This window comes from Taudactylus pleione, unplaced genomic scaffold (assembly GCF_031769625.1).
Source record: "Taudactylus pleione unplaced genomic scaffold, aTauple2 ptg000256l, whole genome shotgun sequence".
In the NCBI taxonomy this organism is placed as follows: Eukaryota; Metazoa; Chordata; class Amphibia; order Anura; family Myobatrachidae; genus Taudactylus; species Taudactylus pleione.
This window is the reverse complement of record NW_028284658.1, coordinates 17602727-17891084: the sequence shown is the minus strand read 5'-3', so window position 1 is coordinate 17891084 and position 288358 is coordinate 17602727. Positions and strand designations below refer to the sequence as shown.

General features: G+C 42.1%; 1 protein-coding gene across 1 annotated transcript; it reads right to left on the bottom strand.

The window, feature by feature from the left end:
* Window positions 1-79515: 79515 nt before the first annotated feature.
* On the bottom strand, window positions 79516-246257 carry MMP24 (matrix metallopeptidase 24). Its single transcript, XM_088480820.1, has 9 exons — window positions 245865-246257; window positions 113185-113333; window positions 110719-110835; window positions 109228-109532; window positions 94534-94695; window positions 86914-87125; window positions 82776-82914; window positions 81408-81674; window positions 79516-80540 (listed from the first exon to the last, which is right to left on the bottom strand). The coding sequence occupies exons 1-9, from the start codon at window positions 245982-245984 to the stop codon at window positions 80203-80205; spliced, it is 1809 nt and encodes a 602-aa protein (XP_088336946.1). The 5' UTR covers window positions 245985-246257; the 3' UTR covers window positions 79516-80202.
* Window positions 246258-288358: the final 42101 nt, after the last annotated feature.

The following is a 288358-nucleotide window of genomic DNA, read 5'->3' as shown; positions in this document are numbered from 1 at the left end:
GTATTCTCCTGATCTGACATTGGACCATACACTACTGCTTTCTCCTGATCTGACATTGGAGCATACACTACTGCTTTCTCCTTACCTAACATTGGAGCATACACTACTGCTTTCTCCTGATCTAACATTGGAGCATACACTACTGTATTCTCCTGACCTGACATTGGAGCATACACTACTGCATTCTCCTGATATAACTACTGTATTCTCTACTGTAACTACTGATATAACTACTGTATAATACTACTGTATTCTCCTGATCTAACATTGGAGCATACACTACTGTATTCTCCTGATCTAACATTGGAGCATACACTACTGCTTTCTCCTGATCTAACATTGGAGCATACACTACTGCTTTCTCCTGACCTAACATTGGAGCATACACTACTGCATTCTCCTGATCTAACATTGGAGCATACACTACTGCTTTCTCCTGATCTAACATTGGACCATATACTACTGTATTCTCCTGATATAACATTGGAGCATACACTACTGTATTCTCCTGACCTAACATTGGAGCATACACTACTGCTTTCTCCTGACCAGACATTGGAGCATACACTACTGTTTTCTCCTGACCTGACATTGGAGCATACACTACTGCTTTCTCCTGACCTGACATTGGAGCATACACTACTGTATTCTCCTGATCTAACATTGGAGCATACACTACTGCTTTCTCCTGACCTGAAATTGGAGCATACACTACTGTATTCTCCTGATCTGACTTTGGAGCATACACTACTGCTTTCTCCTGATCTGACATTGGAGCATACACTACTGTTTTCACCTGACCTAACATTGGAGCATACACTACTGCTTTCTCCTGACCTAACATTGGAGCATACACTACTGTTTTCTCCTGAGCTGACATTGGAGCGTATACTACTGCTTCTCCTGATCTGACATTGGAGCATACACTACTGCATTCTCCTGATCTAACATTGGAGCATACACTACTGTATTCTCCTGATATAACATTGGAGCAAACACTACTGCATTCTCCTGATCTGACATCGGAGCATACACTACTGCTTTCTCCAGATCTGACATCGGAGCATACACTACTGCTTTCTCCTGACCTGACATTGGAGCATACACTACTGCTTTCTCCTGATCTGACATTGGAGCATACACTACTGCTTTCTCCTGATCTGACATTGGAGCATAAACTACTGCTTTCTCCTGACCTAACATTGGAGCATACACTACTGTATTCTCCTGATCTGACATTGGAGCATACACTACTGCTTTCTCCTGATCTGACATTGAAGCATACACTATTGCTTTCTCCAGACCTATCATTGGAGCATACACTACTGCATTCTCCTGATCTAACATTGGAGCATACACTACTGCTTTCTCCTGACCTAACATTGGAGAATACACTACTGCTTTCTCCTGATCTAACATTGGAGCATACACTACTGTATTCTCCTGATATAACATTGGAGCATACACTACTGTATTCTCCTGATCTAACATTGGAGCATACACTACGGTATTCTCCTGATCTAACATTGGAGCATACACTGCGGTATTCTCCTGATCTAACATTGGAGCATACACTACTGCTTTCTCCTGGCCTAACATTGGAGCGTACACTACTATACTCTGCTGATATAACTTTGGAGCATACACTACTGTATTCTCCTGACCTTACATTGGAGCACACACTACTGTATTCTCCTGATCTAACATTGGAGCATACACTTCTGTATTCTCCTGACCTAACATTGGAGCATACACTACTGTATTCTCCTGATATAACATTGGAGCATACACTACTGCATTCTCCTGATCTGACATTGGAGCATACACTACTGCTTTCTCCTGATCTGACATTGGAGGATACATTACTGCTTTCTCCTGATCTGACATTTGAGCATACACTACTGCTTTCTCCTGACCTGACATTGGAACATACACTACTGCTTTCTCCTGACCTGACATTGGAGCATACACTACTGCTTTCTCCTGATCTGACATTGGAGCATACACTACTGCTTTCTCCTGACCTAACATTGGAGCATACACTACTGTATTCTCCTGATCTGACATTGGAGCATACACTACTGCTTTCTCCTGATCTGACATTGAAGCATACACTATTGCTTTCTCCTGACCTATTATTGGAGCATACACTACTGCATTCTCCTGATCTAACATTGGAGCATACACTACTGCTTTCTCCTGACCTAACATTGGAGCATACACTACTGTATTCTCCTAATCTAACATTGGAGCATACACTACTGTATTCTCCTGATCTAACATTGGAGCATACACTACTGTATTCTCCTGATATAACATTGGAGCATACACTACTGCTTTCTCCTGATCTAACATTGGAGCATACACTACTGCTTTCTCCTGATCTGACATTGGAGCATACACTACTGCATTCTCCTGATCTGACATTGGAGCATACACTACTGCTTTCTCCTGATCTAACATTGGAGCATACACTACTGTATTCTCCTGATATAACATTAGAGCATACACTACTGTATTTTACTGACATAACATTGGAGCATACACTACTGTATTCTCCTGATATAACATTGGAGCATACACTACTGTATTCTCCTGATATAACATTGGAGCATACAAAACTGTATTCTCCTCATCTGACATTGGAGCATACACTACTGCATTCTCCTGATCTGACATTTGAGCATACACTACTGCTTTCTCCTGATCTGACATTGGAGCATACACTACTGCTTTCTCCTGATCTGACATTGGAGCATACACTACTGCTTTCTCCTGACCTAACATAGGAGCATACACTACTGTATTCTCCTGATATAACATCGGAGCATACACTACTGCTTTCTCCTGATCTGACATCGGAGCATACACTACTGCTTTCTCCTCATCTGACATTGGAGCATACACTACTGCTTTCTCCTGATCTGACATTGGAGCATACACTACTGCTTTCTCCTGATCTGACATTGGAGCATACACTACTGTATTCTCCTGACCTAACATTGGAGCATACACTACTGCATTCTCCTGAGCTAACATTGGAGCATACACTACTGCTTTCTCCTGACCTAACATTGGAGCATACACTACTGCTTTCTCCTGATCTGACATTGGAGCATACACTACTGCATTCTCCTGATCTGACATTGGAGCATACTCTACTGCTTTCTCCTCACCTGACATTGGAGCATACACTACTGTTTTCTCCTGACCTGACATTGGAGCATACACTACTGCATTCTCCTGATCTGACATTGGAGCATACACTACTGCTTTCTCCTCACCTCACATTGGAGCATACACTACTGTTTTCTCCTGACATGACATTGGAGCATACACTACTGTATTCTCCTGATCTAACATTAGAGCATACACTACTGCATTCTTCTGATCTAACATTGGAGCATACACTACTGCTTTCTCCTGATCTAACATTGGAGCATACAGTACTGCATTCTCCTGACCTAACATTGGAGCATACACTACTGCTTTCTCCTGACCTGACATTGGAGCATACACTACTGTTTTCTCCTGACCTGACATTGGAGCATACACTACTGCTTTCTCCTGACCTGACATTGGAGCATACACTACTGTATTCTCCTGATCTAACATTGGAGCATACACTACTGTATTCTCCTGATCTAACATTGGAGCATACACAACTGCATTCTCCTGAACTGACATTGGAGCATACACTACTGCTTTCTCCTGACCTGACATTGGAGCATACACTACTGTATTCTCCTGATCTGACATTGGAGCAAACACTACTGCTTTCTCCTGACCTGACATTGGAGCATACACTACTGCTTTCTCCTGACCTAACATTGGAGCATACACTACTGCTTTCGCCTGACCTAACATTGGAGCATACACTACTGTATTCTCCTGAGATGACATTGGAGCATACACTACTGCTTCTCCTGATCTGACATTGGAGCATACACTACTGCATTCTCCTGATCTGACATTGGAGCATACACTACTGCTTTCTCCTGATCTAACATTGGAGCATACACTACTGCTTTCTCCTGACCTAACATTGTAGCATTCACTACTGCATTCTCCTGATCTAACATTGGAGCATACACTACTGCTTTCTCCTGATCAAACATTGGAGCATACACTACTGTATTCTCCTGACATAACATTGGAGCATACACTACTGTATTCTCCTGACCTAACATTGGAGCATACACTACTGCTTTCTCCTGACCTGACATTGGAGCATACACTACTGTTTTCTCCTGACCTAACATTTGAGCATACACTACTGCTTTCTCCTGACCTAACATTGGAGCATACACTACTGTATTCTCCTGATCTAACATTGGAGCATACACTACTGTATTCTCCTGATCTAACATTGGAGCATACACTACTGCATTCTCCTGATCTGACATTGTAGCATACACTACTGCTTTCTCCTGATCTGACATTGGAGCATACACTACTGTATTCTCCTGATCTAACATTGGAGCATACACTACTGTATTCTCCTGATATAACTACTGTATTCTCTACTGTAACTACTGATATAACTACTGTATAATACTACTGTATTCTCCTGATATAACATTGGAGCATACACTACTGTATTTTCCTGATATAACATTGGAGCATACACTACTGTATTCTCCTGATATAACATTGGAGCATACACTACTGTATTCTCCTGATATAACATTGGAGCATACACAACTGTATTCTCCTGATCTGACATTGGAGCATACACTACTGTATTCTCCTGATCTAACATTGAAGCATACACTACTGCTTTCTCCTGACCTAACATTGGAGCATACACTACTGTATTCTCCTGATCTAACATTGGATCATACACTACTGTATTCTCCTGATATAACATTGGAGCATACACTACTGCATTCTCCTGATCTGACATCGGAGCATACACTACTGCATTCTCCTGATCTGACATCGGAGCATACACTACTGCTTTCTCCAGATCTGACATCGGAGCATACACTACTGCTTTCTCCAGATCTGACATCGGAGCATACACTACTGCTTTCTCCTCATCTAACATTGGAGCATACACTTCTGCTTTCTCCTGATCTGACATTGGAGCATACACTACTGCTTTCTCCTGATCTGACATTGGAGCATACACTACTGTATTCTCCTGATCTGACATTGGAGCATACACTACTGTATTCTCCTGACCTGACATTGGAGCATACACTACTGTTTTCTCCTGACCTAACATTGGAGCATACACTACTGTTTTCTCCTGATCTGACATTGGAGCATACACTACTGCATTCTCCTGATCTGACATTGGAGCATACACTACTGCATTCTCCTCACCTGACATTGGAGCATATACTACTGCTTTCTCCTCACCTGACATTGGAGCATACACTACTGTATTCTCCTGATATAACATTAGAGCATACACTACTGCATTCTTCTGATCTAACATTGAAGCATACACTACTGCTTTCTCCTGATCTAACATTGGAGCATACACTACTGCATTCTCCTGATATAACATTGGAGCATACACTACTGCATTCTCCTGACCTAACATTGGAGCATACACTACTGCTTTCTCCTGACCTGACATTGGAGCATACACTACTGCTTTCTCCTGACCTGACATTGGAGCATACACTACTGTTTTCTCCTGACCTGACACTGGAGCATACACTACTGCTTTCTCCTGACCTGACACTGGAGCATAAACTACTGCTTTCTCCTGATCTGACATTGGAGCATACACTACTGCTTTCTCCTGATCTGACATTGGAGCATACACTACTGCTTTCTCCTGACCTAACATTGGAGCATACACTACTGTATTCTCCTGATCTGACATTGGAGCATACACTACTGCTTTCTCCTGATCTGACATTGAAGCATACACTATTGCTTTCTCCTGACCTATCATTGGAGCATACACTACTGCATTCTCCTGATCTGACATTGGAGCATACACTACTGCTTTCTCCTGACCTAACTTTGGAGCATACACTACTGTATTCTCCTGATCTAACATTGGAGCATACACTACTGTATTCTCCTGATCTAATGTTGGAGCATACACTACTGTTTTCTCCTGATATAACATTGGAGCATACACTCCTGCTTTCTCCTGATCTAACATTGGAGCATACACTACGGTATTCTCCTGATCTAACATTGGAGCATACACTACTGTATTCTCCTGATCTAACATTGGAGCATACACTACTGCTTTCTCCTGGCCTAACATTGGAGCGTACACTACTATACTCTGCTGATATAACTTTGGAGCATACACTACTGTATTCTCCTGACCTTACATTGGAGCATACTCTACTGTATTCTCCTGATCTAACAGTGGAGCATACACTTCTGTATTCTCCTGACCTAACATTGGAGCATACACTACTGTATTCTCCTGATATAACATTGGAGCATACACTACTGTATTCTCCTGATCTGACATTGGAGCATACACTACTGCTTTCTCCTGACCTGACATTGGAGCATACACTACTGTTTTCTCCTGACCTAACATTTGAGCATACACTACTGCTTTCTCCTGACCTAACATTGGAGCATACACTACTGTATTCTCCTGATCTAACATTGGAGCATACACTACTGTATTCTCCTGATCTATCATTGGAGCATACACTACTGCATTCTCCTGATCTGACATTGTAGCATACACTACTGCTTTCTCCTGATCTGACATTGGAGCATACACTACTGTATTCTCCTGATCTAACATTGGAGCATACACTACTGTATTCTCCTGATATAACTACTGTATTCTCTACTGTAACTACTGATATAACTACTGTATAATACTACTGTATTCTCCTGATCTAACATTGGAGCATACACTACTGTATTTTCCTGATATAACATTGGAGCATACACTACTGTATTCTCCTGATATAACATTGGAGCATACACTACTGTATTCTCCTGATATAACATTGGAGCATACACAACTGTATTCTCCTGATCTGACATTGGAGCATACACTACTGTATTCTCCTGATCTAACATTGGAGCATACACTACTGCTTTCTCCTGACCTAACATTGGAGCATACACTACTGTATTCTCCTGATCTAACATTGGAGCATACACTACTGTATTCTCCTGATATAACATTGGAGCATACACTACTGCATTCTCCTGATCTGACATCGGAGCATACACTACTGCATTCTCCTGATCTGACATCGGAGCATACACTACTGCATTCTCCAGATCTGACATCGGAGCATACACTACTGCTTTCTCCTCATCTAACATTGGAGCATACACTTCTGCTTTCTCCTGATCTGACATTGGAGCATACACTACTGCTTTCTCCTGATCTGACATTGGAGCATACACTACTGTATTCTCCTGATCTGACATTGGAGCATACACTACTGTATTCTCCTGACCTGACATTGGAGCATACACTACTGTTTTCTCCTGACCTAACATTGGAGCATACACTACTGTTTTCTCCTGATCTGACATTGGAGCATACACTACTGCATTCTCCTGATCTGACATTGGAGCAGACACTACTGCATTCTCCTCACCTGACATTGGAGCATATACTACTGCTTTCTCCTCACCTGACATTGGAGCATACACTACTGTATTCTCCTGATATAACATTAGAGCATACACTACTGCATTCTTCTGATCTAACATTGAAGCATACACTACTGCTTTCTCCTGATCTAACATTGGAGCATACACTACTGCATTCTCCTGATATAACATTGGAGCATACACTACTGCATTCTCCTGACCTAACATTGGAGCATACACTACTGCTTTCTCCTGACCTGACATTGGAGCATACACTACTGCTTTCTCCTGACCTGACATTGGAGCATACACTACTGTTTTCTCCTGACCTGACACTGGAGCATACACTACTGCTTTCTCCTGACCTGACACTGGAGCATAAACTACTGCTTTCTCCTGATCTGACATTGGAGCATACACTACTGCTTTCTCCTGATCTGACATTGGAGCATACACTACTGCTTTCTCCTGACCTAACATTGGAGCATACACTACTGTATTCTCCTGATCTGACATTGGAGCATACACTACTGCTTTCTCCTGATCTGACATTGAAGCATACACTATTGCTTCTCCTGACCTATCATTGGAGCATACACTACTGCATTCTCCTGATCTGACATTGGAGCATACACTACTGCTTTCTCCTGACCTAACTTTGGAGCATACACTGACTGTATTCTCCTGATCTAACATTGGAGCATACACTACTGTATTCTCCTGATCTAACGTTGGAGCATACACTACTGTTTTCTCCTGATATAACATTGGAGCATACACTCCTGCTTTCTCCTGATCTAACATTGGAGCATACACTACGGTATCCTCCTGATCTAACATTGGAGCATACACTACTGTATTCTCCTGATCTAACATTGGAGCATACACTACTGCTTTCTCCTGGCCTAACATTGGAGCGTACACTACTATACTCTGCTGATATAACTTTGGAGCATACACTACTGTATTCTCCTGACCTTACATTGGAGCATACTCTACTGTATTCTCCTGATCTAACAGTGGAGCATACACTTCTGTATTCTCCTGACCTAACATTGGAGCATACACTACTGTATTCTCCTGATATAACATTGGAGCATACACTACTGTATTCTCCTGATCTGACATTGGAGCATACACTACTGCTTTCTCCTGATCTGACATTGGAGCATACATTACTGCTTTCTCCTGATCTGACATTTGAGCATACACTACTGCTTTCTCCTGATCTGACATTTGAGCATACACTACTGCTTTCTCCTGATCTAACATTGGAGCATACACTACTGCTTTCTCCTGATCTAACAGTTGAGCATACACTACTGCTTTCTCCTGATCTGACATTTGAGCATACACTACTGCTTTCTCCTGACCTAACATTGGAGCATACACTACTGTTTTCTCCTGATCTAACATTAGAGCATACACTACTGCTTTCTCCAGATCTGACATTGGAGCATACACTACTGCTTTCTCCTTACCTAACATTGGAGCATACACTACTGCTTTCTCCTGATATAACATTGGAGCATACACTACTGTATTCTCCTGACCTGACATTGGAGCATACACTACTGCATTCTCCTGATATAACTACTGTATTCTCTACTGTAACTACTGATATAACTACTGTATAATACTACTATATTCTCCTGATGTAACATTGGAGCATACACTACTGTATTCTCCAGATATAACATTGGAGCATACACTACTGCTTTCTCCTGACCTAACATTGGAGCATACACTACTGCATTCTCCTGATCTAACATTGGAGCATACACTACTGCTTCCTCCTGACCTAACATTGGAGCATACACTACTATATTCTCCTGATCTAACATTGGAGCATACACTACTGTATTCTCCTGATCTAACATTGGAGCATACACTACTGCATTCTCCTGATATAACATTGGAGCATACACTACTGCTTTCTCCTGATCTAACATTGGAGCATACACTACTGTATTCTCCTGATATAACATTGGAGCATACACTACTGTATTCTCCTGATCTAACATTGGAGCATACACTACGGTATTCTCCTGATCTAACATTGGAGCATACACTACTGTATTCTCCTGATCTAACATTGGAGCATACACTACTGTATTCTCCTGATCTATCATTGGAGCATACACTACTGCATTCTCCTGATCTGACATTGTAGCATACACTACTGCTTTCTCCTGATCTGACATTGGAGCATACACTACTGTATTCTCCTGATCTAACATTGGAGCATACACTACTGTATTCTCCTGATATAACTACTGTATTCTCTACTGTAACTACTGATATAACTACTGTATAATACTACTGTATTCTCCTGATCTAACATTGGAGCATACACTACTGTATTTTCCTGATATAACATTGGAGCATACACTACTGTATTCTCCTGATATAACATTGGAGCATACACTACTGTATTCTCCTGATATAACATTGGAGCATACACAACTGTATTCTCCTGATCTGACATTGGAGCATACACTACTGTATTCTCCTGATCTAACATTGGAGCATACACTACTGCTTTCTCCTGACCTAACATTGGAGCATACACTACTGTATTCTCCTGATCTAACATTGGAGCATACACTACTGTATTCTCCTGATATAACATTGGAGCATACACTACTGCATTCTCCTGATCTGACATCGGAGCATACACTACTGCATTCTCCTGATCTGACATCGGAGCATACACTACTGCATTCTCCAGATCTGACATCGGAGCATACACTACTGCTTTCTCCTCATCTGACATTGGAGCATACACTTCTGCTTTCTCCTGATCTGACATTGGAGCATACACTACTGCTTTCTCCTGATCTGACATTGGAGCATACACTACTGTATTCTCCTGATCTGACATTGGAGCATACACTACTGTATTCTCCTGACCTGACATTGGAGCATACACTACTGTTTTCTCCTGACCTAACATTGGAGCATACACTACTGTTTTCTCCTGATCTGACATTGGAGCATACACTACTGCATTCTCCTGATCTGACATTGGAGCAGACACTACTGCATTCTCCTCACCTGACATTGGAGCATATACTACTGCTTTCTCCTCACCTGACATTGGAGCATACACTACTGTATTCTCCTGATATAACATTAGAGCATACACTACTGCATTCTTCTGATCTAACATTGAAGCATACACTACTGCTTTCTCCTGATCTAACATTGGAGCATACACTACTGCATTCTCCTGATATAACATTGGAGCATACACTACTGCATTCTCCTGACCTAACATTGGAGCATACACTACTGCTTTCTCCTGACCTGACATTGGAGCATACACTACTGCTTTCTCCTGACCTGACATTGGAGCATACACTACTGTTTTCTCCTGACCTGACACTGGAGCATACACTACTGCTTTCTCCTGACCTGACACTGGAGCATAAACTACTGCTTTCTCCTGATCTGACATTGGAGCATACACTACTGCTTTCTCCTGATCTGACATTGGAGCATACACTACTGCTTTCTCCTGACCTAACATTGGAGCATACACTACTGTATTCTCCTGATCTGACATTGGAGCATACACTACTGCTTTCTCCTGATCTGACATTGAAGCATACACTATTGCTTTCTCCTGACCTATCATTGGAGCATACACTACTGCATTCTCCTGATCTGACATTGGAGCATACACTACTGCTTTCTCCTGACCTAACTTTGGAGCATACACTACTGTATTCTCCTGATCTAACATTGGAGCATACACTACTGTATTCTCCTGATCTAACGTTGGAGCATACACTACTGTTTTCTCCTGATATAACATTGGAGCATACACTCCTGCTTTCTCCTGATCTAACATTGGAGCATACACTACGGTATCCTCCTGATCTAACATTGGAGCATACACTACTGTATTCTCCTGATCTAACATTGGAGCATACACTACTGCTTTCTCCTGGCCTAACATTGGAGCGTACACTACTATACTCTGCTGATATAACTTTGGAGCATACACTACTGTATTCTCCTGACCTTACATTGGAGCATACTCTACTGTATTCTCCTGATCTAACAGTGGAGCATACACTTCTGTATTCTCCTGACCTAACATTGGAGCATACACTACTGTATTCTCCTGATATAACATTGGAGCATACACTACTGTATTCTCCTGATCTGACATTGGAGCATACACTACTGCTTTCTCCTGATCTGACATTGGAGCATACATTACTGCTTTCTCCTGATCTGACATTTGAGCATACACTACTGCTTTCTCCTGATCTGACATTTGAGCATACACTACTGCTTTCTCCTGATCTAACATTGGAGCATACACTACTGCTTTCTCCTGATCTAACAGTTGAGCATACACTACTGCTTTCTCCTGATCTGACATTTGAGCATACACTACTGCTTTCTCCTGACCTAACATTGGAGCATACACTACTGTTTTCTCCTGATCTAACATTAGAGCATACACTACTGCTTTCTCCAGATCTGACATTGGAGCATACACTACTGCTTTCTCCTTACCTAACATTGGAGCATACACTACTGCTTTCTCCTGATATAACATTGGAGCATACACTACTGTATTCTCCTGACCTGACATTGGAGCATACACTACTGCATTCTCCTGATATAACTACTGTATTCTCTACTGTAACTACTGATATAACTACTGTATAATACTACTATATTCTCCTGATGTAACATTGGAGCATACACTACTGTATTCTCCAGATATAACATTGGAGCATACACTACTGCTTTCTCCTGACCTAACATTGGAGCATACACTACTGCATTCTCCTGATCTAACATTGGAGCATACACTACTGCTTCCTCCTGACCTAACATTGGAGCATACACTACTATATTCTCCTGATCTAACATTGGAGCATACACTACTGTATTCTCCTGATCTAACATTGGAGCATACACTACTGCATTCTCCTGATATAACATTGGAGCATACACTACTGCTTTCTCCTGATCTAACATTGGAGCATACACTACTGTATTCTCCTGATATAACATTGGAGCATACACTACTGTATTCTCCTGATCTAACATTGGAGCATACACTACGGTATTCTCCTGATCTAACATTGGAGCATACACTACTGTATTCTGCTGATCTAACATTGGAGCATACACTACTGCTTTGTCCTGTCCTAACATTGGAGCGTACACTACTATACTCTGCTGATATAACTTTGGAGCATACACTACTGCATTCTCCTGATCTAACATTGGAGCATACACTACTGCTTTCTCCTGACCTAACATTGGAGCATACACTACTGTATTCTCCTGATCTAACATTGGAGCATACACTACTGTATTCTCCTGATATAACATTGGAGCATACACTACTGTATTCTCCTGATCTAACATTGGAGCATACACTACGGTATTCTCCTGATCTAACATTGGAGCATACACTACTGTATTCTCCTGATCGAACATTGGAGCATACACTACTGCTTTGTCCTGGCCTAACATTGGAGCGTACACTACTATACTCTGCTGATATAACTTTGGAGCATACACTACTGTATTCTCCTGACCTTACATTGGAGCATACACTACTGTTTTCTCCTGATCTAACATTGGAGTATACACTTCTGTATTCTCCTGACCTAACATTGGAGCATATACTACTGTATTCTCCTGATATAACATTGGAGAATACACTACTGTATTCTCCTGATCTGACATTGGAGCATATACTACTGCTTCTCCTGATCTGACATTGGAGCACACACTACTGCATTCTCCTGATCTAACATTGGAGCATACACTACTGCTTTCTCCTGACCTAACATTGTAGCATACACTACTGCATTCTCCTGATCTAACATTGGAGCATACACTACTGCTTTCTCCTGATCTAACATTGGAGCATACACTACTGTATTCTCCTGACATAACATTGGAGCATACACTACTGTATTCTCCTGACCTAACATTGGAGCATACACTACTGTTTTCTCCTGAGCTAACATTGGAGCATACACTACTGCTTTCTCCTGACCTAACATTGGAGCATACACTACTGCATTCTCCTGATCTGACATTGGAGCATACACTACTGCATTCTCCTGATCTGACATTGGAGCATACACTACTGCTTTCTCCTGATCTGACATTGGAGCATACACTACTGTATTCTCCTGATCTGACATTGGAGCATACACTACTGCTTTCTCCTGACCTGACATTGGAGCATACACTACTGTATTCTCTTGACCTAACATTGGAGCATACACTACTGCTTTCTCCTGAACTAACATTGGAGCATACACTACTGCTTTCTCCTGATCTGACATTGGAGCATACACTACTGCATTCTCCTGATCTGACATTGGAGCATACACTACTGCTTTCTCCTGACCTGACATTGGAGCATACACTACTCTTTTCTCCTGACCTGACATTGGAGCATACACTACTGTATTCTCCTGATATAACATTAGAGCATACACTACTGTATTTTACTGACATAACATTGGAGCATACACTACTGTATTCTCCTGATATAACATTGGAGCATACACTACTGTATTCTCCTGATATAACATTGGAGCATACAAAACTGTATTCTCCTGATCTGACATTGGAGCATACACTACTGCTTTCTCCTGATCTGACATTGGAGTATACACTACTGCTTTCTCCTGATCTGACATTGGAGCATACACTACTGCTTTCTCCTGACCTGACATTGGAACATACACTACTGCTTTCTCCTGACCTGACATTGAGCATACACTACTGCTTTCTCCTGATCTGACATTGGAGCATACACTACTGCTTTCTCCTGACCTAACATTGGAGCATACACTACTGTATTCTCCTGATCTGACATTGGAGCATACACTACTGCTTTCTCCTGATCTGACATTGAAGCATACACTATTGCTTTCTCCTGACCTATTATTGGAGCATACACTACTGCATTCTCCTGATCTAACATTGGAGCATACACTACTGCTTTCTCCTGACCTAACATTGGAGCATACACTACTGTATTCTCCTAATCTAACATTGGAGCATACACTACTGTATTCTCCTGATCTAACATTGGAGCATACACTACTGTATTCTCCTGATATAACATTGGAGCATACACTACTGCTTTCTCCTGATCTAACATTGGAGCATACACTACTGCTTTCTCCTGATCTGACATTGGAGTATACACTACTGCTTTCTCCTGATCTGACATTGGAGCATACACTACTGCTTTCTCCTGACCTGACATTGGAACATACACTACTGCTTTCTCCTGACCTGACATTGGAGCATACACTACTGCTTTCTCCTGACCTGACATTGGAGCATACACTACTGCTTTCTCCTGACCTAACATTGGAGCATACACTACTGTATTCTCCTGATCTGACATTGGAGCATACACTACTGCTTTCTCCTGATCTGACATTGAAGCATACACTACTGTATTCTCCTGATATAACATTGGAGCATACACTACTGCTTTCTCCTGATCTAACATTGGAGCATAAACTACTGCTTTCTCCTGACCTAACATTGGAGCATACACTACTGCATTCTCCTGATCTAACATTGAGCATACACTACTGCTTTCTCCTGATCTAACATTGGAGCATACACTACTGTATTCTCCTGATATAACATTGGAGCATACACTACTGTATTCTCCTGATCTAACATTGGAGCATACACTACGGTATTCTCCTGATCTAACATTGGAGCATACACTACTGTATTCTCATGATCTAACATTGGAGCATACACTACTGCTTTGTCCTGGCCTAACATTGGAGCGTACACTACTATACTCTGCTGATATAACTTTGGAGCATACACTACTGTATTCTCCTGACCTTACATTGGAGCATACACTTCTGTATTCTCCTGACCTAACATTGGAGCATACACTACTGTATTCTCCTGATATAACATTGGAGCATACACTACTGTATTCTCCTGACCTAACATTGGAGCATACACTACTGCTTTCTCCTCACCTGACATTGGAGCATACACTACTGTTTTCTCCTGACCTGACATTGGAGCATACACTACTGCTTTCTCCTGACCTGACATTGGAGCATACACTACTGTATTCTCCTGATCTAACATTGGAGCATACACTACTGTATTCTCCTGATCTAACATTGGAGCATACACTACTGCATTCTCCTGAACTGACATTGGAGCATACACTACTGCTTTCTCCTGACCTGACATTGGAGCATACACTACTGTATTCTCCTGTTCTGACATTGGAGCATACACTACTGCTTTCTCCTGATCTGACATTGGAGCATACACTACTGCTTTCTCCTGATCTAACATTGGAGCATACACTACTGCTTTCTCCTGACCTTACATTGGAGCATACACTACTGTATTCTCCTGATATAACATTGGAGCATACACTACTGCATTCTCCTGATCTGACATTGGAGCATACACTACTGCTTTCTCCTGATCTGACATTGGAGCATACACTACTGCTTTCTCCTCATCTAACATTGGAGCATACACTACAGCTTTCTCCTCATCTGACATTGGAGCATACACTACTGCTTTCTCCTGACCTGACATTGGAGCATACACTACTGTATTATCCTGACCTGACATTGGAGCATACACTACTGCATTATCCTGATCTGACATTGGAGCATACACTACTGCTTTCTCCTGACCTGACATTGGAGCATACACTACTGTATTCTCCTGATCTAACATTGGAGCATACACTACTGTTTTCTCCTGACCAAACATTGGAGCACACACTACTTTATTCTCCTGACCTAACATTGGAGCATACACTACTGCTTTCTCCTGACCTCACATTGGAGCATACACTACTGCTTTCTCCTGATCTGATATTGGAGCATACACTACTGTATTCTCCTGATCTGACATTGGAGCATACACTACTGCTTTCTCCTGACCTGACATTGGAGCATACACTACTGCTTTCTCCTGACCTGACATTGGAGCATACTCTACTGTATTCTCATGATCTAACACTGGAGCATACACTACTGTATTCTCCTGATATAACATTGGAGCATACACTACTGCATTCTCCTGATCTGACATTGGAGCATACACTACTGCTTTCTCCTGATCTGACATTGGAGCATACACTACTGCTTTCTCCTCATCTGACATTGGAGCATACACTACAGCTTTCTCCTGATCTGACTTTGGAGCATACACTACTGCTTTCTCCTGACCTGACATTGGAGCATACACTACTGTATTATCCTGACCTGACATTGGAGCATACACTACTGCATTATCCTGATCTGACATTGGAGCATACACTACTGCTTTCTCCTGACCTAACATTGGAGCATACACTACTGCTTTCTCCTGACCTAACACTGGAGCATACACTACTGTATTCTCCTGATCTAGCACTGGAGCATACACTACTGTATTCTCCTGATATAACATTGGAGCATACACTACTGCATTCTCCTGATCTGACATTGGAGCATACACTACTGCTTTCTCCTCATCTGACATTGGAGCATACACTACAGCTTTCTCCTGATCTGACATTGGAGCATACACTACTGCTTTCTCCTGACCTGACATTGGAGCATACACTACTGTATTATCCTGACCTGACATTGGAGCATACACTACTGCATTATCCTGATCTGACATTGGAGCATACACTACTGCTTTCTCCTGACCTAACATTGGAGCATACACTACTGTATTCTCCTGATCTAACATTGGAGCATACACTACTGTTTTCTCCTGACCTAACATTGGAGCATACACTACTGTATTCTCCAGACCTAACATTGGAGCATACACTACTGCTTTCTCCTGACCTAACATTGGAGCATACACTACTGCTTTCTCCTGATCTGACATTGGAGCATACACTACTGCATTCTCCTGATCTGACATTGGAGCATACACTACTGCTTTCTCCTGACCTGACATTGGAGCATACACTACTCTTTTCTCCTGACCTGACATTGGAGCATACACTACTGTATTCTCCTGATATAACATTAGAGCATACACTACTGTATTTTCCTGACATAACATTGGAGCATACACTACTGTATTCTCCTGATATAACATTGGAGCATACACTACTGTATTCTCCTGATATAACATTGGAGCATACACAACTGTATTCTCCTGATCTGACATTGGAGCATACACTACTGCTTTCTCCTGATCTGACAATGGAGCATACACTACTGCTTTCTCCTGGCCTAACATTGGAGCGTACACTGCTATACTCTGCTGATATAACTTTGGAGCATACACTACTGTTTTCTCCTGACCTTACATTGGAGCATACACTACTGTATTCTCCTGATCTAACATTGGAGCATACACTTCTGTATTCTCCTGACCTAACATTGGAGCATACACTACTGTATTCTCCTGATATAACATTGGAGCATACACTACTGTATTCTCCTGATCTGACATTGGAGCATATACTACTGCTTCTCCTGATCTGACATTGGAGCATACACTTCTGCATTCTCCTGATCTAACATTGGAGCATACACTACTGCTTTCTCCTGATCTAACATTGGAGCATACACTACTGCTTTCTCCTGACCTAACTTTGGAGCATACACTACTGCATTCTCCTGATCTGACATTGGAGCATACACTACTGCTTTCTCCTGATCTAACATTGGAGCATACACTACTGTATTCTCCTGACCTAACATTGGAGCATACACTACTCTTTTCTCCTGACCTGACATTGGAGCATACACTACTGTATTCTCCTGATATAACATTAGAGCATACACTACTGTATTTTCCTGACATAACATTGGAGCATACACTACTGTATTCTCCTGATATAACATTGGAGCATACACTACTGTATTCTCCTGATATAACATTGGAGCATACACAACTGTATTCTCCTGATCTGACATTGGAGCATACACTACTGCTTTCTCCTGATCTGACATTGGAGCATACACTACTGCTTTCTCCTGATCTGACATTGGAGCATACACTACTGCTTTCTCCTGACCTGACATTGGAGCATACACTACTGCTTTCTCCTGATCTGACATTGGAGCATACACTACTGCTTTCTCCTGATCTGACATTGGAGCATACACTACTGCTTTCTCCTGATCTGATATTGGAGCATACACTACTGCTTTCTTCTGACCTTACATTGGAGCATACACTACTGTATTCTCCTGATCTGACATTGGAGCATACACTACTGCTTTCTCCTGATCTGACATTGAAGCATACACTATTGCTTTCTCCACTACTGCTTTCTCCAGATCTAACATTGGAGCATACACTACTGTATTCTCCTGATATAACATTGGAGCATACACTACTGTATTCTCCTGATCTAACATTGAAGCATACACTACGGTATTCTCCTGATCTAACATTGGAGCATACACTACAGTATTCTCCTGATCTAACATTGGAGCATACACTACTGCTTTCTCCTGGCCTAACATTGGAGCGTACACTACTATACTCTGCTGATATAACTTTGGAGCATACACTACTGTATTCTCCTGACCTTACATTGGAGCATACACTACTGTATTCTCCTGATCTAACATTGGAGCATACACTTCTGTATTCTCCTGACCTAACATTGGAGCATACACTACTGTATTCTCCTGATATAACATTGGAGCATACACTACTGTATTCTCCTGATCTGACATTGGAGCATAAACTACTGCTTTCTCCTGATCTGACATTGGAGCATACATTACTGCTTTCTCCTGATCTGACATTTGAGCATACACTACTGCTTTCTCCTGATCTGACATTTGAGCATACACTACTGCTTTCTCCTGATCTAACATTGGAGCATACACTACTGCTTTCTCCTGATCTAACATTTGAGCATACACTACTGCTTTCTCCTGATCTGACATTTGAGCAGACACTACTGCTTTCTCCTGACCTAACATTGGAGCATACACTACTGTATTCTCCTGATCTGACATTGGAGCATACACTACTGCTTTCTCCTGATCTGACATTGGAGCATACACTACTGCTTTCTCCTTACCTAACATTGGAGCATACACTACTGCTTTCTCCTGATCTAACATTGGAGCATACACTACTGTATTCTCCTGACCTGACATTGGAGCATACACTACTACATTCTCCTGATATAACTACTGTATTCTCTACTGTAACTACTGATATAACTACTGTATAATACTACTGTATTCTCCTGATCTAACATTGGAGCATACACTACTGTATTCTCCTGATCTAACATTGGAGCATACACTACTGCTTTCTCCTGATCTAACATTGGAGCATACACTACTGCTTTCTCCTGACCTAACATTGGAGCATACACTACTGCATTATCCTGATCTAACATTGGAGCATACACTACTGCTTTCTCCTGATCTAACATTGGACCATATACTACTGTATTCTCCTGATATAACATTGGAGCATACACTACTGTATTCTCCTGACCTAACATTGGAGCATACACTACTGCTTTCTCCTGACCAGACATTGGAGCATACACTACTGTTTTCTCCTGACCTGACATTGGAGCATACACTACTGCTTTCTCCTGACCTGACATTGGAGCATACACTACTGTATTCTCCTGATCTAACATTGGAGCATACACTACTGCATTCTCCTGAACTGACATTGGAGCATACACTACTGCTTTCTCCTGACCTGACATTGGAGCATACACTACTGTATTCTCCTGATCTGACATTGGAGCATACACTACTGCTTTCTCCTGATCTGACATTGGAGCATACACTACTGTTGTCACCAGACCTAACATTGGAGCATACACTACTGCTTTCTCCTGACCTAACATTGGAGCATACACTACTGTTTTCTCCTGAGCTGACATTGGAGCGTATACTACTGCTTCTCCTGATCTGACATTGGAGCATACACTACTGCATTCTCCTGATCTAACATTGGAGCATACACTACTGTATTCTCCTGATATAACATTGGAGCAAACACTACTGCATTCTCCTGATCTGACATCGGAGCATACACTTCTGCTTTCTCCAGATCTGACATCGGAGCATACACTACTGCTTTCTCCTCATCTAACATTGGAGCATACACTACTGCTTTCTCCTGATCTGACATTGGAGCATACACTACTGCTTTCTCCTGATCTGACATTGGAGCTTACACTACTGTATTCTCCTGACCTGACATTGGAGCATACACTACTGTTTTCTGCTGACCGAACATTGGAGCATACACTACTGTATTCTCCTGACCTGACATTGGAGAATACACTACTGTATTCTCCTGAGCTAACATTGGAGCATACACTACTGCTTACTCCTGACCTAACATTGGAGCATACACTACTGCTTTCTCCTGATCTGACATTGTAGCATACACTACTGCATTCTCCTGATCTGACATTGTAGCATACACTACTGCTTTCTCCTCACCTGACATTGGAGCATACACTACTGTTTTCTCCTGACCTGACATTGGAGCATACACTACTGTATTCTCCTGATATAACATTAGAGCATACACTACTGCATTCTTCTGATCTAACATTGGAGCATACACTACTGCTTTCTCCTGATCTAACATTGGAGCATACACTACTGTATTCTCCTGATATAACATTGGAGCATACACTACTGTATTCTCCTGACCTAACATTGGAGCATACACTACTGCTTTCTCCTAACCTGACATTGGAGCATACACTACTATTTTCTCCTGACCTAACATTGGAGCATACACTACTGTATTCTCCTGATCTAACACTGGAGCATACACTACTGTATTCTCCTGATATAACATTGGAGCATACACTACTGCATTCTCCTGATTTGACATTGGAGCATACACTACTGCTTTTTCCTGATCTGACATTGGAGCCTACACTACTGCTTTCTCCTCATCTGACATTGGAGCATACACTACAGCTTTCTCCTGATCTGACATTGGAGCATACACTATTGCTTTCTCCTGACCTGACATTGGAGCATACACTACTGTATTATCCTGACCTGACATTGGAGCATACACTACTGCATTATCCTGATCTGACATTGGGGCATACACTACTGCTTTCTCCTGACCTAACATTGGAGCATACACTACTGTATTCTCCTGATCTAACATTGGAGCATACACTACTGTTTTCTCCTGACCAAACATTGGAGCATACACTACTGTATTCTCCTGACCTAACATTGGAGCATACACTACTGCTTTCTCCTGACCTAACATTGGAGCATACACTACTGCTTTTCCTGATCTGACATTGGAGCATACAGTACTGCATTCTCCTGATCTGACATTGGAGCATACACTACTGCTTTCTCCTGACCTGACATTGGAGCATACACTGCTGTATTCTCCTGATATAACATTGGAGCATACACTACTGCATTCTCCTGATCTGACATTGGAGCATACACTACTGCTTTCTCCTGATCTGACATTGGAGCATACACTACTGCTTTCTCCTGATCTGACATTGGAGTATACACTACTGCTTTCTCCTGACCTGACATTGGAGCATACACTACTGCTTTCTCCTGATCTGACATTGGAGCATACACTACTACTTTCTCCTGATCTGACATTGGAGCATAAACTACTGCTTTCTCCTGACCTAACATTGGAGCATACACTACTGTATTCTCCTGATCTGACATTGGAGCATACACTACTGCTTTCTCCTGATCTGACATTGAAGCATACACTATTGCTTTCTCCAGACCTATCATTGGAGCATACACTACTGCATTCTCCTGATCTAACATTGGAGCATACACTACTGCTTTCTCCTGACCTAACATTGGAGAATACACTACTGCTTTCTCCTGATCTAACATTGGAGCATACACTACTGTATTCTCCTGATCTAACATTGGAGCATACACTACTGCATTCTCCTGATATAACATTGGAGCATACACTACTGCTTTCTCCTGATCTAACATTGGAGAATAAACTACTGCTTTCTCCTGACCTAACATTGGAGCATACACTACTGCTTTCTCCTGATCTAACATTGGAGCATACACTACCGTATTCTCCTGATATAACATTGGAGCATACACTACTGTATTCTCCTGATCTAACATTGGAGCATACACTACGGTATTCTCCTGATCTAACATTGGAGCATACACTACGGTATTCTCCTGATCTAACATTGGAGCATACACTACTGCTTTCTCCTGGCCTAACATTGGAGCGTACACTACTATACTCTGCTGATATAACTTTGGAGCATACACTACTGTATTCTCCTGACCTTACATTGGAGCACACACTACTGTATTCTCCTGATCTAACATTGGAGCATACACTTCTGTATTCTCCTGACCTAACATTGGAGCATACACTACTGTATTCTCCTGATATAACATTGGAGCATACACTACTGCATTCTCCTGATCTGACATTGGAGCATACACTACTGCTTTCTCCTGATCTGACATTGGAGGATACATTACTGCTTTCTCCTGATCTGACATTTGAGCATACACTACTGCTTTCTCCTGATCTGACATTTGAGCATACACTACTGCTTTCTCCTGATCTAACATTGGAGCATACACTACTGCTTTCTCCTGATCTAACATTTGAGCATACACTACTGCTTTCTCCTGATCTGACATTTGAGCATATACTACTGCTTTCTCCTGACCTAACATTGGAGCATACACTACTGTATTCTCCTGATATAACATTGGAGCATACACTACTGTATTCTCCTGATCTGACATTGGAGCATACACTACTGCTTTCTCCTGATCTGACATTGGAGGATACATTACTGCTTTCTCCTGATCTGACATTTGAGCATACACTACTGCTTTCTCCTGATCTGACATTTGAGCATACACTACTGCTTTCTCCTGATCTAACATTTGAGCATACACTACTGCTTTCTCCTGATCTGACATTTGAGCATATACTACTGCTTTCTCCTGACCTAACATTGGTGCATACACTACTGTATTCTCCTGACCTAACATTGGAGCATACACTACTGCTTTCTCCTGATCTGACATTGGAGCATACACTACTGCTTTCTCCTTACCTCACATTGGAGCATACACTACTGCTTTCTCCTGATCTAACATTGGAGCATACACTACTGTATTCTCCTGACCTGACATTGGAGCATACACTACTGCATTCTCCTGATATAACTACTGTATTCTCTACTGTAACTACTGATATAACTAGTGTATAATACTACTGTATTCTCCTGATTTAACATTGGAGCATACACTACTGCTTTCTCCTGATCTAACATTTGAGCATTCACTACTGCTTTCTCCTGATCTGACATTTGAGCATACACTACTGCTTTCTCCTGACCTGACATTGGAGCATACACTACTGTATTCTCCTGATCTGACATTGGAGCATACACTACTGCTTTCTCCTGATCTGACATTGGAGCATACACTACTGCTTTCTCCTTACCTGACATTGGAGCATACACTACTGCTTTCTCCTTACCTAACATTGGAGCATACACTACTGCTTTCTCCTGATCTAACATTGGAGCATACACTACTGTATTCTCCTGACCTGACATTGGAGCATACACTACTGTATTCTCCTGACCTAACATTGTAGCATACACTACTGCTTTCTCCTGATCTGACATTGGAGCATACACTACTATATTCTCCTGATCTAACATTGGAGCATACACTACTGCTTCTCCTGACCTAACATTGTAGCATACACTACTGCTTTCTCCTGACCTAACATTGGAGCATACACTACTGTATTCTCCTGATCTAACACTGGAGCATACACTACTGTATTCTACTGATATAACATTGGAGCATACACTACTGCATTCTCCTGATCTGACATTGGAGCATACACTACTGCTTTCTCCTGATCTGACATTGGAGCATACACTACTGCTTTCTCCTCATCTAACATTGGAGCATACACTACAGCTTTCTCCTGATCTGACATTGGAGCATACACTACTGCTTTCTCCTGACCTGACATTGGAGCATACACTACTGTATTATCCTGACCAGACATTGGAGCATACACTACTGCATTATCCTGATCTGACATTGGAGCATACACTACTGCTTTCTCCTGACCTAACATTGGAGCATACACTACTGTATTCTCCTGATCTAACATTGGAGCATACACTACTGTTTTCTCCTGACCTAACATTGGAGCATACACTACTGCATTCTCCTGACCTAACATTGGAGCATACACTACTGCTTTCTCCTGACCTAACATTGGAGCATACACTACTGCTTTCTCCTGATCTGACATTGGAGCATACACTACTGCATTCTCCTGATCTGACATTGGAGCATACACTACTCCTTTCTCCTGACCTGACATTGGAGCATACACTACTCTTTTCTCCTGACCTGACATTGGAGCATACACTACTGTATTCTCCTGATATAACATTAGAGCATACACTACTGTATTTTCCTGACATAACATTGGAGCATACACTACTGTATTCTCCTGATATAACATTGGAGCATACACTACTGTATTCTCCTGATATAACATTGGAGCATACACAACTGCATTCTCCTGATCTGACATTGGAGCATACACTACTGCTTTCTCCTGATCTGACATTGGAGCATACACTACTGCTTTCTCCTGATCTGACATTGGAGCATACACTACTGCTTTCTCCTGACCTGACATTGGAGCATACACTACTGCTTTCTCCTGATCTGACATTGGAGCATACACTACTGCTTTCTCCTGATCTGACATTGGAGCATACACTACTGCTTTCTCCTGACCTAACATTGGAGCATACACTACTGCTTTCTCCTGATCTGACATTGAAGCATACACTATTGCTTTTTCCTGACCTATCATTGGAGCATACACTACTGCATTCTCCTGATCTAACATTGGAGCATACACTACTACTTTCTCCTGACCTAACATTGGAGCATACACTACTGTATTCTCCAGATCTAACATTGGAGCATACACTACTGTATTCTCCTGATCTAACATTGGAGCATACACTACTGTATTCTCCTGATATAACATTGGAGCATACACTACTGCTTTCTCCTGATCTAACATTGGAGCATAAACTACTGCTTTCTCCTGACCTAACATTGGAGAATACACTACTGCATTCTCCTGATCTAACATTGGAGCATACACTACTGCTTTCTCCTGATCTAACATTGGAGCATACACTACTGTGTTCTCCTGATATAACATTGGAGCATACACTACTGTATTCTCCTGATCTAACATTGGAGCATACACTACGGTATTCTCCTGATCTAACATTGGAGCATACACTACTGTATTCTCCTGATCTAACAATGGAGCATACACTACTGCTTTCTCCTGGCCTAACATTGGAGCATACACTACTATACTCTGCTGATATAACTTTAGAGCATACACTACTGTATTCTCCTGACCTTACATTGGAGCATACACTACTGTATTCTCCTGATCTAACATTGGAGCATACACTTCTGTATTCTCCTGACCTAACATTGGAGCATACACTACTGTATTCTCCTGATATAACATTGGAGCATACACTACTGTATTCAACTGATCTGACATCGGAGCATATACTACTGCTTCTCCTGATCTGACATTGGAGCATACACTTCTGCATTCTCCTGATCTAACATTGGAGCATACACTACTGCTTTCTCCTGATCTAACATTGGAGCATACACTACTGCTTTCTCCAGACCTAACATTGGAGCATACACTACTGCATTCTCCTGATCTAACATTGCAGCATACACTACTGCTTTCTCCTGATCTACCATTGGAGCATACACTACTGTATTCTCCTGACCTAACATTGGAGCATACACTACTGTTTTCTCCTGACCTAACATTGGAGCATACACTACTGCTTTCTCCTGACCTAACATTGGAGCATACACTACTGTATTCTCCTGACCTCACATTGGAGCATACACTACTGCTTTCTCCTGACCTAACATTGGAGCATACACTACTGCTTTCTCCTGATCTGACATTGGAGCATACACTACTGCATTCTCCTGATCTGACATTGGAGCATACACTACTGCTTTCTCCTGACCTGACATTGGAGCATACACTACTCTTTTCTCCTGACCTGACATTGGAGCATACACTACTGTATTCTCCTGATATAACATTAGAGCATACACTACTGCATTTTCCTGACATAACATTGGAGCATACACTACTGTATTCTCCTGATATAATATTGGAGCATACACTACTGTATTCTCCTGATATAACATTGGAGCATACACAACTGTATTCTCCTGATCTGACATTGGAGCATACACTACTGCTTTCTCCTGATCTGACATTGGAGCATACACTACTGCTTTCTCCTGATCTGACATTGGAGCATATACTACTGCTTTCTCCTGACCTGACATTGGCGCATACACTACTGCTTTCTCCTGATCTGACATTGGAGCATACACTACTGCTTTCTCCTGATCTGACATTGGAGCATACACTACTGCTTTCTCCTGACCTGACATTGGAGCATACACTACTGTATTCTCCTGATCTGACATTGGAGCATACACTACTGCTTTCTCCTGATCTGACATTGGAGCATACACTACTGCATTCTCCTGACCTATCATTGGAGCATACACTACTGCTTTCTCCTGACCTAACATTGGAGCATACACTACTGTATTCTCCTGATCTAACATTGGAGCATACACTACTGTATTCTCCTGATCTAACATTGGAGCATACACTACTGTTTTCTCCTGATATAACATTGGAGCATACACTCCTGCTTTCTCCTGATCTAACATTGGAGCATAAACTACTGCTTTCTCCTGACCTAACATTGGAGCATACACTACTGCATTCTCCTGATCTAACATTGGAGCATACACTACTGCTTTCTCCTGATCTAACATTGGAGCATACACTACTGTATTGTCCTGATATAACATTGGAGCATACACTACTGTATTCTCCTGATCTAACATTGGAGCATACACTACGGTATTCTCCTGATCTAACATTGGAGCATACACTACTGTATTCTCCTGATCTAACATTGGAGCATACACTACTGCTTTCTCCTGGCCTAACATTGGAGCATACACTACTGCATTCTCCTGATCTGACATTGGAGCATACACTACTGCTTTCTCCTGATCTGACATTGAAGCATACACTATTGCTTTCTCCTGACCTATCATTGGAGCATACACTACTGCATTCTCCTGATCTGACATTGGAGCATACACTACTGCTTTCTCCTGACCTAACATTGGAGCATACACTACTGTATTCTCCTGATCTAACATTGGAGCATACACTACTGTTTTCTCCTGATCTAACATTGGAGCATACACTACTGTTTTCTCCTGATATAACATTGGAGCATACACTCCTGCTTTCTCCTGATCTTACATTGGAGCATAAACTACTGCTTTCTCCTGACCTAACATTGGAGCATACACTACTGTATTCTTCTGATCTAACATTGATACTGCTTTCTCCTGACCTAACATCGGAGCATACACTACTGTATTCTCCTGATCTAACATCGGAGCATACACTACTGTATTCTCCTGATATAACATCGGAGCATACACTACTGCATTCTCCTGATCTGACATCGGAGCATACACTACTGCTTTCTCCAAATCTGACATCGGAGCATACACTACTGCTTTCTCCTCATCTAACATTGGAGCATACACTACTGCTTTCTCCTGATCTGACATTGGAGCATACACTACTGTATTCTCCTGATCTGACATTGGAGCATACACTACTGTATTCTCCTGACCTGACATTGGAGCATACACTACTGTTTTCTCATGACCTAACATTGGAGCATACACTACTGCTTTCTCCTGATCTGACATTGGAGCATACACTACTGCATTCTCCTGATCTGACATTGGAGCATACACTACTGCATTCTCCTCACCTGACATTGGAGCATACACTACTGCTTTCTCCTCACCTGACATTGGAGCATACACTACTGTATTCTCCTGATATAACATTAGAGCATACACTACTGCATTCTTCTGATCTAACATTGGAGCATACACTACTGCTTTCTCCTGATCTAACATTGGAGCATACACTACTGCATTCTCCAGATATAACATTGGAGCATACACTACTGTATTCTCCTGACCTAACATTGGAGCATACACTACTGCTTTCTCCTGACCTGACATTGGAGCATACACTACTGTTTTCTCCTGACCTGACATTGGAGCATACACTACTGCTTTCTCCTGACCTGACATTGGAGCATACACTACTGTATTCTCCTGATCTGACATTGGAGCATACACTACTGCATTCTCCTGATCTAACATTGGAGCCTACACTACTGCTTTCTCCTGACCTAACATTGGAGCATACACTACTGCTTTCTCCTGACCTAACATTGGAGCATACACTACTGTATTCTCCTGATCTTACACTGGAGCATACACTACTGTATTCTCCTGATCTAACATTGCAGCATACATTACTGCATTCTCCTGATCTGACATTGGAGCATACACTACTGCTTTCTCCTGATCTGACATTGGAGCATACACTACTGCTTTCTCCTCATCTAACATTGGAGCATACACTACAGCTTTCTCCTGATCTGACATTGGAGCATACACTACAGCTTTCTCCTGATCTGACATTGGAGCATACACTACTGCTTTCTCCTGACCTGACATTGGAGCATACACTACTGTATTATCCTGACCTGACATTGGAGCATACACTACTGCATTATCCTGATCTGACATTGGAGCATACACTACTGCTTTGTCCTGACCTAACATTGGAGCATACACTACTGTATTCTCCTGATCTAACATTGGAGCATACACTACTGATTTCTCCTGACCTAACATTGGAGCATACACTACTGTATTCTCCTGACCTAACATTGGAGCATACACTACTGCTTTCTCCTGACCTAACATTGGAGCATACACTACTGCTTTCTCCTGATCTGACATTGGAGCATACACTACTGCATTCTCCTGATCTGACATTGGAGCATACACTACTGCTTTCTCCTGACCTGACATTGGAGCATACACTACTCTTTTCTCCTGACCTGACATTGGAGCATACACTACTGTATTCTCCTGATATAACATTAGAGCATACACTACTGCATTTTCCTGACATAACATTGGAGCATACACTACTGTATTCTCCAGATATAACATTGGAGCATACACTACTGTATTCTCCTGATATAACATTGGAGCATACACAACTGTATTCTCCTGATCTGACATTGGAGCATACACTACTGCTTTCTCCTGATCTGACATTGGAGCATACACTACTGCTTTCTCCTGATCTGACATTGGAGCATATACTGCTGCTTTCTCCTGACCAGACATTGGAGCATACACTACTGCTTTCTCCTGATCTGACATTGGAGCATACACTACTGCTTTCTCCTGATCTGACATTGGAGCATACACTACTGCTTTCTCCTGAACTAACATTGGAGCATACACTACTGTATTCTCCTGATCTGACATTTGAGCATACACTACTGCTTTCTCCTGATCTGACATTGAAGCATACACTATTGCTTTCTCCTGACCTATCATTGGAGCATACACTACTGCATTCTCCTGATCTGACATTGGAGCATACACTACTGCTTTCTCCTGAACTAACATTGGAGCATACACTACTGTATTCTCCTGATCTGACATTTGAGCATACACTACTGCTTTCTCCTGATCTGACATTGAAGCATACACTATTGCTTTCTCCTGACCTATCATTGGAGCATACACTACTGCTTTCTCCTGATCTGACATTGGAGCATACACTACTGCTTTCTCCTGATCTGACATTGGAGCATACACTACTGCTTTCTCCTGAACTAACATTGGAGCATACACTACTGTATTCTCCTGATCTGACATTTGAGCATACACTACTGCTTTCTCCTGATCTGACATTGAAGCATACACTATTGCTTTCTCCTGACCTATCATTGGAGCATACACTACTGCATTCTCCTGATCTGACATTGGAGCATACACTACTGCTTTCTCCTGACCTGACATTGGAGCATACACTACTGTATTCTCCTGATCTAACATTGGAGCATACACTACTGTATTCTCCTGATATAACATTGGAGCATACACAACTGCATTCTCCTGATCTGACATTGGAGCATACACTACTGCTTTCTCCTGATCTGACATTGGAGCATACACTACTGCTTTCTCCTGATCTGACATTGGAGCATACACTACTGCTTTCTCCTGACCTGACATTGGAGCATACACTACTGCTTTCTCCTGATCTGACATTGGAGCATACACTACTGCTTTCTCCTGATCTGACATTGGAGCATACACTACTGCTTTCTCCTGACCTAACATTGGAGCATACACTACTGCTTTCTCCTGATCTGACATTGAAGCATACACTATTGCTTTTTCCTGACCTATCATTGGAGCATACACTACTGCATTCTCCTGATCTAACATTGGAGCATACACTACTACTTTCTCCTGACCTAACATTGGAGCATACACTACTGTATTCTCCAGATCTAACATTGGAGCATACACTACTGTATTCTCCTGATCTAACATTGGAGCATACACTACTGTATTCTCCTGATATAACATTGGAGCATACACTACTGCTTTCTCCTGATCTAACATTGGAGCATAAACTACTGCTTTCTCCTGACCTAACATTGGAGAATACACTACTGCATTCTCCTGATCTAACATTGGAGCATACACTACTGCTTTCTCCTGATCTAACATTGGAGCATACACTACTGTGTTCTCCTGATATAACATTGGAGCATACACTACTGTATTCTCCTGATCTAACATTGGAGCATACACTACGGTATTCTCCTGATCTAACATTGGAGCATACACTACTGTATTCTCCTGATCTAACAATGGAGCATACACTACTGCTTTCTCCTGGCCTAACATTGGAGCATACACTACTATACTCTGCTGATATAACTTTAGAGCATACACTACTGTATTCTCCTGACCTTACATTGGAGCATACACTACTGTATTCTCCTGATCTAACATTGGAGCATACACTTCTGTATTCTCCTGACCTAACATTGGAGCATACACTACTGTATTCTCCTGATATAACATTGGAGCATACACTACTGTATTCAACTGATCTGACATCGGAGCATATACTACTGCTTCTCCTGATCTGACATTGGAGCATACACTTCTGCATTCTCCTGATCTAACATTGGAGCATACACTACTGCTTTCTCCTGATCTAACATTGGAGCATACACTACTGCTTTCTCCAGACCTAACATTGGAGCATACACTACTGCATTCTCCTGATCTAACATTGCAGCATACACTACTGCTTTCTCCTGATCTACCATTGGAGCATACACTACTGTATTCTCCTGACCTAACATTGGAGCATACACTACTGTTTTCTCCTGACCTAACATTGGAGCATACACTACTGCTTTCTCCTGACCTAACATTGGAGCATACACTACTGTATTCTCCTGACCTCACATTGGAGCATACACTACTGCTTTCTCCTGACCTAACATTGGAGCATACACTACTGCTTTCTCCTGATCTGACATTGGAGCATACACTACTGCATTCTCCTGATCTGACATTGGAGCATACACTACTGCTTTCTCCTGACCTGACATTGGAGCATACACTACTCTTTTCTCCTGACCTGACATTGGAGCATACACTACTGTATTCTCCTGATATAACATTAGAGCATACACTACTGCATTTTCCTGACATAACATTGGAGCATACACTACTGTATTCTCCTGATATAATATTGGAGCATACACTACTGTATTCTCCTGATATAACATTGGAGCATACACAACTGTATTCTCCTGATCTGACATTGGAGCATACACTACTGCTTTCTCCTGATCTGACATTGGAGCATACACTACTGCTTTCTCCTGATCTGACATTGGAGCATATACTACTGCTTTCTCCTGACCTGACATTGGCGCATACACTACTGCTTTCTCCTGATCTGACATTGGAGCATACACTACTGCTTTCTCCTGATCTGACATTGGAGCATACACTACTGCTTTCTCCTGACCTGACATTGGAGCATACACTACTGTATTCTCCTGATCTGACATTGGAGCATACACTACTGCTTTCTCCTGATCTGACATTGGAGCATACACTACTGCATTCTCCTGACCTATCATTGGAGCATACACTACTGCTTTCTCCTGACCTAACATTGGAGCATACACTACTGTATTCTCCTGATCTAACATTGGAGCATACACTACTGTATTCTCCTGATCTAACATTGGAGCATACACTACTGTTTTCTCCTGATATAACATTGGAGCATACACTCCTGCTTTCTCCTGATCTAACATTGGAGCATAAACTACTGCTTTCTCCTGACCTAACATTGGAGCATACACTACTGCATTCTCCTGATCTAACATTGGAGCATACACTACTGCTTTCTCCTGATCTAACATTGGAGCATACACTACTGTATTGTCCTGATATAACATTGGAGCATACACTACTGTATTCTCCTGATCTAACATTGGAGCATACACTACGGTATTCTCCTGATCTAACATTGGAGCATACACTACTGTATTCTCCTGATCTAACATTGGAGCATACACTACTGCTTTCTCCTGGCCTAACATTGGAGCATACACTACTGCATTCTCCTGATCTGACATTGGAGCATACACTACTGCTTTCTCCTGATCTGACATTGAAGCATACACTATTGCTTTCTCCTGACCTATCATTGGAGCATACACTACTGCATTCTCCTGATCTGACATTGGAGCATACACTACTGCTTTCTCCTGACCTAACATTGGAGCATACACTACTGTATTCTCCTGATCTAACATTGGAGCATACACTACTGTTTTCTCCTGATCTAACATTGGAGCATACACTACTGTTTTCTCCTGATATAACATTGGAGCATACACTCCTGCTTTCTCCTGATCTTACATTGGAGCATAAACTACTGCTTTCTCCTGACCTAACATTGGAGCATACACTACTGTATTCTTCTGATCTAACATTGATACTGCTTTCTCCTGACCTAACATCGGAGCATACACTACTGTATTCTCCTGATCTAACATCGGAGCATACACTACTGTATTCTCCTGATATAACATCGGAGCATACACTACTGCATTCTCCTGATCTGACATCGGAGCATACACTACTGCTTTCTCCAAATCTGACATCGGAGCATACACTACTGCTTTCTCCTCATCTAACATTGGAGCATACACTACTGCTTTCTCCTGATCTGACATTGGAGCATACACTACTGTATTCTCCTGATCTGACATTGGAGCATACACTACTGTATTCTCCTGACCTGACATTGGAGCATACACTACTGTTTTCTCATGACCTAACATTGGAGCATACACTACTGCTTTCTCCTGATCTGACATTGGAGCATACACTACTGCATTCTCCTGATCTGACATTGGAGCATACACTACTGCATTCTCCTCACCTGACATTGGAGCATACACTACTGCTTTCTCCTCACCTGACATTGGAGCATACACTACTGTATTCTCCTGATATAACATTAGAGCATACACTACTGCATTCTTCTGATCTAACATTGGAGCATACACTACTGCTTTCTCCTGATCTAACATTGGAGCATACACTACTGCATTCTCCAGATATAACATTGGAGCATACACTACTGTATTCTCCTGACCTAACATTGGAGCATACACTACTGCTTTCTCCTGACCTGACATTGGAGCATACACTACTGTTTTCTCCTGACCTGACATTGGAGCATACACTACTGCTTTCTCCTGACCTGACATTGGAGCATACACTACTGTATTCTCCTGATCTGACATTGGAGCATACACTACTGCATTCTCCTGATCTAACATTGGAGCCTACACTACTGCTTTCTCCTGACCTAACATTGGAGCATACACTACTGCTTTCTCCTGACCTAACATTGGAGCATACACTACTGTATTCTCCTGATCTTACACTGGAGCATACACTACTGTATTCTCCTGATCTAACATTGCAGCATACATTACTGCATTCTCCTGATCTGACATTGGAGCATACACTACTGCTTTCTCCTGATCTGACATTGGAGCATACACTACTGCTTTCTCCTCATCTAACATTGGAGCATACACTACAGCTTTCTCCTGATCTGACATTGGAGCATACACTACAGCTTTCTCCTGATCTGACATTGGAGCATACACTACTGCTTTCTCCTGACCTGACATTGGAGCATACACTACTGTATTATCCTGACCTGACATTGGAGCATACACTACTGCATTATCCTGATCTGACATTGGAGCATACACTACTGCTTTGTCCTGACCTAACATTGGAGCATACACTACTGTATTCTCCTGATCTAACATTGGAGCATACACTACTGTTTTCTCCTGACCTAACATTGGAGCATACACTACTGTATTCTCCTGACCTAACATTGGAGCATACACTACTGCTTTCTCCTGACCTAACATTGGAGCATACACTACTGCTTTCTCCTGATCTGACATTGGAGCATACACTACTGCATTCTCCTGATCTGACATTGGAGCATACACTACTGCTTTCTCCTGACCTGACATTGGAGCATACACTACTCTTTTCTCCTGACCTGACATTGGAGCATACACTACTGTATTCTCCTGATATAACATTAGAGCATACACTACTGCATTTTCCTGACATAACATTGGAGCATACACTACTGTATTCTCCAGATATAACATTGGAGCATACACTACTGTATTCTCCTGATATAACATTGGAGCATACACAACTGTATTCTCCTGATCTGACATTGGAGCATACACTACTGCTTTCTCCTGATCTGACATTGGAGCATACACTACTGCTTTCTCCTGATCTGACATTGGAGCATATACTGCTGCTTTCTCCTGACCAGACATTGGAGCATACACTACTGCTTTCTCCTGATCTGACATTGGAGCATACACTACTGCTTTCTCCTGATCTGACATTGGAGCATACACTACTGCTTTCTCCTGAACTAACATTGGAGCATACACTACTGTATTCTCCTGATCTGACATTTGAGCATACACTACTGCTTTCTCCTGATCTGACATTGAAGCATACACTATTGCTTTCTCCTGACCTATCATTGGAGCATACACTACTGCATTCTCCTGATCTGACATTGGAGCATACACTACTGCTTTCTCCTGAACTAACATTGGAGCATACACTACTGTATTCTCCTGATCTGACATTTGAGCATACACTACTGCTTTCTCCTGATCTGACATTGAAGCATACACTATTGCTTTCTCCTGACCTATCATTGGAGCATACACTACTGCTTTCTCCTGATCTGACATTGGAGCATACACTACTGCTTTCTCCTGATCTGACATTGGAGCATACACTACTGCTTTCTCCTGAACTAACATTGGAGCATACACTACTGTATTCTCCTGATCTGACATTTGAGCATACACTACTGCTTTCTCCTGATCTGACATTGAAGCATACACTATTGCTTTCTCCTGACCTATCATTGGAGCATACACTACTGCATTCTCCTGATCTGACATTGGAGCATACACTACTGCTTTCTCCTGACCTGACATTGGAGCATACACTACTGTATTCTCCTGATCTAACATTGGAGCATACACTACTGTATTCTCCTGATCTAACATTGGAGCATACACTACTGTTTTCTCATGATATAACATTGGAGCATACACTCCTGCTTTCTCCTGATCTAACATTGGAGCATAAACTTCTGCTTTCTCTTGACCTAACATTGGAGCATACACTACTGCATTCTCCTGATCTAACATTGGAGCATACACTGCTGCTTTCTCCTGATCTAACATTGGAGCATACACTCCTGTATTCTCCTGATATAACATTGGAGCATACACTACTGTATTCTCCTGATCTAACATTGGAGCATACACTACGGTATTCTCCTGATCTAACATTGGAGCATACACTACGGTATTCTCCTGATCTAACATTGGAGCATACACTACTGCTTTCTCCTGGCCTAACATTGAAGCGTACACTACTATACTCTGCTGATATAACTTTGGAGCATACACTACTGTATTCTCCTGACCTTACATTGGAGCATACACTACTGTATTCTCCTGATCTAACATTGGAGCATACACTTCTGTATTCTCCAGACCTAACATTGGAGCATACACTACTGTATTCTCCTGATATAACATTGGAGCATACACTACTGCATTCTCCTGATCTGACATTGTAGCATACACTGCTGCTTTCTCCTGATCTGACATTGGAGCATACACTACTGTGTTCTCCTGATCTAACATTGGAGCATACACTACTGCATTCTCCTGATATAACCACTGTATTCTCTACTGTAACTACTGATATAACTACTGTATAATACTACTGTATTCTCCTGATCTAACATTGGAGCATACACTACTGTATTTTCCTGACATAACATTGGAGCATACACTACTGTATTCTCCTGATATAACATTGGAGCATACACTACTGTATTCTCCTGATATAACATTGGAGCATACACAACTGTATTCTCCTGATCTGACATTGGAGCATACACTACTGTATTCTCCTGATCTAACATTGGAGCATACACTACTGCTTTCTCCTGACCTAACATTGGAGCATACACTACTGTATTCTCCTGATCTAACATTGGAGCATACACTACTGTATTCTCCTGATATAACATGGAAGCATACACTACTGCATTCTCCTGATCTGACATCGGAGCATACACTACTGCTTTCTCCAGATCTGACATCGGAGCATACACTACTGCTTTCTCCTCATCTAACATTGGAGCATACACTACTGTATTCTCCTTATCTGACATTGGAGCATACACTACTGTATTCTCCTGACCTGACATTGGAGCATACACTACTGTTTTCTCCTGACCTAACATTGGAGCATACACTACTGCTTTCTCCTGATCTGACATTGGAGCATACACTACTGCATTCTCCTGATCTGACATTGGAGCATACACTACTGCATTCTCCTCACCTGACATTGGAGCATACACTACTGCTTTCTCCTCACTTGACATTGGAGCATACACTACTGTATTCTCCTGATATAACATTAGAGCATACACTACTGCATTCTTCTGATCTAACATTGGAGCATACACTACTGCTTTCTCCTGATCTAACATTGGAGCATACACTACTGCATTCTCCTGATATAACATTGGAGCATACACTACTGGATTCTCCTGAGCTAACATTGGAGCATACACTACTGCTTTCTCCTGACCTGACATTGGAGCATACACTACTGTTTTCTCCTGACCTGACATTGGAGCATACACTACTGCTTTCTCCTGACCTGACATTGGAGCATACACTACTGTATTCTCCTGATCTAACATTGGAGCATACACTACTGTATTCTCCTGATCTAACATTGGAGCATACACTACTGCATTCTCCTGATCTGACATTGTAGCATACACTACTGCTTTCTCCTGATCTGACATTGGAGCATACACTACTGCATTCTCCTGATCTAACATTGGAGCATACACTACTGCTTTCTCCTGACCTAACATTGGAGCATACACTACTGCTTTCTCCTGACCTAACATTGGAGCATACACTACTGTATTCTCCTGATCTTACACTGGAGCATACACTACTGTATTCTCCTGATATAACATTGGAGCATACACTACTGCATTCTCCTGATCTGACATTGGAGCATACACTACTGCTTTCTCCTGATCTGACATTGGAGCATACACTACTGCTTTCTCCTCATCTAACATTGGAGCATACACTACAGCTTTCTCCTCATCTGACATTGGAGCACACACTACTGCTTTCTCCTGACCTGACATTGGAGCATACACTACTGTATTATCCTGACCTGACATTGGAGCATACACTACTGCATTATCCTGAACTGACATTGGAGCATACACTACTGCTTTCTCCTGGCCTAACATTGGAGCATAAACTACTGTATTCTCCTGATCTAACATTGGAGCATACACTACTGTTTTCTCCTGACCTAACATTGGAGCATACACTACTGTATTCTCCTGACCTAACATTGGAGCATACACTACTGCTTTCTCCTGACCTAACATTGGAGCATACACTACGGCTTTCTCCTGATCTGACATTGGAGCATACACTACTGCATTCTCCTGATCTGACATTGGAGCATACACTACTGCTTTCTCCTGACCTGACATTGGAGCATACACTACTCTTTTCTCCTGACCTGACATTGGAGCATACACTACTGTATTCTCCTGATATAACATTAGAGCATACACTACTGCATTTTCCTGACAGAACATTGGAGCATACACTACTGTATTCTCCTGATATAACATTGGAGCATACACTACTGTATTCTCCTGATATAACATTGGAGCATACACAACTGTATTCTCCTGATCTGACATTGGAGCATACACTACTGCTTTCTCCTGATCTGACATTGGAGCATACACTACTGCTTTCTCCTGATCTGATTTTGGAGCATACACTACTGCTTTCTCCTGACCTGACATTGGAGCATACACTACTGCTTTCTCCTGATCTGACATTGGAGCATACACTACTGCTTTCTCCTGATCTGACATTGGAGCATACACTACTGCTTTCTCCTGACCTAACATTGGAGCATACACTACTGCATTCTCCTGATCTGACATTGGAGCATACACTACTGCTTTCTCCTGATCTGACATTGAAGCATACACTATTGCTTTCTCCTGACCTATCATTGGAGCATACACTACTGTATTCTCCTGATCTAACATTGGAGCATACACTACTGTATTCTCCTGATCTAACATTGGAGCATACACTACTGTTTTCTCCTGATATAACATTGGAGCATACACTCCTGCTTTCTCCTGATCTAACATTGGAGCATAAACTACTGATTTCTCCTGACCTAACATTGGAGCATACACTACTGTTTTCTCCTGATCTAACATTGGAGCATACACTACTGTATTCTCCTGATCTAACACTGGAGCATACACTACTGCATTCTCCTGATCTGACATCGGAGCATACACTACTGCATTCTCCTGATCTGACATCGGAGCATACACTACTGCTTTCTCCTGACCTAACATTGGAGCATACACTACTGTATTCTCCTGATCTAACATTGGAGCATACACTACTGTTTTCTCCTGATCTAACATTGGAGCATACACTACTGTTTTCTCCTGATATAACATTGGAGCATACACTCCTGCTTTCTCCTGATCTTACATTGGAGCATAAACTACTGCTTTCTCCTGACCTAACATTGGAGCATACACTACTGTATTCTTCTGATCTAACATTGATACTGCTTTCTCCTGACCTAACATCGGAGCATACACTACTGTATTCTCCTGATCTAACATCGGAGCATACACTACTGTATTCTCCTGATATAACATCGGAGCATACACTACTGCATTCTCCTGATCTGACATCGGAGCATACACTACTGCTTTCTCCAAATCTGACATCGGAGCATACACTACTGCTTTCTCCTCATCTAACATTGGAGCATACACTACTGCTTTCTCCTGATCTGACATTGGAGCATACACTACTGTATTCTCCTGATCTGACATTGGAGCATACACTACTGTATTCTCCTGACCTGACATTGGAGCATACACTACTGTTTTCTCATGACCTAACATTGGAGCATACACTACTGCTTTCTCCTGATCTGACATTGGAGCATACACTACTGCATTCTCCTGATCTGACATTGGAGCATACACTACTGCATTCTCCTCACCTGACATTGGAGCATACACTACTGCTTTCTCCTCACCTGACATTGGAGCATACACTACTGTATTCTCCTGATATAACATTAGAGCATACACTACTGCATTCTTCTGATCTAACATTGGAGCATACACTACTGCTTTCTCCTGATCTAACATTGGAGCATACACTACTGCATTCTCCAGATATAACATTGGAGCATACACTACTGTATTCTCCTGACCTAACATTGGAGCATACACTACTGCTTTCTCCTGACCTGACATTGGAGCATACACTACTGTTTTCTCCTGACCTGACATTGGAGCATACACTACTGCTTTCTCCTGACCTGACATTGGAGCATACACTACTGTATTCTCCTGATCTGACATTGGAGCATACACTACTGCATTCTCCTGATCTAACATTGGAGCCTACACTACTGCTTTCTCCTGACCTAACATTGGAGCATACACTACTGCTTTCTCCTGACCTAACATTGGAGCATACACTACTGTATTCTCCTGATCTTACACTGGAGCATACACTACTGTATTCTCCTGATCTAACATTGGAGCATACATTACTGCATTCTCCTGATCTGACATTGGAGCATACACTACTGCTTTCTCCTGATCTGACATTGGAGCATACACTACTGCTTTCTCCTCATCTAACATTGGAGCATACACTACAGCTTTCTCCTGATCTGACATTGGAGCATACAATACAGCTTTCTCCTGATCTGACATTGGAGCATACACTACTGCTTTCTCCTGACCTGACATTGGAGCATACACTACTGTATTATCCTGACCTGACATTGGAGCATACACTACTGCATTATCCTGATCTGACATTGGAGCATACACTACTGCTTTGTCCTGACCTAACATTGGAGCATACACTACTGTATTCTCCTGATCTAACATTGGAGCATACACTACTGTTTTCTCCTGACCTAACATTGGAGCATACACTACTGTATTCTCCAGACCTAACATTGGAGCATACACTACTGCTTTCTCCTGACCTAACATTGGAGCATACACTACTGCTTTCTCCTGATCTGACATTGGAGCATACACTACTGCATTCTCCTGATCTGACATTGGAGCATACACTACTGCTTTCTCCTGACCTGACATTGGAGCATACACTACTCTTTTCTCCTGACCTGACATTGGAGCATACACTACTGTATTCTCCTGATATAACATTAGAGCATACACTACTGCATTTTCCTGACATAACATTGGAGCATACACTACTGTATTCTCCAGATATAACATTGGAGCATACACTACTGTATTCTCCTGATATAACATTGGAGCATACACAACTGTATTCTCCTGATCTGACATTGGAGCATACACTACTGCTTTCTCCTGATCTGACATTGGAGCATACACTACTGCTTTCTCCTGATCTGACATTGGAGCATATACTGCTGCTTTCTCCTGACCAGACATTGGAGCATACACTACTGCTTTCTCCTGATCTGACATTGGAGCATACACTACTGCTTTCTCCTGATCTGACATTGGAGCATACACTACTGCTTTCTCCTGAACTAACATTGGAGCATACACTACTGTATTCTCCTGATCTGACATTTGAGCATACACTACTGCTTTCTCCTGATCTGACATTGAAGCATACACTATTGCTTTCTCCTGACCTATCATTGGAGCATACACTACTGCATTCTCCTGATCTGACATTGGAGCATACACTACTGCTTTCTCCTGACCTGACATTGGAGCATACACTACTGTATTCTCCTGATCTAACATTGGAGCATACACTACTGTATTCTCCTGATCTAACATTGGAGCATACACTACTGTTTTCTCATGATATAACATTGGAGCATACACTCCTGCTTTCTCCTGATCTAACATTGGAGCATAAACTTCTGCTTTCTCTTGACCTAACATTGGAGCATACACTACTGCATTCTCCTGATCTAACATTGGAGCATACACTGCTGCTTTCTCCTGATCTAACATTGGAGCATACACTCCTGTATTCTCCTGATATAACATTGGAGCATACACTACTGTATTCTCCTGATCTAACATTGGAGCATACACTACGGTATTCTCCTGATCTAACATTGGAGCATACACTACGGTATTCTCCTGATCTAACATTGGAGCATACACTACTGCTTTCTCCTGGCCTAACATTGAAGCGTACACTACTATACTCTGCTGATATAACTTTGGAGCATACACTACTGTATTCTCCTGACCTTACATTGGAGCATACACTACTGTATTCTCCTGATCTAACATTGGAGCATACACTTCTGTATTCTCCAGACCTAACATTGGAGCATACACTACTGTATTCTCCTGATATAACATTGGAGCATACACTACTGCATTCTCCTGATCTGACATTGTAGCATACACTGCTGCTTTCTCCTGATCTGACATTGGAGCATACACTACTGTGTTCTCCTGATCTAACATTGGAGCATACACTACTGAATTCTCCTGATATAACCACTGTATTCTCTACTGTAACTACTGATATAACTACTGTATAATACTACTGTATTCTCCTGATCTAACATTGGAGCATACACTACTGTATTTTCCTGACATAACATTGGAGCATACACTACTGTATTCTCCTGATATAACATTGGAGCATACACTACTGTATTCTCCTGATATAACATTGGAGCATACACAACTGTATTCTCCTGATCTGACATTGGAGCATACACTACTGTATTCTCCTGATCTAACATTGGAGCATACACTACTGCTTTTTCCTGACCTAACATTGGAGCATACACTACTGTATTCTCCTGATCTAACATTGGAGCATACACTACTGTATTCTCCTGATATAACATGGGAGCATACACTACTGCATTCTCCTGATCTGACATCGGAGCATACACTACTGCTTTCTCCAGATCTGACATCGGAGCATACACTACTGCTTTCTCCTCATCTAACATTGGAGCATACACTACTGTATTCTCCTTATCTGACATTGGAGCATACACTACTGTATTCTCCTGACCTGACATTGGAGCATACACTACTGTTTTCTCCTGACCTAACATTGGAGCATACACTACTGCTTTCTCCTGATCTGACATTGGAGCATACACTACTGCATTCTCCTGATCTGACATTGGAGCATACACTACTGCATTCTCCTCACCTGACATTGGAGCATACACTACTGCTTTCTCCTCACTTGACATTGGAGCATACACTACTGTATTCTCCTGATATAACATTAGAGCATACACTACTGCATTCTTCTGATCTAACATTGGAGCATACACTACTGCTTTCTCCTGATCTAACATTGGAGCATACACTACTGCATTCTCCTGATATAACATTGGAGCATACACTACTGGATTCTCCTGAGCTAACATTGGAGCATACACTACTGCTTTCTCCTGACCTGACATTGGAGCATACACTACTGTTTTCTCCTGACCTGACATTGGAGCATACACTACTGCTTTCTCCTGACCTGACATTGGAGCATACACTACTGTATTCTCCTGATCTAACATTGGAGCATACACTACTGTATTCTCCTGATCTAACATTGGAGCATACACTACTGCATTCTCCTGATCTGACATTGTAGCATACACTACTGCTTTCTCCTGATCTGACATTGGAGCATACACTACTGCATTCTCCTGATCTAACATTGGAGCATACACTACTGCTTTCTCCTGACCTAACATTGGAGCATACACTACTGCTTTCTCCTGACCTAACATTGGAGCATACACTACTGTATTCTCCTGATCTTACACTGGAGCATACACTACTGTATTCTCCTGATATAACATTGGAGCATACACTACTGCATTCTCCTGATCTGACATTGGAGCATACACTACTGCTTTCTCCTGATCTGACATTGGAGCATACACTACTGCTTTCTCCTCATCTAACATTGGAGCATACACTACAGCTTTCTCCTCATCTGACATTGGAGCACACACTACTGCTTTCTCCTGACCTGACATTGGAGCATACACTACTGTATTATCCTGACCTGACATTGGAGCATACACTACTGCATTATCCTGAACTGACATTGGAGCATACACTACTGCTTTCTCCTGGCCTAACATTGGAGCATAAACTACTGTATTCTCCTGATCTAACATTGGAGCATACACTACTGTTTTCTCCTGACCTAACATTGGAGCATACACTACTGTATTCTCCTGACCTAACATTGGAGCATACACTACTGCTTTCTCCTGACCTAACATTGGAGCATACACTACGGCTTTCTCCTGATCTGACATTGGAGCATACACTACTGCATTCTCCTGATCTGACATTGGAGCATACACTACTGCTTTCTCCTGACCTGACATTGGAGCATACACTACTCTTTTCTCCTGACCTGACATTGGAGCATACACTACTGTATTCTCCTGATATAACATTAGAGCATACACTACTGCATTTTCCTGACAGAACATTGGAGCATACACTACTGTATTCTCCTGATATAACATTGGAGCATACACAACTGTATTCTCCTGATCTGACATTGGAGCATACACTACTGCTTTCTCCTGATCTGACATTGGAGCATACACTACTGCTTTCTCCTGATCTGATTTTGGAGCATACACTACTGCTTTCTCCTGACCTGACATTGGAGCATACACTACTGCTTTCTCCTGATCTGACATTGGAGCATACACTACTGCTTTCTCCTGATCTGACATTGGAGCATACACTACTGCTTTCTCCTGACCTAACATTGGAGCATACACTACTGCATTCTCCTGATCTGACATTGGAGCATACACTACTGCTTTCTCCTGATCTGACATTGAAGCATACACTATTGCTTTCTCCTGACCTATCATTGGAGCATACACTACTGTATTCTCCTGATCTAACATTGGAGCATACACTACTGTATTCTCCTGATCTAACATTGGAGCATACACTACTGTTTTCTCCTGATATAACATTGGAGCATACACTCCTGCTTTCTCCTGATCTAACATTGGAGCATAAACTACTGCTTTCTCCTGACCTAACATTGGAGCATACACTACTGTTTTCTCCTGATCTAACATTGGAGCATACACTACTGTATTCTCCTGATCTAACACTGGAGCATACACTACTGCATTCTCCTGATCTGACATCGGAGCATACACTACTGCATTCTCCTGATCTGACATCGGAGCATACACTACTGCTTTCTCCTGATCTGACATCGGAGCATACACTACTGCTTTCTCCAGATCTGACATCGGAGCATACACTACTGCTTTCTCCTCATCTAACATTGGAGCATACACTACTGCTTTCTCCTGATCTGACATTGGAGCATACACTACTGCTTTCTCCTGATCTGACATTGGAGCATACACTACTGTATTCTCCTGATCTGACATTGGAGCATACACTACTGTATTCTCCTGACCTGACATTGGAGCATACACTACTGTTTTCTCCTGACCTAACATTGGAGCATACACTACTGCTTTCTCCTGATCTGACATTGGAGCATACACTACTGCATTCTCCAGATCTGACATTGGAGCATACACTACTGCATTCTCCTCACCTGACATTGGAGCATACACTACTGCTTTCTCCTCACCTGACATTGGAGCATACACTACTGTATTCTCCTGATATAACATTAGAGCATACACTACTGCATTCTTCTGATCTAACATTGGAGCATACACTACTGCTTTCTCCTGATCTAACATTGGAGCATACACTACTGCATTCTCCTGACATAACATTGGAGCATACACTACTGTATTCTCCTGACCTAACATTGGAGCATACACTACTGCATTCTCCTCACCTGACATTGGAGCATACACTACTGCTTTCTCCTCACCTGACATTGGAGCATACACTACTGTATTCTCCTGATATAACATTAGAGCATACACTACTGCATTATTCTGATCTAACATTGGAGCATACACTACTGCTTTCTCCTGATCTAACATTGGAGCATACACTACTGCATTCTCCTGACATAACATTGGAGCATACACTACTGTATTCTCCTGACCTAACATTGGAGCATACACTACTGCTTTCTCCTGACCTGACATTGGAGCATACACTACTGTTTTCTCCTGACCTGACATTGGAGCATACACTACTGCTTTCTCCTGACCTGACATTGGAGCATACACTACTGTATTCTCCTGATCTAACATTGGAGCATACACTACTGTATTCTCCTGATCTGACATTGGAGCATACACTACTGCATTCTCCTGATCTAACATTGGAGCATACACTACTGCTTTCTCCTGACCTAACATTGGAGCATACACTACTGCTTTCTCCTGACCTAACATTGGAGCATACACTACTGTATTCTCCTGATCTTACACTGGAGCATACACTACTGTATTCTCCTGATATAACATTGGAGCATACACTACTGCATTCTCCTGATGTGACATTGGAGCATACACTACTGCTTTCTCCTGATCTGACATTGAAGCATACACTACTGCTTTCTCCTCATCTAACATTGGAGCATACACTACAGCTTTCTCCTGATCTGACATTGGAGCATACACTACTGCTTTCTCCTGACCTGACATTGGAGCATACACTACTGTATTATCCTGACCTGACATTGGAGCAAACACTACTGCATTATCCTGATCTGACATTGGAGCATACACTACTGCTTTCTCCTGACCTAACATTGGAGCATACACTACTGTATTCTCCTGATCTAACATTGGAGCATACACTACTGTTTTCTCCTGACCTAACATTGGAGCATACACTACTGTATTCGCCTGACCTAACATTGGAGCATACACTACTGCTTTCTCCTGACCTAACATTGGAGCATACACTACTGCTTTCTCCTGATCTGACATTGGAGCATACACTACTGCATTCTCCTGATCTGACATTGGAGCATACACTACTGCTTTCTCCTGACCTGACATTGGAGCATACACTACTCTTTTCTCCTGACCTGACATTGGAGCATACACTACTGTATTCTCCTGATATAACATTAGAGCATACACTACTGCATTTTCCTGACATAACATTGGAGCATACACTACTGTATTCTCCTGATATAACATTGGAGCATACACTACTGTATTCTCCTGATATAACATTGGAGCATACACAACTGTATTCTCCTGATCTGACATTGGAGCATACACTACTGCTTTCTCCTGATCTGACATTGGAGCATACACTACTGCTTTCTCCTGATCTGACATTGGAGCATATACTACTGCTTTCTCCTGACCTGACATTGGAGCATACACTACTGCTTTCTCCTGATCTGACATTGGAGCATACACTACTGCTTTCTCCTTATCTGACATTGGAGCATACACTACTGCTTTCTCCTGACCTAACATTGGAGCATACACTACTGCATTCTCCTGACCTATCATTGGAGCATACACTACTGCTTTCTCCTGACCTAATATTGGAGCATACACTACTGTATTCTCCTGATCTAACATTGGAGCATACACTACTGTATTCTCCTGATCTAACATTGGAGCATACACTACTGTTTTCTCCTGATATAACATTGGAGCATACACTCCTGCTTTCTCCTGATCTAACATTGGAGCATAAACTACTGCTTTCTCCTGACCTAACATTGGAGCATACACTACTGCATTCTCCTGATCTAACATTGGAGCATACACTACTGCTTTCTCCTGATCTAACATTGGAGCATACACTACTGTATTCTCCTGATATAACATTGGAGCATACACTACTGTATTCTCCTGATCTAACATTGGAGCATACACTACGGTATTCTCCTGATCTAACATTGGAGCATACACTACTGTATTCTCCTCACCTGACATTGGAGCATACACTACTGCTTTCTCCTCACCTGACATTGGAGCATACACTACTGTATTCTCCTGATATAACATTAGAGCATACACTACTGCATTATTCTGATCTAACATTGGAGCATACACTACTGCTTTCTCCTGATCTAACATTGGAGCATACACTACTGCATTCTCCTGACATAACATTGGAGCATACACTACTGTATTCTCCTGACCTAACATTGGAGCATACACTACTGCTTTCTCCTGACCTGACATTGGAGCATACACTACTGTTTTCTCCTGACCTGACATTGGAGCATACACTACTGCTTTCTCCTGACCTGACATTGGAGCATACACTACTGTATTCTCCTGATCTAACATTGGAGCATACACTACTGTATGCTCCTGATCTAACATTGGAGCATACACTACTGCATTCTCCTGATCTGACATTGTAGCATACACTACTGCTTTCTCCTGATCTAACATTGGAGCATACACTACTGCATTCTCCTGATCTAACATTGGAGCATACACTACTGCTTTCTCCTGACCTAACATTGGAGCATACACTACTGCTTTCTCCTGACCTAACATTGGAGCATACACTACTGTATTCTCCTGATCTTACACTGGAGCATACACTACTGTATTCTCCTTATATAACATTGGAGCATACACTACTGCATTCTCCTGATGTGACATTGGAGCATACACTACTGCTTTCTCCTGATCTGACATTGGAGCATACACTACTGCTTTCTCCTCATCTAACATTGGAGCATACACTACAGCTTTCTCCTGATCTGACATTGGAGCATACACTACTGCTTTCTCCTGACCTGACATTGGAGCATACACTACTGTATTATCCTGACCTGACATTGGAGCATACACTACTGCATTATCCTGATCTGACATTGGAGCATACACTACTGCTTTCTCCTGACCTAACATTGGAGCATACACTACTGTATTCTCCTGATCTAACATTGGAGCATACACTACTGTTTTCTCCTGACCTAACATTGGAGCATACACTACTGTATTCGCCTGACCTAACATTGGAGCATACACTACTGCTTTCTCCTGACCTAACATTGGAGCATACACTACTGCTTTCTCCTGATCTGACATTGGAGCATACACTACTGCATTCTCCTGATCTGACATTGGAGCATACACTACTGCTTTCTCCTGACCTGACATTGGAGCATACACTACTCTTTTCTCCTGACCTGACATTGGAGCATACACTACTGTATTCTCCTGATATAACATTAGAGCATACACTACTGCATTTTCCTGACATAACATTGGAGCATACACTACTGTATTCTCCTGATATAACATTGGAGTATACACTACTGTATTCTCCTGATATAACATTGGAGCATACACAACTGTATTCTCCTGATCTGACATTGGAGCATACACTACTGCTTTCTCCTGATCTGACATTGGAGCATACACTACTGCTTTCTCCTGATCTGACATTGGAGCATATACTACTGCTTTCTCCTGACCTGACATTGGAGCATACACTACTGCTTTCTCCTGATCTGACATTGGAGCATACACTACTGCTTTCTCCTGATCTGACATTGGAGCATACACTACTGCTTTCTCCTGACCTAACATTGGAGCATACACTACTGCATTCTCCTGATCTGACATTGGAGCATACACTACTGCTTTCTCCTGATCTGACATTGGAGCATACACTACTGCATTCTCCTGACCTATCATTGGAGCATACACTACTACTTTCTCCTGACCTAACATTGGAGCATACACTACTGTATTCTCCTGATCTAACATTGGAGCATACACTACTGTATTCTCCTGATCTAACATTGGAGCATACACTACTGTTTTCTCCTGATATAACATTGGAGCATACACTCCTGCTTTCTCCTGATCTAACATTGGAGCATAAACTACTGCTTTCTCCAGACCTAACATTGGAGCATACACTACTGCATTCTCCTGATCTAACATTGGAGCATACACTACTGCTTTCTCCTGATCTAACATTGGAGCATACACTACTGTATTCTCCTGATATAACATTGGAGCATACACTACTGTATTCTCCTGATCTAACATTGGAGCATACACTACGGTATTCTCCTGATCTAACATTGGAGCATACACTACTGTATTCTCCTGATCTAACATTGGAGCATACACTACTGCTTTCTCCTGGCCTAACATTGGAGCATACACTACTGCATTCTCCTGATCTGACATTGGAGCATACACTACTGCTTTCTCCTGATCTGACATTGAAGCATACACTATTGCTTTCTCCTGACCTATCATTGGAGCATACACTCCTGCATTCTCCTGATCTAACATTGGAGCATACACTACTGTTTTCTCCTGATCTAACATTGGAGCATACACTACTGTTTTCTCCTGATATAACATTGGAGCATACACTCCTGCTTTCTCCTGATCTAACATTGGAGCATAAACTACTGCTTTCTCCTGACCTAACATTGGAGCATACACTACTGTATTCTTCTGATCTAACATTGGAGCATACACTACTGCTTTCTCCTGACCTAACATTGGAGCATACAGTACTGTATTCTCCTGATCTAACATTGGAGCATACACTACTGTATTCTCCTGATCTAACATCGGAGCATACACTACTGTATTCTCCTGATATAACATCGGAGCATACACTACTGCATTCTCCTGATCTGACATCGGAGCATACACTACTGCTTTCTCCAGATCTGACATCGAAGCATACACTACTGCTTTCTCCTGATCTGACATTGGAGCATACACTACTGTATTCTCCTGATCTGACATTGGAGCATACACTACTGTATTCTCCTGACCTGACATTGGAGCATACACTACTGTTTTCTCCTGACCTAACATTGGAGCATACACTACTGCTTTCTCCTGATCTGACATTGGAGCATACACTACTGCATTCTCCTGATCTGACATTGGAGCATACACTACTGCATTCTCCTCACCTGACATTGGAGCATACACTACTGCTTTCTCCTCACCTGACATTGGAGCATACACTACTGTATTCTCCTGATATAACATTAGAGCATACACTACTGCATTCTTCTGATCTAACATTGGAGCATACACTACTGCTTTCTCCTGATCTAACATTGGAGCATACAATACTGCATTCTCCAGATATAACATTGGAGCATACACTACTGTATTCTCCTGACCTAACATTGGAGCATACACTACTGCTTTCTCCTGACCTGACATTGGAGCATACACTACTGTTTTCTCCTGACCTGACATTGGAGCATACACTACTGCTTTCTCCTGACCTGACATTGGAGCATACACTACTGTATTCTCCTGATCTAACATTGGAGCATACACTACTGCATTCTCCTGATCTAACATTGGAGCATACACTACTGCATTCTCCTGATCTGACATTGGAGCATACACTACTGCTTTCTCCTGATCTGACATTGGAGCATACACTACTGCTTTCTCCTGAGCTAACATTGGAGCATACACTACTGTATTCTCCTGATATAACATTGGAGCATACACTACTGCATTCTCCTGATCTGATATTGGAGCATACACTACTGCTTTCTCCTCATCTAACATTGGAGCATACACTACAGCTTTCTCCTGATCTGACATTGGAGCATACACTACTGCTTTCTCCTGACCTGACATTGGAGCATACACTACTGTATTATCCTGACCTGACATTGGAGCATACACTACTGCATTATCCTGATCTGACATTGGAGCATACACTACTGCTTTCTCCTGACCTAACATTGGAGCATACACTACTGTATTCTCCTGATCTAACATTGGAGCATACACTACTGCTTTCTCCTGACCTAACATTGGAGCATACACTACTGCTTTCTCCTGATCTGACATTGGAGCATACACTACTGTATTCTCCTGATCTAACATTGGAGCATACACTACGGTATTCTCCTGATCTAACATTGGAGCATACACTACTGTATTCTCCTCACCTGACATTGGAGCATACACTACTGCTTTCTCCTCACCTGACATTGGAGCATACACTACTGCATTCTCCTGATCTAACATTGGAGCATACACTACTGCTTTCTCCTGATCTAACATTGGAGCATACACTACTGTATTCTCCTGATATAACATTGGAGCATACACTACTGTATTCTCCTGATCTAACATTGGAGCATACACTACGGTATTCTCCTGATCTAACATTGGAGCATACACTACTGTATTCTCCTCACCTGACATTGGAGCATACACTACTGCTTTCTCCTCACCTGACATTGGAGCATACACTACTGTATTCTCCTGATATAACATTAGAGCATACACTACTGCATTATTCTGATCTAACATTGGAGCATACACTACTGCTTTCTCCTGATCTAACATTGGAGCATACACTACTGCATTCTCCTGACATAACATTGGAGCATACACTACTGTATTCTCCTGACCTAACATTGGAGCATACACTACTGCTTTCTCCTGACCTGACATTGGAGCATACACTACTGTTTTCTCCTGACCTGACATTGGAGCATACACTACTGCTTTCTCCTGACCTGACATTGGAGCATACACTACTGTATTCTCCTGATCTAACATTGGAGCATACACTACTGTATTCTCCTGATCTAACATTGGAGCATACACTACTGCATTCTCCTGATCTGAAATTGTAGCATACACTACTGCTTTCTCCTGATCTGACATTGGAGCATACACTACTGCATTCTCCTGATCTAACATTGGAGCATACACTACTGCTTTCTCCTGACCTAACATTGGAGCATACACTACTGCTTTCTCCTGACCTAACATTGGAGCATATACTACTGTATTCTCCTGATCTTACACTGGAGCATACACTACTGTATTCTCCTGGTATAACATTGGAGCATACACTACTGCATTCTCCTGATGTGACATTGGAGCATACACTACTGCTTTCTCCTGATCTGACATTGGAGCATACACTACTGCTTTCTCCTCATCTAACATTGGAGCATACACTACAGCTTTCTCCTGATCTGACATTGGAGCATACACTACTGCTTTCTCCTGACCTGACATTGGAGCATACACTACTGTATTATCCTGACCTGACATTGGAGCATACACTACTGCATTATCCTGATCTGACATTGGAGCATACACTACTGCTTTCTCCTGACCTAACATTGGAGCATACACTACTGTATTCTCCTGATCTAACATTGGAGCATACACTACTGTTTTCTCCTGACCTAACATTGGAGCATACACTACTGTATTCGCCTGACCTAACATTGGAGCATACACTACTGCTTTCTCCTGACCTAACATTGGAGCATACACTACTGCTTTCTCCTGATCTGACATTGGAGCATACACTACTGCATTCTCCTGATCTGACATTGGAGCATACACTACTGCTTTCTCCTGACCTGACATTGGAGCATACACTACTCTTTTCTCCTGACCTGACATTGGAGCATACACTACTGTATTCTCCTGATATAACATTAGAGCATACACTACTGCATTTTCCTGACATAACATTGGAGCATACACTACTGTATTCTCCTGATATAACATTGGAGCATACACTACTGTATTCTCCTGATATAACATTGGAGCATACACAACTGTATTCTCCTGATCTGACATTGGAGCATACACTACTACTTTCTCCTGATATGACATTGGAGCATACATTACTGCTTTCTCCTGATCTGACATTTGAGCATACACTACTGCTTTCTCCTGATCTGACATTTGAGCTTACACTACTGCTTTCTCCTGATCTAACATTGGAGCATACACTACTGCATTCTCCTGATCTAACATTTGAGCATACACTACTGCTTTCTCCTGATCTGACATTTGAGCATACACTACTGCTTTCTCCTGATCTAACATTGGAGCATACACTACTGTATTCTCCTGATATAACATTGGAGCATACACTACTGTATTCTCCTGATCTAACATTGGAGCATACACTACTGCTTTCTCCTGATCTAACATTGGAGCATACACTACTGCTTTCTCCTGACCTAACATTGGAGCATACACTACTGCATTCTCCTGATCTAACATTGGAGCATACACTACTGCTTTCTCCTGATCTAACATTGGACCATACACTACTGTATTCTCCTGATATAACATCGGAGCATACACTACTGCATTCTCCTGATCTGACATCGGAGCATACACTACTGCTTTCTCCAGATCTGACATCGAAGCATACACTACTGCTTTCTCCTGATCTGACATTGGAGCATACACTACTGTATTCTCCTGATCTGACATTGGAGCATACACTACTGTATTCTCCTGACCTGACATTGGAGCATACACTACTGTTTTCTCCTGACCTAACATTGGAGCATACACTACTGCTTTCTCCTGATCTGACATTGGAGCATACACTACTGCATTCTCCTGATCTGACATTGGAGCATACACTACTGCATTCTCCTCACCTGACATTGGAGCATACACTACTGCTTTCTCCTCACCTGACATTGGAGCATACACTACTGTATTCTCCTGATATAACATTAGAGCATACACTACTGCATTCTTCTGATCTAACATTGGAGCATACACTACTGCTTTCTCCTGATCTAACATTGGAGCATACAATACTGCATTCTCCAGATATAACATTGGAGCATACACTACTGTATTCTCCTGACCTAACATTGGAGCATACACTACTGCTTTCTCCTGACCTGACATTGGAGCATACACTACTGTTTTCTCCTGACCTGACATTGGAGCATACACTACTGCTTTCTCCTGACCTGACATTGGAGCATACACTACTGTATTCTCCTGATCTGACATTGGAGCATACACTACTGTATTCTCCTGATCTAACATTGGAGCATACACTACTGCATTCTCCTGATCTGACATTGTAGCATACACTACTGCTTTCTCCTGATCTGACATTGGAGCATACACTACTGTATTCTCCTGATATAACATTGGAGCATACACTACTGCATTCTCCTGATCTGACATTGGAGCATACACTACTGCTTTCTCCTCATCTAACATTGGAGCATACACTACAGCTTTCTCCTGATCTGACATTGGAGCATACACTACTGCTTTCTCCTGACCTGACATTGGAGCATACACTACTGTATTATCCTGACCTGACATTGGAGCATACACTACTGCATTATCCTGATCTGACATTGGAGCATACACTACTGCTTTCTCCTGACCTAACATTGGAGCATACACTACTGTATTCTCCTGATCTAACATTGGAGCATACACTACTGCTTTCTCCTGACCTAACATTGGAGCATACACTACTGCTTTCTCCTGATCTGACATTGGAGCATACACTACTGCATTCTCCTGATCTGACATTGGAGCATACACTACTGCTTTCTCCTGACCTGACATTGGAGCATACACTACTCTTTTCTCCTGACCTGACATTGGAGCATACACTACTGTATTCTCCTGATATAACATTAGAGCATACACTACTGCATTTTCCTGACATAACATTGGAGCATACACTACTGTATTCTCCTGATATAACATTGGAGCATACACTACTGTATTCTCCTGATATAACATTGGAGCATACACAACTGTATTCTCCTGATCTGACATTGGAGCATACACTACTGCTTTCTCCTGATCTGACATTGGAGCATACACTACTGCTTTCTCCTGATCTGACATTGGAGCATATACTACTGCTTTCTCCTGACCTGACATTGGAGCATACACTACTGCTTTCTCCTGATCTGACATTGGAGCATACACTACTGCTTTCTCCTGATCTGACATTGGAGCATACACTACTGCTTTCTCCTGAACTAACATTGGAGCATACACTACTGCATTCTCCTGATCTGACATTGGAGCATACACTACTGCTTTCTCCTGATCTGACATTGGAGCATACACTACTGCTTTCTCCTGATCTAACATTGGAGCATACACTACTGTATTCTCCTGATATAACATTGGAGCATACACTACTGTATTCTCCTGATCTAACATTGGAGCATACACTACTGCTTTCTCCTGATCTAACATTGGAGCATACACTACTGCTTTCTCCTGACCTAACATTGGAGCATACACTACTGCATTCTCCTGATCTAACATTGGAGCATACACTACTGCTTTCTCCTGATCTAACATTGGACCATACACTACTGTATTCTCTTGATATAACATTGGAGCATACACTACTGTATGCTCCTGATCTAACATTGGAGCATACACTACGGTATTCTCCTGATCTAACATTGGAGCATACACTACTGTATTCTCCTGATCTAACATTGGAGCATACACTACTGCTTTCTCCTGGCCTAACATTGGAGCGTACACTACTGTACTCTCCTGATATAACTTTGGAGCATACACTACTGTTTTCTCCTGACCTAACATTGGAGCATACACTACTGCTTTCTCCTGGCCTAACATTGGAGCATACACTACTGTACTCTCCTGATATAATATTGGAGCATACACTACTGTTTTCTCCTGACCTAACATTGGAGCATACACTAATGCTTTCTCCTGGCCTAACATTGGAGCGTACACTACTGTACTCTCCTGATATAACTTTGGGGCATACACTACTGTTTTCTCCTGACCTAACATTGGAGCATACACTACTGCTTTCTCCTGGCCTAACATTGGAGCATACACTACTGCTTTCTCCTGATCTAACATTGGAGCATACACTACGGTATTCTCCTGATCTAACATTGGAGCATACACTACGGTATTCTCCTGATCTAACATTGGAGAATACACTACTGCTTTCTCCTGGCCTAACATTGGAGCGTACACTACTATACTCTGCTGATATAACTTTGGAGCATACACTACTGTATTCTCCTGATCTAACATTGGAGCATACACTTCTGTATTCTCCTGACCTAACATTGGAGCATACACTACTGTATTCTCCTGATATAACATTGGAGCATACACTACTGTATTCTCCTGATCTGACATTGGAGCATACACTACTACTTTCTCCTGATCTGACATTGGAGCATACATTACTGCTTTCTCCTGATCTGACATTTGAGCATACACTACTGCTTTCTCCTGATCTGACATTTGAGCTTACACTACTGCTTTCTCCTGATCTAACATTGGAGCATACACTACTGCTTTCTCCTGATCTAACATTTGAGCATACACTACTGCTTTCTCCTGATCTGACATTTGAGCATACACTACTGCTTTCTCCTGACCTAACATTGGAGCATACACTACTGTTTTCTCCTGATCTAACATTAGAGCATACACTACTGCTTTCTCCTGATCTGACATTGGAGCATACACTACTGCTTTCTCCTTACCTAACATTGGAGCATACACTACTGCTTTCTCCTGATCTAACATTGGAGCATACACTACTGTATTCTCCTGACCTGACATTGGAGCATACACTACTGCATTCTCCTGATATAACTACTGTATTCTCTACTGTAACTACTGATATAACTACTGTATAATTCTACTGTATTCTCCTGATCTAACATTGGAGCATACACTACTGTATTCTCCTGATATAACATTGGAGCATACACTACTGTATTCTCCTGATCTAACATTGGAGCATTCACTACTGCTTTCTCCTGATCTAACATTGGAGCATACACTACTGCTTTCTCCTGACCTAACATTGGAGCATACACTACTGCATTCTCCTGATCTAACATTGGAGCATACACTACTGCTTTCTCCTGATCTAACATTGGACCATACACTACTGTATTCTCCTGATATAACATTGGAGCATACACTACTGCTTTCTCCTGACCTGACATTGGAGCATACACTACTGCTTTCTCCTGGCCTAACATTGGAGCATACACTACTGTACTCTCCTGAAATAATATTGGAGCATACACTACTGTTTTCTCCTGACCTAACATTGGAGCATACACTACTGCTTTCTCCTGGCCTAACATTGGAGCGTACACTACTGTACTCTCCTGATATAACTTTGGGGCATACACTACTGTTTTCTCCTGACCTAACATTGGAGCATACACTACTGCTTTCTCCTGGCCTAACATTGGAGCATACACTACTGCTTTCTCCTGATCTAACATTGGAGCATACACTACGGTATTCTCCTGATCTAACATTGGAGCATACACTACGGTATTCTCCTGATCTAACATTGGAGAATACACTACTGCTTTCTCCTGGCCTAACATTGGAGCGTACACTACTATACTCTGCTGATATAACTTTGGAGCATACACTACTGTATTCTCCTGATCTAACATTGGAGCATACACTTCTGTATTCTCCTGACCTAACATTGGAGCATACACTACTGTATTCTCCTGATATAACATTGGAGCATACACTACTGTATTCTCCTGATCTGACATTGGAGCATACACTACTACTTTCTCCTGATCTGACATTGGAGCATACACTACTACTTTCTCCTGATCTGACATTGGAGCATACATTACTGCTTTCTCCTGATCTGACATTTGAGCATACACTACTGCTTTCTCCTGATCTGACATTTGAGCTTACACTACTGCTTTCTCCTGATCTAACATTGGAGCATACACTACTGCTTTCTCCTGATCTAACATTTGAGCATACACTACTGCTTTCTCCTGATCTGACATTTGAGCATACACTACTGCTTTCTCCTGACCTAACATTGGAGCATACACTACTGTTTTCTCCTGATCTAACATTAGAGCATACACTACTGCTTTCTCCTGATCTGACATTGGAGCATACACTACTGCTTTCTCCTTACCTAACATTGGAGCATACACTACTGCTTTCTCCTGATCTAACATTGGAGCATACACTACTGTATTCTCCTGACCTGACATTGGAGCATACACTACTGCATTCTCCTGATATAACTACTGTATTCTCTACTGTAACTACTGATATAACTACTGTATAATTCTACTGTATTCTCCTGATCTAACATTGGAGCATACACTACTGTATTCTCCTGATATAACATTGGAGCATACACTACTGTATTCTCCTGATCTAACATTGGAGCATTCACTACTGCTTTCTCCTGATCTAACATTGGAGCATACACTACTGCTTTCTCCTGACCTAACATTGGAGCATACACTACTGCATTCTCCTGATCTAACATTGGAGCATACACTACTGCTTTCTCCTGATCTAACATTGGACCATACACTACTGTATTCTCCTGATATAACATTGGAGCATACACTACTGTATGCTCCTGATCTAACATTGGAGCATACACTACGGTATTCTCCTGATCTAACATTGGAGCATACACTACTGTATTCTCCTGATCTAACATTGGAGCATACACTACTGCTTTCTCCTGGCCTAACATTGGAGCGTACACTACTGTACTCTCCTGATATAACTTTGGAGCATACACTACTGTTTTCTCCTGACCTAACATTGGAGCATACACTACTGCTTTCTCCTGGCCTAACATTGGAGCATACACTACTGTACTCTCCTGATATAATATTGGAGCATACACTACTGTTTTCTCCTGACCTAACATTGGAGCATACACTACTGCTTTCTCCTGATCTAACATTGGAGCATACACTACTGCTTTCTCCTGATCTAACATTGGAGCATACACTACTGTATTCTCCTGATCTGACATTGGAGCATACACTACTGTATTCTCCTGATCTGACATTGGAGCATACACTACTGCTTTCTCCTGATCTGACATTGGAGCATACACTACTGCTTTCTCCTGATCTGACATTGGAGCATATACTACTGCTTTCTCCTGACCTGACATTGGAACATACACTACTGCTTTCTCCTGATCTGACATTGGAGCATACACTACTGCTTTCTCCTGATCTGACATTGGAGCATACACTACTGCTTTCTCCTGAACTAACATTGGAGCATACACTACTGTATTCCCCTGATCTGACATTGGAGCATACACTACAGCTTTCTCCTGATCTGACATTGAAGCATACACTATTGCTTTCTCCTGACCTATCATTGGAGCATACACTACTGCATTCTCCTGATCTGACATTGGAGCATACACTACTGCTTTCTCCTGACCTAACATTGGAGCATACACTACTGTATTCTCCTGATCTAACATTGGAGCATACACTACTGTATTCTCCTGATCTAACATTGGAGCATACACTACTGTTTTCTCCTGATATAACATTGGAGCATACACTCCTGCTTTCTCCTGATCTAACATTGGAGCATAAACTACTGCTTTCTCCTGATCTAACATTGGAGCATACACTACTGCATTCTCCTGATCTAACATTGGAGCATACACTACTGATTTCTCCTGATCTAACATTGGAGCATACACTACTGTATTCTCCTGATCTAACATTGGAGCATACACTACTGTATTCTCCTGATCTAACATTGGAGCATACACTACGGTATTCTCCTGATCTAACATTGGAGCATACACTACGGTATTCTCCTGATCTAACATTGGAGCATACACTACTGCTTTCTCCTGGCCTAACATTGGAGCGTACACTACTATACTCTGCTGATATAACTTTGGAGCATACACTACTGTATTCTCCTGATCTAACATTGGAGCATACACTTCTGTATTCTCCTGACCTAACATTGGAGCATACACTACTGTATTCTCCTGATATAACATTGGAGCATACACTACTGTATTCTCCTGATCTGACATTGGAGCATACACTACTACTTTCTCCTGATCTGACATTGGAGCATACATTACTGCTTTCTCCTGATCTGACATTTGAGCATACACTACTGCTTTCTCCTGATCTGACATTTGAGCATACACTACTGCTTTCTCCTGATCTAACATTGGAGCATACACTACTGCTTTCTCCTGATCTAACATTTGAGCATACACTACTGCTTTCTCCTGATCTGACATTTGAGCATACACTACTGCTTTCTCCTGACCTAACATTGGAGCATACACTACTGTTTTCTCCTGATCTAACATTAGAGCATACACTACTGCTTTCTCCTGATCTGACATTGGAGCATACACTACTGCTTTCTCCTTACCTAACATTGGAGCATACACTACTGCTTTCTCCTGATCTAACATTGGAGCATACACTACTGTATTCTCCTGACCTGACATTGGAGCATACACTACTGCATTCTCCTGATATAACTACTGTATTCTCTACTGTAACTACTGATATAACTACTGTATAATTCTACTGTATTCTCCTGATCTAACATTGGAGCATACACTACTGTATTCTCCTGATATAACATTGGAGCATACACTACTGTATTCTCCTGATCTAACATTGGAGCATTCACTACTGCTTTCTCCTGATCTAACATTGGAGCATACACTACTGCTTTCTCCTGACCTAACATTGGAGCATACACTACTGCATTCTCCTGATCTAACATTGGAGCATACACTACTGCTTTCTCCTGATCTAACATTGGACCATACACTACTGTATTCTCCTGATATAACATTGGAGCATACACTACTGCTTTCTCCTGACCTGACATTGGAGCATACACTACTGCTTTCTCCTGGCCTAACATTGGAGCATACACTACTGTACTCTCCTGATATAATATTGGAGCATACACTACTGTTTTCTCCTGACCTAACATTGGAGCATACACTACTGCTTTCTCCTGGCCTAACATTGGAGCGTACACTACTGTACTCTCCTGATATAACTTTGGGGCATACACTACTGTTTTCTCCTGACCTAACATTGGAGCATACACTACTGCTTTCTCCTGGCCTAACATTGGAGCATACACTACTGCTTTCTCCTGATCTAACATTGGAGCATACACTACGGTATTCTCCTGATCTAACATTGGAGCATACACTACGGTATTCTCCTGATCTAACATTGGAGAATACACTACTGCTTTCTCCTGGCCTAACATTGGAGCGTACACTACTATACTCTGCTGATATAACTTTGGAGCATACACTACTGTATTCTCCTGATCTAACATTGGAGCATACACTTCTGTATTCTCCTGACCTAACATTGGAGCATACACTACTGTATTCTCCTGATATAACATTGGAGCATACACTACTGTATTCTCCTGATCTGACATTGGAGCATACACTACTACTTTCTCCTGATCTGACATTGGAGCATACACTACTACTTTCTCCTGATCTGACATTGGAGCATACATTACTGCTTTCTCCTGATCTGACATTTGAGCATACACTACTGCTTTCTCCTGATCTGACATTTGAGCTTACACTACTGCTTTCTCCTGATCTAACATTGGAGCATACACTACTGCTTTCTCCTGATCTAACATTTGAGCATACACTACTGCTTTCTCCTGATCTGACATTTGAGCATACACTACTGCTTTCTCCTGACCTAACATTGGAGCATACACTACTGTTTTCTCCTGATCTAACATTAGAGCATACACTACTGCTTTCTCCTGATCTGACATTGGAGCATACACTACTGCTTTCTCCTTACCTAACATTGGAGCATACACTACTGCTTTCTCCTGATCTAACATTGGAGCATACACTACTGTATTCTCCTGACCTGACATTGGAGCATACACTACTGCATTCTCCTGATATAACTACTGTATTCTCTACTGTAACTACTGATATAACTACTGTATAATTCTACTGTATTCTCCTGATCTAACATTGGAGCATACACTACTGTATTCTCCTGATATAACATTGGAGCATACACTACTGTATTCTCCTGATCTAACATTGGAGCATTCACTACTGCTTTCTCCTGATCTAACATTGGAGCATACACTACTGCTTTCTCCTGACCTAACATTGGAGCATACACTACTGCATTCTCCTGATCTAACATTGGAGCATACACTACTGCTTTCTCCTGATCTAACATTGGACCATACACTACTGTATTCTCCTGATATAACATTGGAGCATACACTACTGTATGCTCCTGATCTAACATTGGAGCATACACTACGGTATTCTCCTGATCTAACATTGGAGCATACACTACTGTATTCTCCTGATCTAACATTGAAGCATACACTACTGCTTTCTCCTGGCCTAACATTGGAGCGTACACTACTGTACTCTCCTGATATAACTTTGGAGCATACACTACTGTTTTCTCCTGACCTAACATTGGAGCATACACTACTGCTTTCTCCTGGCCTAACATTGGAGCATACACTACTGTACTCTCCTGATATAATATTGGAGCATACACTACTGTTTTCTCCTGACCTAACATTGGAGCATACACTACTGCTTTCTCCTGATCTAACATTGGAGCATACACTACTGCTTTCTCCTGATCTAACATTGGAGCATACACTACTGTATTCTCCTGATCTGACATTGGAGCATACACTACTGTATTCTCCTGATCTGACATTGGAGCATACACTACTGCTTTCTCCTGATCTGACATTGGAGCATACACTACTGCTTTCTCCTGATCTGACATTGGAGCATATACTACTGCTTTCTCCTGACCTGACATTGGAACATACACTACTGCTTTCTCCTGATCTGACATTGGAGCATACACTACTGCTTTCTCCTGATCTGACATTGGAGCATACACTACTGCTTTCTCCTGAACTAACATTGGAGCATACACTACTGTATTCCCCTGATCTGACATTGGAGCATACACTACAGCTTTCTCCTGATCTGACATTGAAGCATACACTATTGCTTTCTCCTGACCTATCATTGGAGCATACACTACTGCATTCTCCTGATCTGACATTGGAGCATACACTACTGCTTTCTCCTGACCTAACATTGGAGCATACACTACTGTATTCTCCTGATCTAACATTGGAGCATACACTACTGTATTCTCCTGATCTAACATTGGAGCATACACTACTGTTTTCTCCTGATATAACATTGGAGCATACACTCCTGCTTTCTCCTGATCTAACATTGGAGCATAAACTACTGCTTTCTCCTGATCTAACATTGGAGCATACACTACTGCATTCTCCTGATCTAACATTGGAGCATACACTACTGATTTCTCCTGATCTAACATTGGAGCATACACTACTGTATTCTCCTGATCTAACATTGGAGCATACACTACTGTATTCTCCTGATCTAACATTGGAGCATACACTACGGTATTCTCCTGATCTAACATTGGAGCATACACTACGGTATTCTCCTGATCTAACATTGGAGCATACACTACTGCTTTCTCCTGGCCTAACATTGGAGCGTACACTACTATACTCTGCTGATATAACTTTGGAGCATACACTACTGTATTCTCCTGATCTAACATTGGAGCATACACTTCTGTATTCTCCTGACCTAACATTGGAGCATACACTACTGTATTCTCCTGATATAACATTGGAGCATACACTACTGTATTCTCCTGATCTGACATTGGAGCATACACTACTACTTTCTCCTGATCTGACATTGGAGCATACACTACTGCTTTCTCCTGATCTGACATTTGAGCATACACTACTGCTTTCTCCTGATCTGACATTTGAGCATACACTACTGCTTTCTCCTGATCTAACATTGGAGCATACACTACTGCTTTCTCCTGATCTAACATTTGAGCATACACTACTGCTTTCTCCTGATCTGACATTTGAGCATACACTACTGCTTTCTCCTGACCTAACATTGGAGCATACACTACTGTTTTCTCCTGATCTAACATTAGAGCATACACTACTGCTTTCTCCTGATCTGACATTGGAGCATACACTACTGCTTTCTCCTTACCTAACATTGGAGCATACACTACTGCTTTCTCCTGATCTAACATTGGAGCATACACTACTGTATTCTCCTGACCTGACATTGGAGCATACACTACTGCATTCTCCTGATATAACTACTGTATTCTCTACTGTATCTACTGATATAACTACTGTATAATTCTACTGTATTCTCCTGATCTAACATTGGAGCATACACTACTGTATTCTCCTGATATAACATTGGAGCATACACTACTGTATTCTCCTGATCTAACATTGGAGCATTCACTACTGCTTTCTCCTGATCTAACATTGGAGCATACACTACTGCTTTCTCCTGACCTAACATTGGAGCATACACTACTGCATTCTCCTGATCTAACATTGGACCATACACTACTGTATTCTCCTGATATAACATTGGAGCATACACTACTGTATGCTCCTGATCTAACATTGGAGCATACACTACGGTATTCTCCTGATCTAACATTGGAGCATACACTACTGTATTCTCCTGATCTAACATTGGAGCATACACTACTGCTTTCTCCTGGCCTAACATTGGAGCGTACACTACTGTACTCTCCTGATATAACTTTGGAGCATACACTACTGTTTTCTCCTGACCTAACATTGGAGCATACACTACTGCTTTCTCCTGGCCTAACATTGGAGCATACACTACTGTACTCTCCTGACCTGACATTGGAGCATACACTACTGTTTTCTCCTGACCTAACATTGGAGCATACACTACTGCTTTCTCCTGATCTGACATTGGAGCATACACTACTGCATTCTCCAGATCTGACATTGGAGCATACACTACTGTATTCTCCTGATCTAACATTGGAGCATACACTACTGCTTTCTCCTGGCCTAACATTGGAGCGTACACTACTGTACTCTCCTGATATAACTTTGGAGCATACACTACTGTTTTCTCCTGACCTAACATTGGAGCATACACTACTGCTTTCTCCTGGCCTAACATTGGAGCATACACTACTGTACTCTCCTGACCTGACATTGGAGCATACACTACTGTTTTCTCCTGACCTAACATTGGAGCATACACTACTGCTTTCTCCTGATCTGACATTGGAGCATACACTACTGCATTCTCCAGATCTGACATTGGAGCATACACTACTGCATTCTCCTCACCTGACATTGGAGCATACACTACTGCTTTCTCCTCACCTGACATTGGAGCATACACTACTGTATTCTCCTGATATAACATTAGAGCATACACTACTGCATTCTCCTGATCTGACATTGGAGCATACACTACTGCTTTCTCCTGATCTAACATTGGAGCATACACTACTGCTTTCTCCTGATCTGACATTGGAGCATACACTACTGCTTTCTCCTCATCTGACATTGGAGCATACACTACTGCTTTCTCCTGATCTGACATTGGAGCATACACTACTGTATTCTCCTGATCTGACATTGGAGCATACACTACTGCTTTCTCCTGACCAGACATTGGAGCATACACTACTGCATTCTCCTGATCTGACATTGGAGCATACACTACTGCTTTCTCCTGATCTACAGTTACATTGGAGTATATACTACTCTTTTCTTCTGACGTAAAACTAGTGCATATAATATATTTTTTATCCAGCCATAAACCTGACACATATGCTGTTTTCTCCTGACATAAACCTGGTGCAAACACTTTTGTTTTATGTTACAATAAACCAACCTGGCGCATAGTCTGTTTTAACATTACGTAAAACTGGCGCCTATTCCACTGTTTTCTCTTGGTGTAAACCTGCCGAATATGCTACCGTTGCAGTGCATCTCACGTTTTACCACATTTTCCGCCTGGATTTTTTTTAATGTCAAATTCGGCCAACTTTACTTGAGCCCCATAATGAGTTATACCTCCCAACCATCACAGTTTCAGCAGGACAGTGTCCGGCTATTCAGGCCTCAGTGTCGTGCGAGTGGGCGGGGAAGGTTAGAGACCAACTGTCACCGCTACTCTGCATAGCACAGATGCAGCGTCCATATAGTGTCGGTAGAGGCTGAGGGCAGTTCACCCCCAGCACGAGCAGGAACAGGGGTGTATCATGCAATGACCACCCTAAAAGTCACACAACATGGGGTGTGGCCCAGCAAACACGCACCTGTTTTGCCACCGACTTTTTGAATGTTGGATGGTAAGATGAGCACATTCTGCCTTTTTAATACAATGAACTACACACGAGTAAGATTGAGCCAAGTTTATTTTCATTAATCAGTAAATGTTTCACATCCTATCACAACCTTGTACATCCTCTGCCATTCTGCACATAATTCTTTTAATATGGTACATAGTGTAAAACAAAGTTTAATAGATGTAAGATAAAAACCAGCCCGAAAATGCTGTATCACATATTAGATGTTGTGTTGTGTTGATTTCATGTACACATGTACTAGACAGTATGTTTCATGAGAAAATCCACTGAACATGTCTCAGTAAAGACACCACATTTCCTGTAATGCTCCACTGGTTTTCTGTTACATAGGCAGTAATAGGAATGATGCCTGCATATACCTCTTACTTAAGGCAATTTCAACAATTCCTAACACAACAATCAAATGTACAGCTATTTGCAGCAATACAGTATTTTTCTAAAATCAACACAATTTTAAGTCAACCACCTTCGAAAGATGACATACCTAGCTAAGCATGCATAAATCAAGATCTGTAATTAAACATAAGTAAATCAATCAAGTGTTTGAAACTAGTTTGACAAGGAGACAAAGAGAATGGTGCATTTAATTCTAAGCTACAGACCATCGGTCAACAAATTTGGAAGTGTCTAGCGACATGTTGCTCTGCAATAAGACGCTAGCCACTCTAGCAAAAGAATTAAGGCCCCAATCATGTTATTTTATAGCACATTAATGATTATTACATGTTACACACTACTGGCATGTTAAAAGCTATTTGCCAACATGGAATACAGTCCTCTCTAGGCTTGTATACTGCCCCTTTTCCACCAAAAACACACCATATAGAAATATGTCATAAAGCATAGTGAAATACAGTACACCTGTATTATTCCAGCGATACAAAATCTCAGCTGCACATTTATGAATGATTGGAGCGGATTCTAATTATATTGATGAAAATAAAATATTACTGATAGATTGGACAAATAGGGCAAAAAGAAACATACTGTACAACTCGCACCTATCTAGGGTCAGGCCCATTCAAATCTAAATTGAATACATATGGTTTACAATAATAAGTTGTTGATGTAATATTAAAATAAAAATTTTTAATTGTTTGTATTTAGTGTTTAGAGATAACATGATAAAATAAATTCTGGCACATAAAAGTTTGATGTTGTCTGGTGTATTACGCTATATTTTCCATAAACTTTAATACAGTATCTACTCCTACTTACACCTAATTTAATAGAGGCTGATCACATTACATGATATCTGTGGGGCCAACATGAGTAGTATTTATAAGATTTTATCTGAATAGACATAAACAATTTCTTTGAGACTACTGTATATACAAATGGGCACTTGGACATGTAAGCATATATCGGTGCACAAGCTAAAAAATAAAACGCAAAGAGATCTATGGAGAATAGAGATTAATAAACACATTACTCCAAATTGTTCAGATATAACAATTGGGTAAAAAAAGTATTTAAAGAAACAACAACAATTAACGGCCAAGCCTACTGTATATCAGCCTTTATCTGATCGGCCCTATGTGGCTATAACAAATCTAAGCCTTATACCACAAATGGAGGAAAAAACATATACATTTGTCAACTCATGCTCAAAGGCATTGGGGGTTTTGTTACTGTATTCCTAAACTGGGATTTTGATCCCGATATTTTAAAATGAATTCACCAAGCAGACAAAGGAGTATACTAGCACAGTCCAAGCACCTTTGTGTATACCAAATTTACAGAATTTTTTTTGACATATAGCAGCAACATATAGCAGCAACTATATGTCAGAACAGCTCTGTTTAAAAAAGTTTGTATTTTAGATTCATCCAAATGTTCTCCAAATATTATTAAATAATTATATAATACTTGTCTGTATTACGTTGCCTTATACTTATAAGCATGAAGCATCTAAAGAAACAAGATTGGAATTCCTTTATTTCCAGGAAGAAAGTAAACAAGTCATTATAAGGTGTAGAACTCTGAAATAACATATACAATGTAGAAGTTTCTGTAAGGTGATATGCATATGTAACATGAAATAGTGCTCTCCGAATTATCCAAGTAACATTACCTTTACACTTAGTTTTTTATGTTATCTTTGCAACAGTTATTTTTACAAGTATTTCCCTTACTATATTAGCGGTAAAGGATTAATAAAACCAACTGGGCCAAAAGAGAACAGTGCATAAGAAATTTGCTCCACAGCTTTATAACCAATGAGTTTCTATATACTGATAGTTTTCCAGATTCATTTACAATGTGAGACAGAATGCAGAATAGTGTGACTCTCTATGAGGAAGCCTCCAACAGACCAGTCTGAAACAGCATAGTGCTATCCTTAATACCAAATCAAGATTCAGAGGTGGACAGTAACTGCACTTGCTTATGGATCGCAGTTGCTAAAATAAGATAATACCTTACAAAGCATAGCCGAGTATAGGGACGCCGACTGCTGCCTTCTCATATCCTTACTTAAACATTGCTACCATTGACGCACATCGGGCAGCCATTCTGCATATGTGGCAAGTCTGACCAGCTGCAAACACTGCAGCTCTCCAAACACGCAGAGAGCTCTCATTGGGTGGGGAGTTTGACTGGGGCGGTACACCTGTCAAACCAAAAAGCAGGTGTCCTTGGACGAGCTCAGGGAGGACAGAAACCTCCCATGGTGCAGAAGGGCACAGGAGATCGCAATGACAAATTTTTGCACGCCCATGTAATGGCATTCAAACAGCCATACACGCCTGCGTTCTTCTAACCACCCCCCTTTACCACCCCCAAATACTGACTACCTGTCATTCACAAATGATTCCTCTGTACAAACGTAGTCGTAAAACAACTGCGGCACATGCGCAGGGCGCCGTTCGTAAATGAGTATTAGCAAACAATCGCTCACTCTGCATAAATATCGGCATTGCGTCCGTCTCTGAATCAGGCCCCAAGACTAATACCTTCTTTCTCTGTTCCCCTTGACCACACAGCTCATAAAGTAAATCTAAAAACATTTTAAGGTTAAATCAACTCCAATAAAAGAAGTTATCAAATAGATACTAATAGAAGGCATTTATGTGACTAAATACAGTATAAGTACCAGGCAAAATATACAGCTATTTTTTTTATATTTTTGTTACCAACATCATCAGATCAGCACGATTTACAGTGTTGGGATCTAGTTAGAAGAATGTCAAAAGATTCTGAATTTTGACAGAATGTTGACATGGACTTTAAGTCTACAAAAAATATGTTGCCATTCAAAAATGTCAACGCAGTTAAATGTCGACATTTAACATGTCAACACCAAAATGCTGACATGCTGGTTTTTTTGCTTATTTTTAGGGTTAGGTTAAAATAACAAAAAACTGTATGCCAACATTCTGGTGTCAACAGTTAAATGTTGACATTATGAACACATCAACATTTGTTTACCATGTTGACATTTTTGTTGCCGACCTAAAGTCCTTGTTGACATTCTGACTGTTGACATTCAGAATGCTGACTTTTCATGCCACACCCACAGTGTCAATTAGAAATAAACAAATAGCAGAAAACTGTTAATAGGGTTTTGCGGCAGAGTATGCCATTTTGCACAGGTGTGAAATTCCACAGTCAATGAGTTTATGTTGTATGAAAAGAGCTTGGGCACTGATGGTCAGTTCATTCTGCTGTGTGGCATAATGGGCATATGGCTGGGAACACCTAAAGCCATAGTCACCAACTGTGTGGACCTCTCCTCCAAGAGATCCTGAAGGGGAGATCCCAAGGCAACTGCTGGGCTTTAGTGGTGCTGTGATTTGCTGTATTTTAATCTGAGCCACTCCGGAATTCTTAGTGGGTCAGCATGGCCCCGGGAGGATTGTCTATGAAATTTGCCAGTCTCCCTGACAGTAGGCAAGTGTGCTTAAGACCAAATCCCACCAGCAAGATACAGTATGCAGAATTGTCATGGTCAGATGCAGAATAAGGCCAATATTTTGTGGTTTGCTCATCTAGTGAAATGTGCATTTTATTAGTTATAAATGGAAAAACTGGAGTGTTTACAAGCAATGAAATGTTGTACCTTGTTAGCCTCCAGAATATGAGGTAGTTGATGCCCTTGTGAGGTAATATCAACAAATCAATATGAAATAAAACCTTTTTAAAAGAGGTTTTCTACTACCAGATAACTTTAATTTGTTGGCTTGCACATCGCTTCTCTGGCAACTTTTACTGGGAGGGAGGGCCAAAAGGATAAAGAATTATACTTAGTAAAAGTTGGTGGATACAAGAGCCAATAGATCAAAACTGCTGGAAGGTGAAGTCACCCTTTAATTGTTAACTGAAAAGCAACTTAAAAAAGTTACACACTGAGTTTTGTTTACATGAGCTAGTACATACAGTAACTGTCCTAATTATTTGTAAGGTCTGTCATACACTGACTTTGGCCTGTATTCAATTAGTTTCGTGTACGCGATAAAGTTTCGCCTGCCAGATTTCGCCTACATCGCGTATTTTAGCCTCAGAAACTTATCGGGCACGTACCCACGATTCGCCCTACTCAATTCCAAAAGACGCAAGAACGGACACACGCGAAATCATAACAGGCAAAAAGTGGTTTCTGAATCGGGGAAATCAGCCTGAACCCCCCAAAAAGATGCGGTAATATTGGGGATCAATGTAGTAGTGCCTGATTAGCCATAATAAAACTGGGGTACTTAAGTTCGCACAATTGCCTCTAATTAGCATCTTTACACAAGTGGTGAAGAATGGCATAAAGCAGTACTTTTCAGAGAAAATAAGTAGTACTGGCAAATTTGGGGTACTTGAAAATGGGTGCTAGCATATTTAAAAGTGAAGTTACAAGAAACATAAAAAGCGCACCTTCAGCAAACACCTGTTATCAAAAAAACACCTCATCCCTACTTGCAGATCCCCCAAAAGTCTATATCACTACTTTTTATATTTGTACCCCCACTTTGCACTTTTTTGCCCCCTTTTTCAAAGTGCTTTTTTGGGGTGTTCCTCCCTTTTTTTAGTTTGTTTTTATGCAGTTATCCTTTGGGGGCTGTCCCAAGGGTGCTGAGTAGTTTTCCCACCTTTGCACCACTAAATAGCGATTTTGCACTTTGTTTCTCCACCGAATCTTTTTCGCCTATTACATTGCATTGCATTTTCGCATACACGAAAGGTGTTTGAAACTGAATGCGGCGATTAGTTTCCGACTGGCGAAAAGTCGCAATCGGCGATACTTTTTCGCGGATCTCGGCTTTTCGCTTCTAATTGAATACGGGCCTTTGTATATAAGTCTTACTTAGTGATATTGTGCTTTTCACATATGTTCTGTGACACATTGCAAGCACTCAGATTATTTCCAGTCTTTTTGCATGAGATGTTATACTGCAATTTCTCACATAATTACAGAGCTGAAAGTTGGGCTCCAATGTGTCCAAGTTTTCCCAGAACAGCGTCTATTTTGCCCAGTGAAAATCTCTAATAGGTATGATCATGCTCAGTAACATATTACCTGATCAGTTACCATTCCAGGCAAAATATTTCTGTTTTAAAACACTTACTGTTTAGAAGAGACAGCTGCCGTAAACCAGAAGATTGTGGAGGTGATTCAGAGGTGGATGCAGGGAAACCATCGGGCGCAAGTGTTTGCACCTGGATCTTAGCCGCGATGGTTACCGCACACAGACACAGATTGAAATTGCATGAAGTCATAACTGATGGGGAGGGGGGGTGGCTACAAGTCGTGGGCGTGTCTGTGTTAGTTGTGTCTGAAGATGCAGTTTCACTGACGCCGGTGGCCGTGGTCAGTCGGACATTCTGCATCTGCCATAGGCAGGTGCAATGTCCAATGGACCAGCTGATTGTGTGCCGATAGTGCGTCTTTGTAAGCGGAATTGTGCTGCACAGTGGGCATCTCAATCAGATGCCAATCAGCAATGGCATTAACATTAAGGCGCAGTAGTGGCTGCGCCAAAAGATGCTGACGCTACTACAACTGCGTCCACTTCTGAATCACCCACCCCCTGCATGTCTCATACATCTCAGTCCTTTCCACATCTGCCTTCTTACTGTAATATGGCTGGCATGAACCGCCAAAGGCAATATAGCAAGCTCACAATTGCATCATGTACAGCAGATGTTCCAAACTGATTTAGTCTCTAAGGCATATTAAATAAAAAGGCAAGTAATAATGTATTTTCTCAACATCCATGAATTCACTGTTGGCTACAAGTTACATATTGCTTTATTTACTGATGTGAATGTGCTATGTACATAAATTATAATATTAATAAAACATGTTTACCAGTTAGGGACATGTAACTCATATAATAAGGAACATGTAACTCATATAATAATAATAATAATAATAATAATAATAATAATAATAATAATAATAATATCAGTAATTATTTTTTACCTGGTGGTACACAAGTTTAAAAACATTACAAACCACTTTAATCAGTATTGGGGTACCATTTTTGAGCCACGACCAACAAGTTAAGAAGCCTTTATATAGCTGATTGCAAAAGTGGATGACAGAATAGCCTACTAGGGACAGAAACCAATTAAATATCTGCACCGCTTTTCTTTTCTAAGCATTAAGTAGTAAGCGGTGAATGCCAAAGTAACGTTTTATTGTGGAAGTAGATTGCTTTATTTTCCCAGACATAAGGTTGACTTAATATTGAAAGTAATAATAATGAGTGGGAACAGATTTCTATAATGCCATCACATTGCCCAAAATTTTTGAACATCATTGCCCAAATATAATATACATACACAAAGACAGAAATGCTGGTGAAAGCAACATGCTTTTCAAGTTTCAATTCTAGTTAAAGGATGGTTCTACAAGGGAATACCAAAGGTGACACAATTATTATTGTAAACGTATTAAAGTACTTCATTGTTAAACTTATTGTTATCTATAGAAACAAAAAGTCTGAATGTAAACAATAAATTTCCATAAATATATTTGTAAGTATATTTTAATCAAGCATTGTATAATAAATAATTAATAATTATGCCCCAGATTTATAAAACATGTAATTTGGCACACCTAAATTCGTTTTACTAAAAAAGGATGAATACTGGAGAATTTGCCTTAGCACACTATAGCAAATAAAATCTTACTCATTATAAATACATATTTTGCCTTACTTGTGCTGTTTAATTACTAATTTAATTGTGCTAAAGGGCAATCTCGCTTCCATGTATTGTACTTGTTCTTTTGAACTATAATTAATCATTGTAGACTAGTCACATATTATATTTTCAAAATCAAAGATTGTCTAATATTAGAAAATACGATTTGCTTTTACTTCACAGTGAAACCTACAGAGTGAAAAATTGACAAAATTATTTCAAAATTGCCTCTATACATATTAAAGATAAGTGTAAAAATGTGATAATACAATAAGCAAAGCAATTATAATACCAACATAGAGCTTTAGGATCAGGCTTCGCAACCTATAAAATGTTACTTGTTAACAAGCAGGTCAGTTTTTATATTTTATTGTAAATAATCCTAAATAATTACTGTATATAATAATAAAATATTTAAGCAAATATTACAAGTTACAAGCAGATCTTCTATTTCTCAACAAATATGCATGTTTAAGCACAGTGATTTTATTGATCAAGTTTGTATATTGATTGATAAACCCTTTTATAGATGCATCACAGTTTTGCAGTAGATGACTTTGAGGCTCAACCAACTGCTGCAATTATTATTCAAATAAAAATTAAATTTACAATATGCTGTTATTATTGCAAATGATTATTAGAGTAGCTAACTTTTCATTATATAACAAATAAGGCTGAACAAGAAAATATTTTATGGAATTCACAAAGGTGTAGGAAAACGTCCTTAAACATAACAAACGACTTTCAACGCGTCTGCAATGAAAGAGTAAAGAGGCAAATATAGAGTCTAAAAATGGCTCCAATATCGGCATTCTCACTGGGACAATTCTCTGAAATAAACTGGTATAACTGTGGTTTTGTCCAAATATGTTTTTTATTAGTATTATTTGTTATTCTCAAAATTGAATAACAATAGAAAAGTTCATAACACTCTCTCAATAAATTAAAAACTTTACAGTCCTATGCACATAACCAAACAATTATCTAAGCAAGAACCGACCAAAAACAGCCTGGTAGTACATACAGGGCCACCCTCACCCCATCTGTGTAATCCCTGTCTGTGTAGTCCTTCCCTTTAGAATGTAAGCTCTCATGAGCAGGGCCCTCTTCCCCAATGTGCTTTTCCTTCCATTACTTATCATTTATTGCATACTCCCAACAACGGCACCTAACCATTGATTTCTGCCACCCTGCTGCTTATTTCAGTGTTGTGACCGCTAATGCAGCAATATTTATATGCCATGTACTTGTCCTGCATTGTCTTGTACTATAAGTCACTGTTTTCTTGTTCTGCTCATTTGTTCATGTCCTTTGTTAGGCGTTGCAGGACCCTTGTGGCGCTATATAAATAAAGCATAATATATGAAAAATGGTGCTCAGAAAGAGGTGATGTAACTTATAGCAACCAACCAATCAGATTCTAGCACTTGTGAAATTCCATTAAAAAAATTAAGCGATTATGAAATTTTCTCTGTGACTTTTTTTTAACTGCCCCCCATACAATATTTGATATTATGAGTTAAACCACATTTAAAAAACAACCATTATATGGAAACTGTGTATTCAAATATTTGTATGTAAGCAGCCATGTTTTTTTATGGGTATTTCACTCATTTTTTTCACATTCTGATTATGATGTACTGTACTGTACATGAACATTGGAGACCAGCATAGAAAGTGGGAAGTAAATATTTGTTCTCCTCTCCTCAAAGTTATTAAGCCTATAATTCTGAACACAGTAATACAGTATTCCCCTCTCTTACTGTATTTATATTTTGTTTATGGTTGCTACCCTATCCACTCTATGAAATTGGACTGTCTCCATTACCATTTGATAAATAAATGAAAAACTCGTAAAATGCAGTACTTCGTGCTCACTCCTAGATTCTGGGATACTTTATTGCCATGTACAGTATTTGAACTTGTCAAAGGGATGCTGTAGCCGCAACTACCTTCCAACACCAATCCCTTATCTGGTCATTACTTGCACTATGTGGAAATGGTATGATGTATATGTAGAAACAGCTACCACCTACTATTGTTGTTTGCCTTGGTATTGCACCAATGTGTCTAGATGGTCTGCCCAGCACAGACCAAGGTGTACGTCTACCACTACAGAAAACTAGAGGACCGGTACAACTAAGTTAGCAAAAGATCAGAAGATCCAAAAGTGTGAACACAACAGAAGTCCAATATATATATATTATATATATATATATATGTATATATATATATATATATATATATATATTTACTCCTAATATACTGCTGGGTTTAGCCTAAATTATGGCTTAAATTAATCATTAGAGTTAGGGGACATCAGCACTGCTGTTATTACATGTGGCATTTATGTGTATATGAAGCTATTTTTCTGGGGGTTTTTTACCATTAGGCAAAGTGAGATAATAGGGGTGCATTTCTGCCAAGGTGCTTCTGGAAGGTTTTCTATCAAGGTGTTTCTGAGTTGTCCTACTTAATGTACAGCACAGCAAGCAATCTCTTCCGAACCATTGGTCAATTTAGGAGAGGAAATGACTGGACACCTTTCGTATGTAAGGAGCACCCTTAAAAGAGTCCACTACTCCCTCATTTAAATAATCTTAATCCACAAAATGAAATCTCATTTTGCACTGCTTCGTAAAACTAGGCACACATATACTCTGTACTTGGTAAGAAACAAATTCTAATTAATGGCTAGCACAGACTTCTGCCTGCACAAATGCATCCACCTTATAACAAAAACCTGGACTCTTTGTGGAAATCTATGTGCTGGTACATGTTGAGGTGTGTGTCAGCTGTCTTGTGCCTTGTAAATGGCGTACAACATTTCCAATAAACGTTCCAAATGAAAAGTTAGCATGTGGCCATTTCGTTTGCATAATCTGAATAAACTTTTTTTCTTCCATATTTTATTGCTAATATATAGACACTTAAAGTGGTCACTATTTTTCTTTTAAAAGAAAAAGTATATAGTTCCGTTAGAATTTAACAAATTCATTAACTTGTAGTTTATTTGTATAAACTGATGAGAGTCTCATGGGGAATGCCTAATATAATACTAAAGCAATCTGATGAATGAGAACCTATATAAAGGATTATGGGCCTGATTCAGACCCACTCGCGAGCGGCTGTCCGCTCGCAAGTGGGTCGATGGTCTGCACTGAGCATGCGCACGACGGAGGGAGCTCCGTCGTGCGCATGCGCCAGACACGACGAGCGAAGGACTTTCCTTCGCTCGTTGTGTCCGATCAAAGGGGGCGTGCTGTCAATGTTGATTGACAGCACGCCCCCTTTGGTGGGCGTGCCGGGGGCGTGCCTCCCTGACGGGGGCGTTCCCACGGGAACGCCTCCCGTCAGAAGCCGGCCCACTGACATCACTAGTGATGTCAGTGGGAGTGATTTTGGCTCTGATAGAGCCAAAATCACTCCGGAGCTTGCGGTTGAAAACCTCAACCGCAGGCTCCGGCTCGCAATTTCGATGGTCGCGATGGTCACGACCATCGCGGCCATCAAAATGCACGCTCGTATAGCCTGTGGGTGGTGACCCACAGCTATACGAGCGTCCAGGAGGACGCTCCATGAAAATGGAGCCCGGCCCTCATGCAGAGCGTGCGCTCTGCTCAGAGCGTACGGCTCTGAATGAGGGCCTATGTTCTAATATATTCCATGTAAGTTTTCACAACACAAATGTATATTAATTTTAATTAACTTGCAAAAAATAGTTTGTTTTTCTGGTTATAGTATAGGTAAACTGATTTAAATTTACAGATCAATGTTATATTTTATTTAAAGAGCAATGTTATATTTTATGTATTCAAAAAAGATGTCCATGTTCATACAGGTAGCCTTTACCCCATTGGTATCTGTTGGGACCTATTTCTGGGACCACCTCATTTCAGCTCATTACAAGATAGTCAATTTTATAGTTACATAAAATTGACTGAGGATCTGAAAGTGGAAACTCCGCTAAACTGTATGGAGCAAGTTCTACTGGCCAAGATGAATAGTAGAGTTCTCTTCCCAACTGTTTCATAAATTAAAGTCATACATATTGTACAAAGCAGGTACTATTTTGCAGAGACATGGACTCTGAATAATCCAATATCTCAGCATCTCAGAAACATTGGCTGTCTCAGGGGTGAAACCAAACCATTCTGCTAGTCTGGGTGAGAGCAATATAATGGTAAAAATGTAGAAAAACTGCAAAAAGAAGCTGCTGCCTTTAGCAACTAATCAGATTACAAGTAACAATACTTCATTCTTCTAGTTCAGTAAAATGAACACACTATTGGTTTATGTTGGGAATTATTCTGTTCTAGATAGAATTACATATTTTTTCACAAAAAAATAAGCAAATTTTCACAGTGCAATTATTACTGTTAAATTTTTCTGCTATTTCATTATTTAACTTTCATTAAGCAGCAGATTGTGTGATACATCTGTCAATATTTCCTGATTCTTCCTTCTATTTTTTCCTACAGTAACCCTAATAATGGGCTACATGCATTGATATTTTAAAACAAAACATTTCTTGTGGGAATTCTAAAGCTTCAACATAAAATTTTTGGAATACTTGAAAATATGCATAGAATACTTATTTTTTTGTTACCAACTGCACACATCTCTATCACTGTGCCCATAATCATTAAACATCTACTGGACTAACGTGGAATTATATTATGGGACATAAAAAATGTATGAAACTGATAGACCAATAAAACATTCCCCTCCCTAACAATATCACATTATTTATTCATATATTCCACAATCCTGCATATAATACACATGTTAATAATATGTATAAACTCATGTAAATAATATATCAATAAAACTGTTAATTCTGATGTCATTACTTAAATTTGGGGATTGCTGAAATCATCACTTCCGTATCGATTAGGAAAATGTATGAACTATAAGGAATAATACACTCACTATTGTATCATGAACTATAGTCCTACAGTTTACAGTAGGTAGTGAAGTGTCATTTATAATAGGTTTTTCTAGTATGGATACTTTAAAAACCTATTCCTACTTGAAAGCAAAATAAAAAAATAAAAGCTTAGCCATTCTCTTATACCGATATTCAACAAACCCATTTTATATTTTAATGTAACTGTTTTATTTTACTTTCTGTTTAGGTTTCTACATGAGCACAACATATATCAAATATCATAATTTTGTGAGCATTTTTCGTGTACTCTCTTCTTGGTACCTGGTGAGATTACAAACTGAGAAAGACATCCTTGTAAACTTGTACAGCAATTCATTTACACAGGCAGAGAATGCCAAATGAAATCATCTATATTTAACAACGTTTGTAATTAATAATTCTGACCAGCAGGGTTTGAAAGAATTGATGAGTTCCTCTTTGTGCATTTAAGTGTGCAAGCCATATAGAAGAACAGATGTTCTTAAAGACTTCTTAGCAACAATTCTTTGCCTTATCAGAGAAATGTGTGCTTCATCTCTTTCTGCTTAAATTGATATAAGAAACAAGTTTAAAAGTATTTGACTTCAATGGATAAAGCTGGTTTTAAAACAAGTCCTTAACCAGTTACATCCTTATATTTTTTCCAAGCAAGTTACTCAGTGCTCACAACATGAGCCTGGGAAATGGCACACTAGAAAAGATACAAGTATGAGGCAGTAAGAATGAAAGAGGCTCCGTTGTGTAAGGCCATCTCTGTATTCCGTCAAGTCTTTCCTTACTGGTAAAGCTGGGATCACCAATGATGAACATCTGTTGCCATTCTGATCAATGGACTTTGGATCCCAGTATCCTTTTAGCCCTCATAAAAACTAAAAATTAAACAAAAGCATTCCAGATCTTGTCATACCCATTCTTGTACTGGTCGTTTGTAGTATGTTACATTTTGTTGTACACCTTTGTTTTTAAATTGGAAAATAGTATATACCAAGACCAGGATACACAAGGACAATATGCATGGGATTACCACTGCTATAGCGTTTACAGTGCTCGGCACATCATTTATTGTAACCATTATATCCACATCATCGTGTGGTAGATGTCGGTCTTTGCTGTTGTCCACATCTTTTTGGTTGCAGCCCATCCAGTCTTTAACAATTGATCTTGGATAACCCAACTCAACAGACAGCTTCTGATTATCAAATTTCCAGTATTCCTTTCCTTTATAGAAATAAGTGTAAGCTGTGAAAAAAACAAATAGCCATAATTATATTAGTCATTTGTAATACAAATCTGTAGTAGGAGTGATAGACCATAACAAAGGCACTGGGCACACTGTGTAAAAGTAGTTAAGATGTCCATCCAAAATGTAAAATGTAGTACTTCCAATTCACAGTAAATGCTTGTAAAGAGCAGTGTGTACAACTATATATCCTAATGAAAAAACATGTGTCAGTAATATACTGTATATATGTTACATATGAGGGACCTTTAAGAATCATGTATATTTTTTAGTACTCAATATAACCAAATCATGTTTCATATGCATATATGCAGAAAATTATGCCAAGTTTGGTGAAATTAATACTATATCTATGGGATGTTCCTGAAGAAATTGATGGCATATTTTGGGCTAATGAATTGAAATGTTCTTCGGTAAAAAGAGCAATACCTATGCCTTGCTTCCTTGCTCAGTGAGAAATTACTTGCTCCATGAAATTATGTGAGTCATCTCTGCATTTAGTGTGTTTATTTCTCTTCTATTTAAAAATTGTTATGCATTTGTATATGTGTTTTGTAACTAGTTTTTAATCAGTAAGCATTGGTAATATTTATTATATTAAATCATATTTAATAAAATTCTGTATTTGTGTTCTTAAACGACTGAAGTATGAAATAGACTTGGCTTTTACAATGCTATAGGTAGGCAGTGAATATTTGGTTTACTCTCATGTGACTAAATTGGGTTTTGATAACATATTTGAATATTAAACAAAATGTCTAATATGGACTTTATTTTCCTAAATAGGCATTATGTTTAATGACTCTTGTGGTACTTACAACAGTTTAGTTTTCATTTGTAATCAATAAAGATATTTTGTTACTTACACCCTTCTTTGCTCACAAAAGCTCCTTGAGGTGCTTCTGGGATTCCTTTCCAAACAGTTATTGATTTAGGATACCCAGGATCAGCTGTCCTCTTCTCTTCATTGTATCTCCAGTATCTATCCCCCTTAAAGAAATAGGTTTTGCCAACTGGTTCCCATCGCAGAGCTGTGTCGATACCCTCTCGTGGGAGACAACTACCCAACTCTATCAAACTGTGTGGATATCCAGGCTCTGCTGTCACTTCTTTAAAGACCCAATATTTGTCTCCTGTAGTAGAAATATAAAAACTGAATTAACTGTCCAATTTCAGTTTACATGTTGCCCATTCTGCTAGCTCTTCTACTTTCTTCCATCTAATATCACAGCTTTTTTTTATATGTTACTACACATTAGATGCATGTTGGTATATATTACCAATAGTTAATTTTAAAATCTACCACTTAGGGGTCTATTCATCATCACATAATTTCTACAAAAGGTGGTGAAAATTAACATTTTCACCTACTTTTGTAGAAATTAAGGATCAGGGCTATTCAATATAAAGGTAACTAAGGAGATATCACTGATACCTTACCTTTCAGCCCCGATTTTCAGATCGCATTTGCTCCTGCACCCGTTCGTTCTGGGTTGTCCCTGTCCTGCTGCTTCTGCCGAAACCCGAGGCTTTGTGCGCCTGCGAGAAACCCAGTTCACACAGGTGCAAAAGCACTGCCGAGTCAGACTTGAATCACTGCTATGAATGTAGTAGTGAGGGGGATCACAGAGACAGCTGATTTTTAGATCATCTGTTTTTGTACAGGAGCAATGTTGAATTGCTCTGGTGAATTTGTATCCACCGCTGTTAATCACAGGGAGTTGGATACTTGATTATTGGCCCCCGATAATTACCATGAAGAATGGACCCTTTATTGTTTAAAACAGTACACACTATGTTTCTTTCTCTGTTTTATATTGCCACATAATGGATAGGTGGAATCCCTCTCCTATAAAAATATCTGGAGAAACACTTACTAAGATAAGCAAAATTGTGTGTTAAACACTTGGGCTAATATCACTCAACTCATTTTTATTATTACTTAAGCACTATTGGGTGCTTCATTTTCAAAATTGTTCATATATATGTAAACCAAGGAGCCAGCACATCCAAATATATATTAGAAAAAAACTGCAAAGTTTAGCAATCAGTAGAGAAGTATTGTAAAATATAGGTCCAAAACAATGACAATAGAAAATTACATTTTTGTGAAGGATAAAATAAAATAATAATAATCACAATCTCTTTTGGAACATAAGTCTGAAAGATTCAGAATGTCTATGTTTAATATATAAAACAGTCCATTGCAGTGTCTGGAGAGCAATTGTAAGTACCTTTGAAGAAGACAAATTTCCCATCTGACCGTTCATATGCTGCGTCTATTTTAGCTGGCAGTCCTTTCCAGAACTGTTCAATCTGCATTGGATAGCCTTCCTGTACTTTATTATTACGAAGCCTCCAAAACCAGCGATCCTAGAAAGTAGAAGATTAACTAAATTAATGTTTCTTAAATTGTACACTTTCATACATCACACTGTTTAGAAAAGTATTAAGATGATGAGACTAGTACCATCCTGCTAACACTTTAACAAACTACTGCACTTTCTTATGAAGCATACAATTCATGCTATTTTAGACATTTTAGTACAGTTATAATATAAAACAAGTAGTGTATAGGTTACCATTTCCAGGCAATAGTTAAGTGCAAATTATGAGCTGCTGCATTCTTCAAACTAGTGACATCGACCCAGTAACATAACACCTACTTAGGTGACTTTTCACCTGCACAGTCTTTCTCTGAATGTGCCCCTTGCATCCTGTCTCTTGCCTTTCCTCCTCATACCTGCCCTGAGAACACTTTTATGGTACCTCTGCTATGTCATGGTCGCTAATTTGTGATTAATTTTGTTGGAACCTTAGTCTTCATATATCTTTTTTACATAATGCGGTAGTGACTGATTCAGTCAGCTGCCTTCTCATACCCTGTCTACTGTCCGGGATACTTTGTGGTTCCTGGAGAATAAAGCAAGCTTTTACTAGCTGTGGCATGCCAAGGAGATTTATGTAAAGAAATACGGAAGATAGGATTAAAATCGTGTCTGTTAAAAAAATTAATTCACCTGTGGAACAGTTACAGATCAATTCAAGTGCGTGTGGATAGGGCATTCTTATCGGGGGCAATTCAAATGTTTTTGCCGGCAACTGTCAGTGCGGGGAGCCTGATGGAGCAATTCAATTGGCTCTGGGCGCCTTTACCAGGACTTTAGACAGGTTTAGTCATTCTACCTGGCTAAACCCGGTCTAATTAGATGCGAGAAGCACAATAATTAATGGGCACTCAAAACAATTAAATTGCAACATTGGGCGCCCATTAATTACCACGATTTAAAAAACAATAGAATCATCCCTACTGAGTACATTTTATGAAGGTTGAACCAAAGTCCATAAAGATTAACGTCTACATTGTTAGTCCAAAAGAGCCCATATAACATAATAAAAGAAATAATAAATATTGCTTAATCTACATAATCCAGCCCACGAGATGTAAAATGCTGACAGTCACAAAAGTCCATACTAGAAATTATACTAAACACATTGCTTTGTCTTTCTAGGTTTCCTTGCCCTGGGACACTATGCTTCTACTTGGGATACAGTTGTTTCAACACTACAGCTCTGTGGCACATGCCAGAACAATAGATATTAATACGGCATAATGATATCAAGTTTAGTTAAAGGTCCATCATTACATATAATTTCTGCATCCCACTTTCAAGTAATTAAAAGTAAGAGAAACATAATATGAATATCTGATTGGGGCTAGTTTTAAAATATAGTGTAAGTGAAGGTGATGGGATAATTGTATACAGCTAAGGGGGAAGATTGGGATTTAAAAACATCCATACTGTAAAATTAACGTGTAGAAAGTAAGTGTTCTCTCACTGAGACTTGGATGACTTAATATGATAACACTTCTTATGCTACTCTTTCTCTCTCTGTGGGCTCTCCTTTTCCCATATCTCCTGCCCTGGTGAGAGCAGGGTGATGGAGTGGGTATCCTGCTCTCCCCCAATGCACCTATTCAGTCATTCCTCCTGAATCCCTACTGTTCTTTTCCTCCTTTGAAAGTCACTCTATCCACCTCTTACAGCCAGTTCATCTCTGAGTCACCCTCATCTATTGTTCCACAAGGACCCTACTTCACCTTCCATAACTTTTTTGCTGCCTGGCCTCCCTACTTTATCTCCTCTCCCTCATTGTGGTTGACTTCAATATCCCCATTGACACCTGCTGCCTCTAAAATTTCTCTCTCCTACAGAATCCAGTTTAAGCTCCTCAAGCTTCATTTCAAAGCACTCAATCACTCACCGTCCTCCTACATATCCATACTCCCTCTCACACTCTCTCATCTTCTGATTGTCACCTTTCCTACACAGGGGCGCCCCCCTCCTAGTCCTGCCAATGGCAACAGCATAGTGAGTACAAGGAGGGTGCTGCTGCCGCTGAGCACAGCAGCAGTCTTCTCTGCTTTCCCCGCATAGAAGGGGGAGAGCAATTGCACTGATCCCCTACCTGGATCTGCCTCTGGCTGAGGGGCACAACGGCCGCAGATACTGTTTTTTTTATTTTTTTTGTAAGAAGGCATGGTAACACCTTTTTAAATTAGGCCATGCCCCCTTGCCATTACCCAGACTCGGTGGCTTTCTACAGCCCATTACCTCCTTAATTTCCCCATGTAAAAACTTTCCTTGAGCTGCCATCCTCCCCTGGAACTCATCCCCTCAGCTCACTACCAACCTGCAGGGCTTCAAATGGGTCCTGAAAATGCATCTGTTCATCAAAGTCAACCAGCTCTTCTCATAATAATAATTCATGCCCCCTTATCTCTTCTCAGTACGTTAGACTGTGAGCTCTAAGGTGAGCTCTAAGGTGCGAGACCCTCCACTATCTACTTGGTTCTCACCCTGCACCATCCATTTCTCTTAAGTGCAACCATTCAGTTAGCAGCTCTGATCCTGTTTGTCTGCTTTGCCAGGGCACTGGGTCGATGACTAATATTGTTATCATTTGTCACTCAGTGGTATATAAATCACACTGTTTAAAATGCTGTATTATAATTTTCTTGTACAATAATATGAACACTGTGGCACCATATAAATAATAATAATAATAATCAATTACATTTCTTAACACAAATTACATTATTTTGATTATTTTTAAAGTGGACTCATTACCACAAATGAGTCATTTTAGGCTGAATGGTATATGCACAACTACCCTGACTATAGTGCTCTACTTACAAATACTTTATCATTTTCTACCATTTTCATTTTTTTTTTTTAAGTGTTTCGATTATCTTTCCTGCCAACTCTCCTCATTGTGTGCAAATATGGGGAAGAGACAGATTTAGCAGCATTCTAGTGTATACTATCTGCTAAAGTGTAGGAAGACAGGAAAAAAATGTATTTCTGTTTTAACCCAAATGCAATTAGATAACCTATTATTAAGGGTCAAATTCAATTATCCAGGAATGGCTATTCAATTACAGCCAGCAGCAGCCACTTAATGGGGATTTCTCCTCGAACAGAAATCCATGTTAAATAGAGCTTTCTGCCCTTACCATGGCCGCCAAAACATGTTAACTCATAGCTCTGGGTACTTTTCCTGGAATCTATGGGTTATCGATCGATAGCGGCAGATTTACCGCAGAAGGAAAAAGGCTTTTAATTGAATAGCCTTTTCCCCACGTGGTAAATTAACGAGGCTAACTGAATCCAGCTGTATGTGTTTTAAAGACATAAACATTTTTTTATGGGGTATTGGAGACTCATTCTAGCAGTATGTATTGGTGTCACAAGGGGGTGCGAGCCGCAACGTCTGATGTGGTGACTCCAAAATAGCAGAGCTCGGATGGTGTCTCCGACTGTGGAGCACTGACAAAATATGGTATCTTCTCTTAGAAGAAGTAAATAATGTGGCTTTATAACATGTGGATCAACTTATGAATGTGCAAAGGGCAATCAATGGATTTCTTGGTCTCCGGACAACCTGCTAAGCAGGGTGCACATCTTTTCAACTTCTAATTCCTCTCATTAAAATAAAATCCTTGATGGTGGCAAATACACAAAGCAGACCTTAATCTGGCGGGTAGTGCATGGCTGTTTGCTTATGTAGGCCCTCCCCATTCATGTACTCACCATCTGCTAGGCTGTTGCTTGCTGGTTACTCACTTCAAGGGAGCTTTAAGCATCATTTAGCCAGCAGCAGCTAACAGTATGTGGTCAAATAGCTATTTGTAAAGGTTCCTATTTACACCATTAGCAAATTAGAGAAGTCACTGCTACAATTTACAAGCAAGGGGCAAGGGGCAAAGCAGGTGCTAAAAGATAACATTGCTGCCAAAGTGTATACCACTGGATTCACATGTAATATTTATTACAGTAAAGCATCAATACTGATGATTATGAGTATTACCTTGAAGACAAACATCTCGCCTCTAAAAAGAGCAACAGTGTTAAAATTTCCATCACATATATTCGGCCTGCTGCCTGGATGGGACGGTTTCTCCCCTGATGGAGCGCGGGGCCTTGGCTGTCTTTCATGCTTTCTTTCAGAAGTGGATTGAATCCTACGTGGGGGAAGCGTAGGCAAAGGTCTTGTAGGCTCCAACGTTTCGGTAGGGGGTCCTTGAATTAGAAAAAAAATATTTTGTAATTTGAGAACAGTATGTAAGAAATGGTTATTACAGCTGTGTATGGGAGCCGTGTATGAGAGCCGCATATGAGAGCCGTGAATGAGAGCTAGCTGTCTATGAGAACAGTATATGAGAGATGTATATGAGAGATGTATATGAGAACTACAGTATATATGAACTTAAAAAGCAATTTAGACATGGTTTGTAAATGCAGCAATTAAAAATATTTTAATTACTTTTAAACAAATTGCCCAGGATCACATCTAACTACTATTTACCATACTCTAATTTTTCATCTTAGCAGCCAATATGATGATTGTTATTCTCTACTATAATATTTATAAAAGAAAAGTTAATTTTTAGGGATTTTTTTTTTAAATCGAATTTGTACAGCAACAGTATGTTAATATTTACTGTACATATAAATGTTATAATCAATAAGTAGTGGGGCTTTTTGTTTGTAAGAAATTCCTATGGAAAATATACAATATTTGACTTATATCATTGACTTGCCTTGAACATTATTTTTTAAAGTTTTTTGTCTTTTTTTGCAATTATAATTTGGTTTCCATTTTCCTTTGATTCTGCTTGCCGCATAACTAAAATGCAAGACTGACCCTGTACACAAGAAAAATCTAACAGTCCCAATTTAAAGGTTCTGTACAGTCATCCCCCTTGTCGGCAGCTGCAACCTGAAGGCCAGAAGGTTGAGAGGTATGCCAGTAATAAATGGATATGCAGCGGTAAATGGGTGTTTGGAGAGAATTGGAGAGGGTAAGGGATACGCCACCTATTATGCGGTACCACCATCGTGGCATGACCATGCCTCCTGTCCTGATTCAAATTTCTTTTGGTAAGTATGAGATAACCCAAAAAAATAATTATCAAAAATAAGTTTATGGTGAATAATTATTTCAACTATCCCCTATACATACTTGTTTGTTTTTATTAAGCCACTGGCCTTTAAAGTGCCATATGTACTTTTTTAATTAAATATGTGAACTCCAACACACACATCTGATTGGCTTTGCTACCACTTTATAAAACAAAATTCATACATTTATAGAATATGACTTTTTACACAGGGATCTGTCTTTATTAGTATGTTGTATTTTATGGAAGAGCAGTGGGATATCACTGGTTACCTTTCTTACTATATGCGTATTATGTTCTGTGAAGATTTCCATGAAGGACACTAGAGGTCTCACTTTACTGCACATAAATCAACACTCAATAAAATAATCTGTTATAGAAAAACTAAATTAGACTAATCTGTACTCTCCATAATACGAACTGGGTTCAAACAGAAAGACTCAGCATTCCAGTTCTTTTCCAAACACACTCTACAATACTTTTTGGAGGGCACACATATATTGGGTCATGAATTGTTGTTTAAAATAAAACTTTTAATGAGTATCAGGTAGATGGCCTGTCTCCCATATATATTGTATAAATCAAAATAGCAAAATAACAAATAAATAACAAACAATAATAAAAAGATTAATTAACAAAAAATAATATCACAAACTTAAATAAACAATGTGCCAAATGTGTTGATAGTGGCAAAATATAAAACAGTCAGTGATACGTGTATAACAGTGAGATAATACACTTAATAAAAAGGTTTGTACCACATTCTCTTATATAAGACAATAATTCCAAAAATATTGATGTGAGTACAGTTGGAATAATACAAATTAATATAAACACTGAGACCACTACCTTATGAGGTCAATTGGTTTTATAGAAGGTAGAAATTGAGAAAAAATTATAAATGAAACGACTTCTGGTGTCTCCTGTGTGTCATCAGGACTGTTCACTGTCCTGGTGACATACAGTAGACAGCAGAAGTCATCACACCCCATATTCACTTTTCTACTCTCTGTTACTTCTTTCTTACTTATTTTCCTTTCTGTTTAACTTATTTGTCCTACCTTTCTTTGCCCCCACTTCAGAAGCAGTGGGGCCTAATTTGAAGGTTGCGACTGCTGCCTTGCATGGTCGTTCCCCCAGGGCTGCCGGGAAAATTTCTGGGGTAGTGGTGGACGGCTACTCAGTGCCACATTCTTTCACTATGAGCCTGCTTTCGGCATGTGCAGCTATGCCTTACTACCATCAAAGGTGGTGTGATAGTGGCCGCAATTGGAGCAAATACAGTAGGTGGATCTGGCAGGGTTTTCCAGCGGGGCTCTGTGTTCCTGTTGAGGCCCCTCCAGTTTGCTCAGCATACAGTTAGTTGCAGTGAGCAGCTCCAGGCAGGGAGCAACTCTGTAACTGCACCAGATGGCATGGCCCCTGCAGGGCATCAGTCAGGTGCCAATTCATACAATCGCGGCTGCAGCAGAAGCCTTTAAGTGCCGAGCTAGATGTAATCTCTGGTGAGTATACTACCTTGCTCCTAGGGTTGCATTCAGTGTATTTTCAGATCTGGGGTTTCCAGACTCGCTAACATGACCTTTTTTATCAGGTACAAAATGCTCTGCTCCTGGACTTGCCACCTAATTTATGATTGCAGTCACATGTGTTGAACTACAGTAGTTAATTGAAGAGAAGGGTGTTTCAACAAAGGTGATGGCAATCATAAATTCAGAAGAAAGTCCAGGAAGAGAGGATTTTGTTCATGATATAAGGAGTCTTGTTGGAGAGTCTATCCATTATGCCCTGCAGGCACACTGCACGGGATGCCGACACTTGGGAAACCGGCTGTCAGAATCTCAAAGCCGGCATCCCAACCAGGTTACAATCCCAACACCTCCAGGTAACCTAACTTAACCCCTAACCCTCCCTCCCCGCAGCCTAAACCTAACTTTCCCCTTAGTGCCTAACCCTAATCCTCCCCTTAACCCCAGTACTTACCTTCGGGATACCGGCGGTTGGGATGCCGGCGCAGGTATTCTGATACTGTAAGTGTCGGGATTCCGGCGTCTGCAATCTGAACGCCAGAATCCCAGCGGTTGGGAATATGACTGCACCCCCACTGCACTGCATTGCGTACCTGAAAAATTAAGACCCACCACTAATGCACATGTACATTACAATAGAAGTAGTGCTTTAAAGTTAGCTTTATTTATTACAAAAAAATTTATTCTGCAATCACTATTTCTGTATTACATCTTACATTTAAGTATACTTAATTTCGGAACACTAGTCAGAGCAGGAAAGCACCACTTTACATTACTTAAATGCATTAGAAACCCCTGTTGTTTGAAACAATACACATCTCCAGTTGTGCTATCTCCAGCAATTTGGTAGGATTTCTTTTATGTAAGACATGCATGTTGTCTTCATATAACAATAATTTACCTTCTTTATTAGTAGGACCTGAAGTTATTTTAGAAACAATTTTTACACACATCACACGTCTTGTTTTTACACTTATCAAAAGCAATGCAGAGCCTAAGAAATGAAGTTGCAATTGCTTGCAAAATAATGTCATATACCATTCAAAGATTTTCTGTTCTGTTAGTATAGGGACAATTTTGCATGTAGACAAAAGTGGACACCCTGTTTCAGCTAGTTTGGCGTGGGTCCACTAGTTGCAATGAATGGTCACTTTATCTCTGAGAAGTTTAGAGATGTTCTCGATAACTCTGTGCTCCCTACATTGTGGCAGTTCTATAGAAAAAAATAATGTTTTTATCAGGACAACAATGCCACCTGTCATGTTTCCAGGGCGATGCTGGACTGGTATACAGAAAATTCGGTAACTGGCCAGCTCAGAGGCCAGATCTTAACCCTATTGAGACCCTCTGGAATGAATTGGAGTGACAGGTGTGTTCTAGGCTGACTCAACCTTCTTCAGTGTCACAGTTGGTCACTGTACTTAAGGCGAAATGGCAAAACATACCGCCTGCTGTTGTCCAGGGACTTGTGGACAGTTTGTCAAGAAGGCTGTCTGCAGTAGTCACTGCACGTGGTGGACCTACAAAGTAGTGACGTCAATAAAATCTTGTTGACCTATTTGCTGTCAGTGTCCAATCACTTTTGTCTACATAGTGCAATTTGTCAATCTTTCATGGAATCTTCATACTGGATCAAGTTGTATAATGGGATTTTCTTTTAAATAGAATACAGATAACATTGTTGCTATAAGATCAGCAGTTATTGATAAAACCCTAGTTGGCTTAAAGAGAGAGCTGACCTGTCTAAAGTAAGAGGGATGCTAAATTACTGTAAGTAGTGCTGAAGACACCACATCTTGCACTAGATATCAACAAATACAATTATATATTCTACAAAGGGTCTACTTTACTCCACTTTGTTTGCTCCAGTTTGGTGGAAGAGAAGACTCTAGCTGTCCGAAGTGTGGTATGGGACCTGGATCTCTCTGGCACCTCCTAATTTGTTTGCCCTGGTCAAAGTGATAATAACTATAGTCTGGATGGCCCCTGAGTACCCAATGTTTTATAAATAGGTCACACTGGTATATGAAACGGTGAACTGGTCTTGAGGGGCTCACTCATTTGAGCAGGAATTCTATGTTGAAGTAGTATAACATTTGGAATGGAATATGGAAAAATTAGGCCCCCCTTTAATGGGGTTATACACAGATTGCCTAAAAGGGTGAGATATTCACTAATTGATATCAGTATGATAATGAAATAAGATGAAATGTGATCAAAATAGGGAAACCATCTAAAAACAAATAAATAACCTTCCCTTGTGTGGAGAGGTGCTTTGAGCTGATCACACTGGAAGCGTGCATTATATGATGAGTGAGCAGTAGTGAAAGTGTTCCTAGAATCATAAAAGTCACATTAAGGACTAAAACATGTGCTCTATCTCACCAGTCTAGTTGTATCTGACAGGAGAGTCCCAAATATCGGTCCTGACGGTGCTGGTGGAAGTAGAGAGTTCACTGGTTGCAAGTAGCAGAATGTTCGCCAGTCACCTGTTCAATAATGAGCTGCAAGTCTGCAGGCAAATGGGTAGTCATAGCCCTTTCCTTTTGACAAAAACTGCCAGGAGCGGCAGAGAAACGCATCAAGGCTTTACCAAGATTGTATCCTGTGCTTCAAATAAGGTACATAAATCTCACTGGCTCAACGGAGACCTCCATCTTACCTCTGCAACGTGTCCGCAGCACGCTTCCAATTTCTGACAGAGGCTGCCAGGCATAGAGCTGTGACTGACTATTTGCCTGCAGGCAAACACCACAGTTACTAATTACTCCTTTTTTCATTTAGATTAATTATCTGGCTTGGTATTTCCCAGTAAGCGTGTTAGATATTTGGTATAGTGCATAGCTTTACAATCTTTGTGGTCTCATCCAGGGGATGCAAACGTTTTATTTGCAGTGCTCTCAGGCCTACAGAAGTCTTAAGTAGCTGTCTTAAGGTTGTTTTTTAGGTCATTTAATGTAGGACATTACTTTATGGGGTAAATTTGTTGGCTTAGTCCACCCCAACCTGACTCATGGGCAGATTTGTGTACCTAACCTAAATGTAGTGGTGACTAACAGTTTGCACCACAGCGTTGCAGTTCAGTACAGTGCTACTGTGGTAACTGGCCCCCTCACAAAAGCCCCCACTGGTATTGTAATACTCCAGCAGTGATGTTCGTGAAAGATTTTCCGGATTGCTTAAGATACAGTATGGAACAGTGAGTATGTGCAGTGCTTAAATGAATATGAAATGAATAATATGAAATTAATATTACAAGGAAAATTGTGACCAAAGTGGCTATGAACAGGGCCAAGTGCTTTTATATGCAGATGTGTCCTCCCTTACACATCTTTGCTGCTGTCATGGCAAAAAGCCCCTCTCTGCGTGCCAAGTTCCACGAGACTCTTCTAGCGTTATGACGGCTTTTTTGCCGAAAATGCGTCTAAGTCGCAATGCAATGTGACTAGGACACACCAGCAGACTGTGTTGATTAATTTGATATGTGACACTTGTATATCTGTGTGCGACTGAGTCTCTGAATTACAAAGTGCTACAATATAGCTTGCGCAGCTTTTTCCTGACAAGTTCCGTTGTGCTTCATATACAGACTCAGGTGCACACAGATATACAGGTGTAGCAAATCAAATCAATCACCACAGTCTGCTTATGCATAATAGTCACATAGCATTGCAACTTAAGCTGGCCACATACTAGACCAACTTTCATCCAACCAACCAACTAGTTGATTGGTTGGAATGAAAATCTGGTAACGTATGGGAGTAACTGATGACCAGCAATTTGCTCCTAAATGCCACAAAACAGATGAAAATAGTCGTCAGACAAGTTTGTTAAATGTTTGATCCAAACAATTTGTTCAAACAACAGTTTTTGTCCATTTTCCAGTGTTTGGGAGCAAATTCTTGATTGTCATTTGCTTTCTTAATTTACCAGATTTTCATACCAAATTATCAACTAATTGGGTGGTTGGATGTAAGTTGGTCTAGTGTGTGGCCTGCTTTAGACACATTTTTGGCAGAACAAGACGTCCGACGCTAGCAGTGCTGCATGGGACCTGGTGGCTCACTCACACATACAAGGCAAGTCGCGTTGCGTGGCATATTGAAGCTAGATGTATGAGGACACATATTTCAGTAACAGAATTGTGACTTTGAATTTCCTGCAATGATTTGTCATTCACCAGTCACTGATTATACATTCAATAATGCACCCACTACAGTGTACCAAGTTCCAAGTCTATAAAAAGCCAGAATGTAAGAGAAGTGGATAAAGGATATCTGACACTGAGCTGCACTGTGAGAAATTTCGGTTTCTCTCCCAGTTCTTGCATTGGGGCTGGCCCAGGAGTTGTTATTATTCTTTTTAGGTTCACTCCTGGGTGTACTGAGGGCAGGGCCAGATTAGCAATGGGGCGGATGGAGCTACAGCTCCAGGCCTAAAAATAAAAATAGGCCCATCAACATGACAGAATGATTACCAGCTGCCTAACTGGTCATAAAATTTAAGTATTTAAATAGTTTTTCTAGTCCCTCCCCCCAAAAAAAAAAATTATGCAAGTTTTCTATTTCTATGTAGTTAGGGAGACATTGTGGTCATAGTTTAGGGGGTGACCAAGGTGACTCTGACCACAGCCACACAGCACCGTTCACAGCTCTTCCCCTTCTCAGTATAGGCCCTTGAACATTTTCAGCTCCAGGCCCATGTGGGCCTTAATCTGGCTCTGACTGAGGGTGATGTTTTCTCAGCAGTGATGGAGATGAATGAGTGTGGAATGAAACACAGAAGCAGCATGTAGTGTGTAAAACAGTGTATAAACTTTTGTGAAATATATTATTTTTGTTGCTCGCTTAAAACAAGCGATCAAATTTACAGTGATGTAACATATAAGGGTATAAGCCTTTACACAAATATATAATTCAAAACTCGTTTACTGGAGACAATGTCAATCTATGTCTAATATATTTATTTAAGTAAATACTTAGAATGTCAAAGACTCACCATAAATTTTCTGAATTCCCTGTAAATCATCTTGGGGAAGCTTGAAATTATGTGTTTCCATATACTGGTAGAAAGGTGCCATAATGGCGCTGGGGTCATTTGAATGCTCCAAACCCAAAGCATGACCGAGTTCATGAACAGCAACTAGGAAGAGGTCATTACCTGCAGAGGTGAGTAAAGAATATATTTTAAGTACAGGGAACAAGGCATACGTAATTTACAGTGGTTTATCCTGGCACTTGGCCACCGAGTGCTCCCACCTGTCACCTCTATACGCTGCATTTTACAGGCACAGTGCTCTAGAGAAACTTTTTAGCGCACCTAAAAAAATGAAGACCCACCACTAGGCATACACTCTTTTAACACCCCTGGTTAGAGGATGTTGGGGTACATAGTCAATAAGCCCTGGCAGTCATAAACTGCTTAGGTATACTGATGCTTTTAGAACTACAAGTACCAGCACACCCATGACTGCTTGGGGAAGCATACTGTAGAACACTAAGCACCATTGTGCCCTGACATCTCATTGGGACCCGTAGAACCACATAGTAAAATATTATTCTGTTATATATACTTTTTTTTATTATTATTTCATTTATTGTATTGTTTTTTTTTTTGCTTATTTTTAACACTGCAAAGTTGTGGGCATACACCTCTCTTTGTGTCACTATTACATTAATATCCCTTTGTTGTACATGGCCCAGACTTGCCTGACGCTGCCCTCCTCTATTATGCCTCTCTAAGCTAAAGGAGAAGAAAGTGTAAGATGCAACAGAATCTGCAAATGCGCCTTCGGTGAGCATGCGCTGAATGGAGATGTGTATTTTTACACAAACACCAGACATGAGTCCAACTATGTATGAGGTCCTATATGCTCACCTTAGATCACCACTCATACTTTCTAGGCTTTATTTATCAGACATCATAGGCAGTGGAGGCACTGGGGTCATTGACACCCAGTCCGGTAAACAGCCCCCCCCTCGCAAAAAGGGGTATGGCCTCACTGGAAGGGGCGGGCCTTATGGGAAGGCTGTGTCCTCTTCAGTCCAGGGGACGTGGCGTTGCTGGAAGCCCCAGTTTACATCACTATGGGGGCGAGCTCAGCATTACCGGAGATGCTGGGCAGCCCCCAGAGACTGTGCCTGCACTGCCAGCTCCTCCCCAGTGACAGGAGCTGGGTGCTGCACGATAATGTCACAATGCAGAACCAGGCTCCCTGTCACTGGGGAGGAGGCAGCGTTTTGGTGTCACCTCCTGGACGGGTGACACCCGGGGTTACAGTCTGCAACCCCCATTGTGGTGCCTCTAATCACAGGTAAAAAGTTAATCCTCTGTTTATCAAACTTAGGATACATCTGACAACATTTCAGAAAAAGCTAAGGAAATAGAGGTAAGTTAGGATAATTTTATAAATATAAGTAGAAAGGGTAAAAACAGGAGTACTATTAGGCTCGGACATGATATACTTATTGGCAGATCCTATAATTGATATAGGTGGTTTGTGATGGAGGTTAGTCAACAAAGTAGATTACTTAACCAGAATGACACAGGGTTAATGCAGCAGGTACAGGCACATAGCACTTTATACAGTATGTGCACTAGACTCAGCCAGGAACTTATAGGAAGTGAAGGTGTGTGTGACAGCTGGGAGCACACACCTGTGTCAGTACATACAGTGGTGGCAGTGGAGTATGCACATTTGCTCTAAATGTTATATCTATCTACTGTACCTATAATATATACAGGGTTGTATCTATAATGGGTGCAGGGTGTGCAGTGCACATGGGTCCTTGAGTCCAGGGGTAGGCCCACACCCATATACTTTATACTTACCTGTCCGTTGTCTCCAGAGTGCTGGCACTGCAGAGCAGCAAAAATCACAGTGAAATGGTGCGGCCATTTTCCTGGTGACTCGCACATGTGCAGTACTGCTGTCCCCGGGAAAACGGTGCCAACGCCATTTTCCCCAAGACCCACGCAAGCGCAGTAGATTCTGGCACTAAGCCAGAATCTACTGCCGCAACTGCTGGCCGCCGTGGCAGTGGCACGGCTAGAGAGAGGTGACCCGCACTGAGTCTGCAAAATGAGCCTCCCTTAAAATGCCCCTGAAAATACATATATATATTTTATATATATATATATATATATATATATATGCAATACCATACAACTATCAATTAGGTTCATAGTCCAGATGCTCTACAATTTTTCTATTTGCCCTCTCACATGCTGTTTTGCTTTTTGTGTAGGCAACTATAATTGATGTTGGATGCCATTCAGTAAGTGTTCTCATATAATCCCACCATTATCAGACCTTAACAATTTTTTTCTTGGGCCTGTCAGGGTTTCTACTAGACTCTTATATTCTGCAACTTTACTGTTAACTTCACTATTTGTTTTCAGGAAGTATACATGCATCATCCTTGTAGCATCATCTATGAGTGTCAAGAAGTAATGGTCCCCACTCATTGACTCAACCTCCTTTGGTCCACACACATCCGTGTGCACTAGTTCCAACTGTGCTTTAGCGCTGGATGCTGCCTTTGGAAAAGGACAACTTGATTGCTTACACTTCACGCACTTTCACACTCTGGTCTTTCCGGTTTGTTCACTGACATCCCTGTCACCAAGATTCTGTACATTGCCATGCTAGGTGATTCAGTCTCCTATGCCACAGCTCTATGGACTGATTGGAATCTGTAGCTGCTGTCACACAATACTCCTCAGTGTCTAGGATATACAATTGTTGGCACCAGGTTCCTGTTGCAATTAAAGTCCTTCTTTTAGTGTACACAACACCCTGACCCTCTGCGAATTGGACCTTTTATAGCTTCATCACAAGTACACTGATGGCAATCATGCTGGTTCCTTGATTTGGCACAAATAGTACATCTGTCTGTGACAACTATTTCTCCTTTCATTTTTAAGTGCACAGTAATTGTGAAACTTCTTTGGCATTTAGGACTTTATCTCCTTTTTCCCTGATGTTAACAGCATCACATGACATTAGTGACTTGAAGAAACTTTCATTACAGCTGAAGTACCTTGTGACTCCTGCGTCCACGTACCAGCAAACTACGATTACTGTCGACTACATTTAATACTGACTCATTCTTTCTATCACAGTTGCATGATGAAATATCACTTGGTTCACTCACTTTACATTCTGAGGCCTTATGTTCTATTTTGTGACACTTGATGCACTAGTACTTGGGCCTTTTAGGTTTCACATCCTTTGACAATAGAATGGAATTCTCAGCATTAGTTTCAGCAGGTATGCACTCTTAAAGCTGCAGTAGTTTCACCCTTACAAGCTCTGATAGCTTGGTAGCGCATGACTTCAAAGATACTACTTGTAAATCATACTCTGGTATAAGGTTTTGAAGCAACACCATTGTACTTTTTGGGATACCCACACCTTTTTTCCTCTAGAAAGTGTTTTTCTTTTCTTCTGTGCACATAGCATGTGCATCCCTGTCTGCCTTTTTCCTTTCTTCTATATTATTATGCATTTTTTTGGTTATAGGTAATGTTGTGAGGTTGATATTGGTGGATTTTCAAGAGTGATTATTTCATAAGGTGGTGTGTGATGAGTAAGTATGGGAAATAAATTCTCTGATTATAACATCACTGACACAGGTAGGAGGGGTCAGAGTTGATACCAACTGTCATTACATGCCAACATGACATAGTTTTTATCACTGTTTAGCTTGATACAGTATATCTAATATAATAATTTGCCAATGTCTGTCCCTTCTCCAACATGCATTTATATACGCTAATTTGAAGATGAAGATGTGGAGGTTTGTGATATGATCAAATATGCTTTAAATACTGATCTCTTACAATGTTTGAAAAAAAGTGTTCTGAACATACAGTATTACGATATAATCATATCTTCTTTTTCGGTGTATTGCTAAGAGGTATCCTTTGCTATGAATTTAAACCTGAAAAGCTTTGTGAAGCTGTATGAGTCCTCTTGCCTGAAAGAAAGGAATTCTGCCACATTGTCTAATATATCACTTAAGTTGGGGTGGTGCTGGTCTAAATTGTTGCTTGAGACCACTATACTTCTTTCAGTAAAAGAACAAAGAATATGGTTAATCAACTTTGCAAAGAAATACACTTAATATGAATTGTGTGATAGTAGACAAGCCGTATTCAGTTTATTTAAATGTCAGCATATGATCACAGCTATGAGAAGCAGCTATAATAGCATGGAGTGTGTGCCACTTGCTCTTTTCAGTGTGTCTTGTGAATTTGCTTTGTCTCCCAGCTTTATGTTCTCAGTGAAAAGGAAAAGGAAGTAGCAATGAGATTTTCTCATTACAATTCATTTTGGTGCACGCACTTTGCTGTACAGAGGCAGAGCCATGCTATTAATGTCATTGTTACTAATTAAAGTTCCCCAAAGACAAATACAAAAAAAACAGTACATAATGAAAAAGCAGTAGAAGAAATTACACACAGCCTCTAAGGTTCTATTTGAAGAGCAATAATATCTTAATAAGGTATTTAGCATCAACATATTTACTAGTGATTAATCATATTATGGAACTGTATAGATGTAACAAAAGTGATTTATGTGCATATAATCACAAAGTAATTTTATAGCTGAGACTGTGATACATTGTACAGAGCACAGTCACTAATCCTGCAACTTTTTGCAACATTACCTACAACACATTACCAAATCAGTATTAATATAGGGGATGTAGTCAGGATGCCGGCGGTCGAAATGCCGCCCGCCAGAATCACGACACTGCCCGGCATAGGACTAAAGATAGGCGTCTAAATACCGACACCTATCATTAGCCCCACGCCGAAATCCCTCGCCCAGCATACCGAACGTAGGACAGCCGGGTGCCGCGACTGGTTAGCCGCTGGGGGGGAGGGTTACGTTCACGCACCCCCTTGGGGGATTTAGGTTTAGGCTAGCGGAAGGGGGGTAGGGTTAGGCACCACAGGGGGACTTAGGTTTAGGCACCACCTTCAGGGTCTTAGGGTTAGGCACCCCCAAGGGAGGGTTAGGGATAGGGGGGGGGAAGGGAGGGTTGAAAAATACTTACGAGCCGGCATCGGGATTTTGAGCTGTCGGGCTTCTCTCGTTGGGATTTGAATCGGCGGCTTGTAAGCCGTCTGTATTTCATGCCCAACCCTTAAAATAGCACTGAGGGCCTGATTCAGCAGCAGACGCAGTGTCAATGTTTATGCAGTACGAGCAATTGTTGCACATGCATGTAAGTCGAACTGCACATGCATCACGATTGCATTGCGATTACGTACGCACAGAGGATCTATTCGCAAAGTTAGTGTCATGTGGTCAGCGTTTGGGGGAGGTAACGGGGGGTTAAGTAAACGCAGGTGTGTATGACCGTTTCAATGCCATTTCATGGGCATGCATAAATTAGCCATAGAGATTGCATTCGCAGCATGAGACCTCTCTGCGTGTAGGGAGGGCTGCAGTGTTTGTGGCTGGTCAAACCTGCCATACAAGCTGCGTGACTGCTTGATGTGCGTCGATGGTAATAATGTTTATGCAGGAGTGCGACATTGGACGGTTATGAGAAGGCAGCAGTGGGCACTTCTGTCGGCTGTGCTTTGGCAGGCATTAGCATACTTTAGGAACTGCGGTCCGTAAGCGATTGCAGTTGCGATTGCATTTGCATCCGCTGCTGAATTAGGCCCTAAGAGCCTGATACAGAGATGGACACTTTGCACAGCAGCCCCTCTCCCTGCATGTGTACTATTGTCCATCCTGGCAGTACTTAATTTCCTCAGAGATGGACACTTTGCACAGCAGCCCCTCTCCCTGCATGTGTACTATTGTCCATCCTGGCAGTACTTAATTTCCTCAGAGATGGATACTTTGCACAGCAGCCCCTCTCCCTGCATGTGTACTATTGTCCATCCTGGCAGTACTTAATTTCCTCAGAGATGGACACTTTGCACAGCAGCCCCTCTCCCTACATGTGTACTATTGTACATCTTGGCAGTACTTAATTTCCTCAGAGATGGACACTTTGCACAGCAGCCCCTCTCCCTACATGTGTACTATTGTACATCCTGGCAGTACTTAATTTCCTACTGCCACAAAAAACAGCGATAGGAAATTATAATGATCTGGTCTAGAACCCAAAAATTAATAAATACACCCCTAAATGAAAAAAAGGCAATGTCACTTGTTGTGAAGTCTTTGGTGTTAGTACCTCTTTTCATGCCACCAACTGACATCCACTAATATCATCCTATATAATGTGAATATTCATGGGGTTACAGTCAATATCCCAGTGGCTACGATGCCAGCGCTGATATTACCAGCACTGGAATACCGACACTGGCATCCCGACCGCCAGGATGTTGAAGGTAAGTAGCGGGGTGGGGGAAGGGTTAGGTTTAGGGGTTAGGTACTAGGGGGAGGGTTAGGGTTAGGCACTAAGGGGGGTGGGTTAGGTTTAGGGTGCGAGGAGAGGGAGGTTAGTTTCAGGCACTCGGGGGGAGGTTACGGTTGGGCACCAAAGAGGGAGGATTAGTGTAGGGAGAGGGAGAGGGTGAGGGTTAGCATACCGTAACTTTATCTGTGATCTCTCCAACAAATTTGATATAATTGTTGATGTCATGTGTGATGTTATTGATGGTGACATTATTGGGGAGATTCAATTAGCCCCTCACGGCCCCTCATTATGGGGGAGATTCAATTAGCCCTTCGCATTGTGGGATTTCCAGGCAGGGAAACCTCACTTGTTTTAACTCACAAATCATAGAGGTTTAAGCAAAAGACAAGTGAGATTTTTGCAGCAAATGATCGGAAATCTGGACAGCTGCAGATCATCAGCACTGAACTGAATCAGCTCCTATGGGGGAAATGTAATAGCCAGGCAACTTGCAGACATTGGCAAGATCCCAGTGAGTCTGCTCAATGTTTTAAAGTGGCAATCTTTTAAAAGGCAAAACCACCCTGGTTTTGCATGCCAACAATTTTGAGGTTATTGGTGATATCAATGGTAATGCCAACCAGTGCAATGTTAGTCAATGTGTTGTTATTGGTTATGTGAGCCCTTGTGATATTGGTGAAATGTAAGCCCTGGGTTGATTTGGACATATGAAATTGCCATTTTATAAATAATCACCTATACGCTAGTGGTCAGTAGAGTAATGGTGCTTATTAAACCAGCATCGCCCACCCTGAAAATCAAATCTGTGATCCATTGTAATGATATCAGTGGTCATCCTTTATGATGACATTGGTGATGTTACCCATTGATATTACTGTAACCCCTCTTTATGTAATTTAATAATATTAAATCACATTATTAGTTTAATTCTAAAAGTAATAATGTATGGGGGAAATGGTATATATATATATTTATGTGTAGGAGCAGGGGTGTATTTATAATGGGTGCAGGGTGTGCAGTGCACACGGGCCCCTGGGTCCACGGGGGCCCACACCACACACCCTGCACCCATATAATACTTTCCACTTCAGTGTCCCACACCAGCGTCGTTGTCTGCACTGTAATAACCACCTGGAAAATAGCAGCCTAACGTTTTGCGCATGGGCAGTTTGGAAAAAAATTGGAAAATGGCTGCTTTGCCATTTTCCCGGTGAACTGCGCATGCGTTGTAGGAGGGTGCCCCAGACAGAGACTGCCCCTCCTCTCTTGAAATGCCCCTGTGTAGGGGATGTATACATATGTAATTATATAGCTTGTCTTTGGCTCTGTTTGAATATTCATAAGTGACATTGACTGTGTAGCCCTTGGTGAACTTATGGGCCGCTGGCCGTATATTGGTGCCTGATTCAGATCCAGACACAAATGCCAATGTTTACACAGATTGAGTGATTGTTAGCCATTGCACGTGCAGCTAATGAATTGTAATTACGCTCGCACAGAGTATTCACTCGCAAACTGAGTGACAGATTTCAGCATTTGAGGGCTGTAACGTGGGGTGGCTAGAGGTAAATGCAGGCGTATTGGTAGTGTTTAAACACTGTTTTCTGGACATACATAAATTAGCCACTGCATCCTTTCTCACAGCAGGAGAGCCCTCAGTATGTCTGGTGACCCACTATGCCTGCGACAGCTTAGACCTATTCAGAAAGCTGATGGCCTGGTATGCGTTTGATGTTTCCGGTTTTGTGCGTGAGCAGCGGATGTGAGATGCTTTCAGTGGGTGTCTTTAGGCACTGAATGGCAAGTGAGTCAATAGCATATTTTTGCAATTACGAACCGTGAGAGACCGCAGCTGCGATGGTATTTGCGTGCCATAGTTGGAAGAAGGTGCTGGATAATTTCAGGGTGTCCTCACTGTGGAGGAGCACGAGGGCTGAGTGGGAAAAAGCAGTCGCAACAGGTGGAGTGGATCGGTCATAAAAAGAGCCAACTGCTCTGGAGAGAGATATGAGATGACATATAGTACTGGCGGGGGAGTCTAGCTGCAGGAGCATCAGCATAAGTAGGAAGGAGCCGGCGTTGACTCCCTAGAGCTGGGGGAGGACAGAGACCGTCATCTGAGGAAATTGGTGGAAGGCTGGGTTAACCGGTGAGAAGGAGAGCTGTGATTGTAGCCGACCCCTGTCCATCATACTGTCAGGCTGCAGAGATTATACTGAGAGCAAGACTGTCAGCAGTGGCTGTCCCAGATCCTGCACGACTAAAGCACCTGGATAATATTACTCAGAGCAGCCTCATTGCAAATGAACCCAGGATACACTAGTATTCAGTAGCTTACCACCCAGTCTGCAACTCCCCTGCTATTCTTTATACAGAACTGTGCACACTTTTCTGATGTAAAATAATTGACATTGAACTGTAAGGTCTATGTACTAATAATCTACCTATTGTGGAGAAATAGCCGTTCCTGTTTCGCCTGCTTTCGTTGCGAAGCAGGTGGCGTCTTCTGCTATTGTTACTAACATTAGCCCCTCTGAGAAGAGTGAACATTAAGCCACCCCCTAGATGGTGACTAATCAGACTCATTTTGCCTCGTCCTGATAGGTGTCTGAGCATGCACAAAATCCTTCAGCAATTATAATAGGACCGCAAGCTAACTTTCACCTCCCCCCGGCCTCCTCTCCCTGGTTCATGGGTTGCTTTCATCAGCTTTTTTTTAAATTCAAACAATTAACTTTATTAAAAGACAAACAAACAGCAATGGCGTTCATACCACACTTCATAACACTGAAAATCAAGATACGAGCAGCTAAAGGGGGCGATGCGGGTACATGAGAAAACATCAGTCGGTAAGTGAACAAACACTTTAAAAACATCTAAGACACTTAAAGTAGCCATCAAAGCCTGCGGCAGACGAACAACAAGCTAAAAGTTGACATGGCGGCAAAACATTAGTAGATATTGAGAAGTAATATGCACAGGGATTTCACTGCAAAATGACAGCTACTGACTTGGAGCAGAATATACAGATGTTAAGCCAACTGCCCTCTAAAGCTAGCCTGACCCAATTAGAGGTATTCAATTAGAGGTGAAAACGGACGTTTTAGCCGTCGTTTGCGAATCGTCCGTCAGATCGACTGATATATCGGCCGATTTGCGCACGATTTCGCCAATGATGGCCAAAAACGGACGTTTTTAGCCTAAAACTGGAGAAAACTTTTCTCCAGCCTAGGGCAGGTGAAAAAATTAGCAAAATCCCTATTTTTGGGTAAAAATGTGGGGATTTCGTACAGAACACTTTGGACAGCCCCCCTAATGATACTTTAGCGAAAAAAAAATCATAAGTTGCACACTTTGGCGAAAAACGACTGCTGAAATTTCGGTCAAAATTAATTTTTTTCCAGAAAAAATTTGTTTAACGTATTGGGGCTGGTATTTCATAGGGCCATAAGGATGCGCCAATTGTTTTAAACATCGCATGTGGCTGGTGCAGGTGCTAAAAAAACGCCTGCACCCGCCACGTGCATTGTTTAGAACACTTGACGCATCCTTATGGCCCTCCGAAATACGTTAACTGGATTTTTCATGGAAAAAAAATACATTTTGACTGAATTTTCAGAGGTCGTTTTTCGCCAAAGTGTCATTAGGGGGGCTGTCCAAAGGGTTCTGAAAGAAATCCCCAAATTTTTTGCCAAAAATAGGGATTTTGCATTTTTTTTCACCTGATCTGGGATGGAGAAAAGTTTTCTCCAGTTTTTTTCCTCCAATTGCATTTTCACCAATTTTTTGGCGAAAAAACTACCATTTTCACCGCTAATTGAATACGGCCCTATGATGGATAATGCTCAACTGAGGGAACCCAACACCTTAAGCTTAATACTTAGATGATAGCCGTGTAAGGCAGTAAGCGTACAATTAACAGGGGAGGAGCAATATCAGATACCGCATTTTAGTTACAGTGATTTACTAGGCTCCAAGCGAGAGAGAGAGCTCACTCTGACACAAGATATAATAACATTATGATTCTCGAATACTAACTATACTCTAGAGGAGCGAATACATCTTGTGTCTAATAAAGAACATTAACATTGCTCATCCTGATAGAAGTAACATTTTGGTACTGCACTGCAAAGACTAGGGAGAAATACCATTCTTACAACATGAGGGTATATTTATAACTGCAGAAATTATAAATCTTCACAGATGTGTCCTCATACACTATTGCCGCAGTCGTGCCAAATAGCCCTTTTCGGCACACTAGGTCCCATGTGACTCGGCTTGCACTGAACGTCTTTTTCGCTGAAGCATCCGTCTTTTTTAGTAGTAATGCCACCAAATCACTTAACATCTGTGTGCGAATGACTCTTTACTATGCAGGTAGACGCTTAAACCCGGATTTAATTTCCATTGAAATTATTAGCCATTATATCAATCACTGTGATGTAAATGGTTAAATTATCCTTTATGTTGTGATCTGAGATGTGATTTGTGGTTTAAAAAATTACATTGAATATTTCAATGTGGTCAGGGACGGTTCTAGGGGCGGGCTAACAGGGCCGTCGCCTGGAGCGCCGGCCCCTAGAGGGCGCTGTTGAGCCTCCCTGTCATTTTCAGGCTTTATAAAAAAATAAAAAAAATGTCATTATAATTTCTGAACGCCGGGCAGCTGCTGCTACTGGCTGCCTGATTTGTATAGCAGCAGCAGCAGCATTCTCTGAGTCTCGGAGGCTGAGCCTGAGAAGCTCCGCCTCCTTCAGCTCTGCTCTCAGTGCTCTGGGAGCGTCCCGCCCGGGCATGGCTGCTTGCAGCAAGGAAGTGTGTGGGAGGATGACAGCAGTACAGAGACTACACAGCCGACCGGAAGGAGAAGACCAGCATCAGGTAAGGATTTTTTTTTAACTAGTGTACTACTGTATGTAATGCTAGGGTGTTAGTAAGAGGGGGTAGTGTGGTGCTCACTGCTGGGGTGTTGGTAAGGAGGGGGATGTGGGGGGGGTAGTGTGCTGGAGTGTTGGTAAGAGGGGGGTAGTGTGGTGCTGGGGTGTTGATAAGGGGGGGGAGTGTGCTGGTTGTTTTGGGGTGTTGGTAAGGGGGAATTGTGCTGGTGGTGCTGGGGTGTTAGTATGCTGGGGGAGTGTGCTGCTGGGGTGTGAGTATGGTGGGGGAGTGTGCTCCTGGGGTGTTAGTACAGGTGGGGGAGTGTGCTGCTGGGATGTTAGTACAGGTGGGGGAGTGTGCTCCTGGGGTGTTAGTACAGGTGGGGGAGGGTGCTGCTGGGGTGTTAGTACAGGTGGGGGAGGGTGCTGCTGGGGTGTTAGTATGGTGGGGGAGTGTGCTGCTGGGGTGTGAGTATGGTGGGGGAGTGTGCTGCTGGGGTGTTAGTATGGTGGGGGAGTGTGCTGCTGGGATGTTAGTACAGGTGGGGGAGTGTGCTGCTGGGATGTTAGTACAGGTGGGGGAGTGTGCTCCTGGGGTGTTAGTACAGGTGGGGGAGTGTGCTGCTGGGATGTTAGTACAGGTGGGGGAGTGTGCTGCTGGGATGTTAGTACAGGTGGGGGAGTGTGCTGCTGGTATGTTAGTACAGGTGGGGGAGTGTGCTGCTGGGGTGTTAGTATGGTGGGGGAGTGTGCTGCTGGGGTGTGAGTATGGTTGGGGAGTGTGCTCCTGGGGTGTTAGTACAGGTGGGGGAGTGTGCTGCTGGGATGTTAGTACAGGTGGGGGAGTGTGCTCCTGGGGTGTTAGTATGATGGGTTAGTGTGCTCCTGGGGTGTTAGTATGGTGGGTGCGTGTGCTCCTCGGCTGTTAGTATGGTGGGGGAGTGTGCTGCTGGGGTGTTGGTAAGGGAAGGGGGTGTGTGCTGCTGGGGTGTTGGTAAAGGGGGGATTGTGCTGTTGGGGTGTTGGTAAGGGAGTGGGGTATTGGCAAGGTGGGGAGTGTGCAACTGCTGCTGGTGTAAGGGGAGGGAGTGTTGCTACTGGTGTAAGGGGGGTGTAACTGCTGCTGGTATTAGTATTGGAGGCAGGCTCAGCAACATCCATATATTATACACCTGTAGCACCTTACACCTCTGTAAGTGCTGGGCACACCTCAAAGTGTGATGAATTGGGGTGTTCCACAAGGACACACCCCCTTTATAAAAGTTGCAATAACTTTTTTCTTTTCGGGGGGGGGGGCGCAAATGGAAACTTTCGCCCTGAGCTTCGCAATGTCTAGAACCGGCCCTGAATGTGGTGTCAATGTTTATGTCATAAGCCGTTTGAAGTTGAGGCTTACTGTATACTATAATCTCAATTTTACAGTTTGTACCTTTTAAAAAAAAAAATTACTAAAAATAGATATAGAATACATAAAAAAGCACCCAAATTATATTCCAGTTTTTCGATCAACACTGGCTGATATTTTCTAGAAAATAAATAATGTCATATAATGCCACAAGCAGGAGAAAGTAACTGTTTGGCCAACCTTGGCAGAAATCTGTTATGCATTACAAATTGATGGATGTGTGAATATTCTGGTACTACTTAATTTTTGGATGGAATATGAGGTTTTTCTGATAACTGAAATACACTTTCCTGTTCACTACATCTGGCAAATATTCAAATGAATGAGAAGTTCATGGGAGGGACCTTGACAACAGAGCAAGTAGTTTGGAAAAAGCCAGCTCCGAACAGGATAATTTAGCTGCAATCTACAATGAATCCTGCAATACATGCAAAGGTGTGTATCCACTACGCAATTAAACAGGGCGATTGAACGATAACGACATCGTTATAGTTCAATCGCTTGTTAATCGTTTGTTAATCGCTTGTTAATCAAGCAGTTTAATGTCAAATACGACCAACGATGCGCACGCCCGCTGGTCATTTTTGACATCTATCATCGCCCGAACGTGCTGGCCAACCTAACAACGAAGTCAGGTTGCCCATGTTCAGGGATGATTGATATGCCTACACTTTACGGCTGATCGTTCAGTGTAGGCACATCATAGACTGTGAAACGACTGCACGATTACAATGTCGTAATCGTGCACTCGTTTCACAGTCGTCAAATGGATACTCACCTTAGCAGGATCTCCTGCTTGGACTGTTGCATGTATTGCAGGATCCATTTTAGATTGCACATAACTTATCCATTCAAAAAAAATAACAATTTATTTAAACCCAGATTAGGCTTTAGCATGACGCTGATTAAGGGGAAATGTAACCTGTAAAGGGTGAAACGTAAGATATAAAGGGCCTGATTCAGAGCCGCTCGTAAGCGGCCGCTCGTTCGTTCCGAGGGATGTTAGCCCAACTGCGCATGCGTACGGATCGTTATACGCATGCGCTAACCAGTCAGTGCGGCCGAAATTCATGTGCTCGCAAAATAGCGAATGCCTGCTATTTTGAGTGACAGAAAGAGGCGTATGTGGGTGGTAACAGGGGAAGGTGCTTGAAAATGGGGAGTCGAAATCAGAACGCAGGCGTGCTTAAAGGTCAAAATGGGCGTTTTATGGGTGTGCATATTTAAAACAGCAGCGTCATGGACCACGTCACTGGGTTATTTTATAGTCAGAACTGCTCGCAAAATTGTGGTAGCAAACACCAACCCCAAGAATAGCGAGCAGTTCATACCCTTGTCGATGTACTCGATTAATCTAATAAATAGTGGACATGACGTAGGATGCGAGCGGCCAGGGGGCGTATTTTTCCAAAAAACGAACGCAAGTTTTGTTCGCTCGTTCAGACATAGAGGCGTGGACAGACCGCAAACAGCGAACGTTTCATTTGAATAGCCACCCCTAGTTTTAGAACGAACGACCGCAAATAGCGAGTGGCTCTGAATGAGGGACAAAATCTCTTGGACAACTATGTAACACAAACTGGTGTAAGACGCCATTGCATTTCAAATGTTTTTCAAATACAGATTTAGCAGTACAATAATAAATTGTTGGCACTCCTGAATGTTTGTGAGATTAGGTTTAATTTAATATTTGATTGTAGAGTAGATTAAAATTGCTGGAGTCTTAGTCTACTTCAAGGTCTCTACTCAGTAACCATCATTTACTAATGTTTACCAGAATTACCTACAGTATGTATATTGATGTCTGTCATGTATGTAAATGTTTATTAATAACTGCTGCGGAGGACCACAGATTAAAACAAAATGCGCCCCATACAAAATATGATACCATATTATATCATCCATTGAAGGTAAATAATATGTGAATTACACTATAACCAGAAGCTGTCAGTATTGTCAGCATTTGTCAATCAGTAATCATGATAATGCACTTGTAAGAGTAAATGGATGAGCTCACCATCATGATTGGAATTCCCCAGGGTCCAAGGCTCATCAGAATCAAAGTGAGTGTCGCCCCCTATTCCAGGTCCAGGGAAATAGGCATGTGCTAAGAATCCACCCTCCCCATCAAATGGAGAGCTGTCTCCATGAAAACCAGAAGCAAAAAATATCATAATGTCTGCTTCTTTACGCTCATTTTTAATTTCATGGTAAGGAACTTCTTCAAATGTCAGTGGAGTCACTTTCTGCCACACATCAAAGGCCTGACGAATGGCTTTCCTAGTGTCCAGCTCTCCTACTTTTGGCGTATAGTTATGTATGCTGAAAAAAAGTCAAAATCAGAAAAGTAGAGTACATAAAATAACAGTTATCATGCTACAAAACACATTCAAATTACAATAGTTGGAAATACGCTTTAAATTCAATTTATGTAAATGAAAAACAGGTCGTGACAGGTAGTGTCCAGCTCTCCTATTTTTGGCGTATAGTAATGTATGGTGAAAAAAGGTCAAAAACAGAAAAGTAGAGTACATAAAATAACAGTTATCATGCTACAAAACACATTCAAATTACAATAGTTGGAAATACGCTTTAAATTCAATTTATGTAAATGAAAAACAGGTCGTGACAGGTAGTGTCCAGCTCTCCTACTTTTGGCGTATAGTTATGTATGCTGAAAAAAGGTCAAAAACAGAAAAGTAGAGTACATAAAATAACAGTTATCATGCTACAAAACACATTCAAATTACAATAGGAAATACGCTTTAAATTCAACTTATGTAAATGAAAAACAGGTCGTGACAGAAAGTTAACATAACATAGAAATGGATCTAAGATAAGTTTAAATAAACTTACTCATATCTACCTGTAGAGGCTATAAGTAAACTTAGAAGTCCTTTTTATTTTGTGGACTCCTGGATGTTACCAAATCAATTACTGTATGTCCTTCTATGTATGTCTGTACTGTATTTCTAACAAAGCCCCAAGATATTGTATTGTGAAATTATATTACATAAATAAGTGATGATAGAGGGGTTTTGGGAGGGGATTATGGGGCACAGGAAAAAAGGTCTCTATAGGCAAGGCAGACTTTGTAACACCTTTTTAGAAGACTATTTCTATAACAATAATATTATTATAAACATACTTACATAATAAAAAGCTAAAAGAGGCAGTAGTGGAAGTATATCTAAGGTAAAGCTATATGGATCTGATTTCCATTCATTTTGGGTGATGAAAAGCAGAGCTTTATCCAAATGCAGCACAATATGTTTTTCTCTATTAACATGCATTCCGCTCCATTCATTCCATTCAACAGACTCCTCCTGGTCAATGCAAGGAAATTATGTGGGGTTTTCATGCATTTTTGGCTTGTTGACGTGTAGCCACCAAACACAGATATATACAAGCCTGACTGGTTGAAGGAAATGCAGCCATCATGTGAATAAGGAAGCCATTAGCTGTACATATACAAACAATAATTCATATTCTTATAAATAGAACATACCTGTATGTAATGTGCTTCTGTCTCCACTTCTGTCCTGTTAATGCATATCTCTTGTTCCTTCTTCTATGGCTTAAATGAGGAAGGTCAGGTACCCCGCAGCGAGGCTTTTTCATCCACCTACATCACCATTATGAAGGAATTAAAGTGCAAACATTAAACAAAGCAATCAGTGGTGGAACCTAGGGAGGGGCGATCGTAGCAGGGACGAGTTGCTTGACACTCACTACATTGCTGTGTTTGGGGCCAAGGAGTAGACAGATAATCCTGCCTAGCCCCTTCTCAGACACAGCCATGCACCTTGTGACAGCAATAGCACACTGATTGGTGGATGGCACTGGTCATTCACCTATCACAGTTCAGGGTTGAGCTGTGCTAACTTGCCATCCCTTGATCTACCACTGCCTGAAAACACAGAACTCTCCTCATTAGATTATTTATCAAAGCTACTCACAGTGCTTGTTGAAGGAAGCATTTGGTGAATGGTTTACATTATCAATGAGTAGCAGCAAAAAAAAAAAAAATTCTGCTTTGGAACTTTGTATAATTGTAAGCTTGTGAGCAGGACCCTCTTTGTCTGTTATTACCTAGTCTTGTTTTATTACTGTTTTGTTCCCAATTGTAAATCGCAATGGAAAATGTTGGCGCTATATAAGTAAATGTCAATAAATAAATATCAGTATAAACTCTATAGCCAAACTATTACCAATAATCATGCAAGAAATGTGTACATAGTGAATCCTAGAGTTTTAGAAAATTACTTGTCTTAATAACCAGGCACAGACCTACTGTCTAAGCTTCTGGCAGTCCAACTGTAAGGGCAGGATGGGTAATGGCATGATGAAAGGTGTGAACAGCAGCATCAAATTAGGTTCCACCCAGAAACCAACCATTTCCACTCTTATGAGCAGGGCCCTCTACCCTCTTGTGCTTCTCCCTACTTTAGTTTCATCTACTTCTTACTCACCACTAGGGCACCTAACACTTGGTTGCTTATGCTCTGTTGCTTATCTTGGTGTTATGGTCGCTAATATAGCAATATATATTATCCATGTTCTGGTCTTGTAGTGTATTGTTCTGTAAGTCGCTTGTCTACAACTTGTTTATGTACTTTGTAAGGCGCTGCAGAACATTTGTGGCGCCATATAAATAAATGATAATAATAATAATTTCCATTGTATATACTCTTTGTTATAAATATAGTAGAAGACACAGTTCTGTCTCAGACCATGTGAAAAGCCAGGCAGATAGCTTTTTATAGAGAGTATTTTTACCAGTCTAATGTATTGTTTTATTTAATTATTTTATAGTTGTAGAACAGAAGTAGATCTCTTGTGATTTTACAGTTAATGTGAAAGCACAAGTCCATATCACAGTCTGACTTTAAGAGAAGCATTCAGGAAAGCTCCGTACAGAAATGTTTGTGACAATTATCGGCCTGGGACCCAGTAGCTCTGGAAGGGTTAAATTAGGTGAGTGTGCTCTGGTAAGCAGATCTAAACATTGTAACTGCTGCTTAATTTGGAGGTTACCAGCCTCCTGGCTTAAAACTATATGGAATACATGAATTATAAGTGCTCACCCTAATGTGATTATAATGAAAATAACAAAACTATCGAAAATATGGGTGTATGAGTGTAGCAGTATATACTGTAACGTAATCACTCATTAAGGCTGATCTGCCCCACTAAAGCAGATCTAATAATCACAAATACTGCAGTTAATGCAAAGTCTATAGAAATATTAAATGGTAAAGTGGATGTCTATGTTTTCGTGTAATACAATAAAGATAACAGACATACTGGACAGACACACAACAAAAAGGAAAGTAGAAGGGGACAGATAATGCCAAAACAAATATCAAAATGAAGAAATAGAAATCAAAAAGTAAAGATAAAAATTAAGAGCAAAAATGTGAAATGTCCAAGGCGTGTACAGGGATCCACCCGGATTCTCTAATAGAATCTGTTAATACTGTCAATATGGGACCGGTATTAAATAACGGCAGCTCAATAGCCGCCGGTTCAAATCCTGACAGCGGCATCCAAATACTTCAAGAACCCGACAGGGGTGGTAAGAATGCTAACCCTACCCCTCCCCCCCCCCCTTAACCCTAAAGCTCCCTTAGTGGTGCCTAACCCTAACCTCACCCCCATGTGCCTAACCCTAACCTCCCCTGGTGGTGCCTAACCCTAACCCCCCCTTCCTGCACCCTAAACCTAACCCTCCTGGGGGGGTGCCTGACCCTAAGTCCCTCCGGTGTTGCCTAAACCTAACAGTCCCCTCCCCCCCGCGGTTAAGACCTACGAAGCTCTTCTTACCTTCGGGATTTCGATGCCTAACTTGTACTTGTCAACAGTGCAGTTACATACATATCCGACTCTTTGGTCATTTGAAATGTAGAAACATAATGATTACATCACACCTCATTGTATTGAAATATAAAACATCAATTTGTATATGACTTACTCTATTGTCATTTGATCCAGCACGCCAGTCACTGGAATTCCGTAGAACTGTTGCATTGTTGCAACTGCACACTGCATAGCTTTTCCTGAATGTAAAGCTGATATTCTGATGTCATATGGTAGCAAATAGCCATATGTCTTTAACCAACTCTGCAAAGAAAACAGATGAAAAACTATGAATCATAATGTTGTTTTGTAAACATTCATCTCTTCTAATTGACTGCGTTGCTTGAAAAAAAAGAAATGTCAGATAATTGACTCAATAATAATTGCAATTTTATTCCACCCATCATTTTTAGAATTGTTGTCCTGAAAGAGGAAACTGCTTCCCTCTTTATTATTAAATGGCCATACTTTTAGATTCTTCAAAGGCAATTTTTTGGTGTATCAATGTGCAAAAGGAAATAATATTCTATAATTACCAGGACATCTATGAGCAACAAAGTCTGCCAAAGTGCCGATATTCCACTGCCGGGATTTTGACCGCTGGTATCATCAGCGTCGGGATTGCGTAGCCAACCCAGGCATGCCTATGCTCTTTAAATGCAGCATGCAGTTTCATATGCTTTAAACACAGTAATTAATCTCCAAGAAAATCTACCTACATCGAGTAATCACCAATCTCAATTTAAAGAAGAGCAAGCAGTACTGTTCATTTAGTGAATGAAAAAAGGATTTTTGAAGGACCTAAAACTTCATTTGACATATATTTAAAACCTGTCACTGGAAATCAAGTAAATGTTGTACCTAAAGTCTCGTAGTCTGCTGGCCTGGACATCTGGTGTGTGGTATAGCTGTGATAACTAACAGTAATTTAAACCTGGTGCCCTTGGCTTTTAAACCAACTCTAATTGACACCAGTAAAAATGTTTTAATTATTTTTCCTTTTCCTTCCCACTGAGCTGCTGCAGTCCTGACAATATTTCTCTTGCAGTCAGATACTCCTGTGTCAGTGGAATAGATTAGCATATTCATGTGAAATCTGGCGTCTAGCTCTCCCACCCAGAGGCTTTTCACATAAAGCAATGTAAAAGGTGAAGAGTGCAAAGAAATTGCCAATATTTTTTATATTCATGTAAACAATTATATAACCACCTGCTGTTCAAAAATACAGCTACAGAATACATAGCATAGAAATACAGTAAGGCTAAAAACAATTCTGCTTTCAGATATTTACAGGTGCGACTAGACAGATGGAGCTAATGCGTTAATTACAAACTTACTGTATTGTGGTTTGATGATATGGCAATCACTAGCATTTTAGATTATGCCTTTTTACAGCAAATTATATATAATCCATAATGATCTTTCTAAAAAGTGCCATTAGTAAATATAACCAAGCAAACACATATTTACAAAAAAAATACAATTAAACTAAAAACTATGGTAGGCCATCTGATCAGTAACTGTATTGAGAATTGTTTATTACACCTAAACGTTTAATTATTTAAAATTATGTCATTCATCTAGGACTACAAGTGTGCCCACATCTAATTGTTCTTCAGGGTTCAGACAATGTTATGTGTGCAGCATTGTTGCACAGTGGCTAGCATTGCTCTCACATAATTGTAGCATTGGTTCAATATTAATCAGTGCCATATATATGAGAAGTTTGTATGTTCCCTCCATGTTTGTGTGGGTTACCACTGGGGTATTCCTGTTTCCTCACACAATCCAAACACATGCTGGTAGGTTAAGTGGCTGCTGATAAAAAAAAATATATGCACGAAAAAGATTGTTGCGTTATGATAAACTCTGCAATTAACATCCCTACTAATATATACAAATGAAACGTTGTATGTTTGTTGCTCAATCACTGCCAAACCTTTGAAACAACTGAGTTGATAATTCACATAAGAATATTTTACAAGCTCGGTTAGAACATAGACTATGTGTTTTCCCATACCTTCCACGGGATCGGTATGAAATACTGCCGGACGCATGCATGACCTGCACCAATGAAGATCCTGACAGCAGCTAAGGTAAGTATTAACTAACCTAACCCCGCCCCAAACCCTAACCCTCCCTTAGGGGTACCTAACCCTAACCTCCCCCCCAAGTGCCTAACCCTAAACCAGCCTGTAAGTGCCTAAACCTAACCCCCACTTCCCCGCAGCCTAGACCTGTCCCCCTGGGCGTACTCCCTATTAGCCCAATGTATATATAGGCCATTTATTCTAGGTTGCCTAGTGCTCTTAAAGCCAACTCTGATACTAACACACCTCTGGACTAGAGCAGAGGATTTCAATGCAGTATGAGAGACGTCGGTCGCCGCACGTTTATTGTTACTTCCTGAAGTATATATACAAGTTACTATGCTAAGGTGTGTTGATTTGATATAGATTACTGAATTGTGGATCAACTTAAAAGTTTTCTGATTGATCAGAGCATGTTATACACTATGGCCCTCATTCAGAGCCGTACGCTCTGAGCAGAGTGCACGCTCTGAATGAGGGCCATCCTCCATAACTATGGAGCGTCCCCCTGGACGCTCGTATAGCTGTGGGTCACCACCCACAGCCTATACGAGCGTGCAGTTTGATGGCCGCGATGGTCTTGACCATCGCGACCATCGAAACTGCGAGCCGGAGCCTGCGGTTGAGTTTTTCAACCGCAAGGCCCGGAGTGATTTTGGCTCTATCTAGTGATGTCAGTGGGCCGGCTTCTGACGGTAGGCGTTCCCTTGGGAACGCCCCCGTCAGGGAGGCACGCCCCCGGCACGTCCACCAAAGGGGGCGTGCTGTCAATCAACATCGACAGCACGCCCCCTTTGATCAGACACAACGAGCGAAGGACTTTCCTTCGCTCGTCGCGTCTGGCGCATGCGCACGACGGAGCTCCCGCCGTCGTGCGCATGCGCAGTGCACAACATCGACCCACTTGCGAGCGGACAGCCGCTTGCGAGTGGGTCTAAATCAGGGCCTATGTTGGCTAGAATAGGCGATTTACCTCTGGACACTTTCAATATAGAATGTTAGGATCCTTTTCTATCTTTTATCTTTTTTCATATATCCCTTTCAACTGAATAGTTTGTGGGATGTCATTTTTGTAGCAGGCAGTTTTGCTTGTTGTTGAGTCTCTCTATTATCATTCTGTATGTATCATCCTTTGTTTTTGATTTTGATTTTTGATTTTTCTCTCTCTGCCAATTTTTATTTACCTCTATGTATTTTAGAGAGAATTTCCATTTAGTACATAATATGTGGTATCGTCTAGTTGAATTTAATTCTATTAAACTAAATGTCCATATGGATTAATTAATGGTACTAATTAATGAATTATTCATTACATGTTTATATATGCTCCCTAATGGAGATATTTAGCCTTGTATGGAAGACGTGGACCAGTAATAAGTATGTATACTATGGAGATATTAATATTTTTAATTTAATTATCTATTAATATATACATAATTGTTATATTGCAATAATTATTAATGGAGATTGGAGTATATATATATATATATATGCTCTCAATTTGTATAACTTAGAGGAATAGTCATGTATACAGCTTACAACTATTTACAAGCGTTTACTTGATCTCTCTTCCTTCATTTGATGATCTAATTGAAGTAACACATGTGTATGGAGTTAAATAACCAATTAAGCTAATCATGGAAGCTTAAAAGGAGACCAAACAGAGGCATGTCTTCAGTCTTGAAAAAGTCCTAATTGGATATAGGACGAAACGCGTTGACCAAGAGCTACCAAGTGCAGGAGGATCGTTATATTCATCACCAAAGCCGCTTTATTTGTATCTGCCCAGCAGGACTATTGACCATCAAACCAGCATTTGGCTTTGCCCCACACAGGCGTGCGTGGGTGAGTACTGCTGGAGGACTTATTGCCCAGCAAGCCCAGCCCGTCACACGCACAACGGGAAGTGCCGATCAGCTGACCTACACCTTGCCTGGAATTGTCCAGCGGCCGGAGCCGCTACACTGCTGCACGCGTCTGGGGCATGAGTCACTGGAGGACTTAGCGCCCAGCAAGCCCTGCATGCTTTCCAACAGTGGCACGCTGATCACTATCTCAGCCATCACCAGAAGATTGAAAGAGCATTTCTCTTAGCACCTTTGATGTGAATTTCTTACTGACACCACTGCATTCCGTGAGATCGATACTTACTTGAATTTGTTGATATGATTGTGAACATCTCCATGGGACCGTATGTATAATAGCGTGGCCACGCTCAGAGTATTTTTATGACCTAGAGATCAAGTAGACCTTGTATTTTATGCCAGTAGCTGGGACGCCAGCAATCTTTTATTCAGTTGGTATTTCCTCTATCAGATTTTTATTATTATCTGGATATTAGTGATTGTACTGTGATATATGTGCTATTATAAATTAGATTATTTTACTGATCCAGTCTTCCATTCATTTGAACATAGAGCACACATACAATTTATAATCTGTATTGACAATTATCACCACCCACCTTGCGCAGTAGCTACACAGGTTGTTGTTTTCAGGTTGATTTTTTTCTATTTGGTCCTAGCTAGACCAAAGATTGCTACTAGCTAGCAGGTGGTTAATTTTTGTATTTATTTCTGAGCGCCGGGTATTGTAGTTTTTTAACTGCATATAACTATAACGTTGCCTAACTCTAACCTCCCCCCGGGGGTGCCTAGCCCTAACCCCCCCTTCCCCTAACATAACCTTCCTGGGGGGGTGCCTCCCGGGAGACCCTAACCTAACCCTCCCCCCATGGCTGTTTGCGCCTGGCACGCGGCTTACCTTCGATTGGGATGCCAGGCGTTGGGCTCTACCTGCGTAGGTAAAATGACAGGCATCGGGATTTTGACACCTGTCATTAGACCCTTGCTGGGATTAGACAGTCGGGATGCCGCCGGTCGGCATTTAGACCATCAGCATCGCGACTGCATACCCCTCCCACTCACATTCATGTATTTTAGGTTAGTGCTGCCAGTTGCGAAGGCATTCACTCGTGACTCAAAATAGCTTGCTTGAAATATAATGCACATTTCATTCTACACATGCAATTAAAGACATGTACATACCAAATATGTCACATTCCAATGACTAATGCCGTCCAAAATGAAAACATTTAGCACAATCAAATTGATATAGGCCCTGATTCAGACCCACTCGCAAGCGGCTGTCCGCTCGCAAGTGGGTCGATGTTGTGCACTGCGCATGCGCACGACGGCGGGAGCTCCGTCGTGCGCATGCGCCAGACGCGACGAGCGAAGGACTTTCCTTCGCTCGTTGTGTCTGATCAAAGGGGGCGTGCTGTCGATGTTGATTGACAGCACGCCCCCTTTGGTGGGCGTGCCGGGGGCGTGCCTCCCTGACGGGGGCGTTCCCAAGGGAACGCCTACCGTCAGAAGCCGGCCCACTGACGAGTGATTTTGGCTCTGATAGAGCCAAAATCACTCCGGGCCTTGTGGTTGAAAAACTCAACCGCAGGCTCCGGCTCGCAGTGGCGATGGTCAAGACCATCGTGGCCATCAAACTGCACGCTCGTATAGGCTGTGGGTGGTGACCCACAGCTATACGAGCGTCCAGGAGGACGCTCCATAATTATGGAGGGCGGCCCTCATTCAGAGCGTGCGCTCTGCTCAGAGCGTACGGCTCTGAATGAGGGCCATAGTTTCTATTTGAGAGATACTAAGGTCCAGTGAAAGTATCAGAGAGATACTAAGCTCAAGTAAAAAATATATACAAATACACAGGTTTCAGACAATGTGCTGTACAGCAGTAAGGGGCCTATTCATCAAAACATAGTTACCACGTGACTCCCACCCAGGTGTACAATCCAACTCCCCCTCCACCCCGCGGATGTGCGACCCCCCCTCCCACGTGTCTTACCTGCCCTCTTTGTGCTGCCGCATCTCCTTAGCCCGGCTCACCTATCTTCTTTCGGTGAGCCGGGCCACATGTCTGCAGTGCCACAGCAGGAAGGGAATTGAATAGGTTCCTGTGCTGTGTGGCTGCCTTGTAATTCTTCACAGGCTGCCGTGTAAACTTGAAAGTGGCGTTCAGTAACATCATCAAGTTCTGAAAAAAATGCTTTTTCAGAACTTGATGAATAGCCCTGACACTTATTTTTCACAAAAGTATTTGAAAATGTTAATTTTCACATGCTTTTGTAAAAATTAGTGATGATGAATAGGCCCGTCAGTCTGAGATTGCTTACCACAGACCTTCGGAATGGAGTAGTTACACGTAGCAAAATCCACAATATTTGTAGCTTATAGTATGTCACCATCTTCGGTCACAATATGTAGAAGTCTGCTACAATAACATGTCATGTCTACTGATTGTTGATACTACAGTATGCAGCCATAAATTAATGTGGAGATAATGGGCCTGATTCAGAGTCGGACGCTCTGAAAGAGCGCTCGCTCTGAATCAGGGCGGTTTTTTTTTGGAGTGGCCTCCTGGCCGCTCGCATAGCTGTGGGTGACCACAGCTATAGCGAGCGGCCATAATGATGGTCACGATGGTAAAGACCATCGCGACCATCGGGCTTGCGACGAGACCCTTGTGGTAGGGTCTCGTTCATCGCAAGCCCCAGAGAGCTTTCGGCTCTAACAGAGCCGAAAGCTCTCCACTGACATCACTTGTGATGTCAGTGGGGCCGCCCCCAAACGGCAAGCGTTCCCTCGGGAACGCCTCCGTTTGGGCAGCCACCCCCCGGCCCGCCCACCAAACGGGGCAAGCTGTCACTCAACAGCGACAGCTCGCCCCCTTTGGTGCGAGACCCGGAGCAATGGATTGCCCGTCGCTAGCAGGGTCTCGTGCATGCACGCGACGGAGCCGGTTCTGTCGTGCGCATGCGCTGTGGGCCACCATCGACCCGGTCTGAATCAGGCCCACTGTTCTAGGCACTACTATTGTTTTGGTTCTTCATAATATTACTTTAAATGTTACTTAGATGTCCACATACAAAATCCCTATTCAATTTGATTCTAAAGACGTTTGATCACGGACTTGCACAGGCAATGCCGAGTACTACAGCTAGCGGAGCATAAATGAAGGTCTTAGCACGTTTGCCAAAAATGCATGTCCATCCTACACGTTAACGTGAGCCCTATCATATGGGTCACTAACATGTCATCTCTACAGATTGCTGTTAATTATAGATAGTCTGCAGCCATAAATTAATGTGGAAATAAGGCCCTCATACATCAGAGATTGATTGCAGCAATCGTGCAATTTGCAATCGATTATGTATAAAAATCTTTCCCTTTTTCAATCGATTGTGGCAGTTCTGCAATCTGCAATTGATTGAAAAAGGGAAAGATTTTTATACACAATTGATTGCAAATTGCAGGATTGCTGCAATCAATCTCTGATGTATGGGGGCTTATACTGTCCAGGACACTACTATTGTTTTGGTTCTTCATAATATTACTTTTAACGTCACTTAGATGTCCACATACAAAATCCCCTTTCAATTTCATTCTAATTACGTTTGGTCACGGACTTGCCCAGGCAATGTTGGGTAATGCCGCTAGTGGAGTAAAATGCGGTTCTTAGCACATACAGTATGTGGCCAAAAATGCATGCCCATCCTCCACGTCAACGTGAATACAATCGGGCGGGTCTTTAATATCTCTATTAACACATTATATAAATTTATCAAGGTCTTAACATACATAGGGCCTTATTCAGTGTTGTACACTATTCCGATGTTTACAAAGTTGTGCGATTATCAGTAAACCACGCAGTACCATAGTCGTTCGTAGCAACTAATTATTCGCAGTATGATCGACAGTCAAGGAGCGTTTGGTGGAACTAACAGGGAGTCCTGGCAAATTACGCAGCCATGTCGCAAATGTTTTGAGGGCGTGTCACACCCTCCGACTGCAATCCCATAAGCAAGGAATATGGCTCCGGTGTCTCAATTCCCACTGCAATTCTTTGGGAAAATAGACTCACTCAGGACTGAGACAATATAAAGATCTACAACAGATGCTGCATCTAATGTATGCAGATGCTGCAACATTATACGCAGATGCTTGGATTTGCAAAGCCGCAGGTGGGCGTCTCCATTCATCTCTCTGCGGCTGTGTCATTTGCATATTTTTGCATAGCATCTGGGAAGTGCGCTCTATTCATTGCTTGTTTATGTCGATTGGGTGGCACTGTTTTAATCATATACTTTCTTCCAATAGAGAAAATACTACGAGTACAGCATTAATGAACTATTGGTGCAGAGAAATAAGATACTCTGAAAACCATGAGCATATATACTGTAATAACTCTGATTTTACAGAAAAAAAATTCCAGTAAGTCATAATTTGTAGTATAAGATAAAGGTTACAACCACTGTATGATTTAAAAACAGTAGGATTAGTTGTTTTTTTTGTTTGCAAATTTTTTTTTTTACCAATGGGGGATTATTCTATTACATTAATAAAATGACACAATATTTATTTAGTAATATATATATATATATATATATATATATATATACAGTCAGGTGCATCAATATTGGGACATTGACAGAATTTTCATATTTTGGTCTCTATTCACCACCACAATGGCTTTGAAATTAAACAAACAAGATGTGCTGACTTTCGGATTTAATTTGAGTGTAATTACATTAGGGATGTGCAGGCTCGGATAGGTTCGAGTTTGCACGTGGAGTTCGGATTTTTCCCTCCAAAAAAACGGAACTCAGAACGAGGCAAAACGTCATCTTACATGGACGAACATCATCATTCCTGGTCTTTTGTCCAGGAATGATGATGTTCGTCCATGTAAGATGACGTTTTGCCTCATTCTGAGTTCCGTTTTTTTGGAGGGAAAAATCCGAACTCCACGTGCAAACTCGAACCTATCCGAGCCTGCACATCCCTAAATTACATCCAAATCAGGTGAACGGTGTAGGAATTACAACGGTTTCTATATGTGCCTCCCACTTTTTAAGGGGCCAAAAGTAATAGGACTATCAACTCAAAAGCTATTTCATGGACAGGTGTGGGCTATTCCCTTGTTATTTCATTATCAATTAAGCAGGTAACAGGTCTGGAGTTGATTCTAGGTGTGACATTTGCATTTGGAATCAGTTGCTGTCAATTCTGTCAATGTCCCAATATTTATGCACCTGACTGTATATATATTGGGAAGCACTAAAATGTTTTAAATGCCCACTAGTTTATTACACCAGAAAAGATTATTAATTTTATATATATGAAGTTTTCACCCTGTCCAAATAGCTGGGTATTACATTTGCCAAATTTGATGACAAAATTGCAGGAAATTTGCCACAACTTTAAAGTCACCACAATATTTGTACAGCATTACATTCCCACTCCGTAACTTTTATTACACAGTTATAGAAATGGAATTAAATCACACTCTATATACAACTAGAGTTCCATGTTGCTTTGAAGCTTGTTTCAATTCAGCTACCAGATAAATAGAAGCACTTATGTGTTTTTTACAGAGTCCTCACCTACCAATGCTTATTACTTACTCTATACACTGTAGATAGACTGAAATTCTGTAGCTAGATGTAAGTTACATATCATTTGTGAAATCCTGATATTTATTTTTTTTAAATTATGTATAATTTCACTTAGCACATCCTTAAAAACCATGGGAGTAACAGTTATAGTTGTGTAAAATAGTTGGTCCAGGAGGCCTCTGCTCTGGAGTGGCAGGAGCATCCACTGTGAAGACACGTTTGGGCTATCAGCTCTGAAAATTCTACTAGGTATGGACCACAGCTCATTATGTGACCAAAAAATCTCATCAATCTACAGGTCACATCCAAGAAATCAAATATTAGTACTGGGGACTCACGCACGGAAACACACTGATTCCACATAAACTGCGGAATCAACGGGTTTTTTCCCTGCGCATGAGCCCGATTTGGTGTTTTTTCTGCTGACTTTACCTTGCAGCTCCATGAGTTATGAGGTTCAGTCTGACTAAAGGGATTTGCACGCAGGGTAATCCCCAATAATTGAATAGCTCTGGCACTGCAATTAGCCGCAGGGTTTAATTGAATACCCCCCTTAATGTACTGTGTTATGCACCATACCTTGACTCTTAGTGTGTATGGTAGCAAAAAAATCCATGATAGTCATACAGTATCCAACCTGAGCAGTGATTCCAACCACTTTATTTAGTGTGTTTTTTAAAAATGTAATGTAAACAATTACAACAGAGTATAGAGATTGAGTCAGCGCTTAAGCCGAATTCCAAAAATTGTTTGATACAGACCCTTATTTAAGAACCGAGAAGTTATGTTTAATATAAGAATTATCTAATTTACTATTTAGGCAATGACCCGTTTAATCATTGTGATATGGATTACTTGAGGCGTAACAGAATGCACATACATTAAAGTTGTGTCATAGTATATTTATAAAGTGTCTGATTTACATGCTGCGCAAGTCTTTTACCAAGACCGGAGAACATCAGAGTGAAGCAAATAGTCATATTAGAACTTAAACTTATATTTATTAGTTTTGAGAAAATGTATTTTTGAATACTATATCCCGCTGGGGGTATAGATTTAGGCCCCTGTAACAAAGCATCTGGAGAAATAAGATTCACACCATGTGCTGGTCCACAAAATAATCATGGTCAAAAAGCCACCCTGAGATATATTAGAAACATGCTTGGTGTAGGTTATATCAAGGAAAGTCATTGTTTGTTAATCTTTACTTCTCAATAATTTGTTGGGTGGATTCGAGGGGTTTTTACCTAATTATCTTAATAGGGTGTACATGATATTTTCTTCAGTTTGTTATGAATCCATGGCCAACTTTATTAAGTAGACTAGCCATACCGTGTGCCTCCAAATCTCTGACTACTCATGTGCTTTGCCTTCCCTTACTTTTACTATAATTTACTCCTAACTCCCCAATTGGCACCTAACACTTGGTTGCTAACGCCCTGCTGCTTGTGCTATGCTGCAATGTTTATAAACCATGTCCTTGTCCTGCATTGTTTTGTATTACTATTACTGTTTTTCTTGTGTGCTCATTTATGTACTGTGTAAGGCGCTGCGGAACCTTTGTGGTGCCCAGTGTTCTCCCCAGAAAAATTTTCCAGCCGGGTGGCTCAAGAAGTAGCCGGGTGGGGGCCTTTGCAATTATGCGCGTGCCGAGAAAAGTGGTATCTCCCTTACCATTCCAGCCCGACAGGTCTTAGGCTGCTCCCCCACTGTCTCTCAGTCAAAAGTGCCCATTATGCAGTGCCCCCTGTAGTTATCCCCATATGCAGTGCCCCCTGTATTTGTGCCCTTTATACAGTGCCCCCTGTAGTTTTCCCCTTTATACATTGCTCCTTGTAGTTTTTCCCTTTATACAGTGTCCCCTGTAGTTTTCCCCTTTATACAGTGTCCACTATAGTTTTCCCCTTTATACAGTGTCCCCTATAGTTCTTCCCTTTATGCATTGCCCCCTGTAGTTTTGCTTTGCCCTTATGCAGTGCCCCAGGCCGCAGTAGTGCCGCTGTGCAGTGCCCTCAGGCTGATGTAGTGCCCCTATGCAGTGCCTCCAGGCTGGTCCCTTATGCAGTGCCCCCAGGCTTAAATAGTGTCCCTTATGCAGTGCCCCCAGACTGGCCCCTTATGCAGTGCCCCAGGCTTAAATAGTGCCCCTTTTGCAGTGCCCCCGGACAGGTCCCAGCTCCAGCCCAAAACTTACCTTAACATGCTCGGCGCTCGCGCTACCACTCCCGCTGCCTCGCTCTGACTGGATCTGATAGATCCAGCAGGCATGCAGGGCAGGCTTCTCACGTCGCAGGTGACGTCATGCCAGCGTTCCACAGCAGGGGTCGGCGAGGATGACCAGGAATGCGGCAGGGGAAAGTGCCGGGCAGAAGGCTGTTTCTGCCGGGCGATGCGCCCGCAGAAAACAGCCTGGGGAGAACACTGGGCGCCATATAAATAAAGGATAATAATAATAATAATAATGTTTACTGTACACTTAGATCTATTTCGGTAATGTGCAAGGAATAGTGTTTAATATTTCACCTCTATAAATAACTATTAACGCTTTTTGTTGGCATGACATTCATAGTGCTATGTCATTCTAGGGCCATAAATGGCATCAGTGCCAATTCTCCTTTTCTCTAGTTTACATATGTTTCAAGTTAAGTGATACAAGGATATAAAAGTGTATACACAGTTTTGAAAGCTATGCAAACTAACATCAGTAGGAAATATTGACAATATGAACTGTTTAAAGACAAAAATAATAACGATACAAAAACAAAGTTGATATAAAACTATAAAAGAATATAAAGCCAGAATCCTAGGATATAAAAATATTTATAAATATTAAATACTTTATTAATGTCTTTATTTACACATACAAAAATACCCCTGGTATGGTATCCATGGCAAATCATTTAAAATCTGAAATATATAACTAAAGATAAAACTTTTTCGGAACCTATGACATTTGTGAATCAACTTTGTTAATAAACTGATTTAGCTGGGAAATATTAAATAATTATAATATTATTACATTGTAACAATATAATGGGTAGTATACAATCAATTTACAAAAAGATGAGTAAGATGACCCATCGTAAATGATGTGGCATTTATTAATGTGGATCACAACCCCTGAGTTAGAATATGAATATAACTACTTGCACATAATATATCTAAAGTGAATATATGAACACTAATTTTGTTGCATGTCAAAATGAAAAGAGACAATTCCATAAGAAAAATGAGATATGTGTTTTACTTTTTCTTAACATAAATCACTATGGACACTTAATAATTACCATTTTTCATTGGCTTTCTTCTTCTGCAGAATTTCCAGAGTGTTATGTGACTAGCATGGCAACCACAGTCTTTCAGCACATATTGTAGTGAGCAGAGAGGCTTTGGAACACTCCTCTGAGATCTGACTGCACTGTATACTGTAAAATCCTCCCCGTCCTTCTCCCCCCTCTGGAATAACATTACATACTTACAGAGAGAAAGGCAACCATACTTGTCTGCCCTCCCGGGAGATTTTAAAAAGGATATAATGGTTTGTAGGAGGACAGCTAAGGAAAATTACTATCAAGTGCATGCTTAAAAGGCACTTAACTTGCTATTTAAAGAGAAAAATCTATATGCAATTGCTACTTTAAGACACAGTTGAATCTATAACATGCAAAGCACATTGTTAGCCCTTAATAAGCTATTATGTGTTAGTGCAGTGCCATGCCATGTGTATTAACTACATAGATACAAGATTTTCTCATTAGTAATCCCTGTTAGCACAATATACTAGTACCCTATGTTGAAGGATAATTAGTGCAAATGTATTTCTTAAAATACTGCACCATGGATAAAGTCTTAATCAACAATGATTAGCATGAATCATTATGCAATTAATTAGCAATGTGTATTGTATACGGCTAGCATTTGTTTAATCACAAGAGAACCCTAGGAGGATGGTGGCATGTGAATTTTCCACTCTGCCTTTTATGCCCACAACACATTTTCATTCTGGTTTTTGGAACTGCTCCGACAGGGTCGACTCCTGGTGTGCCCCTCTGCCTGAGGTACCTACTCCCTCCTGTATGGATCAGGTTCAAGGCTGTGCACTTAAATTATACATTGTTACTCTATTAGAGGCTCGGTTACTATACCTAGTGAAGCAGGACTACTGATAAACATGGGTGCATGGTTCACTTCTATAATAACTACACCAGGATTTGCCCTTCTAACAATAAAAGTGGTTGGTCACGACAAATCGTTGTCCCCTTTTCTTGTTGGCTGTGGGCTTTACAATAATGAACACAGTTCCTGACAGTGATTGGAATGGCACTGTAGCTCAGCATTCATGCCCTAACCTACAATTAAGTCACCCCAGTTGTAAGAGCTTAGATAGCTGATTTTTTATTCCAGCGCTACCTGGTGTCTTTGTCAAAGGTTTGACAAAGACGCCAGATAGTGTTGAAATGCGTAGGGGATTTTGACCTAGACCCGCCTGCATCTTCAGACGGGTATATGCTATCCATACAAACTATACCCCACAAGCAGACGGTGGTAGCGCACATACCAATTGGCTACCCAGGGTCTGACCTGACCTGCTTCTTAGCGTCTGACAGGAGACTACTATGCATGGCTTGCGGCAACCTCCGGAGAATACCACAGTTCCATCCAGGTAGAACTCCTGGACTGGTGTCCACACAGAATTATCAATTTCTAACTGCCGTTATCTTATTTACATACCAGCCTACGGATCAGGACTCAAATATAGGAGAACTATTTGGGCACATATTTCCAGGTACTGGGTGCAATGCATGCCTTAAGAGACTTAACATTTTACCGTGGACACTGGCGCTGAATTTTCCTTTCAATATATATTTATCCATGTGCTGTTTTTAGAATATATTGTTTGTTTCAGTGAGCTTGACTACCTCACACAGCTGCAGGCAAGCAGAGATTACTAATTCGCCTGGGTTCACTCCTTTGCATTGTTGGGGAAACCATGGAAATTAGGTGGGAATTAATGAAACCATTCAAGGTCTTCATCTCACCCTGCATGGGTGAGTATAATCCATCTACAATGATTATTTTCCTATATAGAGGTGATTACATTATGATAGTTTTCTTTTCTTTTCATGAAAACATGGTGAATAATTATGGACCATCACTATTAATAGAGAATGGTGATGGTCCTCAATTCTTCTTCTAGGGAAGCCAATCCCGGAATCCCGATCCACGTGATCACAGGATCTAGCCTTAAAAAGTCTGAGATTTTAATCCCAGGATTGGAGGCAGTAATCCTGGGATTTCGGGATTAGTTAAATTAAAAAATGTGTCAGACCCTATTGGAAGCCGCAGCGTTCTCCGCAGCCCGTGCAAAGTTAACTTCTCACCTGGGCAGAGCTGGGCTCTTCCGGCGGCTCAGAAGTGGCCTGTGCTGAGACCTACAAATGACAATGTGGTGGCATGACATCATAAATCTCTCCTGTCCACCCAGTGCATTGTCTGCAGTAGTCACTGATGTGGCAAGGGAGGCACTGGGAGCTTCCACTGCATATCTACAAGTTAATGTAGCTTAATTAGTTTTGCTGTGAGAGTCTGACAGCAGGGGAGGTCAGGTCAGGGCCGGATTAACGGACGAGTGACAGGGGCGGTCCTCTCTGGGTCCCCACACATTAAAGGCCCACACACCCACCGGGGCTCAAGTGGGCCGGAAGAGGAGACGGAACCAGTTCCTCCTCCGCCGGCCCACCTAACCCCGGTGCCGCAGGGAGGCTCACTCCCCACAGTAGCAGCCTGGAGCCGGAGGCTGGAGCTCACTCCTGAGCTCCGGCTTCCGACTCCCGCGGTACACTATGGGAGAGACGTCATGACGTCTCTCCCATAGTTCAGAGGAGCAGCCAGGTGGACCGGACGGCAGCGGACTTGGGAGCGGGGCTTAAGATTCTGTAAGTGTTAGTTGTTGTTTTTTTGAGTGTGCAAGCGGCTTCATTATAGGGGGCACTATTACTGGGGGCAATACCCTGGGGGCATTACTATGGGGGGTACTACTACTGGGGAGATTACTTGGTGTGGTGTCCACAAGAGATGTAGTGATTCATTGTCCTTGGACAAGAGCTGAACTAAATTCCATAATGACCGACTTTCCTCACCCTAAGAAGGAATTAGCAAAATGCCAAAAGATTTGTGAAAAACTTGGGTTATGCTCACAAGCCAACCATTAAAGATTGTCGAGTGGTGTTAAGGGTGTGTCTTCCGCACAATACCGACGTGAAAAAGTTTATCACGGATTGCGTATTGGAGGGAGACTACCCCTTAACAGACGAGGATAACCAAGGTAACATTACCCGCATAATAACCCAATTGGGTGTATATTTTCCGGTAGTAGTTAACTGGAGTAAAATTTTCACCATAAAACAAAAAGAGAGTGAATCTGCAGAAGATTACTGTACCCGAGCTCTGCAGACTATCACCCAGTACACTGGGATAGAAGATATTAAAGATAGCACTCACCATAGGGAAATGGTCATCACGGTACTTATGGATGGTCTTAAAGACAATCTAAAGACCCAAGTCCAGACTCTGTACCTGGCTGGAGGGGAGTTACTGTAGACACACTCACGGAGTCTGCTATTGAGCACGATACAAACATCCTCAAGAAGAGAGAGACCCAGAGCGAGAAGCTAATGGCTGTTAGCATTTAAGCTCTAGAAGGAATGAATATACCATCACAGCCAACAGACACACATGCACCTGCACAGCGACACGCCCTCACCAATCCTGCACCTCCACAAACACAGCCCTACCCCACTTATCACACACAGCCACAAAACCCATACTACCCGCAACCACCATATTACCCTCAAAATTCTTACCCACACTCACAATCTTTCTCTACTGCCCAACCCACACAACAACCTTTTCCCCCACCCCACTCACGAAGGTATTTTAACTACAACCAAGTGGGACATGTAATTAGGAATTGTAAGGTGAAGAGGGTAGGACCCCTTAACCAGGTAGTACCTAGATATCCACATAAGGGATATATGCAGAATGCAGGGAAAGTTCCACAGTCACCTGCTCCAGTTGTGGCCTTAAATGCTGTATTGGAGAGTGAGAGTCAACGCTAGGGGGCAGGTCATACCTGTAGTCTAACATCCCCAGTTAACCTGACTGGGTGTAGAGAAGAACCTGTAATGATAATTGACGTAGCTGGTACTAAACATTCTTTTCTTGTAGACACAAGGGCAATCAGATCAGTGATAAAATTTCCATCTAATTTACAGATGACCAGTGAAACAGTACCAGAAATGGGTATAAGGGGTAAAGTGCAACATTATCCTTTAACCAAATCTGCAGAGGTTACTATTGGTCCATTGCATACCAGGCATTCCTTTCTCCTGGCAGCAGCGGCCTCTACTAACCTACTGGGAAGGGATTTGTTATGTAAGATGGGAGGTGTCATATATTGTACCCCTGATGGTATATTCTTAGATATCATAGACAGAGTGGTGCACGAGGTGAGGGATATATTGGACACTCCCCAAAGGTTAATATTTCACTCTACTGTTTCAGATAAAATTCCATCTCAAGTAGAACAAATGTTATCTCAGATACCGGGGTCCCTCTGGACCAAAGTTGGACAGGACACTGGATTGATGGCAAACGTAGCTCCCGTAATGGTAAATCTAAAAAGCGGTAGGCAAGCTCCAAAAATTTGCCAGTACCCGCTAAAACAGGAGGTAGAGATAGTGGTTTATTCCATAATTGAGTGGTTATTACAACAGGGAATTTCAGTCCATTCAGCAAGTGTAGCCAACAGTCCCATCTTTCTTGTGAAGAAGAGTGGTGGGAGGGGTTATAGGCTGGTACAGGACCTTAGAGGGGTTAATAAGGTTGTAGAAAGCCAATTCCCCATAGTGCCGAATCCAGCTGTCATTCTCATGCAGATCCCACCAAATGCAACCCATTTTACTGTCATTGACCTCTGTTCTGCTTTCTTCCCTGTCCCTCTTCATCCTGACTGTCAGTACCTACTTGCATTTACATACAGGGGGGTACAATACACATGGACACAATTGCCCCAAGGTTTCATAAACAGCCCCAGTATCTTCTCCCAGGCCTTACACGACTGTTTACAATCTTTTCAACCTGCCAATGGATCTGTTCTAATACAATATGTGGATGATTTATTATTGTGTTCTGATTCATTTAAGTCATGTTTAAATGATACTAAACTTTATTGCTTCATCTCTCGCAAACAGGACACAAGGTTACAAACAAACTACAGCCATGCCAGTCCAGGGTTAAATACTTGGGACATTGCCTAACCCAGGGGCTACGACATCTGACCACTGACAGAATCCAAGCCATACAGACCATGACACTGCCGCAGAACCAACAGCAAATCCGTACCTTCTTGGGAATGTGTGGATACTGCAGAATGTGGATCCCAGGTTTTTCTATTCTGGCCTTGCCATTACAGGACAGGCCCTCATTCAGATGTGGTCGCAAGAAGCGATCACTCTTTCTGAAGGTTGGGTCTCGGCAACCACAAGCCCCATGGAGCTTCCTGCTCTGATCGAGCAGGAAGCTCCCCACTGACATCACTGATGTCAGTGCGGCCGCCCACAAAACGGTAGGTGTTCCTACGTATTTACCATATGTGCAACAGGATGCACAAAGGGTAGAGAGAGGTGAGTCACTGGCGGAAGGTGAGTTCTGCAGGTATACTGATGCACATGATTGTATGGAATATCTGAATCAAACCTTTACTGCAAGACCTGACATACGTGATACACCTTTAGAAAATGTAGATGTGACATTTTACACAGATGGGAGTTGTCATAGACAGACTGACACTGGAGAGTTATGTACAGGTTATGCTGTGGTAAATGACGAAGACATCATAGAGGCCGAACCTCTTGGTCCACCTCACTCGGCCCAAGTGGCAGAGCTGGTGGCACTAAGAAGAGCTTGTGAATTAGCAGAAGGCAATCTGCTAATATCTACACTGACTCTAGGTACGCCTTCGGGGTGGTACATTATTTCGGTGCTCTATGGCGTCTGAGAAATTTTATGACAGCAGCAGGCACACCAGTCGCACATTCCAGACATATAAAAGGACTACTGACAGCCATCCAACTGCCTAAGGCAGTGGCAGTAAGTAACTGTAAAGCCCATACATGCGAGGACGATCCGGTGTCACTGAGCAACAACAGGGCAGATGAAGCTGCCAAATGGGCAGCAGGGTTAAAAGTGAATGTGCCAATTAACCAAATGACGTTTCAAACGATTGACATGCAAAAAATTAATTGAGATGCAAAATTTGTGTTTCATTCAGGAAAAGGCAGTCTGGAGGTCTAAGTGATGTGGGCAGGAGTCCTCTGGACTCTGGAGAGATGGACAAGGTAAGCCAGTGGCCCCCAAGGCATACTACCCAAGCCTGGCTGAGGCAGCGCACGGTCTGACTCACTTGGGAAAGCAAGGTATGTGCAAATTGGTGAGAGCATACTGGTGTGCACCGGGTTTTTCATCCCAAGCGGAAAAGAGAGCAATGTCCTGTTTGACCTGCTTGAGGAAAAACATTGGGAAAACAATTCCCACCGAACCATCCCACATTCCTCCGACCGACGGACCTTTTCAGGTAATACAAATTGATTTAATCCTATTACCACCGTGCAGGAATCTCAAGTATGTATTAGTGTGCACTGATGTGTTTTCTAATTGGGTTGAGGCATACCCAGCTGCCACTAATACTGCTGCGTTTACTGATAAGAAGATTGTTCAGGAGTTTGTATGCAGATACGGTATCCCTAGAATTATTGAAAGTGATAGGGATACTCATTTCACAGGTGATGTCTTCCAATACATGTGTAATTTGATGGGTATTAGTAGTAGACTTCACACCCCCTATCGACCACAAGCCAGCGCCAAGGTGGAGAGGATGAATGGTACAATTAAAAATAAATTAAGTAAGATCATGGCAGAAACTGGACTGGGGTGGCCAGAAGCCTACTTCTAGTCCTTCATAGTATCAGGACAATTCCAAGACCCCCTCTCAATCTGTCCCCCTTTGAAATACTGGACTTCATTCAGAGGCAGTCGTTAGATGCAAGCGGTTGCTCTGAATGAGGCCGCTTGCATCTTGTAGTGCCGCCTCTTGGTCAATCGCTAAGCTGTTGGTTACCACCCACAGCTCTAGTGACCGACCAGGGTGATGGTCGCGATGGTCAAGACCATCGGGGCTTGCGACGAGACCCTAAGGTTGGGTCGAGCAGGAAGCTCCCCACTGACATCACTGCTGATGTCAGTGGGGCCGTCCCCAAACAGCAAGCATTCCTTTGGGAATGCCTCCATTTGACCAGCCACACCCCCTGCCCGCCTCCCAAATGGGGCGAGCTGTCACTCCCCATCAACAGCTCGCCCCCTTTGGTGCGACACCCCTAGCGACGGAGCGCCTGTCGCTAGCCAGGTCTCGCGCATGCGCACGTTGTAGCCGGCTCCGACGTGCGCATGCCCAGTGGGGGTTGTGAGCGCTCAGCGCTTGTGACCGGGTCTGAATGACCCCCACTGTTTGGTAGACAACCTCATTTGATTATAAGTCCGCAGGAAGATTTTAAAAGTAACAATGAGGTTACTGTAAGGTATCTTATAACAATGAGTAAACAGTTAAAGCAGCAACAGTAGAAATTTAAATTGTTGTCACATGATATGCCAGAAACAAACTGTTATGATGTTGAACCTGGAGAATTTGTTAATATTCAGAAATTTCTTGCATTCAGGTTGTTTGACAGATCGGTGGGAAGGTCCGTATCAGGTGTTGCTGATGAGTACAACTTCATTGAAAGTGGTGGAGAGAGATACCTGGGTCCATTCCACTCACTGTAAGAAGGTCAACCAACCAGTGAAGAGACAAGGCGGAAATGTAGACCTGTCAATTGCAAGTCTGTTTTGGGACGGTTAAAGGTTACAGTGAGACACCTGAGCTAAAGAAATTTGTAGATCATTTTTTTCAGCAATGGATTGGTCTGCTGTGGTTATCTTTGTGTTTTCTCCCATAGTTCTCATTATCTTGGGTTGTTTCAGGATCTCTGGTTTCTGTGACAGAGAACAGAGGACGGAGAGGGGAGCTGATGGTGAAATCAATGGAGTGGAGTTGGGAGAAGGAGCAATACAGTCACAAGGGCGGTACCTGACCAAACCCAGTACAGTAATTAAGAGATCTGTTATTCTGGAAACTCGGAGACAGTGTGAAGGTCTATCATCTGAGGATTATTGTATGTGTGAGTTTTGTGGGTCCGTAGTCAATGAGAGATTCATCCAACTGTGCCAGCCTAAGCATAACCAGTATTAGGGTGGGTATCCTTTAGAGAATTATCATACTATGGTGGGCAAAGTTTTAAACCAGACTGACTGTTGTGTGTGTTCTCATGTGCCTCAGGGACAGTATAATGTAGGGTTAGTGCCATTCCCATTAAATGTCTCTGAGGTCTTAGAACTGCAAAGAGGGGATGCACTGGATGGAAAATGTCTTAAATCCAAACCACCTCATTTTAAACTCCACCAGTACCAAGTAGATAAATCACTTTTATGTTTGAACATCACCAACTTAATAAATAAATAAACCAGGAAGTTGAGAGGTGATGGGGAATAACCAGACGATGACCTTCTCACTAAGAGCTGATAGTTAACCTATAAATCTTGAACTCTTACGCACAATTAGACTAGGTGGAAGACACTTCCGGTATAAATATACACTAAGGGCCTGATTCAGACCCGGTCGCAAGCGCTGAGCACTCGCAACCGGGTCGATGGTGGCCCACAGTGCATGCGCACGACGGAGCCGGCTCCGTCGTGTGCATGCGCGAGACCCGGCTAGCGACGGGCACTCTGTCGCTCCGGGTCTCGCCCCAAAGGGGGCGAGCTGTCGATGTTGAGTGACAGCTCGCTCCGTTTGGTGGGCGGGGGGCTGGCTGCCCAAATGGAGGCGTTCCCATGAGAACGCCTGCCGTTTGGGGGCGGCCCCACTGACATCACGAGTGATGTCAGTGGAGAGCTTTCGGCTCTGTTAGAGCCGAAAGCTCTCTGGGGCTTGCGATGAACGAGACCCTACCCAAGGGTCTCATCACAAGCCCGATTGTCGCGAAGGTTTTGACCATCACGACCATCATCATGGCCGCTCGCTATAGCTGTGGGTGGCTGCTCCAAAAAAAAAAAGCCCGGCCCTGATTCAGAGTGAGCGCTCTGTCAGAGCGAGCGGCTTTGAATCAGGCCCTAAGTTCCACCAAAGAAATGGTTGGTAGAGTACCAGAAGGGTATTGTGCCAAGGTATTGCAACCAGAAACTTGCATGAGTCAAATGGGAGAACCTGAAATAGGATCACTTGCTAGGGAAATGTGTGTGACGATAATGAGGTTTACTATCTCTTATGTTCTCCCCGATGATGTATATTTTATATGTGGTAGAAAAGCATATGTGGCTCTCTCCGAGTTCCGAAGGTTTGTGTTATCTGGGAAGAGTACTCCCAGAGGTTATGACTCTTACACATGGTAAAATGCTTGGTATTCATAAAAACACACCATCACCATATCTTCACACACAGTATGAACATAGAGACAAAAAAAATATAATACCTGGTGATGTATAAAAAGCCACACAATTGATTAGTGAAACAACTGGCTTTCTAGTTTTAGTTGCATTGGATCCCACCAGGATCGCTCGGGGTACACTAAATTTTAGATATATCCATGATCTTGCTAAATTAATAGATAATAGCACCGAGATGTATGATGACACGTTTAGGTATACAGGTAGGGAGTTACAAGTTTATAAGAAAGAACTTGTGCAACATAGGCTAGTGTTAAATTATTTAACAGCTGTCACTGGAAGGTATTGTGTAACTTTGGCCATCCAATTTGGTGTTAAGTGTTGCACATATATTACAAATGATACTAGTGACCCCAAGGAGGTGATAAGACTGGAAGATGGACGAAATTCTGCAGCTGAAATGGGAATTTCGGAAGAACCATAATGCTTCAGTGGCTGAAGTAGGGGAGAAGGTAGAGGAATGGGTTTCATGGTTGAACCCAGTGAAATGGTTCTCCGGTCTAGGAGAGTGGGTCCAGGAAATGGTTACTAGCATAGGTAAACTCCTGATCCTCATATTGGTTGTCATCAAAGTAATTGGCTTATGTGTCAAATGTGTTCCTACTGTGTTGAAATATGGAAAATGTAAAGATAAGGTAAATCAAAGGAATTAAATTATGATGGTGGTCAGTAGTAACAGAATGAATACCAAGGTAAATGAAGAACTACATTACAACCCTGAACTAGAATGTACCATCAGATGATGTATAAATTTAGCCATGCATGAAATGTATTATGAAATGTTATTTTAAACATCTTAAATAATGTAAGTCGCTATCCCCTTCAAGACTTCCTTTATAGGTTAGGTGCATCCCCACATCTTTCCCATGATCTCCCAAGATCCGTGGTGTGCGTATAAGGGTAGTTTTATGTCCCTCCCAGAGACACATTATTGATGGTTTAAGAACCACCTTGTGCCATCCCATAATATAACATTAAATAATATATCATAATGTAAGCCTAAATTAAATTTTTTTTAAATCAGAGTGTGATAGCATGTTGCTAGCTATCAAAGGGTGGACTGTCAAAGCTGGATGATTGGCTGAGACAGAATCTGTTAAAATTAAAATCTGCACGACGCCATTTTGCGAATGGCAACAAGACGCCATTTTGCGAATGGCCGCATAGCGCCATTTTAGCGAATCTCATACATTATAAGTACATACAACGATGCTATTTTTTAGTGTTGGCGATTCCCACACAATAGAACAATGTTAAAAGTCCTCATTATATAAATACATACATTTACTAAAATATTTAATATGAACAACCCTGCAAAACACGTACCACGTTGTACTCCACAAACACGTAGTCGCACAATGCTAACTAGCGTCTTTTCTTAATATCCTTACACTTACACTTTGCACACTTACATAGGAAGGTTCCCTAGCATTAAGGTTAATATCCAAGGTTTTATTCATTATTAATTATGTAATAAAGCGACTGTATTTAAGATCTCAGGTTTAGTACATGATAAGCAGACCGTGTTTGGTACCATTCTGAACCACTGTTTATTTGCAGATTTCCGGTTCCATCGGCAAGGAAATTGCAACATGCGTCTGGGAATTATGGATCATAGAGAGATAGGCATTGAGATGTACTCTGTTCATGTAATGTAATTAGCCAGTTTAGACTTGTTCTGCAGTGGGAAAATGGACAAAAAGAGCTGTTGGAGGCTGGACTGTGATCATACAAACCGACCTATGAACTGCATCGTAACAGGAGAACCAGGAAGAGGAACCAATGGGATTATGACAACTTGTTCTATTGTATTGCCTATCTCTGCGAGGGTTTATATCCATGCACCCTGAATCTGCTAGTCAGTCATCTTTTCTTTGCTGTTGACGGAGGTTTCATAGTTGATGCCGGGAATCTGGATTCAGACCGCATGTGTATGTATTCGACTGTACCTAGTGATTGTATAATCTGTTTGTGCTAATTGTATTTAGATCACAGCGTGTAACTATCTGCTTTTTGGTGAATAATATCTTTTTGTGCTTTGGGACCACAATCAAAGTCTTTAAAGCAATTATTTCTTGTGTGACTCATAACGCTAAATAGCGACATTTAGAGTGTATAAATAGGTAGGAATCAATAGTGTGTGTGTGTTTTTCTGTGCGGGCCATTGTGTGTGTTGTGTACCTGTGAACCTCTGGTGCATTACACTGACCGGCATCCAAAACACAACCACATTATCTATTTTATGCTCTCTACTGATCCCTGCAGTGGTATACAGATAGCACTTAACAACAAACGGTCAGCTCATGGACATGGCTTGATCCATTTATGAATTGTCCATGACTACCCTAATAATTGCATGTTTAATAGAATAGGTCATTCATTTGGCAAATTAAGGCAACAAAAATCAGACTTTTGTTTTCTAAAGCCCTACATTTAGATACACATAAACTGTAAGACATGGGGTTAACTAAAGGAAGAGAAAAATTCTGTAATGGCCGCTACTAGTCACTGTGCTGCTGTTTCTTAAATGAATAGTAACTACCTGCAAAATATCTAGCAGGCTAAAAATAGCTTGTAGTTGCCACACAATTCCAGTCTCCTGTGTATTTTCATCTGTCTAGTGGGATCAGAGCAATATCCAAATGTTTTTCCTATGGCTGTGTCACTAAATGTAATATTATTGTTTTATCATTCTTGTATTTTCCAACTTTTATTTAGACTTATTTTGTATTATATTTCTGTTCTATCCAACATAAAATATGTTGTCGAAGCTGGATTATTGGCTGAGACAAGATCAGTTTAAAATTGAATCGCAGCGACATCATCTTGCGACTGGCCGCAAGACGCCATCTTGGAAATGAGATCGCAAGACGCCATTTTGAGAATGGCCGCCTGAGCGCCATTTTAGATAAACTCACACTTTAGTACATGTGGCGATATTTCTATCAGCATCTGTGACCATCGCCATAAGTTACGGCGATTCATCAAAAGCCCATTTCATGACTTTACGTAGTTTGGGTGCTCTGGATAAAGTGTGTATATTATTACAATTCCCCTAAAGGATATATTTCAGAAATGGCTGTACAGTATGTCAAAATTGGATTGTATTAGCTAAACAGAGCAAATGGCCACGTGACAACTTGCCTGTGTAGACAAGCTTCATGGACATAATGTCTGCTCTCACTCCAGGTGGCCCTGCTTGAATACAGCAAGAGGGTCATATGTAACACCTTACATTAGCAGGCTTCCTACAATAAAATACCTTCAAAGCCAAGAGTGTTATCTGAGGTTTGGGTCTTGTAGCTGTGCTAATTTGCATTTACACAAGAACCTGGGAAAACAAAGGACTGTACTTTTGAGCCTGGGAAGGGTGGGGGCTGCTGAGAGAGGGGGGCGTGTGGAACTATAATGCTCAGCATTCCACACTGCTAGGTGTTCTTATACACACATTAATACGCACAATTGCGCTGTTAACTAGTCGCATATTAGCGAATGCATAAGATCCTGTATGAAAACGCTGTTTATTAGCTTCATGCGCACGCATCTGCCCCAAGTTAACTAGCGTCTTTACATCACACCCCGCATACTTACACATTACATATTCACATAAAAGGTTTAATAAGCTTTAAAGTATAAGATTTAAGTTTGTTAATTTAGCATAAATGCTGTGAAATAAAGATTATTTGGTAACTAAGGTTTTATACATGATAAGTAAGCTGTGATTGGTATTGTACTGATGGGTACTCTTTCAACAGTATTCCGGTACCATCGGTGTGGAGATCGCATCATGCATTCTTAACTTATGGACCGCAGAGACTTCAAGCAACAAAATGTACATAATATGAACAACTTTTAGCATGTTGCATGAGGCAGGAAACCAGAGACCCCCAGTTGTTAGACGCTGGGTTGTGTCTATTTGAATCAACCTGTTAAATGCCTTGTAACATATGCCCTAGCCTTTAGGACCAATGGTATTAGCAACAAACTTCTCTATTGTGTTGTTTATTTCTGGGGGGTATAAATATGTGTGCTCTGACCCTGGGTTCCTAGTCTTTGTGCTGAATGCTGATTGACGAGGGGTTTCTTGCTGATGCCTAACATCTGGACCAGAGAGCGCTGCGCATGCATAATTGTACTTGGGTCTGTATAATCTCTTTGCGCTAAGATTATATGAGGATCATAGCGTGTAACTGCTGTACTTTTACTTTAATAATACTTTGTGCTTTGGAACCACAGATTCTAGGTCTGGAGTCTTTATTTACTGTATGACTGCGTACGCAAATTAGCGTCATCCTTAGAGGTTTATAGGTAGGATATTAGAAGGTATAGGCAGGGGTATATAGAGGTTCAAAGGCAGAATCCTTAGTTGGGGGCTCATCGTGAAGTCACTTACCTACTCACATGGCACATACGGTTATCGATATCTCAGCAAAGGGTGGAGTGCCCACATGCAGGGTTTACCTGCAACCGCTTTGTGCTGAAAGATCGCTATCCGTTTTCGTATGAGCCAAGGAAGCTGACTAGAATCCAGGGACGAGAGGAAAAAGTTTGTTTTCCTTTGTTGATAGAACCTAACGTTTAAAGGGGTGCCGCAGTATTGAGCAGGCGGCTGAGTCGCAGTTTTGCACACAGTAAAGACGCACTTTTGCGTACGCACCTAAAAAGTTGTCATACGGTTGTGTGGTAGTCGCATTATTGTGTATGTGACTGGTCGCACAATAGCGTATACGTACTTCCGGTTGTGCTGCCACGTGTTTAAATAAAGCCGTTGAGGTTTACAGTTTTCAATTGTTATCAATATCTGGGTTAACGTGTATTTTTCTGCACAGGAAAAAGTGTGTAACAGTGATTATTTGTTGGTAGGGGTAACTTGTTCCCTACAGTTAAAGGTACCGTATGACCTTTAAGGGCTAAGTGCTAGTCGTTCGGTAAGCAGCTTACCGTTCTATACACAGTAGCTGGTGTCCATGTTGTTTTTGTTGTAGAGAGGTGCATGGAAGTAGCCGACTTAAATTTCCATAGGTGTGGAAGTTGCCTTACTAAATCTTATCCGGGTGTGGAAGTTGCCTTTTTCAAATCTTATCCAGGTGTGTGGGTGCTGCCGTTTAAATCATCCACAGGTAAGTGAAAGTATCTTGATTGTCTTTCACCAGTTTAAATCTTTATTGAAAAGCATAGGAGTTGTCTCAGAATGGGGGCCATGCAAATAATAGAGATGTTAGACAATGATGTGCTGCTAATGGAAGCGCCGTTTGGATCAGCCCGTCGTATTATGCATACTAAGTGCAGTACTTATGCGATAAGGTATTGTGATGTATGGTTTAAAATGACGATGAAGAGTGTTAGACCGTTTCCCAGAATTGGTAGTTTTGATAAAAATGTACTAGATAATGTCCGGGATCACATCAGTGTGATGCGCTCCCGAGAGAAAAAGGTAAAATATTATGAATGTTTAAAGTTGTGGCAGCATGAAGGGGATGCGTGGCTTAAAAATGTGCAAGCGACGCAAACTAGCATTGCGAGCGCATTGCCAGAGAATACATCCGTGACGCTAAATTGCAATACGGGCGAGCCGCAAAATGGCATGCACGTGCAGCAAGGTAGCGTTGTGGAGAGTATTGCCAGCAGTTCACGCTCACCACCCCCACCTTATGTGGATGGAGGTGCAAGTACAGTTACCAAAAATACCCATAAAAATGTAACAAGCAATTTGTACCCTCTCCTAAGCAACCATAAAGAATATGATGTGGATGATGAGCCTATTGTAATGTCTGCCATTTCCCATGCTGTGCAAATGATAGATGCTGCATCACCACAATCACGAGTGGTGCTGCCATCTTCATCGGTAACAGCAAGGGAAGTGCTAACACCCTCTGCACCCGTAGAGGAAGTTGTTAATACCATATGTAGCAGCAGCAGATTAAACCCCCAGCCACTTAACGAGGTCAAAGGTAGCAGCGCTGCCGGTCTGCATCCCATTCGGACAATAACCGTTCCGAATGGAAATGCAGATGCGAGCGGTGTAGTGCCCACGAGGGAAGTAGTAATGCATTGTCCCTGGACAAGAGCAGAACTAAATTCCATCATAAATGATTTCTCTGATCCCAAAAAGGAACTAGCCAAATGTCAAAGATTTTTGAGAAATTTGGGTAGTTCTCATGAGCCAACTAATAAAGATTGGCGTGTGGTGTTAAGGGCTTGTCTACCACGCAATACCGACGTGACAAAATTTATCACGGATTGTGTATTGGATGGTGATGTTCCCTTAACAGACCAAGTAAACCAAGGTAACATTTTCCGCATTGTAACTCAATTGGGTATATATTTTCCGGTAGTAGTTAACTGGAAAAAAAATTTCACCATTAAGCAAAAGAAGAGTGGATCTGCAGAAGATTATTGCGACCGGGCTCTGCAGGCTATCACCCAGTACACTGGGTTAGAAGATATTAAAGATAGCACTCACCACAGGGGAATGATAGTCACGGTACTCATGGACGGTCTGACAGAGAAGTTAAAGACTCGGGTTCAGACCTCACAACCTGGCTGGAGGGGAGTCATAATAGATACCCTCATAGAATCTGCCACAGAACATGATAAAAATGTCTCAAAGAAGAGAGAGACCCAGAGCGAAAAACTAATGGCTGTCAGTATACAAGCTCTGGAGGGAATGACGGTAACATCACAGCCAACAGACACACTCGCATCAGCACACACACTTACACCTGAACAGTTATATGCCCTCACTAACCCCACGCAACAACAAACACAGCTCTATTCCACAAACCCTATACAACCACAGGTCCCATACTACTCACAAACCTCATATCCCCCACAATACCCTTACCCTTCCTATCCTTACCCATATCCACCACCTTTACCCTCTGCTCAAACCTCACAACAACACGTGTCTTCACCCGATCCACGAACATGTTTTAATTGTGAACAAACAGGACACTTAAGTAGAACTTAAGTAGAAACTGTACAGTAAAAAGAGTAGGAACCCCAAATCAGGGAAGACCTGGACATCCCCATAAAGGATATGCACAGAGACCAGCAAATGTCCAGCAGGCACCAGCTCCAATTGTGGCTGTAAATGCTTTATTGGAGAATGGTAGCCAATGCTAGGGGTCAGGTCATACCTGTAGTCTACAGATAGTCAGGTTAACGGGAAGTACTAAGGAAGAACCAGTCATGATGGTTGATGTAGCTGGTACTGAATATGCTTTTCTTGTAGACACAGGGGCGACCAGGTCAGTGATAAAATCTCCCGTTAATTTACAGGTGACCAACGAGACAGTTCCAACAATGGGTGTAACAGGTAAAGTGGAACATTATCCTTTAACAAAGTCCACAGAGGTTACTATTGGGCCGTTGCATACCAGGCATTCTTTCCTTCTGACTGCTGTGACTCCTACTAACCTGCTGGGTAGAGACTTGTTATGTAAGATGGGATATGTTATATATTGCACCCCTGATGGTGTATTTTTAGATATCCCAGAGAGAGTTGCACACGAGGTGCGGGATATGTTGGACACTCCCCAAAGGATAATGTATCACTCTACAAGTTTAAATGAAAATCCATCTCAGGTAGATGAAATGTTGTCTCAAATTCCAGATTCCCTTTGGACTAAGGATGGACAGGACACTGGATTAATGGCAAACGTAAGCCCTGTAATGGTAAATTTAAAAAGCGGTAGGCAAGCTCCAAAAATTCCCCAGTACCCACTAAAACAGGAGGTAGAATTAGGGTTTTTTCCAGTAATTGAGTGATTATTGCAACAGGGAATTTTAGTTCGTACAGCTAGTGTAGCCAACAGTCCCATCTTTCCTGTGAAGGAGAGTGGTGGGAGGGGTTATAGACTGGTAAAAGACCTTAGAGGTGTTAATAAGGTAGTAGAGATTATATATATACAAGAGGAATAGAAAAAACTATTCCACTTGAGGGTGCGCGATATCATAGATTAACTAAGACACAGATGTAAAAAATCATTAATATTTAATAATATAATATAAAAGTACCTAGTTCTTGGCTAGGCTTGCATAAAACCATACACCACACAATTCCAATAATACATATATATATATAATTATAATGGAACAATATCCTGATATATCCCCACTTAACTATTGATAAACAATAACGTGTCTAGAAACCACTAGAGCAAGCAGCCGATCATATTCTTTCACAATCTCACTCTAGGTAGCAATGCTACAATGCTGCAAGGATTGTTCATATATCCTATCCAATATCAATTGATGATCTCTTATTCATTTATGGAGAAAATATGAAAGGTCCTTTATCAAATGAGGAATAGAACCTCTTAAGTGGCTTCTTTTTGTGGAAAAAAACAAAAAACAGTTGGGTATAATGGTATCAACTACTCCGATGTAATAGAGCTCTCACTCGCCTTATCCCATTTTCAATCCGACATCAGTCTTCACCGCTGTTAGCGCAACACCCGCCGTATTTTGCCAAGGAGTAATGGATATTTACTATCATTCATAAGTCATGTATCGCCCCATATGGAATAATAATGGGTGTAAGAGTAAAACAAAAGAACGAAATTATGATGGTGGTCAGTATGAATACCGAGGTAAATACAGAACTGCATTACAACCCTGAACTAGGAAATACCATAATTTAATGTATTATATTTAGACATGCATAGAATGTATTATTGAAATGTTATTTTTAAAAACACCTCAGATAATGTAAAGTCTCAATTTCCCCTTCAAGACTGCCTTTATAGGACTGGTGTATCCCCACACCTTTCACATGATCTTCCAAGATCCGCGGTGTGCGTATAATAGTAGTTTTATGTCCACACTCAGAGACACATTATTGATGGATTAAGAACCACCTTGTGCCATCCCATAATAACACTAAATAGTATATAAATGTAAGCCTAAATTATATTTTAAAATCAGATTGTGATAGCATGTTGTTCGCTATCAAAGGGTGGACTGTCGAAGCTGGATTATTGGCTGAGACAAGATCAGTTTAAAACTGAATCGCAGCGACACCATCTTGTGACTGGCCGCAAGATGCCATCTTGGAAATGAGATCGCAAGACGCCATTTTGCGAATGGCCGCCTAAGCGCCATTTTAGATAAACTCACACTTTAGTACATGTGGCGATATTACTATTAGCATCATGCAATTGCATCTGTGACCATCGCCATAAGTTACGGCGATTCATCATAAGCCCATTTCATGATCTTACGTAGTTTGGGTGCTCTGGATAAAGTGTGTATATTATTATAATTCCCCTAAAGGATATATTTCAGAAATGGCTGTACAGTATGTCAAAATTGGATTGCATTAGCTAAACAGAGCAAATGGCCACGTGACAACTAGCCTGTGTAGACAAGCTTCATGGACATATCGTCTGCTCTCACTCCAGGTGGCCCTGCTCGAATACAGCAAGAAGTTCATTTGTAGCACCTTACATTAGCAGGCTTCCTACAATAAAATACCTTCAAAGCCAAGAGTGTTATCTGAGGTTTGGGTCTTGTAGCTGTGCTAATTTGCATTTACACAAGAACCTGGGAGAACAAAGGACTGTACTTTTGAGCCTGGGAAGGGTGGGGGCTGCTGAGAGAGGGGGGCATGTGGAACTATAATGCTCAGCATTCCACACTGCTAGGTGTTCTCATACACACATTAATACGCACAATTGCGCTGTTAACTAGTCGCATATTAGCGAATGCATAAGATCCTGTATGAAAACGCTGTTTATTAGCTTCATGCGCATGCATCTGCCCCAAGTTAACTAGCGTCTTTACATCACACCCTACATACTTACACATTACATATTCACATAAAAGGTTTAGTAAGATTTAAAGTATAAGATTTAAGTTTGTTCATTTAGCATAAATGCTGTGAAATAAAGATTATTTGGTAACTAAGGTTTTATACATGATAAGTAAGCCGTGATTGGTATTGTACTGATGCGTACTATCTCAACTGTATTCCGGTACCATCGGTTTGGAGATCGCATCATGCATTCTCAACTTATGGACCGCAGAGACTTCAAGCAACAAAATGTACATAATATGAACAACTGTTAGGATGTTGCATGAGGCAGGAAACCAGAGACCCCCAGTTGTTAGAGGCTGGGTTGTGTCTATTTGAATCAACCTGTTAAATGCCTTGTAACATATGCCCTCTCCTTTAGGACCAGTGGTATTAGCAACAAACTTCTCTATTGTGTTGTTTATTTCTGGGGGGTATAAATATGTGTGCTCTGACCCTGGGTTCCTAGTCTTTGTGCTGAATGCTGATTGACGAGGGGTTTCTTGCTGATGCCTAACATCTGGACCAGAGAGCGTGTAACTGCTGTACTTTTACTTTAATAATACTTTGTGCTTTGGAACCACAGATTTTAGGTCTGGAGTCTTTATTTACTGTATGACTGCGTACGCAAATTAGCGTCATCCTTAGAGGTTTATAGGTAGGATATTAGACGGTATAAGCAGGGGTATATAGAGGTTCAAAGGCAGAATCCTTAATGTATGATTACATTCTTAAATAATAATACTATATAGATAATATTTATCTGTAATTATCATTCTTTCAGATTTGTTAAAATAAATGAGAGGTTTAGGCAGTGACTAAAAGCTCTACGCATATTAAAAAATTCTATTCTTAGTAAAATGTGTGCTTTAAACCTACTTCCCCCAATTAGCAAGTTCCTCCCGCAGAGCATCTTGGTAAAGGCCATCGAAGGGGAACTTTGAATGTCAGTTCTTGAATGAGTAGCTGTCCAATCATCTGCTCTCAACACAAGAGCCAGAAGAGTAGGTGTTCACAATTGTACTGTTAGCAGGAGATTGCCGTCTAGAGGCCATCACTGAGTTGTACCTGGTGTCCCATCATAGATCACAGAGTAATAAAATGATCAGTAAATATCTCAAACCCTCATTTACATCTCATGTACATTTCTAATGTTTCACTTCATTGGACAGTCCAGGCATTCAGTTTGTTAGCAGAGATTACATAGGCAAAGGATGCACAAACAGACACCTCAAAGATGAAAGTACTGCAAAAATACATGACAGAGCTAAAATATTCTTTGACGAAAATAATTTGCTACAAAACAAAAGGCACATGTAAGCATAACACACATCAAGAAATTATCTTATGGCAGACCATTTTACCACAGACATTGAAAAGATTCAATGTCTTGGCCAGATATAGTACTGGCCTAGAAGTAAAAACATTACACAACATAAAGCAAAACAGATAAGCAAAGAGGACTAGTCTCCATGGATATAAAGCAGGGGTGGGGAACCTTTTTTCTACCGTTGCCATTTTCATCTATATAACATTATTCGCGGACACGGTGCAGGCCACGCCTCCTTAGTGTGATGCTATATGGGACGAGGCCACAATCGCTAATGATTACAGCAATCCCGCGGGCATCCTGAAGATGCTCTGGGGAGCTGTAGGGGCAGTGGTGTGACCATCTGAAGCTTCCTAATGACGCTCCAGGCAGCACTGCTGAATAGATTCTGGCTGCAGGGTGCCATTCTAAGCACCCTGTAAGCAAGTTGAGGCTAACAGAAGCTCCGAGGGCCAGACAAAATTATTCCGGGGGCCTTATACGGCCCCCGGGCCTGAGGTTCCCCATCCCTGATATAAAGGATTAATCATTCTAATTTGACTATTTTATTTATATATTAACATTTATTTATGTAGCGCCAGTATATTCTGTTGCACTTTACAATTGGGAACAAAATTGTAACAGAACAGTAATAAAACAACACTGGATAATAAAAGACAGACAAATAGGACATAAGGTGCGCACACACGGGACGACTGCATGACGATCAGATAACAATAACGATCATTATCTGATCGTTCTGCATGTGTTGGATGATCGTTATCGAACATCTAACACATGCACTAACCTATAACGACCCGCGATTAACAATCGCAGGTCCCTATAGAGTAAACAAGCTAACATGGTCGATATCGACCATGTATGCCAATTTGCCCGGGCAACGGGTGATGGTCGTTAACGACCACTCGTACCCGCGCATCGACCATCGTTTGGTCGTTTGCAGGGTTCAGAAATTGGACGATTTGAACGATAACGATAGGATCTTTATCGTTGAAATCGTCCACTTTATCTGACCATATGTACGCAGCTTAACAGGGAAGACCCATCTTGGAGCTAATAATTATAAAGGAGCTGTCTGAGGTAAATTACTAAAGGAAGTCTTTCTGAGGATTTTTAAAGACTATATAGGGGGGTATTTATCTAAACTAGGATAGAGATAAAATTGTGAGAGATAAAGTACTAACCAATCAGCTTCCAATTTACATTTTGCAGGCTGTGTTTAAAAAATGATAGTTAGGAGCTGATTGGTTGGTAATGTATTTGTTGCACTTTTATCTCTTATAAAGCTTTGATAAATATCCCTCTATTTCAGAAGTTCTTGGTGAAGAGAAGTGTCTTGATTGCCTTGCAGTGACTTGTGTTTGGTAAACTACTACAGTGGTATGCAAGTTAATTGGGGTAAGGTACATTTTTATGTTTTATGTTTTTTTGTCAGGCTATAGAGAACAGTGCATGTATTCACTGGAAATAGTGTGGTCATGTTATTAGTTACACAGACCGTTGTCACTACTGATCAGATGGTTTAGTGAGACCCTCAGATCAGCTTTGCTGGGGATTGACCTGGGCCTTGTGGAGCACCAAAAATATGATCTTAATTATCTACAGGATTCTGAAGTAAAAGTTGTAACAGGATTTATGTAGGGGAACCTACGATAGGATCATTAACATGTGATCTCGACCCCTGAGATAGAGAGAAAGGGGGGGCACAGAGAGGGAGAGGATGCTTATCTGTCCACTGGGCCCAAAGCTGAAGATGAGGCAGACAGAAGGACAGGAAGCCTGGGCCCCTGGAAACAGCACATAGAGGGATCTATAACTGCAATAATAATTGCGGCACTGCCGCTATTACTAACGGTCCAACTCGCCAGGGATATTTTCATTTTTAATAAAAATATCCCGACTATGTACTATAGAGAACTCGCAGGGACAGCGGTTGCGGTAACCGCTGTCCCCGCGAGTTATATCCTCGGCATTTAGGATAAGGCTTTCACAGAAGTGAATATATATATATCGAAAGATCTCTCTCCTTCCCCATAGACAAAGACAAACAGTAGTTTACACCATCTGAAGATGGTGTAAACTACCAGTGCTAAACTCTGAAAAGCTTTGCTTTTTGGAGTCTAGTACATAGGGGTCAGATCGTAGCCCCTATCGATAATAAAGCACTTTGCCAGAGATTTATGTGAAATCTCCTTCATTGTGCTATTATTACATAGGATAGATACATAAAATTATGCTCCCGTTTTTACAAAATTTTATGTAAAAATCAGCTTGATACATATGCCCCAGAGTCTGTAAATGCAAGTACATCTATGTATTTATGTTTAAACAAAACACAGCAAAAAAAACAAGTTTTGTCCCTATAAATGTACACTCCACTGTATTCCTGACCCTTCTGCAGGTAGAAACAGTCTTCCGGAAGAGTTTGCAGGATTGCAAGGATGATTTCTTCCAAGAACTATGCACTAAAGAAGATTTTAGAAGGTGAAATAGTCCTTTTGTGAGCTACCAATAACACAAGAGTCTAGCTGATAACTACTATACAAGGAGGAACACTCTTCCAGACTATTACAGAATAAAGATGTCTACAGTATTTCTGAAGAAAAGAGCAAGGGTTTATCAAAAGTAGGAAGGAATAATAATACAATAAACTACTAGTGAGGCAAGAGATTTATTCAGAGTGAGACGTAAATGCAATGTGTAAAGTTGTTTGACTAATTGCTGCATGCATTTGGATGGCAGGGAGCGAGGCTGGAATGGGCGTAAAGGCAGTAGGTGTGCAGTCATGGACAGTGGGAGTGCAGTCGCGGTCAAAGTACAGCAATTATGTGGTGCGGGCATGTAATTGTGAAGTGTAAAGGTGGGTACACACCTAGCAGATATATCTGCAGATTGAGTGATCTGCAGATACAGTCAGGTGCATAAATATTGGGACATTGACAGAATTTTCATATTTTGGCCTCTATTCACCACCACAATGGCTTTGAAATGAAACAAACAAGATGTGCTTTAACTGCAGACTTTCAGATTTAATTTGAGGGTAATTACATCCAAATCAGCTGAACGGTGTAGGAATTACAACGGTTTCTATATGTGCCTCCCACTTTTTAAGGGGCCAAAAGTAATGGGACAAACTAAACAATCCTAAATCTAACTTTCACTTTTTAATACTTTGTTGCAAATCCTTTGCAGGCAATTACAGCCTGAAGTCTGGAACACATAGACATCACCAGACGTTGGGTTTCATCCCTGGTGATGCTCTGCTGCAAATGTCTTCAGTTCCTGCTTGTTCTTGGGGCATTTTCCCTTCAGTTTTGTCTTCATCAAGTGAAATGCATGCTCAATCGGATTCAGGTCAGGGGATTGACTTGGCCATTGCATAACATTCCACTTTTTAGCCTTAAAAAACTCTTTGGTTGCTTTTGGAGTATGCTTCGGGTCATTGTCCATCTGCACTGTGAAGCGCCGTCCAATGAGTTCTGAAGCATTTGACTGAATATGAGCATATAATATTGCCCAAAACACTTCAGTATTCATTCTGCTGCTTTTGTCAGCAGTCACATCATCAATAAATACAAGGGAACCAGTTCCATTGGCAGCCATACATGCCCACGCCATGACACTACCACCACCATGCTTCACTGATGAGGTGGTATGTTTTGGATCATGAGCAGTTCCTTTCCTTCTCCATACTCTTCTCTTCCCATCACTCTAGCACAAGTTGATCTTTGTCTCATCTGTCCATAGGATGTTGTTTCAGAACTGTAATGGCTCTTTTAGATGTTGTTTGGCAAACTCTAATCTGGTCTTCCTGTTTTTGTGGCTCATCAATGGTTTATATCTTGTGGTGAACCCTCTATATTCACTCTTGTGAAGTCTTCTCTTGATTGTTGACTTTGACACATATACACCTACCTCCTGGAGAGTGTTCTTGATTTGGCCAACTGTTGTGAAGGGGTTTTTCTTCACCAGGGAAAAAATTCTTCTGTCATCTACCACAGTTGTTTTCCGTTGTCTTCCGGGCCTTTTGGTGTTGCTGAGCTCTCTGATGCGTTCTTTCTTTTTAAGAATGTTCCCAACAGTTGATTTGGCCACACCTAATGTTTTTGCTATCTCTCTGATGGGTTTGTTTTGATTTTTCAGCCTAATGATGGCTTGCTTCACTGTGACAGCTCTTTGGATCTCATATTGAGAGTCGACAGCAACTGATTCCAAATGCAAATGTCACACCTAGAATCAACTCCAGACCTTTTACCTGCTTAATTGATAATGAAATAACGAAATAGCCCACACCTGTCCATGAAATAGCTTTTGAGTTGATAGTCCCATTACTTTTGGCCCCTTAAAAAGTGGGAGGCACATATATAAACCGTTGTAATTCCTACACTGTTCACCTGATTTGGATGTAATTATCCTCAAATTAAATCTGAAAGTCTGCAGGTAAGGAACATCTTGTTTGTTTCATTTCAAAACCATTGTGGTGGTGAATAGAGGCCAAAATATGAAAATTCTGTCAATGTCCCAATATTTATATGCATTATGGCTTTTCACTTACTTGCAACTCTGAATAAGGCCCTTAGTGACTAAAGAAAGAGTAATATGTAAAGAGAAATATGTTTTTCTATTAAATAGGGAGGAAGAGCCTTCCTGTAGACTATGCAGTTAGGATGTCTCTCTGGAAATTAGGAAGAGTATTTCTGAAGCAAAAAAGGCTGTGTCTCAAACAATTATGCATGGAAAAGTCTTGTTGAAACTCCGCTAGGAACAATAAGCTATTTGAAACTTATATTACGCAGAAGGTGTATCTTTATGATGTCATGCTAGGAGAAAAAAAGAGTATTTCTGAAGTTTGCGGTCAGCATCTAGAAGTAAATATACTTGTTATATCAGCAGACACCGCAAAACACTCAGCTACCAGGTACTGCAGTTGGAAAATATCTGCCAGTAAACCACAGACTTCACCAGACATTAGCACCAAGAACAATTTTATTAATGAAGTTGCTGAACAGTCTGTACTTTGTTTTTGATATTCATTAAATGAGGAAATATTGGATCAGGTCAACTACTGTATTGTCACATTACTTATTTAATATATTTTTAAACTTTGTCTACCCAACCTTGACATATACTGTGCCAGGATAATTGTCTATTTCCATTTTCTTTCTCATTGACAGCTGCAGTTTCTCGGTAAGAGATTAAATCTGCAGCACGCATAATGCTCCTATTATAGTGGTTGACTTTTAAACGGAAAACTATTGAATCGCAAATTTACTATAGTGAAATACTCTTAAAAACCCTTTGAAGAAAGATCATAAATCAGGGAGCATGCTCTACTTTAAGCCTTTCAATAATTAAAAGAACATTATGAATGCAGGCACAATAAATCATCTAATCTCGCTTCTTGGGTACAAAACAAGATAAAGATATACCAAAAAGAAAGGCGGCTGACTTTTTTCACAAAGTTTATCTAAAATATTAAATGATAGCAATCTTCAAACTGTCTGTTCTACACAATCACAGTGATAGATTACCACATCAAACAGTTAGCTCCTGCACATACGATAAAATAAACTAGATGTGTCAAGCTGGGTACACACCTATACAATCGTCGGGCCGTTCTTTCGATAGCGATAGAACGGCTGTTGGGTTGTATAGGTGTGTACGCTGTCCTGATGCAGGCGCGTTAGCTGACAAACAGCTTATGACGCTCCTGCAACGGCCGGGATCGGGTGGTCGAATCCCATGTCCTGTTTAATATTTATAGGGCCTACCACCCATAGAGGTCAGTACACACTGTGCTATATCTGCACAGTGTGTACGCGGCACACAGGCAGCTGAGAGGGGGTCACACTGGGAACAAACTGCACGGCTGATCGGGAGAGTTTTACCCGATCAGCCACTGATTGTACTCACCTTAAGACACGGAGGTAAGTTATTCCCCAATGAAACTGCAACAACTTCACTTAACCACACCTGGAGAGATTGAGACAGCTAATTTGGTCATTTTAGGCCAAACACAGCCCAAGGAGCTATGTAAGTGGCCCAAAAGTACACAAAATAACATCCAATGTCAGCGTGGTTGGTGCTACCTGAATATGCTAATGACAACAACATCCCGGTGTATGTATAATGATTAGGCACCCACAATAATTTGGCCCCCGTGCCATCCATCTGCTGCCTGAAATCTGAATCCAACCAATATGGTCATGCAAGCATGTGCTAAATATTCAGAATAGCTGTTTATAGTAGCAACACTGAATGTTTTACCTCAGTAATGTACCATACCGAGGTACCTCTGAGGCACCTAATTTGCGAGGGTTTTCTCACTAATTTTCACGCAGGCACATCTGTATTTGACCCAGTGGGGATTGAGCAAAGGGCTATATTTACAAATCAACGTCTTTGTAATTTAAAGCGGACTAACATTCAGCATAAAGCATGGCGTGCTTTACACTGAATGTTAGTGCCGCTTTAAATTAGGGATGTGCAGGCTCGGATTAGTTCGACAAAAGTCCAGGAATGATGATGTTTGTCCATGAAAGATGATGTTTTGCCTCTTTCTGAGTCCCGTATTTTGGAGGGAAAAAAACTAACCTGGCGTGCAAAACCGAACTAATCTGAGCATGCACATCCCTACTTTAAATTGTCAGCATCAACCCACCAAGAAGTTACAAAAGCCACCACTTCGTAAATATAGCCCAAAATCACTGTCAGCTCACTGGTCCCCATTGCAGGTATAACTAGCACAATTCTGAGATGCTTGTTAAATTGGCTGGCCCTGCAGGAAAAATCAGTGATAGTTCTGTGGTTTACCTCTTGGCAAATTGTGAGAAGCTGAGATAAGCCTATTTTCTGGCCGAAAAAAAGCTGCAGGAAGGGCTTATGTCAGCTTCATAAATAGGCACCTCAAGCAGCACAAAATCTGAAACACAAATTACTTTGTTGTAGAAAGGGTTATTATTTTAATCAAGTGTATATGTCTGCACAGTGTGCATGTCAAGCTTCACTAATATATTTGATACTGTAGAAGTTAAATTGTAATCTTATAGAAAACACACCAATAGATCAATTTATTGCGTATAGAGGATTACAGAAATAAATTGCATGAATTTAGCTATGCAAACAGTATATTTAGTTTATAATATCTTAAATGATGTAATGATAACTGAATGTTAACATATACATTTATAACCATATCGGGTAGACATGCATATTTTCCGGCCAGGTGCCATTTCTGTGAATAACAATATAACTAATAAAACTAAATGAAGCAGCAGATGTGTACAAATATGTCCGCAGTACTATATTTTATACTTGGTTTGTATATACCATACACTTAGAGGCTCGCAGTTATAATTTTTATTCAAGAGTTCAGACGCTCGGAAAATGGGCCATCGAACACATTTGTATAAATGATAATGGCTACTAACTGGACTGATATGCTCACCGCACATGCAGGTATATACATACTTGCCAACTCTCCCTGAATGTCAAAGAGACTATCTGATATAGTAGCAATCTCCTTGACTGTCTGAAGAGTCTAGCAATCTCCCTGATTGCACCTTACCTCCATTATGAAGCTGTTATATATAAAAATAAAAACACAGAGATATATACAAAATGGGATCGTTTCCCTGCGTTGGTTATAAGGCACAATGATCCCTACGGCTACATGCATTTTCTGAAAAGTATCAGTGTGTTTTCATCAACAAATAGATCTTACTCACTGTTTGGGGCTTGTTTACATTTTGGATGTAAGTGAAGTTTATGGCACGCCTCTCAGCAGTACACGTCCACTTTAACGCCACACTCATAGATGTTGCTTTCACAATCTCCTTGAAAAGCTTTTTCAAGAGTAGACAAATATGGGCATATATCCCACACTACTAAGCTAAAACCTTATTGTTAGAGACCACACAGAGCTGGATTAAGGCTTTCGGGGGCCGATGGCACTTTAGCCTTGGATCCCTAAAGGGCAACATTTGGGATACAGGGATCAAATCCTCATGTGCAAGCCTTGGGCAAGCACACAAAAAAGGGGGCGTGGTCACACATCACGCACCCATTTCATTTCATGCTGGTGGCATGCACGTGGCTTCCCAAGCTGCTGGGCTACCTTCCCTACCTTTCCTCCAGCCCACGTGTGGGACATTACCTGAAAACAAGATTGTCTCACCAAAATCGTGATGGTTTGAGGGTATGCATACATATATAGTCATACACGTATAAATACATACTGTCAAACACAGTCACACACATATACACATAGATATATACTCACACATATACATATCCATATAGTCACATACATATATACCTTTAGTCTCACACATATACACATACATATATAGTCACACATATATATCCCAAACTACACAAAGATGCCAACTCCCCCCAGGCAGACCAATTATAGCTGCCAGAGATTCACTATATTATGGGATTTCGCAATTCCTAGACTTTTATCTTCAGCCATTACTCAATTCTAAATCATCCTTTTTAAAAGATACCACTGCGTTCATTTTAAGACTACAGAATTTGTCACCTCTACCGTTTCATCATTTACTGTGTACTATTGATGTATGCAGCCTGTATACTAGCATACCGCACAAGGAGGGGATACAGGCGACTAAAAGCTTCATTAACAACCATTCGCTATACACAGGCCCAGATGCCAATTTTTTGGCCACTTTGCTGGAACTTACGCTGACCAGGAACTATTTCCTTTTTGACAGCAAGTTCTACTCCCAATGAACTGGATGTGCCATGGGTTCATGCGTGGCACCCAGATTCGCCAACATCTATATGTTTGGAGTAGAAGAAGAATTCTTCTTCTCGGATCCCAATGTTGTTCAATTCATTAGTGGTTATTTGAGATATATAGATGACATTGGGGAAAATCCAAAATAATCTGAACCCGCTCATCTCTAATCCAAACACAGGTATAATGCTACTTAGAGCATTTTAACTGTGCAGGTCTTATAACTTAAAAATGCTGGTACAGATGTGTCCTCATACACTGAGTGTCTTTATGCCACATGGCTAAGAGAGGCGCTCCGAGTAGAGTACATTATCTTATTTCTCTTTAAATTTAGCATTTTTAACTGTACAGGAATTGGTTTTACACACAAGCAAAGTCGCAGATAAAGCACAGCAGAACTTGGCGTGAATAAAACACATGGCCGCTCACATCAGAGCCCTTTTTACACAGGTTTAGACTCAGTGTGGTCAGTGTACACTAGCAAGGCAATTCTGTCACTCTCAGTTGTTTTAGCTATGCAAATAAGATGCACAGTTTGAGTGAAAAAGTCGCACAGGACCTGGTGAGCCAAAAGGGGCTATTTCCCAAAATTGAAGTAAAAAAAGGGACACATCTGTAAGCAAGGATGGACTGGGGCTCCAGACCAGCCCTCACATTAATCTCTGCACACGCCATTCATGCGCGCATTCATGCAAAGGAAGCGTGGCCTCGCAGCACGGGGTGTGACCTCAAGGACTGCCCCCATCTCTCAGTATCCCGGCCGAGCAGTGCGCCAGGAGCCGGAGATGCTCGGCCAGGTTTCAGTTCGAACAGGCCCATCAGGTCATCAGCCCTTCTAGCATTTGCCAGAAGTGCCATATGGCCAGTTCGGCCCTGTCTGTAAGTAGCATTAGACCTGTGTCAGGATCCCGACACTGTCAACATACTCACTGTGGACATAGTGATTGTCAACATGCAGACCACATACCATGGTAAATAAACTAAACTTTGCCATCCCCTGCACACTGTAGGACTCCGGAACCATAAAGTTTCATTACCACCTAGGAAACAAAGCTACCCATACTACTTGCTGGAGCATCCATTCTTCTTAGGGCTTCTGTAGAAATATTTTTTTTCTGTAACCACTGCTAAGGATTGGGTGTGTGCACAGATGGATCAATCACAAGAGACTGCGGCTTAAAATCGGTCTTTATGCTCAACCACCTTCCCCTGGCTTTTGGCCATGAAAAAAAATAATATTTTCCTAGGTACTAGTACAGCTTTAAACAGAGTTTTGAATTAAATGTCCATATTAGTACCTTAGTCTTGTCAGACGTATAGTGGACCTTCAACCACTAGAGGAATGTTTGAATCTGACCTACTTATGAAATCAGCAGTGGAAATGCATGTGCAAGGATGTGCTAGACTATACTATCTTGTTAATCATCTAGAAAGTACGTCAGCAGAGATTTAACTGAATGACTTTCTAAAAATACCAAACGACACAATACATTTAGTTGTTTCAACTGCTGGGTAACATAGCAGTAAAACTCCTACGTGAGAAATTGCACAGTTTTTTTCCATGCAATTTTTTGGTAAAGGAAAAATAGACTATGCCATCTGGAGTAAAATCATCATTATATAAACTATTACAGATCATTGTATCTCTCAAATCGCCCAGGTGTTAGAGAGAAATTATCTGTAAGCACTTATTTTACATGCGCTGTCTGTGCAGAATATTGTGCCTCGTCACACAACTGCGATAAAGACATTTATGTTTCTATTACGGTTAAAACATATATTTCTCTATGTAGATAAGTTTTGTTTAAAAAATGTTCTTTCCCTCTTCACTTCTGACAAATAGTCTGAAATATTCTTTCATATAACTTAAGATAACAGAGAACATGACTTTTTAGACAACACAAAATGTGGTTATGGAAATCATACAGTAGTTAATTTAATGTTTAAATTTTTTTTGCTACATGGTGTTCATAAACCTTATATTTTTCCCAGTAAACATTCATTCATGCGTTACGGGAATCTAGCTTGAAAATCATTAGCATGTGGTGTGCACAACTGCTAATTTAGGTTGTGTATACTAATGCCACCGCTGCTGTGAATTTGTATGCAGTAGCTGTGTGAAAATATGCAAATGTTGCAGCCACCAGGATTTGTATTGAGACGGCCACTGGCGGCTTCACAGATGCAGCATTGGTCGCAGATCTATGGATGTGCAGAATGGACGTGGGAACTGAAAATTTTTGCAACATGTCTAGTGCTTCAGCCTCATTTTGGCAACAATGCTAACGTTCTACATAAAACATACCATACCCATATACTATACACATATACTATAAACAATGAATTCCTTCCTCATTTAAACTTACATCAGTGGATTTTTATAACCTAAGCTAATTTTGCCTAGTTGAATAATATCTTTTATTTTTAAGGCACCATATGGTTTCTGCAGCACTATAATGGGGATATACAAGCGGGGAATTTAAAGTGGCCCTGGAAATTGTTTTGGAAGTGTTCTTAAATAGGTGGGACCAAATCAATAGTGGGATTAGCATACAATTATGGGGCCCTCCACACACTGCCCTCAGCCACATCCCCATAATAAACCATTTTTTAAAATCTTTTAACATTGCCGCGCCCGCAATTAGGCCCGCCCCTCCCGCAATTTGGCTCCACCCCCTTTTCAAACTGACTGGGCACACATGTTCCTACCTCCTTTATCGGCTCCTTTTTCCGCCCACACACAAGGCGGTCGGGGCCCGGGACCTGCTTCCTCTGCTCTGGTCAGTGGGCGCAGTGAGCACCATGGAGCGAGCATGAGCAGCACACTGCAGCCAGAAGGTAGGGGGTGCCTGGGTGATGGTAGTGTAGGTGGGGGTGTCTTGGTGCTGCTAGTGCAGTAGGGGGGTGCCTGGGTGTTGTTAGTATAGCAGGGGGGTGTCTGGGTGCTGGTAGTGTAGTAGGGAGGTGCTTGGGTGATGGTAGTGTAGGAGGGGGGTGCCTGGGTGATGGTAGTGTAGGAGGGGGTTGCCTGGGTGATGGTAGTATAGGTGGGAAGGCCTGGGTGATGGTAGTGTAGGAGGGGGGTGTATGGGTGATGGTAGTACAGTAGGGTGGTGCCTGGGTGATGGTAGTATAGTAGGGGGTGCCTAGGTGCTGGCAGTATAGGAGGGGATTCCTGGGTGATGGTAGTGTAGGAGGGGGTTGTCTGGGTGATGGTAGTGCAGGAGGGGGGTGTCTGGGTGATGGTAGTGCAGGACGGGGGTGCATGGGTGATGGTAGTATAGTAGGGGGGTGTCTGGGTGCTGGTAGTGTAGGAGGGGGTGCCTAGGTGCTGGTAGTATAGGAGGGGATGCCTGGGTGATGGTAGTGTATGTGAAGAGTGTCTGGGTGTTGGCAGTGTTTGGAGGAATATGTGAGTGCTGTTGGGGTGATGATAGTAAATAAAGGGTTATGCCTGGGTGCTGCTATGGTGTTGGTAGTAAATAAGGGGTTGTCTAGGTGCAGCAGATGTATTAGTAGTACATGACGGTGGGTGCTGCAGGGGTGCTGATAGTGAATGATGAGGGTTGTGTCTGGACTGTGTGTTGGTGATGAATGTAAGAAGGTGATTGCGTGCCGCTGGGATGTCGGGGTGTCGTTGGTGCATTACAGTGGAGAGAAGTAATTGGTGAATGAGGGGAGTGTCTGGGTATATACAGTATGTGTGTTAAAAGAAAAAAAATATATATATACCCGATAGGTGTCGGTATCCTAACCCTGATGGGATGCCAGCATCGGGATTGTGACCGCCGGGATACCAAGCATCGGAATCTCGTACCCAACCCCTGCAGAATATATGGTTCGTCTGGGTGGAAACTTTTACACTCTGTTCCTGATCTGTCATTGCACTCCTTTCTACTCTCATTGCTGCCTCTGAAGTGTGATGACGTAAGCCTTGTCTCACAAGACTTAGGGATCAGTCCAATTAGTCGAGAAGTGTGCAAGTTGCCATTGCCATGGCATTGAAACCCTGGCAACTCTTGCACCCTTCGCGGGCCGCTCTCATCCCGAGTCCCCTCATTTTTGCTCGCAGTGCAGTTTTGCAATGCAATGCAGTTCAGGCTGCCATAAAGCGCAGCAATATGACTTGCACCTGCAATGGATTTGTGGCTAATTGCATTGACCTCTAAGAGCCTCATTCGGAGGTGGACACAGACACAGCCGCATCTTTTGCCGCAGTTGCGTCTGCGTCTTTATGCTAATGCCGCGTCTGATTTTCAAATAACTGAGACGCCCACTTGCAGTATCTAAGGACAGTGGATTTCCATCACGGACGGACCTGAGGCCCCGCCGGGCCCTTGAGGACCCCGGTAATTAGTAATATCCCTCTCCCTTGGCGCACCTTGTTACCTTGTAGAATGTCCACTAAATTTCACAGACAACTAGGACCCATTCGTGGTACAACGCAGACGCATGCGCAGGTTTATAACATTGGCTGTTTGTGTGCAATTTCGACTCTGCGTCCACCTCTGAATCAGGTCAGGGGAGGCTGTAAGGATGGGTAGGTAGCAGAGTGACTGCCTTTTAAACTCACTCCTGACATCGCTATATGGGCCGCCCCATTTTGAATAGGGCCAGTCCCCAGGGAAGCCGGAGTGGAGGCAGCCCTGCGGCCACACCATTGTCATCAACCTCAGCTGCTAAGTAAAGCAAAATAAAATTAAACAAAAATCAGAATGTCTTTAAAATAAAATAAATAAGCCGGCTTCCAAGCAGCCCCATCAAACCATCGGCCCACCGGGAAACTTCCTGCCAAATCCTATGGCCACACCTGTTAATTATTGAATTGAGGTGTTTCAATCATACCCGTTGCCAACCTAGCCATGCAATCTCCATTTGCAAACAGTTGTGATACAAAATGGGTTATTCTGAAGAGCTAAGTGACTTCATGCGTGGTACTGTGCTAGGATGCCACCTTTGCAATAAGATGGTTTGTGAAATTTCATCCCTGCTGGATATTCCACGGTCAACTGTATGTGATATTATTAGAAAGTGGAAGCCTTTAGGAACAACAGCAACACGAAACGGAAGACCACGTAAAATCACAGAACGGCTAAGGCGCATAAAAGTCACCAACGCTCTGCTGATTCTATAGCTGAAGAGTTCCAAGATTCTACTGGCATTAATGTAAGCACAAAAACTGTGCGGCGGGAGCTTAATGGAATGAGTTTCCATGGCAGAGCAGCTGCATGCAAGCCTTTCATCACCAAGTCCAATGCCAAGCGTCGGATAGAGTGGTGTAAAGCACACCGACACTGGACTGTGGAGCAATGGAAACATGTTCTGTGGAGTGACGAATCATGGTTCTCTGTTTGGCAGTCAGATGGGCGAGTCTGGGTTTGGTGGATGCCAGGAAAACATTACCTGCCTGACTGCATTGTCAAAGTCAGAAATATTAAATACACTCATATCCCATTCTTTAACATTAACTGGCATATTCTCATGGCATATTTCAAAAAGCCATAACCTGTGTGTATTTCTGTGATCTATACACATACATCACTTTCTTCAAAGGAACCTTATTCCATTCTATTGACACCATGTTGTTAAGTAACAAATTCCAAGGTTTTCGTAAACAATAAAGCTTGTTGACACCCCCAGCAGACAGGGTGTCATAAAAGGTGGTATTTCTATTCATTAATAATCCTCCTTTACTTGGTTGTGTTTGATTTGTAAATAAGCTTGTCATGCCTGGGATCCACCATAATATATGGCTTTTTATCTGCTGATATCATGGCTCCTCTTTTGACCCATACTGGACAATAGACATGTCAGTTTATAATTACCAAAGGTACAATTCTTTAATCCTGATTAAGAACTGTAGGCATACGCCTACGCATACCACTATCTGTGTGCATTTTTAAGTGATCTAAGCAGGAAAAAACCTGTCTCTTATACAATGATCCATAGTCTCATTGTGAAACAAATAAATCTACATGCATGCTACTAAACAGTTAACTTATACAGTATGTTCACACCTATTTAATTTATTTATTTATTTGAAAAAAAAAATATATATATATATACATACAGTATATCTAAAATAACAATTAATTAATGTTTTAGTTATGGCAATGTCTCTCATCCTCATATTCCTAAAATATATTCCTAAAATATATTTAATTTTAAAAATGATTACCAGCTAGCTGCGGTGCCAGTTCCCCCCTTGTGGCTGTGAGAGATTAATTTGATTGGCCACACATTAATCAATTGTTCCCAATGCATTTTGAGGCATTCTCCAAACCAAACTTTCCTTTCATAATCATTATCTTATTCTATTGTAGTTTTAGCATATATATATATAAATATATATATATATATATATATAAATGAATTAGACATTTATATTAGAATTAATAATGTCCAATGTATTATATATATCCTGGCTTTCATGGCTCACACAATACAAACCTGCCTCCTACCCAATAACTTACACATAGTAGTCACACATATAACCAATGGTTTACACAAAAATACAAATATATCTATTAAAGAAAAACAGTATATAGTCCAGGGATGGAACCACATATTAACATTGTGTTTGGGGTCATAATGTACAGAATTGTGTTAGCAGTAATCCGGTGTTTGCGAACAGATTGTCGCACATTGCGGCAAGCAGATATTAGCAATGCCGGATTTATGTTTAATATCGCATATAACAATGGTTGATTTGAACTAGCTTTTGGATGGAACCCAGAGGTGAACTCCTGTAACAGCATCCTGAGCCTAGGCATCGCCCCCTGTTTGAACCAAACAAAAAACCCTAGTGAACTGGAAACATCCCGCCCCTGGACCAATGGAAGAAGACACAGCTTACTATTATACTCACCCATAATTTAACTGTATAAATTAGGCTCCCCTGATCCAGGAAGCAGTAGTTGTATTCTACCAGTCATCTGGTGACGACTGTACTCTGGATACAGGGAGCGCATGCGAACGTATGTATACTAGTTTGTAACTCTGACCTTTTTTCTTGAACTATATTGTACCACTGTATGACTTGTAATAATAATGTTACATATACTTTCAATACAATATTTACTTTTGGGCATTGGACCACAAAAACTGGTGTGTGTTTTCACTTGCTTTCACATAAGGTTATTATACTGTGATATATTGCACTGTAATTCATATTGTATTTTTGATATAAAGATAGCGATTATTATGCATACTAGTGGTGTTACAATAAGGGAAGGTATTGCGTATGCATCACACGTTGCGTGCACTGTGCATACACATTTTCATATTGCCATACACAAGGTGCGTCCACATGGCGTCAACAGCTGTAGTGAGATTTAAAGTAGGATTCCACAGCATTGTTCCAACTGTGAAGTTTGATGGAGGGATGATAATGGTATGGGGCCATTTTTCAGGGTTTGGGCTAGGCCCCTTATATCCAGTGAAGGGCAATCTTAATGCTTCAGCATACCAAGACATTTTGGACAATACTATGCTTCCGCCTTTGTGGCAACAGTTTGGGGCAGGCCCTTTTCTATTCCAAAAGGACTGTGCCTGAGTGCACAAAGCAAGAACTATAAAGACATGGTTTGATGAGTTCGGTGTGAAAGAACTTGACTGGCCTGCACACAGCAGAAACCTCAACCCCATCAAGCACCTTTGGATGAACTGGAACAGAGATTGCGAGCCAGGCCACAGAAACACTCCAAAAACTTCGGGAAAGCCATCCAAGAAGAGTGAAAGCTGTTATAAGGGGAACCAACTCAATATTAAAGTATATGTATTTGAATACAATGGCATTACAGTCCCTGTTGGTGTAATGGTTAGGCGTCCGAATACTTTTGTCCATATAGTGTATCAAATATATAGTAAATGTAAATTGACACAGCATTGGAACACTCAGACCAAGTAAACAACAAACTAGGAAGGATGTGGACAGGAAGCGAGGGTTGGGTAATTCACTGTGCCTTGAAAGCAAGTGTCGATGAGTCACAGGGAGTGGAAGGCAGTTTAGTACCCAATAGTAACCAGCAAAGCAAAGAGGACTAGGAGACAAGAGACAGAGAACACTGGAAGCAGGGACAGTACTGGGGATGAACATGAGAAAGGAGGGTTCTTGTGCGAGCTTACATGCCAAGAGGCAGGTGAAACTGGTTGATAAAAGAAAATAAGCTGGAGATATACTTTATTAAGAAACAGCTGCCTTTTCACCACTGGTTCCATTGACTTGCATAGGCTACTGTGCTTAATACATACAGCCCTAATACATACAGCTTCAGGTCATACTGTATTTGAACAGGAGTCTGAAGAAGGGAATTTTTGTCCTGATTTCACTAGAATTAGGCAATATAGAAACTGGCATTGCAGTTTAATGGGATCACTGCTTTAAAATGAAAAGTAGATGGAGGTAGATAAATTAACTGTTGAGAATTAAGGAAATCGAGAGATTTTTCCGTCGTTCCTTACTACGTTCTGATGTGTACCCACAGTATGATATGTCAGTTTGACAGGCCGATATATCGTCCTGGTACACATCGTCCAGTGTGTACCCACACTAACTGGAAGTTTTCAGACCACCCAGCAGGTCACATGAACCAGATCACCCAGCAGGTGCACAGGAACTGTTCACCAACTGTTACATTTTCCAGAGCACAATGGTGATAGCATTGTAAATTGCATGAGGACGATTTTGCCACGTAACTCCAAAACGAAGCAACTAATTACAACACCAATATTTTTCTGCAAATCTACGGACCAAGGGCCTGATTCAGAGTTGGGAATAGATTAAGATAAAGCAAGTAACTGTGCATCTTGGGAAAACCATGCTGCACTGCAGGTGGGGCAGATTTAAAATGTTCAGAGAGATTTAGACTGAGAGGGGTGTGTCCAAACTAGAAAAAGGGCAGCTGATGCACTATTATTCTGAGACAGGTACACTACAACCAATGTAAAGCTAGGTACACTGTATCTAATTATCGCTCCTGCAATGCTCAGATCAGGGGAAAGAGAAAGCTTGTGCTGCACATGCTCTATCATTTCTGCCATCCCAATCCCATTTAAGAGATGAATGTAAATAACACGATGAGAAAGAAATTGCACAGTGTGTATGGGTGCACACCGATTCGATATTCACTGCGTTGGATCTGAGCATTTACCGGATCAGCAGCACCCATGGGTAGTGTAGTGTGTGCCTAGATTAATTCAGCTTCCCAGATGAAAAGTAACCAAATTATCCAGTAAAAGTTACATTTAACTGTGTTATTTAATGCAGTAAAAAATATATGTTCAAATAGAAGTCTATCGAGTTTTTAGATAGTTGGGACTTTCTCCTTATTGGGCGCCACCACAATAACATCAACTGATTTAGGGAGACAGAAGTTGTATGTACAGAATAAATTCTTCCCTTCATGCACAGCACTATCACTATTTACTGTATATAGAAAACTATTTTTTAGAACTTGGATGGCAAAGGAAGAAACATAAACCTTGCAGCCTATGAAATCACTAAGGGTGCCACAAACCACCTAAAAACAAATAGCAGAAACAAAAGTAAAATACTGATGCGGTGGTCAGCAAAGCACACAGAGACAAAGACCAAGCAAACTTAAGATAATCATAATTATATAGGTTGGTTGCAAATACATAATTCTGGTTTGGTTTCTTTCTTTTTTGTTCCCCTAGGTTCCCAGAATCGTGATCTCCCCCAGTCAAGTTAAATAAAAATTAAAACAAACAAAAATAACATAGTGTAGAATATAAGTGAAATATTAGCACCCAAGAGAACTATATAAACCCTTACTAAAGGTAATATTTTTCTAAAGCAGTAGATCATTTGTAGAATATAGCATCCAGAATTCTATAACCACAGTGGTTTGGCAGGCAACTGAGCTGGAGGTAAATTCATGTCCATTCCATGCAATATGCTGTAGCCCTGATAGGACTATCAGTTTATAGAAATTATTCTGAGAAATTAGCTCTGCGGGAAGCCGAGAAACAGCTGAGGCAGAGACCGTCTGCATATAAAAGGAACATTTATACTGAAAATGCCTCTCATATGCATTTTTTAAAATACATTATTTTTCCACTTCTATATACATATATCAATTTAATGGTTTGTTATAGCAAAGTAAAATTGAGTTTCCCATATAAACGTTGTTCACACACAAAACTTTTTGCAGCAAAATTATGGTGGCATTTTTATGACCATATAGTTTGTGACTGCTACTATTTATACATTTCAACAAAATCAATATGGCAGTACTCACATTTTGACAATGAGGAACATATATCTTGGTACACAGAAACCGGTGTAGTAACCTAATATTCAATGGCCCTCATTCAGAGCCGCACGTTAACAACAGTACGCTCGTTGCGTTCCGATGTTGACTAACCGCGCATGCGTCGGTGTTACACTGCGCATGTGCGTACGGCAGATTGCGAGTTTTTTTTCTCTCATTCCTAAAATAGCGTACAGGAAGTGACATGTCAAATGTGATTGACAGAACAGGGCGTTTTTGGGTGTTGACGGGGGTGGAGATGAAAAAACGCAGGCGTGGTGAGGCGTTTTTGGGGCGTACATACATTAGCAGATGCGAACGTCAAATGTGTTCGGACCGTCTCATACGTCACTGGAACATCCGCTTTCCCTTCAAAATGCTCGCACAGCTTAGAGTCAGGATTACTCGACCACATTGGCGATGGCCTTCTCCTCCGTGCCGGGACTCAACGATGGTGCTGCGATTAATCGCGGCTGGTCAGTAAAGTAATTAGTGTTGGATTGAAAACCGGCTTGGTATGTGTTTGGAAAGCAGTTTATTGGGATAGCACAAAAGCATACGCAGGTGGAAATCAGAGCTGCTAATGTCATGATTACACAATCAATTAGCGTACATTTTTGGTGTTTTATTTTGGCCACAATTTGTTGGTTATGGCCTATTGTAACAATAATGTCATCATGTTTTAATTAGCTCCCCTTTTTTTTGGTTTACTGTGGAATTTGCATCGCTATGTGATTTTTTAAACGTTCCTTAAAGAGGCCTTTTTTTTTTTTTAAGAGGGTCAGTTTTTGCCTTTAGGGCCAGGATTAAATGTAACCCATTTGTACAATAATGTCACAATACAATGTCAGTTTTTGGTTTTAAATTTATTGTTTAAACACAAACAAATTGGCCTAATATTTTGTTGGCTTTTTTTTGTGGCAAAGATATTTGTTAAAAAAAAAAAAAAAGCCATAACTGGTAACATAAACGTAAATACCAAATTTAAAAAAATTTCACAAGAAAGGAGAGGGAAGTTTTGACCAGAAAGGAATATGAGCCAAGCACAGAAGGAGTGTGGGAAAAGTCGCCATTGCTGTCACCGTTTTCTCGCCCGTTTGGCTGGGTGAGGGTGGGCGCCAGACCGGGTCCGGGATGCCATCGGGCTGGCCTGTCCAGAGGCAGATGTTGTGGCCTCTGGACTAGGCACAGGGCTAGGCACATTTGGAGGATTGGCTGATGTTGTGCCAGAGGTGGAGGATCCGGATGTTCCGGCAGGAAGGGAGGTCGGCTCCACCATGTGCTGGCGAACGAGCTGCTCCAGGGCATCGGCGATGCGGATGTTGGCCCTGGTATTTTCCGCCAGGGCCTGAGCAATGGTCACGTTGGCCGCAGCATTTTGCTCCAGGGCCTCAGCCACCCGTATCAGACTGGCGTCCATCCTCTGCAGAATCTCCGTATGGCAATCCGATTTAAAATTGAGTTCTGTGAGGAGGCCCACTGCCTGCGAGGGGGCACGCCCTGGACTGGCTTCTGCAGGGTCCTCAGCCGGATGTACTGGTTCCTCCCCTGCAGAGCCAGCAGAAATTCTGCGGCCAAGGCTCCCCTCTGGAGCAGACTCATCCGCCTCTGTCTCTGTTAGGAAAAATGCGAAAAGACTCACATTAGAATCTACATATTGGCACAATAGCATTTCAGAGTTGGTGACATCACAAGACTTACCTTGGTCAACATGAGGAGCCGCAAAGTCTGGCATGTCCGTATCCATGTTGGACACGCCAAACACCTCCACAGCCTGCACACACCCCTGTGCCAGCTCTTCTAAGTCTGTCAACTCCAATGACACAGGGGTGGGACCCCCACCTGTCCCCCTTGCATGCCTAGCCCTGTCGGCAAGTTTTTGCTTGAGACGATATTTGAAGTCTGCCCATCTGTGGAATGAAATTGGAACCATTATCCTTTTTTTTACAATGGGGTTTGTTTATAGGATGGGAAAGTGTTTACTTACCGCCGTTTGACATCCCGGGCTAGACGGACATAATCACCCACCCTATTGACAGCAACGGCGACCTCCTCCCACATTCTCCACTTCTGGCTTTGGCTCATATTCCTGGCTGCCTGGGGCAGGATGTCAACGCACTTCTGGATCAAAACCTCCATCTCCTTGCTTGTGAAATGTGGCTGCCTTTTTTTTTTGGCAGCTTTGGCGGGTTGACTGGGGCCAGCAGTCTCTTCCATGTCATCCTCCTCACCTATTTGGGTAAATATGCAGATTTAGCCACTTCACAACTTGCACAATATTATGTTTTAAAAGAATCATTGAGACAAAATGCATGAAGGCCTTACCGCCGGAATTTTGGCCATTGTTTCCCTGGTCTGAAGCCATGTCTCTGCTTCCAGAATGAAATCAACCAGAAATTAAATGTGATTTTGTGACGTATTTATACATGCGTCCTTAGTTTGCGGCCGCATCATTGATTGTGCGTCCCTATGATTCATCCTTAATTTGTGCGGGAAAATAAACACTATTTATGGCTTGGTGTGTGTGGAGTCGAGGTTGCGTTGTTGGATTGTTGGCGGTTAAGTTGGTTGGATTTGGTTGTTTGCGGTTGGAGGATTTGGCGGTGTTTGTATTTTTTTGGGTTTGCTACAGTTGTTTTGGTTTTCCGTTCGCATTTTTTTGGTTTATTTTTTGCCATCGTTTCCTGATTTGGTAATTTTTGTGCAGTCTAATTTGTGGCCAATTGGTGTCTACTTCTGGTTTTTTGTTTTATATTTTTTTTTTAACACTAATTTCATCTATTTTAGTTTGTTTTGGCTTTCGGACCCAAAGACCTTTTTGAGGGAAATCTTATATATTCGATTTTGGTAAGTCCATTATTTTTCTTGCATTTGCGAACTAATTAACGCATTTTTGACTGTTGGTGTAGTGACTTGCATTTGCGAACTAATTAACGCATTTTTGACTGTTGGTGTAGTGACTTGCATTTGCAAACTAATTAACGCATTTTTGACTGTTGGTGTAGTGACTTGCATTTGCGAACTAATTAACGCATTTTTGACTGTTGGTGTAGTGACTTGCATTTGCGAACTGATTAACGCATTTTTGACTGTTGGTGTAGTGACTTGCATTTGCGAACTAATTAACGCATTTTTGACTGTTGGTGTAGTGACTTGCATTTGCGAACTAATTAACGCATTTTTGACTGTTGGTGTAGTGACTTGCATTTGCGAAATAATTAACGCATTTTTCGAGGCTTATTCATCATGTAAACCAGTTTTGCTTTTCCCTTTTCCATTTTTGGGGTCCATTTGACCCCTATTTGACGTACGGTGTGCAATGTCGTTTTCATCGATGGCCAAATGTGTGTTTTGCCTATTTTATGTGTTGGCTTGCACCAATTTGACAAACATAAAATCACCCTCTAAATTTTTGATGTCTCATTTTTGGCTTTTTTACAGTTTATACGTATCATGACAATACCCCGGCATGTAAGCAGCTATGGATGGTATCATAAAGCTAAGTTGTTTTATGTTACTTTTGGGGTGGCTCAAAAGCCTTACATTGTAAACTTTGAATTTCAGGTAGATCTGGGGCGAATTGTTCTGGCCCTGCTCCCGGAAGACGACCAACCTCAAACTCATCCCAGGCGTAGGCATCGTAGGCATGCAAGGCCCCAGATATTTCGAACACGTGTCACCCTTTTTGGAATGCCCGATGATGAGGTTTTAAGACGCTACCGTCTACCTCCCAAAATCATCATAGACACTCTCTCATTAATAGAAAGTGATCTTGAGCGGCAAATTGACAGTCCAACAGCAATACCACCACTGACGCAATTTATGGCGGTGTTACATTTCTGTGCCTCAGGATCGTTTCAAACAACGGTGGGAATAGTGGCGGGCATCTCCCAATCCTCCTTTTCCCGGATCCTGAGGGCAGTGATGGAGGCACTTTTCAAGCACCTCCATCATTTTATTAAAATGCCTTTGGATATGGGTGCCCTTAGTGTGGCCAAGGCCAATTTTTACCAAATAGCTGGCTTCCCACACATCATAGGGGTTGTGGATGGTACTCACATACCACTTCAGCCTCCAGCACGGCTGGAGGCAATATTTAGAAACCGTAAACACTATCACTCCCTGAATGTAATGGTGGTATGTGATGCCTCCCTCCAGATCCTGTCCCTGAATGCTAAATTACCAGGAAGTGCTCATGACTCCTTCGTCATCCGGCAATCAGGGATATGGCAGAAATTAACCAACCTACAAGCTGGTGATGCGTGGCTTCTGGGTAAGTGGAGACCTTTAGTACATAACAATGTTAAGCTTGATACACAGTGTTCCTGATGTTGTCTATTTTTTTTCACAGGAGACAGTGGATACCCTTGCATGTCCTGGCTGCTCACTCCTTATTTGGCTCCCACACCAGGGCCACAAAGTGCGTATAATTCCGCACTTACAGCCACCAGGCAAGTGGTGGAGCGCTGTATCGGCCTTTTAAAAGGCCAATTCAGATGCCTCCACCGCTCTGGTGGCGAGCTCATGTATGTGCCGGATATGGTGTCAAAAATTGTGGTCCTGTGTGGGATATTTCACAACATTGCCATAAGGAGTGGTGTCCCAATGCAGCCAGAGGATGCCTTACCTGAGGATGGCCCCCCCGAGGTTGGTCGGAGGTCAGTATGTGGGGGGGCCATACGCGATGATGTGGTGGCCAGATTTTTTAGGTAAGTTGTAACAAAACTACAGTGTTTATACCTAATGTGTTTGTGTTTGTTTGCGAACATCTAATTTTGTGTTTTTTTTCTCACCATCTTCTGTTTGTTCACATAATCTTTGGCACTCCAACGCTCACTACTTCCTGCTACCCTTACCAAACCTGGATCTGGTCCTTTTGGGCATATATTCTGGAACCCATATCGCAACGCCATGTTTGTGGAATCATGTTGGCATGGTCCTTCGTCAACCAGTTCTTGATTTTTTGTTTTTATTTAATTATTTCTTGGTATGTGTTGTATTTGAATTTATCACTGTGTTCTTTTTTTGGGAGTGACCACTTTGTTTTCTCTGTTATGTTGTGAATAAATGTTTGGAGAGTGAAATGGTCTTCCTTTTTTGGGACGTTAACAGCAAGTGTAACCAGGTTAACACAAGTTACATTTGACTAAGGGGTAATCCAGTACTGACGCCAGTTGAGCTAAACTGAAATATGTTTTCAGCTTCCCAACCCACACCAAAAGGAAGCCTGGCCCAACCTTGGGATTTGTAAGATTGGCCTAAGCAGCTTGCGCACCAACTAGGAACCTGTAAAATGTAGAAATATGTAATTGACACTACACCCAAAAAGGGAAATGACATTGTTACTGTTATGTGTTTCTTGTGTCTGTTTGACATACAAAGACAAAACACAATCTAACTTTTAAAAAAGGGAAATCCTTGCAGGAACAGTCTACTTATGTCATGCTAAACTATCTTGGTTTTGGATTTAAAAAATGAGCCAGAACGTATATTTGTCTGAATAAATTTATTTTGAAACGTTAACAAAAAAAAAAAAACTACTGGCGAAGGAGGCCAGACAGCCGGTCGAGGGCCACCAGAATGCCAATTACATGTTGGCGCATCTGGCCAACACAATCCGCCACCTCTTGCCGACGCCTCTGTTCCTCTGTGGGTGAGAAAAGTGTGTGGGTTAATACAACAATAGGGAATCCACATTAAAAAAACAAAAACACAACGAAATCACTCCTAAACCAAAAAAAAAAAAAAAAAAGGGGGTGCTGCCAAAAATACAAGGCCTATGTACAAATTCCCACAGGTGTGATATGTGTATGTTGAAATCACCAGGAAGAGGTAAAGGCAAACTGCAAAATCACCAAAAGTCAAGCCACAAAAACACGAAGAAAGGCACGACACATGATTACATACAAACAGTTTGTGCTTGAAAAAACAAAAAAATAAAAACATACCGGGAGCCAAAACGGGAGCTCCGGAAATGCCTCCATGATCCTCCTCGGAGGATCCGTCATTCCCCAAAGAATGGGGAGGAGTTATGATGGACTCCGGGGAGGGGGTAATTGGAAGAGGGGTGGGTGGAGGAGAGGGGGAAGTGGGACGGAGGGGAAGGAGGCCCGACATTTCCGGGAGAGGGTCTGGGAAGGATGGGGAGGAGTGGGGAATAGGGGAAAGATTTGGGGTGGAGTGTTGGCTGGGGGTTGGGGATAGTGGCCGGGAACGCCGTCTGGACGGACGGTGACGGCGGAGTCTTGGTTGTCCCCCTAAAATATGTCAAAGAAATTGCGGTTAGTTTATGGACAAATCCGGGGACCAAAACTAAAAAAAAAAAACAACCCAAAAAATAAGCCAAATAGGAGTAGAATGAATAAATCAGAAATAGAGGGAAAACATGCACACGCAGATATGAGTACAAATAATAAATAGGACAGACAGGAAAACATGCACACGCAGATATGAGTACAAATAATAAATAGGACAGACAGGAAAACATGCACACGCAGATATGAGTACAAATAATAAATAGGACAGACAGGAAAACATGCACACGCAGATATGAGTACAAATAATAAATAGGACAGACAGGAAAACATGCACACGCAGATATGAGTACAAATAATAAATAGGACAGACAGGAAAACATGCACACGCAGATATGAGTACAAATAATAAATAGGACAGACAGGAAAACATGCACACGCAGATATGAGTACAAATAATAAATAGGACAGACAGGAAAACATGCACACGCAGATATGAGTACAAATAATAAATAGGACAGACAGGAAAACATGCACACGCAGATATGAGTACAAATAATAAATAGGACAGACAGGAAAACATGCACACGCAGTTTGCCCCACAAACACAAACATTAAAACCACAATACATAACACTTACTTTCCTGGATCTGCATGCGAAAGCATGCCAGCAAGCGGGGCGTTCGCCGTTGCAGGTCGGACCACCTGCACTCCAGCTGCCCGATGTTGCGGCGTGAGCCGAAGGACCGCAGGCGGGACCGTGCCTCCGCATACGCGGAGCGCTTCTGCCGGTTGGTGATGGGTTGAGGTTGGCTGGTGATCCGGCGATCCATGACCTCCGTAAGCACCAGCAGCTCGCGCCTGGTGAATGCGGAGGCTCTCATGATGGCAATGGTGTTTTTCTTAAAAATCATTTTTGATAAAGTGTGTAAAAATTTACTGATTGGCTAATGTATTTTGGAAATTAACAGGAGCAATTTTATTGATTAGTGTATGAGTCATGTGTTCGACAGGGCCAGAAATCTCTGGAGAGTTATGATAGGCTTGATGCAGTGACATGCGTAAGCAAATTTAAATAAAGAAATGAACCCAGGGAAATATGCGGGGATACACAGCAATAGAACAATTGTTTAATTGTGGTTCACATGTTTTTTGAACAATAAAAGCGAATGTTTCATCCGTACGTATTCTGCGGGTAAACACAAACACGGACAAGAGTAAAGTTTCTTGCATTGTGTTGAAAAAAAACAAACAATTAAGCTAATTGATACATTGATTGGCATGATACGATTGATGGAGGTAGGCAGAATAAAGGAGCAGGTAATCGACATCTGACAAGGCCACTTCCTGTTTATACTTGTGCGTGCGTTCCTTTCAAGCCATTTCGGGGATGTACGCTCGCTATTTTGTACGCTCGTTAGTTAGAGGAGGGGTCGTCAGAGTTTAGGGAGGAATTTTAGATGCGAACGAAAATACGAGCGAGCCATTGAATTTAAATATTTTTGTACGTACGCCTAACGTACGTGCGCCCGCTTGCGAGTGGGTCTGAATGAGGGCCAATGTGCATAATGCCTGTACTTGCTGGTTCTGCCACCTTGTGTCCAGCAGGATAGGATACCCGTTAACCAGCTGTCATGTTTAATGACCAGGGATAACTTTGCAGCCCACATGATGGAAGAGGTAATCATCACACATCTGCTGCGCTAATTGGTGGACTGGAATGCCTGCTTACCAAATGCCGTCGATGCTTGGTGCTCATTGGGTGCTTCAAATGCAGGGTTGTAAGGGTGGATCACTCTGGGAGTGGCACCATCGCAGCCCCTCGGCCACTGCATCTAGCTAGCAGGGTGTCTGGAACGGCACCCAGCATCCAGTATCAATGTTGTAGTGCCGGCCGCTATGGCCACACACACTATTTAGGACGTTCTGGCCAGTATGTGCTGCTCCGGCCATGAATCTGTGTTCTCCAGTCATGTCAGAATCCCCTGCATAAGCTATATTGGATTTATACTGAAAAGTGGCAGTCCACCACCAAGCATGGGTATATGTAATATTGACTGTGATTGTAAATTTTAAGTTTCAAGAATTTGTTCTAAGGGTTTAAACACACTAGGTAACCATGAAAACTTACAACAATAGCATCTGTAATACAGTACAGTCAGTGGCTTTGACAACATGGTGAATACAGCAAGAACACCTTTCTCTTTGGTAAATGTATCTTGATCTTGATGAATACTTACTGGAGTACTTAACATATCTGAAACACATAGATGTAGATCTCTTCACTGCAGGTATATTGTTATTTTACCCTTTTCAATATGTTATTAATCTCAGTATTATAGATAACACTCTGTGAATAAGTAGCATTTTTGGTATTCCACTGTAATTGTTATGTATAGTTTGTTTTAAGCTTAATGTGGCATTTTTTATTCTTTCTTTTGTTCCTGAATCGAGTATATGGGAAACCCCATGTTTCCTATACTCCCACGCATTGGGGTATTTATAATTATACTCACCTCTTTGGAGTCCCGCGTCAGCACTGCAGCAACAGAAATCACCGGGAAAGTTGTACAGTGGGCATTTTCTCAGAGAATTGCATATGCGCTGTAAAGAAGTCACCTTGAACATGGTGTGGGCACCATGTTCCCAGAGACCTCAGCATGTGCAGTAGACTGGTAAAATGCAAAGTCTACTGCACCACAGAGAGAATGGGCTCCCACACTCTGATTTTAAACGACAGAGACAGATGAAAGCTGCGACTGCTTTCGATCTCCAGACCTGGTGAAGGATGAGTATTGCATTATGGGTGAAGATAGTGAAGATGGGAGTGACAGTAAGTTATATCTAGTGTCATGTGCCTCCATATACTATACGAGACCTATGAAATATGAGAGCATATTGGCTATGTTGGCAATATGGGCATATTAGCTGTGCACTGGCAGTTGAGGCTATATGGAAGTATCTTGGCTAGTGTTCTGGCGGCCCAAGCTATGATCTGACTGTACAACAGTCCAGGAGTAAAAGTCGGGTAGCGAAAGCTACAATTCTCAGCATGCTTGAAAAGCCAGTAAATTACATCAGAGACAGCCAAGAGAAGGGATTTTGGCATAATGATGGGAATGAATGATGAGTGGTGCTAGAGAAGGGTAGAGGTGAATGTAGGCATGGCCATTACTAGAAATGGTGCCATAGAAGCATAGAATGCAGTGTAGGTGCAACTATTTATCCTGCAACAGAAGAAGTGGGCTCTATTTACTACAATCCGCATTTGTAATGCAGATTGTAGTGTGATATTACCGACTGAATTCGCATTGCGAATATCACAGGGATTTACTATAAATCCATTGCAGGGACAGAGCTTCCGTGACAAGGGCCCTGCGCATGCGCCGACCGGCCGCCGCTGCTACCCCCCGGCGCTAAGCCCCGCCCCCGACACTAAGCCCCGACCCCCATGATCGCAGGGGGGCCCCGCGACCCCCTTCCCTTAATAGCACTTACCTGCAGTCATAGGTGCTCCGGTGATGTCTTCCATGCCTCCGGTCAGCTGACATCCCATACTGCACTGGGACACGGTCACCTGATGACCGGGCCGCAGTGCAGCATGGGATATCAGCTGACCGGAGGGAGAACGTCATTGGAGCCCTGACCACTTTTGTCCAGGAATGATGATGTTTGTCCATGCAAGATGACATTTTGCCTCTTTCTGACTCCCGTTTTTTGGAGGGAAAAATCCAAACTCGGCGTGCAAACTCGAACCTATCCGAGCCTGCACATCCCTAGTTTGAGTAGAATTCTACTCCAATTGCCTTTTAGTAACTGTAGGTGATACTAAAATAATGTGAAAAGGGTGTGAAAACACCCTTTTTCACTTTATTTTAGTAAAAATAATGATAATAAATAGAGCCCAGAGTGAGCATGCACTGTAAGTGGAAGTACTGCAGAGCCAGGCAGAGAAGCAGAGGGTGTTCACAGAAACTGTAGTATATGAAAAACCACCCATCCCTTAGACAAGGCTGCAAGTCTCAAAGAGCTAGCTGTACTTTTAAAACAGAAAGCTGTCAACCTTACAGAGAAGGCTGCAAGTCTAGTCCAAAGAGCTGTCAGTTTATCAGGATGAGCTGCCAGATTGCTAGAGCTAGTTAACAGATTAACAGAAAGAAATGCCATTCCAAGAGGTGAGCCACTGCTAGAGTATAAGCTGCCAAGTGCCCTGTACAAACTCACAGAGGAATAGATGTAGCCCAGGTCCAGTCCAAAGGCACAGAGGGAATCCAGAACCAGTCCAGAGATCCAAGGAGATTCTGTAGTTGTTCCAGCTGTCTGCTGCTTGCTCTGTTTCCATGCCATTGTTTCAGCAGCTGCTAATGGTAATATCAAAGCCAAATTGCCATTCAGAGAGGAAAGACACTGGAGATCCTTGCAGATCCTTACTATGCATTTAAAGAGCCTATTTGAGACAGAGGGCCTGATTCAGCACGGGCCGCTATCTGCTTAAACGCACACAACGCAGTTGCTAATATCAGCGGTGATATGTAAATGATTGCTTTCGCATTGCATTCACAGCCTAACATAAGGATGCCCACTTCCCCTTACTCACATCCGTATACTTGGGCATCATAGCAAAAACAATCGGTAACATTGAGTATCACCGGACCCATACACACAGTTAAGGCAGGTCAGACCTCAATTGCTTACTTCAGTGTACGCTATGAGACCTCAGGCTGCGTATGGTATCGCAGTGGCTAATTTATGCATGCCCCTGCAACGCCGTCCCAACGCACTGGCACGCCTGCATTCACCCAACCACCCCCCCCCCATCACCAACCACAAATGGCACTTCCTGCCAGTAACTCTGCCATGGGTCTGCATATCCTCTGCGATTGCAGTGCCGATCGCAATAGCTTGTTCGCACACGCGCACTGCGATGCATGCGCAGTACGCAACAATCGGCCGATTGTGTACGTATTAGCAACTGCATTCCTTGCTGAATCAGGCACAGATGTACAGCCTTGTATTGCCCTACACTGCCAGGACTATTCTTCCCATCATCCATTAGATTTAAAGGTGCTTAGCACCGAAGTGACTATGCCACTCTTTTCTTTTACACTTATCCGTGCCCACTAAAATGACAAAGTTAATACTGGTGTGATAAATGTCCACAACTGGACATACTAAATGCTCCATTATCTTCTTCGTTCTTACTAATATTGGGACTACAACTCCCACCATCACTATGTTCTTCAAATTGCAAACTTTAAATTTTCTTTTATTCTTCATTTCGATTTTCAATATTGATATTAAGGTTAGTTATACTAACTTTTGCTACCTCAAGCTCCCATTTATGGTCCAGAGTGTACACATGCCAGGAGTAGTTTCTCCACTTTGCTTATTTCTCCTGCATTTTCTACAATAAATTCTTTGTATCAGAGTTTGCATCTAGGTTAACTAAAAGTAATACCTCTTCTAACACTTTTCTATGCCATGATTTAAGCAAAGAGTACATTTAGGGCCTGATTCAGAGCCACTCGTAAGCGGCCGCTCGTTCGCTCCGAGCGATGTTTGCCCAACTGCGCATGCGTACGGATCGTTATACGCATGCGCGAACCAGTCAGTGCAGTCGAAATTCATGTGCTCGCAAAATAGCGAATGCCTGATAATTTGAGTGACAGAAAGAGGCGTATGTGGGTGGTAACAGGGGAAGGTGCTTGAAAACGGGGAGTGGAGATCCGATCGCAGGCGTGCTTAAAGGTCAAAACGGGCGTTTTATGGGTGTGCATAATTAAAACAGCAGCGTCATTGACCACGTCACTGGGTTATTTTTTAGCCAGAACTGCTCGCAAAATTGTGGTAGCAAAAACCAACCACAAGAATAGCGAGCAGCTCATACCCTGTTCGATGTACTCGATTAATCTAATAAATAGCGGACATGACGTAGGATGCGAGCGGCCAGGGGGCATAGTTTCCCAAAAAACGACCGCAAGTTTTGTTCGCTCGCTCAGACCTAGAGGCGTGAACAGACCGCAAACAGCGAATGGCTCATTTGAATAGCCACCCCTATTTTCTGGACGAGCGAGCGCAAATAGCGACCGGCTCTGAATCAGGCCCTTAGTGACATGGTATGGATAAACTGGCTCATTCTAGATGCTAGATTCTAGTACCGGTCCTGCTTAAGGGTAATTTAAGAGTCTATTTGATATTGTGTACTTCACATTATTTACTGCTATTCTCCTACTCGTTTATTGTTTCCATTTGTTTTCAAATATTGCTATACCTATTGACTTTTCATATTGCATGTTACTTTACATTTAATCTGTGCCTACAAATACATTATACCATTGTTACTGCATATTTGTATCTTGCGGTTACACAATTATAATTTTTTTTTTCTTTTGTAAACACTGCGGACATAAGATTTTTAGGGCCATATCCAATTAGCCCCAAACACTATTCGGGTGTGCTAATTGATCCCCGCGATCAGCAAAAAACGGGGATTTTTCGACGATAATCCCCGTTTTTCACCTATATTTTTTTTCTCCCTATACTATTAATTCGGGCTAATTAATAGGATAGTTCGCCTGTTAACACATAGGAGCTGCGATAAGCTCGCGGCCCTATGTGTTCTCTCCTTTTTTTGGGCGAAAAAACGGCACTTACCGTGGATTATTTTTTGGGACACATCAGGTCCAGAAAAAACCACCCCGATAAGTGCCATCGTCAGGCCTACTACGGGACTAATCGGATAGCCCTGAGCGAGCCCCGGGCGAGCTAATTAGCTGTGGTAATTTACCACGGCTAATTGGATATGGCCCTTAGTGTACACGGGCAGATTCTCGCATTACCATTATGTAGAAAGCAGGCAACAACAACTAGACTGAAAAGCAGCCACGGATGCGTCCGACTCAGAATCAGCCACAAAATCTGCACTTGAAAACGATAATGCATTTTTTTATATTTTTTTTTGTTGTTGCTATTTTTGCCATCTTGAATTAACTGCTTACAATGGTAGGAATAATATGTCAGTGAACAAAGCTGCTTTATCAGACGCAGAGCTGTAGCCACAGAGGACATGTTCAGTGGAATTTCAGAAGGAGACGCTGCGCCTGCCAAATTTTTATATATATAATATCGTTCTATATTTTCATTTATATGTTTATCTTTTGTTTGGATACTATTGTCATCTGTGAACAATGCTGCTATGTTAAGAATTTTGTGATTTAATTTTAATTATTTTTAATATATGTTTATGTTTATTAAAACCCATTAATTGGTTTATACTTAACTAGCCTCCTGTGTTTTAATAGAGAGAAAACATTGATACATCTATTAAGAATATTACGGAATGTATATTATATCATGATGCGCAGTAATTATTGTTTTAAGATATTTTTCAGATTTGTGTACTCAGGGTCCTAACTAGACCCTTATTTCTTGCAGCAGGTGTTATCTAGATTTTTAGAATATATTATTAGCGCCGGGAAGTGTAGTGTTTTCACTACATTGTATGTTTTTTTCCTTTTCTCTAAAACTGAGCCTGCCAAAGGCTGGTGCAAGTGTTGATGGTGAAAGCGATGGTGCACTGATGGTGGAGTGTTTGGAACCACTGTCGGAGTTGCACTGTTCACATGCATTGAAAGTGGGCGACTCAGGGCTTATACATTCCAACGAACGCTAGTACACAAGGGGAAGGCTAAAACTAGCATTTGCATATTATCGCCACTGCGACTCCACAAAAGTTGCAGTTTCCGCGGCATTAGCGTCCCCCTCTGAATCAGGCCCTTAATGAGGGAACCCTTTTCTATTCGACACAGTATGGGGGAGACATGGGTTTTAGATCCCCACCAATGTGTGCAACATTTTATTTTAGTGTACTATTTAAATAATTGTCTGGTGATTACCAGACAGTAACTAGTAATGTTAGCAGCACGACAGGGACAAGGAAGGAAACAACTGCCCAATAGTTGGAGCGCCTCAATACACTAGACAATGTATGAAGGTAATCTCCTTTCACAGTCTGAAGTTGACTGAACGATGGTGGGGTGGATAGGACAGGTTTCAAAACCAATCTGAATGATCCAGACCATTTTTTACCCATTTTCAGGCTCTGAACAATCACCATTCAGGACCATACACTGAACAATAATCGTTTCAACCAGCCGTTTAATTGGCTATTTGGAACAATTATCATGCAGTGTATAGCCAGTTTAATGGAGCATGTATCAAACAAGGGTTCCCCTGGTTGACTATGCCAGGATCTACAGACCAGATAAAGAACATCTCAAGCAAAGGCGCTGCAAAGCATAAAGTTTGCCATCCTTTTTCCCACCACGTACATAGATCTACCCTGCAGCATAGGATACACATGTATATCACACATAAAAACACAAAAAGTAATTTTGTATAACAAATAAATTATAGTCTAGTGATTATATGCATATTATAAAAACATTAAATTGGTTTATTGGCTAATCCCAGGCAATTTCTTTCCTCCACAAGGACTCAATCCAGTCAGCCACCCAACACATTTCGATGTCTTCACAACTTCATGGCTGGACCCCTAAGGAGAACTAAGGACCTACCTGGAACTGGTTAGGGTGAGGTTGGATTGCCAAATCCATCAGTCTCTTTAGAGGTCTTGTTATATGTTTATGAAAGCTGTTTTTATGTAAGTGTTTTCATTTCTATATATTTTAACATTAAAAGTAATACACATTAAATGGTTCTGTACCTCTTATGTCAGACGTTTTCTGGTGTACGTGTGCTATTACAGGACAGAGATTAGTCTGAAAATTTATCAATGATCAGTCCCTAAAGAAACCTCATTTAAGATCATTTGCAAGTTTTCTATTGTACGCATATAGGGCCTGATTTAGAGGTGGATGCAGACGCGTCCACAGCTCTGTCTTTTGGTGGTCGTCTGTCTGCAACTTTATACAAAAGCCAATACAAAGCCCTTCCCTGGTGTACTGTGCGTATGAATGTGCAAAGACTAAGACGCCCACTTTCAGTCTGTAGATGCTGTTATTCATCTGATGAATAGATGAATTAGGCGATACAGCACTTTTTCAAGAGATCTTTGCTTCTGTGCATCTCAATAGCACTCTGTGTAACACATGTGCCATAGGAGTTTTTAGGGATTTCCGTGCATGCGCAACAGCAAAAACTCAGGGAACATCAGCATTTTCTGCAGCTCTGAATTAGGTCCAGAATAACTAAACTATAATTTAATAACAGGTGTGCTAAATTACCTTGGGCTCTATTTACTACAATCCGCATATTGAATGCGGATTGTAGTGTGATATTACCGACTGAATTCGCATTACGAATTCAGGCAATATCACAGGGATTTACTATAAATCCCTTGCAGGGACAGAGCTTGCGATAAAGCTCTGTCCCTGCGGATCCCATCCGCACTCTAGTCGCGGTATTTTCGGAAAAAATACCGCGACTAAGAGCCCGCGCATGCGCCGACCGACCACCGCTACTACCCCCCACCAATGCTAAGCCCCGCCCCCCGGTGCTAAGCCCCGCCCCCCACGATCGCGGACCCCCTCGACCCCCCCCTGCCCCCCCCCTGCGACCCCCCCACCCTTCATTACACTTACCTGCATCCTCCTGGCCTCCGGTGATCTTCTCCGGGATTCCCGATCAGGCGATCTCCCATACTGCACTGGGGCCCGATCACCTGATGACCGGGCCCCAGTGTACTATGGGAGACCAGCTGATAGGAGAGGAGCCATCACCGGAGGCCCGATCACCGGTCCCTGGATTCAGGTAAGGAAAAAAAAAATTTTAATTTTTTTTTTCTTTTTTGTACAGCAATCAGCTTGCGGTCTGCTTAGACCACATAGCTGATTACTGGTACCGGCTCCCGCCTCTGTTCTCCCCGTTAGAGCAGAGTGGGAGCCCGGTAACCGGGGGAGACCCTGGATAACGCCACCTCCAGGTGGCGTTATTATCACAGGGCTTCCCCCGGTATTTTTTTACAATTTATTTTTAGTAACTTAGGTCGGATCACATTTCCCATTACAATTATGGGAAATGCGATCTGCTTTACTAAAAATAAGTGATACTGGGGGTTGGAGTAGAATTTTACTAATTCTACTCCAATTGCCCTATAGTAACTACAGGTGAAACTAAAATAATGTGAAAAGGGTGTGAAAACACCCTTTTTCACTTTATTTTAGTAAAAATAATGTTAATAAATAGAGCCCCTTTTGTGTTATCCATTTCAGATTTGTTCTGGCAAGAATCTTTCAGGAGGAGCTCCTTAAACACCTTACCTATATCTTTTATTGCATTTAAATTTACTATTATTTATTACTACCAGTTATTTATATAGCGCACACATATTACGCAGCGCTTTACAGAGAATATTTGTCCATTCACATCAGTCCCTGCCCCAGTGGGAATCTATATTCCCTACCACATGCTCACATACACTAGGGTTAATTTTTGTTGGGAGCCAATTAACCTACCAGTATATTTTTGGAGAGTGGGAGGAAACCGGTGTACCCGGAGGAAACCCACACAAGCACAGGGAGAATATACAAACTCCATACAATTATGGCTGTAGTGGGAATCGAACCCACAACTCATTGCTGTGAGGCAGTAATGCTAACCATTACACAGTCTGTGCTGCCCAAATTAAATTGTGTCGTGATTGTGTTATAGAGCACCGTTTTTCCTGTGCACGATTTTTTTCTTTGAGATATATACTGTATATATATATATATATATATATATATATATATATATATATATATATAAAGAGAGAGAGAAAGATAGGTAGATAGATAGCATTCTTTCAAAACAAATATATATATATATTTATTTTATATAGTTTTATAAATCTGTGCCAAGATGTCCCTGAAAGATTACGTTTTGCCTCATTCCGAGATCCGTGCCAAACCCCAAACATTAATTTCTAATATATTATATATATATATATATATATAAATATATATAAATATATAAATATAATATATATATATTTGCTGTAACAGCATATTGATGTCAAATATCTGTGGTATGCCTTGTGCGCCATAATATGTTACAGAATTATTTTGTCATGTGTAGTAAACACATGCTTGCCTACTTTTGAAAAAGCTTTTCAGGGAGATTGTGAAAGCAACGCCTATGAGCACGGTGGTAAAGTGGGCATGTACTGCTATATCTGAGAGGTGTGCCATAAACCTGACTTACATCCACATATAAATGAGCCCCAAAGCTGTTAGTAAGATCTACTTGTTGATGAAAACACAATGATGCATTTCAGAAAATGCATGTAGCCATAGGGATCATTGTGCCTTATAACCAATGCAGGGAAATGGCACTTATGATGACATTTGAATGTATATATCGCTGATTCATTTTCTTCCTCAAGTATATAACAGCTAAATAATGGGGGTCAGGTGCATTCAGGGAGATTGCTGGACTCTTCAGGGAGACAGGGAGATTGCTACTATTGCAGGGAGTCTCCCTGACAATGAGGGAGAGTTGGCAAGTATGAGTAAAAAATATATATTATTTTTAAAAATCCCAGCACTACATATCCTCCCTCCCAAATAATAAAAGTTTAGTGGTGTCCCCACCTCTAGGGCTTTCAATTTGACTTGCTACGCCAAAGTCTGAAGAGGACAAAAAGTACTAATGATGTAAATAGGATTGTTTTAATTCAGGGTTTATTTAAAGTGGAAATCCCTTTAACCATTCTACCTTAATGTAATACATCAACTTGAGCACTTCTTTTAACTGTCAAGCTAGGTACACACTTGTATAATTATACTTCAAATCTGATTCTTCTTACAATTACACTTACGATTGAAAGTCCAGATGAATATGCAGATTCATGTGTATACACTATCACAATCTACCATTTGATCTGTGATCCTCATCCTCCAATTGCTGAAAAGGTCCTGACTACAGGAGCAGCAGCAGAAATACTGGACAGCACAGTCGGTAGTGCGTACACACTTACAGGTTTGTGCACATTGTACAATAGCATTTGATGAAAACCAGATCTACAGATGCCAGCTGTTTTCTACAGATAAATTAGGATCGTAGGTGCGCACACACTCTTAAGATATCTCACGAATGGGTTGGAAATCGTAAGATCTGTCAGACGATTGTATAGGCTCTGTATAGGTACATACAATATAAATAGCCTTTATTATATGCTCTGTGATATTGGTAATTGCTGAACCTTGTTTATACAGCTAAACAGACATGAAAATCAAATAGCAGAAAATAGAAAATGCATGAGCAGTAAATTAGGGAGTGGGTCAGAGATTCTAAAAAAAACACCACCATGCAATATTTATTTACTGCCCTGAAATAGCTTCTCCATCACATTTGCCTGGAAACGTGCACAGGGAAGAGCTCTGCATTATCATTAATTGTTAATTAGAGAAAAGGCATTTCTTTTGACGGTACAAATGCAGGGCAAGGAAGTGGATTGCATCATAGCCACTTAATGGTACTATAATGTTGTGTCAGTTCTTGTTTGATTACAGCGAATCTTAATAGCATTTGAAGTCAAAGGGCTATTCCGTTTAAACTATGGTTGTCAAACCCACAGCCACCGTAACAATAAAATCTAACCTAGTGATTGTGCAGACAGTTTCCTATTTCTCTGTCCATTATATTAACACATCCCTCTTATACAACATGGTTCCAGGAGTGATTCTACCCTTTCTATAGCCTGACTGTGTCCCCTCCACATTCTCCAGGATCACTGTCTTTTAAAATAAGTGGAATAAAACACAGGTGTGCTGTATACAATACATAACATCATACCCAAGAGTAACACCATCCCTATTAATATGCTCAGAGATTGATGCTAGCAGATGAGTGTTGTGCGACTTCTCTGCTTATGACCAACTACTAGCAACATTTGAGCTTCAGTAGCAGTAACCTACTCTCCATTGGAGGGTCTGCAGTAAAAACAGTCTAATCATGCAGTGGAGAAAAGCAGCAGGGCTCTCTGAACTCCGGGGATACAAGTATTCTGAAACATATCTTCTTCCAGGACCCAGAAATAGAGACTGTAGCTTTGACCAGGCCCATGACCAGCTGCTTGCACCCATCGCCAAGTCTGTCTGCACCCCATTTACCTGGTGTCTACTCTAAAGCTGGCCACAAATCTAAAGATTATCTGTCAGACCAGCCAACTAGTTGATTGGTTGGAAAGAAAATCTGGTACCGTATGGGAGTAACTGATGATCAGCAATTTGCTCCTAAATGCCAGAAAACAGATGAAAATGGTCATCAGACAAGTTTGTTAAATGTTTGATCTAAACAATTTGTTCAAACAACAGTTTTTGTCCATTTTCTGGCGTTTGGGAGCAAATTGCTGATTGTCATTTACTCCCATACGTTACCAGAGTTTCATTCCAACCAATCAACTAGTTGGCTGGTTTGGACAGAAAATCTTTAGATGTGTGGCCAGCTTAAGAAAGTGTCATTATTGACCTGTCAGCTCTGGGGCAGAAAGTTGCATCCTAGTGAACATACAGTATTCACTAGTATTCTCCCCAGCCCAGTCTGGATGAAAATAAAGAAAAAACCTTAGCCCTGTTCACTAAGGTAGATGTCCTAGTGGAATATCTACCAGGGTCCCGAAACAAGCATAGATAATTATAATTTCTTATTGCTGCATTTTGTGGCAATAAGAACTCAATTTTCAGGGCAATGTATTAAAAAACATATGCAAAGACGCAGGCTCCGATAGGCGTTCATTCCTTTGAAGTGTATAAAGTAAAATGATTGCTAATGCGATCACGTTACTTTTGAGTTTAGACCCAGTATTGTTACTGCGTATGTGCGGTCATCGGACAGCGCGTGTTCATGTGAATCGCTCTATAATGGCTAAATACTGCATGGTTTTTCGGAGCTTGGAACATTTCATAATTTAGCAGTCCCCATAGAATCCTAATGGGGGCTGCTTCTGCAATTGAAAATGGAGGGACATTGTGGGGATATTTAATTTTCGAGTGAATCATCCAAAAATGTCTGTTTTCTGAAGTTTTCCTGCAAAACAGTATTGATACAGATGTTTTCTCATACACCAGTGTTTCCCAAACTGTGCACCGTGGCACCCTGGGGTGCCTTGGAACACTTGCAGGTGTGCCTCAGGTTGGTGGTCCAGCACCAAATCAAATTATTTATGGTCAATGTAATTTAAATATGTGGGCAAACAGAAGCGCAAACCTGTCCACCACTATATAACTGAACCTAAGGATGACAGGTAAACACAATTTACTTCACTTTACTACTTTACTGTATTTTTTCCTGAATTTCTCAATAACAAACTTAAACTTAGGGGTGCCATGAAAACAATTCTGAACTCTAGGGTGCCATGATTCAAAAAAGTTTGGGAACCACTGTCATACACTATTGCGGCAGTCGCGCCAAACAGCTCCTCTCAGTGAGCTAGGTCCCATGAGACTCTGCTAGTGCCAAGAGTCTTTTTCGCATCTATTTCGCCTGCAAATATGACAATGAGATGCAAATAAGATATACCGTGAGAAGGCACTGATTACTTTGACATGTGACACTTGTATATATCTGTGAAAGAAAGTACAAAATAACGGGCACTATCTAAGAGCAGTCAAATTACAAAACAACCAACAGAGTGTAAATTGTGAACTAGAAAGACCATGACATACCTCCCAACTGTCCCACTTTCAGCGGGACAGTCCCGCTTTATGGGGACTGTACTGCTGTCCCACCCACGTGCTGCAGTGGGAGCTGGGGGGAGTACTGTCACAGCTGCTCTGCATGGCATCTATTCACAGTGCGGGGAGAGCCTGGGGGCAGCCCAGCATCTACAGGAATACTGAGCACACCCCCCAGAGTGATGAAAATAGGCATTCAGAGACAGGTCTGACTCACTATGGGGACAATTCAATTTGGAGATATGCCGTCGTAATAGGGGGACACTCGTAACAGCAGCACATAGTGATGCAAAGTAAAATGAGTGATATTGTTCTCCCATAGCTATCCGTGATGTGCGCATTTTATTGCTGCCTATGACTGCCATACATGCACTTGGATGATTTACATAAATATTATTACTTATTTGATTAATGTCATCTGTCTAGAGCAAGTACTACCAGGTAATCTATACTGGCATACTCTAGTTTTCATTATGCAATATGTCTTTTTGTATTAGATGTAGCATATATAATGAGCCTAATTTAAATAATGTATGCAGGTTACATTGATCTCCTGCACTCACGTTAATGAGGTGTTACGAGTTCATTTAAATTTTCTTCAGTGTTGAGCACACATGACTCAAACAATCATTTGGACGTAAAAGGTGATATGTCTTTCATCCTCATATTCTCCCTATAGCCCAATCTGTCCTACACTATTCCAACCCTTATGTTACTCAATTATTTCCACCTAGGACAAAGGAAGCCAAACAAAGGTAATGGGAAACTGAATGTTTATCAGTAACTGTATGTACATATATGAATGTGAGTACATATAAAAACACTATGGCCCAAATGTAATAGCCCGAACTTGGGGGTACTGGTGCATTTCTGGGTGAGATAGCTACTAGAATTAAATTGGCAAATATTTTAAGGCAAAACCAGCCTGAAATTCTGTCCTCCTCCAGGCATACATAGACCTTAATGGACCCTCATCTGAGCTTTCCAAGCTATCCTGCAGGTTTGTACTCAGATGCGTGAGCCCCACCTTGGTTCAATCCTGGGCTGCAAATAGGAGTGGTCACACCTCTATTTAATCTTGTGGAGTTGGATCCCAGACTCCAGGACTTTAACAAACAGCCAACAAACACCATATGGCTTATGACCACCACATCACACACATGCATGTGATCTCTTTGCGGGCATGTGCAGCGAAAATTTGTGTAAGCCCCTTCATGTATATTTTTCAGCTTATTCATGTAATAAATGGATAATATATAGTGACCTAAATAAGTGCTAACTGTCATAAGGGAAAATCCTACTAGTAGCATATATTATACCAGTGTTTGTTTGTTTTTAGCAAACAAAATGGGGGAGCATACACTTGTTTATTTCTCGGAATACCCCTTCCCCTGCATCAAATCACTGTACCTGTGTGCAGGATCAGATCTCACAGACACATTACAGGCTGAACTAAAATGGCAAAAATTACAATCAGCTCAGTTCAGTCAGGACTCATAGCTTTTGAGGTCTATACACTGAATAATAATGACTAGTAGGCATGAAAGGAGGTTCTGTATGTTGGGTGTGGTATAAGAGAGTAACAGGTATCAGGTCGACATGCAATATGTTGAAAGGGTTAAAAGGTCACCAGGTGCAAAAGGTCGATTAACAAAATGTTAACAGTGCAAAAGGTCGACATGTACTAAAGGTCGACATTGGCAAGTTATCGACACGGAAATGGTCGACACAAAAAATGGCAAACACTTTTTTGGTAATTTAACTCTAATCCTAACCCTAACCCTTCCATTAGTTCCTAACCCTAACCCTTCTATGGTGCCTAACCCTAACCCTAACCCTCCTATGGTGCCTAACCCTAGCCCTTCCCCAAGTGCCTAAATCTAACCGTAGCTTAACCCTAACCCTCTCCCTAATGTCTAACCCTAACCGACCACTCCGGCAGACTAACCCTAACTCTCCCGCAAATGCCTAATCCTAACCTGAAAAATGTTGGAAAAAGAAAAAATAGTGTGTCGACCATTTGTGTGTTGACCATTAGTCCATGTCGACATTTTGTACTGGCGACCTTTTGTCCCTCTCGAACGATTACACGTCAACCATTTGACGTTGACCTATTCATTGTCGACCTTTTTTTACTGTGATCCTGTCATCCAGATACCCTGCATGTTACACTAAACATAAGAAGGAGACTATGAATTATATTAAATAAACATCTGAAGGGTCTGTTACATATATTATGGAAAAAAGTAATAATCACTTTATTATACACTATGTAGACAAAAGTAATTGGACACTACGCAGGCGAAATGCATGCCATGCATACCATTGCACACGAGTTCCAAATGGCCACTAATGTGGCGGTTTGGACAAGAACCAGGGGCGTAACTATAATGGGAGCAGTATGTGTGGTCCAGGGGGGCCCACTCCTCACCCATTTAGTCTTTATTCTTGCCTGTTCGTTGTTTTCAGACTGCTGCTCTGCAGCGCTGGGACTTGTGGACAGTTTGCCAAGAAGGGTGTCTGCAGTAATCACTGCACATGGTGGACCTACAAAGTACTTACGTCAATAAAATCATATTGATTTATTTGCTGCCAGTGTCCAATCACTTTTGTCTACATTGTGTATAATATACATCAGATGTGGGATCTGCATTGTATCATATTATTATTGTATAATGGTAAGGTGCAAGTAGATCAGCTGGGGAGGGGGGCATCTTTGGCTGCTGCTGGGATTTCTTGGAGAAAAGCTGGTTCAAGTTTATCAGGTGAAGGTATGTATATAGTCATGTTGGATATCAGAAATCAACAGTCACTATGTCGACAGTGACCATGTCAATCCCAGAATGCAGACGCCGGCATGTCGAGACAATTAACAAGCATGTTAACCAAATTAGCATTACAACTGTACACATGTTGGTACAGCAGCATTTTTTACAGTTGTACTGCCGATCTGGTTAACATGCTATCAGGGGTATTCAATATGGGTGCGATAACATTGTTTTTGCTTTACTATCGGAGGTATGACGTCATTATCGCAGGTTTTACTTTTACACCGTATTCAATTTCAAAGACTTATTGCAGTTTTGAAAAGTCTTTGATAAAAAACGGGGATAACTTTTCACCATTGAATAGGTGTCGAAAAAAAGTGCAGAATTGGGGTTTAGGGGTGCAGGCTTAAAAAAAATAGCCTGCACCTCTGGGAATGACATTTAAAAAAGAACTGTGTTAAAAAAAGTTAAAAAAAAAAAAAAATAGGGACACCCCAAAAAATTAATTTAAAAATTGAGGTGAAAAAAAAAAAATTGGAAAAAATTGTTTAACAATAGGGAAATAGGTTCAGGGCTATTCTGCAAGTATGCGGCAGGTGTTTTCTAGAATAGAATTATAGCGGCAGGTGTACAAATGCAGAATTTTTAAAAACTTACTTTAGGGACATGAAAATATGCTAGTACCCATTTTCATGTACCCCAAATTTGATGGGACCACTTAAAAAAACAAAAAAAATAACCTAAGTGCTCTTCTGCATCACTTCTTCAATGTCGGGAAAAAAACACCTGCTGCGGCTATTTAAATCCCCGACTTTCAATTAAAGGCTAAAACGGGGGTACCCATAGTGTTCCCCCATGTTTTTACAACTTTAGGGGGGTCTTACAATTATTTTAAGGAAAAATTCGTAACTTTACGCAAATCCAACTTCGGAGTTTCCCGTTTTCGTTAATTTTATATTGACTACGGGGATAAGCGGGAGCGCGCACCATAACTTAACGCAGAAAAAAACTCTGATATGAAACATTAACTTCGACAGTGAAGTTAACGTTTCATATTGAATACCCCTCTATAAGTAGCAAGTTAACCTTCTCGACATGCATGTGTCTGCATTCTGGGATCGACATTGTCACTGTCGGCTTAGTGACTTTCGATACCATAACTACATCCCATGCAGTCTCTGGGCTCTTAGGTATCACTGATGGCACTGCTATCCAGGCATGCAAATAGTGGAGGAATACCAATGCCTTGTACTCTACACTCCCTTCTGAATCAAACATTACAAACCCATTTACTATAACATTAAAACCATCTGCTTAATATTATGTACATCCTCCTCGTGCCGCCAAAACAGCTCTGACCTGTGAGGGCATGGACTTCACAAAACCGCTGAAGGAATCCTGTGGTATCTGGCACCAAGACATTAGCAGCAGATCCTTTAAGTCCTGTAAGTTGAAAGGTGGGGCCCCTATGGCCAACACATTCCACAGATGCTCGATCAGATTGAGATCTGAAGAATTTGGAGGCCAAGTCAACACCTTGAACCCTTTGTCATGTTCTGCAAACCATTCCTGAACAATTTTTGCAGTGTGGCAGGGCGCATTATACTGCCGAAAGAGGCTGCTGACATCAAGGAATACAGTTGGAGAAAAGTTGCCATGATTGTGTTCACTCCGCCAGATTGCCTTCTTCCCATAGTACATCTTGGTGCCATCTCTTCCCCAGGTAAACAACACACACGCAACCGACATGATGTAAAAGAAAACATGATTCACGAGACTAGGCCACATTCTTCCATTGCTTCATGATCCAGTTCTGATGCTCACATGCCCATTGTAAGTGTTTTCGGCAGTGGACAGGGGTTAGCATGTGCACTCTGACCAGTCTGTAGATATAAAAACTAATTTGCAGGAAGCTGCAATGCACACTTTTCTATCATAGCCAGCATAAACTTTTTCAGCAATTTATACTACAGTAGCTCTCTGTGGGATTGGATCATACAGGCTAGTCTTCACACCCCACGAGCATCACATAGCCTTGGGCATCCATGACCCTATCACTGGTTTGGAGATGCTCTAACCCAGTCGGCTAGCCATCACAATTTGGCCCTTGTCAAAGTTGCTCAGATCCTTATGCTTGCCCATTTTCCTGCTTCCAACACATTAACTTCAAGATCTGACTATTCACTTTCTGCTTAATATATCCCACCTCCTAACAGGTGCCATTGTAATGTGGTTTTAATGCTAAGGCTAATGGGTGCATAACAATATATAGAGATAAATAGATTGTAAATCAAACGGATACCCGCCGCTATACAGTACTCGATTCCATAAAGCGAGATGCAGGGAGAACACAAATGCTGATAGGTACAAGTGTTTGAATGGACAACAAGGGCCACAGAGGCGAGACATATCATTATTGCCAACGGGTCCCAAATAGTTTATTTTTACCTTCAGTTGGACAACCACTTTACTACAAATCGTGATCAGGACTGCTAAGGCCCAAATGTCAATTGATTTAATTTTTTTTTATAATTATTCGCTAAAAACTAAGATATTATCAGCTGTGATGTAGCACAACACACATATATAGAAAACATAATGTATACAAGACTGTCCAAACTTGTAGCAAAAAGTAAACATTTGTGTGAAATTGTAAACTAAACCTAACCATGCAGCATACACAGAAAATGTAAAATAAAATTAACAAAATGTCAGTTTGATTGTATGGATATCACACAGATTGAGGAGACATTTTAGGAGTTTAAAACAAACCATTTCCCTTGGCATTGTAGCTTTGGGTGAACAAGAAAAAAAAAAGATAATTACAACAACATGTAATAAAAGAAAATAAATGGCAAATACACTGTAAAGGTGGGTACGCACCTGAAAGATATATCTGCAGAATGAGTGATCTGCATATATATCTTTAGATGATGGTTGTTTATGCACACTGAACGGCCATCATCTATCCAGCAGCTGCGTTTCCCGCTGCCGCTGTGTGTGTACGGGTGGTCTGCAGACCCGTATACAAGGGCAGATTTGCCACAAGGCAACATAAGCGGCCGTCCAGGGCCTGGCGGATCCCAAGGGGCCCTCGGCCGGGCCCCACAAAACTAAATGGTATGTAATCGAAATCCATTGCTGTGCCTCTGTGAACCCTTCCCAGAGGAGCACAGCACGTGCAGCGTAGTCTGCTCTGCGCAGTGCATTGGAGGGGAGGTGAATGGCCTCCAGGCTCCAGCCAGGCCCACTAGGGGGCCCCGAATAATGCTGCTAGTGCAGGGAAAAAGATTAGGAGAGGAGGCTGTTGCATATGAGGAGAGGAGAGCTGAGCCAGATCCATGGCTGCGCTGCAGTGCTGAAACTACTTCCTCTGGAGATGCAGGTAAACGATTCCAGCAACCACCTGCTATAGTCTGAGAGGAGGGAGGGGGAGCGATGGGGGGAGGGGGGTTGTGGGTTTTCTTGTGCTATGTGAATGCTTGATAAATGAATAAGTCTGTGTCAGTAAATGTGTGTCAGTAAGTGTGTGTGTCACTAAGGGGTGGTGGTCAGTAAGTGGGGAGTGTGTCAGTGAGTGGTATCTGTGTCAGTAAGTTGTGTGTGTGTCTACAATGGGTATCTGTGTCAGTAGGGGGTGTCTGTGAGTAAGTAGGTATATGTGGCAATATGTGTCAGTAAGGGGAATCTTTCAGTATGTGCTGTGTTAATAAGTGTGTGTGTCAGTAAGTGAGTTTGTGTCAGTAAGTGGAATCTGTCAGGAAGGGATGTCCGTCACAGTAAGGGGTGTCTGTGTTAGTAAGCGGTGTCTGTGTCAGTAAGCGGTGTCTGTGTCAGTAAGCAATATCTGTGTCAGTAAATGGTGTCTGTGTCAGTAAGTGTGCGTCAGTAGGTGGTTGTGTTAGTAAAGTGTGTCAGTCAGGGCTCTATTCATCATTACATAATTATCACTCGCTGTGAGTTAAAAAAATCTTTTGGAGGCATTCATCATGTCTCCCTAACAAAAGTATCACTTCCGAAAAGCTGCTCTTTTTGCTGAGTCTGCTTTTCGGAAAAGTGATACTTTCCCCCCTACATCTGCCACGTCCCTATGGATTTTTCCACAGCCGGTGCCCCCCGGCCCCGCTACTGTGTGTAAACCCCCCCCCCATTCTTTCCCCGGTGTCCAGTTTGTCTCCCCCGTGTCCTCTCTCCTTCCCATGCTACTGTCTCCTGTGCACCGCATACTTTCCCCGGTGCTGTGTCGGCTCTGTCCCACTGCGTGTCCTCTTTCCTCCCCCTGCTGCCGCATCTTCTCCCCTCTACTCCCTCTTCCTTGTCTCCTCCACCAGGAGCCTGGACAGGAGCATTCACCCCCCCCCCTCCCCCACTCCCTCTCACCTCCTGCCGCCGGTAGCATTCTCTCCCCCCCACTACGTCTCACTTACCGCCTGGGAGCATTCTCTCCCCCCGCTTCCCCTCACCTCCTGCCGCCGGGAGCATTCTCTCCCCCCCACTACCTCTCACTTACCGCCTGGGGGCATTCTCTCCCCCCGCTTCCCCTCACCTGCTGCCGCCGGGAACATTCTCTCTCCCCCTGCTCCCTCTCACCTGCCGCTGCCAGGTGCCGGGGCAGTGTGTGCGCGGCTTTGGGGCAGTGTGTGTATGTGGGGGCAGTGTGTGTGTAAAATTGTATGCAGTTGAGGGAGCGGGGCCCCAAACTGATACTGATATTGATATCGATGGACAGATATGTCTGCAGACATATCTGTCCATCGGCTGTGCAGCACAGCCAATGCGATATGTCTGTGAACGACGGGGTTCACAGACATATCGTCTGTACACACTGGCCGGAGGCCAGCAGATATATTGATTGGCCAATATATCTGCCAGTGTGTACCCAGCATAACAGTGTTGCTGAACCACTAATGTGCTTTCTTAGGTGATAAAGAACAGTAAATAATTCATATCTTTATTTGAAGATAAAAAGTCAGAGGGCATACAATTTAGTCATCAAGATTGATTACTGTAATGAGAATTATACTAGAAGTTCCAAAAATATTTTGAAATCCTTTTAAACCTATAGCACTTTATTACTGTGATAAAATCTGGCTAGCATCATCTATAAAACCCAGAGCATGTAAACAGATACCATCCTATTTGTATGCCATTTTGGCATGAGCTCATAATACGCTCAACAGCAGAAGGGTGGCCTTATGGGAGGATGACTTCATGTACTTACTCATATCAGCAACAACAAATTCTGTTCCAACAACTAGCTATAGAGAATTTCAGTATTGTAGGTCCAAACAAATGTTGGTATTTTATTTTAGTGCATTCATTGTATTTATCAGTGACGTTTGTTTCCATGGTTGATGCCAAGTTGCTATTATCATTTGGTCATCTTAGCCACTGATGCTAAATCTCATCTTATCTGGTCAGTATTCATAATAACTAAATTAGTAAAGAATGCAGAAAGTGAAAAGGGTTATTATATTTACAAATCAACCACCAAAACAGATCTAGCGTAGGATTTGGCAATGGCTAATAAAATTGAGTTGAAATGTAAGGTGCAATAAAATGTCCCCCTGACAAATGTATTTGCATTATAAATAAGCTTTAGGTATGTAAGGATATTAAAATGTATAATGTCCCAGCTTATGAGCTATTGGTACTGTGAGTAATGGCAGGTGCCATCATGAGATAAGTACGGGATGCCAGCATTCGAGATGCTGGCATTTGGGATCCCGGCGGACAAAATCCTGATGCCGGCATCCCGACAGGGTTGGCATACCAAGGGAGAGTGGGAGTATGTGAGAGTGTGTGTAAGAGAGAGAGAGAGAGCGTGTGTGTGTAAGAGAGAGTGTGTGTGTGTCTGTGTAAGAGAGAGAGTGTGCGTCTGTGTGTGTAAGAGAGAGAGTGTGTGTCTGTGTGTGTGAGAGAGAGAGAGTGTGTGTGTGTGTGTGTGTGTAAGAGAGAGAGAAACTGTGTGTGTGTCTGTGTAAGAGAGAGAGTGTGCGTCTGTGTGTGTAAGAGAGAGAGTGTGTGTGTGTGTGTCTGTGTGTGTGTGTGTGTGTAAGAGAGAGAGAAACTGTGTGTGTGTCTGTGTAAGAGAGAGAGTGTGCGTCTGTGTGTGTAAGAGAGAGAGTGTGCGTCTGTGTGTAAGAGAGAGAGAGAGAGTGTGTGTGTGTGTGTGTGTGTGTGAGAGAGAGAGAGTGTGTGTGAAGAGACAGTGTGTGTGTGTCTGTGTAAGAGAGTGTGTGTGTGCCTGTGTAAGAGAGAGTGTGTGTGTGTGTGTGTGTGTGTGTGTGTGTGTGTGTGTGTGTGTGTGTGTGTGTGTGTGTGTGTGTGTGTGTGTGTGTGTGTGTGTGTAAGAGAGAGAGTGTGTGTGTGTGTCTGTGTAAAAGAGAGATTGTGTGTGTGTGTGTGTGTGTGTGTGTGTGTGTGTGTGTGTGTGTGTGTGTGTGTGTGTGTGAACGCAAGAGGGCATGGGTGCGTGTGGGAGAGAGTAAGGCCAGGTACACCTCAGAATGACGTGTATCCCAGCCGGCCCAATGCCAGATGGAAGGATATATTGGTCAGCCGTACATACGTACACACTGCACGATCTGGTGTATGACTGCGCAATATACCCTTCTATCCTGCATTTACCGGCATGTGGTCGTCAGAGACATCGTCCCATCTAACGTGCAGCACATCAGATGGGACTATGCCGCTGACAACGCATGTGAACACGAAATTGAGGGTACACACTAAAGCTGCATATACACACAACGATTTTTTTAATGATTATCGTTAAACGATATCGTTTAACGATAATTGTTTGCAAAAATCGTTCACTTTCTGAGTCAAACGATGAACGATTATCGTTCATGCACGTTCACGTTTGTAGTTTGTCGTTTGTAGTTCAGTCAGACTTGTCAACTCAACGATTTTCATTAAGGGAATATGCAAAAATCGTTTGTAGTTCATAAAAATCATTCATGACATTTAGTAAATGAACAACTTTAGTAAACGATTTTAGTAAATTTTTTCAAGGGAAAAAATCGTTTACTAAAATCGTTCATTAAAAAAATCGTTGTGTGTGTATGCAGCTTAAGCCATATGGATGATATATTGTTCCGATCTGCATCGGAATGATATATACCGTCCAATATATTGCCTGACGATGTGTACCCGGCCTAAGAGTATGTGATAGAGTAAGAATATGTGTGAGAGAGTGAGAATGAGGGAGTGAGACTGCGTGATAGAGTCAGAATAGAAAGTACTAAGCACAAGTAATAAGACACACCCAGAGACAGGAGCACATTCAGCGGGGCCCATGTCCATCCTGTCATTTCTATACAGGAGGGATTTTAAACCGACAGAAAGCCTGAAACTGTGACCTTTCCTAGGTTCTTCGCTATCTTCTGCACTTGTGCCAGGACCCATATTGATGCCCCTTTTGGGATCCACCACTGGACAGAGGGAAGTGTGAGTGATGAAAAAGAGAGAAGAATAGGTAAAGGCAAAGACCTGAAAGGAGCAGCTACAAGACAGACACAGACCAGCAGCCATCTTAAGCTGCCCATACACTACACAATTCCTTCCAACTTGTCAAATTAATTGCAAATTGGAACGATAATCATTTGTTAGGATGAAACGCTAAACGCTGGCAAAATGTTGGATGTAACCAACCTCCAACTAGTCGATATCATGCAAATCGTGCCAACTGCATAATTTGCATGTCACGGTCTGTCTGCTTCTGTATGTTAAAAAAAAAAAAAAAGAATTTATGAAAAAAAATACAACAATATGGGTTACAGAATTATACAGTATAAACAACAACCTTGGTTTTAAACAATACAAGATGAACAATAAAATGAAATGTCTGTTTGGTTGCTATGGCTAAATTACCTCCATTATCTCCAATGTACTGTCCATTGTAATTTAGCGTAAGAGCTCTTTACGGGAGCTTTCTGTACAGAAAACATGCTGTATACAATGCTGGACATAAAATATGATCTGAAAACAAAATATTTCACCTAAGGAAAATACCATGTGAATCTATGTAGTGCTGCTCAAATGTGGTCAAGTGAACAATTAAGTTCATTTAGCGCTTGACTGGTAAAATGCCGCCACTACCATGCGCGGCCTACAGCAGTCCATGGAAGATGATGTTTGTCCATGAAAGATGACGTTTTGCCTCTTTCTGAGACCCGATTTTTGGAGGGAAAAATCTGAACTCGGCATGCAAACTCGAACCTATCTGAGCCTGCACGTCCCTAATATAAATGTATCCTAGGAAAGGGAACACCCTTTTTCTACTCTCGGCTAGGAAACATTTACAGTGGGAGTTGTCCCCGGGTAGTTATTCTTTAGTATATAGAAAAGTTTGCATATTATTACTGAATATATTAACCAGTTTCTAATACAGTTTATTAACCAACTGTTGGATCTATTTTTTTAAACAGGCCTGAAAAACATCACGTCACTCTTTGTAGCGATATACAATATATTTGGCCTATTTGCCAGTTACCCAGCAATACAGTCTAGCAACAGTAAATTTAGCCGCTATATAGCTAAAATTATACTGGTTCTGCTAAATGGATCCTATTACATATGCGCCTATAAGTCAAACTTACTTATAGGTAATGTCATCTTACACTTTAAGTCATTTCCAAGTGAATCATTTACATACACCAGAAGAGACTAACAGCATAGTTACTATATAAATACAACATATTATGCTACACATTATGCTTTCCATTTATTTCGACTATGTCACAGATTTAATTGTCTGGGAGAAGTAAAGGAATGTGCAATTAGGTGCAGTATAAGTGACAAATGTTTTGAATCCCTGATGAATAGAACAACTCATTTAAAAGTATTACTTGTAAATGACAAGTTTACAGCTCTAGTACATAAAGTCCAGTGTCAGCAAACTCTGTAAACTGAAATGCTGCAACTTTTGGCAAGAGACTTGCATTGCTGTTAATTAATGCCCATTAAATTGACAACAGAGACTTAGGGCCTGATTCAGAGCCGCTCGTAAGCGGCCGCTCGTTCGTTCCGAGCGATGTTTGCACAACTGCGCATGCGTACGGATCGTAATACGCATGCGCGAACCAGTCAGTGCGGCCGAAAATCGTTTGTTCGCTAAATAGCGAATGCCTGCTATTTTGAGTGACAGGAGGAGGCGTATGTGGGTGGTAACGGGAAGGTGCTTGAAAACGGGGAGTGGAGATCAGAACGCAGGCGTGCTTAAAGGTCAAAACGGGCGTTTTATGGGTGTGCAGAATTAATACAGCAGCGTCATTGACCACGTCACTGGGTTATTTTATAGTCCAGAACTGCTCGCAAGATTGTGGTAGGAAAAACCAACCACAAGAATAGCGAGCAGTTCATACGCTGGTCGATGTACTCGATTAATCTAATAAATAGCGGACATGACGTAGGATGCGAGCGGCCAGGGGGCGTAGTTTTCCAAAAAACGACCGCAAGTTTTGTTCGCTCGTTCAGACCTAGAGGCGTGAACAGACTGCAAAGAGCGAACGGTTCATTTGAATAGCCACCCCTTTTTTCTGAACGAGCGAGCGCAAATAGCGTCCGGCTCTGAATCAGGCCCTTAATTCAGATATTGCATATCCAGCACAGCAAGCATTGTAGCTTCTGCCAGTCATGTAATCAGTGCCCCTACAGGCAGGTAGTAAGGCAATTTACGGAAGACTATTAGCCTATTCCAGGCCAATTCATCAATAAATGAGAGTGTTGGAATAGCTGGGCTTCCTGGCGACACTGGATGGCAGCGGTAACAGTTCTCTTACGGCTGGTCAGGCCAGTGCAGTGAGCCTCTGAGTATATGTGACCTGGCACTGGTTCCAGTTAAAGTTTCAAGATACAAATAAAATGTTTTAAATATAGAATTCTTTTAACAAAGAAAAAAATGCTTTATTTTGATAATAAAAAATTTTTTCTTGTGTTTTGCTGATGTTATTGCCATCCTGAGACGAGGATAGATGGCAGTACATGCACCACAGCTCTCCTTGGTATATATACTATAACTAATAGCGAAGCTTTTGTAGGAGAACCACAGCGCCAGTGCCATTTACAGGGTTTGATAAACAGTAAGAGACCCTAAATCTGGCAAATACAGCTGTTTTCTCCAGATTTAGTGCTCTTCTACATCGATAAATAGGGGCCTGTGCCACTACTAATGTTGTGGAGTTGCATTTAGTATTCAAAGCCTATCATGAGGCTCACTAAGGCCGGGTACACACTACAATGACTGGCAATCGGGACGACAAATTCCCTTTGTCCTGGACAATCTGTGATTGCCCATACACACTGTACAATTTATTGAATGACAAAACAATATCTCGTTCCGTCCCACAATAAACTGCATCACCTCGTACACTATATCTTCTGATTTCACTGAATTTCGCTGAGTAGCTCTCAGTTTCTTCTATTCAGTTCAACGGTTAAGAACGGACCCACAATACCGATTGGGTACCAGGAAAACCCCTGCACTGCACTTTATCCTGCCAGGACCATTTTATACTTTGTGATCGGACCCAGCCTAGGACTCCAGGAAACTATACAGCCTTGCGAGGACAACTTGCTAATACCTGATGGGACCTATTATGGACTGGTAATATGCTTCCGTTCCACCTTGGCCTGGCAATTGTGTTTATATGCAGAAACTGATTCTCTTATTATACAAGGACATCATTGTTTGCAGTCCTATATATTGGGCCATATACTGGGATACCAGTCTTATCAATTAGCTATTGCCTAATACTTATGCTGTGAAGTTATTTATTTTTATGTGTATTTTTTATGCCAATATTTTATTTTCTTAAACTACCATATAGGTTTTTAATAAATAGCACCTTTTGAAGATTATATCAAGTCGCATGCTTATTTTTCATAATTATAGCGCTGTATTATATATCTGTTACTGTTTTATCTATTTTTTTATATATGTCTCTATCTATTATTGTTATACAAAATCCTAATAAGATTAGCACATTTGAAATCTTAACCGCACTAACTGGTTCTCGTAGGCTTGTTGTCTAAAGGTGCATACACACACAACGATTTAGTTAATGAACGATTTTAGTAAACGATTTTCTCCCTTGAAAAAATTAACTAAAATCGTTTACTAAAGTTGTTCATTTACTAACTGTAATGAACGATTTTTTAGAACTACAAACGATGTTTGCATATTAACTTACTGAAAATCGTTCAGTTTATAAGTCTGACTGAACTACAAACTACAAACTACAAACGTGAACGCGCATGAACGAAAATCGTTCATCGTTTGACTCAGAAAGTGAACGATTTTTACAAACGATTATCGTTAACCGATATCGTTTAACGATAATCGTTCAAAAAAATCGTTGTGTGTGTATGCACCTTTAGTGATAAAAACCTATTTACAGCTATGTTTACTTATATGTAATTACTGAGAGATACAACTGAGAGATATAAAGCTACTTCCTGCAGTCAGGCTACTTTAGAGCTCTTACAAATTGCATATCAAACACTGGTAAACGATATGAGAAAGCAAGCAAAACTTTTACCAATAAACATAATAATACTCCTTCCAATGCATAAAGTCCTAAAATTATTGCACCTGAGTGAGCTTGTCTTAAGGCCCCCATACACTAGTGACGGATTGTCGCAACGGTGCGATCCTGAGATGCCGGGTTGGAGGTTCGGTGAAATCCAACATGTTGGTTTTCACTGATTTGCCGATCCCGATCAAATATGATTGTGATTTGCAAAACAATGAAATTTAACATGTATGTTTCACCGATCCTCCAACGGATCACGGAACATCGATGGCCACCAGTCTTCATTTCCGATTAGCGGATCAGCATTTTGCAATCTGTTGGCTAGCGTATGGGGGCCTTTAGGCTTGATACACACAGTGACTTTTATGTATTCATGATCTGCCATGTCTTTCCTGCAGTCAGCTGCATGGTGAACATATAATTTAGATTAGGGCTCACTGATCCCAATGCACATATATTTATATTGAATGCTAGAATGGATTGTGATGGCTATTTCTGTTAAACATACTGCCAACTAGAGGTCAATGGATGTGTAAAAAAGCACTCTGATATTGTCATAGCTGTGGTTAAAGCAAATGTGTAATGGAGCATACACACGGTCAGATTTTTCTTCAGATCTGAACGATAATGATTTAAAAAATCGTTCAATCGTTCATATCTGAAGGAAAATCTGACATATCTGACATGCCTGAACGATGGACGATGAACGATGCACGTTCCCGATGGTCAGATAACGATATCTGACATCTGATGTGTTTGCAGTCAGACTTGGACGATTCCATTCATCTTAATGCAGTCAAAAATCGTTCAATCCTTCAAATCTGACCGTGTGTATGCTCCATAAGAGTTATTGTTAGGGACCTCAAATGGGGTTGCACAATTATTTGGTGCCTACTTACGGGTTGGGTACATGATCCTGCACACACAATGCCGCTGGTTGTAATACCAATGATGGAATACTAAAGGTTGAATTGCCAACGCCTGCAGGTAAGTAAGGTAACCCTTCTTCTAACCCTACCCCTACCCCTCCTTTTCTGTAACCTAACCCTAACTCTCCAATCCTGCAACCTAGCCATAACCCCCCCGGCAGCCTAACCCTAACCTTCCCCTCCCGAAGCCTAACCTTAACCCTCCCCCTAGTGCCTAACTGACCCTAACCCCTAATTGCCTTTGGTTTGACAGCAGCCTGGACTCTGCAACCGGGATCCTGACCAGTGGCAAATCTTACCCAGGGGCTGTGAGGTTGCAGCCCCCCAGTAAAATCCTCCACTGTTCAGTGAGCCAGTGCAGTCTGTGACTACACTGGCTTCACTGTACTGGAGGTGGCTTTCTTTTGGGGTGTCTCCTCCCCCTAGGACAGCCAGTCCGGGCAGCAATCAGCAGAGAGCAGCTTCCAGAAGCCGCTGTTCTGCTTTTCGGGCAGTCCTACAGAGCTTCTCGGAGCTGCAACCAATGCAGCCCCGAGAAACTGGTTAGGCGTGCGCATGCGCGGCACCACCACCGCTCATGCGCATGTACAGGTTCCGATGCCTGCCAGAATCATTGAGCAGGCGCCTGGACCCAGGCCACCAGCAGCGGCAGCCCCCCTCAGATAAGAGGGCAGGAGCCGTGCTGATCCTGACCCATGTCAGAATTTCGGTACCAGGATTGTGAGCAACGGCTTTGTGCACGCCGGGATGTCAACTACATCCCCTCCTAACATATAGGTATGCATAGGGTTGCCATTAGAAAGTCTGAACTAGGTATCAAGGGGGTACGGACATGCTATAATATCATGTATTAAACTTTTGAATTACAATTTACTGAAAGTAATCTTTTATGTTTTATGTAAAAACACTCAACCAGCGGCTTAGCGGTTTTATACAGGTTGAGTATCCCATATCCAAATATTCCGAAATACGGAATATTCCGAATTACGGAATATTTTTTGTATGACTGATAATGTGAAACCTTTGCTTTCTGATAGTTCAATGTACACAAGCTTTTTTTAAAGCACAAAATCATTAAAATACAGTATACAATAACCTTCAGGCTGTGTGTATAAGGTGTATATGAAACATAAATGAATTTCATGTATGTACACAAACTTTTTTTGATGCTCAAAATTATTAAAAATATTGTATAAAATGACCTGCAGGCTGTGTGTATAAGGTATATATAGAACATAAATGCATTCTGTGTTTAGTTTTGGGTCCTATACCCAAGAAATGTCATTATAGTATGCAAATATTCCAAAATACGGAATATTCCATTATCCAAAATAACCCTGGTCCCAAGCATTTTGGATATGGGAGACTCAACCTGTATAGTCAAAAAACTTCTTGGTGACTTATAAAACTGTTATGATTAACAGTAAGTATTATCTTATACAAATCATATTTATTTTTGCTGTAATAGATGCTAGTGTAACATTTAAGTGCTGTATTTCACGCATATGATGTAATGTATGGTACTGTATTTATTCTTACTACCATGTGCTACTGTAGCTATACACGTAGTCACAAGTTAAGCTGAGACTAAGGATATTTGGACCTCATTCAGAGTCGGTCGAAAGCGGCCGCTTGGTCGTACGCCTAACGACAGAGAAGCTGAAAAAGAAAGCAATCGCACGGCCAGTTGGTCGCAACCAAAGTGACGCCCATACGTGAACAACGCACATCCTCTAGCTAGCGAGTGATAGCAGCTAGCTATCGAGTCAGTCGTTGTCAGTCTTTGTCGCTGTATGTTCATTTTCTTCTGATGGTTGCGGCCACTTGTGTTGTATTGTTCAAATGTCATTTAGGTCATGCTGATGTTTTACTGGTAGTGCGTTTGTAAATAAAAAAGATTTTAAACCCGGATTTTGGAATAATAATGTTGTGTTGTTGTTAAATGCATTTTAAAATTAACAAAAAACCTCATAGAATAAGCCATCCCCATGAAATTTATTTATTCTTATTATTCGCTAATGCTAACGCAGCTGAATCAATTAGAAGCCAATTAGCAGAGTTATAAGTTTCAACAAACGATTATTAGCTGCTTGCATTGTATGGCTCAAAATAGAAACATCAATCCTAACATCAATAACATTCGATAGTATCGATTGTACTCTGGGGCTTGAGACAGCACGTACCCAACCTCAAGCTGGACGATCAGCCAGGCCTCGTACCTGCTCGCAGAGTGACGTTTTACTACTTCCGGCCTTCTATGTCGGTCGTAGCAGGTAAATTATGTACGCCCCTAAAACGCCCTTAAAACGCTGAGGCACGCCTGCGTTTTCAGACCACCACCCTCGTCAACACCCACAAACGCCGTTTCATGTCAATCAACTCTCGGAAGCCACTTCCTGCTCGTAAGCCGTACGATCTACAGCATTTTGGATCGCAAAGCCTTGTACGCACATGTGCACAACTAACCGTGCGCCTGCGTGGTTTGTAAACATCGGATGTGTACGACCGAGCGGCCGCTTACGACCAACTCTGAATGAGGGCCTTTGTTCTTGGGGACCTGAGAGTTTTTGGATGGGTGTGGTATTAAATGTCGACATTGATAATGTCAACACCAGAACGTCGTCATGGTCTGTATGTCCACATTCTCAGCCAACATGGATGTTATGTCAACATGGGCCATGTCGACACACTATGTCAACATGGTCATAATGTCCAAATTGTCCATGTCGACAGTCGGCATCCTAAACCTGAACCCTAGCCGCAGCTTAAACCGAAGCATGAACCTAACCCTAACTCTAAACCTAACCTTGAACCTAACACTGTCATGTACTGTCACCATTCACAATGTCGACATAATGACCATGCCGACATTATGTCTATGTCAACATTGAGCTAGAGAAGGGCTTAGCTAATGGGTGCACATTAAGCAGTGGCAAGGCCACAAGCACTACAACCCTCCCGTATTGGGTGTCAACGCGGGAAGGGACGCCACTGACATTAAGCACTATGTTAATTGAATAAATGACTGAGGGCTTTACTTTAAGGATACTACCATGACACTACCACAAGATGGATCGTTGGTGTGTGACCGCAACATTGTTATTCAGTTCCTGGCCCAAACATGCCCTGTCTGAATATGGGGCATGTTACTTGGCAACATGCCAATTAGTCTTTTTGTATTTTTTGTTTATTATGAAAACTATTATATCGTTCTTATTTCTTGTTACCTTGTTTTCTCTTCTACAGTAGTCAGCTTCATGATTTACTATGATTTTAACAGTGTGTTAAATCTGTTAACTTTAATGTGTCTATTCTCTGTTGACTGAGGGCCCAATTCAAAGTTGGGAACAGGGGGCCTGATTCAGAGCTGCTCGTAAGTGGCCGTTCGTTCGCTCCGAGCGATGTTCACACATCTGCGCATGCGTATGGATCGTAATACGCATGCGCCAACCAGTCAGTGCGGTCGGAAATCGTGTGTTCGCAAAATAGCGAGTGCCTGCTAATTTGAGTGACAGGATGAGGCATTTGTGGGTGGTAACAGGGGAAGGTGCTTGAAAACGGGGAGTGGAGATCTGAACGCAGGCGTGCCAAACGGTCAAAACGGGCTTTTTAGGGGTGTGCATAATTAACAAAGCAGCATCATCGGCCACGTCACTTGGTTGTCTCTTAGCCTGAACTGTTCGCATGATTGCGGTAGGAAAATCCAACCACAAGCACTGCGAGCAGTTCAGACGCCTTTCGATGTACTCGATTAATCTAATAAATAAATGACGTATGATGCGAACGGCAAAGGGGCGTCTTTACAAAATAGCGAGCGCATGTTTCGTTCGCTCGCTCTGACATAGAGGCGTCAACAGACCGCAAAGAGCGAGCGCTCAGTTTACATAGCCGGCCCCTTTTTCTGAACGAGCGAGCGCAAATAGCGTCCGGCTCTGAATCAGGCCCAGACTAAGAATTAGCAAGTACTGTAACTGTGTATCTGAACAAACCATGTTGCAGTGCAAGGGGTACAAATACATACTTTTTTTGCATGCAAGGTAAATGCTGGCTGCTTTTGCCTGTAGCCCACAAATGCCGGACAGCTTTATTTTTACCCTGCAATTTAGATGTCAGTTTGGACACCTGCCTCCCAGATCTAAATCTCTCTGCTCATTTTAAATCTGCCCCACCTGCAGTGCAACATGGTTTTACCAAGATACACAGGGCCTGATTCACTGTGGAACGCAATCTTGCGTACGCACGCAGTTCAGCTGCGATAATATGCACCGCACACCTTGCACTCATTATAAAGACGCCCTGTGAATGTGGGGTCATTGTATAATTGCACTGAAGACAAGGGTAACTTTTATTTTTATATTACCTTAATGATCCATCCATTGTTTAGATTTTGGTGGAATTCTTCATTGAAAGCTCTGTCCACCAAACTAGCATGGCGGCAGGGGTTTAACATCTGTGATACTATTTGTGAGATGGTCACTCCTGAGTTTTCTCAATGACTGACCTGGAAAATTTTGGACACCAACGCTTATGACATTTTAGTATCTGTAGCAACTAAGACTGCTGTAGCGATGGGACAAGTTGGCATGACCATTGCAATCCAAATCTTTCAGAATGAACTGGCTGACAATTTTAGCTTAGTTGAAATTTTATTAAACAAATAAAATATAGATCAGTAACAAAAAAGTTCCTCATCATAATGAAATTCACCAACGATAGTCCATTCTGCTGGTGCATATTTATCATATTTATTCAAGCTTAAATTTTTACATAGTATACATTTTTTTTTATCTTTTTCCCCACAAACAGCAAGCTCTAAATTTGAACTGAAATCCAATAATTCTATTCAAAATAGAAGAAAAAATAAATACTATGGGGCCTATTCATCATCACTTAATTTTCACAAAAGCAGGTGAAAATGCACATTTTCACCTGCTATTGTGAAAATTAAGTTATTGGGCCGTTCATCAAGAAGGTAAAGCAGGAGAAATCACAGGTTATTTCTAAGAGTTTCCACTACAAAATGATGCAGTTTCCATGAAAATCGGTCTAGTAGTTTTGCACCAACTTGGAACAAACAGACACAGCGTTCTTATAATATTATAGATGTTGTAAAGGTGCCCATACACGGTGCGATGCACCGTGTAGGGCGACTGCCGATCCATCAGCAGACGGATCGCGCTGTCACCGGCGGCAATCGTGCGGTCCCCGCAGACCGCATGATATGCCGGCTTCCCCCTCCTTCACCTGAATGGGATCGTACATCGCATCCCAGATCAGATGGTTCTGCAGGAAGACCTGAGGATGCGATGTTCGATCCCACAGGAGCGCGCAGCACGATATCAGGTACGATATCGTGCCCATACATGGCACGATATAGCACCTATATCGTGCCGATCCGTCGGATTGGCACGTATATCGTGCCGTATATGGGGGCCTTAAGTCTGCTACTTATGTGGCCTGAAAATTTATATCAGCTGTCTAGTTTGAAACACGGCATATTAGAACATTAATTTGGTATGGGTGATCACAATAAATCTAATAAAGAAATCAAAAGATATACTCCAGTCCTCAAAGAGTTAAGATAGAATTACAAATTCTAAACAGTATCTACAGATACCCTGTAATGACAATAACATAGTAACATAAAAATTTAATAATAATCTCTTCTGGGAAACACTTGCAGCTGAAACTAAGCTTTTCAGTGTTTACCAGTTTGATTAATGAAGGAACCATAATTACTTTGTAAAATGAAATGCATACAGCTCAGATAACCGTTGAGAAGAAAAATAATGTCTTCATTTCAATATTGCCAGTCGTAACATCTGTTTGGAGGATGCTAATTTTGACAGTGCCACTGTGGATGTCCCTCGTACTGGAGGGTGCCCAGTATAGCCTTGTGTGATTGTGTTGTGAGGTTACCACTTGGTCTTGGGATTCCACTGCCAATAACCTGCCACTACTGACCACTCCTGTTACTGAGCCACCAGACAGTAACCTACTGGCAACTATGCACTAGTTAAAGGACAGTAGTTGCTGCCACCAACAGGATTCTTCACGCAGACTACTTCTGGGTGTTTGGTATAGCTGCTGCAGCACCTCTTTGCTGGTGACTATGGTTGTTTCCTCCTGAACACTTCCTTTGGATAAGTACTGCCTGGTAGCAAGCAGTGCATTGACTCAGGACTGTAAGATTAACACAGAAAAGCTGGGCACTGAATGAGAATTTAGCTCTTATCTGTAGGTCACGGGTACAGTAGGGAACAGGTATCAGGCAGAATTTTGCAAGCATAATGATGTTTATTGCTCATAAGGTGTCCTTACAAAGACTCTTACACATCAGTCTATGATATTAATAACCATGCAGAAATACAAGATGGTACGGACTTACATTGTGTTCTATTTCCTCATGACATACAGTTTCTATAGAAAAGTTGACATGGCATGTAGTCCGGCCCCCTCACTACACTGGCACCACCAAGTCTGGCCTTTGGTATCACATTTTATGAAAAAGCAATACAGTATCTAAACTTGGATATAAACACCATTTGCAATAATCTTTGATTAGTTAAATTAATCGGTGTGTCATTATCAGTGGCATAACTATGGGGGGTCGGGCGATGTACGTGCCCTGGGCTCCATCGGAACGGTGGCATGGGGGGACGGCATCCAGGTCAGTGGTTAGTGTGTAGTGTGAAGTGCGGTCCACACTACACAGTAAAACAGACACACCGCCACCAGGTAGTACACTCATACTACCAGGCAGGGGAGTGTTTGTTTTAGCAGCCGATGAGAGTCAGACAGACTCTCATTGGCTGCTGCACCCAGGGCCGGAGCCACGCTGGAGCTCACTCATGATTGAATGGGTGAAGGGAGAGACTTCATGACGTCTCTCCCATAGTGCCGACTGCCGAGCAGGACCGGGGGAGTGGGCGGCATCGGGCGCAGGAGCGGGGATTCAGGTAAGTATAATTTTGTCTGTCTGTGTGTGTGTACGTGCTTTATGTGTAAAAGGCACTTCTACTGGGGGCATGGCATAGGGGCACTGCATAAGGGGCACTGTACAAGGGGCACTACTGGGGGCACTGTATATTAGGCAATGTATAAGGGGCAATTCTGGGAGCTCTGTATAAGGAGCACTATATATTTTGCACTGCATAATGGGCACTGTATAAGGGGCACTACTGGGGGCACCATATATTGGACACTACTGCGGGCACTGCATAAGGGGCACTGTATAATGTGCACTACAATTGAAGACATTGCATAAGAGGCACTACTACAATGGGCATTGCATGAGGGGCACTACTACTAGGGGCATTGCATAATGAGCACTACAACAGGGGGGGCACTGTATAAGGAGCACTACTATTGGGGGCATTAAGGTGCATATGGAATGGAAAGGAATGCTCCCAGAGTGATGAGAAACGGTAGTATGTCATGTTGACACGCCCCCATTTTTCAATGACCACGTCCCTTGTGGCGTGTGGTCACACCCACTTTTCTGGCATGCGCACATAGGGGGGTTGGCTTAATTTTTCATCTTGCTCTGGGCTCCAAATACCCTAGCTACGCCACTGGTCATTATTGAGACAATGTAACAATGGGGTCTATGTACTAAGCAGTGATAAGTGACAGAGTGAAAAGTGATAAGTCTGTGATAAGGTGCCAGCCAATCAGCTCCCAACTGTAATTTTTCAAACACAGCCTGTGAGATGACAGTTGGGAGCTGATTGGCTGGCACTTATCACAGACTTATCACTTTTCACTCTGTCACTTATCACTGCTTAGTACATAGACCCCTATATCTTTAATCATACAGACCCAGAACACTCAGATTACAAAGGAGAATGACCTGCTGCTGACAAACGTAACACTGACCTCATACTGATTAATTAATATGGGATTTCCTGTTACATAAAAAGTTACATAGTCTCTCTGAAAAATACCAATAACTAAGCCAGGGAGACCATGTGATCCGAAAACTGGCCAGGTGATCATTAAAGATATTCCAGATACAGTATGTTCAAAACTTGAGCACAGCAGTCAGAGCAGGCGGTTCTTTATTCTTCCATTTGAAGGTGACGGATTATTCATTCAGCATTAAGAATATCTTTAATAAGAGAGGCTGTATGTTTAGGCATTTCCTGAGGGGAACAGTGTATGATGGGCAATTTGACGGATGACACCAACGCCTAATTCGATAACTCTTAGCCTTACTTGGATTAAAATTAGGCTGTTTATTTCACCACTTTTAATTGTTCAAATCACCATCATTATTATTATTTGTATGTTTTATTTTACTGTATTACTATTTTATATTTTGTTTATTTTAATCTCTATCGCTTACTTACATATTATTATTCTTTATTTTCTTGAGACTCTTTCTAATATTGTTTTATGCCTTAATCGATTGATTGATATATATATATACAGTCAGGTGCATAAATATTGGGACATTGACAGAATTTTCATATTTTGGCCTCTATTCACCACCACAATGGCTTTGAAATGAAACAAACAAGATGTGATTTAACTGAAGACTTTCAGATTTAATTTGAGGGTAATTACATCCAAATCAGGTGAACGGTGTAGGAATTACAAAATATGAAAATTCTGTTCAGGTCGTGGTGAGGTCCGTGTGACGCCTCTTTATTTTCTCCGTGAGTGCCGCCATTTGTGGCTTATATTTCTCTGAGGAGTCGGAGGGCATCGGAATCTTGTGATTTTTGTACAGCCATGTGGAGTGCCGATTACTGGTATCTATATATATATCAATCAATTGGCGCAATATTATTATCTAACCATCATCATCCGTTTTTGGTCATCATGAATGTTTTATATTAACGAAATGTTGACTATCTCTATATTTATATTTATATATATTTTAATTTTCCTTTTGGTGTATCGATATGACACAAACTCTGGGCCTGATTCAGACCCGCTCGCGAGTGTTGAGCGCTCACAAGCGAGTCGATGTTGCCCAAGTGCGCATGCGCATGACAGAGGCGGCTCCGTCGTGCGCATGCGCGAGACCCGAATAACGATGGCCAAGCCGTCGTTATGGGTCTCGCACCAAAGGGGGCGTGCTGTCGATGTTGATTGACAGCACGCCCCCTTTGGTGGGCGTGCCGGGGGCATAGCTGCCCAGACAGATGCGTTCCCATGGGAACACCAACCCTCTGGGGCCGGCCCCACTGACATCACTAGTGATGTCAGTGGGAGTGCTTTTGGCTCTGATAGAGCCAAAAGTATTCCAGGGCTTGCGGCAGCGAGACCCTACCGCAGGGTCTCGTCGCAAGCCCGATGGTTGCGATGGTCTTGACCATCGCGACCATCATTTTGGCCGCTCGCTATAGCTGTGGGTGGCCACCCACAGCTATGCGAGCGGCCAGGAGGCCGCTCCAAAATGAAGGAGGGACGGCCCTGATTTAGAGCGAGCGCTCTGTCAAAGCGTCCGGCTCTGAATCAGGGCCTCTGTTCCAATAGTATAGAAGCAATACATTTTGTATCCAATAATGTACTCACCAGCATCTCCACTATTATTTGACATCAGAGCTGTGCACCACGTGACCAGTTGGGATCACGTGAGTGGCCATGATCGAGTAGTGTTACGAAACCCAACTATGTGGGATTGTTTACTTACTGCTAATTGGTGGCTGCCAAATCACACTTTTGTCACGTGATCGGGAGACCACCGGTGAATAACGCCAATATCACCGATGAATGGGTGGGTTAATTTTTAATGCCAGTTTTGCTATTGCTTTTCTTTTCTTCTATATGTATCCTCTGTTAGTTGGGACATAGGGCCTGATTCAGAGCCAGACGCTATTTGCGGTCGTTCGTCCAGAAAATAGGGGTGGCTATTCAAATGAACCGTTCGCTCTTTGCGGTCTGTTCACGCCTCTATGTCTGAACGAGCGAACAAAACTTGCGGTCGTTTTTTTAAAAAATACGCCCCCTGGCCGCTCGCATCCTACGTCATGTCCGCTATTTATTAGATTAATCGAGTACATCGACCAGCGTATGAACTGCTTGCTATTCTTGTGGTTGGTTTTTGCTACCACAATCTTGCGAGCAGTTCTGGCTATAAAATAACCCAGTGACGTGGTCAATGACGCTGCTGTATTAATTATGCACACCCTTAAAACGCCCGTTTTGACCTTTAAGCATGCCTGCGTTCGGATCTCCACTCCCCGTTTTCAAGCACCTTCCCCTGTTACCACCCACATACGCCTCCTCCTGTCACTCAAAATAGCAGGCATTCGCTATTTAGCGAACAAACGATTTTCGGCCGCACTGATTGGTTCGCGCATGCGTATTACGATCCGTACGCATGCGCAGTTGGGCAAACATCGCTCGGAGCGAACGAGCGGCCGCTTACGAGCTACTCTGAATCAGGCCCATAGTAAGATTGCCTCAGTTGTCAGCCTGTTAGCTGAGTTTTAGGTGATGGACGTTTTTTTTTTTGTTTTTATCTGACACATGTGTTTGCAATCTTTCAATTACAGAGTGGGTATATTAAGGAGGCTTTCTGACCCAGAGTCATATACTCCTGAGGAAGCTGAGCGTTCATTGCTCAGCGAAACGCGTTGAGATTTTTACACACTATCCGGACTCCTTGAACCCTTTGGACCTTTTCATTTGGACTCTCTGTTCCCTTCTGTGATTATTGTTGCAGCGTTGGATTATTCCTTGTGGATGGTGCTTCTGTCCTCCCTGTGAATTCTTTTTATGCCAGAGGAATTCTGTTAAAGTTACCTCAGCCATCAATTTGGTAGTCTTTATTGCTGCTAAAAAACTTTCAATTTGGGGACATAAAAGGAGAGAATTCTCATTTCCAATATATCAATTATTTTAGGAGCGGACTAAAGTGGTGTGTACTACTTATTTTACTATATTTTATTATCATGTTCATATTGATATGTGTCTTCAGTATTATACCTATATATGAAATTGCAGACTAGAGATTTTAGATGATCTAATAAATATTTGTTTATTCATTTTACAACCGTCCATCATTTTTTCATTGTACCTTTAGCGCTGGTTATACACTTCTTTTTGTTCTTGACTCTCTGGGACTGACAATCCCTTTATCCAGCTGCTTTCTTGACAGCGCATTATTACTCTTATTTAAAAGTGAGCATGATGGGCAATTTGATGGATGACACAGCATTCCTCTCCCTCCATAAGCCTGTCTGCCGCTGCTCACTGTGTTCACACCACACTGTGGAGCCCAAGTGCTCTCTGGAATTGGGACTGTTCTGTTCATCTTCAGACACAGCCAGTAGCTCAGGATTGCCAACAAACAACATCCACAATTCAGTAAGCCGGCAGGAGCCAACGCCTAATTTTGGAGCCGCCCCACTCAGTGGCGTAACTATAAATTTTGCTCCCCCATGCCAAAAAAGTTTCAGGCGCCCCCCCCCCCCCAAAGATCAAACATACCCAAAGACTACGTTTAAGGTGTGGTTACATGATACAGCAACGTGCCTTACACATTATGACACAGTAAGTAATGCCACTTATAACACAGTGTGCCACACCGGAATGCCCCTTACAACACATTATGTCACACCGGAGTGCCCCTTACAACACATTATGCCACACAGCAATGCCCCTTACACATCCCACACAATAATGCCACATATAACACATAATGACATACAGTAAAGCGCTTATAACAAATTTATGCCATGCTGTAATGCCCCTATTTCACATTATGCCACACTGTAATGCCACATACAACACATTATGCCACACAGTAATGCCCCTTACACATTATGCCACACAGTAATGCCCCTAATAGCTCATTGTGTGCACAGTAATGCCAAATACACATTATGCCAAACAGTAATGCCCATTACATCCCACCCTGACAGATCTACTTCACCAACCCTCCTTTCTGCTACTGCCAGTCCGTCACCTCAGCTCAAGACAGGTTGCACAGTTTTTATGTCCGTGTAGAACCAGATTATTGGGAACATAGTTTATAACCTGTAAACTGTGTATCAAATTAGTGCCTCTTATACAGTGCCCCCTGTAGTTGTGCCCCAAAATGCAATGCCCCCTATACTAGTGCCCCTTATGCAATGCCCCCTGTAGTAGTGCCCCTTATGCAATGCCCCCTGTAGTAGTGCCCCTTTTGCAATGTCCCCTGTAGTAGTGCCCATTATGCAATGTCCCCTGTAGTAGTGCCCATTATGCAATGCCCCCTGTAGTAGTGCCCCTTATGCAATGTCCCCTGTAGTAGTGCCCATTATGCAATGCCCCCTGTAGTAGTGCCCCTTATGCAATGCCCCCTGTAGTAGTGCCCCTTTTGCAATGTCCCCTGTAGTAGTGCCCATTATGCAATGTCCCCTGTAGTAGTGCCCATTATGCAATGCCCCCTGTAGTAGTGCCCCTTATGCAATGTCCCCTGTAGTAGTGCCCATTATGCAATGTCCCCTGTAGTAGTGCCCATTATGCAATGCCCCCGGTAGTAGTGCCCCTTATGCAATGCCCCCTGTAGTAGTGCCCCTTATGCAATGCCCCCTGTAGTAGTGCCCATTATGCAGGGCCCCCTGTAGTAGTGCCAATTATGCAGGGCCCCCTGTAGTAGTGCCCATTAAAGTAGTGCCCCCTGTAGTAGTGCCCATTATGCAGGGCCCCCTGTAGTGCCCCTTCTAGTAGTTAGCCCCCTGTAGTGCCCCTTCTAGTAGTTAGCCCCCTGTAGTCAGCCGCCTGTAGTTAGCCGCCTGTAGTTAGCCGCCTGTACTTAGCCGCCTGTAGTTGCTCCCCCCTCCGTGCGCACACAAACAAATACACACACACAAAAGAAAAAAACACAAACACTTACCTTTATCCCCGCTCCAGTGCTGCTGCCGTCCATACCCCGGCGTCCGCTCCTCGGCACTATGGGAGTGACGTCATTACGTCACTCCCATAGTGCCCTGCGGGACCCGGAAGACGGAGGGAGCTCCGTCCTCTGGCTGCCGCCGGGGGTTTGAATAGGAGCGGGGCGCCCGCTGGTAACACACTCAGCGGGTGCCCGGCAGATGGAGGGTGCAGGGGGTGCGACCGCACCCCCTGCACCCTCCGTAGTTACTACTACTGCCCCCGTCGCCCCCAAGCTACCCAGCACCTCCAAGCCACCGCGGGGGCTGCGGGGGGAGTAGTTACGCCACTGCCCCCACTACAGGAACTGGGACAAACCTGCTTACTTCCAAGTTCAGCCGGGAGTTAAGGACAGCAGGCATGCAGTGTGTACCAAATAGTAAGCCCGGCAAGAGCCAAAGGGTTGAGAGGTCCTCCGCCGCAGCAAACTGATTTACAGTTCAGATGGTTCTGTTAAAAGGTGGAGAGTGACTCCAGAACCATACGCTAATTACTAATACAGTGAGTTTACGGAAGGTAAGCTGCTGACCAGTAGGCTCTTTGTTACAGCAGGAATTTATGCCACCTTTATACTAGTGATTGATATTTAAGATTTGCCACCACCATTATAGCTTATAGAAGTTATTTACTATCAACGTGGGATCCATCTCTCTGGTTATTATGTTTTTTCATCTCCAGGAGGCAGGGCCGTAGCTAGGGTAGTGCGGCCGGTGCCATCGCACAGGGCACCACAGGGCAGGGGGCGCTGTTTGGGCCTGTCAAATTTCTTTTTATTATCATTCTCACTTGTAGATTCCTCTTATTTCATCCCCAGAAGCTCCTGGCCTCCCCTATCTCTTCCCTGGCCCTTCCCCATGAGGCCATGGCCCTTTTTTGGGTGCATTATGTCCCTTTGAAAATTGAGGGGGGCGCCAATGCTCTTTCTGGCACAGGACACCAAAAAGTCTAGTTACGGGTCTGCCAGGAGGCCACTGGATTTCAGAACTCACATAATTTCTCCTGAGCCCTTATCGTCTTTACCACTATTTATTATTGCCAATTATTTAGTGTCTCACTTTATCCATTATTTGAAACGTTTAGTTTTTAACATGTGGATCATAAATACTTTTATTTCAGTCAGCAAGGTTGTAACTGAATTGCTATTGTTGCATGCATTATCGTATTTATTATCTGTTACTGCTGTGCCTTATGTAAATTTTTAATCACTAGAGTAATGAGTGATAAAATCTATGCGCTGATCTCTTGAAAGATATGTATATAAAAGAATGTATTTATTAAAAACTTAATATACATCAATATATTGTTGTAATGCAGTCCTTGAAAAGGCAGTTCTGCAACACACCACCTGGCTTTGCCCAAATCCGCAGGAAGAGTCTTTTTAGGAGTCCAATATCCTCAGTACGGTGTCCAGCATAACGCGTTTCAGATCCAATCAATTCTTTGTCAAGAGCATGTTGCAGTGAATTAAGCTGTGCTATTTATTAGAAGATATTCCAGAAATTAGCCTCTCCATATGCCGCGCTCCAGGTTCCCGTGGTTTGCGTTCCACCGTTGGGGACCGGAAGTAAATTTTTAGATGCAGTAAATGTAATTATATTATATTATTCAGACACTTTATTTCTCTAAGCACCACCCTTTATATCTTTGATATTCTGTTTGTTAGAGCTTTAATATATTGTTTTTGAAAGCTGCTCTATGGGGCTGATTTTTTAATCAGATGCTGACGTTCCAGGAGGTGCGAGCAGAAATCTACGTTAAGTGCTGCCTCAGGGCTTGGATGTGGGGTTGTCACAGACCACCAACTGAATAGCTCTGGGTACTTTACCTGAAGCCAGGCGGTAGTCCAAAGCTAATTTAATTCCCTCAGCTGCAGCACCATCGCGTGACATGCACACTGCGGCTCGGCGCATGCGCAAACACCAGTCAATTGCAACCGAATCAGCCCCTTTATTTTTTGGTTTATCAATCACACATTTATACCTTGAGTAAAGTTATTTATTTACAATGCCCTAGAATAAGGCACACCAATTTTTTCTGAATACAGTTGAACCCAATGGGGAGTGCACAGTAGTACTGTGACATATTTTAGGACAAGGGAAATAAACCAAGATCTATGAATATATAGAACAGAGCGATGCCAGAAAGATAAAGTAATTCATTAAGTAAAGGCTGCAGCAAAGCATGTAAAAGCAAATAAACAAATGTTCTCATTACCTTGGCTCCCTTTTGTTTGGTAAAAAAAATTATGTAAAAATCAAATAAATTTGACAAACAGGTTGTGTAGAAAATGACCATCACCTCAGCCACCTCACCCCATGATTCTGCTTTGCCTTACTATAAATGTGTCCCTGGTTACATAACATGTCAATGCACAGAATTGTTGGCACATGTGTATTGAACAACCTTAGGGTCTGTTTTGACAAGCTCTGCCCCACTTCTGGTAATCTGCAATTAATAAGCATATCTCCAAATTGTCCCAATTGTCGGACACAAAGAGGTGTGCCTACTGCAAGGTGGGCATTGGTTTGTGCCGCATACTTGCCTACTTTCCATGTGTGTAACTACCATAGATGCAAGGGGTGCAGCTGCTATGGGGCCCATCTTTCTTGTCACAGTTTCATGTCTTATACACATTTTTCACCATTGGGTGGTACATAGGGACCATAACAAACTTTTGCTATTGGGCAAAATACCTAGTTATGCCCCTAGGGGAAGGTATTTGTGTTTCTATGTTTGTATTCTTTTAATTGCCTTTTAAAGAATTTATAAAATTGGGAAAATCATTTGCAGTTTCTTACGAACTAACCATTATATTTGTCTAACAGTATTGTAGTTTCAAATGTGCAATTGGGGTGCTATTGCTCTGTAGTATTTCTCTACATGTTATCAATTACCTTTACAGATGACTCCTCGCACCCCCCACCACGATTTTCTCCAATATACTATCATATATGTACATATTTATAAACTATTATTATTATTATTGTTGTTGTTGTTTATTTATAACAATGGTAGCAGATGAACATGAAAGTGTGTTGTTAGAATAAGGCTGTAGCTTTAACCGTTTTGAATGTCTTAACTGATACAAAACTAGGACTTAATTATCCCATAAGCAACACCAACTGCCTCCACCAAAGAAGCACCAGCCTTCACAAACATTTACTGATGTTATATGAACGTGGCAGGTAGGGCCCAGAGCTGATTTAAGCTACATCCATCTCTAGCTGCTGCCTGCATGCATTGTGATGTCACAATCCAGGCCACAGCCCTATATAAAGGATGCCCAGCTACTGGCAGCCATTTTGTGTTGAGAATTTGTCCTACATTGATGCTGTCTGAGTAGTTCCTGCTTTAATCAAGCGACTTTGGATAACGACTGCCGATAAGGACTTTAGATTACATCTTCCAATAAGGTCCTGAGCAACAACATCTTCAGAAAAAGAATCTGAATAACATCTTCAGGTAAGGACTATGTAACAACTTTTGGCCTGTCCCCCTTACCCCTTCAGACACCACCCACCGCTTTATCTGCAGTTTTTAATTTAGAAACAATGGATAAAGCAAATTATTCATCTGATATGACACTACATCTCTTAAGATGGGTACATACTTGTCCAATAATAACAACACGCTTTGACGTTTATCTGCTACTATTATTGTAAATAAACAACAACAATAATAATAATAACTGTATTATTATTATTATTATTATTATTACTGTTAATTACCATATCAGTTGTGTCCCCTCTTAGACTGTAAGCACTTTGGGTCAGGCCGGATTTACCTTTTGATTCATGTCATTGTATGCTATTTGTTTATGTCATAATCCCTTTGCTGTGCAGTACTGTGTAATATGTCAGCACATTATAAATAAAAGATTTAGGGGCCTATTAATCAAACGATAAATGGCCCGGTAACCATGCGGAAACGCATATTTTAGTTACCAGGCCTTTCATCATCAGGGGTCCGATAGGACTCCCTGATATTCAGCAAACTCCGAAAACTGAGTTTTCGGAGTTTGCTCATGAGAACAAGTGCCATTCTTAGACGGCGCTTGCTCTCGCAGCCTCATTCCTTCCTATGGGAAGGAGTTCCGGGGATGCGAAGAGGTATCCAAGCGTATCCCTCCACCGCCTTCTAATGGACTCCCAGGCAGCTGTGCGCATGCGTGACCTCGGGTCATGCATGCGTAGCTGGGTCGATGGGGTGGAGGTAGGTAACGCAGCTACTTCTGTTGCTGCGATACTAACCAAGGGGACAGCTGCTTTTCGGAGAAGCTGCCCCCTCACCAGAGCATGATGCAGGGGCGTATCTATAATGGGTGCAGGGTGTGCGGGGAACATAGGCCCCTGGGTCCAGGGGGGCCCCGCACTGCACACCCTGCACCCATAATACTACTTACCTCTCCAAAGTCCCACGCCGGCGCGGGGGTCCGGCACTGTAAAATGACTAGAAAATGGCCGCGGCGGCCATTTTCCCGTCGTTTGCGCATGCGCAGTACAGGGAAAATGGCCGCCGCAGCCATTTTCCCGGTGAACTATGCATACACTATAGACTCTGGGCACACTCTAGTGCCCAGAGTCTATAACTCCGCCGCTGGCCCCGCACAGCTCAGTGCGCTGCCGGCTGCCGGGCGTAGAGGAGGGGGGCCCGTGTCGGGGACTGCACGCGGGCCCCCTCTTCTCTAGAAACGCCCCTGCAATGATGAATTGCTCTGGTGTAATCTTTCCCCCGCTGCGAGTTGGATACTTATATACTTCGCAGTGAGTTCAGTACTTAATTATCGGAGGCCATCTGAAAAAGAATCACATATAAAGATAGGGTCTCTGATGTGGTATAATTGACTCTATAGCCTGATAGCAGGATCTACTGTATGCTCAGACCTGGATTAAGGACTGTGTAGGACCGCTAGCTGAAAAGCTGCTGAAGGCCTCCAGACTGCTGCCAGCGAGAGATAACTGGCCCCATAAATGGGAACACTATCCTTATATAGGCCAACGCATTACACATTGGGAATATATGTATTTTGTCACCCAGTTAAAATTGAGAAAGGAGAAATTATTGGTTTTGATATTTTACTCTTTTTTTGAATGTGCACTCATTTGTAGGTATTAATCATTGGCTGTAATATTTTTAGATTTTGATTTTTTATAGCATAATATATTTATATACTGAAAAGACCCCTCTTTCGTTCTAACCTTCAAAACCCAGCTCCTCTATATACATAACATGTTGTATGGGGTAGGCATGGGTGGGGCGTAACTACCATAGGTGCAAGTCTTCCGCAAGCGCCTCGGCAATCTCTGCATAGCATAGGGTAGAGCCACAGTGACAAGATCGCAGCACCACATCCCACACACCTACCACTTGGTTGCTCACTCCCGGAGGAGACAGCTAGAACTATGGTTTGAGAAAAATATGCGTAGCTTTTCAGGTTTTAATGAGGATGGTGGGATCAGGGTGTAATCTGTGCTAGTTACGGATAAAAATTATTTTATCCAATGATTTTTAAAATATTGGGATGTACCTGATTCTTCAAGATGTACAGCTTATTGCTGATTTTTTTTTTAATACATTTTTCACAGTCACTATATGATTATATTTTAGCTACAACTACAGAATACTATCTCAAAAAGAGTGTCATCATGTTTGAAAAGCTTGATGGCAGATAAATGACATTTCACCCAATAGTCATTAGACAGTGACTAAGGCATTGTGTTAGAAATGTATGACATCAATTTCATTAAAAATCCATGTCATTAACAGGGTCAAAAACAAAAATGACAACCTGTAACACCTATTGTAGGATCACAAATATCTGGCACCACAATACACGACCTGCCTGAGAACCGTTTAAAAGCATATAAGAAAAAAAGAATGTTCAAGCACTTCACTGTACACTCTGCATTATTAAATCCCTTCATCAGAGAAAATCCTTGTACATTTTGTTCTTTCCCTACAATAATGTAGGCTTCATACTGGGTTGCAACTGCTTCATATATGATCTACAGTATGTATTCTTTTGGTTTTTCCGTAAAGCAGATAAAATACCATAAAATAACCTTTAGTGCATTAGTGATATACACTATGTACAAAAAAAACATGAAAAATATATAAAAAATATATACAAATAAGTGCAACATGCAGCATCCAATCTGCGTACCAGGTATACTTTGTAATTCGTCCACATTAAATGGCACCAATATCAGCCACATTCTTCTGTTTTCCTGGTACCGCCACTAATAATCTAATGCATTTGGAGATTTCAGGATCAATACTACAAAGCCACCAATGATTAGGGATCATCAATGTATAGTTTCTAGGGATTTGGGGGTCAATCTTCTCTAATGGTAATTAGGAAGTTCCTGCTGCTTGTCTCAAATCCAAGTGGGCGCAAACATTTGATGACTGGTTTATAAAGTTAATGGAAGCAGATCGCTCGATTATCAGAGTTCTGAGTAACCCTCAGGAAACGCCCCGAAAGTGGTTGTGACACTCTTGCACTTGAGTTGCCCCCCCCCACCGTTGCTGCCCACTAATGGTCTAATGGTCCCTTCCTGTCAAAACGCTTTGCGAATAAGTTCTCACTTAAGCGCGACAATAGTAATGAAACTTGAAGCATACACTGTGCTACTCAAACCCTTGCGCAGACCACTGATCCTCAACTGCATAAACATCATCGTCTATGAATCAGACCTTAGGTTACAAGTAGCAATGAGGCTGATTCAGAGGTGGACACAATGCCCATCGCTGCTGAAAATCTGTATGCATCAGATGTGAGAATATGCAAATGTCTCAGTCGCCGGGATTAGTATTGAGATGCCTACTAGCTTCTCAAATCCACCGCTTGCATACAATGACGTTTAATCGGTCACAACATCGGACTTCTGAGAAATCATATGCTCGCTCAGAATGTCTGCCGCAAGTAAGACGCTAGAGCCTTAACCACTGAGTACGAATTTTCAGTCGCTGGCTGTGACACGCCGCCGAAAAAGTTGCAACATTTGCATAGTAGCCACCACTTCCCCTTTACCTCCCCCAAATGGTCACTGTCTGTCAATCACTCTGCATCCTAATCCACACTACGATTGCAGACGCAAGACCATCAAGGCACATGCATGGTGCGACTCTGGAGCTTGTGCCGACTGAAAACAGCTCCCTCTTGCCAATGAAATCAGCACTGCATCCACCTTTGCATCAGTCCCAATGAGATGGCAGTGTTATTAAATATTTTCTCTGCATACGAATGATCAAACTGGTGTAGATATGTTGTATAATAATGCTACTGACCCCATACCGAATATACGATTGTAGTAGACGGAGGTTTTGGGCTAAACAAAATCAGACAAAATGATTACTAATAAAATAGCTGGACAAGATGGCTGTGTGTAGCTCACAACTATTGTTTACATTTTTATTAGTCTCATTTAAACTGGTTATGTTTCCAATGATTGGTCAAAAGCTAGTGTGATACCTACAGTATATGTAGTCCTGGCAGCTGACCATTAGCATATTTACACAAATCCTCAGCTGCAGATCTATGGCACCAATAGTGTACAACTCTGAATCGGGCCCATTGTTCTTGCTAGCACCATCATGCCTGCACCACGATCTCGAGCCTGTTAAATCTCTAATTAAAGCATTTTAACTGTGTCGGTAGTATAACTGTAATCATGTGGAGTCGACATGGTGGTGCAGGGTTAGTGACGCCAACAAGAACATTGGGGGAGATGTACTAAGCTCTGAAAAGTAATAAATTGGAGAGTGATAAACTACCAGCCACTCAGCTCCTATCTGTCATGTTACAGGCTGTGTTTGATAAATGACAATTAGGAGCTGATTGGTTGGTAGTTAATCACTATCCAATTTATTACTTTTCAGAGCTTAGTACATCTACCTTGTCTGCGATGTTCTTGTCAGCATAACGTACAAGCCCCCACATATTGAGACTGATGCAGTTTAATTTGTATATATATTATGTAGAATATTGGATTAATAGTAGATTAATAAGGGGTATGGGAGATCTCTAATATGAACAAAGACTGTCTGAGTTACAATAGAGAGGAGGAGATGGGGGCGGGTATGATTACTATGTATAATTATGCCAGAAGGCTAAACTGAAAATCCAGTGACAACTAGCTTTGTGTAAGAACCGCACAGAGGAAACATTGTCATCTCTTGTGGCTGTAAGAAAAGGCATTTTGGTCAGAGGTGGACGCAGTGTTGATGTTGGACATAAGAGGCCCATTGTCTCAGTCTCCGCATGTATCTGAGTCACACTGCACATGCGTCCCTATGGTTACCGCTGAAAACTGCAAAACAAATTTGGACACAGAGGGGGTCATTCAGACCTGCTCGCGAGCACAGGACGCTCGCAAGCGGGTCGATGTTGCCCCACTGCGCATGCGCACGACGGAGGGAGCTCCGTCGTGCGCATGCACGAGACCCGGATAGCGACGGGCTCTCCGTCGCTCCGGGTCTCGCACCAAAGGGGGCGTGCTGTCGATGTTGATTGACAGCACGCCCCCTTTGGTGGGCGTGCCGGAGGCGTGGCTGCCAGACGGAGGCGTTCCCATGGGAACGCCTACCGTCTGTAGCCGGCCCCACTGACATCAGTAGTGATGTCAGTTGGAGTGATTTTGGCTCTGATAGAGCCAAAATCACTCCAGGGCTTGCGGCAGCGAGACCCTACCGCAGGGTCTCCGTCGCAAGCCCGATGGTCGCGATGGTCTTGACCATCGCGACCATCATCATGGACGCTCGCATAAGCTGTGGGTGGTCACCCACAGCTATGCGAGCGTCCAGGAGGACGCTCCATTTTCATGGAGTAGGGCCCTGATTCAGAGCGAGCGCTCTGGTCAGAGCGTTCGGCTCTGAATCAGGCCCAGAGAGAGACAATTTCCGAGGGCATTCCCGGGTAGTAACAGGGGGGGTGGCTAGCCAGATGCGGGAATGTTGCGGTCAGCGACTACGGCTTTCTCCGCAGTTACACTGATTTCAGCGGCAGTTCAGATGGACATTCTGCGCCTTGATAGGGCTGGTGCAATGTTTGATGATGTGACCGATGCGTGGTCAATGGTGCGTCTTAATACGCAAAGCGGCAGATTAGTGCTGCAGCCGGTGGGCGTCTCTGTATGAATCCCATCAGCCGCTGCATTAGTGTAAAGGCGCAGTCGTGCTGTGGAAAACAACACTGTCATGTTTGCATTCATGTCCACCTCTGAATCGGACCTTTGCATGTTTTTGCACTGCGCATACTCTGGAACCAAGTGGACACAAGAGAGGCAGATGCAGAGTTGCACGCGTTTCAGACGTATCTCCACTTGTGACTGAAGATGCGTAGCTGGGCTGCATGATAACGGAATTGCAGGCTATACTCATTTGGATGAAAGTGTAAATATGGCAGTTTCCAGCTGCATCCAGGGGTGTAACTACTAGAGGTGTGCTAGCTGTGCCTTCACACAGAGCGCAGGGCTCTGCGGGCAGCACCAGCGCTGCCCTCCCACTCTTGCTTCTGGCTAGCGTGTCTGGAATGGCACCCTGCAACCAGTATCACTGCAGAGTGCTCCAGACAGCCATCCTGCAGTCTGTGCAGCTGCTCCATGCATTCTGAGGATTCTCCAGGCAGTGCTGCACTTCCTGACGTTGTCCCCACCCCCTGAGCGCATGGATTACCTATCACAACCATGACCAGACCTTTTTACTCTCATTTGGACACCTTAGCTCTTTAGAGAATCTTGAAACTGCCCTTCCTCTGCATTAACCTATCCACGCCCAGACCTTATCCTCCTCACCTTAACCACCTCTCTGGCCTGACTTTGATGGAACTGCCCTTGCCTCATTTATTATTATTTCACCTTGTGTCTATTCTGATCTCATCCCCTCTATCCCCTTCTCCCTCTACAAACCCCTCCAGGTTTCAATGCTTTTACTATTTAAGTAATATGCTGTACTTACTTTTTCATGGAAATCTGTGATTTATGTCCTTACTAAATAAAAAGTAAAAAAAAGATACTAACTGCCAGTGAGAAAATACTTTAGAAAGAATCCTGTTTTTTGCTAAACATAATTAGCGAGGATCTCAGTATGTCTTAAAATTTAAAACATATAAACATGCTGACTGTCCCATTATATCGCTGTCAAATTATTCTCAAAATTATTTTGAATATACAGTGCATCCGGAAAGTATTCACAGCGCTTCACTTTGTCCACATTTTGTTATGTTACAGCCTTATTCCAAAATTGAATAAATTCAGTTTTGTCCTCAAAATTCTACACACAATACCCCATAATGACAACGTGTAAAAAGTTTTTTGAGATTTTGCAAATTTAATAAAAAAAAAACCTAAGAAATCACATGTACATAAGTATTCACAGCCTTTGCTCAGTACTTTGTTGATGCACCTTTGGCAGCAATTACAGCCTCAAGTCTTTTTGAATATGATGCCACAAGCTTGGCACACCTATCTTTGGGCAGTTTCGCCCATTCCTCTTTGCAGCACCTCTCATGCTCCATTAGGTTGGATGGGAAGCGTCGGTGCACAGCCATTTTCAGATCTCTCCAGAGATGTTCAATCAGATTCAAGCCTGGGCTCTGGCTGGGCCACTCAAGGACATTCACAGAGTTGTCCTAAAGCCACACCTTTGATATCTTAGCTGTGTGCTTAGGCTCGTTTTCCTACTGAAAGATGAACCGTCGCCCCAGTCTGAGGTCAAGAGCACTCTGGAGCAGGTTTTCATCCAGGATGTCTCTGTACATTGCTGCATTCATCTTTCCCTCTATCCTGACTAGTCTCCCAGTTCCTGCCGCTGAAAGACATCACCACAGCATGATGCTGCCACCACCATGCTTCACTGTGGATGGTAATGGCCTGGTGATGAGCGGTGCCTGGTTTCCTCCAAACATAACACCTGGCATTCACGCCAGAGTTCAATCTTTGTCTCTCATGGTCTGAGAGTCCTTCAGGTGCATTTTGGCAAACTCCAGGCATGCTGCCATGTGCTTTTTACTAAAGAGTGGCTTCCGTCTGGCCACTCTACCGTACAGGCCTGATTGGTGGATTGCTGCAGAGATCGTTGTCCTTCTGGAAGGTTCTCCTCTTTCCACAGAGGAATGCTGTAGCTCTGACAGAGTGACCATCGGGTTCTTGGTCACCTCCCTGACTAGGGCTCTTCTCCCCCGATCGCTCAGTTTAAACAGCCGGCCAACTCTAGGAAGAGTCCTGGTGGTTCTGAACTTCTTCCATTTACGGATGATGGAGGCCTTGTGCTCATTGGGACCTTCAAAGCAGCAGATATTTTTCTGTACCCTTCCCCAGATTTGTGCCTTGATACAATCCTGCTTCGGAGGTCTTCAGGCAATTCCTTGCACTTCATGCTTGGTTTGGGCTCTGACATGCACTGTCAAGTATGGGACCTTATATAGACAGGTGTATGCCTTTCAAAATCATATCCAATCAACTGAATTTACAACAGGTGGACTCCAATTAAGCTGTAGGAACATCTCAAGGATGATCAGTGGAAACAGGATCCACCTGAGCTCAATTTTGAGCTTCATGGCAAAGGCTGTGAATACTTATGTACATGTGATTTCTTAGTTTTATTTTTATTAATTTTGCAAAAATCTCACAAAAACTTTTTACATATTGTCATTATGGGGTATTGTGTGTAGAATTTTGAGGACAAAAATGTATTTAATCCATTTTGGAATAAGGCTGTAACATAACAAAATGTGGAAAAAGCGAAGCGCTGTGAATACTTTCCAGATGCACTGTATGTATATATATATATATATATATATATATATATATATATAGAAATAACGCCGGCACTCCACAGTGTAGTCAGTACCTGCCTGGGTGCCCTCTAATGGTGTGTGAACCAAGTATATAGGGAAAAACAGCGGCACTCTCAGGACTTGAAATATAAATGAGGCTCACGACTCCCAGAGATCAGCGTCCAACGTTTCAGTCGGTGTGACTTTTATCAAGAACGGCAGTGAAGTGTAAAACATCTTACCTAAATACCCAGTGACATCCCATAATGTCCATGCCCATCTCATCTGTCGCGCGCCCGTGGAAACACGTGATAGGGGCGGGGCCGGCGCTACCATGATGACGCGGCCGTCTAGAGTTCCACCAGATACTATCGTTTGACCTAGCCTGCATTTCTTCTATTTACCTCACGCAGTACTCAGACGCCCCAGGGTTGCCAAGGTAACCCGTGGAGAGGTCTGATGAAGGCGCGTTACACGACAGTCACGCGACAGCTCCACTAGCCGGGTTGCCACGGCAACCTACATGCAGCGCCTGGAACTCTAGACGGCCGCGTCATCATGGTAGCGCCGGCCCCGCCCCTATCACGTGTTTCCACGGGCGCGCGACAGATGAGATGGGCATGGACATTATGGGATGTCACTGGGTATTTAGGTAAGATGTTTTACACTTCACTGCCGTTCTTGATAAAAGTCACACCGACTGAAACGTTGGACGCTGATCTCTGGGAGTCGTGAGTCTCATTTATATTTCAAGTCCTGAGAGTGCCGCTGTTTTTCCCTATATATATATATATATATATATATATATATATATATATATATTATTTTTTTTAAATAAATGTAACAAAATATTTCAGTATACATATTGTGTATATTTCCCAGATGCTACCTGCCTGTAACATTCAGATATACCACATGTGCTTCAGGATTCGTGAGGGCTAGACTCAGGGTGGGGGGCATTGCTAAAATTTGTTTTTAAAAGATTTGATGCAGATCCAATATTTTGTCCAATTCCCTTTACCAGTTAAAAGCCATGGTGAGAAAGGGGGGGAGGGGTAATTGATATTTAGAATTTGGGGTAATGATCCTCTGTAAACAATATATATGTCCTACCAATGTATAATTATAAGACGATGACAATTTGACGTGAGTGCAAACACTTCTTACATTTTTACGCACACAATGTTTTCATTATTTTTTTCTACAGTAAGCAAAAAAATTATTTACTTTCCTTTTTCCAGCTACAGTGACTTTATTATTTTGCTACAATGTTACTTTAGAAGTGTCTCTTCCCTCTCATTGGCATATTGAGGCCAATTACATGGCAATAGGACTGTAATGATAACAGGAAAGCAATATATAGAATAAGGAACTCTATCAAAGACTTCATTATATTTGGGTAAAATATCAAAAATGAAATTGTGCTACCTACAGATGTGTCCTCATACATCTAGCCTCTTTGCGCTTTAAACAGCCCTTCTAATTCTACCATGCTGTGACGTGACTCGGTAGAATCAATCGTCTTTTTGTGCAACTTTTTGCCTTCAAATGCGTCTTATACATACAGTGATGCGAATGGCTAGCAAGAGCAGCTTCTGCTGATTAAAATGATATGCAGCTTGCCTATGTTCTTTGTGCGTCTGCGGGTGTATCTGCATGCAAAACGCTACATTACAGTGTTACAGTCGCTGACACTGTAACGTAGCATTTCACATGCAGATACACCCGCAGATGCACAGAGAATATAGGCATGCTGCATATCATTTTAATCAGCCGAAACTGCTTGTGCTAGCTATTCACTATGTAAATAAGCCACATCTGAAGGTAAAAAGGCGCATGAAAGACGCTCGAAGCTACTGAAGCACACAGAGCTCCCCACGTTATGTGTGTCAAGACTAGTAGCGCATTAAGGATAGACGTATGTGGACATATGAATTCCCTGTTTGATGGATCTGCTGATAGATCTAATGGTCCTACACTGCATTCCCTCCTACTTAATTCAGTGGGGTTCACAGGGAATTGGCATTACCACCCACTCGGCCTATTGCAGAGGCCGAGTGGTAATAAGAGCAAAGAATGAGAGGTCTGGGGGCCTGATTCATTATGGAACACAATTGCAAATGCAAATTCATTGCAATCGCTATGCCGCCGCAGCACTACATAAGGACGCCCACTTTACCTTACACACACCCGTAATGTTTAGCAAGACTGCGAAAACATCTATACAATCGCAGCCTCACACTCACTTGCACAAGCTCTGACCTTAGTCATAAATTGCTAACTTCATCGCATGCTATCAGGCCTCAGGCTGCATAAGGCATCGCAGTAGATAATATATGCATGCCCATGCTAGGGTGTTGAAATGCACTGGAACGCCTGCGTTTCGCTGCCCACCCTCCCGCCACCACCCACAAACGGCACTTCCTGTCAATCACTCTGCGATGGGTCTGCGTATTCACTGCAGTCCCGGTCGCAGTGGCCAATAGGCGCACTGCGATGCATGCACAGAATGTAACGATCGGCCGATTGCGTGCATACTACCAACTGCGATCCTTGCTGAATCAGGCCCTGCGACTGTTACAGCTCATGGAGATTACAACAGATCTGAACAAAGTTACTTCCACAAAACCTACAACTTGTTATATATTTCATTGAACTGTAAAAAAGGGAGCATTTCTCCAAGTATCAAACTTGATAAACAGGTAACTTTGTACACTGCTAAAACATAAGAAAGGTTGATTTATTGGTGTTAGATCCCCATTAACAAACTGGGTGTTGTGGTGAATTTGTTCTTCAAACCAGCATACTGTGTAGCTACTATTTTAGAGCCTTGTATTTTGTTATGTAGTTTTACTGTTTTTTTTTTTATTAAATTGTTTCTGTTTCATGTAGTTCCTTGATAAATATGTCAAATTCAGCAAAAAAATACTTTTCAAGAAAAACCCCATATCCATATTAAGTCTACTACTTTAATGTCAAGGATCATATATCATTTGAAGTTTAGACATTTTTCTATCTTCAGCGATTAGGGGATTTTCAGCTCTAGGCCTCACAGAATATGTTATGTATAAAAAGTAAGATAAAATACATAAATATAAGTTGTGAGACAGCTACACTGAAGTTTTCCATACACAGTGTATGTGTGTATATAAAAAAATAAAAAAAATATTCAAGGGATGTGCACTGGCAGTCCAATTTGTCCATGGTAGTGTTGTATATAATAACAGCTATACAATGTTCTCTGAGCCAAATTTATTGAATATATACATTAGCATGTGCTAAGCAGGATAAACCTCACAAAGGGGCTGATTCTGAGTGGGACGCAGATTTTCTACAAACTGAGACGCCCACTTGCAGTGTGTTGGGAAGGTGCAGTCCCGTCACAGAGCGTCATTAGACACCATCTGACACACCATTGGTGCACCACTGACACTTGCACCAGACCTATGACAGGTGCAGCTTCACCGTCTGAGTTTGGCCTCCTGTGTTAGTGGTTCAGCATCTTTGGACTTTCTGCTTAGCCACCCCCCTGTTACCTCCCAGGCAGGGCCGTTTCTAGGGGCAGGCGACCCGTGCAATTGCACGGGGCGCCCCGCCCAGCAGAAACAGCCTGTTAACTGCCGGGCGCCCGCTGAGATTCAGTTACCAGCGGGCGCCCGGCAGAGCAGAGCAGCCGGAGAGACGGAGCCTCTGGCTTCCGGCTCCCGGCTCCCCCAGTGTGCACTATGGGAGGACGTCATGACGTCTTTCCCATAGTGCAAAGGAGCAGCCGAGCGGAGCGGACGCCGGAGCGGGGCTGAAGGTAAGTATTAGTGCTTTTTTTAATGTGCAGGCAGCCTGGACAATACTCTGGGGGCACTTCTGCTAGGGGAGACACCACTACTGGGGGCACCAGGGCACTACTACTGGGGACATTACTCGGGGGGCACTTCTACTGGGGGCATTGCTTAGGAGGTGCCACTACTGGGGGCATTACTCAGGGCCCAGGGGCACTACTACTGGGGGCACTACTACTTGGGGCTTTACTACTTTGGGCACTACTACAGAGGGAGCATTACTATTGGGGGCACTAATACAGGGGGCATTCATATTTCGGGCAATACAACTGGGGACACTACTACTGGGGCACTACAGCAGGGACCATTACTATTGGGGGCATTACTGTTGGGGGCATGACTACAGGGGGCACCACTCCTGGGGGCACTACTACTGGGTGCACTGCATAAAGGGCACCACTACTGTGGGCTCTGCATAAGTTGCACTACCACTGTGGGCACTGCATAAGGGGCATAAATACAGGGGACACTGCATATGGGGACAACTACAGGGGGCACTGCATAATGGGCACTTTTGCCTGAGAGCCAGTGGGGGGGGGGCCTAAGACCTGTCGGGATGGAATGGCAAGGGAGGGGGCTGGAATGAAGTGTGTATTATGTGAATCTTGTTTTTTCAATGTGTTGTATGTGGTTCTGGATTTAATGTATTTGAGGTGGATGTGGTTTTAAAACGTAGTTTATGTGCCTCTGACTTTTCCAATATATTATGTGGAAGTGGTTTGTTGCAGTGTATTATATGTGGATCTGGCTTGTATTTTCAATGTGCTGGATTCGCTCCCAACGCACTAAAAACGAGTGTGATGCAAGGTCATACTTCTGCAAATGTCACACCAAAGGCATGCACACAGAAATTCGGCGTGGGCTTGTGACAGCTAGGCCCCACCCCATTTTTTGAGCGCGCGCCTATGGCGCGCGCATACTGTCTGACTTTTATTTAGCTTTACCTCTGACAGGTTTGCCACCCCTGGGCTTAGTAGTCACAGTGGCTGACATTCTGTGGTCTTTCGAGATCACACTCCCTTACTGTGATACCACACTCCCTCACGATGAGGCCACGCCCACTCCACAATATTACTGCTTCGAGGGGGGGGGCGCATTTTGACTGCTCGCACTGGGAGCCTCAAACCCTAGAAACTGCCCTGCTCCCAGGTAATCTAAGAGGCCATGTGTAGTTAAATTAGAGAATAGCTAGAGTAGACCCTAGGCTACCGCAAATGTTGCTTCAATGTTGGTGTGTTTACAATCTCCATCATAAATGCACAGACCACGCAGCCTAACAGTGGGCATCTCACTGCTCGTACACTCCATCACCTCATCCAGCACAAAAGGAAAGATGAGATTAGCATTTACATATTCCTGCAACCGCTATCAGTGTTATAAATAACACCACATGCATATGATAAATCTTTTGAACAGCAACCTAGTTGTTTATGCTTATCAGTATTCAGATGCCGTCAGAGCTTCAGAACACTAATCAGGTCTATAATATATACCGTAATGTGTAGGGGCACAGTGAGGAAGCTGTCATCTGCTCTTGCTAGCGGGTACTTCCACCCAGAATCCCTGTAGTTGCCTCTATGACATTGGCCGGTGGGCCGATTGTGGGCCGTAAGGCAATTAGTGTCGGCCCGATACACCCTGCAGCACCTGGGGGCCAATGTGTTTGTTTTTCTTTCCTGTCGGGGGGTCAATGTATTTTATTTTTTTCTGTGGGGGCTAATATGTTAATATGTTTTATTTTTCTTTTAGTGGGATTACTTTAGAGGGTTGGAATATATCTAGCCCTCCATCTCCCAGTTCGATACTGCCCCATATGTTTATTTATTTTTATTTCCTTTTAATTTTCCTCCTCTAGCTGGACACACCCCTCCCTGGCACACTTTGGGGGCGCCGTAGCACACACATGCTCCAAGCGCCATGGTTACATGCAACACCTCTGCTAATGTGCTATTGACATGACAATAGATAACATGAAAGCAGAACCAAATATTGGTCTTCAATAGTGCAACTAGTCTAGAGAAACGTAATAATAAAGCACCTACAGTAATATCAGAGCCAGGGCCGTAGCTAGGGTAGTGCAGCCGGTGCCATCGCACAGGGCACCACAGGTCAGGGGGCGCTGTTTGGCCCTGTCAAATTTCTGTTTATTAACATTCTTGCTTGTAGCTTCCTCTTATTTCATCCCCAGCATCTCCTGGCCTCCCCTACCTCTTCCCTGGCCCTTCCCCATGAAGTCATGGCCTTTTTGTTGGTGCATTATGTCCCTTTGAAAAATGAGGGGGGCGCCAATGCTCTTTCTGGCACAGGGCACCAAAAAGTCTAGCTACTGCTCTGATCAGAACTGCTGACAAGTGGTTCTGCAGGAATACTAACTAGACTAAATATGCATATACTTAAGAATTCACAATCAAAAGGTCTTCTGGCAAGATGTTCAGTGTCAACAGAGTAAATCATATAAGTATAGCCCAGTAAATAAACAGAGCGAGTAACAGTTAGCCAATATGCAGATTAATCAAAATACAGTCCTTAATCAAAGTTTGGAGATTGACAAACTAGTAGGAAACAGCTCCAAAGGTAGGCAAAACTTTTTAGTCAATAAGGAAAGGCAAGGTCATCACTGAATATATAGTATACAGAACCAGTTTCCAACAGAATAAACAATATACAGAACCAGTTTCCATGAACACAGGTAGAAAATAAAAACTAATTGGAAGGCCTTCCCTGCCTATTTAAACCCATAACAAAGGAACATAGAGAGGAGATTCTGCTGACATCATTGGGGGTTGGCCGGACTGTAGATGTCATTAGGCTCCGCCCCATTACAGGAAAAGACAGCGACTCGCGAGTCGGGGCTAAATGTTGCGATTCATGTTATTTTAGCCTTGCCCCCTCCATACGGACCCGTAAATCTCCCCATGTGGAAGATCAGCCTACTCTTCCAGGGGTGCGGGGGGCTACTTGAGAAATCATGAGCCTCCCGCAATTTCCAGGAGAGTAGGTAAGTATGCCCTACTCCCCGTAACACTTTTTACCTGTCAGTGGCAACAGCCTCTCTCTCCAGCCCAGCACATTCTGCTGTGTGCCAGGCTGCAGAGGGTCCAGTGAGGCTGTTGCTGCTAATTGTGCGGGGGAGGGGTATTTGCTGAGCACCCCTTGCTCTTGGCTGGGGGGTGCAGAACACCCCCCCCCCCCCTCCCCTATGCAGTGCGGCTATTGAGCGAAGATTAATGTGGCACAGTAAATATGCTTCCAGAAAGAAGAAGAAAAACCTGAGACGATAAGGAGCATACTGTGCCAGGCAATACAATCAGCAGTAGGAGCTGCTATTAATTGTATTCATATGTAACAAGGAAACCTTCCCCCTGATCTCTTAGAGAAGAAAGGGGGTATAGTTGAAAGAAAACTAAAAATAAGTAGGAAAGAGAACATACAGTACAGTAAGTAATAAAAAGTAAATATACTTTTAAATTAAAAAAATAAGATAAAATGAATGACACAGAAATTGCCCTGCATATTAGTCTGAGCATCATCTGTAGCACCAACATTTCCCATTAGTTTTGGCACTAGATATGGCTCTGAGCATTAACCTTGGCTTCAAATAAGACTTTACAGATATGTGCAGCTCTAAGTAAGTATTCAATCTATCCATAAATGCATGATATAAAGATTCACCTTTACATCATACAAATGTATTTATGTGTAACTATACATCAAGCTCAAGAGTCTATTTTCACATAAAAACCATTGTCCTACCTAAAGCCTTTTTCTATACAATCTTAATAGAGTTTATGGGGTCTAAAGGCTAAAACCATGCACAGACTGCTGTTTTCTTATGGTTCAGGTATATTGCAATTTAAGTAATGCCTAACGCAGGAGCTATCAGAGATAACTCCTATGTAGGGCAAACTAATGCTGCAGACAGCAGGCCCCATTATTCTCAATAGGGACCATATTTACTGACTTTCTGGCAGCCCCCTCCGATATAAGCTGCGCCTATATGTCTGGCCACAAGAACCAGCTGTGATGTCATTATCGATGGTTCCTGTGGCCATCATATGGGTCAGTCGTGTGTACACACAAGCAGATGTGAATAACATATGTTCTAGATTTATCGTACCTGCTGTGCTGCACGACCGATGTGATATATCTGTGGAAGATGTCATTCACAGACAAATTGTGTGTACACACGGGCAGATGCACTAAACATATTGTTTGCCGGCTGTATGAGAGACATTAATTGTGCAGTGTGTACCCAGCATAAGACTGATAATCTTGCCTCCCTCCCGAACAACCTTACCTTACACAATTTCATTATCTAGTGGCAGCACCAGTGCCATCACTAAGAGGGTGCGGCCGCACCAGGTGTCACAAAAGAGTGACACCAAAATGCCAACTCCTCCTCAGTAACCAGGCACTGGGTGCAGCACTGTGACATTATCATGCAGCGCCTGGTGCACGGACACTGAGGAGGAGCTGGCAGTGTGGGGAATGTCTTTGGGGGCAGCCCAACATCTCCCGGAGTGCTGGACACACCCCTAGAGTGATGAAAAAGGGGAGTGCCGCAAGATCATGTTCCTTCCCTGCAAAGCCGCCCCCACCCATTTTGGGCGCACGTGCCTTCGGCAAGAACAAAGTCTATTTGGTGCACTGGGTGACACCAACCCCAGTGATGCCACTGGACAGCACTGCCAACTTTTCTAGCCTGCAAGTGCACTGCTTATGAGTTATTCTTGACATCTCCCGCTCCTTCAAACCACACATTCAGTACCATTCCCAGACCTGCATTTCCATCTCAAAAATATCTCCAGGATCACACCCTTTCTCAACTAAGACCCTCATCCACTCACTGGTCATCTCCACTGGACTACTGTAACCTCCTCTTATCTGGCCTCCCTGTCTCCCACTTCTCTCCACTCCAATCTGTCCTCAATACTGCGGCCCCAGGTCATCTTCCTTTCAAAACGTACTTCTGCCTTATCTCTCCTACAAGCCCTATACTGGCTCCCCTTCCCCATGAGAGCTAAATTCAAACTTCTTCTTACACTAACTTACAAAGCCCTCACCCAATCCTTTCCCATTTACATTTCTGATCTCATCTCCCTTCACATTCCCGTTTGTCCACTTCGCTCCACAAATAAATGTTGCCCCTGACTTATACATTAATCTGCTACCCACTGCCTACAATGCCACCAAACCTTATTTGAGTATTATGACTGCTGACGCAGCAAAGTTTATAAACCTTGTCCATGTCCTCCTATATTCTTTACTGTAAGTGACTTTTTTCTTGTTTTGTTCATATTGTTTCTGTTTATGTACTTTGTAACATGCTGTGTAGTGCCATATAAAGGATATTAATAATAATATATCAGTTGTATAGCGATCTCATTGTTTGATTTATCTCCTGTACTGTCTATTTGAATATATTGTATTATATTGTAATGTGTTTTATTGTCATTTTCCCAGTATGACGCTACAGGCACTTTGTGGTGCCATATAAATAAAAGGTAATAACATTTTGGGTTTCAACCTAAACATTTATCTTTATCTAAAAGTGTGTTTGTCTAATTTAGCCTAGGTGTAATAGATGAGCTTATTTATTTGAAATTTATATAAGTGGTCATCAATGCAGCTAATCCTCAATATTACATACATATTCATTACCATATACATTCAAATATTTATTTCATATTTGCTTCTTTTTTTTTTATATGGGGCAGATTAAGTTTTCTGTGGGTTGTGTCTAGCAGTCTCTTCTCTGGGTAAATTGCCAGGATCTATTCAGTTAGAGACCCATAGCAGTCCCAAGGCAGTTTAATTTTTATTTATTATTGCACCTTCCAGAGGTGTGGGCAGAAATAAGTCTCAACTGCTGCCGTAGGGCTGTTCCCGGGTGACCACAAGTCTCGAACTGAATAGACTCTTGCCCCATAAAAAATTATCTCTTATTTTGTAGAAGACCCATAGACTTCACCCCAGTACACATTACCACCCCTTTTGAGAACTTTGCATATTGGGTAATTGATTGCACATCACCTTTAAAATAATTTAAAAAATCTTGTCAATTTAGTTTGTCGTTTTCAAAATGGATTAGGTTGAATCCTCCCTTCATAAGACAGAAAAAAAACAGAGCACTTTTTCTCAATTTGGGAAAGTTATATTGACACTTAGGGGTAAATTTACAAAAGTGAGAGTTTTTAGAAGTGAGTTTTAAAAGTGATGTCGCCCATAGCAACCGATCAGATTCTACTTAACATTTAACTAGCACCTTCTAGAAGATAATATCTATAATCTGATTGGTTGTTATGGGCAACATCACTTTTAAAACTCACTTCCAAAAACTCTCACTTTAGTAAATTTACCCCTTAGCGTGTTGATCTTAAAAAAACAAATACATTACAAGACCCCCAAATACCTACGCTAGACTAGTGGTGGCATTGGGCCTGGGCGTGCATAACTCACTCCTCACCCCCCTTAATTTCCCCCCTCTTTTCTCCTCCCCTTCTTCACCCTTCCTTCCCCTTTTCTTTCTTTTTCTTTCTTTTTATCTAGATTGAAACCGCTATTTTATTTTAATATTTTTATATTGGAATATAAAACAAACAAAAGATATAAAAGCCAATTATGTTTTTTTAATGTATTACTACCTAAAATACCATTGAATAATTCTGATGTAACAAGATGGAATTACGTGCCTGTATATCTGATGGCACCAAATGCTATGAAGGCTGACAAAAATGCATTGTGCAATTGTCTCTTCCTTTCACAAAATTTTACAATGTAAATTTGCAGTCTTGTATATGTGGTATTATCTTATCTTATCCTTTGTTTATTCTAATTCTACATCCAAACTGTATCCACAGACTAGTTGTAATGCATATTTGCCGTCTATTGTAATGTTTCTTGATTTAAAAAAAAAAACATTTTTGAAATGAAAAAATCTTGTCTTTGGGCCTGATTCAGTACCGCTCAGAAGTGCGAATACGGACGCAGATTGAGCGATTGTTTGCCATTGCGCATGCGTATAAGCTGCACTGCGTGTGCGCTGCAATCGCATTGTGATTACGGACGCACAGAGGAATCCAACGCAAAGTGAGTGACAAGCTGTCAGCGTTTTGGGGGCGGTGACAGGGGAGTGGTCAGAAAAACGTAGGCGTGCCTGTCCGCTTGAACGCCGTTTCATGGGCGTGCATAAATTAGCCACTAAGATTGCTTACGCAGCTAGAGTACTAACTGTGTTCGACCAGACTTGCCATTTCTGCGGCTGGTCAGACCTGATGTAAATGCTGTGTGATTTTCCGATGTGGATCAATGGTACCAATGTATACACAGAAGAGCGAGGTTGGACGTATATGAGAAATCAGCAGTGAGCGTCCCTATGCCGCCTGTGCTTTGGCAAGCATTAGCATATTTTTGCAGCTGCAATTCGTAGGCGATTGCAGTTGCAATTGCAGATGCGATCGGTACTGAATCAGGCCCTTTGAACAGTAGACCCCACTAACCAAACACATTTATTTATTTTATTTATTAACAGTTATTTATGTAGCGCACACATATTCCGCAGCGCTTTACACATTTGCTTACTCAATATTAGTAATGATTGCTTGCCATGGGTTTCAGTACATTTGCACTATTTTACTTTTTGAGTAACCCCAAGTGTCTGAAAAGACTGATCTATACCATATGTTAAGTTGTAATTATATTGTAATGAGTATTACCAGGCAAATGCACACAGGCCATATAATGTTTGCATTAAATGTATCTAGTCCATTAGTCAACAGTCATTTTTTCTGGTAAATGACTTTACAATTTGATGATGGAGAAAGCTCAGGATGATGTCATTATTGATTGGTGATGTTATCTTATTATTGTTTGGAAATTTTATCTCCAGAAAAAAAAAAAAAATATACAACTTGATTTTCATGTGATTACTAGTGAACTTTCCCTGACAGCTGCAGAAGATATGGTTACATGATTTGAATCGATATGGTCTGAGTAGAAATTTGACGGTCGATATTGAATCACGTGCTTGCTGCTGGTAAAATCAGGACAGTGGTAAAGAGGATAATAGGACTGATTTTGAGTTGGGAGCAATGCAAAAAAAAGCTACTTGGCACCTGGACAAACCATTTGCAATGCAGGGGCTGCAATACTTTTTATTTTTTCCATGCAGGCCATGCACCTCTCAAATCTAAATCTCTCAGGCACATTTTATATCTGCATGGTTTTACCAAGGTGGAAAGTTACTTGCTTTTTTTCATTTGCTCCCAACTCAGAATATGCCCCAATATGTACAGGTATGGGACTTTTTCATCCAGAATATTTCATAGTTGCCTACTCTCCCGGAAGAGTGTCCGGATCTCCTTCACCCTGCCCACTTGCAAGTGAATTGGTCAGGATGGGGAGATATTGTGGTCCGTATGGTGGGGCTAACATGCAATCACATCATTTTAGCCATTTTTCCAGAATTTAGCATATCAATTTTACAAATCTAGTAAAAACACATTTAAAATGAGCTCCAGCCTGATTTTCTGCTTTATCTTCATGCTTTCAATTAACCCTTCAACTTGTAGAAGTGCTGGGTACATACACACTGGCCGATATTTCGGCCGTTCAATTGAACGGTCGATATATCGTGTGTGCATCAGCTACTGTGTATAGATGATATGTCTGTGAACGATGTTGTTCACAGACATATCGCATCGGCTGTGTAGCACAGCCAATGCCCAATATCTGCAGATATATCGGCACATCGTGCTGTGTGTACAGGCAGTCAGCCGCCCGTACACTTGCTGCAGAGGCTGCCGGTGACTGACAGCTCAACATGACGGGCACATGTTAAGTGCTGACAATTGGTAAGTGTGTATGCACTTACCAGCTATCAGATAGGACGGCGGATCAGCCATATTGCCGATCCGTCATCCTGTGTGTTCCCAGCTTAAGTAAAGGTCATTTACAAAAGTGCCAAAAAATGAAGACCCACATCACAAATGACAATTGTTACATGTGTGAGCAGATATGTCCATTAAGTTGGTGGCATCTCTACGTGGATGAAAACTTTGCAAGTTTTGATGTGAGGCCAGGGAGTTCCTTATTTTAATCCCACATGGAAAAAAATATTTTTTTTCAGGCATGAGATTATTGAAATGAGATTCAAGAGGTGAAAAAAGGCTTATTTATTTGGACATATCTTGTTTAGAGAGTAATTTGGTAAGAGCATTTTCTACCTTCAAACAGACTTTATTTTTACACATACTCAGAGGTGGCAGAATTTAAGCCTCACATACGGTATACTTTTAGTAAAACAGTGCATTAAAACTAAGGTACAATTCTTACATGTACAGTAATAAATAAAAACACTGACTGTCCCATTGGAATATGTAATAAATATATTGCCACACTCATACTTTAAGCAGAGCCAAAGCTAGGATTTTTGTGACCTGGGACAAGGCAGTAATTTGCCCCCTCCCCTCCAACCCAAAAAAACCCAAAGAGGGCATTCTTCTGAAAAGGGGGTGTGGTTGCTTGACACAGTAATGCCCCTTACACATTATGCAAAGCTAAGTAATGTCCCTTATAACACATTATGCCACACAGTAATCCCCTTACACATTATGCCACACAATAGTACTCCTTATACATGTTACGCCACAGTAGAGCCCCTTATACACTTTACACCACAGTAGATCCCCTTATACACGTTCCGCCATAGTACAGCCCCTAATACACGTTACACCACAGTAGAGCCTCTTATACACATTACACTACTGTAGAGCCCATTATACATGTTACGCTACAGTAGAGCCCCTCCATCTCATTCCTCCGCATAATTCCTCCTCCTCCTCCTCCTCCTCCTCCTCCTCCTCCTCATCATCATTCCTCCTTCTCATCATTTATCCTCCTTCTTCTAATCATTCCTTCTCCTCGTCCCTCCTTCTTATCATTCCTCCTTCTCATCCCTCCTTCTCATCATTAATCCTTCTCCTCATCCCTCCTTCTCATTGTTCCTACCCCCAGTTGATGCCTAACCAATTACAATAAATAACCAGTATATTTTGAAGTGTGGAACAAAACTGGAACACCCGGAAGAAACCCATGCAAACATGGAGAGAGGATACAAACTCCACATAGATCAGGCCCTTTCAGAAGTGGTGCCATCCTCAGCATTTTTGGAGATACAGAAGACCTTTTCTAATTTGTATGCAATGGAAAGGCCCGAGAGTCAGACAATCAATTCTAAAGAAATCAATTCTTACAGGAGATAGTGGGTTCCCAGATGCCAAACTTTATAATTGGGCTGCCCACTTGTGCGAATTGCAGCAACTTTTGCTCTGTTTGGTACTACCTCCTGGTTAGACATAGAGACTAAGGGGTATATTTACTAAAGTGCGGGTTTTTAGAAATGGAGTTGTTGCCCATAGCAACCAATCAGATTCTACTTATCATTTATCTAGCACCTTCTAGAAGATAGAATCTAATTGGTTGCTATGGACAACAACTCCACTTCTAAATACCCACAAATTAGTAAATATACCCCTAGAAGTCTTTAAATCTCACTTGCATCTCCTCCCTGTCGGGAATTGTCACATTTCATATAGTATCTTAACATTAAGTTTCTGCCAATTCTTCAGTATTTATTGAAAGTGTGGGACATATGCTCACCTAAATTTTGCCTTTCATCCGCAACCTCCCCAATCACATCCATCTGGGATAACCCCCTTTTTCCTCTGGGGCAATAATTAGCTATTACAAAGCGATGGTTCAGCATGGGTAACAAAGTCAGGGGCATTGAGTGGAGGGGGGGAGCGGGTACTAATTACCCGGGTCCGGGCTGCTGGAGGGGCCTGGCGGGGGCCCCCAGTCTGGCGGCACCCCCTCCCCTGCTGGGCTGCAGTGGGAGACTGCTCGCGGGTGCTGAGCAGCAGCCACAGCAGTCTCCTATGCCTGTGAGAGGGAGTGATCACACTGCTCGCGCCCCCCCTTGGCTTTGCACTGGGCTGAGGGGCTCACAGTGCCCCTCCTCAGCGCGCACATTTATTTTATTTTTTTTAATCCAACGGGAGCGTGGACACGCCTCCCGTGATTAGGCCATGCTCCCCTTCACCCAGGCCTGCCTGGCCTCTCTAAACCCCTGATCAAAGTATGGCACTTTGCCCACTCTCTCCTGATGCAAGAAATGTTCCATCTGCCTACTCTGTTTGAAAGGCAAAGTCTACGATCCCCCATTGGGCAAGGTATAATCTCTATGATCTACACTATGCTCTAAGATATACCTGAGTTCCACCATAGACATGACTTATAAAGGGAGTCAGATCTTGGCCCACCAACTGAGGAGGATGAATAGAAAAGAGATTAGAGATCCTATATCTCTATAGCCTCTCTAATAAAGAGACAGCATATACACCAATCAGTCATAACATTAAAACCATCAGCCTAATATTGTGTAGGTCTTCCTCGTACCGCCAAACAGCTCTGATCCATCGAGGCATTGACTCCACAAGACCTTTGAAGGTGTCCTATGGTATCTGGCACCAAGGTATTAGCAGCAAATCCTTAAAGTCCTGTAAGTTGTGAGGTGGGATTTCCATGGCTCGGACTTGGTTTTCCAGAACATCCCACAGATGCTCGATCAGACTGAGATATGAGAATTTTGGCAGTCATGTTCCTTAAACCATACCTGAACAATTTTTGCAGTGTGGCAGGACACACTGTCCTTCTGAAAGAGGCCACTGCTATCATGGAATATTAATGCCATGAAGGGGTGTACTTGGTCTGCAACAATTTTTAGGTAGGTGATATGTTTCAATGAAACATCCATATGAATGCCAGGACCCAAGCTTTCCCAGCAAAACATAGCCCTGATCATCACACTGTCTCCATTGGCTTGCCTTTTTCCCATATTGCATCCTGGTGCCATCTCTTCCCCAGGTAATTGGCACACACCTCGTCCGTCCACATGATGTAAAAGAAATCTGATTCATCTGACCATGCCACCTTATTCCACTGCTCCATGGTCCAGTTCTGACGTTCACATGCCCATTGTAGGCACTTTCGGCATTGGACAGAGGTCACCATAAGCACTCTGACAGGTCTGTGGCTGCGCATCCTCATATGCAGTAAGCTGCGATGTACAGTGTGTTCTGATACCTTTATATCATAACCAAAATGATCTTTTTCAGCAATTTGTGCTACAGTAGCTCTTCTTTGGGATCGAACCAGACATGCTAGCCATCGCTCACCATGCGCATCAATGAAACTTGGGCGCCCATGACATTGTCGCCGGTTCACTGGTTATCCTTCCTTTGACCACTTTTGGTAAGTACTAACCACTACATACCGGTAACAGTCCACAAAACCTGCTGTTTTGGAGATACTATGACCCAGTCGTTTAGCCATCACAATTTGGCCCTTGTGAAAGCCGCTCAGATCCTTAAGCTTACCCATTTTACCTGCTTCCAACATATCAACTTTAAGAACTTTGTATTCACTTACTGCCTAATAGATTCCACCCTTGAGAGGTGCCATTGTAACAATATAATCATTGTTACAGTATTCTCGTCACCTGTCAGTGTTTTTAATGTTATGGCTGATAGTTGTAAAATATATTAACATTGGAACTTTACCTAGTTATGCAAAATGTTCCCAACAACGAGAACTGTTGACAGGAGTATGGCTAGAGGGAAACTGTCCTTCACATTTGATGGACCTGCTCCAAAATAGCCTTATTTTGGGACCAGATTTACACCATTTCCACTGCGTCGCCGACCCGGGAATATCACGGGTTGACGCCATTCACACTGCACACGAGTGCAGTGCGAGTGCTAGGAAATTATGTCAGCACCAAGCGCAACAAACTCCAACTCTCCCCTGAACGAAAGACCAGGGGAGGGGGTCCTTCCCGGGGATGGGGATGTCCTTTCGGGAGGCTGTAATGTTACAGCTGACACCAGGGAGACAGGCAGGGAGAGATTACAGCCTCCCCATCACACAGACAGGTTCCGAATACTACCCAATCAGCATGCTGAAAACGCTTCTTGGGTCGGAAGACCTGGGTAACCTGTTTCCACTGAGCATGACCAGGGTTTTACCCGCTAAAAGCCCTGCTCGATACCTGGGAAGACCCAGGAATTTTTCCTAGGAGCCTTTTCCACTGAGGCACTACCCGGGTTGACACAGCAATAACCCGGGTATTTTGGTCCAGTAGAAAAGGGGTATAAGTAACTGTACACTTATCCAGAGTGTGGAAGCTACCATACAGCAAATCTTAAATCAACTTGTAACTTTAAGAGAGTACCGACATATATAGGTAACAGAATATGATACTAAAAACAAGGGATATGGACACATGGTCGACAGTTACCGTGTCGACATTCATAATGGTGACGAACAGTCGACATTAAACAGTCGACATGGTTCAACATGTCCACATCCTCAGAATGTCAACATGTTCACAGTATAGACATCTGAAATATCGACATTCACAGAATGCAGAAAGTTAGGGTTAGGTGCTGCCGGGAAGGTTTGGATTAGGCTGCGGCAGGAGGTTAGGGTGAGGTTGTCTGAGGGGGGGGAGTTTAGGGTTAGGCACTAGGAAGAGGGCTAGGGATTAGGGATAGGGATAAAGTACTCACCGGAACACCCGCTTCGTTTGGCGTCTCCACCGGAAGTGCTGGCCACATGGTTCCTAGAAGACGACGCTGGAGATGTCGCTATGCATATTTGCTGTCAACCTAACATACCACACCCAAAACTCACTAGCTTTACATTGCCCATCTTGAAGTACCTAACATGGCAACTCATTTATTTATTAATATAATAATTGCCTCATGTTGTCAATAAACATATTTCATTATTATTTTGTCACAATTGGCACCATTATATTGTTATCTATGGTTGTTAACAAAAATATGCATACACACACACACTTTTAAATATCCTTGCTAAGGAGAATTAAATATCATAATTTAATGTGTCCTGCTTATGAATGTGATATAATCTCCATTTAGTTTAGTTTGATCTACACTTAAATACATTTTAACATTACTACCATTTCTAAAAAAAAATAAGTTTTAATATAAGGACATGTTAAACAGTGTGAATGTTCAGATTTATCTTGCCTAATAACAATGACTTGTTAGAACAGATCTCCACCAACACAGAATGCTTGTCTAGCAACAAAGGATGCTGAGGTATGACTATTGCTGGCCCCAGCCAATCGGATCACCTCCTCCTTCCTTGGTCCTGCTCCTATCTATTTATACATCGTCTGTTTAAATATCTATTTTTGGAAAACCTGTCTCTGAATTCCATAGGTCTATCATGCATTTTTTTTAAACTGCAATCTGTCCTGAAATTACTCCAATATTTGTCATTATTCTAAAAAAGATTAAGCCTTCTAAAATATCAGAGGGGTTCTAGAAGGACACAAATCAGACCATTCTCTATTCCTTGTTCTGATATAAAATCACTCTGGGTGAGACAACATGGGATCCTGTTCATGCAAATTTTATTTCTTAAAATGTACCTACTGAATGTCATAGAGTTAGTGGTTTGACTAAAGCTGACTTAAATATTGCTAAACACTATGCAGATGCATATGCTACACTACATAGTAATAGAAATAACATTAACTAGCTATCTATATGTTCTTTTACATATTATTATATTAGAGACAGAGGATCTGTAATAATCACAACAGAAAACCTAGATTTGGTTTCGGACCTTTAGTTTATTTGTCATGTCTTACATAGTAATTCACCCATTCTGTACAAAACACTCTTGTGCTGTTTTGACAAATGGTAATAATCTGCTTTGCCAGGCTCCTGTAATATAGTTGATTCATGTGTTTACTTTTCACTAATGTTTTACACTTTCTGGTTGCAACAATGTATATTCATTTAATTAAAAAATACACATTTTGAATGTAATGTAATATTCCCTTCTCATGAAACACCTCAAACTTCTATTAGGTTATGCGATACTGATTTTATATCACAAATATACCGTATAATACATAACATGCAATTAATTTAAAAAGTGGCTTTTCTCAGGAAAGGATCCTGTTTATTAAAGTGTGTTCATTTTTGTTCTTGCGGTTTCACATCTGCTGCCTACACCATTAACTGCAAGCTCTTTAGGCCACAGACTCACAATATCTGCATAAATAACTATATTCCTGCTCTATGCACAGTATAAGGTGCCCTATATACAGTACACACACAATACACCCTAGAAATGCTTAGCCAATCAATCTCTAGGTAGCTAGAAAAAAAACAACAGTATCACTGTGTACTGTATGACACACACAGCAGGCCGGCTGAGCACTGGAGACAAAACATTCATTATATATACACAAATTTAGCTCTATCTACAGTATACAAACATATATCAAGCATAGCAATATCCGATGCATGATTATATATATATATATATATATATATATATATATATATATACATACTGTACATACACCAAGCATAGAAACATATATATATATATATATATATATATATATATACACCAAGCATAGCTATATCTGATGTATACATTATATATACACAATACACATATACCAAGCACAGCATTATATGATGTATGCATTAATAATATACATGTCCAATGCTAATGCATACAAGGCAGATTGTTGTCATGCCTGACAGGATCATGTTATGTGCCTATAACATGTACATGCTGCCCTACAATGCAGAGTAATGTATGCTATTCCCTCCAGTACAGCCCTGGCTGTTCCCATCACATAAGTCAGCAGTACAATATACTATATATAAGTGTATGAATAGAGAGGGGGGCAGTGTACACAGACAGATGTGCCTGACCTACCTCCACAAAGAAGGTCTTCTCTTCCCCAAATACCGAAACCACAAAAAACTGCAAGAAACAGGTTTTGATACAAAATCCTAGCAGCTTCGGTTTCCGTCTCTGGATGCCAGTCTCAGCCATCACGGTGGCTCTGGGTGGGGGATAGCTGCAGCAGCTACATGGGGATGACGCCGTCACATACACACCCGGAGGTACCAGTGCGGGGCTGCTGCTGCTGCTGGCGGCGGGAGCGGGCTATTTGGGAGGCAGCATTACACCAGGGCTGTGGAGTAGCAGAGTAGGTAGCCAGGGCCACGCTGTGTGGGCAGGTGAGGCGCCCATCCCCGGGACAATAGCGGGGAGTCGGGGAGGGGCGGGCTGACCTCGGCGTACCGAGCACCCAGCAGCTGCTCTCACATCACACGGCGGCGGCGGCTTCTTCTTCTCATAGTAGCGGGCAGGGGGAAGAGATGCTGCCTTAGTAACAGGCGCAGCGAGGAGAGGAGTCATACGGTGCCGGCCAATGGCAGAGAGGGGCCGGGCCACGGGAGGATGCTATTGCCGTCGCCGCTGATGCTGATGCTAAGGACACTCAGCCTTCACTAGTATTGTTATGCTGCTGTGCCACTCATTCATCCCATTATGTATCCTCTCTATTTCAGTAGGTCTGTATATAGAATGCCTCCCCTTCCCATGACCACTACCACCTATATGCACACAATGGCATATAATGGGTTAGCCAGTCCACTTCTGGGATGTGTTTGTTTCATTTGGAGCAACTTTTACACTAGAACTAGCAGGTAGACCTTAGATATTTACTGTTTCCATGTCACCACTCCAGTAACACGTTAATCCTTCACCTCTATAGTAATGCATCACTGCTATAGTAAGACAATTACCTTCCTAACCTGTGTACTAGCACATTCCACTCCCTCACCTCTGTAGTAACACATTAATCTCGCTCACTTCTTCGCCCGTGTTGTAACACATTCAACATTCCCCTCCCTCCCCTGTGTAGAAATACAAGCCCTTCCTCACACCTGTAGTAACACATTACCATCCCTCTCACCTGTAGTAAATTATACCCTCTCTCACCTCTGGAGTAACATATTCCCCTCCCTCACCTTTGGAGTAACACATTATCCCTGCTCATCCCTGTAGTAACACATTCCCCTCCCTCACTCGTGTTGTGTCACATTCCATTCCCTCACCCTGTAGTAAAGGGGAGGTAACATTTTGGACCTTTTCACTTCCTTAGGAGTCAAATTTCAAAAAATCCCTGCTTAGTAGGTACCTATGTCATGTACTCCCCGATTTTCATGTTTCTAGATCTAGGGGCATGGGCTGGGCAATAATGAGTCAGTGAGTCAGTCAAGACATTTGATTTTAAATAATATATATATATATATATATATATATATATATAGAATGGAAAGGGGAGAGAGCTTCTTTATGGGACTAAATTTGAAAATGAATACCTTATGGGTGTCGTATAGGGGGGGGGGGGGGCAAACAAGGAAAGGAAATCTATTACCTGTATTCTACAGGTTTTCTGACCAGCGGCATCCTGACAGCCGGGATTTCATACCCAACCCGCGCCCACAATATTCAGCTGCGTACTTCATGATAGAATCTGGTACAGGTTGAAGCTCCCATATCCAAAATGCTTGGGACCAGTGGTATTTGGGATATCGGATTATTCCGTATTTTGGAATATTTGCATAACATAATGAACTATCTTGGGGATGGGACCCAAATCTAAACACAGAATGCCATTATGTTTCATATACTGCACACATATACACAGCCTGCAGGTAATTGTATACAATATTTTCAATAATATTGTGGCTCAAACAAAGTTTGTGTACATACATGAAATTCATTTATGTTCATATACACCTTATACAAAAAGCCTAAAGGTAATTTTATACAATATTTTTAGTTATTTTGTGTTTTAAACAAAGTTTGTGTACATTGAACCATGAAAAAACAAAGGTTTTACTATCTCAGTTATGCTAAAAAAATTCAGTATTTTTGAATATTATGTATTTTGGAATATTTGGATATGGGAGACTCGACCTGAACTCAGGGGCAGAACTATGGGAGACAATGGAAGCGCCTGCCACCGGGCGCCAGCACTGAAGGGGTCCCTCCTCCATTGCCCACAATATATTCACCCCACTTAGGTCTGTAACTATATACCCGGAATGTACCATCACAGTCGCAAATACATGGCACCTCTTCCCGCCACCTAAGAAGACACCATACACTAGTGGAGAGCTCCGTGTCAGACCGTCAGCTGCCGCCTCCGTCTATAGCCTGTCCCTACTCATTTGTGTCGCTGCTCCTCAGTGTCAGTGTGTCAGGCACGTCCGGCACTACAATGTCAGCAGCTGTGACGGGGGGCACCAAATTATAGCTTGCCTCCGGGCATCTGGAATGAATTTACGACACTGCCTGTACTGTACTGCTTACATATAGAAATTAAACTGTTGTGAAATCGGGTGAAACATGAAGTGTGGTAACATAGGAGACAAACCTAAGTTAAAATTTAGGAGGGAGTGCAGTAATGTATGCATATAAAAAATAGTAAAACACTCTTACTCAGGTTTTCAGGCATACTGTAAATTCCCAAAGCAGATGGATATAAAGAGGGAATTTATGAGAGTGAAAAGTAGGTACAACTGCGACAGTGTAGATGGGCTGCTTCAATCACCTCGTAAATGTACTTACCTTAATACTAGAGGATAGATGTATCAAGCCTTGGAGAGAAATTATATGGAGTAGTTGCCCAAAGCAACCAATTAGCTTATTACTATAATTTCAAAGACTGCGCTAGATACATCAGATAAAAGCTGATTGGTTGCTTGGGACACTTCTCCAGTTTACCACTCTCCAAGGCTTGAAACATATTCCCTTTATTTCCATAATGGGGTCTATTTAAAACCTATAGCAATATTAGACTTTAATTATCATCTCTTATCAACGCTATTTGCATCAATAATTGATTAAGTATCAGGGTTATTTACTATTTTACGTATACAGAACCGTTGCTTCGATAAGCAGCTATCCTGGCAAATGGTAAACATGACTCTTTCGCTGATGAACACAGCGATTTCCGTGTTCTGTCCTGGCTCAGTTCACAAACATAGTTTACTGAATCTGATGCCTCTACACTCTGAGCAGTGGCGTCCTTACCTTTGGTTACACCCGGTGCGGCCCACACCCCCCTTGTGGTGCCACTGACTCTCAGATAACTCATTCCATAGGGAAGAGTTGTTAACACAATCTGCAGGGTATGCAGTCACTAAGTCAAAGTTCATAATGTTGACTCTAGAATGTCGACAGTTATAATATCGTCATGAGTACATTGTCAACACAAAGAAAATGTTGACATAAACAGAATGACAAACTATGAAATATGTTGGCATTAGAGTTCAGTTTAGGGGTGAGTGGTTAGGTTTAGGGGTTAGGGTAATGATTAGGTTTAGGCTTAGGATAGGGAAGGACATCAGAAGGACAGTATTGAATGGTTGCCGGATAGCCGTAGCATCAGTCCCAGATTAAGGTCCACATGGGCCTGGAGCTGAAACTTATGAATGGCTTATTGTGTGCCACCACAGTCAGTGGGGTGTGTCTAGTGATGTGGGGATCAGCGCAAGGAGGAGCAATTTGCATGACATCACATAGGAAATGCGAATTGTCACGTGCCAGGGCAGAGGAGGTGCTGAGGCTGCAGCACTGCGCACTTATCACAAAACAGAAAAAGTTGAATGTGTGTAGGTAGGGGGTGGAGTTGAATGGTGGAGTTCGGACAGCCACTGAAATGTCTACCAGTGGATCCTTGTACAACTACATAAAAAGTCACAGTCGCTGACCATGATACGCCCACAATACGCTTGCATCTGACTAACCAGCCCCTGATACCACCCAGGAACGGCCACTGAAATTGCCTCTCTCTGCCCCCAAATTCATTCTGCGTACCCCGGCGATAACCATTGTCACGCATGATCAGTGTGACTCGGATGCATGTACAGAATGAAAAAAAATCATCTGCTTGCGTCTGACTTCGTCGTTGCATCCACCACTGAATCAGACCAAAGTCAATAAACTATACCATAATTAGTTATTCTAAAGTAGTTTGGAAATGCAATATAATGACATGTATGAATAATTCTTTATTTTACCACTAAAGATTAACTGCTTGCATTGTACTAAAAAAAGCAAATGTACACCAGCAGCCATTTCTATGAGGACACAGATACATAAATCTTCCTCCATTTCATTTCTCACTTGTAATTTAGTATAGTTTGGAGATGCAGTGATTGGAAACTGTAGGTAGCTAGATACACTCATACACTTTACATAAAAGCCGTCTTGCAGTGGCGTAAATTCATCCCAGACGCCCAGAGGCAAGTTATAATTTGGTGCCCCCCCCGTCACAGCCGCTGACACTGTACTGTAGCAATTTTCATACTGACAGGCTATAGAAAGACGAAGGCAGCAGCTGATGGTCTGACATGGTGGCTTCTCAGGTGCCGTAAGAGGTGCCATGTATTGGGTGGCCGTGATGGTACACTCCGGGTACATAGTTACAGCCCTAAGTGGGGTGAATATGTTGTGGATAATGGAGGAGGTGCCCCTTCAGTGCTGGAGCCTCCATTGTCTCCCATAGTTCTGCCCCTGCCTTCGTGGCCTAAAGGCCTGATTCAGAGATGTACATTAACTCAATGTTAACGCACATCTCCGATGGTTTGAGATCTGCGCATGTGCAGATACAGCACTGCGCATGTCCAGATCTCGTTCTGCGACGTTGCTCGCAGTGACTTGGACTCCATTTTCCGAATTACAGGCTGCCGCCATTTGGGGCCAGGGGCAGCGAAAGGTAAAGTTTTAAAAAACAACTAAACCACAGCTGTTTAATTGTAAAATATAATTTATTTTTTTATTTTTATTGTTATCCACACAAGTCAAATAGTAGACAAATTACTAATTAAATCACATACAATACTGGACTGATGCAGGTGAACTTTGTAGAACCTTCTGTGGCTACAGAATATTGCATAAACACACCATATATCCATTGCAACAGAAATTAAATGTAACATGTATTCCCAGCCCAGAAATCATAAAGAAAAAAGTAACTTGTGGCCTGGGCTCTTCCAGGTGGCTCAGACGGTGCCCGGCTGGGTATGATCTGACATCGTAGGTCACATAGCTGCATGTTATTCCCCTCCCACACACATTGATGCAGTGACTCAGTGAGTGAGTCACTGATACTGACACAGGGCAGGCTGCAGTGCTGGACTCGGGCTGCGGTGCTGGACTCAAGCTGCAATGCTGAACACATAATGTGGTTCTGGACTCGGGCTGCAGTGCTGAGCATGTACTGAGGGGCTATAAAGTAACTGGATGAACATGTGCTAAATTACCAGTAATGACAGAGATGGTGTGTGTGGTGTAAATGATCTACCCTTGATTCATGTACAATTATCTAGACAATCAGAAAACAATATACACCTGGTATTCCAATAGACTGGCAGATAATAGTTAAAATTATAACTGTATACAGCTTGGATTGAAGATAATAGATAATCATTTGTTGTTGCATTTCACAACATATATACTGCATCGAATCAAATAAAAGATGAAAACATCAAAAACGAAAAAAGTCCAATAAAAATAAAAAGTTCATAAATTGGATATTATTAAAATGTCTTAATCCAGATGGCATTCACTAATAAACAATAGTCACTGGTCCTCAATGGAGGAATCCGGAATAATGTCCAACTCAAAGATTATATATTTACCAGTTTTGTTTGAAACACAGTTGCATCCCAATAAGTAGATGCTGAGCCCACGGATAATGTAGAGATGGAGTACGGTAAAAGTTGCCGGTCCGGGAAGTCTGCAGTGAGGTTCCCAAATGGATGAGAAGCTGTCAATAGAGTGCTAGACACATTTCGCTGTGGAGAACCCACAGCTTCCTCAATAGCATAATATAGCTGACCAGGTCCAGTGCAGGATGGGAGATCAGCTGACTGGAATCACGGAGGACATCACCGGAGCACCGATCACCAGAAGTAAGTGTAATTAAGGGAAGGGGGTGTTGGGGGTGTCTATTGGCTGCATCTCTCTGAGGAGCTCATTCAGACCCACTCGCTAGATGCGTTCGCTCGCACCCAGCGTAAGCAAATCCGGCACACACCCAGCAAGGCAGGCGATCGCACGGCAAGGCATAAGCACGCCCACTATGTCTTGGCGTGCGATCACTTTGTGTTTGCAGATACTCACCAGCTTGTCTTAAGACACCCACTTGCGCACGTCATCTCCAGGAAGTGTATGTAACCATCGGTACCAGGGCCGCCATCAGGGGGGGACTGCCGGTACTCGAGTCCCGGGCCCGGACACTGGCAGAACGGGAGGGGGCCCGGGCCTGCTCCTGCAACTGCTGCATAGTCCCCCGCACTACCCCCTTGAATGAAAAGGGAGTGGGGCTTCTACCGCCTACCGGCATGCAGTGTGCACAACTTGATTAAGTAGACCTGCTCCAATCTGAGAAACCCCTTCCTTCACGATTCCCCAACTTCCCTCTTCAGTCGGCTTGAAATGGGGGCGGAGCCAGTGTCAAGCCACGCCCCCCAACACCCGTGAATCGCATCGTTCCTTAGGGGTGGGGCCTAATAATGCAAGGTGCCCGCCACCCATTAGCAACCAGCTGATGTGCAGAAGTGTAAGCAATAAATATGTTTGTGTTTGTGTTAGTGTGTATATATGTGTATGTACTGTATATGTCTGTGTTAGTGTGTATGTACTGTATATGTCTGTGTTAGTGTGTGTATATATGGGTATGTACTGTATATGTCTGTGTTAGTGTGTATATATGGGTATGTACTGTATATGTCTGTGTTAGTGTGTATATATGGGTATGTACTGTATATGTCTGTGTTAGTGTGTATGTACTGTATATGTCTGTGTTAGTGTGTATATATGGGTATGTACTGTATATGTCTGTGTTAGTGTGTATATATGGGTATGTACTGTATATGTCTGTGTTAGTGTGTATATATTGGTATGTACTGTATATGTCTGTGTTAGTGTGTATATATGGGTATGTACTGTATATGTCTGTGTTAGTGCATATGTACTGTATATGCCTGTGTTAATGTGTATATATGTGTATGTACTGTATATGTCTGTGTTAGTGTGTGTATATATGGGTATGTACTGTATATGTCTGTGTTAGTGTGTATATATGGGTATGTACTGTATACGTCTGTGTTAGTGTGTATATATGTGTATGTACTGTATATGTCTGTGTTAGTGTGTATAATATGTGTATGTACTGTATATGTCTGTGTTAGTGTGTATGTACTGTATATGTCTGTGTTAGTGTGTATATATGAGTATGTACTGTATATGTCTGTATTAGTATGTATGTACTGTATATGTCTGTGTTAGTGTGTATAATATGTGTATGTACTGTATATGTCTGTTTTAGTGTGTATGTACTGTATATCTCTGTGTTAGTGTGTATATATGAGTATGTACTGTATATGTCTGTGTTAGTGCGTATGTACTGTATATGTCTGTGTTAGTGTGTATATATGGGTATGTACTGTATATGTCAGTGTTAGTGTGTATGTACTGTATATGTCTGTGTTAGTGTGTATATATATATATATGGGTATGTAATGAGTTCTGAAGCATTTGATTGAATATGAGCATATAATATTGCCCAAAACACTTCAGAATTCAATCTGCTGCTTTTGTCAGAAGTCACATCATTAATAAATACAAGGGAACCAGTTCCATTGGCAGTCATACACGCCCATGCCATGACACTACCACAACCATGCTTCACTGATGAGGTGGTATGTTTTGGATCATGAGCAGTTCCTTTCCTTCTCCATACTCTTCTCATCACTCTGGTACAAGTTGATTTATGTCTCATCTGTCCATAGGATGTTGTTCCAGAACTGTAATGGCTTTTTAGATGTTGTTTGGCAAACTCTAATCTGGTCTTCCTGTTTTTGAGTCACACCAATGGTTTACATCTTGTGGTGAACCCTCTATATTCACTCTTGTGAAGTCTTCTCTTGATTGTAGACTTTGACACATATACACCTACCTCCTGGAGAGTGTTCTTGATTTGGCCAACTTTTGTGAAGGGGTTTTTCTTCACCAGGGAAATATTTCTTCTGTCATCCACCACAGTTGTTTTCCGTGGTCTCCCAGGTCTTTTGGTGTGGCTGAGCTCTCCGGTACGTTCTTTCTTTTTAAGAATGTTCCAAACAGTTCATTTGGCCGCACCTAATGTTTTTGCTATCTCTCTGATGGGTTTGTTTTGATTTTTCAGCCTAATGATGGCTTGCTTCACTGATAGTGACAGCTCTTTGGATCTCATATTGAGAGTCGACAGCAACTGATTCCAAATGCAAATGTCACACCTAGAATCAACTCCAGACCTTTTACCTGGTTAATTGATAATGAAATAATGAGGGAATAGCCCACACCTGTCCATGAAACAGCTGTTGAATTGATAGTCCCATTACTTTTGGCCCCTTAAAAAGTGGGAGGCACATATAGAAACCGTTGTAATTCCTACACTGTTCACCTTATTTGGATGTAATTACCCTCAAATTAAATCTGAAAGTCTGCAGGTAAAGCACACCTTGTTTGTTTCATTTCAAAGCCATTTTTGTTGTGAATAGAGGCCAAAATATGAAAATTCTGTCAATGTCCCAATATTTATGCACCTGACTGTATATATCTGTATGTGTTAGAGTGTACATATGTGTATGTATGTTTAAGTATGGATGTATGTGTATGTACATATGTTAGCGTGGATATATGTGTTATATATAACGTACATGTGTGTTATGCTGTATATATTATATGTGTTTAACAAAACACACACACACACATATATATATATATATATATATCTATATTCCAGAATTGACCCGGCACTCCAAGGTCAAAGTCACATAACTTGCTGTGGTGCCCCATATGTAGAAAATAAAACGAGGTGGCACTCAACAGACTTAGTAGTAAAAGATAGCGTCCTTTATTCCAATGACGTTTCGGGGTGACCCCCCCGTCTTCAGGGACAAGCAATACAGGAGTAAAGGACGCTATCTTTTATTACTAAGTCTGTTGAGAGCCACCTCGTTTTATTTTATATATATTTATTTTCCTGTATTTGCCCATGCACTTGTTTAATAAAAAAATTTTTCCTTTGGAGTTGGGGGTGCATGACCTTTGGAGTTGGGGTGCATGACCCCACAATATCTGATGGCAGCCCTGATCGGTACATCGAGGACCATCGGATGCAATTGCAGCGCTTGAAGTTGACTATACCCTTCCGCAAGCACTGCGATCACTTCAGTGTGAAATACAACCAAGTGACGTGTACAATGAGTCTGCCTGTTAATTATGCACGCCTCTGAAACAGCATTAAGACGCTCAGCCACGCCTGTGTTCGCACATCCACTCCCCTGTTTCTAGTGGCCTGCCCATTACCACCCACAAACGGTTTCTCATGTCACTCACTCTGCTGGGCAGTCTATGTGCAGCAAGCGACTGCTTCCCGATCTCTCACACTGGTTCGCGCACGGCGATGCATATGCATGCGCAGAATGCGAAAATCGTCCAGCTACTAGTGAACGCTTCTTAGTGAGCGGGTCTGAATCGGCCCCTGAGTTCCCTGTAGTGGGTTCTAGCTCCTGGATTCAGGTTCCATGGTTGAGCTCTCCACAATTGGTTCCAGATTCCTATAGCTACGGATTCCAGTTTCTTATTCCATGTCACGAATCTGGGTCTTAGCAATTCTCCAGGCCTATGTAGAAACATTTAATTGTAATTACCTGATACACCTGAGCAGCTCAGCAGCATTCACCTGATCCTCTGCTCCAATGGGAATGGACTGACTGCTATTTAAATCTGCACCTGGAGTCAGCACACGGCCTGGACAACATGTTCCTTCCCAGGACAGTGCTAGACTCCAGGCTTACTTCTGTATCCTTTGGTCGTGTTCCCTGTGACTTTATCTGCTATTTTGTGGATTCTGACTACTAACCATCTGCCGCTTATTATTGTGGCCTGCCAGCACCACCGCTACTATGCTGCAAACAGACCCGCTTCTTCCACTCCGGTCAGCCAGAAAGTTTACATCTACCAGTTTTGCCCCTGTGTAGCGTCACTTGTCAGCACCGCAGCACCCACGCTGCATACAGACCTGTTCCAACCACTTTGTCTCAGCCAGCAAGTATTCTGCTTTCCATTTGCCGTTGTGTTCTGCTACTTGTCAGCAATGCAGCTCCCACGCTACATACAGACCTGCTCCAACCACTTTGTCTCAGCCAGCAAGTATACTGCCTTCAGGCCTGCCAAGAGCCGCGGCAGGCCCGGGTAAAAGTGGGCAAGCCCTAATAGCAATGGCGTGGCCGCGCCCTCTTTGAGAAAAAATATGCAGCGGCGCTGTGCGCTAGCGAGGGGGGCGCTCTGAGCCCCTTCAGCCCGGCGCATAACCAGTGCGGGGTGTGATCAGCTTGATCGCTTCCCCCACAGGCATAGGAGACTGCTGTGGCTGCTTCTTAGCAGCCGCAAGCAGTCTCCAAGTGCAGCCCAGTACACAGCAGCGTGTGCTGGGCTGCTGTGATGTAAGAGGGGGGAGTGGTGCTGGACCCAGGCCCCCGCCAGGCCCCTCCATCAAGCACGGGCCCGGGTAATTAGTACCCGCTCCTCCCCCCTCTTGGCGCCCCTTACTGACAACTTATTACTCCTCAGTGCAAAGTTGGTGAGTACTGCCGCAGTCTTCATTCCATCATACTGCTGATACAGTGCATGCAAGTTACCTATGCTGTTTTATTCTGTGCTTAGTGGTTATCCAGGTTATCAGGTTATACTATTGTGCTATTTTTTTTCCTGCGCTGTGTGCTATTGTCTTGGGCTAGTACAAAGAAGGATGCTGGTTCCAGGGTTAGGGTTCGGTGTGCAGTATACGGTCTGTACACTGAGGTGTCCAGTAGCTGTATTACTTATCCGGACTTTCAGTTTCTGAGTTCTTCACTGGTTCCAGATCTTGCATCAGAGCAGTACCAGAGTTACAGCTTTCTCAAGTTGTACTCTGACTACATTAGACTCAGGTTCCTGGCCTGAGTTCTGAGTTCCTATCTACCAGTACTATATTGTTCTGAGTTCCAGAGGTCATCCTTGTTCCTGGAGTATATTCTGTCCTTCACAGGTCACTAGGAGAGGGGTCGTCCAGTGGGCCTGGTCTGTTCACTACGGTTCCAGTCCAGTATCCATGCATATCAGTAGTCTGTGGTTCCTACACTGTCACTAGTGTACCTAAAACTCCTGTTCATACAGATGAGCCAAAGTATCAGCAAGCCTCCTCGTTTCCTATGCACATCCTTCATCACTAAGGGTCCCGAGCCGGATCTACAGAATACTCAGACTGTGACATTCCGGTCCAGATACTGGTTGTAGGGTTTATCCCCATCTGCCATTGCTACTCTGGGTTCTGGTGATCCTGGATGAGCAGATGTCTAATCAAGGCTCCTAGTTTCAGCTATACTCCTGCGTCAGCTGGATCCAAGGGTCCCGATACGGATTAATAAAAATAGAATCCGTGACACACGTACAATGAAGGTAAGCTTGTTTTTGATGGATCTCTTGAGCATAGCATGGGACTGGTGCAAGTACTGATAATAACTATGCTGGTTACAGCCGAGGACAGAATGGCTTCCCACTTGAAGCTGCACGTATCCATGAGTTAAACCTATTAAAATTCGCCAAGGCCGTAGCTAGGGTAGTGCGGCTGGTGCCATCGCACAGAGCACCACAGGGCAGGGGGCGCTGTTTGGGCCTGTCAAATTTCTGTTTATTGTCATTCTTGCTTGTAGCTTCCTCTTGTTTCTTCCCCAGCATCTCCTGACCTCTCCTATCTCTTCCCTGGCCCTTCCCCATGAAGCCATAGCCCTTTTTTGGGTGCATTATGTCCCTTTGAAAAATGAGGGGGGTGTCAATGCTCTTTCTGGCACAGGGCACCAAATAGTCTAGTTACGGATCTGTAATTCGCATTAACTTAAGGTAGTAAATCTGACTTCTGTGACATCACACAAAAACAGCTACTTTGCTCTCGATTCAGAATCAGGCCCCTAATGTGCAGTGTTTACATTCTAAAGGGGAGGGGCAGACAGGTGTGACACAGATGAGGGAGACTGTGGGCAAAGAGCATGGAGCAATGGGTTAGGATGAGAGCTGGATGGCTTTGATTAAAAATGTCTTAAAGTGCACATTTGAAGTTTTGTACAGAGGAAGTTTGAGAGGGGGAGAGTTCCAGAGGTATGGAGCAGCAGACAAAAACTTGGAGGCAGGAGTGGGAGGAAGTACTCATTTGTGGAGTAAAGTAGTTGGGCCAGAGTGTTACAGGAGATAAGGTCAGAGCTGTAAATAGGAGAGGATTTTGTGAGGGCTTTGTAAGTGACTGTGAGAAGCTTAAAATGGGTTCTGAAGGGGAGCCAATGCAGGGCTTGCAGGAGAGGGTTGGCAGGTGCAGTATGCTTGGAGAGGAAGAGGAGTCAGGCAGCAGCATTGAGGACTGATTGGAGTGGAGAGAGGTGGGAGTCAGGGAGGCCAGATAGGAGGAGGTTACAGCAGTCCAATTTCGAAGATGACCAGTGAGTGGATGAGAATCTTAGTGACCTCCAGAGTGAGAGAGGGTCTGATCCTGGAGATATTTCTAAGATAGAAATGGCAGGACTGCCGATGTACTGATTGTGTGATTTAAAGGAGAGGGAGGAGTCAAGGATAACTCTAAGACAGCGCACTTACAGGCTGGAGGAGATGGTGCTACTGTTAATAGGTAATGAAATTGTAGGAGGCAAGCTTAGTTGGGAGGGTGGGAAGATGATCAGATAAATCTTAGACTGTTTAAGTTTAAGAAAGTTCAGGGAAATCCAGGAGGAATAATCAGTGCGACAGTTGGTGATACAAGAGAAGTGAAAGGTGTCAGGGGAGGAGAGGCAGATCTGAGTGTTATCAGCATAGAGACGATATTGGAGGCAAAAAGAGCAGCTGAGCTCACCTAAAGAGGAGGTATAGAGAGAGAATAGGAAAGGCCTAAGAGCAGAACCTTGGAGGACACTTACTATTAGTGGAAGTGTAAGGGGAAGTCATGAGATTAGACAGAGAAAGAACAGTCTGAGAGCAGGACAGCCAGGAGAGGGCTGTGATGTTCTGGGTTGTTTGTGGACCCGGGGTGGTAGCAGGAGCGATCACAGAAGCAGATTTAAAAATAAAACTAGAATTTTTAATAAGTGCTTGAGTAGACATATAATGGCAGTAAATAAAAGTCCAGGAATATATAATGTGCACAAGAGTTCTGTGGTGGGAGTAAAAGGTTTAATGTCCAAGTAGAAACAATTAGAGCTGTCCAGGTGTACAGGTAGTGAAACTGAAAATAATCAAGCCAGGTTTGCAGGTAGTGAACTGAAAATAAACAAGCCAGGTATACAGGTAGTGAACTGAAGCGCAGGATGTCAGCAGGCTCAGGCACTCAGGTATGGGCAAGGGTGATGGAGGAAGCGGGGTAGTCCAGTGGGAGCTAGGAGCTGACAGGCAGACTGGTAGACAGCGAATTCACAGGAACAGGAAAGCACAGAGAACTCCCTCTCAGCTAGGCTGAGATACACGTTGCACTGGCAAAGAAGGAAGGCACTGACCCTTCCTAAATACCCCATGCCATGCTGTTACTGGCTGGAGGGAACATGTGACTCACCAGGATTGGCCAGCCGCATCACATTGCCAGAAGGCAAGATGGCGGCGCCCATGCCAAACGGAACGGAGACGCCGCCAGGCCTCACCAGCGCAGAGTGACAACAGGGCCGCACAACAACGCGCCCAGCCAAAGCCCCCCGCCAGACACCAGCTCCGCCACCAGAGAGCCCGCGCCACAACGACCTCACAGGTAACACCCGCCTAGCGCCATGCTGAAATACCCTGGCCATGACAGTACCCCCCCCTTTTGGGGTGGCCTCAGGACACTCACCAGGCTTCTCCGGATGGGCAGAATGGAATCTCCTGATGAGCGTGGGAGCGTGGACATCCCGAGCATCGGTCCAGCAACGTTCCTCTGGACTGTAACCTTTCCAGTCTAACAAATACTGAAGATGACCTCTGCGCAGACGAGAGTACAAGATCTGGGTGACTTCAAACTCAACTTCTCTCTCCGTCTGGACTTGAGGAGAAGCAGGTAGAGCATTATGGAACTTATTCAGGACTAGGGGCTTTAATAAGGAAACATGGAAGGAATTGGGAATTTTTAGGTATGGGGTAACTGTAAATGGTAGGCCACTGGATTAATGACTTCTGTTATGGTGAAGGGACCGATGAAGCGGGGTGCGAATTTCATAGACGGAACTCTTAGACGAAGGTTCCGAGTAGACAACCAGATCTGGTTTCCTACTTGCATGCGTGGAACTATTCTACGCTTCTTATCGGCCTAGGTCTTATAGCGAGAGGGTGCCTTCAACAAATCAGACCGTACTTGAGTCCAGATGGCAGCAAAATTCTGCACCGTGTCCTCCACGGCCGGAACATCGAAAACAGGCAGGCTTCGGAATTCAGGAACACGAGGATGAAGGCCATATACAACCTGAAATGGCGTTTGGTTAGTTGACGAGTGGTAGGAAGCATTATGTGCAAACTCAGCCCATGGCAGCAAGGCAGCCCAATTATCCTGGGAAGATGACATAAAAATTCTTAAGAAAGTCTCTAGATCTTGATTAACTCTCTCGGTGGAGCCGTTGCTTTGCGGATGGTAGGCCGTGGAAAAGTTTAACTTCACTTGAAGCACAGAACACAAAGCCCTCCAGAATTTTGCAGTAAACTGCACACCACCGTCAGAGACAATTTCAGCAGGAAGGCCATGTAGATGAAATATGTGTTGGACAAACAACTGTGCCAGGTCAGGGGCAGAAGGTAACTTCTTCAACGGTATATAGTGGACCATCTTAGAAAATCGGTCAATTACAACCCAGATAGTGTTGAAACCTTGAGAGACTGGCAGGTCTGTGACGAAATCCATGGAGAGATGCGTCCATGGACGTGATGGAGTAGGTAATGGAAGCAATTCCCCAGCTGGAGCTTGTCGTGATGATTTATGCTGGGCACAGGAGGAGCAGGAAGAGATGAACTCCATTATATCTGCCTTCATGGAAGGCCACCAATAGTGTCTTTTCAGGAACTCCAAGGTCTTCCGAGTGCCTGAGTGCCCTGCGAAGCGAGAGGAATGTGCCCAAGTGAGAAGCTGCTTCCTTAATTCCGGGGCCACAAATGATTTTCCCGTAGGAGGCTGAAGTTGTAATGCGGCGAAAACTCTTGATTCCAAGACAGGGGTATTGCTTTGATTTTCAGATTGATCATCACAGAGGAGAGATCTCGATAGGGCATCAGCCTTCTGATTAAGTGCTCCAGACCGGAAGGTCAGGGTGAACTGAAACCTGGCAAAGAATATTGCCCAGCGGGCCAAACGAGGACTCACACATTGGAGGTTTTTGAGAAATAGGAGATTTCTATGGTCCGTAAATACAGTAAATGGAAACTTGGCGCCTTCTAGCAAATATCTCCATTCTTTCAACGCCAACTTTACAGCTAGTAGTTCTTGCTCACCTATGGCGTAGTTCCTTTCGGCAGGAGAGAATTTTTTAGAAAAGAACCCACACGGATGGACTCGGTTGTCCTCATAACGTTGAGATAAGACTGCTCCCACAGCTTCAGATGAGGCGTCTACTTCCAACAAAAAAGGCCTGTCCAGATCGGGTTGTCGAAGAACTGGTGCTGAGATAAAGGCCTGTTTTAGAAGATGAAAGGCAGACTCTGCCTCAGGTGACCATTGGGCAGGATTAGCACCTTTGCGGGTCAAGGCTGTAATGGGAGCCAGCAGTGTAGAAAATCCCTTAATGAAGCATCTATAATAATTTGCGAAGCCCAACAATCTCTGGATGGCCTTCAGTGTCTGAGGTTGGGTCCAATCCAGAATTGCCTGTACCTTCTTGGGGTCCATTTCTAAACTGGAGCCAGATATTACATAGCCGAGAAAAGGTACACTGGGCACTCCAAAGACGCACTTCTCCAGTTTGCAGTAAAGGTGGTTTTCTCTCAAACGGGTCAATACTTCTTTAACATGTTCTTGATGTTTAGCCACAGAGGGTGAAAAAATCAGTATGTCATCCAGATAGACAACAACCGAAACATATAACAGATCCCGGAAAATCTCATTAACGAAACTTTGAAAGACAGCAGGGGCGTTACACAATCCAAAAGGCATTACTAAATACTCGAAATGTCCATCTCTGGTATTAAAAGCGGTCTTCCATTCATCGCCAGCTCGGATACGAATGAGGTTGTAAGCCCCTCTTAGATCTAATTTCGAAAAAATGACAGAGCCCTTGACCCTATCAAACAACTCAGTAATCAGGGGAAGAGGGTATCGATTCTTCACAGTAATGTCATTAAGGCCTCGATAATCGATGCATGGTCTTAGACCACAGTCCTTCTTGCCAACGAAGAAAAACCCAGCTCCGGCAGGTGAAGTAGAGGGGCGAACGAACCCCTTTGCCAGGTTATCCCGGATGTATTCGGTCATGGCTTGAGTCTCAGGCAAGGACAGCGGATAGGTACGACCACGAGGTGGTATCTTATCAGGTATCAATTCAATTGGACAGTCCCATTCCCTATGAGGGGGTAAGATATTTGCTTGTTGTTCAAAGAAAACGACGGCAAACATCTGATATTCCTTGGGAATGGCAGAAGAAACTAATGGAACTGTCTTTCTCACAGGTCGAATCTTTGGAAGACAGGATTTCTGACAGTCCATACCCCATGACAGAATCTGCATAGAACTCCAATCAATCCTGGGATTATGTTGACGTAACCAGGGTAGACCAAGAACAATTTCTTGAGAGGCCTCTGATATCACCAGGAATTTTAAGGACTCAGAATGAAGTGCCCCAATTCGGACCAATACTGGTTGAGTCTCTTTGGTGACTATCCCGTTAGTTAGAGGGCGTCCGTCTATAGAGGTCAGAGAGATGGCATGGTTGAGACAAACAAGGAATCTGAAATTTATCTATGAAACTAGACGTTATGAAATTTCCGGCTGCTCCCGAGTCGAGTAGAGCAGTAGCAAAGACAGGTTTGGGTTTAAGATCCAAGGCTAGGGTAATCGTGAAATCTTTAATTTTTGGAGACGGGTTCATAACTCCTAACTTGATGTCTCCAGGGTCAGTTAGGATTTGGCATTTCCCGGTTTACGGGGGCAGGAGATCAGCAGGTGACCGGACTCTCCGCAGTACAGACAGAGGTTCTTTTGCATTCTTCTCTGACGTTCTTCTTTAGAGAGGTGTGTATGATTCACCTGCATAGGCTCCTCTTCAGTAGGGGAAGGAATGGGACGGGTAGAAATGGAGGGGGTAAATGACCTTTGCCGGTCAGTTCTGTTTTTTTCAGCCTGACGTTCCCTGAAGCGTAGGTCAACTTTAATACACAATGAAATCATGTCGTTCAGATTAGTAGGAAGCTCTCAAGTGACTAGATCATCCTTTAGTCGATCTGACAACCCATACCAGAAGGTCGAGGTGAGGGCTTCCTCATTCCATTTGAGCTCCGATGCTAAAATTTGAAATTGCACGGCATATTGACTGACAGGACGGACCCCTTGTCTCAGTGTCATGTTTGACGATGCTGATACAGTACGCCCAGGTTCATCGAAAATCCTCCTGAAGGATGACACAAAGCCTGCGTAATTATCCAGCAGGGGATCTGAGCGCTCCCAGAGTGGGGAAGCCCATTCCAAGGCCTGGCCGGATAACAGAGAGACTATATAAGCCACTTTAGTTCTTGCAGTTAGAAAGTTGTCAGGCTGCAGGGTAAAATGTATGTCACACTGATTTAGGAATCCTCGGCAGAGTTTAGGATTGCCGTCAAATTTATTTGGTAAAGGAAGACGTAAGCGGGGAGATGATCTGCCTCCTGTATTCCCAGACGCTGATGCGGATGTAGATGCTGGTACTTCAGGGGTAGAAAAGGAAGTTTGCAAACTATCCTGTCGCTTGGACATCTCTTGCAGAAATGGAGCCATCTGATGCTGCATGCTTTCCAGATTTTCTAAACGACCAGAAATGCACCTGAACAAATCCACTCCTGACTCCTGATCCGTGGCCGGCTCCATGGGGCCAGTGCAAACTGTGATGTTCTGGGTTGTTTGTGGACCCGGAGTGGTAGCAGGAGCGATCACAGAAGCAGATTTAAAAATAAAACTAGAATTTTTAATAAGTGCTTGAGTAGACATATAATGGCAGTAAATAAAAGTCCAGGAATATATAATGTGCACAAGAGTTCTGTGGTGGGAGTAAAAGGGTTAATGTCCAAGTAGAAACAATTAGAGCTGTCCAGGTGTACAGGTAGTGAAACTGAAAATAATCAAGCCAGGTTTGCAGGTAGTGAACTGAAAATAAACAAGCCAGGTATACAGGTAGTGAACTGAAGCGCAGGATGTCAGCAGGCTCAGGCACTCAGGTATGGGCAAGGGTGATGGAGGAAGCGGGGTAGTCCAGTGGGAGCTAGGAGCTGACAGGCAGACTGGCAGACAGCAAATTCACAGGAACAGGAAAGCACAGAGAACTCCCTCTCAGCTAGGCTGAGATACACGTTGCACTGGCAAAGAAGGAAGCACTGACCCTTCCTAAATACCCCATGCCGTGCTGTTACTGGCTGGAGGGAACATGTGACTCACCAAGATTGGCCAGCCGCATCACATGGCCAGAAGGCAAGATGGCGGCGCCCATGCCAAACGGAATGGAGACGCCGTCAGGCCTCACCAGCGCAGAGTGACAACAGGGCCGCACAACAACGCGCACAGCCAAAGCCCCCCGTCAGACACCAGCTCCGCCACCAGAGAGCCCGCGCCACAACGACCTCACAGGTAACACCCACCTAGCGCCATGCTGAAATACCCTGGCCGTGACAAGGGCAGTATACACAGACCGAGGGCATGAAGGATTCGCTGGAGGAGAGGGTGGTCCGCAGTGTCAAAAACAGTAGAGAAGCAGAATGAGCAGAGAGTAGTGGCCCTTGCATTTGGCAGCAATGAGGTCATTGCTGACTTTCGTGAAGGCAGTTTCACTGTAGTGGAGAGGACTAAAGCCAGACTGAAATGGGTCAAGTAAGGAGTGGGAGGAAAGAAATGTGGTAAGTTATTGGTAGACCATACGCTCAAGGAGTTTGGTGCAAGGGGAGGAGACAGATGCTGTGGTAATGAAGAGAGTGTTAGGATTAAGGGTGGGTTTTTTAAGAATGGAGGAGAAGAGATGGGAAAAGGCAACAGGAGAGAGGTAGCAGATGAGACAGGAGGGGATAGTTTCAAGAGAGAATGTGGAAGGGGGGAGGACAGGATTAAGGCCATGGCTTAATCTCCATATACGGGGGAGAAAGAAGTCAGAGTTGGTAAGGTGGATGGGGAGGGGTAGGCTGGTAAAAGGAGGGGGTGGGGTGCTAAGGGTCTGGTGGAATGTGATGTTTTGACATATGGAGTCAATTTTAGATGTGAAATGGGTGACAAAGTCAAGAGCAGAGTGTGAGGAGGGGGAAGGAGATTAGGTTCACTGTTTAGAGAGACAAAGGGCAGCACTGTATGTTGAGAACTAAAATTTAAAATTTGAGGAAGTCTGCATTGGAGCATGATTCCCTCTACTGCTTGGTGGTTTGTGAAAATTTTTGCAGGTATCTGGCGCATTTGGAGCGTCAGAGTTGAGGTATGGATCTGCAAGGGTGAGTAGTGACCACCGGAGCAACAGAGTCAAGAGCAGAAGTAAGGGAGACATTGTATAGGGAAACAGCTTTGTCAGGGCAGGAGAGAGAGAGAGACAGACAATGGGGAAGAGAAGTGAGTCGAGCAGGGAGGATAAGGATACGGTGTAGACAGCCTCAATGTTACACTTAGTGATTGTAGCCTTGGGAGGCAGATGTGGAGAAGAAGTGAGGGATAAGTTAAAAGAGAGAAGGTTATGGTCAGAGAGGGGTAATGGGGATTAGAAATGTCACAATGGTGAAGTGAGTGTCCACTCACATGAGTGGGTAAGGAGGTCCATTGGGAGAGACCAAATAATGATGGGAGGGTAAGGAGTTTAGAGGCAGAGGATTCTGTGGGAACATCAATAGGGATATTGAAGCCACCTAAGATGAGGGCAGGAAGGTCAGAAGAAAGGAAGTGGGGGAGCCAGCAAGCAAAGTAGTCAAGGAATTTGGAGGTTGGCCAAGGGGGACGATAAATGAAAGATACTAGAAGGTGAACAGGTTGGAAGAGACGAACAGCATGAACCTCAAATGTAGAGAATGAAAGGGAGAGTTATGAGGGTATGATTTGTCGTAGGATAGAAGGACCTCAATACCACCACCAAGGCGACCCCTGGGTCGAGGGATGTAAAAGAATGTGAGGCCACCAGAGGAGAGAGCAGTGGTAGAAGTGGTGTCAGAGGGGCAAATCCAGGTTTCGGTGATGGCGAGGAGATTCAGGGAGCCGACGATAAAAAGGTCATTGGTGGGGACAAACTTGTTAGAGACATATCCGGCATTTCAGAGAGCATAGGAGAGAGGGACTTAGTTAGCTGGAGATATATGAATGAGATTATTAGGGTTGCTGTAGTTTTTTAGTAAAAAATTTTGTTGGAGGACAGACATGTGTAGTGATGGTGAGGGCTCTGGAGCTAGGAAGGGAAAATGCATGTGGTGGGCAGTTATGGAGTTTAGTTTGATGAAGATGGAATCAAGGAAAGGTGACAGTGAGTGGAGGGAGGAAGTAGGTCCTGAATGAAAATTAAGGAATGGGAGAGGAGGGGAAGGGAAGCAGAGAGGTAGAAGAGAGACAGAGGAGGGTAGAGGGGATATGGAGGGGTTCCAGCCAACAGATAAGACAGTAAAAAGGTCAACAATGTCTAGATAGACAACAGATGTTAGACAGGCAATATGTTGACAGGGACAAAAAGTCGACAGAAAAAAAAATGGGGTCGATACATATATGGTTGACGCATATTTTTTTTAAGGGTTAGGTACTTACCTGAGGGTTAGGGCTAGACACTAGAAGGGATGGTTAGGTACTTACCCCAATGGTTATGGTTAGGCACCAGGAGGGAGGGTAAGGCACTAAAGGGAGGGTTAGGGTGAAGATTAGGGTTAAAAAAAAACAAAAAACAAACACATGTAGACCATTATTGTGTCGACCATTTTTGAGTCTACCATTTTTGTGTAGACTTTTTGACCCTGTCTACCTTTTGTACTGTCGACCTTCATTCATGTAGACCATTATTGTGTTGACCTTTTGTCCCTGTTAACCTATTGCCTGTCTAATATCTGTTGTCTATCTAGACATTGTCTATCTAATTCCTGTCTATCTTTAATACCAAACCCATAAGGGGGTAGGGCAGACTAGAGGGGGGGCTAGAGATGGGAAAAGGTTGTAGATGAAAGCAGAGCCTAACTAGACTTTTTGGTGCCCTGTGCCAGAAAGAACATTGGCGCCCCCCTCATTTTTCAAAGGGACATAATGCAACCAAAAAAGGGCCATGGCTTCATGGGGAAGGGTCAGGGAACAGATAGGAGAGGCCAGGATGGGGATGAAATAAGAGGAAGCTACAAGCAAGAATGATAAACAGAAATTTGACAGGCCCAAACAGCGCCCCCTGACCTGTGGTGCCTGTGCGATGGCACCGGCCGCACTACCCTAGCTACGGCCCTGGATGAAAGGATTGTCCAGACACTGAGTGAGGGGGGAGTTGAAGAAAATATGGCCATGGTGTGAATGTGGGAAAATGAGGAAGGCAAACCTGAAGTAGGAATGAAGCCTATAGGGCAGAGGTTCCCAAACTTTTTTGAATCATGGCACCCTAGAGTTACTGCATTGTTTTCATGGCACCCCTAAGCCAAACGTTTGTTATAGAAAAATTCTGAAAAAAAATGTAGTAAAATGAAGTCAATTGTGCTTACCTGTCACCCTTAGGTGCAGTTATGTGGTGGTGGAGAGGTTTGAGCTTCTGTTTGTCCACATATTTATATTACATTGACCATAAATAATTTGATTTGGTGATGAACCACCAAACTGAGGCACCCCTGCAAGTGTCGAGGCACCCCAGGGTGCCACGGGGCACAGTTTGGGAACCACTGCTATAGGTTATATGTACTAAGCCTTGGAGTGAGATAAAGTACCAACCAGTGGCGGAACTCCCGAACACAATGGAGTCATTTGCCGCCGGGTGCCAGCCCTGAAGGGGACACCTGGCTCCATTGTCCCCGGGAGCTGCATGGAGAAGGAGCGCCACTGATCGGCGCTCCACCTCCATTGGCGTAACTACGGAGGGTGCAGGGGGTGCGGTCGCACCCCCTGCACCCTCCATTTGCCGGGCGCCCGCTGAGTGTGTTACCAGTGGGCGCCCGGCTCCCATTCAAACCCCCGTCTTCCGGGTCCTGCAGTGTACTATGGGAGTGATGTCATAACGAGACTACCAACAGGTGAGTAACTGCACATAGCAGCCAGAGTCCTGGTAGTTAGGATAACCACTGAGAGCCAATCAGGCAGAGAGCAGCAGCGGCACATGTAACAGTCTTCCAGTGACTATAGAAAAAGGAATAGGAACAGGAAAATGACATCTTCAAAAAGGACTACACTTCTCTTGGGAGATTCCATTATTAGAGGAGTACATCTCGGAAACACTGCTGAAGTAGAGGGACAAGTAAAGCTGGGCATTCACTATACAATTATCTATCAGATATCTGTCCAATCTGGCTTGTTGGAATGAAAATCTGGTAATGTATTGGAGCAAATGACAATCGTCCATTTGCTCACAAACACTGGAAAATATCCAAAAATGGTTGTTCAGACAAATTGGTTAAAACACACAAATTTAACCAATTTGAACAATTTTTTTTGTCCTTTTTTCAGTGTTTAAAACCATATGATCGACTGTCATTTGTTCCCATACATTACCAGGTTTTCATTCCAACCAGCCAGATTGGACAGATATCTGACAGAAAACTGTATAGTGGATGCCCAGCATTAGGTATTTAAATGACCTGGCCAATGCTGAAGTCATGGCAGTAAAAGATGAATTCAGGAAGTTAGGGCCTGCTCTAAAGCAAGTGGCAACCACTGTAACTTTTTCAGAAGTATTGCCAGTACACAGAGGGGGAGATAGAAATCATTGCATCAGAAACTTCAATGTTTGGCTACAGAAGTGATGTTATGAGGAGGGATTTGGATTGACAGTCCATAGCCACGCCATTTGGCAAGCTTATACAAATATGATGGCCTGCACCCATCTTCAAAAGGAATTAGAATACTGAGTGAACAGTTTGAAAGTTTCACCAAGAACTATTTCAACTAGAAGAGGGGGACAGTGAACCAAACATGAAAAAAGAAATCTGCTCGCCCAATAAAGAGGTATTATTTCTGCTGGCAAATGGAACAGGAAACATATCCACAGCAACAGAAGATAATTCAGAACAAAACCAAATAAACTTTGGCAGAGAGATAAACATAGCTAGGAACAGGAGAAATAACATTTTAATCTACCCGATATAAACTGGGAGGTGTCTGTGGCAAATTCCACTAGAAGTAGGGAAATAATGAATTCATGCAGGGAGCCTCCCTCCAACAATTGGTGAGGGAGCCAAAAGATGCAATATAAAACTTAATACTTACAAATGGAGACAGAATATCTGATGTAAAAGTGGGTGAAAACCTGGGATCCAGTGATCATCAAGCAGTATAGTTCAGTATAAAGACAGATACTGACTCACCCCATACAAAAACAAAGGTGTTAGATTTTAGGAAAGCTGATTTTGCAGGGATGGGAGGATGTATAAGCGAATCTTTGGCAGAGTAGAGGAACATGAAAGGAGTACAGGCGAGGTGGGAAAATGTAAAAAGTGCAATATTAAAGGCAACAGACTTTTGTATCAAAAGGGTTAGGAAAACCACAAGGAAAAGGAAGCCAGTGTGGTTTGGGAAAGAGGTAGCGAGTATTGTGAAATCAAAAAAGATGGCCTTTAGGAAATACAGGCAGACGCAAAATAATGAAGGTAGGTGTATCTTGTAAAACAGAAGGAGGCTAAGAAAGTAATCAGATGTGCTAAGGCAAAAGCTGAGGAGAAAATGGCACAGTCAGTGGATAAAGGGGGCAAAACTTTTAAGTATATGAGCGAAAGGAGAAAAACAAAAGGTGGAATAAAAAAGACTAAAGACAGAAAGAGGGAGTCTTGTTGAGGGAGACAATGTAATAGCTGATCATCTTAATAATTATTTTTGTTTAGTATTCACTACTGTGAGAGAGGGCAAGGGGCCACAGTTAAGTTGCAGATGTAATCAGAAAAATGAGGTAGGAACAAGCACATTTACAGAGGAGAAGATCCTAACAGAACTCTCAAAACTGAAAGTGGATAAATCAATGGTGCCCGATGGGATACAACCAAGGATACTAAAAGAGCTTAAAGGGGTGCTGGTAATACCATTAACAGAATTATTCAACCAGTCAGTAGCTACTGAAGTAATTCCAGAGGACTGGAAAAGAGCAAACGTCGTCCCACTGCACAAAAGTGGAAGCAAGGAAGAGGCAAGCAACTACCTACCAGTGAGCCTTACATCAGTAGTGGGGAAATTGATGTAAACACTCTTAAAAGAAAGAGTAGTAGATTATCCAAAATCCAGCAATTTGAAGGATCCCAAACAGTATGGATTTACTGGGGGGGAGGTCATGTCAAACAAATCTTATTGACTTTTTTGATTGGGTGACTAAGGAAATAGATAAAAGGGGTACCATAGATATAGCTTATCTAGACTTTAGTACGGCTTTTGACAATGTTCCACATTGCAGACTGTTAAATAATCTGGAAAGCATGGGATTGGATTCAAAGATAGTTGAATTGATAAGATCATGGCTGCAGGACAGGAAACAGAGAGTTGTAGTAAACAGAGTGCAGTCTCAAGAGGGCAAAGTTACAGTGGAGTACCGCAGGGATCTGTACTTGGACCAGTGCTTTTTAATATCTTTATTTGTGACATTGCAAATGGTATTGAAGGGAAACTATGCCTTTTTGCAGATGACACAAAGGTATGCAACAGGGCAGACACACCAGGAGGGGTAAAACAAATGATTGCTGATCTAGGTAGGCTAGAGGAATGGTCAAGAATGTGGCAACTACAGTTTAATGCCAAAAAATGCAAGATCATGCACTTGGGTCTGAAAAATCCAAAGGCTAAATATAGCATTGATGGCACTATACTGGAAACTATTGAAGAGGAAAGGGATCTAGGAGTCACTATTTCAGGTGACTTATAGGCAAGCAAACATTGTAACAAAGCAATGAGAAAGGCAAGTCAGATGTTTGGTTGCATAGGGAAAGGAAACAGTAGCAGAAAGAAAGAAGTGATAATACCACTCTATAGGTCATTGGTACGTCCTCATCTCGAATACTGTGTTCAGTTCTGGAGGCCATATCTCCAGAAGTATATTAATACATTAGAGACTGTACAAAGGGCAACTAAAATGGTGCAAGGTCTACACCACAAAACATACCAGGAAAGGCTAAAAGATCTTAATATGTATAGTTTGGAGCAGAGAAGGGAAAGGGGAGACATGATAGAGACGTTCAAATATATAAAGGGTTTTAACAAGGTAAAGGAAGGAGACATTCTTCATAGAAAGAGAAGTATTAGAACAAGAGGACATGTTCTGAAACTGGAGAGTGGTAGGTTCAGGGGAAATTTGAGGAAAAATTACTTCATAGAAAGGGTTGTAGATAAGTGGAATAGCCTCCCATCAGAGGTGGTAGAGGCTAAGACAGTAGAACAATTTAAACATGCATGGGAAAGACATAAGGATATCCTTCAGAAGAAGCAAGGATCAATAAGGTGACAATATGTTAAAAATGGGGCAGGCTAGATGGGCCAAGTGGTTCTTATCTGCCGTCAAATTCTATGTTTCTATGTTACTTTATCTTTCTCTGAAGTTTAGTACATCTCCCCCTATATGAGATGGAGACAATGTAGTAAATTTGCAAAAATGCAGGTGGAAGTGCAGTGGTGGTAAATGTATGCCCAACTACAATAGTGTATTATTAAGAGGAATATTTCTGGAGATATGGGTGCAGAAATGAAACACTAAAATAAACAATGAGACGGGAGAGGTTGTGAGGTTAGGCTAAAGAGCAATGGCAATGCAGACAGGAATTTCAATGGTGTAAAGAAAAATTCACATTGGTGCAGAAATTATGCAGTCAGATGTTCTGTCGAAGCAGTGAGCTCAGTGAGGAGCGTTCAGGTTATGCAGATTCATTTATTCTTGACTGACTTCCTATAGGTGATTTGGGATAGACATGTAATGATAAAGAATTTTGCAGTGCATGAATTTGTTATAAGCAAAGGACCGATTTCAATAAAAACAAATGATCCAGATAAGGCTCTCTGACTGATATTGTGAATATGTGTGACATATCTAGTTACAATGACAAGCGTTCTCAGATTAGGTATTATATTACTGGTACTACTAGTACTCTGGAATGAGTAATACTTGTTTTTGGCAGAATGAAACAAAACCATAAAACTATGAGTTTTAATTAGATCACATCAATTTGCTGATGTCTAAAGGCAGGTATCCACTACCCGATTGAACAGAGTGATTGAATGATAACGACATCGTTATCGTTCAATCGCTCGTTAATCGGGCACAAATCAGGCATGCTAATGTCGGAAACGACCAGCGATGCGTGCTCCCGTTGGTCGTTTCCGGCATCAATCATCGCCCAAACATGCTGGTCAATCTGCCGATAATGACAGATTGACCATGTTCGGGGATGATGGAGGGTGTCTACACTGAGCGACTGATCGTTCAGTGTAGGCACTGCATGGAATGGGGAACGACGGTACGATTACGATGTCGTAATCGTACTGTCTTCCCTGGGTCGGGTAGTGGATGTACGGCATTATTCTTTGCATTAGGTTTTCAGAAACCCCTTATTATAGTGGCAAATTTTCCCCTAAAATTAAGGTCAGTAAAATAGTCATCTTGCAGACATTACTGTATTGCAACAGAAGTACCTAATTATTTTCAGACAGTGTTTCTTATTTCCCTTGTTCTTCTTTTCTGTGAGATCTTACAACTCCTTGTAGGAGAATTGTAGAATAACAAAAATGTGTCAGTAAAATGTACGTTTTACCTCCATATGTGTAAGGGCAGGTCCATCGTATAACACAGACCACATGCCAGCTGGAACTGTCTTAAAGCTGGACTTAAGATAAACTGCACAGTACAATGCAGATAACTGTAATTACCCCAGCCCATAGAGCTTGGTAATGGCTCCCAGCACGACACTAGCACTAGTGTAAAGTGCCAGCCCCACCCTCTGCATCACTAACACCAATGCTCCAGATAAGGTTGTTAGGAAAATGCCTAATGTCCTCATCTGACCTGGTATATCTGAGGGCCTCAGGCCTCCAGCTCTAGGCTGGAGCTTTATGGTACGGTACCTGCCATTGTCTTGTTAATCCATCCTTTCGATGCAGACCAACTTCTCCTATAGGTGATAACACCACCAAAGGGGGTAGAGGGATGATTAAACTTCCCCACTTTCATGCAGTGGTACACTGAATGCATTATAATGTAATGTATATTGCAATAAGTTTAGTAAGAATGGACAAGATTTAATTTTTTAAAGAAGGTTAATATTAATTTGTGCTTTTACAGTAATATACATCTAACTCTGGGGCTCAATCTGAGTTAGGAGTAAAGCAAAAATAATCAAGTAGCTTTGTATCTGGAACAAACCATGTTGCAATGCAAGGGGTGCAAGTATATTTATTTTTTGCACGCAGGGTAAATACTGGCTGCTTTTGCATGTTGCCCACAAATACCTTACTGGGCATCTTTATTTTTACACTGCAATTTAGATTTGAGTTTGGATACTCTCCTCTCTAAGGGGTTTATTTATTATACGTCGAGTTCTAAAACCCAGTGCTTCCGATCGTGTTTATGTATGAAATTTTTTAGCATGCCCAATAAAAGCATTGCCCTTTTAAATTTCGGGCATAAAGCCATAAACATGATTAAAACCCAATGCTTAGTAAATAAACCCCTAAATATCTCTACACATTTTAAGCCTTTCCCAATTGCAGTGCAACATGGTTTTACCAAGGTGCAAAGTTACTATTTCTGTGCACTGTACTTTTCTAATGTCATTATAATTGGGACAAGCATTGGATCCCCCACCCCTCTTTAGAAAACCTAAATTTGTCTCTGCAGTGGGCGCTGACCACATTTTTGTTGCCCACTTTATTTGCATGAACACTGAACCCTTTTGCTTTTTAAATATGTCTAGAATTCTAAAAAGTGACATGAACAACCAGAAAATCATTATTGGACAGAAAAGTGATTATTTGCCATTGTGTGGTCAAAGATTAGTCCTTGGGGAAATTAAAAAAAAATCTAGGACAAATACAGTGATCATTAATCTAATCATAAAATCCAATTTAGATTCATAGTTACTTGTGTCTCAGAGGATTACAATCAGGCAACTCATTGTCATTAGCACCTGTTCTAAATAACCCTGACTGAATTCAGTCTTTAATGACAAAGAATATAATGACTGGTCACATAACCAAGGAGCTCTGACCTAAAAAGAAAAGAAAAAAGAATGTGACATCAAGTAAATACTGAAAATTTTACGTGACAGCAAATTCATTAAACGTGCACTTTCATTAAAACCTTTTTGATTGTCCTGCTAAAAATAGAAGTCCTCTCATTAATCAATGTCACAAAATACTTCTTCCAAATTTTATTTCCTTGGGGGTTCACACATTGGAGCATTTATTAAAAATGGTGTACTGCAAAAAAAGTCTTGAAAAGTAATTCTTCAATTCGTCTACAACGTTTGTACAGAGTCTTTTTATTTAGCTAAACCAGAGGTTCCCAAACGCGGTTCTCAAGGCTCCCCAACAGTTCATGTTGTAGATATATCCATGGCACATGTGCCCGATCAGGCATAAATACACGAATGCAGATTGCTAGTGCATTCAGATTGATCCAGCAGTCCACAGAGCACACTAGATGTGAAATGAGCATTTCTGGGCAGTAAATGTGAGCGTGACCACGCAAGTGCGCAGAACTCTTCTGTCTAATGGGAGTGTTATGGGTGTGTTGTAGGCGTGTAAGCTGACTTCTCTGCTCGATCTTAGCATGAGGACTGAAAATGGATATCCATCTTGCACCTATTCCATGCAAGTCCAGGTAATAATGATGACATTTGCAGCTGTGGATGTACAATGGGCAGGATAGGCTTCCACGTGCTGCCGCATGGATTGTTAGTATACACAAGCAGAATCTCGTATCACCATAAGAACATACATAGGCTACTGCAGCCAAATGGAAAAGTGGCCGTAGATGCGTCCGACTCTGAATCAGACCCCATATTTGGAAATAGGAATTGGCACTATTGGATGAGCTCCAAAGCAGAGGAAAGGAAAAGGAAGTTATATACATAAACTGTAGGACATAATTGTGTGAAATTCTGTGCAGACAGCACACATATGTGGCCATTCGTCTTGATGTGCATGCATCCATAAGCATTGCTCAAAGACCTGCCTGCCCATTGTGACAGAGGTTGGTACACAGAAGAAAAACACACAATGTGATGGAGTAGATCATGGAGGCTACCTAATGGTAGAGCTGGCCCTGCATGGAGGTAAGGGACTGCAAAGGGTAAACGCTTCTTACAAAGTATTTCACCCCTACAAAGGTGACTGACAACTGCTGATGCATAATTTTTTCACTTTGGGGAAGTGCCAATGCAGTAACAAAGCCATATAAATATGACTCTTGTGTTCCTGGAACTGAAGTTGGAAAAAGAGGATCTGCTGAATCTGGTCATAGGATTTGTTATAAGCACATATATGACTGGATGAGATTAGCTCAAAAACATCCATCTTCAAATTGGGCCAGCTAGCTTCTGGAGATCACTTCCAATATTCAGTGGTGTCCCTCCCCGTGGTGTCACACGGTGTGGGAAGGGACGAACACTGCCGAAAAGGGGTGTGGCCACACAAGAAGGGGCATGGTCATGCGGCCCGAACCCCCATGCCTATTACTTGGGGGGGGAAGCGAGGTTGCAGGAGGTTCCTGTGTGGAGTGCTGGCCGGCTCCCTCAGTGACAGGAGCTGAGTGCTGCACTTAATTCTAAAGTGCAGCACCTGGCTAGTGTCAGTGAGGGGGAGTCTGCACCTTGGTGTCACCCCTCGGCGGGTGACACCAGGGTGCGGACCACACCCCCCTTGTGACACCACTGCTTATATTTTCTCAATAGCAGGAGGAGCAGAAAGCTTTGATTCATAGGCCCAATTGAGACGCTAAGGATAATGATCTGTGTTAAGTGTTGATTAATATAGTTGCCATTATACAAAAGTAATATATATCTTGTAAAGGATTTCAAAGATCTTCTTAATCCAATGAGTCCATGGGATGAGGTATCATCTATGTCATTCTTATAAATAGGCCATAATTAAATCAACCCAAGAATGAGCACCCATTAGGTCAGTCAACTTTGTAGGATTGCCCCTTTTCCAATGAATAATACTTTAATATCAATTTATAACATTGAAAAATATTGTCTTGGTGCTTAAGAACTGGGCCTGTAGAGAAGGCCACCTTTTATAATAGAGACACGCTTCCCTATGTATGTGGCCAAGAAAGAGCATTTACCCCATTTCTAGTAAGAGCTGTTCGTGATTAAGATATTCTGTACCCAATGATTGGAACTTGATATTGCTTTACAATAAATTTCTCACACATGACATATAATACATTTTCATAGAGTTGCTGGAGGACAGTCTTAATGGGATTGGTGAGACAGAACATCTGATTAGTAATTATGAATATAAATGACAACTATTTGGCAGAGGCAGCCACAAAATATTTTGGTAAACTTGAAATTCTGTTAGGTCCTTACAAAGGCATACAGGGATATAATAATAACATTTGTGGGTGTTGAAAGCAGTCTCTATTCATTATGTTCTTTTATCATGAGGAGGCTGAATGCTCCATGTCAGAACATAGTACCAGGGCTGGCTCGAGGGACACTCAAGCAGAGCAACCGCATGGGGGTGCCACCCCATAGTGGGCGCAGTGCGGCTGCCAGGACCTGGGACTTAATCCTCCGGAGCATGGCCTGGGAAGCGCTGGTCTCTTCTAGTTTCAGGCAGCTCAGGCTCAGCCCAGGATAGGTCTGTTCCTATAGTTGGTGATGTGGCTCCAAAATTTCTCATATAAAGTGCAAGTAAACCCTTGGGCTGGCCCTGAATGGTAACTAGGCAAATTGAAAATAAAAGAAATCTCAGAAAGTGTGCACCAATGCAGACAAAACATGTTGCTATGTTAGCCTTTGGGAACCTTGGGCTCTGTCACCAGCACCGATTACTTCAGCAGCCAGTATTGGTAAATGAGACAGGAAAATAAAATAAGGTACCACACATCAGAGAATAGAAGAGAGGGACACCATCAACCTCCATAGGACATTTTCCCCAGGAAACAGGACACCACAAGAGACAATGATCTGCATCTTCCCTAAAGGTCCAGATACAGACACAAACCCTGGAACAGACAGCACACCAGGAATCACCCAATTATGTGGGAAATCACGTTTGAAACTATTTTAGATTTTAAGTTCACAAACTGCTGATGCATAATTTTTTCACACGACTATTGCTCATATGATTCAACACACTCAATGTTAAACTAAATAGCTCTAAATATATATTGATAAGAGATACCTAATGGAATATACATATGAATAATCAGATTCTTACCACAGTTTAAAATATTTTTTCTATTTACAGTTTAAATACTTTTTCTATTCACATTCATGGCCGATACTTGCACATTGGCCAATATTGGATTGCAAACAACTATAGGGATTTTCATCTAGAGACATCCTGGACATCATGGTACAGTACAATTATAGCACATAGCACACATTACTGATGGTTCCTATATTTAATATTTGTTTGACAATATTTTGCTAAATTATTTATATATATATATATATATATATATATATATATATATTTACTACTATAACCTTTACATCTCTCATGCCAGCTGTGTCAATAACTGGTTTTACTTAAACTGGGCATACCTAGCTTTTCCACAGACATAACTTCAAATATTAATATTCACACTATAACATATCCAATTCTGCTCCTTTTGGTAATATTCTGATATACCTTAAAAATGGGATGTAGTTAATAGACCGGCGGGCGCGATGCCGCTGGTCTAAATCCCAACTTATCATGCCCGATATGGGACTTAAGATAGGCGTGGAAATACTGACACCTATCTTAATCCCGATGCCCGAAGCCCGACCTCCACCATCTCGATCATCAAGAGCCGGGCAAGTATACTACTTAGCCCGGGGATGGGGGGGGGTTAGGTTTAGGGACCCCGGGGGTACTTAGGGTTAGGCACCCCCCAGGGAAGGTTAGGGTTAGGCTAGGGGAAGGGGGGGTTAGGGTTAGGCATCACTAGGGGAGGCTAGGGTTAGGCACCCCCCCCGGGAGGGTTGGGGTTCGGAAAAGGGGGTGTTAGGTTTAGGTACCCCCGGGGAGACTTAGGGTTAGGCACCTGTGTCGGGATGTCCTCCTGTCGAGCTGCCGTAGTTGGGATTTGAACCGGCGGCTAAACAGCCATCGGTATATCAATCCCATTGCCTTAAAAATAAGGGTTAAACAAAGCTTTGCACCTGCGCTCACCAGAAACTGTTGTGTATATGTACATTGTTATATTTTTAACATTTGTAATTACACTATCCTTAACTATAGCCATGTGGATTCTTTATGCACCCTTAGATCATTTAACACTTACTCTAATGAGGTTACTTTCACTGAATATCTTCAAGGTACCGAGTTGACCATCAGAGGCACTGGGCAGTTGTGTTGAATGTTGGCACAAGACTTTGCAGGACTTCTCTGCTAGAACTCGGCCTTATTGTGCCAGAGGATGAATACACCTAAACAGACTGCAATTGGTTGAACTGATGCATAGCAGGAGATTCCCAGGTAATAAGGTGACCATGTTCCTTTGACTGTTTATGTGGGTGCTCATCACACCATTGACATCCACAGGGCCGTAGAGAGCCAGCCCAGGCCCAGGGAAGGGGGTGTGGGCTAATAGCGGGAGGCGTGCCCACCTAAATAAAAAACTAAAACATATTTGCAAGGAGGAGGGAGCGCTGTGAACCCCTCAGCCCGGTGCAAATCCAGGGGGGGTATTAGTGTGATCACACCCCCCCCCAGGCAGAGGAGACTGCTGCTACTCAGCAGCAGCGAGCAGTCTCCCACTGCAGCCCAGCACACAGCAGCGTGTGCTGGGCTGCTGACAAGTAGTAGGGGGGACAGCATCGGACCCGGGTCCTTCCAACAAGCCAAGGTAAATAGTGACCATTCCCCCACCTTTCGGCTGCCCTGAGCATCAAGGCCAGCAACACCTAGAGCAGAACACTGCGGATTGCCTGCTGTTATATGAGTCTTCTACTTAGGACAGTATTGATTAGGGTTTATAGCTCTTATGGCTATGGATCGTTAGCATTATAATTGATCGAGCCACTGCACACTTAGCCACTTAGGTAAACTGTAAAAAAAAATCAAGCTATGAACCAGTCCAATGTCTCTCCACTTTTTATAGTCACACTAAGTAAGGTATAGATTTAGCAAAGCTTGGAGAGCGATAAATAACTAAAGCCGAATACACACTAGACGATTTTTATGAACGATATGGATGATAACAATATTGTACAATAATATAACGTTCAGTGTGTATGCAGTGAACGACCAACGATGTGCACTCCCCCGGGTCGGTAACGATGTCTTTTGTCACCCGTACATGCACCCCAATCTGACGATATTGTCAAGAATTGCCTTTTCAGAGATGTGGCTGGATGACTTCACTGAAAGATATATTTAAAGATATCTTTCAGTGTGTACACCCAATATCGTTTTTCCTGCACTACAGAAAGTTCAAGGGAAATCTTTCACCTATATCATTCATACAGCACATCTTCTAGTGTGTCTGAGGCTTAGCTAATCAGCTTCCAACTGTCACTTTTCAAACACAGCATGACAGTTAGAAGCTGATTGGCTGCATATAGGCAAACCATCCAGGTGGTATGGTGAGAGAGTTAAGGAGCATACACACGGTCAGATTTTTCTTCAGATCTGAACTATAACGATTTAAAAAATCGTTCATATCTGAAGGAAAATCTGACATATCTGCCAGATCTGTCAGATGAACAATTTGAACGATGCACTTCACGATGGTGAGATAACGATATCTGACATCTGATGTGTTTGCAGTCAGACTTGGACAATTCCATTCATTTTAATGCTGTCAAAAATCGTTCAAATCGTTCAAATCTTTGGTAAAAATCGTTCAAATCGTTCATCTGACAGATCTGACAAATCTGACCATGTGTATGCCCCATTAAGCATTAAATGTGCGTACAAACGGTTCCCGCATGGATGATAATGATATCTATGCTCGTCCGTACATGCAGGCCAACTTGGGTGATTTCATCAAAATTTGCATGTTTGGAGATGTGGCAGGATGGCTTCACTATCTATCATAGATATCTGTCAGTGTGTACACCCAATATCGTTGTCCTGCACTACAGAAAGTTGAAGGGAAATTGTTCAGCGATATAGTTGGTTGTGCAGATCGTACCGTGTGTATGCAGCTTAACATCACTGATGTCAACTGTCAATGTTGTTGCCATCTGTTATATGAATATGTGCGATGCCTCCTTGATCAGAGTAGCTGCCACCTAACATAAGGGAAAACTGTCCTGGATCCTGCAACCAGCATGTACTAAAGAAAAGAAAGAAAGAAAAAGAAAGGCTGTGTACAGTTACTGCAAATGCACAGATAAAAGGATAACTAAAAGACTGCCAGTGCAGCACACAAGCAAAAGGCCTTCTCTAGAACCAGAAGAGGAAGACTGTTATAATAACTAGTGAAAAACAATTATAGGTGCAGAAGTTGACTATTTAAATATCTACTGTGACTGGTTCATCATGTCTTGTGTCTCTGTCTTGTGTCTCTGTCTTCTGCTGTCTGCCCTCCTTCCAACCCTGCTACAACACAGGTAGCTGTACAGAAATGTCAGTGATCAATGACTGCTTTAATTGGAGGGTGATAATGCTGCTGACTAGGGTTTGACTAGCTGGAACCTTCCCAGTTCTAGAAATGTCTGACACATTGGAGGCGATTCAACTAAACCAAACGTGATGGCTGCAGTGTGCCGTTCTGGAACCATAAATCATGTCCATAAACACCTCTACTTTATCCTTGCACCCCATAGAGGTGTTCAGGAAAATGTTAAAAAATTGAAAGTACCATAAGGGCTAAAAATGGCAGCTGGTGAACATTGCGCTGATGTTCGGCATCACAATACCTTAATTGAACTAGTCCCATTGGGTCTGCACGCCACAGTAAAATCATTCTGTCTGCCTCAGGTCCTCTGCAGAAGCAACCAGACTGTATCTTTGGATGTTAAATGCCAACCGGGAGGACTCCTATTTACTGTGTTCCCATTCATGCAACTGCTCCTTGGTACAAATATCATTTAGAAAAGGGTGAAGTCATTGAGAGATGCTACAATATCTCTGCCTGCTAACTCATTCAGGATTTTGTCTGAGAGACCTAGTTAGAAGTTAGTAACTATACCAATTATACAGTCAAACTGTGAAGCCACCCTATGAAAGTGTGGGGCATACTGACTAATATACATGATGCCCTATAGCAAGTGAAATAAATTTGTAGTGGCAGGAGATACCTAATTGGGCTCTTCTGAGTCATTCCAAAAGGAGAAGCATTATATAGGAAAGAACCACTCATTTCTTATAATGTGGTTTGTTTGTAAGAATGGACGTTCACAGGCTGATGCTCAAACTGTACATTGGTAACATTAACAGGTCTGGGATGGTTCGGTAGCAAGAGAATACAGAGTACAGAGGGAAGATTGCATCAGAACATAACTCAATCTATGCCCCTGATCTATCCCAACAGTGCCCAGATTCATACAAACCATGGCCATTTTGCATAAGATTACTCTTTTTTCTGGCAGGCCGTGTCCCATTCAGCTTCAGAACAATGGCATGATACCTAAATGGCAAGAAAAAGCTATATTAAAACCAATTAGCCATACATTTTACTTAATTACCTGCAGGTTTAACAAGTTCCAAATACAGGGCTGATGCATGACAGCAAGTTGTCCATAATTGCTCATATGGAAATAAATGCATATATTCACCCTTATGCACTGTGACCAGACTACCTCTATCCATATGCTTGATTTCATAGCCATCATAATTATAACTGAGAACTTACACTAGCCTTATCCCTAGTGCAAAAGATCCATCTGAAAACAGGTACGCACAATTCGGTAAAGCTCGCAAATCCATTGACACTCCCTCTCTGAGAGAATGCCCATTTATTGTTCTTTAGTCCGGTACTTTCTACAGTACCTGTTTTTGGTTATTTATCAACAACATACAGTCAGTTACTAATGTCCACATTCCTTTCTAATGAGCAATTGGGCCAATATAAGTAACAGCTTAGTAAACACTTTTAACTTTCTGTCTGAAACAGAAACTGGATCTTGCGTATCCTCAGTTCAAGAACATATATCTAAAATAAGTGACAGTGAAAGCCACAAAAATGTCTTGGGCTTAAGTGGATGGGTAATGCTAAACCATAAAGCTCCTGTAGGTATAGGAACATTTCTTTATCACTTATACTGGCACATTTATAGATCAGAAATTATCATCATTATTATTGCTAATCTGTGTATAAAGCCGTCAGTGCTTTACCAAATTTGCTTATAAATTTCCAGCAGTCCTACATTTTCTGTCTCGCTAGGATTGTACTTAAGACTACACAGGTTGCCTTTGAATTTTCTGCATGGAACACAGAGGGGGGAATTCAATTGTTTTTTGGGCACCTTGCACCCAATGGTGCAATTCAATTGGTGCTTTAGGCCTGATTCAGAGCCGCTCGTAAGCGGCCGCTCGTTCGCTCTGAGCGATGTTCGCACATCTGTGCATGCATATGGGTCATAATGCGCATGCGCCAACCAGTCAGTGCGGTCGGAAATCGAGCGCTCGCAAAATAGCGAGTGCCTGCTAATTTGAGTGACAGGATTAGGCGTTTGTGGGTGGTAACAGGGGAAGGTGCTTGAAAACGGGGGGTGGAGATCCGAACGCAGGCGTGCCAAACGGTCAAAACGGGCATTTTAAGGGTGTGCATAATTAACAAAGCAGCGTCATCGGCCACGTCACTTGGTTGTCTCTTAGCCTGAACTGTTCGCATGATTGCGGTAGGAAAATCCAAAATCCTTCTGAGGTGGCAAGCAGAATTGTGCGAAAAAACCAACAAATGTGAAAATTATAATGGGAGCCCGGCACCAACATAACAATTGAATATCACCCGATCTAAAGTGATGGATGATAGGGCATGCTACAACAACTGAATCGCTCCCATATATTTATATATATTGTTCATATCACCATTAAATACCCCTCTTCACAAAGATATAGGGGCTGGTGGAGAGTTGGATTTGAGTTCATTTGAGGAGTGTATCTTGCCTATTTTTCTGAACCATGTACTCTTCTCTATGGGCTACGAATTGTGTGCAATCTGAATGAATGCATCTCCACTTGTGACTAAGGGGTCTAGGGGTCTGGCCAGACCCCAATAATTAACATTCTTGCTTGCGCCAAGCGTCGGAGCAATTCATCAGTGCTCCTTTTGGAGCAGTGATACTTAGCACTGTCAAGTCTGGCTCGGCAGTGCTAGTGCGCCTGCGTGAACTAGAGATCACACAAGCACACAAAGCCCCGGAGTCCGACAGAAGGAGCCATACAGGGACAGAGGGATCCTAATGGATCTCTCTTCACAACCCGGGACTCCGGAGTGGGTTGCGAGAGCAAACACCGTCTGAAGATGGCGAATGCTCCTGTAGTCAAGTTCAGAAAATATTATATTTTCGGAGCTTGATGAATTTAGGTCCCCATACTAGTGTATGGGGACAAATCAGGAGTGAAAAGTATGCAGGAGATATCTGTGATGAAGAATTGCCCCAAAACTTAATTTCTACAAAAGTAAGTGATAATGAATAGACCCCATAGACTTTGTTAAACTGCTATTTAGAAAATATTATTGTACACACCTTTAGTGTTGAACCACTGCTGTGATTGAATACTACTATTTTTTTTTTTTGCATACTTTTCAATTTATTTGAAACATCCATACCACTCCAGTTCCTGTTCAATACTAAGGGATCTATGTACTAAGCCTTGAAGAGAGATAAAATATCATAAATTACTGGTAAATATAATTGTGTCTATTTGTTAGCGCAACATATGGTTAATAATTGGATATACAATAGTGTGTATTTTCTGATATTTAATAGGTACTTGTCTAATAAAAGTGGGGTATGAAATGCAAGATAAGAGAAACAATAAAAACAATAATAAACAGTATCATGCATGAGTAAATTGATACTAAAATGACCATTATGAAAGTTGATACAAGACAATATCTATCTTGATAAATATTAATTGAGAAAGGTATATAAGTGTAAGAAAGAAAAAACAGACATAAGTAATATAAAATAAATGCAGTGAAAGTACAATAGTAACACCTCAATTGAGACAATTTAAAAAAATATATAATTTGAAGCCAATATAATTTGTGATGTAGTCCAGAGAAACCTTTCATAGTAGATAAAAGTTGGATCCTACTTTGTATCTTTGCCAAAGTTAAAGTATGTATCAGCTCGTCAATGTTTCTGTAATAGATACAAAGTTGCAGGTTTACGTGTTAGGTGCGCGCACCTCCTACCTCGTCATGCTGTGTTGTTGCTTTCCTTAGTAAAGGTATGGCACATCCGTGTGTCTCTGTTTGTATGAAGTCTCCCGGTCCTTGCTTGTACTCCGGTCCGCTGCTGGCGCTTGAGTTGCTGCCTTAGATGGAAGGTGGCAGCCACTGCTGCGGGCGCTCCGGTGGTGAACGTGCACGCTGTCTTTCCGCCTGTGTTGTTGATTCTGGGGTCCGTGCGGCAAGGAGAAGGGGGTGTGGCCAACACGTTTCACCAGCTGGATTCTGTGCGGGCTTCATCAGGGCTGTAGTCATAAACATAAATTTAAACAAAGTACCAACCAATCAGCTCCAAACTGTCATTATATTTGCTGTGTTTGAAAAATGACAGGAGCTGATTGTTTGGCACTTTATCTTTCTCCACTTTATCTCTCTCCAAGGCTTAGTACATATTTGCCACCTGATTGAGCTTAGAAAATCTTTCTTAAAGTTACTGGATATTGTCTGTGGCAGTTAATGGAAAAGAAAAGACATTCTACAATGCTCTATATGCCTTTTGTTAGCCTTTACTGTAGAATCGACCTTGAGACATATAAATGTTGTGCTTCATTCTTCTATGTTAATTTATAGAAATAATTGTAGTTTATCCAAGGTCATCTTTACATTTGTACTCTGCTTTTTAATCCCTTACATAATTTAGTTTTATCGGCAAGGATTTTCTCGCCATGTCTACACCAAGGTTATTAATAATTAACAAGAGAACTGACTACAGGTCTTTGCTTGCAGACATTTTTCTACTACACATTGTTCTGTACATGAACAAAGCACATTTGTATACCCAGGTCAATGTCTTAACTTGCACTCTTCATTTGAACAGTTTCCGAAGTTTGCTAATGTAAAGTCAACTATTTGTATCTGAAACTATCACTTTTGCTGAGCATATATCTTCTAGGCAGGTGCATAACTAGATCTTATATTTAAATATATGAAGTCTATACACTCTGCTTCTCAAAATGTTTCTCCACTGCTAAAGAATCCAGTAACAAAATCTATTTTATTACACCAATTACATTTTACTAAGCTGACACACAAGGAAACACAGCCCAGACTACACAATGGCCTTCACAGGCCAGTAGGTGGAGTTTATAACCGCAGCTTTTTTATTTTTATCCAGTTAACATGCAGAATGTTTTTACAGATTGCAGTTTCAAGCAACAACAAAAAAGTAAAATAAAAATAATAATAGTAATAATAACTTAGTTAAGTAATGAAATCTAAAGTAAAAACATGCAACAAGGCAAGTCTGACACATAGGGGTATATTTACTAAAGTGCAGGTTTATAAGTGGAGGTATTGCCTATAGTAACCAATCATATTCTAGCTATTATCTTCTAGAAGGTGCTAGATAAATGATAAGTAGATTCTGATTGGTTGCTAAGGGCAACACCTCCTTTTCTGTAACTATACCCATCGGTGGCTTGTTTATTAAAATCCATACTTTTACATTTGTTAGCAATAACAGATTAATTAGCATATCTATTTATCATTTAAGTAATGGCAATATAAGACTGTACCGGTGATGGCTTCTACCCAACAAAAGCTTGTTCATTTGTGATGGAGATATTTGCACTGGGCACGTACACACATTGCTATACCATCTAAAAATGGGGCATTTTCTGAGGTTGGTAAATTGCCCTAGACCCATTGAAAAAGTGTACTGCATTCAGCTTTTGGTAAATCGTGGGGATACTTCATTTATGAGAAAACTACCATTAGTATATTAAAGAGGAGATTAAATTATTATACTCATCTTTGGCAAATTTGTATATTTGCAGATCACTCAAACAGTTAAAATGTTAATTTCATTATCGTTTGTATGACATATATTGCACTGTATAAAAGATTTCCATCACATTGACTTGCGATAAAGGAATTAAGTAAATGGATCAATTCACATTGTATCTAAACACATAATAATATCAGCTCATTAATTTTCAAAGATAAAAGAAAATATAAGCAGCACACACAGAAACTATAATTCAATATAATTCATTACACCCTGAGGCGTTATGCTAATTACACCCACAGGCAGATTTCCCTGGCTCAAAGACAGTTCGATTGCTGTCAAGGTTTAGATATGCAAAGTACAATTATGGGCAAACTATTTTATAAGCAAAATGCCTCCAAGGAGTCTATCCTTTTACAGAATAAACACACAAGCATAAAATAACCTTGAAGAAATCATTTGCAGTACATTTCTCATACTTTATAATCATAGCTTGGTAGATTTTGAAAATTTTTATTAGTAAAATAATCTAAAATAAAATAATACAAACATAAAGTAGACCAAATAGGGTTTATTTTTCTGTAAATACAGGAAGTATGTGGATTTGCAATTGATAAAGAAAAAATGTTCTACAACTGCTGCACAACAGTGCACCAACACCTACAGGGCCAACTTTTTTGCGATCAATACTTTATATTAGAATGCAGTATACCAGTTCTCTAGGAACAAGTGATAGGAACAAATACAACATTGAACGAACAATTACAAGAATACAATGTACAGTTCATATATTTTTATTTTTTTTTCGATGGTGTGTTCGCCCACCAGGGGTCAGAGCACTGCACGACATATAAAGCATATAAAAAATGTTATTTCCAAGTCCTGCAGTGCCGTGCAGTGCTCTAACCCCTGGTGGGCGAACACACCATCAAGTGTATCAGTCCAGCAACACCCTGTCCCTTTGCGGACGGCTCGCACTGTGTCTCGAGTTCAAGAGAATAAATTTATTGCTCGTAGGTACAGCTTTTCACACGAGACCACGCCCCTTTAATTTTTTCGGGCTCATGTCTTCTGTACGCGCATAGTCCACCAAGGGGCGCCAAAATCTATCTTCGCTTACCAAAAAAATAAGTCTCGGGCCAGCCCTGCACACTTGCCAATGTTGGGTCCAACGGGGGGAGTGACGTGTCATGCTGCATTCAGCCGACATCCGATGTCGCTAACAACCTGCGGGAGAGTACATATCATGGGTACACACTAGACGGTGTACCCCACATGTCGCACCACTCTGCGGGATCGGACGACATATCGTCTAGTGTGTACCCACCATTTGATTTAGTTTTAGTATATCTATCACTGGGGAAAATGCATGATTTTCATGGGTGCTATTCTGCCCGACATTTGCAATAGGTGAATAGCATACATACAATAAAATCACAAGTCTGGTAATTAAGAACCATGCTGTAGTATTATCTATAACTACACTTTACAGTTAATATACAGTGTAAATATAAGGAAGCTATATTGACATCAATTTGTAATAAGTGGTATTGCAATTTTAGGGGCTTTTGTTTTTTACTTTTGGGCATCTATTTCTTGTCTTTAGTGAAGGCAAAGAAGGGTTCAGTGACAGAACTTGCAAGTGGTGGGCCCAGATGCAAAATTATGCTTTGGGTCACCTCCTTTCTAGGCTCCACCCTGAATTCATAATATGCCACATGGTAGTGCAACACGTGACCGACAAACAATAGCATCCC

Bases quoted from the DNA above. Each gene is read 5' to 3' on its own strand.
- MMP24 (XM_088480820.1), bottom strand. From the start codon at position 245,984: ATGGCTGAGACTGGCATCCAGAGACGGAAACCGAAGCTGCTAGGATTT. The intron at 82,915-86,913 runs GTAATACTCATA...TCTACTTTCTAG, and splicing joins GCGAGATGTTTGTCTTCAAG to GATCGCTGGTTTTGGAGGCT. The intron at 81,675-82,775 runs GTACTTACAATT...TTTCTACTACAG, and splicing joins GAAATTTGTCTTCTTCAAAG to GAGACAAATATTGGGTCTTT.